Genomic DNA, 288358 nt, shown 5'->3' with positions numbered 1-288358 from the left:
TCAGGCTGTGAGTCCCCCAAAATGAAATTTACACTTGTTTAACTGGAGGTAAATCAGTGAAAAACTATGGCAGTGATCCAGGTAAGAAATGGACTGAACCAAGTGGAAGTGAGGAGGAAGAATTGTCACAGTTTGGTGACTGATGGGATGGGGCAAGGAAGGAGAATGAGTAGCCCAGGATGCTCCTAGTCTTCTGGCCAGAGTGACTGCATAGAAAGCAGAGCCATTTTGCTGAGGACTCTCTGGGGAGAAGTGTGTAGAATGAGAAGGAACTTGTTTCAGAGGACTGAGGAATAACCCTGTGTGGAAGACTGAGGACAATGGAGAGAAGGAGAGAAAGAAAACCATGAAGGCAAGTGTAAGGGACTGAACCGCAGCTAGGTTGCCAGGACTTCAGGCCACCCCACCCGACCTGCTATTGTTCATGCTTCTGCTTCCCCTTCACAGACCAGATGTTCGCCATCCAGCCAGGGCTAGCCGAAGGGGGCCAGTTCTTGGGGGGCCTGTCTCCTGGAGTATGTCGACCCAAGCTGCAGCCAGACAGCAACTCCAACTTCTTGGAGACTGCCAGGGATGCCAATGAGAATTGGCATGGAATGCCAAGCAAACTGGAACCCATCCTGACAAGGAGCGCCTCTGAGTTGCCTTCTGACAACCAGGCCTTCCAGGCGTCTGGACTCCCTGAAGGGGGCATCCGTAGCCCCCCAGAAGGTGCAGAGATTCCTGGTGCTGAGGCTGAGAAGACAGATGGTGCCAGCACTATCTGCTCTCCTCTGGAGGACAATGGCTATGCCAGCAGTTCCCTGAGCATTGACAGTCCTAGTAGCAGTCCTGAGCCTGCCTGTGGGACCCCTCGAGGCCCTGGCCCTCCAGATTCCCTTCTGCCCTCAGTAGCCCAGGCTGTGCAGCAGCTGCAGGCTCAGGAGCGCTACAAAGAGCAGGAGAAGGAGAAACATCACGTGCACTTGGTGATGTACCGTCGCCTGGCACTGCTCCAGTGGATCCGGGGCCTGCAGCACCAGTTGGTTGACCAGCAGGCACGTCTGCAGGAGAGCTTCGACACCATCCTAGACAACCGAAAGGAGCTTATCCGCTGTCTCCAGCAGAGGGCAGCACCATCCAGATCCCAGGACCAGGGCTAAGGGTGTGCCTCCATAAGTGTGCAAGCATATAAGTGTATATTTGTAGGCATGTATGTGGTTGTGCACAAATAAGTACATGATTATTTGTTGGCATGAATTCAGGTAAGCATAAGTGTATATGTGCTAACACACAGGCATTTGTGTGTAGGCACATGTGAATGAGCTTCAATGCACTGTGTGTGCACTTGTGTAATACAAGCTAACTATGAGTAAGAGTGATTGTGTATGTATAGCATGTATGTAACAGTCAGTAAATTTATATATGCATGTATGGACAGATACCCAGGAATATATATATGCATGAGGAAAGATGTACATGCAAATGATGTGTGTGCACATACATGGGTTTGCATGTAGGCTTATGATGGATATATGTGAGTGAATCCTTGTTTGTTCAGGCCTATGTGTAGGGATGCATGTGTGAAGGTGCAGGTATGGGAAGTATCTGTTGGGAACATGTGTATTTGCAGACAGACTCATGAGCACATGTGTTCAAATACATATTTAGTTGCACCTGTGGGGCATCTATCTACCCACACCCTGCTACTCACGGTCTACCCTGGCTTTTTTTCCTCCACTGAGTTCCACTGTTCCGTGGAGAGAATGGGCTAGTTTACTGTCATTTACCTGAAGGTTGTGACTGATCCATTCTCCTGGGGCTTCCCAGGCCATGTTTCTTTTTCCTGTTCCTTCACTTAACCCTTGCTCTGCTAAGGCTGTTGTCCCTGATTTTGGCTTTGATTCTGGCCCACTGTGGCACTTTGACTGAAGTTTTGTTTGGGCAGTTGGTGAAGAATGGATATCAGAGGGCAGTGGGGAATCACGGCAGGGGTGAGAGTGGGGACAGAGAATGAGATAAGGTACTGTCCCTCTTGAACTCTGACTTTGACCACAGAGGAAATGGGGGTGGGGGAATGACAGTGGCAGAACTCTGTGAAGAATAGAAGAATCAGAATTCTAAAATACCTGTTCCCAAACAAACCATATTTCTCCCCTGGGAAAGGAGCTGTTGAAATCCACATTATTTTAAGTGTCTGATGAAAAGGAGCGTGTGCTTATAAGCTTACAAGTAACAGGCAAGGTGTTCCAGGGCCATTAGAGAAAATCTCACTTCCCTCTCTGGGCCTGTACTTCACTGTGCCTCTCTGGGTTTAGCAACATTGGATGTCTAATTGTTTTGGTCCATTTCTCTGAAATCTGTCTGTTAGGAGGAACCAGAGCTTTCCAGGTGGACAGGGGACAATGTCAACCTCCAGAAGCTCTTAGGATGTCAGATCATACCCCTTTCTGTCATTGCATAACCCTTTAAACAGAGATTGACAGGTTCCGTGGAGCGTCAGAGGCTCCATGAGTTGGAGAGCTGCTGAGTCTTCAGAACAAACAACTAAGATAGCAGAGCTCTCTGCTTTGCTTCCGGGAGCCAAGAGAGTGCAACATCTTGGTGAGCAGTGTCACAAAGGCAACACCGGCAGGCGAACAATAGCATGGAAGTTGCTGCTGCTGTCTCTGTCCTCAGTCTCCCTGTCTGCAAAACATGGAGACTTTTTCAGTCTGTCTCTAAAGAGTTCCAACTCTTATGGGAGGGTGAAAGATATAGGAAGTAGGCATGAGGTATGGACCCTGGGAACTTTCCTCTCTGTAGAGCTTGCATGTCGAATGTGCACTTGGCCTCTGGACCAATACAGGAACAATAAACTGAAGCAGAGAATTAAAAATTTCTTGAGTATGTGTTTCTGTTCTACCTGTTTCCTGGTCACCTTTTGAACAGGGTCCTTGGTTGGAAACCAAGGTGGGGAAGTTGGGGAGACACAAGAGGGAAAGAATTCAGACTCCTGTGTCTAGCAACTTCAGTGGCCTCACAGTATTGATGGAGGAGACTTGGCCTCTCCCCTGAAAGCTCCATAAGGGACTGTCCTTGTCCTTTGGACCTGAATGGATTGTGAGGGACCACATTTTATGTACACACTCACAAACTGAACTCTGCCTTGGAGTCAGCACTGCCCTGAAGTGTACCCTGACTATGAAACACTGAGTGAAGGTCCTTAGATGGTTCTAAGGAGTATGCAGTTACATTTTATTTTATTGGTGTTGGGAGTTGAACCTAGGGCCTTTGTGCAGGCTGGGCAAGTGCTCTGCCACTGAGCTATACCCTAGTCCCCAGGTGTAATTTTAATGCATGTCCATGAGTTCAGGTATTAGTTGATGCCAATTTAGATTATATCTTCTACTCTAGAGTAGTTTGTGTGATGGTTTATTCTAAAAAATTCAGGGGCTTGGGATTTAACTCAGTGTTAAAGCACTGGCCTAGCCTGTATAAGACCTGGGATTTCATCCCCAGAACTGTGTGTGGGAGTGTATGCTAGGTCCGTTTTTTTTTTTTTTTTTTTTTTAATTTTTAAAATATTTTTTTAGATGTCAATAGACCCTTAACTTATTCATTTATTTATATGTGGTGCTGAGGATCGAACCCAGTGCCTCACACATGCTAGGCAGGAGCTCTACCAGTGAACCACAACCCCAGCCCACTGGGCCCAGGTTTGAAGTCTGATATCTCCCAAGTCTGCGGCTCAAGCTCTTGGCTTTTCTGGGTCCAGCAGTCACTATAGCTGGCCTGGCCTTTCAAAAATTCATTATTTTTATAAGTAAGGTATATTAGTTTTCTACTGTTGCATAACGAATTACTCTAAAATGTAGTAGTTTAAATCAATACACATTTTTTTATCTCTGTTTCTATAGGTCAGGAATCTGGTCAGAACTGAGCTGGGTTTTATGTGTCAATCTTTTTTAAAAAAATATTTTTTAGTTGTAAGTGAATACAATACCTTTTATTTTTATGTGGTGCAGAGGATCAAACCCAGGGCCTCACACGTGCTGGGCAAGCGCTCTCCACTGAGCCACAACACCAGCCCCTTATGTATCAATCTCTTGATCAAGGTGTTAGGTTCAGGGTCTATAATTTGTTGGTAGCCTTTAATTCCTTTCAGGCTATTGGACTGGAGCCCACTTTCAGCTGCTTCCCATATGGGCCCTTCAAACATGGCAGCTTATTTTACCAGAGCATGCAAAGCAGGACAGAAGTCACAATTTTCTCAAACCAAGCCTCAGAAGTGATATCCCCTCAATATTTGATGGTAGAAGCAAGTTACTCAAGGGGAAGATATCACACAAGGCTATAAGTACCCAGAGTCAGGGGTCATCCAGGGTCATCTTAAAGGCTGTCTATAGTTACTATTTTTCCTCTTTCTTTCTCTCTCTCTCTCTCCCTCCCTCCCTCCCTCCCTCCCTCCCTCCCTCCCTCCCTTCCTTCCTTCCTTCCTTCCTTCCTTCCTTCCTTCCTTTCTTTTCTTTCTTTTTCTTTTCTTTCTTACAGTACTGTGGATTGAGCCCAGGGCCTTGCATACGCTAGGCAAGCGCTCTACACTGAGCTACATCCCCAGCACCTTTTAAATTTTATTTTGAGTTAGTCTTGCTAAATTGCCCCAGTTAACCTTGAACTTGCAAATCTCCTGCCCCATCAAGTATGGTCAGAGGGAATGGGATTAAAGCCTGGGGTGCAAGGAGGCAGGAAATGAACTGGAACTGAGAAGAGTGCAAAGAGGGGGATAATGGTAGGTGTTTCCCTTGTCCTGATATGGCATTTTAGAGTTCTGTGTAGTGACTCTAAGCAGATTGAATGCTCCCTATTGGTAGTCTGTGACCTGTCTACCAGCCCGTTTCCTTCAAGCTTCATTCAAAACCCCGTGTTAGTACCTGAACACAGTAGCAGGAAAAGGTGACAGAAATCGGAAGCAGAGCCTAGAGAACCAACAGAAAGCCAGGCAACAGAGAATAGCGATTTCTAGTACAGACTGGACCCCGGTGCCCTGGATCTTCCACTTAACTAGCTGTGCTTCACTTTCCTTAGCCTGTAAAATGGGAGGCAATCATAGGACTTCTCTCATAGTTATGTGAGAGCTGAGTGAATGTATGTAGAGGACTCAGATCTGAACCTGGCACATAGGAAGTAGTCCATAAATGTGAGCTGCTATTATCTGACTAGGAGAGGACAGGAAGGCCATCAGTGGTTAGGAGATGCAGCTGAGTGGCTATGCTGTATATTAAAAAGCTTTGCTGGAGGGCACCGAATCCAAGACCCATGAGTTTAATGAATGCTGGTGTGAGCAGAATGAGATGGGCATCTTCTGGGATCTGAGCCAGAACTCAAATTCACACATGCCCACACCCATCAGGCACCCAGTTACTCAGGCACCAGACTCCAAACTGCCCTGGCATGCAACTGCACACTCACCATTGCTCACACTCACACATACACACTGGAAGACACAGATCATGCACTCTGCACCCTCTAGTATCAGAAATAAGACTGCAGACTGCCAGAAATAAGTCCGCTCCTCCTCTCCCGGCCTGTGGGCTTTTCGGGTCGAACTTTACGCTTGCCCAGATCCTCCCACCGCCCTCATCCCTGCTTCTCGCCGCTACAACGAGGCCCAGAACCGGTCGATGTCCTAAATGACTCCATTCTCATTTATCACCAAGTAGATTTGAGGAGAAATTCGTTTGGTTGAGCGACTGGCAAGCAGGGGACCAGGGGTGGCGAGGAGAAAGGCCGGGGGCGGAGGGAGTGTTGTCGTACCAAGGTCTCAGATGTCAGAACCTGGGGAGCGGCTGGTCCCCCGGTCCTCCCACACACTGGGGATGAAAGAGGACTCCGGCTGTGGGGTGGGTGGGTCCCAGGGACTCGGGCGTGGCGGGGAGCTCCAGTGCTCCGCGCGAGGGGCTAGGGAGAGGGCCGGAGCGGCGCTCAGCTGGTGTTCAGTGGTCCCCGGGCGGGGCTCGTCCCCCGAAAGCGCAGACAAAGGGGCGGCCTCCCCGGAGTCCGGCGGCACAAAGCGGGGACCGGGCGGGGCCGAGCCCGCCCCACGCGCCGCCCGCACCCGACCGCTGATCCGCACGATTCCGAGCGCCGTTCCCGGCGCCTAATCCCAACAAGCATGAAAACGGCTCGGGCCGGCCCGCCAGCAGGCCCTTTGTCCGGACCCCTCGCGGGACAGCTGCAGCCGGGACCGCTCCCTCTTTTGTGTCTCCTCGCGCCGCCCGCTCCGCCCTCCTCACCTCAGCTGCCTGCGAGGCCGCGAACCGTCCCCGGGCTTTCGCCTCCGGCCCTCAGGCGCACAAAGCGGGGCAGCGCCCCTCAGCTGGGGGAGGGAGGATTAACCCCGGGGTCTGCGGGAGGGCTGGGGCCGCCGAGCAAGCGGAGAGGGCCGCGGGTGCGCCTTCCGCGTAGGGGTGCGGGCTGATGTGGGCCTGCGGGTGAGAACATAGACGTGGGACTGGATGGTGGGAGCGTGCGGTGGAGGGGACTCAGCATTCAGTCGGCAGCTCTCAGGGGCAGGAAGTCTCCCTAGACCCTGGTGCACCCTGGGCTGTTCCTGGGACCTCTTTCCTGCACAATCCTCCTAGGAGCGCCTCCTCTCAGTGGCCTCTCCCAAATCTCTGTCTCCAGCAGGGCCTCTGCCCCTGCCCCACCTGCATGTCCATCTGCCCACTGGGCGCCTCCACCCAGTTGACACACAAGCAGCTCAGAATTCCCAGACCAGAAACAGAGCTCACTTCTTCCCACGCACAAAGCCACTCAGGCCATGCCTTCACTTGGGTGAGATGGGCCTCAGGCCCTCTTTCTTCACTCCTCATGCCAGCGAGACACTAAGGCCTGTCTGCAGACAGGCCCTCCTCTCCACTCCCACTTCTATTACCTGGATTCAGGCCACCGTCATCCCTCATCTAGATAACTGGATTGGCTCCTGGTCTGGCCCACATGCACTGACAGCACTCTAGCATGCACTTCTATAGGACAAATATGGTCCCATAACTCCTCCAATTTAAGACTTTTCCAGTCTCTCCAGTGACTCTAGTAGCTTAGCTTGGCTTGCAAAACCATCTGGGGCTGGTTCTTGCACCTCTGCTGGTGTAATCTTCCCCAGGGTCTGGTGTTCCACAAGTCGGTAAAAGCTTCCTCAAGGATCCTTCATGGGATTTTCTTCCCTCTCAGGAAAGGGAATGAAATATTACCAGTTAGCCTTGTTCCTCACAGAACCATCTTTCAGAGTTCCCAGTTCCAGGGGACTACAGTGCGGTGGATGAATCAGAGAATCCAGACCTTCTAAAGGTGATGAGGCATGCTGGCCTAACCTTGCCCGCACTGTTCCTGCAACATACAGGCCATGGTGCTCCTCCAAGCTGGTGAGGTCCTGCCCTTCTAGGTCTCCATTCCTTAGTCATTTGGCTACAGAGGCCATTCAAGGTCTGTAAAATCCCCACTCAGGCCTCAATGTGCCTGAGTTCCCAGGAATGCTGGGCACTTTGTCTTTGTTATAGACTCCTCAGGATGGACTGCATCCTCCAGAGAACCCCACAGTCTGCAAGCATGTGTGTGTGTCACTTTGTTCCCATCACCACTGTCACCAAATACCTCCTTCCTGCACTGCCAAGAACCTGCCTCTGAGGTGTTCTTTGCATCCTCATCTTCCTAACAGGAAATTCTTCTATTATACAAATATTTATGACTGTCTACCACCTTTTGCTAGGCACTGGGGACCCAGATAACTCAGACATAGTGACAGTCTTCAGAGACTTCCACAATCTAGCAGGAGTCCCAGACCCAAACAAGGATAATGAGAGTGATAGAGCTAATAAAAATCTGTGCATGGCACTACAGAAGCATTTTCTGCAGCATGTTCCAATAGGCATTAAGGGAAAGATTTCTGTGATCAGAGAGACTTGGGAAATGCTGGGTTGAACAAGGCTGACTGGACTTTGTTTCCACAGGACTTCTTAGAGCCTTTGCTATACCAGTGTGTGTTTTAAGTTCCTGAGTGTGTGTGTGTGTGTGTGTGTGTGTGTGTGTGTGTGTGTGTGTTTGAGCACTGAACTCTTTTTCTATCATCTTATAGATTCCATGTTCTAGGAACCACATTTGGGAAACACATTGGTATAGGAACCTAGAGAATGGAGAAAACAATTTTGTGTTTGGGGTAGGGAAAAGGATAAGGGAGATGAGAGACAGGTCAGGAAATAGTTCACAGAAGAGCCTGGAGGATGAAAACAAGTTAGGTGAGGGAAAGAGGGTCCTAGAAGCCTGGCATGGTGGCACATGCCTATCATACCAATGACTTGGGAGCCTGAGGCAAGTGGGTTGCAAGTTTGAGGCCAGCCCATGCAACTTAGTGAGACCCTGCTTCAAAATAAAATTTAACAAAGGGTTGGGGTTGTGTAGCTCAGCGGTTGAGTGTCCCTGGGTTCAATCCCCAGTACCACACATGCAAACTAAAGCATCTGGAGAAAAGTGAAGGAAGCTGGACCCAGGCAGACAGAAGAACCTGCAGGTACTGAGGGATTCAGAAGCAGGGCACTCTCCCAGAGACAAAGGATTTTTTTCTCCTAGTGCTGGAGATCAGACCCAGGTTCATTTATGCATGCTGAGCGAATGCTCCACCACTGAGCTACACCCTTAATTCAGAGGCTTCTTTTTGAACCTGCTGCTGCAGCATGAAATGGAACTTTATCCGAACAACTGTTAAGGATGCTCGCCCTTGTGAGCTACACCTGAGACCTCATATCATTTTGTGAGATGCTGGGCAGTGTAATAAGGTCAGTAAAATATCCCACTTGTCAAGAACCAGACAGGCCTCTGTTTTCAGGTACATCAAGACCTTCACAGTTTGGGTGTATCTGAGGGCAATAAGGGGGACAAACCTGGAACCCCACAGTCAATTGTCTGAAGAGAGGGGCTTTCTTCCACGGTTGTTAGGTTTTATCATGGGAGCCACCAAGTCTCCCTCAAAAGATTCTCCCTACTTAGTGTCACTTGAATTTGGTTCTTCAGGAGCTCAAATCCCAGTAACATGAGTTAGGTCCAGAACATGCAGGTGTATATGTGCAGGTCCAGGTCCTGATGGATTTGCTGGAGTTGGGGTGGGAGGGACATTAGGGAAGGACTGCAGGAATTTTCTCCTTTAGGGTTTATGTCCTGGAATGATGGTTTAGTCTGAGTTAGAAGAATGATAGTCTAATCTGAGGCAGAAGACTTCTCATGATTGCCCTTTGCCTCACCTTGCAAAGTATTCTTTCCCTTGGCTCATGCTCAGTCCAGTCACATCCTCAGTCTTCAGCATTGTTATGACCACATCTTCGTATCCTTCCGCATGTCATCCCAACCCTAGGCAGTTCTATCCACGCTTCCTCCCAGAGCTTCTCCCCTTCCATAGAGAATTCTCAGGCCCATCCCAGGCCATGCTCAATGCCACCCCCCATTTCATTCTTATTTTCTTTGGTGTGTTATTCCTGTCCCACGAGCAGCTCATGCCCATGCAATTCTAGGCACCTTCCTTCTCTTTTGCAGCCCAAATCATCCTCTTAACAACAACAGGAAAAAGGAGGCAATGACTAAGAAAGCGGGGCGAGGAGAAGAAAAGAGCACTCCACAGAGCATTCACTTTACACCAGGGTGGACAACGTTCTAGGTGCCCTACATGTGTTAGCTCATTTGATCCCCACAAAATCCCTAGGAGCTAGATACCATTAAGAACCCTGTAAAAGAGACCCAGGGGTGTTGATCAACTTGCTTAAATTCACAGTTGGCAGGAGGCAGAGCAAGAATTCAAACCCAGGCAGTCTGGATGCAGAATCTGTGCTCTCAGCATCTCAAACTCCATATTGCCCCACATCCACCCCTACCTTCCTTTATAAACATCCTCATTCGCTCCTACCCGGACCCATCTCACTCCCATTACCATCCTGGCTGGAACATGCTTTTCCCATCCCACTTCCTTCAAGCCCAATTTCATCCTAATTCCTCACCAACACCCACTCCAACCTTTGAATCTTCCCCATCCCCATTCCTAACAGCCCATCCCCCCTTCCTTGTACCCCTTAGAAAACTGGCTTTAGGATCTGCTTTCAAACTCACTAACTTGTGATCCAGACATAAATTTGCTTAGTCTTTAAGAGGCTTATTTTCTCACCTGTTAGAAGGGGGTAAGAATGTAAGTCTATCTACTTTACTATCAAATAAACAAATCTCTTGAAATTGTTTGTAATTTGCAAAATATTCTACAACCAAATATGGGGTTTTTTTTGCTAATTTGTTTCGATATTATTATTTACCCCATCTATAAGTAAACATTTTTATGTCAGTAAGTGACCATTTGTGTTCTAAACAATGAATAGAACGTTCATGCTCTTTCATAACTAATTTTGTTGCAGGCAGTCGAAATGGAAATGGCAATCTTTTTTTTTTTTTTTTTTCTCTTTCTTTCTTTCTTTTTTTTTTTTTTTTTTCCTGGTGCTGGGGATCAAACCCAGGGCCTTGCACACCCTAGACAAGGGCTCCACCACTGAGCTACACTGCTAGCCCCTGAAATGGAAATCTGTATTGCTTGTGATTATCAATAATTTAAGAAAAAGAAAAGTAAAGATTGCTTACATTAACAAGATTGACAGCATTTTCTACAGGATGTCCTGCCTGTAGTATTCCCAAAGGCCATCTTTGGTATTCCTAAAAATGATATGGTTGTGAATAAAGGATGGGAAGAGGATGAGATGGTAATGGGAAATGAGGATGAAGAAATGGATGGGAATAAGGTAGAGGTAAGGAGCAGCAAAGAGATAAGGGTGAGAAGACACATGACCAACCTGTACCAGGGCTTCCCATTTTGCCCGCAGAGCGACCCCAGGGACAGTTTCTCTATTGTTCTGTTTTACAGGTGAGTAAACTGAAGTTTCTCTAGGTGGGTTCTGTTTCTGGGAGGACAGACACATTTCATTCTGATTCCCCTGCAAGAAGAATCGAGGTTACAGACCTCTCACCTGAGAAACAGGATCATCTATACCCAGAAAGGGTTCCCTAAACCATCGTTAGAAACACCGAGGTGCCCCAAGAAATCAAACAAACCTCCAAAGTGGGTGGGCAAGGCAAACTTTTATTTGACCCAGAAGGGCGTGCTAGGGAACCTGGTTAGCCAGGGGCGTGGACGGCCATTCTGCTTCTTTATATCCCTAACCCAACGCTGCCCTTTGCCCTGATTGGAGGAGCTGAGGGGTACAATCTACACGATTGGCTAATTGTAAAATTGGGGTGGGCAAAGGGAAGGGCTATAATTAAAATGGCTACAATTGGATCCAATTAAGGCTGAATACTACGTTCTGAAAACGGGCCACCGAACTTTATATTTCTCACAGGGAGCATTCATCTTGGGGTGGGCAAGGTGTCCACAGCGGAACGTAGGAAAAAAGAGATGTGGATTTGCTATTAGAATAAGAATAAGACGGGGAGCCAGGCGCACGGGGGGTGGGCCGAACACCAGTTATCCAAGTGGCTCGGGGAGGGGGAGCTGAAGCAGGAGGATCACAGCTCAAAGCCAGCCTCAGCAACTTAGTGACCCGCTAAGCAACTCCGTGAAAAGTCTTCAAATAAAATACAAAATAGGGCTGGGGATGTGGCTTAGTGGTCAAGTGCCCTTGAGTTCAACCCCAATCCCCAGTACCCACAACGTCCCCCTCCCCTCAAAAAAAAAAAAAAAAAAAAAAAAAAAAAAAAAAAAGTGGGAGGGAGACACAGGAGCAGATGTCTGCTTCTTGCTATAATGTTGTATTTCATGCTCAAGTTAACTGCTTCCTTCTTCCCATGGGAAGGAGAAAAGACAGGGCACTTCCTAGGCTGCTTCCTGGGCCTGGGGTGCCTGAGATCCTCACATGACCTTCTGAGACCTATAGGCTACCACACCCTTGAATTTATCCAGATTCATCCAGGTAGGAGCAGAACCTTCTGAGTTTGACTTCCTAGATGCTCCCAGTGCCTCAGGTACAATGACCAGTTTGATGTACGAAATGAGACTTCTCTGTGTGAGACAGATGCTGTCCTCATTCCTAATGAGACCTTCTAACTGGTGTGTATGTGCATGTGTGCATGCCTGTGCACCTATGCATGGAACGGGGCAGTCAAATGGCTACATAACCATGTAACAGATGAGGCAACTGAGGCAGGGGGAGGTGAAAGGGAGATTTTTTGGATTTATCTAGAAATGGCAGGTTACCTCCCTGAGTCTTCTAGTACCTTGCTTATTTAACGTTTTTCTAGTCTCCTCCACTTCTGTCATTTGGCTATGGAGGAGCTGCACCCCCATTTTCAGGGGACAAGCTATAGCCAAGGCCAAGCAGCACTGACTGGGAAGTCAACCTTATAAACATGACTTCTTCATCTAATGAGGCAGGACTGGTTGGGATCACCAGGGCTTCATAAGCATCTCAGAAAAGGGCAACTACCCTCCTCCGGGATCCCTTACTAGATCAGCAGCTTAAGGCTCTGCTCCCCATTATAATAACACCCCCTTAGAGATGCTGAGTTTGAGAGTTTCTAGAACCCTGTCCCTTTATCCCATTGCTTTTTCTTGACTACCTTGAGAGGTAGGCATGGGTAAATATATTTTATAGATGAAGAAATAGACTCAGAGAAGTTAAGTGACTTGTACACACTCCACAGCTCCACTCATCCAACTACGTGACCACACAGTCTGTTGATCCCATGGCAGCACAGTGTGGCAGGACTTAAAGGAAAGGCCTGATTTGTGTGTGCACACGCAGAAGCAGGTTGGCTCATGTGAGTGCCTTTGGCATTTGGATAATTCTTTGAGTGGGACTGTCCTAAGCAGTGCAGAGTCCCAATTAGCATCCCTATCCCCTAGACATGAATAACAACAGCACTGTCTACCCACTCATTGACAACCAAAATATCTCGGATTTTTAAAAGCTCCCTCTTGCACTCTCTACCCCCAACCCAGCCACCTCCACCACTTAGAACCACAGGGCTAAACTCAGCTTTGGATGTTGATTCCCTTTCTTTCTACCCGACCACCATGCGCCATCCTGGGGACTGAACTCAGGGGTGCTCTCCCCGTGAGCAACAGCCCAGGTCCTTTTTCTTTTTTCATTTGAAACAGGGTCTCACTAAATTGCTCAGGCTGACCTCGCACTTGGGCTCCTTCTGCCTCAGCCTCCCGAGGAGCTGGGATTACAGGAGGGTAAGGCGCAAGGAGCCACCTCTCCAGGCCAAGGTTCCCTTTCTCTTGCTCCACCCTTCCATCCTTCTTCCCGCCCTGGGCGGTTCCAAGGCTCCTCTGTGTTGGGCTCCCTCAGCAAGAAAGTGTCCAAGTTACTGCGGCTTTAGCTTTTATCAGCCTCTCAGGCTTAAGGAGGCTGTTCCTTTACGGAGGCTGGTTCCCAGGATTAAGCCGGGCATGGGGTTGGGCTGGTAGGAGAGGAAGGAAAGGACCCCACCCCCGCCCCCTGCAGGCCTCACCTAATCGCCACACTCTGCGTTATTACCCGCCTAACGCAGCGTGCTTTTAAATAAAATATGCAAAGATTTCCCTCTCAAATTATCTCCCCAGGCAAGCAAGTTCAACTCCAGCTTGTTAATGGAAAAAATGCAAATAGGTCCTCCCGCCCCTCTCCCTCAGCCCCTAGGCTCTGGACAGCTAATGCGCTTTGCTTTCCTCCTTTCTGGGAATTTGTTTCCACTGAAACCATTATTTTTTCAGGGGTGGGGGTGCACCGAGGAGACCTTTCCCAGGTATCATCCAAAAGGAGAGTGTTGGAAAGCAGGTCATGCAGGAAGAAGTTTGAAGAAAATGCACTGTTGGCACAGCTCGCCTCTTCTGAGCCTCATTTTCCTGGTCTGAAATCTCAACTCGTCCTCACCAGGGCTACCGAGGCTGAGTGGAGGGAAAGGCAGGAGTGACCCACACGTGGTAGGTGAGCTTGTTCATTTTAAACGTGCTACATGGGGCTGGAGATGTGGCTCAGTGGCAGCGCACTTGCCTGGCATGTGCGAGGCCCTGGGTTCGATCCTCAGCACCACATATAAATACATACATACAATAAAAGATTAATTGACAACTAAGAAATATTAAAAAAAAAAAACAAAAACAAAAACAAAAAACCCTGCTACACTTAGAGGACAGGGAGATGGTGAAAACAGACTTCTGCCTGCATCAAACTCACAGTCTTAGCAGGAAAAACAAAAAGCAAGTAAAAAATAAAAACTCAAACGAACAAAAAAACCCCACATCATTTCAAATTTAAAAAGTATTTACAGCTACCTTAACCAAGCAATCAAAATCAATCTCTTCATAATCGGACAAATGGCCATCTGCCTGTGTCCCAATGTGCAGGTGCAGCAATGTGCAGCCCTGAGGACACACTTTTAGGTATCATTCCTTCCAAAGATGCAGAACCTGAGAAATGCAGAACCAGGAGGAAACCATTAAGCAAATCTAAATTCATTGTCAGCTTATAAAACAGTTGGTGGATGTTCTTTTTTTTTTTTTTTTAATTTTTTAAATTTTTATTTTTTTTAGATTTTGATAGACCTTTATTTTATTCATTTATTTATATGCGGTGCTGAGAATTGAACCCAGCGCCTCATATATGCTAGGCAAGTGCTCTACCACTGAGCCACAACCTCCACCCTTGGTGGATGTTCTTAAGAAATATCAATGCCATGAAAGAAGAATCAACAATTCCAAAATAAAGGGCACCACAGATGCAAAACAATTAAATGCAGCCTATGATCCTGGATTGGACAAAATTCTGTAAGGGATGTTTGGCAAAATTTGAATATGAATTATAGATATTGTATCCATCTTAAATATTCTGAATATGATCATTATATTGTGGTTATGTAGAAGAATCTCCTTGTTTGGGGAAAATATATGTAGAAATGTTTAGGGGTGAAAGATCATGACACTTTGCAACTTCATCTTGTTATGGGGCGCAACTTAAGAACAGACTGATCACCAATGAGAAGTCCAAATTTGAGGGTCTTTATTAAGCCAGCCGGCTGACTGTCTCACACAATGCCCCAAAAAATGGCTATTGGGAGAACTGCCCCAACCACAGGGTTGTAGGGGTTCTTATACCAAAAATCACATCAATCATAAGTGTCTGTTGCTATGATTCGAAATTACAAACTAACATCATGAGATCATTAACAGAGGGAGAAGTGGGTCAGAATGACCCTTACCTAGGTACAAACTAAAGAATGGTTACTAACATCCACACAATCACTGTTCACATGGTACATTGTTTAGGAGCAATAGGAATCAAAAGAGAGCAATGGTACATTGTTTAGGAGCAATAGGAATCAAAAGAGAGCAATTTTTCTTTACATAGGAATTGTCATTTTGTATTATTAAACATGTTAAACAGGGCTGGAGAGATAGCTTAGTTGGTAGAGTGCTTGCCTTGCAAGCACAAAGCCCTGGGTTCAAACTCCAGCACCTCAAAAAAAAAAAAAAAAAGAAAAAAAATGTCACACTAATTACCTGATGATGGGTACAGAGGTAGGGTGTTCCCATGGGAGAAGCTTATTTCCTACATAACATGGAGTCTCAGAGCAAAATGGAGTCTGTTTAGTCATTTCCCTTATAGTCTGTTCTATAACATTCGCATGGAGCCAGATCTGTCAGCCCATCACAATCTCAGATGGTATCGGCGAAAAGTCAACAATTGGTGAATTAGGTGAGAGTTTTAGGCTGTTCATGAAGTTATTCTTGCAGCTTTTCTTGTAGACTTGCAATTTTTCAAAATAAAAAGTTAAAGAATGAAAAACCAATTATAATCTATATTTAAAAGCATCATAATGACGTTAGAACTATGATTTTTGAAGTCTTTATCTTTTAGAGTTATTTTCTGAATAAAAATTTATAGATGAAATTAAAAAGATCTGTATTATTTTCTTAAAAATAATAGAGGAGGAAGGAAGTAGCTGGAGAGTTAGGTGGAACCAGATTGGTTGTGGGCTGATAATTGTTGAAGTTGGGTGATGAAAATACTTTTTCTTCTATTTGAATTTTTCCATAGCAAAAAAGTTTTTTTTTTTTTAAGAAAAGTAATTGTGGGTAATTATAAGAAACATATTGCATGTTAGGAGAAAAGTATGTGTCTAGCAGAGGAACACAATCCGGTAAATGGGTTTGGAACTGGTTTTCTAGAAAAAAAAAATGTGTTTGGGTGTGATGGTTCGTGCTTGTAATCCTGAAGACTTGAGAGGCTGAGGCGGGAGGATCATTAGTCTAAAGCCAGCCTGGGTAACTTAGACCCAGTCTAAAAATTAAAAATAAACATATAAAAGCAAACGAACAAACAAAACCAGTGTATTCTGTGTGTTGAGTCTTGGTGTCATCTGCTGCCAAGCTACCTGGATTCAAGTCCTGCCTCTGCTCCTTTCTAGCTGATGACCTTGAACAGATCTCTCTACCTCAACTTCCTCATGCCTAAAACAGGGAGAAAATAATATCACTTACCTCACAGGGAAGTCGTGAGGATTAAATGCATTGCTAAGTGTCAGCCAGTGGCTTGGATGGAACAGGGCCTGGTCCAAAATGACATAATATGTTTACTCTGTGACAGGTGTTGTCCTGGAAGGATTCAGACGAATTTGAAGGGAAGGAGAGAGTGCTGCTGTTTCCCTTTCTCCTTTTCCTCTTCCATCTCCTCTGCCTCCTGCTGCTCTTTTTCCCCTGGCACACGGGCTCTCTACCCCTGAGGTACATCCCCAACCCTGTTTATTTTTATTTTGTGACAGGGTTTTGCTAGGTTGCCAGGCTGGCCTGGAACCTGTGATCCTCCTGCCTCAGTTTCCAGAGTTGCTGGGATTACAGGCACGTGCCATCATGCTGGCCTTCTCCTCCTTCTTCTGTTAGTAATATCTTTTATTATTTTTTTAAATCAACACATAATAATTGTACATATTATGTACAGGGTAGAAGACAGTTGTTTTTCTTCAAAGATCTGAACCTTACTGGGCAGATGGAACACAAATCAAAAGGAGCAATATCAAAGCACTGTATTATTGTATTGTTTACAACATTAAACGCAGCTGAAAATAACTAAACATCCATCAGTAGGGGAATGACTAAGGAAATAGTTACATTCAGTAACATTTAAAAATGTCAGGAAAATTCCATTTTTATCATATTAGGTAAAAAAGCCAGAAGCCAAAATTGCAAATGTCACATGACTGATCGTTTTTTTTAGAAAGTGTAGAATTCAAGGAAATAAATTGAGGGGCTGGGGAGATAGCTCAGTCGGTAGAGTGCTTACCTTGCAAGCACAAGGCCCTGGGTTCGATCCCCAGCACCCAAAAAAAAAAAAAAAAAAAAAAAAAAAGGAAATAAATTGAAATGTTGACAGTGATTACCTCTAGATGGTGCTATTTGGGTATGATTAAAATTTTAAAAAATTTTTAAATTCAATAATATACATGAATGACTTTTATAATAGGAAAATATCAACCTTATTTTGTAAAAAAAAAAGTTTTGTTTTTTTTTTTTAAAACAAGTAATAGTGAACGTCATTAGCCATCAGGAAAATGCAAATCAAACCACAGTGATATCACTTCATACCCACAAAGATATCTATAATCAAACGACAGATAATAACAAGTGTTGGTGAGGATGTGGAGAAGTTGGGCCCCTCATAAATGGCTGGTGGAAATGTAAAACGGTACAGTTGCTTTGGAAAACAATTGGGTAGTTCCTTAAAAGTTTAAACATAGGGTTACCATAAAACACAGAAATTCCATTCCTAGGTATATTTATCCTCAAGAGAATTGAAGATATATATTTGCAAAATACTTGCACACAAATATCACAGCAGGATTATTCATAATTGCCCAAAGTGAAAACAACTCCAAAGTCCATCAATTAGTGAATGGATAACAAAGACTGATACTATACAATGGAATATCATCTTTAAAAAATGAGGCACTGGGGTTGGGGTTGTGGCTCAGTGGTAGAGCGCTTGCCTAGCACGTGTGAGGCACTGGGTTTGATTCTCAAGCACCTCATATGAATAAATAAATAAATAAAAATAAAGGTCCATTGGCAACTGAAAAAAAAATTTAAAAATGAGGTACTGATATATTTTGCTTATTATAATTGTATTACATTATCATATCATATTTGTAATCATGATCACTGACTGTAAGTTTGAAAAGTTGGGTTACGAAATTACAGATGTCTGAAAGTGAGTCTAATTATGTAAGAGGGGCTTGAACATAAATCTGATGGGAGAGAGATCTTGAAGCTGCATTTCCATAGCACTTTATTTCTAAAAAATCGTTATTGACAGCATCAGGGAATACCAGGGTAATAGAAATTACTGTGAGGGGGGAGGGGCTAAAGATACCAGGATTATGATGATGATGATTATTATTACTTTTAGTACCAGGGATTGAACTCAGGGGCACTCAACCACTGAGCCACATCCCCAGCCCCATTTTGTATTTTATTTAGAGACAGAGTCTCACTGAGTTGCTTAGTGCTTCATTTTTGTTGAGGCTGGCTTTGCACTCATGATCCTCCTGCCTCAGCCTCCTGAGCCACTGGGATGACAGGCATGTGCCATTAGGCCAGGCGATTTTTCTTTTTTCTAACAGGATGCTTACTTAGTATGCTGCTGTATCTTCTTTCAGATTGTTTTCCTAATTGTGCTTTGTGCATAGTTGTAATTATAATGCAGAAGCATGAGGAATCCGAATACTCTGAGTTGACTCAGCGATAATAATTTCCCATGCTCTTATGTAGGTTTCCCCACTGTTCATTTTACTGGTTTGATAATATCCCCTAGAACAAGCCACATTGTGCTTAACTTATCCCCTATTGTTAGATATTTAAGTTGCTTCCAAAGTTTTTTCTCACTATAGTGAATAATGCTATATTGAAGATATTTTTCCTCAGATTCCAAATGATTTATTTGAGGTAGGTTCTCAGAGTCAGAATTCCTTGATTAAAGGTTTTTATGTCTCTCAAGAAATCTTATGAAATTATTTTCCAAACAACATCCTGAAAATTGGATAAAAAATATAAAATTAATAATTATTAGGTACAACCACATAAATATAAAAATTAACAAAATACATAATATATTACAATGAGCAGTATTTATTATTGAAATTATTTTTATTTCCTTCTTTAATATCCCAATAAACCTTTCATATAAACATCTTTCTGTGCTATGTGGCTCTTTCCACTGAACCTGTTGGAAGGTCATTGAATTACAATGCCATTACAGGGTTGGGAGGGCCTGAGCCAGCTGCATGGTGGTGGTGAAGGAGGGCTCAGGTCCAGGCTAATGCCCTCTGTGGGATGAAGTCTTGGCTTGATATAGGCTTAAGAAGAGTGGGCTGTTGAGGACAACTGCCTTAGGGTTGCCAAAATACACAGAAAAGGCATGTGTTGGCAAGAACACGGAGAAATTGGAAACCTTGTTTGTTGCCATGGGGAATATAAAATAGTGCAGCAGCTGTGGAGAATGGTGTGACAATTCCTCAAAAAGTAAACAGAATTTCTAGTTGATCCAACGATTTCACCTTTGGGCATATGCCCCAAAGACTTGAAATCAAGGATTCAAATATGTTCATCAGAACATTATTTATAATAGCCAAAAGGTAGAAACAACTCAAATGCCCATCAACAGAATGGCTAAATAAATATGGTATATCCATACAATGGAATATTATTCAGCTCTGAAAAGGAAGACACTTCTGACTCTTGCTAAAACAGCAACAAACCTTGAAGATATAATGCTGAGCAAAATAAGTCAGCATAGAAGGACAAATACTGTATGATTTCAATTATCTGAGATAACAAGTATAGTCCAGCTCATAGATAGAAAGTACAATGGTGGTTACTAAGGGCTGAAGATGAAGAGGAAATGATTAATAGGTACAGAGTTTTGGTTTGAGTTGATGAAAAAGTTCTGGAGATGGATGTCGGTGATGTTTGTGGAACAATAGAATGTACCTGGTGACACTTTAAAAATGGTTAAGATGATAAATGTTATGTTGAGTATGTTTTGTCACATACACCCACGTGTGTGTGCATATATACACACACATGCACAAATAAACAAACAAAAAATGTGATTGCTACACCTCTAACCTAGTGAGAGTGGGTTAGCCATCTGAGTTCGGGAACTATTCAAACTCTGTAGAAGATGTGGTAAGTCATAACTGAAAAGTATTCCAGGCATGGTGGCACATGCCTGTCATTCCAGTGGCTTGGGAGGCTGAGGTAGGAGGATCCAAGTTCAGCAAAAGCTAGGCACTAAGTAACTCAGTGAGACCCTGTCTCTAAATAAAATACAAAATAGGGCTGGGGATGGGGCTCAGTGGTCCAGTGCCCCTGAGTTCAATCCCTGTACCCAAAAAACAAAACAAAACAAAACAAAAAAACAATAACTGAAAAATAAGTTACTTGTGGTTGGTGACTTAAAAAAAAAAAGTATATGAGTATGAACAACTTGAATTAGGGGGTGCAAATTATTTTTAGAAGAAATCATGTCTTTGATTTGGACAACCTGTACCTTTTGAGAAAAGAACCTGAACTTGAGTTAGTGGGCTTGACAGCTAGTGGTGACTTGAAAGAAATGCAAAGATTGTTATATTATCAACCTGGACTATGTAAATAGCACCTTAACGCTGTAGAGTCTATGACCTGCACAACCATAGTGAGCACCTTTAGTGGCAGTCAGTGGATTAAAGTAACATGAAAACAGCTCCCAGGATCCTCAGAAATACATGGGTGAGGGAATGGATGTCATCCAGGATGGGGGTTGAGATTACTGCTATTTGAATATGGCCTTGAAGGCACACATAGTTTTATATGGGCTGTTAGAATGGTGTTTATGTGCCACTCACTAGATGTAGCTGCTCTTCCAGACAGATGGCTGGAATTGGGTCCCTGGATGCTGATTTAGAGGAGCCCAGCGTCTCTCTGATCCAGTAGGTCAGCTTAGCCCTGGTACCACTTCTGAGTTTGGAGGAGGTAGGTGGTGGGGAGGGAGGATCCAGCACAGGAGTTAATGACTGGGCTTAGTGTCTGCAGTTTCCTGTGAACCTATTGTGTTAGGGCGGGGGAAGGACAATGAGAAGTCTCCCCAGGCCTCTTCTGAGGGGCTGGGCTGGGTCTCCAGAGGCTTAGGGTTCTGGCTAAATGCCTGCTCCCGTATGGTGCACTCAGTAAGTCTTCCTGCCTTTTGTTGGTCTCCACGCCCCCACACACCTACACCAGGTGGCCAGAGCCAGCCGGGCTGCCTGGGCATCCCCCAGGCAAATGCATAGGCAGCAGCAAGCCCTTTCCTTTCCCTCTTTGCCCATCTTTACGACCCTCTCCCAGGGGTCCTTTGTAGAAGGTCCTTTGTGGAGAGAGAGCCAGAACAGAGGAAGCCTCTGGCTCTTTAGTAAAGGTGTGTGTGTGTGTGTGTGTGTGTGTGTGTGTGTGTGTAAGGACAGGAAAGAGCGTTGAAAAATGAATATGTCCCTTTTCCAATTTCCCCACAGCTCCCTGCTCCCAGCCCTGCTCATCTGTGCAGGTGGACCCCGGGCTTGTCATTAAGCCTCTATCTCTGACACCTTTGCAGCTTCCACGCCTGGGGCGCTCTGCCTCCCCCGCTCCACCTCCCAACTTCAACTGCACGCAGGCGTCCAGCACCCCTGAAGCCGCTCCCTCCCGCCCCAGCGCCAGCTCTGGGAACCAGCCCTTCACAAAATAACCTCAGCCTGAAACCCCTCTGGTAACCCTCCTAGATCACAGGAGGAGGAGGCAGAGGAAGGAAAGAGGAGGAACGCAGGCAGTGTCAGTCCAGGAGGATCGAGCGCAGGGAGGGAACCAGCCTCTGACCCGTTCCTCTTATGCTTCTCTCTTCTCCTCGGCACCTGCGCTCCTGCCTCTGCTCCACTTCTCTTCTGCGTTTTTCTTTGATCTACTTTTTTAAAATCATCATTCGCAGACCAAGCTCCACACAGATAGAACTACAACACAATTTACATATGAGCAAAATTTCCCAAGTTCCACTTTTGGAATCTTACTTTCACCCAGTGCTTCCACTTTTCCATCCCGTCTCTGAACAGCGATGCTTTCTCTCTGTCTGTCTCTCTTTCTCTCTCCCCACTTGCTCTACCCAGTCCCACCAGCTCGGACCCGCCTTCTCACCAGCACACGAATCCCCCCAGCTTGGGCCTGCTGCAGCTCACCTGACTAGTACCTGCTCCAGGCTGGCCCACCGAGGGTTGCTGGAATTCGGTCCTCAAGGGGCGCCCGGTGATGCACTCTCTCCTCTTAGAGTCCCAAAGTCCCCCTCACCAAACGCCCATCTACTCTGCTCTTCCTCTTCCTCCACCAGGGCCACGCTGCTGACTCCACCTGCTCACAGATGTGAAGGCCCTCACTGCACCTGCGCCCGAGTGCAGGGCTCCTCAGCCTTCCTCTTCTTCCTTCCCTCTGCATTCTGATTTCTCCTTTCAGGAGAGGCCAGCCATTCCTTTGGGTTTGTCCCTTGCCTTCTTGGGTCTTTATGAGGCATCTTTTCTGCATCTTGCATCCTCTAATTCCTCTGCCTCTACCCTCTACACCCTTCTCCGGACCTTTCCTCCCAATACTACCTCTCTGCAAAGCCACCTGTCGGAAGGGGGACTACTTATCTCCATCTATTACCTCACTCTTCAGTTCACTAAACCCCCTGTACTTGCTACTCCACCAAACGTCTCTAACCAGGGCAACGGTTAACCTCTACATCTTCAAATATAAGGTGTTCATTCCGTTCTCATTTTGCTTGTCCACAATGCAGTATTTGATATGGTGTAGTTGATTCCCATACTTGAAACATTTCTCTCTCTCATCTTCTAAGACATTATTGTCTCCATGTTCTTATATATCTGCAATAATTTCTTCCTAACACTTGTGCTTGAGAGGGTGGACTGAGCTGGCATTTTCTAACAAACATATAAATGCAGAACAGGTTTTCAGGGTTTTTTTTTTTTTCAGTTTTATAAAATGCATAGCTGAGCTTCAAAGCAACAAAGGTAAAATTTCAAATTTCTAGATGTCAAAATAATACCGTGGATTCCTTCAGAGTGAAATCTGAAGACACATAATCAATGAAAGATTGAGATCTAAGCCTAGGAACTGGACTTTCGTTGAAAGCCAGGTCAGGAGTTAAGGCTCCAGTGTAGAACTAGGATCTCTGCAAAAAATTCTGAGACAGATAAGCTCCGTCCTCTCTGTTAATTTGGTTTTGGGAAACTCTGCATCTGCCCATTGCCTGGCGCATTTGGACAGAAGTGGAAATGGGCCACTCAGCCCAAACCATGAAAAGTATTCATGTTACTTGGAGATGTCTGAGTAATGTGTGAGTGGGTGACTGCAATTCTGTATTACCTTACTGATATAACCCCAATCTCGAAGTAACCCCAGCTTAAGATAAAAATTGATCCAGAGTCAGTGAACCACATCATTCAGAAGAAACTCACAATGATTTCAGAACCCAGCGCATTCATAGCATACTATAGAAGAAATTTCCCAGAAGATATGTTCAGAAAAAAAAAAATTACAAAACAAGGAAGAAAATTTAATACCATAAGAGACAGTGAGCAAAACATAGATAATAGTATAACCTAAAATAGTTAAATATAAAATATTAAAAAATTGATGTAAGAACACATGATTTATCTTAAAGTTTAAGTGTACAGTACTTTATTGATGACTGTAGATACAATGTTGCACAGCAGATCTCTAGAGCTTATTCATCTTGCTTGGCTGAAACTTCATGCCTGTTAATTAGAATTACCCATTTGTCCTTCATCCAGTCTCTGGCAATCACCATTCCACACTTTGATCCTATGGATTGACATTTTTTGGAGGGGACGGGTACTGGGGATTGAACCCAGGGGTGCTTTACCACTGAGCTACATCCCCAGCCCTTTTTATTTTTTTTTATTTTGAGACAGGATCTTACTAAGTTGCTGAGGGCCTCACTAATTTGCTCAGACACAGATTTGAACCTGTGGTCCTCCTGCCCCAGCCTCCCAAGCCCCTGGGATTACAGGCATGTACCACCACCCCCAGTTAGATTTGACTATTTTTACATATATCATATCATGGAATCATACAGGACTGGGGATGTAGCTCAGTGGTAGAGTGCCTAGGAGGCATGAGGCTCTGGGTTTGATCCCTAGCATTAAAAAAAAAAAAAAAAAAAAAGACTCATGCTACATTTGTCTCTCTGTGACTGGCTTATTTATTCATTGATGAACATTTAGGTTGTTTCCACATCTTGGCTATTTAGTTAATGCTGCGATAAACTAGATCTGTAGGTTGTTATGGGGTGTATGGACGTTTTGACAATATTAATTTTTCCAATCCATGAACGTGATGTCTTTCCATTTTTTTGTGTGCCTCGTTTAATTTCTTTCATCCATATCTTGTAATTTTCAGTGTACAAGTCTTTTACCTTCTTAGTTAAGTTTGTCCTTAGGTATTTCATTCTTTCTTTGTGCAATTATAAATGGGGTTGTTTTTTCTATTTTTCTTTTCAGATAGTTAATGTACAGGGAAAAAGAACCTGATTTTTGTCTGTTCATTCTGTGTCCTGCAATTTTACTGAATTTATTTATTAGTTCTAACATTTCTAATGGTGTCTTTAATATGTAAGTTTACGTTATCAGCAAACAAAGATGATTTAACTTCTTCCTTTTTAGTTTGCATGTCCTTTGTTTCTTTTTCTTACCTAGTTTCTCAGTCTAGGACTTTCTGGATGATGTGACTAAAAGTGTGAGAATGAACATCTTTGCCTTATTCCTGAATCTTAGATGAAAATCTTTCAGTTTTTCACCATTGAGAGTGGTTTTAGCTGTGAATTTTTCATATATGGACTTATTATGTTCAGATAATTTTCTTCCACTCCTAGTTTTTTGAGAATTTTTTAAAGTATTTTTTTATTTGCAGGTGGACACAATACCTTTATTTATTTTTATATAATGCTAAGGATCAAACCCAGTGCCTCACATGTGCTAGCTAAGCCCTTCTACCACTGAAACACAATCCCAGACCCTTTTTTGAGAGTTTTCTTTTAATCATGAAAAGGTGTTGCATTTTGTCAAAAACTTTTTTGGCATTTATTGAGCAATTTACATGATTTTTATTCTTTATTCTGTTAATGTGGTATATCACATTAATTGATTTAAAACATTTTTTGTTGTAGATGGATACAATAACTTTTTTAAAAATTTATTTATTTTTACATGGTGCTGAGGCTCAAACCCAGTGCCTCACATGAGCTAGGTGAGCACTCTACCACTGAGCCACAACCCCAGCCCACATTAATTGAGTTTTGTGTGTTGAACCAGCCTTGGATTCCAGGGAGAAATTCCACTTGATCATGGTATGTGATAATTTTAAGGTGCTATTGGATTTGGTTTGCTAGTATCTTGTGGAAGACTCTTGAATCCTTTTAAAATATTCAAAGAGAAAAGGAAATAATAAAATACATAAGACAAAGAAAACAAAAATTCACAAAATGGACAGATGAATTTGAGGTAAATTCTAAAACTAAAACTGGTGTTCGTGGAAATTAATGTCAATTATCTAAAGTTACACAACTTTGTGATTGAAGATCTCAGACTCTAAACCATTGTGTTATACTGCTTCACTTATACTGGGTGATTTTTTTTTTTTTTTTTTTTTTGAAGAAAAGTTTATCTGGGGCTCATGTTTTCTTCAGAGGTCTCAGTCCATAGACAGCCAACTCCATTGCTCTGTGCCTGAGGTGAGGCAGAACATCATCACAAGAGGGTGTGGCAGAGGAAAGCAGCTCAAGGCATGGTAACAAGGAAGCAGAGCCCAGGCGCTGTTTTAATTATAGGGAGAGCTGTCTATTTCCTCCAGAGGACTAGGAGCCGCTCAAGATCAGGGACTGGATGGGATTTGTTTCTGTGTTCTTAATAAATATCTGCTGAGTTAAATCTGATTGAGAACTTTGAGGATGGAATTGATATTGGTGAGTGCCCACAAGAATTAATGGTGGGGCTGGGATTGCAGCTTAATGATAGAGCGTTTGCCTGGCATGTGTGAGGCACTGGGTTCGAGTCTCAGTACTGCATATAAATAAATAAAATAAAGATTCATCAACAACTATATAAAAAAGAAAGATGTTTCTTTAAAAAATAAAAAGAATTAATGGTGGAGTTAGTGAGAGGTCAGTGTAGGGGAGTATTTGGAAGCAAAAGGTCCCTCTGGAGGCTTATGGAAAAAGGAGCTTGGTTAGTGGGCCTCCAGAGGGTCAGTGAATAGGAACTTCGAATCTCTGGTTGTATAGTTGGTTTTTCTTGAATGGTCCTTCTGGCTTTTGAGGGTGGGTATCAGGCAGGCAGAAATGCAAGGGGAGACTGTGTTGGTGGTGAAGGGGTCACATTATGAGCTTCCACACTCTTTCTTGGACCTTTGAATGGAGATGAAAGAAAGTTGGAGCTCATTCCTCGGAGAAAAAACAAATTCTGGTTCAAAAGTCAAGTATACAGGGCTGGGACTGTAGCTCAGTGATAGAACACTTGCTTAACATGTGCAAGGCCCTGGGTTCAATCCCTAGCATGGGGGGGCGGGGAGAGTCAAGTACACGATGTCTGATTCTTAGTTTTGACAAAAGTACCAATAACATAAAATGGGGAAATTGAGTAAGGAATATTTAGGAACTTTTTGTATTACTTTGATAACTCTTCTTTAAGTCTAAAATTATCCCAAAATAAAAAGTTTATCAAAAGCATAAAAGCAAGAACTGGGCACAGTGGCAAGTGCCTGGAGTGTCAACACTCAGGAGGCTGAGGCGGGAAGATCCCTTGAGTTCAGGTGTTCAAGACCAACCTGGGCAACATATGGAGACCCCATCTTAACAAACAACCAAAAACAGAAAAGAAAGTTATAACTGAATTGATGGTTGGAATCCCCCAAAAAGCAGAGCCTCTGAGCAGAGAAGGTAGAACTGCCATCATCCTCAGATAAGCTACCTCAATATTCCGAACTTTAGTTTGTTCATCTGCCAAGTGGAGAACTGTGTTTCTCAGTGTGCCTGCTGGGGATGTGGAGATGATGAGATGAGAGAAAGAACAAGAAGGGAATCAGAATCCCAACAAATCAGTGGGATTAAGGACCAGGCTATAGATCCAGAAGGGAAGCCAGTGGAAGACCTTGGCAGAGGTAAATGATGGGTTCTTCCCAATACACTGGATACTGAGGCAGGTGGATTGGAGACCCTGCCCTAGGACATAGGCAACAACTCCTGGAAGACTGCTTGATGGAGTAGAGCTAGAAAGACCTGATACTTCCTCAGAGATGAGGCTCAAAGTGCTGGTGCCTGGATGGATTATCACCAGTTTGTCCTGCCCATCTCCTGCATGCCATCTCCTGCATGCAAATTCAGAGGCTGAACCCAGTAAGAGGAGTCACCCAGAATGTGGTCCCAGATGACAGTTTGTCCCTCCATACCCATGGAGGTAGGCAGGCAGGCAGCAGTGCTTGGCCCACAGGAACAGAGCAGCAGCTTTGGGCTGGAGGCAGTGAATGAAGCTGGGCTCCAGCAGGTAGCAGTTGAGTATTCCTGCATGCCTGGGCCCTCCTCTGCATTAATTACCTGCTGACACGGTTTGTGTTGCTCTCCCTTTGTGTTATTTTAATTAACAGAGATCTCCTCCGAGCAAACCAGCTGCTGTGTAGGTTGTCAAACTGTCAGCACACACAGGATGGGTGCCATGGGGACATTAAGTGTGGGAACTACTGATGGGTTCCCTATATTCTTGGCACACTAGGATCTCCATCACAAGCCCACTCCAGTGGGTAAAAAATGGGCACGAGAATCTCAAAATCAAGAGTGTGGATTTGGGTTCAGACACTCAGGTCTGAACTTTGACTCTGTCAGTAATTTACTGTGATACTTGGGTAAATCACTTAACCTGTTTGAATTTTCCTCATCTGCAAAATGGGGATAGAAATCAATATCTTGTCACTCTGGATCTATAGTACCCAACAACTATGACTTGTGATTAAGTGGATCTTCCTATTTATTTTTGGGTTCCCTATCAGACTCTGTGTGAGTGCATTATGGCCTGCAGGGAACCTGTAACTAAAATACAAATGGGAGAATTTCCTTAGTTCTCAGTATTGACATTCTATTTTTCTGTGCATTTCATTCTCTGTTCAATGAACACTTGCTTTCTCTGTAACTGCCTTTTAGCTCCAACCCTTCGAACCATTAGGATTCTTTTTCAGTTTCTTTCCTTCCCTAGCAGGCTTCTGGGTGGACTGAGCATTCTCTTTGAGGCTGTGTGTGTGTGTGTGTATGTGTGTGTGTCTTGTGTGCACTCACGTGGATGCTCACGCAGGGCACAGTGCTTAGACTTGAACCCAGGGCATCACATAAGCTAGGCAAGTGCTCTACCACTGAGCTTTCCTAACCCTCTTTGAGGTTCTTAGAGTTTATATGCAGCTTCTCTTACTGAGTACACAAAGAAATGGGTAAATGGATAGATTGGGAAGGGTGGCTTTAAGGAGGAGGAGGTGCTTGAATTGAGACCTGGAGGACAAGTAGGAATTAGGTAAAGGAGGGGAACAAGGGTACAGAAAGGTATCTTAGGCAGATATAAAACCACATTCAAATGCCCAGGGCAGTGAGATAGCATGTTGGATCTGAGGAATTGAAAAGACATGCGAAGGCAAGAAGGTAGCCAGACACAGTGTGCATGCCTTTAATCCCAGTGGCTCGGGAGGTTGAGACAGGAGGATCACAAGTTCAAAGCCAGCCTCAGCAACTTAGTAAGACCCTAAGCAGCTTAGTGAGACCCTGCCTCAAAATTAAACAAAAAAAGTGCTGGGAATGTAGCTCAGTGGTAAAGTGCCCCTGGGTTCAATCCCCAGTACCTCACTCCCAAAAAGGCAAAAGGTGGGTAAGAGACATGAGAACAGAAAGGAAGGTGGGAACTGAACACAGAGAGCCGTGTAAGCCATTTCAGAGTTTGTGTTCTATGCTCTGGCATCAAGAAACCAATGAAGGGTGTTTTTGTGTTTGTTTGTTTGTTTGTTTTTTCCAGATTATATATTTGTTTTTGTTTTGCAGTGCTGGGGTTGGAACCCAGGGCCTCAAACTTGCCAGGCAAGCACTTCTGCACCACATCCGGAGGTCCTCAGGTTTGTATTTTAAAAGGACCATTTACATGAGGTGTAGATAGAAAATTAGAAAAGAGTGGATAAGGGAACCCAGATGGAAGGCTGTTGTTTGAATTTAGGTTAAAACTGAGATTCTTGGTTGCAAAGACGGGAAGTAGGTTCTCTTAGAGATCCTTAGGAAGTGGAAGCTACATAATTAATATTGATCAGACGTGGGAAGTCTAAGAAGAGGCCATTAAGAGGTGGCCGGAGAGATAAGAGGAAGACAAGAAAGTCAATATTTGTCAAGAGAGGAGACCACTGGGGGAGAGATTTCCAAGAAGAATGGAATGGTCAATGCTGAGAGGTCCCATCTATAAGGACTTCGAAGTGGACGCTGGCTCAGAAGAAATGGGCTGGCATCTTCGGCAAGCACTTGTGTGGGGTGAGGTGGGGATGGGGTGGTGTGCAGGAGACAGATGGCAGTGATTTGAAAATGAGGGGGTGGTGAGAGAAGAGAGTAAGTGGAGGAACTCTTTTAAGAAAATTGGCAATACATGGAAGGAGAGAGACAGAGTGGCAGATATGAGGAAGTGCTGTGCGGAAGAATTTAGTTTTTTAAATGGAAGAGATAGGACCTGATTTGTATGTGTAGGGAAGGATCTAGTGGAGAGCAAGAGGCTGAAGATATAGGAGAAAGGAGGGAAATAGTTTTTGGAGAAGTTTCCTGAGGAGTGGGAGGACTGAGATTTAGAGCATCCATGAACTACCAGCCCCGAACACTTCTCCTGGGGGGGCTGCGGGGAGAAGGGAAGGGTGGGACCCATGGGAGTAGATTTCTATTGGTGGCGGGGGTTCAGGAAGTTACAATGGACTTCTTTATTTCGATTTATTTTCTCTGTAAAGAAAGAGGTGAGATTGGGGCTGGAGTTGGGGCTCAGTGATAGAGTGCTTGCCTGGCTCATGTGAGGAACTGGGTTTGATCCTCAGCAGCACATAAAAACAAATAAATAAAATAAAGTTATTGTGTTCATCTACAATTAAAAAAAATGTTTAAAACAATGTGAAGATAGTAAAACTAGGAGGTATGGAGATGTGAGCTTGACTTAGGGTTAGAAGCAGCCATTAAAAGGAGTGGCAGGGAACGGACTGAGGGCTTATGAAAGGCTTCCACCCTCATGGAGGAAGAACAAATGCATGCTACTCCTTGAATAAAGCTCTTCCTTTCCCCAAATGCAATTTTTTTTTCATCACCCAAGTGGGGGACCCATCTATGCACTGCTTGCCTCCTGGGGATGCAGCAGTGAAACCAAGTGGAGGGAAGAAAGCACCTAAAAAAACTTGAGCCTAAAAATTTGCTTAAGTTTCTCCATTCCAAAATGGGTCTACCACTTTTTCGAATTCCCTCCTTTCCTTCACTGCCAAAGTTCTTGGGAGAATGAACTTCCTCTCCTTTCATTCTTTGTTGAACTAACAGTAAATGCAGATGCCAGTCCCAATTCTGGTGTCCTTTGTCACCACTTGTCTGAAACATTTCAGACTGGACCCTGGCCTCTCCCCTGAACCATCTCTGACCTTGGCCTCTGTGAGAACACTCACAGCTTCTCTTCTTCCTCATTCACAGATCCCTGTGTATCTCTTCCTCCATCCACCCTTTAAGTGCACATCCCACCTATTCCCAAGACATGTCCTTCTAACCCATTAGTTGTTGTCTCCAGCATGGATGTCTCATTTACTTCTAGTCTGTTCTTATTGGTATACACCCTTCCCACACCTTTCTCACAATTTGATGTGTCTAACTTCAAACTGGTGTATCACCTTGTCCCAAATCTGCTTCCCCATTTCTTCCTCTCACCCAATTCGGCATCACTACCAGGCCAGATATTGCAAATCTAGAAACTCAGGAGCCATCCACTGTGTCTCTTTTTCCTTGTCCCCACCTTTTCTTAAGTATTAAGTCCTGTTTATTCTATATCAACACATTAACACACACATTCTAAATGCTTGTCAAACCTCCATGAAATACCAGATAGCATCCACACAGCACCTTACAAATTAAGTTTTATTTTTCACATTTAATAGATGAGGAAACCAAGAAACATATGCATCTTAAAAATGTCCTCTTCTGTCCGTCACAGTGGCACATACCTGTAATCCCAGAGTTTCAGGAAGTTGAGGCAGGAGGCACTAAGCAACTCAGCGAGGCCCTGTCTCTAAATAAAATATAAAAAAGAGCTTAACTAAGTGCCTCTGGGTTCAATTCCCAGTACCCTCCCCCCCCAAAAAAAAGTTTTCTTCTCTTATAGCTGGCCTTGGTGGCTCATGCTTATAATTTCAGCAATTTGGGAGGCTGAGGTAGGAGAATCACAAGTTCAAAGCCAGCCTTAGCAACTTCGTGAGGCTCTAAGCAACTTTTCAAGACCCTGTTTCAAAATAAAAATAATAAAAATGAAATGAAATGAAATGAAAAGGACTGAGAAAGTAGCTCAGTGGTAAAACACCCCTGGGTTTAATTACTAGTACTGAAAAACAAATTGTCCTCTTCTCTGTATTCCCCAAAGCCACTGTAATATCTCTATCTATGTCTCCATTGCCAAATCCCCACCATAATATCTCTATGTCTCCATTACTAAACCATGAGTTCTTTGAGGTCAGGAATTGGGTTATGCCTCAGTACCCTGGCAAAGTGCCTAGTACCTTGTGGGAATCTCATGAGAGATCATTCCTGGAAGGATAGAAGGAAGGAAGGAAGAAAGGAAGGAAGGAAGAAAGGAAGGGAGGGAATAAAAGGTATGAAGATGTGAAGCAGATTCATTATGCAGTGGTTGCCAACTTGCCTGAGTCCAAAGAGAAATAGCAGCTCTACACACACACACACACACACACACACACACACACACACACACACTCACACACACCAGGTTACATGAAGAGGCTTTATTCTTTATAGAGAGGCAACAAAGAACAACAAAAACCCAGTGTTCATTGCAAGCAAGTTCCCCAGGGTTCAGAAAGGGTGCCCAGGGAAAATGGAATTGTATCTGTGAATGCTTCACTTGCACTGCAGTTGAAGGGCCCAGAATCAGCCCACGCTGGTTTTATACTCCAAGCAAGATGAGTTGGTCTATAGTATTGTTTCTAGAAAGACTGGAACAGAGCCCAGGCTGTTACAGCCACCTCTGACCTATCTCAGGATGTTGCATTCCCAGAACATTCTACAGTTATTCATGAGAACTGTAAAAGAGGAAGAGAACAGAGTAAATTCGATTACCTGGAGAACTAATTGTCCTAATGGGCAGAAAGTGTCCTCATCCACCTCATCTCAACCCTTCTTGTCTGAGCCCCATTGTTTGACACAGACAGGTGTGTGAGAGCAATAGGGAAATTAACATTGACAAAATCCTCATTTACACTCTTTGTGCCTAATGACAACACAGTCTCACAGTTGAGCACTAATTGTGTGTCAGTCCCTGCGCCAAGGCCTACCGCACTCTGCTGTGTAATCATCACACCAGTGCTAGGAGGTCAGTGTCATTCTGTCCTCATGAGAAAACAGGGGCTCAGAGAAGTCCAGAAACTTGTGCAGCTGACAAACAACACAGCCAAGATTGGAAACCAGCCCTGCTGATTCAGACTGTGAATTTAGAAAATGAAGACTGAGACCAAATCTACGGCAATTAGAGACGTGTGCTTCATGGAAATTGTTTTAAAATGATGATAAATGTGAAAATGAGGACTTTTATTTCAGTGGAGGAGACCTGCTAAAGTCCCCAAAGCCAAGTGTAAAAATTGTCTATAATACTAATAATGTCACATGTATTCAGAGCTTTGCCATTTGCATTTTATTTATTGTTTGTTTATTTATTTTTTGGTGCTGGGGCTTAAACTCAGAACTTTGTGCACGCAAAGCAAATGCTCTATCACTAAGCTATGTCTCTGGTCCTGTTGTTTATTTTTAAATTGTGGTAAAATGTACATAGCATAAAACTTACCGTTTTTAACCATTTTAAGTGTACAACTCAGTGGCATAAGTATATTCACATCACTGTACAACTGTCACAACCATCTATCTCCAGAATGCTTTTTTTTTTTTTTTGCAAAATTGAAAACACTATACCCCCACTAACCCCTAAGACCCCATGCCCCACTCCCTCCACCTGGTTGCTACCATTGTATTTCCTGTCTCTATGCATTGACTACTCTAAGTACTTTATAGAAGTACAGTCATGCGGTATTTGTTCTTTTGTGACTGATTTCTTCACTTAGCATAACATCCTTCAGTTCATTCTTTGTAGCATGTATCAGAATTCCCTTACTTTATATATTACAGTGAATCCCACTAATTATGTATTATTATAATCCACCAATAAAAAAGAATTACCTTCCTTTTCAAAGCTAAATAATGTTCCTCTGTGTGTATATACCACATGCAGTTTGCATTTTATTTTATTTTATTTATTTTTGGGGGGGCATAGATTTTTTTTTTCTTTTTTTGCGGTGCTGGGGATTGAACCCAGGGCCTTGTGCTTGTGAGGCGAGCACTTCTACCAACTGAGCTATCTCCCCAGCCCAATTTTTTTTTATTGTAAACAAATGTGATACATGTTGTTTCTCTGTTTGTACATGGAGTAAAGGCATACCATTTGTGTAATCATAAATTTACATAGGGTAATGTTGTTTGATCCATTCTGTTATTTTTTCCCTTCTCCCCACCCCTCTTTTCCCTCTATACAATCCTTCCTCCATTCTTGCCCTCCTCCTTAAACCTAACTCTAACCCTAACACTAACCCCTCCAACCCCCATTATGTGTCATCATCCGCTTATCAGCGAGATCATTCGTCCTTTGGTTTTTTGAGATTGGCTTATCTCACTTAGCATGATATTCTCCAATTTCATCCATTTGCCTGCAAATGCCATAATTTCGCAGTTTGCATTTTAAATGCTTACTTCATCTGTGTAATTTAAAAAATTAGAGAATACTCCCCATTTTTCAGGCTAGGAAGCTGAGATTTAGAAGGGAAGTGGCTTGCCCTAAAGGTAGAACTGGGGGTTGAACCCAGCCCCATCTTGTTTCTCTGCTCACTTCTTATTTGTCATAAGTCCTTCCAGGCACAAACCCCTGCTTATCTGTGATTGAGTCCTCAAACGACTCAGAGTGTCCCCTCATCATGCAAGTCACCCTAGCTAAACCTAGCTAAAGGAGATGCAAACTGAGACAGGGACTCAGACTCCACACAGACCTGCAAGTTCCAAACAGGGAGAGCCATGTCTAGAGGTGAGGTGAGGAGAGTGCTGGGTCTTTGAACTCTGATAGACCGGACTCTGACTGTAGGGATAGGGCCCTCAGAAAGAGATGGAATGAGAGGTGGGGTGATTTCTAGCATGGAACAGCAGGTGGCCCAGGCGAAGAGGGTTTTGTAGAAGAGGGTTTATGCATTTGTCAGATGAGCTAGTAAGGTGCTCAGTTGTATTCCTATGAAGCAAACTGTTCCAGATGGAACCATAGGTGGCCGGGAGTGGGAGAAGGGAAGCACACACAAAGTGCTTTGCTGAGCCTGGCACAATCAGGTAGAGGTGCCTATGATGGTGGACTCAGGTATGAAATTCATGTTAGAAAGTGTGGGGTGCCATGTGCAGGGTGAGCCCCAGGTCCCCAGAAGGGGAAGGGAGTCTCAAGCTATCTTGGCTATTTGGCAAGGACTCTCAATTGTCCACTCCCATCCTGGGCCCTGTGGAAGGAAGGTATCCAGAGAAACAGATCACATCACATCATGACCTTGCATGGCCTGGCTCGTGGCACCCTTCAACTTGTCATGCTCTGGTGCAGGCCATCAGGAAGACCCCTAGATGTGGCCTGGTGTCCTCATTAATGGCCTTGCTAAGCTCATTAAGTTGATCTTTCCTCCTTAGTCTCCCAGCTCTGAGCTGTCACCTTTGTCACTCCCAGCCTGCAGCTGGCTTAACCAAGGATCCTGCAGGATCCTGCAGAGGTTTCTGTGGGTCCCATGACACAAATAAAGAAAGACTACCAGAGCTCCCTGCGGGGGTGTATTCATTCCCTAGGGCTTCTTTAACTGAGCATAAATTGAGTTGCTTAAAAAACAGAAATTTTTTTTCTCTAAAATATTTGGAGGTTAGAAATCTGAAATGCAGGTTGCTACCTTCTGAAGGTTCTCAAGAATGTATTTCATGCTTTTCCAGCAGCTGTTGGTGATTTTCTGGTGACCTTCAGTGTTCCTTTGCTTGTAAACACATCCGCCAGTCTCTGCCTTCATTTTTGTGAGGTCTTCTCCCTGTATGTATATGTCTGTGTTCAAATTTCTCCTTTTCATAAGGATACCATATTGGATTAGAGCCCATCCTAATGGCCTCATTTAACTAGGATAACTCTGTAAAGACCCTATGTCCAGGTAAGGTCACATTTTGAGATACTGAAGGCTAGGGATCCAATATATCTTTTGGGGAAACACAATTTAACCTGTGATGGGGGGACAGCTTTGCCTTCCTTATAATCATCCTCTGAACACCATGTGTTTTGGAAACTCATAGGCCGTTATGTCCAGGATAAACATGGATTCCATCTCAGAAAGAACCTCCTAATGGAACATGCTGATTGTTATGTCTCTGGCCAGAGGGAAGAGAATGGAGAGAAGGAGGCAGACGGGAAGAAGAGGAACTAAAGGAAAAGGAACAGGAGAGAAAAAATCATACCTAAACTCATTTCAGGACTGCTTATAAGAAAGGAGACAGTGGCAAAATCTCTCTAAGGGCTTGCAATCTCAGCTGGATTGAAACCAAAGCTTCGGCCAGAGAATATTGATATATATGAAAGAAACTGTCCTCTTGCAGATGAGATGTGAAGTGAAAGAAGTCTCACATAAAAGAAGATATGTGGGGTCTAGAGATGACCTGAGCTTTCCCGTCCGTGGAACATGGAGCCAGGCACTAGGAGTAGAAGGGTGTTCAGACTTTTGGTGGAATAATAGTAAAAAAAATAATGTTTCCTATCCCCAGGAACAGAACACAACCCAGCAGAAACCCCAAATCATAATTAAAAGATGCCCTGCAACTCCCTTGGCAGCATAAATTTTGAAGATGAAAGTAAATGATTAAAATAATTAAACACTTCAAGCTGACAAGCTGGAGCAGAATCTTGCCAGCGGACGTTTGTCAGTAATTAGCTAATTAATCCTGGCGCAGATTATAAGCCATAACAAACCAGTCAGGCTGAACAGAGCCGGCTGCTCAGAATTAGACTTTAAAAAAAGAAGAGGAGGGTATGGGGGGGGGGGGGGGGAGGCAGATAAGAGGGAAAGAGTCGAAATAAGAAGAAGATATGGCATTTGTGGCCACCTCGCCCTATGCTACCACATAGTGTGGGTCAGCCTACCTAGGGGTTCCTGGAGAGTTCTGCCCGTGTCAGGTGTAGAGACTCAGCACCTGCTGAGACCTCAGTCAGAATGCAGGTTAGGGAGAGGGAGAGAGTGCTGGAATCTCTGGTCCCTAAACCAGAAGGAACAGTGGGAAGGAGCCCAGGTAGGAGATGCTGTCTGCATCAGGTGGATACAGAATTACTTCCATTCATTATTCCATTCAGCAAGGAACCTCTAGAGTGATGTCCTCCCTTTCTGTGAAAAAGAATGACAAAATTCAAGTGGGAATCAGGGCCCAGCCTAGCAGTCTGGGGTACAGCCCTGTCTCAGGGAAATGTAATTCAAGTCACAAATGTAATTAAATAGAATAAAAGAAATAGATGAAATTAATTTTAATGAGATATTTTATTTAACTAAGCATATCTAAAATGCTATCATTTCATCATATAATTAATGTGAAAACAGTTTTTCTGTGAGTTTTTTACATTCTCTATTTTCTTTAAATGAAGTCTTTAAATTCTGGCTATACTTACAGCCCAATCTCATGTCAGACTAGTTATACTTCAAGTGTTCGATAGCCACTCAGGACTATGGTGAGAGGGATCCCAAGCCCTGGCACAGTCTGCAGCAGGGGTGGAGGCCATCAGAATATGACCTTCTCATAATCTGTTTTTCTCTCCTCGATTGTTCTTCAATTTTGCTGCTTCGTCTGGCTGTTTCCAGCCAAACCAGCCTTGCTTTACAGGTTCTCTAAAAATGAAGCATCTTGGAAGGACAGAGGAGAATCCAGAGGGGCTGGATTTCTGCTCTGGTGCACACATGGGGCAGAGCTGGGCTGTCATTTCTGCTGAGTGTACCCTGTAGGATGGGAGTATGATTGTATTTGTGCACCTCTGTGTTTCAAAGAAGTTCCTGGGCATGGGCACTGACCTTCAGAAAGCCCCCTGCAGTTGAAGTCCTCAGGAAAAGCTGTTTCCTTTGTAATCATCAGGCCGGGGGCAAAACATGGCACATTTCATGCTAGTGGAATGTTCTGTAAAGACTGTCAGATGGAATCTGTCTCTGGGAAAATAATCAGGATCTTTTGGGGGTGAAGATCAACCACTTCTAGCCAGAGACAGTACCTCTTCCACAATCCTGGCTTAAACTCACAGATCAGAGTTGAATCTCTCAGAACCTACATCAGAGCTCTGGTAAGAATCAGGGAGTGAAGAGATAACCAGCCTCTGACCAGTGTCACAGACTTGTGGGTACAGTCACTGCCATTGGCCCCACTGCCTAGAGGAAAGGTCTGTGGATGGGAGGGGAGACAGAGGGAGAAGGTGCTCTCTGAGGGCCACTGCTACAGCTCAGACTGCAGGGCAGGAGAAGTCACTTTGTTTTCTGAACTCCCCCTCCAAAGAAACAGAGCTCTCTTTACTCTGCCCTAAACTTCCTCCTTGATTAGCCAAGCCTTTTGATCTCCTCCTCTAGGAAAAAGGAGGTAAGCTCTTTTTTGTACAAAAGAGACCCACATTTGATTACACATCACATCATAGCCAGGAAGCTCTGGGCCCATAGAATAGAATAAAGCAGCATTGCTGAGGGCCAAGGGAGATGCAAAGAGAATCTTGTAGTGTTTTCAGGGCTCAGGGACATCCCCGTGAACTGGGTTGATCAGGGAATGCCCCAAGAAAGAGCTAAGCTTCAGCCGTAACTTGGAGATGGGGAGAAATCAGAGAACAGAGAGAAGGAAGGAGGGGCACTTTGGCAGGAGAATTGACACAGACTCATTTACATAGTTCTTTAGAATTTACGAAGCATGCTCACGTGTGTAATCTCATTTCATTCTCGTTGGGCTGTAGGATCCCAGAGATACTATACAGCATAGTAATTACAGTTTTAAAAATTTTCTGGTTAAATGTGGCAGATGAAATAAAACGCATTTATATCTTTTGGCCTTAATAAATCTCACAAAATAAAAATAAAGGAATATAAAGGACCTACGGTGGACCCCAGTTTTGGAAGATAGCTATGGATGAAATTGCGAGAGCTGAGGTAACGTAACTGCATATCAAGTGCTAAAGCAAAGGATGGCCAGAGAGAAGTCGGCCACATGGAGTCCCAGGGCCTGAGAAAACTCACAATGTTGAAGGCATCATTACCACAGAAGTGGAAACAAGGTATGGACCAACAAAAAGGGAATGGGTTGAAAAGTCTGCCCTAACGAAGCATGTCTCTTCCCTATCACACACAGACAACTGAGTGTCCTGGCTGGTACGGGAGGTTTTATTCTGGTCAAAAAGTGAACTGGGGAGGCTTCAGCCTAGAAACCACTGGGAATGTGGAAAATCAGGGAAAGAAGTCATAATGGAAAGTGGGTGTTTTGGGGGACAGACAGTGAAACTGGAGGACTCATGAGACAGTTTTCTAGAATGCCCAGGTGGAGACTAATTTTTTACTGGGGACATTGAGCAAAGACTTTTAGATTCTGAGCAAGGAGACCAGAAAAAAATAGAAGAAATGGGTGAAGAAAAAAGAGAAGTTTCCAGTAAACAAAAAGGCCCTACGGAAGATGAACAAACACAACAATGAAAATGGAGCCCACACAAGTCTCATTAGAGTGAACATTTTATTGGAAAAAGATACAGATAAATACTAAAAGTGTCCTTGAAGAAAGGACAGTATATATACAGAGGACAATGTGGAATCAAGAATAGCAATGGACTTCTCAACAACCATCCTGGAACAATGTGTCAAGATTCACAAGTATTTCAATGCTATGCAAGTTAAATATCAATAGTGACCTGCACAGAATTTCACTAAGAGCTTGGGCTATCCTCCTTCCATTACCTATGTATATTGCTGTCAGCTGAAATTCTCCACTACTAGAATGCGGGTGAACTCATTCTAGGGCCTGAGATATGGGTTCTTCACATGAAGTTCAAGACTTCTATAAAGAAGGGTGTCAGACAATATAACCACAACTGCTTAGGTAAGGGTTCAAGGGAAAAGAAAAAAATAATTAGCAGGGTTGTAGGGGTTCTTATACCAAAAATCACATCAATCATAAGTGTCTGTTGCTATGATTCGAAATTACAAACTAACATCATGAGATCATTAACAGAGGGAGAAGTGGGTCAGAATGACCCTTACCTAGGTACAAACTAAAGAATGGTTACTAACATCCACACAATCACTGTTCACATGGTACATTGTTTAGGAGCAATAGGAATCAAAAGAGAGCAATGGTACATTGTTTAGGAGCAATAGGAATCAAAAGAGAGCAATTTTTCTTTACATAGGAATTGTCATTTTGTATTATTAAACATGTTAAACAGGGCTGGAGAGATAGCTTAGTTGGTAGAGTGCTTGCCTTGCAAGCACAAAGCCCTGGGTTCAAACTCCAGCACCTCAAAAAAAAAAAAAAAAGAAAAAAAATGTCACACTAATTACCTGATGATGGGTACAGAGGTAGGGTGTTCCCATGGGAGAAGCTTATTTCCTACATAACATGGAGTCTCAGAGCAAAATGGAGTCTGTTTAGTCATTTCCCTTATAGTCTGTTCTATAACATTCGCATGGAGCCAGATCTGTCAGCCCATCACAATCTCAGATGGTATCGGCGAAAAGTCAACAATTGGTGAATTAGGTGAGAGTTTTAGGCTGTTCATGAAGTTATTCTTGCAGCTTTTCTTGTAGACTTGCAATTTTTCAAAATAAAAAGTTAAAGAATGAAAAACCAATTATAATCTATATTTAAAAGCATCATAATGACGTTAGAACTATGATTTTTGAAGTCTTTATCTTTTAGAGTTATTTTCTGAATAAAAATTTATAGATGAAATTAAAAAGATCTGTATTATTTTCTTAAAAATAATAGAGGAGGAAGGAAGTAGCTGGAGAGTTAGGTGGAACCAGATTGGTTGTGGGCTGATAATTGTTGAAGTTGGGTGATGAAAATACTTTTTCTTCTATTTGAATTTTTCCATAGCAAAAAAGTTTTTTTTTTTTTTAAGAAAAGTAATTGTGGGTAATTATAAGAAACATATTGCATGTTAGGAGAAAAGTATGTGTCTAGCAGAGGAACACAATCCGGTAAATGGGTTTGGAACTGGTTTTCTAGAAAAAAAAATGTGTTTGGGTGTGATGGTTCGTGCTTGTAATCCTGAAGACTTGAGAGGCTGAGGCGGGAGGATCATTAGTCTAAAGCCAGCCTGGGTAACTTAGACCCAGTCTAAAAATTAAAAATAAACATATAAAAGCAAACGAACAAACAAAACCAGTGTATTCTGTGTGTTGAGTCTTGGTGTCATCTGCTGCCAAGCTACCTGGATTCAAGTCCCTGCCTCTGCTCCTTTCTAGCTGATGACCTTGAACAGATCTCTCTACCTCAACTTCCTCATGCCTAAAACAGGGAGAAAATAATATCACTTACCTCACAGGGAAGTCGTGAGGATTAAATGCATTGCTAAGTGTCAGCCAGTGGCTTGGATGGAACAGGGCCTGGTCCAAAATGACATAATATGTTTACTCTGTGACAGGTGTTGTCCTGGAAGGATTCAGACGAATTTGAAGGGAAGGAGAGAGTGCTGCTGTTTCCCTTTCTCCTTTTCCTCTTCCATCTCCTCTGCCTCCTGCTGCTCTTTTTCCCCTGGCACACGGGCTCTCTACCCCTGAGGTACATCCCCAACCCTGTTTATTTTTATTTTGTGACAGGGTTTTGCTAGGTTGCCAGGCTGGCCTGGAACCTGTGATCCTCCTGCCTCAGTTTCCAGAGTTGCTGGGATTACAGGCACGTGCCATCATGCTGGCCTTCTCCCTCCTTCTTCTGTTAGTAATATCTTTTATTATTTTTTTAAATCACACACATAATAATTGTAACATATTATGTACAGGGTAGAAGACAGTTGTTTTTCTTCAAGATCTGAACCTTACTGGGAGATGGAACACAAATCAAAAGGAGCAATATCAAAGCACTGTATTATTGTTTGTTTACAACATTAAACGCAGCTGAAAATAACTAAACATCCATCAGTAGGGGAATGACCTAAGGAAATAGTTAATTCAGTAACATTTAAAAATGTCAGGGAAATTCCATTTTTCTCATTATTAGGTAAAAAAGCCAGAAGCCAAAATTGCAAATGTCACATGACTGATCGTTTTTTTTTAGAAAAGTGTAGAATTCAAGGAAATAAAATTGAGGGGTGGGGAGATAGCTCAGTCGGTAGAGTGCTTACCTTGCAAGCACAAGGCCCTGGGTTCGATCCCCAGCCCCCCAAAAAAAAAAAAAACAAAAAAAAAGGAAATAAATTGAAATGTTGACAGTGATTACCTCTAGATGGTGCTATTTGGGTATGATTAAATTTTTAAAAAATTTTTAAATTCAATAATATACATGAATGACTTTTATAATAGGAAAATATCAACCTTATTTTGTAAAAAAACAAGTTTTGTTTTTTTTTTTTTTAAACAAGTAATAGTGAACGTCATTAGCCATCAGGAAAATGCAAATCAAACCCACAGTGATAATCACTTCATACCCACAAAGATATCTATAATCAAACGACAGATAATAACAAGTGTTGGTGAGGATGTGGAGAAGTTGGGCCCCTCATAAATGGCTGGTGGAAATGTAAAACGGTACAGTTGCTTTGGAAACAATTGGGTTAGTTCCTTAAAGTTTTAAACATAGGGTTAACCATTAAAACACAGAAATTCCATTCCTAGGTATATTTATCCTCAAGAGAATTGAAGATATATATTTGCAAAATACTTGCACACAAATATCACAGCAGGATTATTCATAATTGCCCAAAGTGAAAACAACTCCAAAGTCCATCAATTAGTGAATGGATAACAAAGACTGATACTATACAATGGAATATCATCTTTAAAAAATGAGGCACTGGGGTTGGGGTTGTGGCTCAGTGGTAGAGCGCTTGCCTAGCACGTGTGAGGCACTGGGTTTTGATTCTCAAGCACCTCATATGAATAAATAAATAATAAAAATAAAGGTCCATTGGCAACTGAAAAAAAAATTTAAAAATGAGGTACTGATAATTTTGCTTATTATAATTGTATTACATTATCATATCATATTTGTAATCATGATCACTGACTGTAAGTTTGAAAGTTGGGTTACGAAATTACAGATGTCTGAAAGTGAGTCTAATTATGTAAGAGGGGCTTGAACATAAATCTGATGGGAGAGAGATCTTGAAGCTGCATTTCCATAGCACTTTATTTCTAAAAAATCGTTATTGACAGCATCAGGGAATACCAGGGTAATAGAAATTACTGTGAGGGGGGAGGGGCTAAGATACCAGGATTATGATGATGATGATTATTATTACTTTTAGTACCAGGGATTGAACTCAGGGGCACTCAACCACTGAGCCACATCCCCAGCCCCATTTTGTATTTTATTTAGAGACAGAGTCTCACTGAGTTGCTTAGTGCTTCATTTTGTTGAGGCTGGCTTTGCACTCATGATCCTCCTGCCTCAGCCTCCTGAGCCACTGGGATGACAGGCATGTGCCATTAGGCCAGGCGATTTTTCTTTTTTCTAACAGGATGCTTACTTAGTATGCTGCTGTATCTTCTTTCAGATTGTTTTCCTAATTGTGCTTTGTGCATAGTTGTAATTATAATGCAGAAGCATGAGGAATCCGAATACTCTGAGTTGACTCAGCGATAATAATTTCCCATGCTCTTATGTAGGTTTCCCCACTGTTCATTTTACTGGTTTGATAATATCCCCTAGAACAAGCCACATTGTGCTTAACTTATCCCCTATTGTTAGATATTTAAGTTGCTTCCAAAGTTTTTTCTCACTATAGTGAATAATGCTATATTGAAGATATTTTTCCTCAGATTCCAAATGATTTATTTGAGGTAGGTTCTCAGAGTCAGAATTCCTTGATTAAAGGTTTTTATGTCTCTCAAGAAATCTTATGAAATTATTTTCCAAACAACATCCTGAAAATTGGATAAAAAATATAAAATTAATAATTATTAGGTACAACCACATAAATATAAAATTAACAAAATACATAATATATTACAATGAGCAGTATTATTATTGAAATTATTTTATTTCCTTCTTTAATATCCCAATAAACCTTTCATATAAACATCTTTCTGTGCTATGTGGCTCTTTCCACTGAACCTGTTGGAAGGTCATTGAATTACAATGCCATTACAGGGTTGGGAGGGCCTGAGCCAGCTGCATGGTGGTGGTGAAGGAGGGCTCAGGTCCAGGCTAATGCCCTCTGTGGGATGAAGTCTTGGCTTGATATAGGCTTAAGAAGAGTGGGCTGTTGAGGACAACTGCCTTAGGGTTGCCAAAATACACAGAAAGGCATGTGTTGGCAAGACACGGAGAAATTGGAAACCTTGTTGTTGCCATGGGAATATAAAATAGTGCAGCAGCTGTGGAGAATGGTGTGACAATTCCTCAAAAAGTAAACAGAATTTCTAGTTGATCCAACGATTTCACCTTTGGGCATATGCCCCAAAGACTTGAAATCAAGGATTCAAATATGTTCATCAGAACATTATTTATAATAGCCAAAAGGTAGAAACAACTCAAATGCCCATCAACAGAATGGCTAAATAAATATGGTATATCCATACAATGGAATATTATTCAGCTCTGAAAAGGAAGACACTTCTGACTCTTGCTAAAACAGCAACAAACCTTGAAGATATAATGCTGAGCAAAAATAAGTCAGCATAGAAGGACAATACTGTATGATTTCAATTATCTGAGATAACAAGTATAGTCCAGCTCATAGATAGAAAGTACAATGGTGGTTACTAAGGGCTGAAGATGAAGAGGAAATGATTAATAGGTACAGAGTTTTGGTTTGAGTTGATGAAAAAGTTCTGGAGATGGATGTCGGTGATGTTTGTGGAACAATAGAATGTAACCTGGTGACACTTTAAAAATGGTTAAGATGATAAATGTTATGGTTGAGTATGTTTTGTCACATACACCCACGTGTGTGTGCATATATACACACACATGCACAAATAAACAAACAAAAAATGTGATTGCTACACCTCTAACCTAGTGAGAGTGGGTTAGCCATCTGAGTTCGGGAACTATTCAAAACTCTGTAGAAGATGTGGTAAGTCATAACTGAAAGTATTCCAGGCATGGTGGCACATGCCTGTCATTCCAGTGGCTTGGGAGGCTGAGGTAGGAGGATCCAAGTTCAGCAAAAGCTAGGCACTAAGTAACTCAGTGAGACCCTGTCTCTAAATAAAATACAAAATAGGGCTGGGGATGGGGCTCAGTGGTCCAGTGCCCCTGAGTTCAATCCCTGTACCCAAAAAACAAAACAAAACAAAACAAAAAAACAATAACTGAAAATAAGTTACTTGTGGTTGGTGACTTAAAAAAAAAAAGTATATGAGTATGAACAACTTGAATTAGGGGGTGCAAATTATTTTTAGAAGAATCATGTCTTTGATTTGGACAACCTGTACCTTTTGAGAAAAGAACCTGAACTTGAGTAGTGGGCTTGACAGCTAGTGGTGACTTGAAAGAAATGCAAAGATTGTTATATTATCAACCTGGACTATGTAAATAGCACCTTACGCTGTAGAGGCTATGACCCTGCACAACCATAGTGAGCACCTTTAGTGGCAGTCAGTGGATTAAAGTAACATGAAACAGCTCCCAGGATCCTCAGAAATACATGGGTGAGGGAATGATGTCATCCAGGATGGGGGTTGAGATTACTGCTATTTGAATATGGCCTTGAAGGCACACATAGTTTTATATGGGCTGTTAGAATGGTGTTTATGTGCCACTCACTAGATGTAGCTGCTCTTCCAGACAGATGGCTGGAATTGGGTCCCTGGATGCTGATTTAGAGGAGCCCAGCGTCTCTCTGATCCAGTAGGTCAGCTTAGCCCTGGTACCACTTCTGAGTTTGGAGGAGGTAGGTGGTTGGGAGGGAGGATCCAGCACAGGAGTTAATGACTGGGCTTAGTGTCTGCAGTTTCCTGTGAACCTATTGTGTTAGGGCGGGGGAAGGACAATGAGAAGTCTCCCAGGCCTCTTCTGAGGGGCTGGGCTGGGTCTCCAGAGGCTTAGGGTTCTGGCTAAATGCCTGCTCCCGTATGGTGCACTCAGTAAGTCTTCCTGCCTTTTGTTGGTCTCCACGCCCCCACACACCTACACCAGGTGGCCAGAGCCAGCCGGGCTGCCTGGGCATCCCCCAGGCAAATGCATAGGCAGCAGCAAGCCCTTTCCTTTCCCTCTTTGCCCATCTTTACGACCCTCTCCCAGGGGTCCTTTGTAGAAGGTCCTTTGTGGAGAGAGAGCCAGAACAGAGGAAGCCTCTGGCTCTTTAGTAAAGGTGTGTGTGTGTGTGTGTGTGTGTGTGTGTGTGTGTGTGTAAGGACAGGAAAGAGCGTTGAAAAATGAATATGTCCCTTTTCCAATTTCCCCACAGCTCCCTGCTCCCAGCCCTGCTCATCTGTGCAGGTGGACCCCGGGCTTGTCATTAAGCCTCTATCTCTGACACCTTTGCAGCTTCCACGCCTGGGGCGCTCTGCCTCCCCCGCTCCACCTCCCAACTTCAACTGCACGCAGGCGTCCAGCACCCCTGAAGCCGCTCCCTCCCGCCCCAGCGCCAGCTCTGGGAACCAGCCCTTCACAAAATAACCTCAGCCTGAAACCCCTCTGGTAACCCTCCTAGATCACAGGAGGAGGAGGCAGAGGAAGGAAAGAGGAGGAACGCAGGCAGTGTCAGTCCAGGAGGATCGAGCGCAGGGAGGGAACCAGCCTCTGACCCGTTCCTCTTATGCTTCTCTCTTCTCCTCGGCACCTGCGCTCCTGCCTCTGCTCCACTTCTCTTCTGCGTTTTTCTTTGATCTACTTTTTTAAATCATCATTCGCAGACCAAGCTCCACACAGATAGAACTACAACACAATTTACATATGAGCAAAATTTCCCAAGTTCCACTTTTGGAATCTTACTTTCACCCAGTGCTTCCACTTTTCCATCCCGTCTCTGAACAGCGATGCTTTCTCTCTGTCTGTCTCTCTTTCCTCTCTCCCCACTTGCTCTACCCAGTCCCACCAGCTCGGACCCGCCTTCTCACCAGCACACGAATCCCCCAGCTTGGGCCTGCTGCAGCTCACCTGACTAGTACCCTGCTCCAGGCTGGCCCACCGAGGGTTGCTGGAATTCGGTCCTCAAGGGGCGCCCGGTGATGCACTCTCTCCTCTTAGAGTCCCAAAGTCCCCCTCACCAAACGCCCATCTACTCTGCTCTTCCTCTTCCTCCACCAGGGCCACGCTGCTGACTCCACCTGCTCACAGATGTGAAGGCCCTCACTGCACCTGCGCCCGAGTGCAGGGCTCCTCAGCCTTCCTCTTCTTCCTTCCCTCTGCATTCTGATTTCTCCTTTCAGGAGAGGCCAGCCATTCCTTTGGGTTTGTCCCTTGCCTTCTTGGGTCTTTATGAGGCATCTTTTCTGCATCTTGCATCCTCTAATTCCTCTGCCTCTACCCTCTACAACCCTTCTCCGGACCTTTCCTCCCAATACTACCTCTCTGCAAAGCCACCTGTCGGAAGGGGGACTACTTATCTCCATCTATTACCTCACTCTTCAGTTCACTAAACCCCCTGTACTTGCTACTACTCCACCAAACGTCTCTAACCAGGGCAACGGTTAACCTCTACATCTTCAAATATAAGGTGTTCATTCCGTTCTCATTTTGCTTGTCCACAATGCAGTATTTGATATGGTGTAGTTGATTCCCATACTTGAAACATTTCTCTCTCTCATCTTCTAAGACATTATTGTCTCCATGTTCTTATATATCTGCAATAATTTCTTCCTAACACTTGTGCTTGAGAGGGTGGACTGAGCTGGGCATTTTCTAACAAACATATAAATGCAGAACAGGTTTTCAGGGTTTTTTTTTTTTTCAGTTTTATAAAATGCATAGCTGAGCTTCAAAGCAACAAAGGTAAAATTTCAAATTTCTAGATGTCAAAATAATACCGTGGATTCCTTCAGAGTGAAATCTGAAGACACATAATCAATGAAAGATTGAGATCTAAGCCTAGGAACTGGACTTTCGTTGAAAGCCAGGTCAGGAGTTAAGGCTCCAGTGTAGAACTAGGATCTCTGCAAAAAATTCTGAGACAGATAAGCTCCGTCCTCTCTGTTAATTTGGTTTTGGGAAACTCTGCATCTGCCCATTGCCTGGCGCATTTGGACAGAAGTGGAAATGGGCCACTCAGCCCAAACCATGAAAAGTATTCATGTTACTTGGAGATGTCTGAGTAATGTGTGAGTGGGTGACTGCAATTCTGTATTACCTTACTGATATAACCCCAATCTCGAAGTACCCCAGCTTAAGATAAAAATTGATCCAGAGTCAGTGAACCACATCATTCAGAAGAAACTCACAATGATTTCAGAACCCAGCGCATTCATAGCATACTATAGAAGAAATTTCCCAGAAGATATGTTCAGAAAAAAAAAAATTACAAAACAAGGAAGAAAATTTAATACCATAAGAGACAGTGAGCAAAACATAGATAATAGTATAACCTAAAATAGTTAAATATAAAATATTAAAAAATTGATGTAAGAACACATGATTTATCTTAAAGTTTAAGTGTACAGTACTTTATTGATGACTGTAGATACAATGTTGCACAGCAGATCTCTAGAGCTTATTCATCTTGCTTGGCTGAAACTTCATGCCTGTTAATTAGAATTACCCATTTGTCCTTCATCCAGTCTCTGGCAATCACCATTCCACACTTTGATCCTATGGATTGACATTTTTGGAGGGGACGGGTACTGGGGATTGAACCCAGGGGTGCTTTACCACTGAGCTACATCCCAGCCCTTTTTATTTTTTTTTTATTTTGAGACAGGATCTTACTAAGTTGCTGAGGGCCTCACTAATTTGCTCAGACACAGATTTGAACCTGTGGTCCTCCTGCCCCAGCCTCCCAAGCCCCTGGGATTACAGGCATGTACCACCACCCCCAGTTAGATTTGACTATTTTTACATATATCATATCATGGAATCATACAGGACTGGGGATGTAGCTCAGTGGTAGAGTGCCTAGGAGGCATGAGGCTCTGGGTTTGATCCCTAGCATTAAAAAAAAAAAAAAAAAAAAAAGACTCATGCTACATTTGTCTCTCTGTGACTGGCTTATTTATTCATTGATGAACATTTAGGTTGTTTCCACATCTTGGCTATTTAGTTAATGCTGCGATAAACTAGATCTGTAGGTTGTTATGGGGTGTATGGACGTTTTGACAATATTAATTTTTCCAATCCATGAACGTGATGTCTTTCCATTTTTTTGTGTGCCTCGTTTAATTTCTTTCATCCATATCTTGTAATTTTCAGTGTACAAGTCTTTTACCTTCTTAGTTAAGTTTGTCCTTAGGTATTTCATTCTTTCTTTGTGCAATTATAAATGGGGTTGTTTTTTCTATTTTTCTTTTCAGATAGTTAATGTACAGGGAAAAAGAACCTGATTTTTGTCTGTTCATTCTGTGTCCTGCAATTTTACTGAATTTATTTATTAGTTCTAACATTTCTAATGGTGTCTTTAATATGTAAGTTTACGTTATCAGCAACAAAGATGATTTAACTTCTTCCTTTTTAGTTTGCATGTCCTTTGTTTCTTTTTCTTACCTAGTTTCTCAGTCTAGGACTTTCTGGATGATGTGACTAAAAGTGTGAGAATGAACATCTTTGCCTTATTCCTGAATCTTAGATGAAAATCTTTCAGTTTTTCACCATTGAGAGTGGTTTTAGCTGTGAATTTTTCATATATGGACTTATTATGTTCAGATAATTTTCTTCCACTCCTAGTTTTTTGAGAATTTTTTAAAGTATTTTTTTATTTGCAGGTGGGACACAATACCTTTATTTATTTTTATATAATGCTAAGGATCAAACCCAGTGCCTCACATGTGCTAGCTAAGCCCTTCTACCACTGAAACACAATCCCAGACCCTTTTTTGAGAGTTTTCTTTTAATCATGAAAAGGTGTTGCATTTTGTCAAAAACTTTTTTGGCATTTATTGAGCAATTTACATGATTTTTATTCTTTATTCTGTTAATGTGGTATATCACATTAATTGATTTAAAACATTTTTTGTTGTAGATGGATACAATAACTTTTTTAAAAATTTATTTATTTTTACATGGTGCTGAGGCTCAAACCCAGTGCCTCACATGAGCTAGGTGAGCACTCTACCACTGAGCCACAACCCCAGCCCACATTAATTGAGTTTTGTGTGTTGAACCAGCCTTGGATTCCAGGGAGAAATTCCACTTGATCATGGTATGTGATAATTTTAAGGTGCTATTGGATTTGGTTTGCTAGTATCTTGTGGAAGACTCTTGAATCCTTTTAAAATATTCAAAGAGAAAAGGAAATAATAAAATACATAAGACAAAGAAAACAAAAATTCACAAAATGGACAGATGAATTTGAGGTAAATTCTAAAACTAAAACTGGTGTTCGTGGAAATTAATGTCAATTATCTAAAGTTACACAACTTTGTGATTGAAGATCTCAGACTCTAAACCATTGTGTTATACTGCTTCACTTATACTGGGTGATTTTTTTTTTTTTTTTTTTTTGAAGAAAGTTTATCTGGGGCTCATGTTTTCTTCAGAGGTCTCAGTCCATAGACAGCCAACTCCATTGCTCTGTGCCTGAGGTGAGGCAGAACATCATCACAAGAGGGTGTGGCAGAGGAAAGCAGCTCAAGGCATGGTAACAAGGAAGCAGAGCCCAGGCGCTGTTTTAATTATAGGGAGAGCTGTCTATTTCCTCCAGAGGACTAGGAGCCGCTCAAGATCAGGGACTGGATGGGATTTGTTTCTGTGTTCTTAATAAATATCTGCTGAGTTAAATCTGATTGAGAACTTTGAGGATGGAATTGATATTGGTGAGTGCCCACAAGAATTAATGGTGGGGCTGGGATTGCAGCTTAATGATAGAGCGTTTGCCTGGCATGTGTGAGGCACTGGGTTCGAGTCTCAGTACTGCATATAAATAAATAAAATAAAGATTCATCAACAACTATATAAAAAAGAAAGATGTTTCTTTAAAAAATAAAAAGAATTAATGGTGGAGTTAGTGAGAGGTCAGTGTAGGGGAGTATTTGGAAGCAAAAGGTCCCTCTGGAGGCTTATGGAAAAAGGAGCTTGGTTAGTGGGCCTCCAGAGGGTCAGTGAATAGGAACTTCGAATCTCTGGTTGTATAGTTGGTTTTTCTTGAATGGTCCTTCTGGCTTTTGAGGGTGGGTATCAGGCAGGCAGAAATGCAAGGGGAGACTGTGTTGGTGGTGAAGGGGTCACATTATGAGCTTCCACACTCTTTCTTGGACCTTTGAATGGAGATGAAAGAAAGTTGGAGCTCATTCCTCGGAGAAAAAACAAATTCTGGTTCAAAAGTCAAGTATACAGGGCTGGGACTGTAGCTCAGTGATAGAACACTTGCTTAACATGTGCAAGGCCCTGGGTTCAATCCCTAGCATGGGGGGGGCGGGGAGAGTCAAGTACACGATGTCTGATTCTTAGTTTTGACAAAAGTACCAATAACATAAAATGGGGAAATTGAGTAAGGAATATTTAGGAACTTTTTGTATTACTTTGATAACTCTTCTTTAAGTCTAAAATTATCCCAAAATAAAAAGTTTATCAAAAGCATAAAAGCAAGAACTGGGCACAGTGGCAAGTGCCTGGAGTGTCAACACTCAGGAGGCTGAGGCGGGAAGATCCCTTGAGTTCAGGTGTTCAAGACCAACCTGGGCAACATATGGAGACCCCATCTTAACAAACAACCAAAAACAGAAAAGAAAGTTATAACTGAATTGATGGTTGGAATCCCCCAAAAAGCAGAGCCTCTGAGCAGAGAAGGTAGAACTGCCATCATCCTCAGATAAGCTACCTCAATATTCCGAACTTTAGTTTGTTCATCTGCCAAGTGGAGAACTGTGTTTCTCAGTGTGCCTGCTGGGGATGTGGAGATGATGAGATGAGAGAAAGAACAAGAAGGGAATCAGAATCCCAACAAATCAGTGGGATTAAGGACCAGGCTATAGATCCAGAAGGGAAGCCAGTGGAAGACCTTGGCAGAGGTAAATGATGGGTTCTTCCCAATACACTGGATACTGAGGCAGGTGGATTGGAGACCCTGCCCTAGGACATAGGCAACAACTCCTGGAAGACTGCTTGATGGAGTAGAGCTAGAAAGACCTGATACTTCCTCAGAGATGAGGCTCAAAGTGCTGGTGCCTGGATGGATTATCACCAGTTTGTCCTGCCCATCTCCTGCATGCCATCTCCTGCATGCAAATTCAGAGGCTGAACCCAGTAAGAGGAGTCACCCAGAATGTGGTCCCAGATGACAGTTTGTCCCTCCATACCCATGGAGGTAGGCAGGCAGGCAGCAGTGCTTGGCCCACAGGAACAGAGCAGCAGCTTTGGGCTGGAGGCAGTGAATGAAGCTGGGCTCCAGCAGGTAGCAGTTGAGTATTCCTGCATGCCTGGGCCCTCCTCTGCATTAATTACCTGCTGACACGGTTTGTGTTGCTCTCCCTTTGTGTTATTTTAATTAACAGAGATCTCCTCCGAGCAAACCAGCTGCTGTGTAGGTTGTCAAACTGTCAGCACACACAGGATGGGTGCCATGGGGACATTAAGTGTGGGAACTACTGATGGGTTCCCTATATTCTTGGCACACTAGGATCTCCATCACAAGCCCACTCCAGTGGGTAAAAAATGGGCACGAGAATCTCAAAATCAAGAGTGTGGATTTGGGTTCAGACACTCAGGTCTGAACTTTGACTCTGTCAGTAATTTACTGTGATACTTGGGTAAATCACTTAACCTGTTTGAATTTTCCTCATCTGCAAAATGGGGATAGAAATCAATATCTTGTCACTCTGGATCTATAGTACCCAACAACTATGACTTGTGATTAAGTGGATCTTCCTATTTATTTTTGGGTTCCCTATCAGACTCTGTGTGAGTGCATTATGGCCTGCAGGGAACCTGTAACTAAAATACAAATGGGAGAATTTCCTTAGTTCTCAGTATTGACATTCTATTTTTCTGTGCATTTCATTCTCTGTTCAATGAACACTTGCTTTCTCTGTAACTGCCTTTTAGCTCCAACCCTTCGAACCATTAGGATTCTTTTTCAGTTTCTTTCCTTCCCTAGCAGGCTTCTGGGTGGACTGAGCATTCTCTTTGAGGCTGTGTGTGTGTGTGTGTATGTGTGTGTGTCTTGTGTGCACTCACGTGGATGCTCACGCAGGGCACAGTGCTTAGACTTGAACCCAGGGCATCACATAAGCTAGGCAAGTGCTCTACCACTGAGCTTTCCTAACCCTCTTTGAGGTTCTTAGAGTTTATATGCAGCTTCTCTTACTGAGTACACAAAGAAATGGGTAAATGGATAGATTGGGAAGGGTGGCTTTAAGGAGGAGGAGGTGCTTGAATTGAGACCTGGAGGACAAGTAGGAATTAGGTAAAGGAGGGGAACAAGGGTACAGAAAGGTATCTTAGGCAGATATAAAACCACATTCAAATGCCCAGGGCAGTGAGATAGCATGTTGGATCTGAGGAATTGAAAAGACATGCGAAGGCAAGAAGGTAGCCAGACACAGTGTGCATGCCTTTAATCCCAGTGGCTCGGGAGGTTGAGACAGGAGGATCACAAGTTCAAAGCCAGCCTCAGCAACTTAGTAAGACCCTAAGCAGCTTAGTGAGACCCTGCCTCAAAATTAAACAAAAAAAGTGCTGGGAATGTAGCTCAGTGGTAAAGTGCCCCTGGGTTCAATCCCCAGTACCTCACTCCCAAAAAGGCAAAAGGTGGGTAAGAGACATGAGAACAGAAAGGAAGGTGGGAACTGAACACAGAGAGCCGTGTAAGCCATTTCAGAGTTTGTGTTCTATGCTCTGGCATCAAGAAACCAATGAAGGGTGTTTTTGTGTTTGTTTGTTTGTTTGTTTTTTCCAGATTATATATTTGTTTTTGTTTTGCAGTGCTGGGGTTGGAACCCAGGGCCTCAAACTTGCCAGGCAAGCACTTCTGCACCACATCCGGAGGTCCTCAGGTTTGTATTTTAAAAGGACCATTTACATGAGGTGTAGATAGAAAATTAGAAAAGAGTGGATAAGGGAACCCAGATGGAAGGCTGTTGTTTGAATTTAGGTTAAAACTGAGATTCTTGGTTGCAAAGACGGGAAGTAGTGTTCTCTTAGAGATCCTTAGGAAGTGGAAGCTACATAATTAATATTGATCAGACGTGGGAAGTCTAAGAAGAGGCCATTAAGAGGTGGCCGGAGAGATAAGAGGAAGACAAGAAAGTCAATATTTGTCAAGAGAGGAGACCACTGGGGGAGAGATTTCCAAGAAGAATGGAATGGTCAATGCTGAGAGGTCCCATCTATAAGGACTTCGAAGTGGACGCTGGCTCAGAAGAAATGGGCTGGCATCTTCGGCAAGCACTTGTGTGGGGTGAGGTGGGGATGGGGTGGTGTGCAGGAGACAGATGGCAGTGATTTGAAAATGAGGGGGTGGTGAGAGAAGAGAGTAAGTGGAGGAACTCTTTTAAGAAAATTGGCAATACATGGAAGGAGAGAGACAGAGTGGCAGATATGAGGAAGTGCTGTGCGGAAGAATTTAGTTTTTTAAATGGAAGAGATAGGACCTGATTTGTATGTGTAGGGAAGGATCTAGTGGAGAGCAAGAGGCTGAAGATATAGGAGAAAGGAGGGAAATAGTTTTTGGAGAAGTTTCCTGAGGAGTGGGAGGACTGAGATTTAGAGCATCCATGAACTACCAGCCCCGAACACTTCTCCTGGGGGGGCTGCGGGGAGAAGGGAAGGGTGGGACCCATGGGAGTAGATTTCTATTGGTGGCGGGGGTTCAGGAAGTTACAATGGACTTCTTTATTTCGATTTATTTTCTCTGTAAAGAAAGAGGTGAGATTGGGGCTGGAGTTGGGGCTCAGTGATAGAGTGCTTGCCTGGCTCATGTGAGGAACTGGGTTTGATCCTCAGCAGCACATAAAAACAAATAAATAAAATAAAGTTATTGTGTTCATCTACAATTAAAAAAAATGTTTAAAACAATGTGAAGATAGTAAAACTAGGAGGTATGGAGATGTGAGCTTGACTTAGGGTTAGAAGCAGCCATTAAAAGGAGTGGCAGGGAACGGACTGAGGGCTTATGAAAGGCTTCCACCCTCATGGAGGAAGAACAAATGCATGCTACTCCTTGAATAAAGCTCTTCCTTTCCCCAAATGCAATTTTTTTTCATCACCCAAGTGGGGGACCCATCTATGCACTGCTTGCCTCCTGGGGATGCAGCAGTGAAACCAAGTGGAGGGAAGAAAGCACCTAAAAAAACTTGAGCCTAAAAATTTGCTTAAGTTTTCTCCATTCCAAAATGGGTCTACCACTTTTTCGAATTCCCTCCTTTCCTTCACTGCCAAAGTTCTTGGGAGAATGAACTTCCTCTCCTTTCATTCTTTGTTGAACTAACAGTAAATGCAGATGCCAGTCCCAATTCTGGTGTCCTTTGTCACCACTTGTCTGAAACATTTCAGACTGGACCCTGGCCTCTCCCCTGAACCATCTCTGACCTTGGCCTCTGTGAGAACACTCACAGCTTCTCTTCTTCCTCATTCACAGATCCCTGTGTATCTCTTCCTCCATCCACCCTTTAAGTGCACATCCCACCTATTCCCAAGACATGTCCTTCTAACCCATTAGTTGTTGTCTCCAGCATGGATGTCTCATTTACTTCTAGTCTGTTCTTATTGGTATACACCCTTCCCACACCTTTCTCACAATTTGATGTGTCTAACTTCAAACTGGTGTATCACCTTGTCCCAAATCTGCTTCCCCATTTCTTCCTCTCACCCAATTCGGCATCACTACCAGGCCAGATATTGCAAATCTAGAAACTCAGGAGCCATCCACTGTGTCTCTTTTTCCTTGTCCCCACCTTTTCTTAAGTATTAAGTCCTGTTTATTCTATATCAACACATTAACACACACATTCTAAATGCTTGTCAAACCTCCATGAAATACCAGATAGCATCCACACAGCAACCTTACAAATTAAGTTTTATTTTTCACATTTAATAGATGAGGAAACCAAGAAACATATGCATCTTAAAAATGTCCTCTTCTGTCCGTCACAGTGGCACATACCTGTAATCCCAGAGTTTCAGGAAGTTGAGGCAGGAGGCACTAAGCAACTCAGCGAGGCCCTGTCTCTAAATAAAATATAAAAAAGAGCTTAACTAAGTGCCTCTGGGTTCAATTCCCAGTACCCTCCCCCCCCAAAAAAAAGTTTTCTTCTCTTATAGCTGGCCTTGGTGGCTCATGCTTATAATTTCAGCAATTTGGGAGGCTGAGGTAGGAGAATCACAAGTTCAAAGCCAGCCTTAGCAACTTCGTGAGGCTCTAAGCAACTTTTCAAGACCCTGTTTCAAAATAAAAATAATAAAAATGAAATGAAATGAAATGAAAAGGACTGAGAAAGTAGCTCAGTGGTAAAACACCCCTGGGTTTAATTACTAGTACTGAAAAACAAATTGTCCTCTTCTCTGTATTCCCCAAAGCCACTGTAATATCTCTATCTATGTCTCCATTGCCAAATCCCCACCATAATATCTCTATGTCTCCATTACTAAACCATGAGTTCTTTGAGGTCAGGAATTGGGTTATGCCTCAGTACCCTGGCAAAGTGCCTAGTACCTTGTGGGAATCTCATGAGAGATCATTCCTGGAAGGATAGAAGGAAGGAAGGAAGAAAGGAAGGAAGGAAGAAAGGAAGGGAGGGAATAAAAGGTATGAAGATGTGAAGCAGATTCATTATGCAGTGGTTGCCAACTTGCCTGAGTCCAAAGAGAAATAGCAGCTCTACACACACACACACACACACACACACACACACACACACACACACACTCACACACACCAGGTTACATGAAGAGGCTTTATTCTTTATAGAGAGGCAACAAAGAACAACAAAAACCCAGTGTTCATTGCAAGCAAGTTCCCCAGGGTTCAGAAAGGGTGCCCAGGGAAAATGGAATTGTATCTGTGAATGCTTCACTTGCACTGCAGTTGAAGGGCCCAGAATCAGCCCACGCTGGTTTTATACTCCAAAGCAAGATGAGTTGGTCTATAGTATTGTTTCTAGAAAGACTGGAACAGAGCCCAGGCTGTTACAGCCACCTCTGACCTATCTCAGGATGTTGCATTCCCAGAACATTCTACAGTTATTCATGAGAACTGTAAAAAGAGGAAGAGAACAGAGTAAATTCGATTACCTGGAGAACTAATTGTCCTAATGGGCAGAAAGTGTCCTCATCCACCTCATCTCAACCCTTCTTGTCTGAGCCCCATTGTTTGACACAGACAGGTGTGTGAGAGCAATAGGGAAATTAACATTGACAAAATCCTCATTTACACTCTTTGTGCCTAATGACAACACAGTCTCACAGTTGAGCACTAATTGTGTGTCAGTCCCTGCGCCAAGGCCTACCGCACTCTGCTGTGTAATCATCACACCAGTGCTAGGAGGTCAGTGTCATTCTGTCCTCATGAGAAAACAGGGGCTCAGAGAAGTCCAGAAACTTGTGCAGCTGACAAACAACACAGCCAAGATTGGAAACCAGCCCTGCTGATTCAGACTGTGAATTTAGAAAATGAAGACTGAGACCAAATCTACGGCAATTAGAGACGTGTGCTTCATGGAAATTGTTTTAAAATGATGATAAATGTGAAAATGAGGACTTTTATTTCAGTGGAGGAGACCTGCTAAAGTCCCCAAAGCCAAGTGTAAAATTGTCTATAATACTAATAATGTCACATGTATTCAGAGCTTTGCCATTTGCATTTTATTTTATTGTTTGTTTATTTATTTTTTTGGTGCTGGGGCTTAAACTCAGAACTTTGTGCACGCAAAGCAAATGCTCTATCACTAAGCTATGTCTCTGGTCCTGTTGTTTATTTTTAAATTGTGGTAAAATGTACATAGCATAAAACTTACCGTTTTAACCATTTTAAGTGTACAACTCAGTGGCATAAGTATATTCACATCACTGTACAACTGTCACAACCATCTATCTCCAGAATGCTTTTTTTTTTTTTTGCAAAATTGAAACACTATACCCCCACTAACCCCTAAGACCCCATGCCCCACTCCCTCCACCTGGTTGCTACCATTGTATTTCCTGTCTCTATGCATTGACTACTCTAAGTACTTTATAGAAGTACAGTCATGCGGTATTTGTTCTTTTGTGACTGATTTCTTTCACTTAGCATAACATCCTTCAGTTCATTCTTTGTAGCATGTATCAGAATTCCCTTACTTTTATATATTACAGTGAATCCCACTAATTATGTATTATTATAATCCACCAATAAAAAAGAATTACCTTCCTTTTCAAAGCTAAATAATGTTCCTCTGTGTGTATATACCACATGCAGTTTGCATTTTATTTTATTTTATTTATTTTTTGGGGGGGCATAGATTTTTTTTTTCTTTTTTTGCGGTGCTGGGGATTGAACCCAGGGCCTTGTGCTTGTGAGGCGAGCACTCTACCAACTGAGCTATCTCCCCAGCCCAATTTTTTTTTATTGTAAACAAATGTGATACATGTTGTTTCTCTGTTTGTACATGGAGTAAAGGCATACCATTTGTGTAATCATAAATTTACATAGGGTAATGTTGTTTGATCCATTCTGTTATTTTTTCCCTTCTCCCCACCCCTCTTTTCCCTCTATACAATCCTTCCTCCATTCTTGCCCTCCTCCTTAAACCTAACTCTAACCCTAACACTAACCCCTCCCAACCCCCATTATGTGTCATCATCCGCTTATCAGCGAGATCATTCGTCCTTTGGTTTTTTGAGATTGGCTTATCTCACTTAGCATGATATTCTCCAATTTCATCCATTTGCCTGCAAATGCCATAATTTTCGCAGTTTGCATTTTAAATGCTTACTTCATCTGTGTAATTTAAAAAATTAGAGAATACATCCCCATTTTTCAGGCTAGGAAGCTGAGATTTAGAAGGGAAGTGGCTTGCCCTAAAGGTAGAACTGGGGGTTGAACCCAGCCCCATCTTGTTTCTCTGCTCACTTCTTATTTTGTCATAAGTCCTTCCAGGCACAAACCCCTGCTTATCTGTGATTGAGTCCTCAAACGACTCAGAGTGTCCCCTCATCATGCAAGTCACCCTAGCTAAACCTAGCTAAAGGAGATGCAAACTGAGACAGGGACTCAGACTCCACACAGACCTGCAAGTTCCAAACAGGGAGAGCCATGTCTAGAGGTGAGGTGAGGAGAGTGCTGGGTCTTTGAACTCTGATAGACCGGACTCTGACTGTAGGGATAGGGCCCTCAGAAAGAGATGGAATGAGAGGTGGGGTGATTTCTAGCATGGAACAGCAGGTGGCCCAGGCGAAGAGGGTTTTGTAGAAGAGGGTTTATGCATTTGTCAGATGAGCTAGTAAGGTGCTCAGTTGTATTCCTATGAAGCAAACTGTTCCAGATGGAACATCATAGGTGGCCGGGAGTGGGAGAAGGGAAGCACACACAAAGTGCTTTGCTGAGCCTGGCACAATCAGGTAGAGGTGCCTATGATGGTGGACTCAGGTATGAAATTCATGTTAGAAAGTGTGGTGGTGCCATGTGCAGGGTGAGCCCCAGGTCCCCAGAAGGGGAAGGGAGTCTCAAGCTATCTTGGCTATTTGGCAAGGACTCTCAATGTCCACTCCCATCCTGGGCCCTGTGGAAGGAAGGTATCCAGAGAACAGATCACATCACATCATGACCTTGCATGGCCTGGCTCGTGGCACCCTTCAACTTGTCATGCTCTGGTGCAGGCCATCAGGAAGACCCCTAGATGTTGCCTGGTGTCTCATTAATGGCCTTGCTAAGCTCATTAAGTTGATCTTTCCTCCTTAGTCTCCCAGCTCTGAGCTGTCACCTTTGTCACTCCCAGCCTGCAGCTGGCTTAACCAAGGATCCTGCAGGATCCTGCAGAGGTTTCTGTGGGTCCCATGACACAAATAAAGAAAGACTACCAGAGCTCCCTGCGGGGGTGTATTCATTCCCTAGGGCTTCTTTAACTGAGCATAAATTGAGTTGCTTAAAAAACAGAAATTTTTTTTCTCTAAAATATTTGGAGGTTAGAAATCTGAAATGCAGGTTGCTACCTTCTGAAGGTTCTCAAGAATGTATTTCATGCTTTTCCAGCAGCTGTTGGTGATTTTCTGGTGACCTTCAGTGTTCCTTTGCTTGTAAACACATCCGCCAGTCTCTGCCTTCATTTTTGTGAGGTCTTCTCCCTGTATGTATATGTCTGTGTTCAAATTTCTCCTTTTCATAAGGATACCATATTGGATTAGAGCCCATCCTAATGGCCTCATTTTAACTAGGATAACTCTGTAAAGACCCTATGTCCAGGTAAGGTCACATTTTGAGATACTGAAGGCTAGGGATCCAATATATCTTTTGGGGAAACACAATTTAACCTGTGATGGGGGACAGCTTTGCCTTCCTTTATAATCATCCTCTGAACACCATGTGTTTTGGAAACTCATAGGCCGTTATGTCCAGGATAACATGGATTCCATCTCAGAAAGAACCTCCTAATGGAACATGCTGATTGTTATGTCTCTGGCCAGAGGGAAGAGAATGGAGAGAAGGAGGCAGACGGGAAGAAGAGGAACTAAAGGAAAAGGAACAGGAGAGAAAAATCATACCTAAACTCATTTCAGGACTGCTTATAAGAAAGGAGACAGTGGCAAAATCTCTCTAAGGGCTTGCAATCTCAGCTGGATTGAAACCAAAGCTTCGGCCAGAGAATATTGATATATATGAAAGAAACTGTCCTCTTGCAGATGAGATGTGAAGTGAAAGAAGTCTCACATAAAAGAAGATATGTGGGGTCTAGAGATGACCTGAGCTTTCCCGTCCGTGGAACATGGAGCCAGGCACTAGGAGTAGAAGGGTGTTCAGACTTTTGGTGGAATAATAGTAAAAAAATAATGTTTCCTATCCCCAGGAACAGAACACAACCCAGCAGAAACCCCAAATCATAATTAAAAGATGCCCTGCAACTCCCTTGGCAGCATAAATTTTGAAGATGAAAGTAAATGATTAAAATAATTAAACACTTCAAGCTGACAAGCTGGAGCAGAATCTTGCCAGCGGACGTTTGTCAGTAATTAGCTAATTAATCCTGGCGCAGATTATAAGCCATAACAAACCAGTCAGGCTGAACAGAGCCGGCTGCTCAGAATTAGACTTTTAAAAAAGAAGAGGAGGGTATTGGGGTGGGGGTGGGGAGGCAGATAAGAGGGAAAGAGTCGAAATAAGAAGAAGATATGGCATTTGTGGCCACCTCGCCCTATGCTACCACATAGTGTGGGTCCAGCCTACCTAGGGGTTCCTGGAGAGTTCTGCCCGTGTCAGGTGTAGAGACTCAGCACCTGCTGAGACCTCAGTCAGAATGCAGGTTAGGGAGAGGGAGAGAGTGCTGGAATCTCTGGTCCCTAAACCAGAAGGAACAGTGGGAAGGAGCCCAGGTAGGAGATGCTGTCTGCATCAGGTGGATACAGAATTACTCCATTCATTATTCCATTCAGCAAGGAACCTCTAGAGTGATGTCTCCCTTTTCTGTGAAAAAGAATGACAAAATTCAAGTGTGGAATCAGGGCCCAGCCTAGCAGTCTGGGGTACAGCCCTGTCTCAGGGAAATGTAATTCAAGTCACAAATGTAATTAAATAGAATAAAAAGAAATAGATGAAATTAATTTTAATGATATATTTTATTTAACTAAGCATATCTAAAATGCTATCATTTCATCATATAATTAATGTGAAAACATTTTTCTGTGAGTTTTTTACATTCTCTATTTTCTTTAAATGAAGTCTTTAAATTCTGGCTATACTTACAGCCCATCTCATGTCAGACTAGTTATACTTCAAGTGTTCGATAGCCACTCAGGACTATGGTGAGAGGGATCCCAAGCCCTGGCACAGTCTGCAGCAGGGGTGGAGGCCATCAGAATATGACCTTCTCATAATCTGTTTTTCTCTCCTCGATTGTTCTTCAATTTTGCTGCTTCGTCTGGCTGTTTCCAGCCAAACCAGCCTTGCTTTACAGGTTCTCTAAAAATGAAGCATCTTGGAAGGACAGAGGAGAATCCAGAGGGGCTGGATTTCTGCTCTGGTGCACACATGGGGCAGAGCTGGGCTGTCATTTCTGCTGAGTGTACCCTGTAGGATGGGAGTATGATTGTATTTGTGCACCTCTGTGTTTCAAAGAAGTTCCTGGGCATGGGCACTGACCTTCAGAAAGCCCCCTGCAGTTGAAGTCCTCAGGAAAAGCTGTTTCCTTTGTAATCATCAGGCCGGGGGCAAAACATGGCACATTTCATGCTAGTGGAATGTTCTGTAAAGACTGTCAGATGGAATCTGTCTCTGGGAAAATAATCAGGATCTTTTGGGGGTGAAGATCAACCACTTCTAGCCAGAGACAGTACCTCTTCCACAATCCTGGCTTAAACTCACAGATCAGAGTTGAATCTCTCAGAACCTACATCAGAGCTCTGGTAAGAATCAGGGAGTGAAGAGATAACCAGCCTCTGACCAGTGGCACAGACTTGTGGGTACAGTCACTGCCATTGGCCCCACTGCCTAGAGGAAAGGTCTGTGGATGGGAGGGGAGACAGAGGGAGAAGGTGCTCTCTGAGGGCCACTGCTACAGCTCAGACTGCAGGGCAGGAGAAGTCACTTTGTTTTCTGAACTCCCCCTCCAAAGAAACAGAGCTCTCTTTACTCTGCCCTAAACTTCCTCCTTGATTAGCCAAGCCTTTTATCTCCTCCTCTAGGAAAAAGGAGGTAAGCTCTTTTTTGTACAAAAGAGACCCACATTTGATTACACATCACATCATAGCCAGGAGCTCTGGGCCCATAGAATAGAATAAAGCAGCATTGCTGAGGGCCAAGGGAGATGCAAAGAGAATCTTGTAGTGTTTCAGGGCTCAGGGACATCCCCGTGAACTGGGTTGATCAGGGAATGCCCCAAGAAAGAGCTAAGCTTCAGCCGTAACTTGGAGATGGGGAGAAATCAGAGAACAGAGAGAAGGAAGGAGGGCACTTTGGCAGGAGAATTGACACAGACTCATTTACATAGTTCTTTAGAATTTACGAAGCATGCTCACGTGTGTAATCTCATTTCATTCTCGTTGGGCTGTAGGATCCCAGAGATACTATACAGCATAGTAATTACAGTTTTAAAATTTTCTGGTTAAATGTGGCAGATGAAATAAACGCATTTATATCTTTTGCCTTAATAAATCTCACAAAATAAAAATAAAGGAATATAAAGGAGCCTACGGTGGACCCCAGTTTTGGAAGATAGCTAGTGGATGAGAATTGGCAGAGCTGAGGTAACGTAACTGCATATCAAGTGCTAAAGCAAAGGATGCCAGAGAGAAGTCGGCCACATGGAGTCCCAGGGCCTGAGAAAACTCACATGTTGAAGGCATCAGTTACCACAGAAGGTGGAAACAAGGTATGGACCAACAAAAAGGGAATGGGTTGAAAGTCTGCCTACGAAGCAGGTCTCTTCCCTATCACACACAGACAACTGAGTGTCCTGGCTGGTACTGGAGGTTTTATTCTGTTCAAAAAGTGAACTGGGAGGCTTCAGCCTAGAAACACTGGGAATAGTGGAAATCAGGGAAAGAAGTCATAATGGAAAGTGGGTGTTTGGGGACAGACAGTGAAACTGGAGGACTCATGAGACAGTTTCTAGAATGCCCAGGTGGAGACTAATTTTTTTACTGGGGACATTGAGCAAAGACTTTTAGATTCTGAGCAAGAGACCAGAAAAAAATAGAAGAAATTGTGAAGAAAAAGAAGTTTCCAGAACAAAAAGGCCTACTGAAGATGTAACAAACACAACAAATGAAAATGGGCCCACACAAGTCTCATTAGAGTGAACATTTTATGGAAAAAGATACAGATAAAATACTAAAAGTGTCCTTGAAGAAAGGACAGTATATATACAGAGGACAATGTGGAATCAAGAATAGCAATGGACTTCTCAACAACCATCCTGGAACAATGTGTCAAGATTCACAAGTATTTCAATGCTATGCAAGTTAAATATCAATAGTGACCTGCACAGAATTTCACTAAGAGCTTGGGCTATCCTCCTTCCATTACCTACTATGTATATTGCTGTCAGCTGAAATTCTCCACTACTAAGAACTGCTGGGTGACTCATTCTAGGGCCTGAGAATATGGGTCTTCACATGAAGTTCAAGACTTCTATAAAAGAAGGGTCAGACAATATAACCACAACTGCTTAGGTAAGGGTTCAAGGGAAAAGAAAAAATAATTAGATACTCCCAGGGGTATCTAAAGACTTGTTGATTTTAGTTTACATTTTTACTTCTATTCAAACAAAAACTATGTTGTAAAAAACCAATTGTGAAGGTAGAATAAAGAATTTTCTGTAATATGTGGTCTCAAGATTTTGTTTTGTTGTTCTGGGGACTGAACCCAGGATTTCTTTACTCAGCCACATCCCCAGTCCCGCTTTCTTTCTTTCTTTCTTTCTTTCTTTCTTTCTTTCTTTCTTTCTTTCTTTCTTTCTTTCTTTCTTTCTTTCTTTCTTTCTTCCTTCCTTCCTTCCTTCCTTCCTTCCTTCCTTCCTTCCTCCTTCCTTCCTTCCTTCCTTCCTTCCTTCCTTCCTTCCTTCCTTCCTTCCTTCCTTCCTTCCTTTCTTTCTTTCTTTCTTTCTTTCTTTCTTTCTTCTTTTCTTGTATCTTGAAACAGGGTCTTGCTAAATTGCTGAGGGTTTTGATAATTTTCTGAGACTGGCCTTTAACTTGCAATCCTCCTGCCTCAACCTCCTGAGTAGCTGGGATTACAGATTTGTACTACCACACTTGGCTTCAAGATTTTTCTTGGAGCTGGGCACAGTAGTGCACACCTGTAATCCCAATGGCTTGGGAGCCTGAGGCAGGAGGATCGAGAGTCCAAAGCTAGCCTCTGCAATTTAGCGAGGCCCTAAGCAACTCAGTGAGGCCTTGTCTCTAAATAAAATACAAAAAAGGGCTGGGGATGTGACTTAATGATTAGGTGTCCCTCTGTTCAATTCCCAGTACCAAAAAAATTTTTTTTCTTGAAAGTAACTAAAGGATGTGCTCCATTGCACTTCATCTTAGCCAAAACGCCAAGAAGTGATAAGGATGTGCTCCATTAAAATGACAGACTAAATCAATTATATATATATATATATATATATATATTCCAGAAAAAGGGGATCCAGCCAGATTAGAAAAATGACAAAGGAAATTCCCTGAACAACTTCTATATAGATGGCCCAGAGGAAGATGGAAGTCTCCTTCAGAGGGGGAAAACAAGTGGGAGGGAAGTTAACAGATTACTGGATGTGTTTCATCATGTGGAAATTGGCATTTAGAAGATATTTGCATTCTATTGAAGAGTTTGGGAAGAATTCATAAAAAAAGATATAGAATTTTTTTTAATGGGAGAAAGAAAATTTTAAAAAGACCACTAATAAGGAAAGGCAAAAATCGTCACAGAAAGATAATGAAATATTAGTTTTCACAATGAATTACATGTGCCAAATCAGCAAGGCAAACACTGAAAATTGATTTAACAAAAAATTGTGATATAACCATATTGGAACAATAGGAGGAAAGAAGTGTAGGATGGGGTGACATAAGCATACTAAATTATCATCTTCTATATAAACTAAGGACAAACATTATAAGCATATTACTTTGATATTTAGGGGTAAATACAAGTAGACATAACAAAAATGGTTTAAAAATTTACCTTTTTTTTTTTTTTGGTACCAGGGATTGAACCCAGGGGTACTTAACCACTGAGCCACATCCCCAGCCCCTTTTAATTTTAAGACAGAGTCTCACTAAGTTGTTTAGGGCTTTGTTAAACTACCAAGGCTGACTTTGAACTTGAGATCCTCCTGCCTCAGCCTCCCAAACTACTGGAATCACAGGTGTGCGTCACCATGCACAGCTAAAAGTTGACTTTTTAAAACAATGTGCGTGCATGGATTTGAAAACAAAATGCTGTTGATAATTCAGATTTCTAGAAAATTAAATGTAAGATTAAAATGTAGCAATTAAATGTAAACCCCAATAGGGCAGAGAATTTGGTCTGTCTGTACAATGCGAAATCCCTGTAGCCTAGTATAGTAGTTAATACATAAATATAGTGAGCACTCAACAGATTCTATTATTATTCTACATATTTGTCTTCGGGCACATCCCTCTGTGCTGGAGCATCAGCAGTGCTTCCCATGTATGCATATGCTCACATACACCCACAAGCACACATATACTTAGGTAAGCCTCAGGACATGTCCCCCCACAAAGTACTTGCCAAATAAATTAAAAATGACTGCAATTCAAGCATTATTACCCATTTCGCAGATGAGTGGAGTGAGTCAGATAGACCATAAATGTGATAACCATCATTTCCAGTCTTGGTGTCCAGTCTCTGGGTCTGGTGTTCTTCCCTCAGCACAGCTGTAGAGGCACAGAGCTGAGAAATCGCCCAGATTTATGTGAATGACAGATTGACTTGCTTGGCTGGAAAAGAAGTTGATTTGTGCAGGAGAGGAGTAGGAAATGACTCCAGGGATGTGAATGATTATCAAATGGTGGAGCAGGGCCTTGAGGTAAAGTGGAGGGGCCTAGGAATTATTCAAAAAAAAAAAAAGGGGGGGGGAGACACTACTAAAAGTCTTCAGATGAAAAAAATCTTCTAGAAAAAATCTTCTAGAAAGCTTTGGTTGGCAGCTATATGCAGAGCGTACTGGCATGGGAACTTGGGGCACAAATACCTCTTAGGGCGCTGCCACGATAAAATGATAATGTTCTAACTAAATGTGGAGGTCTTGTCAAGAAAAAAAGATTTTTAGAAATCAATGGAGTAGATAAACCTCTAGTCAGACTAACTAGGAAAAGGGGAGAGGAGATACAAATGGCAAATCAGGACCTGAGAGGGTTTTTAATTTAAAAATGACAAGATTGAGGGGCTGAGGTTGTGGCTCAGTGGTAGAAAACTCACCTGCCACAGGTGAGGCCCTGGGTTCGATTCTCAACATGTCATAGAAGTAAAATAAAGGTATTGTGTCCACCTACAACTAAAAAATATACATTAAAAAAACTACAAAATCGAAAGAATAATAAAGGAATGGTATGACCATCTTTATGCCAATATATTTGCCAATTTAGATAAAAATATACTTCCTCTGAAGTATGACCCAAGCTTGCTCAAGAAGTAGATAACTTGAATAGCTCCACATCTGTTAAAGAAACCACATCTTGTTTGAAGATAAGGGAGGATGTGCCTGTAGCTTCACTTTCCTTATCACAGCAGGCCGTGATATTCAGTGCCTCTACTGTTATGGGGCACAACTTAAGAACAGACCAATCACCACTGAGAAGTCCAAATTTGAGAGTCTTTATTAAGCCGGCCGACTGACTGTCTCACACAATGCCCCCCAAAATGGCTATTGGGACAACAGCCCCGACCACAGGGTTGTAGGTGTTCTTATACCAAAAATCACATCAATCATAAGTGTCTGTTGCTATGATTCAAAATTACAAACTAACATCATGAGATCATCAACAGAGGGGGAAGTGGGTCAAACTGACCCTTACCTAGGTACAAACTAAAGAATGGTTACTAACATCCACACAATCACTGTTTACATGGTACATTGTTCAGGAGCAATAGGAATCAAAAGAGAGCAATTTTTTACTACATAGGAGTTGCCATTGTATATTATTAAACATGTCACACCAAGTAACTGATGATGGGTACAGAGGTGGGGTGGTCCCATGGGAGAAGCTTATTTCCTACATAACATGGAGTCTCAGAGCAAAATGGAGTCTGTTTAGTTATTTCCCTTAGAGTCTGGCCTAGAACATTCTCATGGAGTCAGATCTGTCAGCCCATCACATCTACAGGCTCCATCTCACTCATCCAGCTCATGCAAAGATTAATTTAAGTTAGACTGAAATATGTTTCCACTTCTTTCTTTCTTCCTTGCCTTTTTTCAGTCCTTGAGGCACTCTACCACTGAGTTGCATTCTCAGCCCTTTTTATATTATTTTGAGACAGAGTCTCACTAAATTGCCAATGCCGGCTTTGAGCCTGCAATCCTGCAGCCTCAACCACCAGAGTCACTGGGATTACAGGTGTGCACCATCATGCCCAGCTATGATTCAGTTCCTAAAGACTGTCGTAGTACAATGCAGCTCACAGTGTCTGTCCTTGGTGCTGACCGAATGTCCCTATTCTTTCTTCAAGGGAATTAGGATCTGAGCCCATCCTCTACCAACACCCTGAACCCGGTGGCATCTGTCCATGGTCCTGAATGCAATTCTTTATGTATATATACATATAATTAGTTGTTGATGGACCTTTATTTTACTTATTTATATGTGGTGCTGAGAATCGAACTCAGTGCCCCACACATGCTAGGCAAGCACTCTACCACTGAGCTACAACCCCAGCCCCCTGAGTACAATTCTTATTGACACCGTAGTTCTGGGGACCCATTTCAGAGCTTATAATTTAGTTTTGCTCTGCATGTATGAGTACTCAAGAAGATGCTCCACTCTGTCTGCAGCACCAGATACTTAAGTAGTTCTTCAGTGCCCAGCTCAGGTGTTTTAGTCAGCCTTTTCTCTGCTGTGAATAAAAGATCTGACCAGAACAATTTTAGGGAAGAAAAGTGTAATTGGAGGCTCATGATTTCAGAGGTCTCAGTCCCTAGAAGGCCGGCTCCATTCTTTGGGTCTCAAAGTGAGGCAGGACATCACAGCAGAAGAGTGTGGCAGAGGGAACCAGCTCACATGATCATCAGGAAACAGAGAGAGAGTCCACTTTCCAGATACAAATATATACCCTAAAGTCATGCCCCAATTCCTACCCTCTCCAGTCACACCCTACTACCTTAGCTACTACTCAGTTAATCCCATCAGGAATTAATTCCCTGATTAGGTTAAAGTTATAACACAATAATTTCTTCTCTGAACCTTCTTGCATTGTCTCACTCGTGAGCTTTTGGGGGATGCCTTATATCCAAACCATTACATCAGGCAAGACTGAAGCCAAGTTTTTTTTGACAGATGGCCTGGATAACTTGGGTCAAGAGGCTAACCATCAGTAGACTAGTCTAGGTTCCTGGAGAGAAGTCTGGCAAAACCAGAGCCATTGCTAACTGGGCAGATTTCCATTCTTGGAGGGTCATGAGAGAAAACAAATGAAGGAAGCCTGTCACCTGAACTTGGTGCAATTAGGGGTAAAGGAAGAAGCCACAGCCTGGCAGGCACAAGAATGCCCAGGGCACTCCTAGACGCATGTGCCAAGTTTAAGAAACAACTCTCTACATCCAGATAGTCCTTGGGGGTCTGAAGAATCTGAGCTTCTCTTCTTTCCTTGCTGGAACTTGATGGTTTATGCCCCTAAGGGCTACCCAATACTATGAGCTGAGCTTCCTTGAAGGCAGAGCTGCTCTAGAGCAGACCAAACATGAAGGCTCTTGCTGTCACTTTACATGACATCCAATTGAGGAATACAGAGGTAGAAGTAGAGTCAACAAAAGAGGGTTCCCAGAGTTGAAGCCTCTTGGAGAGAGTGGAGGGTCAATTTCCAACTAAGATTTTTAGTTCCTACTATATGCTGGAAACTGCAAAATACTTTTACAGACATTTTGTTATTTAATCCAAGCAATTCATTGAGAAACCCATTCTTTTTTCTGTGTGTGGTACTGGGATTTGGACCTGGTGGCACTCTATCATTGGGCTAACCTCTCATCCTTTATTATTATTTTTTAAATTTTGAGACAGGGTCTTACTAATTTGGCCAGGCTCGCCTCCAGCTTGCAATACTCCTGTCCAGACTCATCATGCCCAGCAGTAAAGCTATTTTTATCCCACACACATAAGGGAATTAAGGCCCAGAGGGGCAAATAACTTGCCCAAGATCACACAGTCACTATGAGGCAGAGCCCTTGCTTTTTGCACCACATGGTAAAAACTCCAAGCTGACTTGCACCCACTCGCACTGGACCTCTAAGCAGGCAGTGCCTTTCTGAAGGTCATCCGTCCTTCTACCAGTTAGACCTGGCATGGCTGAATGAGGGGGACATCAGCTGCTTCCTCCTCCTTTACTCAGCGGCAACTACCGGAGCTCTGGGCACTTATTAGTTCTGGAGGCTGGAGACTTCAGGTGGCAGGGGCAGAGTCAGTGGAGGAAGGAACCTCTGTGAAGGGAGGTAGTTGGTGGGAATGGGGGTGGGGCAGGAGAGAACTGGCTCCCTGCTGTCCCCAGAACGATTCTCACCTGCCAATCGATGACTGAAGACTCACGCAAGTGCTAATCAGCTCCATTGACACACACAGGCTGGGGCTACAATCCATTTTCACATGGACTGGCAGATCGATTCCTCATTCTCTACAGTCCCTGACTAGTCTCATCAGGCCATCCATCCTTGAGGGATGAGAAGCTGGTTAAATCTCTGCACCTCTGGTCACCTGTGAGCTTTGTCCTTCTCTATATTCTCCTCCAGATACAATCTTGCTCCCCAAACCATTGCCAGGCAGAGAAGTACAGTGGAACTCTGGGTTGGGATTCCAATAGGCTGGGTTCCACCCTTAGATCAGCAGCTAATTGTGTGACCTCAGACCAGTCTCTTTAGCTCTTCTAACATCAATTTTCTCAGCTGTGTAGTGGGGAAAAGATGTCAACTCTGCAGGGTTTCTGTGAGGACCCAACTACATTTAGTGAATGTAAATTCAAGAAACACTGAAAAGTGTAACTAACACAAAGCGCAGGCAGGCTCCCCTGAATCTAGCCCACCCCTTTCACCTCAAGCCCTATCTTTAAGGTCTGACTATTCTGGGAGATCAATTCTATTGACATAGGTGTAGGAGAGGTTTTCTCCTCTCTCAGGTTGGATAAAGTTGCCAAAAAAGCTCTTGAGCCCTTGTTTTCTGACATGGGCAGATTTCCAAGGAGGAACCTCTGAATTCTGGAAACTGAGTTTAGAGGCAACAGAAACCAAGCAGACAGGACCTGGATTCAGTCAACCCAGGTGGAGCACTTGGGGAAATGGTGTTTCTAGGACTCTGCATAAATTTCTGGGCTTATTATCTTCTACTCTCAAAAATGAAATCCTGCCCCCATCCCCACGTTAACAGATGTTTTGACAGTACTCATCAGTCTTATTTAATTTCAGGAAAGGTGAGCTTGCTCTAGAGATGCCCTTCATTTTCTTCCCATGAATGATCGCCTCCAAAAGGCAGAGCCCTCTGTATCCCTCAATCCTAACCCTGGTCATTAATGATTAGATAGAGTGGGGCTAACCAGATTCTTTGCAAATTCATGTGCACCAGGGAGAGATGGTAACCATTTTGGGGACAGCCATTATAGTGTATGTGAAAACAGAGGAAGCCAGTTTCCTGAGAGGATAATGGAACAGACATGCAGAAAAATGGAGCAGCAAGAACTCATAAGACCCTAAGAGCGGGCAATGGAGGAGTTGCCACTGATGGTTTTCAGTTGCCGAACATATCAACTGTACTTGTGTACATGTGTGGGGTTCAGTCAGCTTCCCCTGGGTCCTTCCACTTTAAAAGGATTTTTAAGGCTGGCTTGCATGCATTTATGTTCCTTGCAGTTAAATAGCCCTCTATGCAGAACAGACCTCAAGTGTACAACTGCTGCTTTACCTGTTTTTCTTTTTAAAATTATATAGTGTTAATATGGACACATGTGGATCAACCATCAAACACTGAATTAGAAACATTTTGGCCATGAGCACTTTGATTTTCCAAAAGTGCTTCTGAATTAGCACACTACATGTACCTGAGCACTGAATGAGGGCAGCCACATCATCCCTTAGCCGTACTATATATTTTTACTTTTTTTTTTTTTGTGATGCTGGAGATTTAATCCATGGTCTTTCACAGTCTAGACAAATACTCTACAACTGAGCTATAACCCAGTCCCTTGGACTACTTCTTGAAGGTGTTAACTTTTGTAACTCCTTTAGAAACTTGGATAGTAGCTGGTATGAAGTTTGTCCTCAGTAAATATGCTTTGCAGGAGTAAAAGAAAATTCAAGAATTGTGATGACTGGTATAGAACGCCTGTTATCCCAGTGACTTGGGAGGCTGAGGCAGGAAAATCAGAAATTCAAGGTCAGCCTTAGAAAGACCCTGCCTCCAACTTTGCAAACAACAACAACAAAAAAAAAAAAAAGTCTGCAAAGGTAGCTCAATAGCAGAGTGCCACTGGGTTCAATCCTCAGTACTGAGATTAAAAATAACAATAATAAAGAAAAAAAGAAAAGAAAAGAAAAAGAATAAAAGAGGTAAAAAAGAAGAATTGTGATGATATTCCAGTTGTTTGGGAGGTTGAGGCAGGAGGATTCTGAGTTCAGGACAAGCCTGGGGCAACACACCAGGACCTTGTCTCAAAAATAAATAAATAAATAAATACATAAAACATTTTAGAAAGAGAAATAATTGTGATGACAGTAATGATAATGTCAACCATTCAGATGAATCTAGTGTGCGACTGTGACAGTGTGGGCTGTGGGCCAGGGACCAGGTACATTATCACTGTTGAGCCCAAGGCTGGGAAGCTCCTAGGGAGATGACAAGTGCCTTCTGCATGGAGACCAAGCCATCACTGTCACTGTGATTATTTCTGCCATTAGTGCTGGTGTTATGCCACAGTGTGGCAGGTGCCAGCAGCAAGCTGACTTGCTGTATTTCTTCATGGCAGACGCATCAAGGAAGCAAATGCTCCTCAAGGATGAGCAGCAAGGAGGACCAGATGCAGGCTGGGCTTTCAGCCTGGATTCTCAGCAATCCAAGTATCAGTTCTGGGTTGTGGAGCCAGGGCATATTTGCATTTTAGTCTTGTCTCCATAGCCCTTGATATATCAGGAGTTGGGTATAGAGAAGTGGGGTGCTATGGGAAGGAAGCCACTATTAAGGGCCTGAGCAGAAGATTCATCAACTTTCTATGGTTCAGAGCCCAAGTGTACAATGGGGCACTTAGGGGTGTGTTCCACGTGGAAGTTGTGTTTGGGATGAGAATGGAAGGGGACAGATAAGGTGGGGATTAAAAGGGTCCTGAATTCCTTTATGATCTTAAACCCTGGGAGGAGGCATGCCAGGGTTCCTGATTTGGTAATCTCCTTGGGGATCAGAAGTCAGATGGCACAAATGATACTTCACTTTTTGTGTGTGTGTGTGTGTGTGTGTATGTGTGTGTGTGTGTTGCTGGGGATTGAACCCAGGGCCTTGTGCTTGCAAGGCAAGCACTCTACCAGCTGAGCTATCTCTCCAGCAGCCCGGCACAAATGATACTTCTGGTGTTTGTGCAGAATCCTTATAAGTCTTCTGCAACTTTTCCTAAAGAATTGCAGAATCACTGTATGGAATGATAACAGGTTTCCTAAATGAATGTAATTCTCTAAAAATCATTAGGTCCATTCTTCTGCCTCTGGGCAAGAGGTTGAAACAATTACAGATAATAAGTAACAATTGTTTGTCAGTGATGGGCTTGGTGCAGTCAGTTTCAGACAGTATAAGATAGCAACAGTTCAGTTCCACTGGGGCTGTCAGCTCCTGTGGGATCTACAAGGAGAGTATTGTGGTTTTGGCCATTGGCAGATATGATTACACTGGTCCCTGGAGGTAATGCAAAGAGTAGGAAGGTGTAATTTTTCTGAAAGCCCTTGAGATTCCAGAGCCTGCTGTTGAAGACACTAACCAGCCCCAGTGTTTGTATTCTAGGTCAACCACCTGCCCCAGGGATGATGAGGGGCAAAGAGAAGATTTTCCAGCAAGAGGTCTTTTTTTTTTTTTTCCAAGTAGAAAAGCTAAGTTCTGGAGTGAAAGACACAGTTACAAAGTTTATCAAATCTCTAGTTCTCTGATTTTCAGTTTGACCTCTTCCCCAGCACTGGCTCCATCCCAAAGTTTTCTCACTAAAACCAAACTTCCTTTTCCTGGGTTTATAGTGGGGATGCAGGAGAGATAACTTTAAATTAAAACAGGTTTTCATCACTGGGGATATAGCTCAGTTGGTAGATTGCTTGCTGGCATGTATTAAGGCTCTGGGTTCAATTTCCAGAACAACAATAACAATAACAACAAAGGTTTTTGTCTTCCCTAGATCTATTTCCCTAAGACTGTGCTTTTATCACTTTTGGGTATGCTGGGCCAGGAAAGATGTTACTTTTCAGACTATTTACTCCAAATCTACACAGCTCACTCATTTGTACTTTAATCTTTCCCCAAACATACCCTCACCCATCCCTGACTCTTCTTTACCCTGTTTCTTCCGTGGAGGCTTCAGTGGGCTTCTATAATGGACTTCCTTCTGACAGAGCACTGGAACTTCCCACACTGATAGACAGATCTGATGGACAGTTCTTACAGACATTGCTTGGCTCTTTTCATAACTTTGGGATAGCTCTGGTGCTTGAATAGTGGATAATAATCAGTGAAAATAATGTGTATGAAATGTCGCCCATCTGCCAGGCATGAGGCCAAGCACTTTGTTTTATCTTGTCTCATCTTTACAACCACTCTATGATGTAAGTACTGTCCCAGTCACCACAACCCACTTTATATAAAATTAAACTGAGACTCAAGAAAGTTGAACATCTTGCTCAAGATCTCCCAACTAGTGAATGGTAAAGCTTGATTTCAAACTCAAGCTTGTGCAAGTGCAGTGGCCCTCGCCTGTAATTCCGGTGGTTCAGAAGGCTGAGGTGGGAGGATTGAAAGTTCAAAGCCAGCCTCAGCAATTTAGAGAGGCCCTAAGCAATTTAACAAGACCCTGTCTCAAAATAAAAATGAACAAAGGGTTGGGGATATGGCTCTGTGGTTAAGTGTCCCTACTACCAAAAAAAAAAAAATTCAAGCTTGTTTTATTTTCAAATACTGTACAATTTGTGTGTGCATGTGTGTGTTGTTGTTGGTTTGATTTGTTGTTTTTTCTTTTGGGGTGGGGTGATGGAAATCGAACCCAGGAATTTACTACCGAGCTACATCACAAGCACTTTCTGTTTTTTAGTTTGAGACAGGGTCTTGCTAAGTCACTGAGGGCTTTGCCAAGTTGCTGAGGCAGGCCTCAAACTTTCAGTCCTCCCTCCTCAGCTTCCTGAATCATTGGGATCACAGGCATGGTCATCACACCTGGCTTTGTATAGACTTTTAACTACCATGCTACCTTGTCTAAATTTGAGGAATTTAGTTTTCTGAAACATGACAAGCTTCACTGGCAATCGTAGAGACCATTTTATGTACCACAAAGAGGTATGTGTTTGGTAGACAGATTCTGACCTAAGGCAGAAAGTACAGAATAGAAGGGCAACGAGGAAAGGATGGACATCCTGACTAAGGTAAAAATATATGCCATGAAGGGCAGAGGCGTGATAAAGGACTGTACTTTGTAGGAAAGGAAGAGACTAGAATTCATGTACAAAAATACCTACAAAGAGATTTAGAAAAGCTGCTCATGGACTGAGGGTGCAGCTCTGTAATGGAATGTGTACTTGGTGTGTACAAGGACCTGGTTTCAACCTCCAGCACCAAAAAAGGAAAAAAAAAACTACTTATGACTTTATGTGTTTGAGCACCAATAGAATATGGATGACAAAAAACAAAGTTGAGATATTTACCCAACCAGGGTGGATGACCCCAGAGGTACCACTAAGACTGAATAGAATGAGACGTTTGACATGAGAAAGGAAGAAAGTGTTTATCCAGAGTGGGCTTAAAAGGCCAAAACCTTGGAAGAACTGGGACCTTTTCTAGAGGGGCAGGTAGCCTATGTCAGAGGCAATCAGAGGTTAGGCTTGTTGGGCACAGTGGCACAGGCCTATAATTCCAACCTGGGAGGCTGAGGCAGGAGGATTACAAGTTCAAGGCCAGCCTCGGCAAATTAGTGGGCCCCTAAAGTAAAAAAATAAAAAGGGCTGGAGACGTAGCTCAGTGGTAGGGTATCTCTGGTTTCAAACCCGAGTGAGGGAAAAAAAACCCCAAACAAACAAACAGGTATAGTAACATTAAAAGATGAAGCCAAACACAATAAATGAATACTAGTGGTTAAACTTCCAGCTGAGTCTATGGATCAAAGGTAGGCCCGAAAGAGTGAAACTAGGGGCTGGGGAGATAGCTCAGTTGGTAGAGTGCTCGCCTCGCAAGCACAAAGCCCTGGGTTCAATCCCCAGCACCGCAAAATAAATAAATAAATAAATAAATAAATAAAAGAGTGAAACTAGACTCACTGAAGGTTCATTCAGAAGATGCCAAGCAAACTGGTTATGACTGGCAGAAGCAGATGAAGCAGGAGAAATGAAAACTTGAAGAGGAAGATGGTCAGTCAGTCAACCCTGATTCTAGCAAATGGCTTCTTCCTGTCAAACTGTGGACAACTTTGGAAGGGCTGGCTTGCATCTGACAACAGAAAGATGTACTTTGTTCAAATGCATCTGTTAGAAGAGGTGGGTGTAAACCATAAGACAAGAAAATATATATCTGTAATAGGCATAAATTTTACTCTAGAGCACAAAGGTGTGAGAAGTGATACATTTTTCAACATTTCACAAATATTAGTTAAGTCCTCACTTGCTCTGTTTAGCAAGAAATTCAATTTCTGAATATTTTGTGGGGACTATCCCTCTCCCTAAAGTTACACAAAAATCCTGAATGATGTACACTGGCTTGGCTTGGGTTTCCTAGGAGTAGAGTCTGAGACAAGGATTCTGGTTCAAGGAATTTATTGGGGAATTTCTAGAGAGAAGCAGGATTAGACAGGGAGCAGAAAACTGACAAGAATGTGATGTTAGATGATTCTAAGCTCTAAAACCCATGGGACCACAGATTTAATTCCCCATTGAGACTAGAGAGTCAGTCCTTTGCATCCTTGTGGCAATTAGTTATTGATCAAAGTGGGACGAAGTCTCCCAGGTGAAGAGGATGATGATTCTTCAGAAGACAGGGAAACTGACAGGTGGGAGTAGTGCACCAACATCTACCACAGTCCACCCCTTGCACCAAATGGATATTTGCTTCTCACATTAAATTCACTCTAAGTACAGCTTCTCCTGGATCCTGGTTGGAAACATACAAAAGAAGTGTTTTTGGAATGCACTATATTCTCTGCTGCTGCATTTGGTTCTGAGATGTAATTGATACTCATCATATTTTTCTTTTACCACCCATTTTAGATCCTCCTCCTGATGGCTTGCTTGATGGTTTAAACTACACATTGATTTTGATAAGAGTCTGGTCACCTGGTCACCAGACCTTTATCAGGACTTGATTGCTAAAGTTTGCCCATTCATAGTTCTACTGGGCATGGGAATACTAAGAGATGTCCCAGCAGATCATGTGAGTGTCAAACATATTCCTCTCTGCCCAATTTATGTAGCAGCAGTCTTTTTTAAAAAAAAAAATATTTTTTTTAGTTGCAGATGGACACAATGCCCCTATTTATTTATTTTTATGTGGTGCTGAGGCTCCAACCCAGTGTCTCCCATGTGCTCTTTGAGTGCTCTGCCATTGAGCTACAGCCCAAGTCCTGTGGCAGCCGTCTTATCTCCTCGTGATGATTGATTAATCCTGTCAAACTGTGCAGTACTTTTGTACCCCTCTGGACTTGCTCAGACTTGATCCCAGATATACCAGTTCCATTTTTTGATGGGTTGCTGCTGGACCCACTTGACTTTTATAATTTGATGGGTTTCACAGGACCCAACCCAAAATGTAAAAAATTAAGTTACATGTTCATTTAATGTCCTATGGTCAGACAATTGGTTTCCACTAGAATGTCATGCATTTGGGTTTTGAGCTGCAACTCTTCTATTATAGATTAAAAGAAATTCCATATGACATTTTTCTTTACCCAAAGTACTTCTAGTAACATATGATGAGCTGGGTCAAATGATTCAAGTGGCAAGCCTGCTGATGCTGTAGTCTGATGCTGCAGAACACTTTCTTCCTCAGGGAACACTCAAAACTAGCAGTCTTCCACATGTCAATAGATGAGACCATCACTCAATAGTTAAAAGGAAAAATATAAAACTTAATTGATTGCTTACTTAAGTATGTGCTGGTCAAGTAGTTTTCTCTGTGAGAAGAGCAGACTGCCAGTCTTAGAGTCTGGGAATAGCATGGAATTCAGGGATCAAGTGTGAGTGGGATGATGTAATCTCTAAAAGTGTGCTTACTAGGATGGAACTGTTGATTGGCATTTCAAATTATGTTCACTGGAATGTGTCAAATCCTGATTGACTGACAAGGATTGTCACTAAGTGGTTGGCTTGCAAAACATATTTATTAATGTACTTTTTGTAGATAGATGCAATATCTTTATTTTATTTTATTTATTTTTATGTGGTGCTGAGGATGGAACCCAGTGCCTCACACATGTTAGGGGAGCGCTTGTCCACTTGTTATGATGGCCCCAGAAAACAATCTTTTTATGAGTGTGGAAACATTTAAATTCTTCGTTTTCCTTTTTGGTCTTCACTCAGCCAAAGGCTACAGGAGAGACCAACAAGAATTATCTAGATATTTATCTTTATTGTTGATTTTCCTTGAAGATGAAATTTCATTTGGAAAGTGTTGATTTGTATGTTGTGTCAATCAGAATGATTTAAATCTACTTTTTGTCTCTGAGTCATAAATTGAATCATCTAATGGGGTGGTGGCTGAGTAGATGCATATGAGACTCTTAGATAATAAATTTTAAGCGACTGTGAGAAAAAAAGAGTAACTGAAAATATAAGAAAAGTTTAAAGACACCCTGGGCACAGGACCCAAGATTTCTCCAGCCTAACCAAGAACGTGTTTCAAAAAACTCTTTGAATCTGCCTTAGATAGCTAGGTTGTATGTTCTTTCAGTGTAGATGTAAACTGTTCCATTTCATCTGTGGTGTTAATATAGGTATGAAGTTAGGGGTTAGATTTTGTGCATCTATGACATAATCTTTGAATCTTTTCATAAATTTATTTTTCCATTCTATAACGGAGGTCCTTGTTTGGGGACTTTAGACAAAGCAGCTTGGTAGCTTGAAAATCTCCCAAATAATTTCCTTTCGTTTTTACAGTATCTCTTTTATTGTGAGTCTCTGGTATCTTTTTACTCTCTTATTTTTACCAATTTCACATGCCTTGATAGGGTCACACTTCAGTCATTTGAATTGATTTGACTTTTGGTTAAGGAAATGAATTCTATAGGAGACTACATTACTGCAGGAGAATTAATATAGCCTACAGGCAATACCATAAATATATACGGTTGCCTATTCCCTGTGAATGTAAACTGCTTCCGATTTTCCTTCTTGAATGATATGGAAAATAATGCATTATCAGGTTAGTAGCAGCAAATGATATACCCAAGATTATCTTACTCTGCTCTAGTGAAGGAAACAAATCCAATGTAGGAGATACAATGTAAGCTATTACTTACATTTGCAGTAGTCCACTGTCATCCTTGTGAATCCACCCAGTCTTTACTTTGGGCTATGGGTTATGATGGGGCAATCACCAACCACTGTATCCTTCAAATATTTGAGGGTGGCATCAATTTCTGTCAACCTCCCCCCCCATCTAGGTCTGTTTTATGTTGCCATTACAGAATATCTCATATTGGGTTAATTGAGGGTCTACCTCTGGTGAGGGTCTTCTTGTTGCATCATAGCATGATGGAAAGCATCACATAGGCGAGAGAGAGCAAGAGAGGGCATTTACAACAACACTCTAATGATGACAAATACACTTCCTGGGCTAATGACAATTAATCTATTCTTAAGGGCAGAGCCCTCATGACCAGGTCACCTCTTAAAGGTCCCACCTCTCAACATTGTTACTTTGGGGATTAAGCTACAAATACGTGAGTCTGGGGACACATTCCAACCATAGCACCTCCAATACAATATTGTTTTAAAAAGAGCTTTAGTAAGATATAATTCACACAATAATATCCACATACGATCTGAGTCTTGACATATGTACATGTCTGTGAAACCATAACCACAATCAAGATAATGAACATTTTCATCCCCCTCTGAAATTTCTTCATGCCTATTGCATCTCTTTATCTGATTTCTCCTTATTCCTTTCATCCCCAGGCAACCACAGATTTCTGTTCTGTCACTATAGATTAATTTGCATTTCTAGGATTTTATATAAATGGAATCATACAGTATATACTCTTTTTGCCTGACTTTTTCACTAGGCATAATTATTTTGAGGTTTACCCAAGTTGTGTGCATCAGTAGTTCATTTGTCTTTATTGCCGAGTAGTATTCCATCCTATTAATATGCCACCATGTGTTATCCATTGACCTGTTCATGAGCATGACTCCCTTCCTCCCTCTTTCAGTTTTTGACCATTACAAATAAAGCTGTTTTTAACATTCATGTGCAAGTCATGTGTGTCTTTAAATTTAAAGTGGTTATCTTGTAGACAACCTGTGGCTGGGTTTTACTTTTTCATCTTACCTGACAATTCCTGGCCTTCAATGGAAATGTTTGGATCATTTATATTTCTGTGACTATTCGTATGGCTGGGTTTGTGACGTGTTGACATATTTGACTCCATGGAAATGTTATAATCCAGGTTATATGGACAATGACTAAACAGACTCCACTTTATCCCGAGACTCCATGTTATGTAGGAAATGCTTCTCCCGTGGGAACATCCCGCCTCTGTACCTCTGTAACTGTATCTACAGTTGCTTACCATAGCATGTTTGGCAACACAGAATAGCAATTCTTATATAATGTAAAATTGCTCTCTTTTTGGTTCCTATTTTTCTTAGACAATGTACCATGTCAACAGTGATTGTCTAGATGTTAGTAAGCATTCTTTAACTTGTACCCAACTAAGGCCATTTTGACCCACTTCCTCTTCTGCTTATGATTTTAGATCTCATGATGTTAGTTTGTAGTTTTCAATCATAGCAACAGACACTTATGATGGATGTACTGACTTATGGTATAAAAACCCCTTCAACCCCATGGGCAGGGCTGTCCTCCCAATAGCCATTTCCGGGAGGTTGTGTGAGGTAGTCAGCCGGCTGCCTAATAAAGACTCTTAAATGTGGACTTCTTAGTGGTGATGGGTCCGTTCTTAAGTTGTGCCCTACACAGGCTGAAACCTACCATCTCACTGTTTGTCCCTTATGCTTTTTGTTCTCTTTTTCTTCATTTGTTTATTTGTTCGATATTGAGTATATTATTCCATTTTATATTTTCTATTAGCTTATTAGCAGCCATAACCCTTTGTAGTGGAATTTTAGTGGCTGGGGTTCACTGTGGATACATCTTTTATTTTTCACTGTCTGTCTTCAGGAAATAGTACAGTAGCTCATATATAGAGTAACAGCTTTAGAGCATGTATTCCAATTTCTTCCACCACCTCCTCCTTTTGTGCTTTAGTTTTCCTGTATTTTGCTTCTGAATTTGTTAGAAACACCAAAAATAACTTGCTTTTGCTTTGACAATTTTATCCTAAAGACATGTACAGCATAAAAACAAGGCCTTTATTTATATCTAGTCACATTTTATTTAGAGACAGCATCTCACTGAGTTACTTAGCACCTCACTTTGCTGAGACTGGCTTCGAACTCACGATCCTCCTGCCTCAGCCTCCCGAGTTGCTGGAATTACAGGCGTGCATGATGTAGATCTAGATTTTCATCTGGTTTAATCATCTTCCCACCTCTGGGACTTTCTTGTAGTGCAGGGCTTCTAGTCATGACTTTTGCCCTAGCTTTTCTATGACCCAAACATCTTTTGAAAAAATAAAATAAAATTCTGGGTTCAGATTTTATTAATTACTTTAAAGATGTGTCTCTACTGTCTCCTGGATTTTATTGTTTCTGACAAGATGTCTGATGTCACCCATATTTTGGTACTCTGTAAACAATGTGACTTTTTTTCCAGCTGCTTTTAAGGCTTTCTTTTTTACTACTGGTTTTCTGCAATTTGATTGTGAATCAGATCTGTGTAGCTCATTTCATGTGGCTGGTGATTGGGGATTGTCTAAATTCTTAGATATGTTAGTTTTTATTTTCCCTCCAATTTGAAAACTTAATTTCCTTTTTGCAATACGGGGGATTGAACCCAAGGACACTTACCACTGAGGTACATCCCCAGTTCTTTTTTTTTTTTTTTTTTCTTTTAATTCGGAGACAGGGTCTCATTACGTCACTGAGACTGTCCTCAAACTTGTGATCCTCCTGCCTCAGTCTCCCCAGAAGCTGGGATTACAGGCATGTGCTATAGTGCCTGGCCCTTTTTGCTATTATTAAAATTTCTGTCTCCCTCTCTCTCCTTTGGGGACTTTAATTATATTATATTAAGGTATTTGATCTTGACCTACAACTTAGTGATGTATTTTTTATTCTGTTTCCAGTCTTTTTCTCTCTCTTTCACTTTGGGTAGTTTTTATGTGATATTTTCCATAGACTATAATGATTGGAATTTGGCTTTTCCTTGGCATTTTACATTATAGCATCTCTTATTCTAGAGGTCAAGGATTGTATGTGAGGTTTCTGCCAACTGTTAAGCATGTCTACTAATGATGTACTTAGTAACCAAGGAAGTAATCAGTGGTGAATCCCTGAACCTAATGGACCCACTATGAGAGGGGACTAAACTTGGCTTCTATTTGTTATCTGATCCTCATAAGCCTTAACCTAAGGGGGGAGTCTTAGGTATAATATTGAGTTGGATCCTATAACCAAAGCCCTTAAAAATCTGGGTATTCCCTTTTCTTGGTATATGGTTGCCTGAAATGACTATATCATCCCTTGGGGAAAAACTAAGGTACTCAATACTAAATGTATTTGTCCTGGTATTTTAGAGTCTTTGGGGAAGGACTAGTACTTCTTTAATTAGTAGGTTCTAGGTCTTAAAACTTGCTTGGGTTTGGACATTTGACAAGTGATTGGAACTTTCTATTGAGGTGACTTACCTCTGTATTCCAATTTATTCTTTATCTCTTTTGATTATGTGTATGTTAAGCACTACCTGGCTACCCATCTATCATGCCCCTAGGAAGACTATGTTCTTTGTGACATCTCTTGAACCTGGAGGACAAGAGTTCCTCTCTGCTATGCTTACCTTACTGGTCACTGATGTAATTACAGCCATCTTGTTTTTGATGCCTCTGTGCTGGTATCTTAGTCTGTTTTCGGTTGCTGTAACAAAACATTTGACATTTGAGACTCAGAAACTTATAATCAATAGAATTTATTTGAATCAGTTCAGGAGACTGGGAAGTCTGAGAGCATGGCACTGGTACCTGACATCTGGTGAGGACCTACTTGCTGCATTGTAATGTATTTATATGGTGGAGGGCATTACACGATGAGACAGAACAAGTGTGCTACCCTGAATTTCTTTTCTTTTTCTCACAAAGTTATTAATGCCATTGTGGGGTCTGTATTAGTCAGGGTTCTCTAGAGGAACAGAATCAACAGGAAGTATGATTATAAAAGGGGGATTTATTAGATTGGTTTACACAACCAGAAGCTGGATAATCCACAATGGCCTTCTATAGCTGGAGAGCTGGAAGAAACAGCAGCTGTGCAGTCTGAGACGCTGAAGCCCCAGAACAAGAGAGATCAATAGTGCTACCCTAGTCCGTGACCAAGGTTAACAGTGGAACCCTAGTCCGTGACCAAGGCTTCTGAAAAATACCTGGAGAATCACTGGCAGAGTCCACTTTGGAAGAGTGAGGAAATTAGAGTCATATATCCTCAGGATCAAAACAGCAATCAAGAACAGTTCAAGAAGAGTGGAGCTTGCATCTGCATCTGCTTCCTTGTTCTTCCAGCTTTTATTCCATCCTATTGGGTGGTGCTATCCACGCTTAGGGAGGGGTTCCACTTCAGTTCACTATCCCACATGCCAATCATTCCTAGACACACCCTCATTGACACACCCAGAGGCCTCTTAATCATCGGCATCTCTTAATCCACTCAAGTTAACAATTCAAATTAACAGGGTCCCATCCTCATGATCTTATCTAATTGTAATTACCAATCAAAGGCGCCACTTCCAAATACCATCAACAAATGATCCTCTGTGCCCCCACAAAGCACATGATTAGTGGGTGGGTTTTTGAACTGACTAGACCAATTTTAGCCTGTTTACTTCAGAGTCTGTTAATCTTTTTCTCCACAATTTGCCAATGCAATTCTAGTTTCTTTATTTTGTTTAACACGAATTATTGCTTTTTAAAAACTTCCGAGTGTAATCTCAGCAGCATATTAAAACCATCTCTTGGGGTCCTTGTTGAAATTGTTACTTCTTGTGCATATTAGTATTAGTCAGGGTTCTCTAGAGAGCAAAACCAACATACATATGTATGGTTATAAAAGGGGGATTTATTAGATTAGTTTACAGGATCAGAAGTTGGGTAGTCCTACAGTATCCATCTGTAGACTGGAGAGTTGGAGGAACCAGGAACCAGCGGCTACTCAGTCTGAGAAGTTGGAGCCTCTGAAGAAGAAGGACAAATGATGCAGTCCCAGCCTGAGACTGAAGGTCCAGAAACTCCCTGGAGAATGGCTTGTCAGAGTCCGCTTTGGAAGAGTGAAGAAGTTGGAGTCAGAAGTTCTCAGGTGATCATAGCAGCAATCAAAGCATCCCCTCAAGAAGAACCGAGTTGGATTTACCCTAGCTTCTGCCTTCTTCCACCTGTTGTTTCGTCTAGACCCTTAGCCTATTGGACTGTGATCCCTACATTTGGGATGATTCTCCTATCTGGAAACACCCTGATCTATACACCCAGCAGGTTCATCTTAGGCATCTCTTAATCCAACTGAGTTGACAATCCATATTAACCATCACACTGTGTCATGGTAGAATTCTCCCATGCTGAGAATTCTGTCCTATCTAACTTATATTCTCTTGATACAGCACACTCAGTATCCACACCCAAGCATATTATGCTGGTTCCTGCTGGCACTTCTTAAAAGATCCTGCTGTTACTTTTATTCTCTGTACAATCTTTGTCCTTTTTTGCTGGACCAAGATATCCCCAGAGAGGATGTACTGAGATTTGACCCTAACTATGGACCACTGGACAGAAAGGGAGTTGGGGACAGATCCTAATAAAAGAAAGAGTTATTTTATAGGACACCTACCTTATTTGAGGCTTTTGCATAGATTTCTAACATAATCTTTCAGCGAGAGGGATGGATCACTTCTGCAGACTAGAGAGATTAGAAGAATCTTAAGATTCAATGTTCTTGGTTTTGTTGCAGATATATCCCTATACGAGGTTTCACTCCTTTGTCAGGATCCTAACTTGAAGTAAGAGACTGACTTTAATTCAGTCTTTTGGAAACTTTGTCACTCTGCAGTTAAGTCTGGGCCTGACCTTCAGGTCTCTGCTCTCAAGCTGTAGAAGAGGGTCCCTATTATGAGCATGCCAAGGGAACCTTCTGATTCTCACACTTTGCTTCAAATTGTTGGTTAACAGAGTTAATTTTTCATCTTTAATGAATCAATATCACAAAGCAACAGCCACCCAATTCCTTGGTCCTTACAATTACTCTTTTATATTTCTCAGATGTCCAAGTGTTTGTTTCAACTAGAGCACCCCTTCTACTGTATCCCATTTTCAGTAAACACAGGTGGAAGTCTTAACAATTGCACTGCTACAGTTTCCCACAAGGAAACTCTGGAGGACAAACCATATCCCATTTTTAAGTTAAGGGAACTGATCTTTAATAACTGTGTCAGTAAATCAATGGCCAAGTGTGGACATAGGTGTAACTTCCAGGCGAAGTTGACTTCCATCTGGCTGAGAAAAATTCTCTGAATAAAACTAAAATTCTCTGACCAAAATGTCGACAAGAACAACTTAGAGGAGGAAAAGTTTATTTTAGCTCATGGCTCATGAGATTCAGTCAACTCCATCCCTCTGGGCCCAAGGTGAGGCAGAGAATCATGGAAGAAGGGCTTTGCAGAGGACAGCTACCTACCTCATGAAAGCCAGGAAGCAGAGAGAAAAAGAAGTTGGGGGTGAGGGGAACAAGATATAACCCCCAAGGGCATGACTGCCTACTGTTACCACCCAGCATATTAGTCCTTTCAAATTATTAATCCATCAGATGTGTTAATCCGCTGATTAGGCCACAGCTCCCATAATCTAATCATTTCACTTCTGAATATTCCTGCATTAGACACAGGAGTTTTAGGGGTAACACCTCATATCCAAACCATAACACTGGGACATTTGTGCCAGGTAGGTAAAGGGGAGAGGAAGAGGGCATCAACAGCATCCAACACATTAACTGCCCTGAACACTTCAGGATGTAATTCTCATTTCCAATCTACCCTTGTCCCAACCCTATTATCTAAATTGACAGGGTCTTTTGAGGATGGACTAGGCTGATGCTTTCATCTCAAGTTGGGTTTAAGGGTCTTTATAAGGTAGCCTCCCATTTTATGGCCACATTACATAACAACACAGTCATTCTTTCTTTTCTTTTTTTCTTTCTTTCGGTACTGGGGAATGAATCCAGTACCACTGAGCCACATCCCCAACCCTTTTTATTTTGGGGGCTGGCTTTGAACGTATGATTCTCCTGCCTCGGATTCTGAGTTGCTGGGATTACAGGCATACACCACCGTGCCTGGCTGACATGGTCATTCTTTATTAAGTTCCTGCCAAAATCCCCAGGGTTTATAAGGGAATATGATGTATTTCCTTATATTTACCAAGCAAGCGTACATCCTTCTCCCATCTCAAGAAAATAAAAATCAAATCTCCTTCTGAATGTCTCTTTTGCAAATAAGGAAATGGTGCTCAAACTAACTGAATTTTGTACCAAAGTTGAAAGAGGTAGGGATGAAATCTGATTTAGGTGTTGATTTTCAGTCTTCCCACTACATCTAGGGTTAGGAATCTATGTCCATGGGCCAAATCTATTTCCCTGCTTTCCCAATCTGTTTTATAAATAAAGTTTATTGAAACATATCTATGCTCACATTTTTTACCATTTTCCGTTCCTTCAAAAGGACACTAGAGTTTATTCAACCTGTTGGAAAGGATTAAGAATAAGTCCAAAGTCCACAAAGATCTTTTATTGCATCACTGAAATAACAAATTGACTGCAGGACTGTGTTTCTGTGGCTGGATAACTCTTAGGTCTTATTCATCAGCCTGCTGAACTGTTCCTTTTTCAGAAAAATAGATACCATCCAAAATTTTTCTGATATCTTTCTTTTTCACTGTTGTGGTTTCCATGCTCAATTTTTTTTTTTTTGTATTGTCTACGGCCACTTTCACACGACAATGGCATCATCGATTAGTGATTACCGAGATGGTGTGGCCTGCAAAGCTAAAAATATTTATTCTTCCTTTACAAAAAATGTTGTTTACTTCATGCTGTTCCCAGTGAGCCTCCACAGATTTTCAAATTCATTTTCTTCCTTGCCTCAGGTTTATTTGAACAACTAGCACAGGAGGACCACCCAGCCCATGCAGATGGCAGCCCAGGGGTCACACCAGTCCTTCTGCTCTCACACGGCAGAGGTCTTTATTATGACGACTTCATGAGGGTGAGGGCAGCTTTGGGAGCCTGGTCAGGAGCTAGAGATGGACCTTGAGCTACATCCTGGGCCTTGGACTTGGTTTGAGCTTTGGCCTTGGGCTTGGCAGTGTGGGGATGAACACATTCCCAAAACTTAGGGTAAGCCATATAGGCAAGTCAATTGAGCTTGGACTCAACACCCTTTGCGATCTTGGGTTTAACTTCCTTCCCAAGGGTCTTGATAGTCTTGGCAGTGTTGACCTGAATCTTCTTCAGGTGCTTCTTGTCAAAATTCAAGTTCCTCAGGAACAAGGGGTCTACCTCCTTAAGAAAGTCATATCTTTGTGTTCAGGGTTTCTTTTTTTTTTTTTTTCCTTTTTAACATTTTTTTTTTTGATTCATTGTACACAAATGGGTTACAACTTTTCATTTCTCTGGTTGTACATGAGCCACATCATTTGTGTAATCATACATGTACATAGGGTAATGATGTTTGTCTCATTCCACTATCTTTCCTCCCCACCCCTCATTTTCCTCTACACATTCCAAAGTTCCTCCATTCTTCTCTAACCACCCCCACACTCTGCCCCCTGTTATGCATCATTATCCACTTATCAGAGAAAACATTTGGCCTTTGATTTTTTAGAATTGACTTATTTCACTTAGCATGATATTCTCCAACTCCATCCATTTACCTGCAAATGCCATAATTTTATTCTTCTTTATGACTGAATAATATTCCATTGTGTATATATATATATATATATATATACACACATATATATATATTGCACTGTTTATTTATCCATTAAATTATTGAAGGGCATATAGGTTGGTTCCTCAATCTAGCTATTGTGAATTGAGTTGCTATAAACATTGATGTAGCTGTGTCACTACAGTACGCTGGTTTTAAGTCCTTTGGGTATAATCCGAGGAGTGGAATAACTGGGTCAAATGGTGGGTCCATTCCAAATTTTCTGAGGAATCTCCATATTGCTTTCCAGAGTGGCTGCACAATTTGCAACCCCACCAGCAATGTGTGAGTGTGCCTTTTTCTCAACATCCTCACCATGTGTTCAGGGTTTCTCATGCCATTTCTGTGCCATTTTCAGAAGTGGCCATATGTGGTGTGGTTCTCGAACTTGTCCATGAATGCACCAAAATCCCAAAGTTTGTTTAATTATAAGACTCCAGTTATTCTAAAATTTTAATTGGAGAGGGATTCTCCCTGCTTCTAAGCACAAGTTCAGTCTCAAAAACCCATGATACTCTATACTAACATGAAGTTAGGACAGCTCTAGTTTTACTTAGTTAGAGGGAATTTTAAAAGTCCTGGAGAGAAAAGGAAAGATTGGTGCTTTAAAAAGAAGTTTATTTTTGGTTTGTTTGGTTTTGTTTTGGTATGGGAGGTTGAACCTAGAGAGGTTTAGCATTGACTACATTCCCAAGTCCTGCGGGGGCGCCTGGCTCTCTTTAACAGTGCTTGACAGAGTTCCACTGAAGGATGATTGCAAAGACTCATCCTAAAAGGATTGCATGCCAGATGTATGCCTCCCTAGCTTGGATGTTATTCTGTGGAGTTTTCCTAATAATATATTACTCACTTCAGTCTGGGGATCTTGCTAGAGGTGATGGGAATAATTCTACAAATTTCCAGAAAAACATCATGGAGATAAAACACACATTGAAACCCTGTGATGATTAACCTCACAACAGCAGAATGTTTTTATTATGTTAAAAACCAAACACTGCATTTATTGGCACAGCCAGAACGTGTTGGGGCACAGAAACTTATAGATAACAATGTTTCCCCAAGTTCTAAGCACAAAGCACCTCCCACAGTAGCTACCAGATATGGACCAGCTTATTTTATCAATGGCAAGCCCTGGTGATTAAGTAAGGATAATCCGTAAGGTTACTGTTTTCTCATAATCTTTCAGTAAAAACAGTTTCTGCCTATGTTTTGGAAACTTCTTTGATTTTATTAGTCACAAGCCTGTCATCAAATCTTGAAGAAAAATGTATACAAACCGAGCCTTCCCCAGAATAAAGTGGGAATGATTGCACCAGAACTAGAGTCTGTGTCTTTCATTCTCCATCCATCGCCGACGCTGTCTCCCCGCACCCCCTTACCAGTGTGGAACCCATGGACTACTGCTGGGGCTGGACCCCGGCAAAGTCCTTTTAATTTTTCATTTTGAGGCAGAGTCTCACTAAGTTTCTTAGGGCCTCACCAAATTGCTAAGGCTGGCCTCAAACTTGTGATCCTCCTGCCTCAGCCTTCCTAGTCACTGGGATTACAGATGTGCACCCCCACACCCAGCTTGTTTGGTGCTTTAAACCAAATGGCAGATCTTCCAATTCAGAGTTCTGTAGCTTTAATGAACAAATGAGTGAATGATTATTGATATGTACAAAGGAAAAACTCTGAAAGGATACAGACATTTGGTGGGTTTACTTTTGGTAGAAGGAAAAGAGATATTTAATTTCTCACTTCTGTATCATTTGTGTATGCATATATGTATTACATAACTGTGTACTTTTCTGCAACTAAACAATGGAGAAAGAGAGTGGGCGAGCTGGGCTTCCCCAGTGGTGTTTAAGAAAAGAATCTTTCTAGGATGATGGATGCAGCTGTGTTCATAGTGGGATGGTTGACTTAATGACCTCACTTGCCCCTGGCATCCATCTCATGATAGATAGGCTGCCCCAAACTCCTCAGGCTCTAGGTTCTTATATGGGCAGAGAACTAGAAGAAACATTCAGAGTGAAACGAGTACTTCAATTTTTGAAGAGACAAATAAATTGCATAGTTGTGTTAGGAGATATAATTGCAACCCCCCCCCTCCCATTTCTCAAGAAGCTACAATGAAGACTCAGTTGTGGGTACTAAAACTTATGGAATATTTTACCATCATCAGAATTGCTGCAACATTGAAAGGGATGACTGTTATTTTTTAAATTTAAAAATTACAAGTACCCAGGTGCAGTGGCACATATCTCTAATCCCAGCAATTTAGGAGGCTGAGAAAGGAGGATTACAGGTTTGAAGACAGCCTCAGCCATTTAGCAAGACCCTCAGCAACTCAGCAAGACCCTGTCTCAAAATAAAAAAATAAAAGGACTGGGGATGGAGCTCAGTGGCAAACTACCCCTGGGTTCAACCTCCAGTACCTAAATAAATAAATAAACATTATAAGATATGAGCTGGGAGTGTAGCTCAGTGGTAAAGTGCATGTTTTAGTATGAACAAGGCCCTGGGTTTAATCCCCAGCACTCAAAATAAATAAGCAAACAAACAAACAAAACATATGCAATACATGACATTTAAACAAAACAAATGTGTACAAAATAAAAATAAAAGTCCTTTCTTTGAATCACACTTAACAATGCTTATAATTTTACCTTGGAACATTGTAAATAGATATTTTCCCATTCATATTCAAGTATTCATTTTTTTAAACAACATTGCATTGTGCTACAGATATGAAAGGATTTTCATTTTCAGTCTTGGGCCATAGAATGTGTAGGTATATTTAGCTTCATTTCATTTCTTTTTGTGGCTATATAATATTCCACTATATGAGTGTACCATCATTTATATAACATTTGTATTTAAACATGTCAGTTGATCCCTTCTTTGTTGCTCTTGCAGTAGGGAAACACTATCTCTGTACACAATATTTGGGTTATTTATGCAAATGTCTTTGGATACATAAGATCCAAATACATAAGATTATTGAAATTACACACATTTTTTTTTTGAGTGCTAGGAATTCAACCAAAGGCCTGTACCATACTAGGTGAGAACTCCACCCACCACTCCCCTGGACACTAAATTTTAAGATAGCAAATAGTCCTTTATGAGGTCATATAATCATAATCTTATCACCAATTCACATTTTTCTCCTTGTTTATTGTCATTTTGCCAATTACCATCAAGATTGAGGATGTTTTTTTCAGGTTTCTTGGTCATTCATGTTTCTCTCTTTGTGGATTGCTTTTCTTAAGCTTTCTTTTTGTTTGTTTTTGGAGACAGGGTATCACCATATTGCCTAGGGTGGTTTCAGATGCTTGAGGTGCTCAAGTGATCCTCTGGCCTCAGCTTCCTGATCGCTGGGGTTATAGACATGAGTTTAGGAATGGCTTTTAAGTTACAGATATCAACTATTTCATACACTGAAACATCCCCAGAATGACTTTGCACCATATTAGAGTTGTAATCTTATGTAGTCAGAGCTGTTTTTTCCCCTTATTGCTTCTTAGTTCTCCGTCACGTTCAGAAATGACTCTTCCAAAGATTATGAAAGCATTTTTTTTCTTTCTGTCATTATCTTTGCGACTTTGGTCATCATCCTTCTATCTTTAATGCAATCATGTATTATTTTTGTGAAGGATGTTAAGTAGGGCTCCTCTTCTCTTCAATCTGGTTTGCAGGGAAGGGGTTCCGGAGAGATTTTTGCCCAGCAATGAAGAGAAAGAGAAACCTGCGAAACTACCACATTTGGGCTGCCACACGTGCTTGGCCCTTTACATACAGTGCGTGATTTCGCCCTCAAACGGATTTTTAAAATTCAGATTTGCAGATAAAAAGCTGGGTGTTACCCAAGTACCGATTGGCGGAGTCAAGGACAACCCCAGAGGCAAGCGCAGGGCAATGCTCCCAACGCCACGCCCCTTTCCAATCTCTCGCGATAGTTTACGTCATCCGAGAGCGCCAGTGACCCAGCCGGTCGCGCGGCCTGCGTCGCGCGGAGACTCGCTGGGCAGTGCTGTCTCACCGGTGAGGCGGAGAAACCGACAGGTCCCCAGTCCTGTCCCGTTTGCAGACCCCGGCCTTCCGCCACCATGGAGTACCTCATCGGCATCCAGGGCCCCGACTATGTTCTTGTCGCCTCCGACCGGGTGGCCGCCAGCAATATTGTCCAGATGAAGGATGGTGAGAGGAAGCACAGGAGGCCCTGCGGGGCCTGGGTAGGGAGGGAGTTCGTGGGGGTGTAAGTCCTGGGAGGTCTGGGGGGTAGAACCCGGGCCACTCTGCGGTTTTTTAGAACCGAGGAGACTGTCAGGACAATCCCAGGGCCCTGGCATTAGCTCCTAGGTCAATGCTGTCCTTTTGCTTCGCTAAATGCTTCTTACTAGGTGAGAGAGTTGCCTAAGGGAATTAAGTTTGTAAGAATTGAAGCTCCCGCCCAGCTCTAGGCTCCCTAGAACCCCGAATTTCTCATAGGTTTCCGTTGTCGCTAGTAATGCGGTTAGTTTGCGGGCAGTCTAAGATGGGATTCCGGGCAGGGTGAGACTGTGTGACCAGAGACTTGGCATTTCCCTTCCGCCTTCCTTATCTAACTGTGGCTCAGCATCGATCCTCCTTTTTCAGTTTTCTTTGGCTTCCAGGTTTTCCTTATAGTTAAGTAGTTATTGGAGTTTGGAAACTAGTGCCCTGTCACTTACTTGCATTAATGCTTTGTACAGGTTATTTTGCAGTACCCAGATTTACTCATCTGTTAGATAAGTAATATCCAATTCGAAACTTGTTGGGAGAATTGAGTGAATTGAGTTGTGTGCAAAGGCTTCGCACTTGACAGATATTTAATAGTAATAATGCTGAACACTATCTGGTGCCTAAAGTGATTTGCATTAATTCATTTATCCTTTTGTGATGGGCACTATTATATTCTCACTCTGCAGATGTTAATTTGAGTCACAGAGGTTAAGAAACTTGCCTAAGGTCACAAATGGCAGAACCCAGGTTCAACCATGTACGATCTGAATCCAGATATTTTACTCATAACAATTATCCCATAGTCTCTATAGTAAAGTAACTCAATACATAATTTAAAAAATATTTTGATTGTTGATCTGCACAGTCCAAGGATGTGCTTTCATGATCCATTATAGATGTGCTACTGTTGAGAAAAAGTGTGCTTTGGGTCAGATGATTTAAAATTCATTTGACAAATTTTTGGGGACACCTATGTGCACTTTTTACAGTGCTGAGGGGATGAAAGAAGAATTAGATGTGATCTCTATTTTTAAAGAAGTTACAATTGAGATGTGTGTACAAATAATAAGGACAAGTTAGAAAGTGATTTGTTGTAAGACAAGTGCAATCAGACTTCTCAGGTAATGCAAAGGAAGAATTGTTGTTAGGTAATTAAGAGGAAGAAGAGATTCTGATTGTAGAGATTAGGAAAGGTTTTGAGGGTAGGTGACAGTTTATCTTGGGTTTAAGGAAATATATTTCATCTGGAATTTCCTGCAGGATCTGAACAAAGGCAAAAAGTATCTGCTACTGTTTTTGTAAAGAGATAGGCATCTGTTTGGTTGTCAAGACTGTGACTCCCATCCAGGAAAATGGAAAGAACTCTGAGGGACTTTGCTTGAGGTCTGCCCTTTCTAAAGAAGAAAGGAGGACCTGACATTGGTTCATTAAACATCTGTGATATGGATTGTTCCTCAAGTGAGATTACTTTATGAAATTCCATGATTAGTTGGTAGAGGTTCTGTTAGTAAACCAGTCTCCAAAGGAGTAAATTTGTTTTGAGAATAAATAAGCTCATTATTTTGAATACTGAGGTCTTTGATTAAAAAAATTATTTGAGCATGAAGTAGTGCTGAGGTAAAGCAATGACCAAGTCAATACCTTTACAGGTTTTCTGTTTAATCCCATAATGTATATAAAATCACTTTGAGGAATAGATTATACTCTAAGCCCACTTACATGCACAGTACTTCTAGTTGTTACAGGGGGTGCAACCTATTGAATATAATCCATAGAAGGGACCAACATTAAGAGAACAAGGAAACAAGTACTATAAAATGATTTTGTATGAGAAATGAAGTATTACTAGTTAGTATTAGATTACTTTTAAAATGAGTTCAGAAGTGAATCCTAAGAGAATTCACAGGAAAAAAAAAGATCATTATGGTTTGGGAGAAAGAGAATTTGAGCTCTCAAAAGACAGTAGGAAGGGCTGGGGTTGTAGCTCAGTGATAAGAGTACTTGCCTAGCACATGTGAGGCACTGGGTTCGATTCCCTAGCACCACATAAAAATTTAAATAAAAAGTATTGTGTCCATCTACAACAAAAGATATTTTTTTTAAAGAAAGATAGTAGGAAATTATTGCACTCAACTCTCTCATTTTCCCTGTAGTCTTTTCTGGTATAAAAATTTTATGATAGGTTGGGCATGGTGTCATCAGCCTGTAATTCTAGCCACTCAGGAGGCTAAGGCAGGAGTATCACAAGTTCAAGCCCAGCCTAGGAAATGTACCAGACCGTCTTAAATTAAAACAAACAAACAAACAAACAAAAATCCCATTAATTTTAAAATTGTATTGAGAACTTCTCCTAACCATTTCATGAAGGAACTTGTATAGAATAAAATACTGAAAATAGTAACCTTTTGAGACTTACTTTCTGCAAGCATAAAATGCAAATAATTCTTATAATCAATTTTCTAGTATGTCAGTTTGTTAAAAAAAGAAAATTGAACTCAGGGGTGCTCTACCATTGAGTTACATTCCAAGCCCCTTCCCCTTTCTTCAATTTTGAGATTGCATCTTACTAAGTTTCTTAGAGCCTCTACTGAGGCTAGTGTCCAACTTTCCATCTTCCTGCCTCAGCCTCCTGAGTTGATGGAATTACAGGTGTGCTCAGTTTGTAAAATATTTGGATACTGTAGAGAAGACATATCCCAAAGTTTGGCTGCTTATTAAAGTTAAATGGTGCCACTCTGGGTTTAGTTATGCAGCATGCTGCATTTTGTGCTTTTCTCTTGGCCTTTGTAGAATTGCTTTTAAGTTACTCAGAGTATTCCAGCCCACAATGAACTCTTGGTTCTGAATTCTAATAGCATATATAATCTGAACTACATTACCTAACACTGAGGATAATAGTATTGTACATGTATAGAATTCAGTACAGTTTTCCTTACCATTTTACACATTTGCACCTGGAGCTTAGAGAGGCAAATGATTTGCCCATGTTCAGAGTACTGGGCCAGATCACAATGGAGGTTAGTCCACTTGGCTTTACGTAGTATTACACACTGTTGTTCATTTTTTTGTCCATTTGTTTCATGTATATGGATCTTGTAAATTCTTTGTCAAGGGCTAGAATGCCCCTAGAGCTGTACAGGCAGTTTCTTATAGAATAGAGAGCCATTACTGTCTGTTACTTATGTTTTTGTATCATCCTCCACTGGACATGTTCATAGTTTAAAAAAAAGATTTGGTTTTGTATTAAGTTCATTTTAAAATTCAGTGGCTTAGTGCTTACAATTTTAGCCTTTTCTTAAATGTGACATAAATTCTTTGTAAACTCATTCCCCCTCCAAAAAAAAAACAGCTTTTTTTCTTATAACAATAGTGCAAACTTATTAAATAATATTTTCTTACAAAAGTGGTGCATATTAAGTATAGAAATTTAGGAAATACTGATTAAACAGAAAGAAGGAAATAAAAATTGCCCATGTTCTTATCACTGGCAAGAACTTAGAACATACCCTTCTGGTCCTAAAGTGAATGTTTTATAAACAAGTTTGCAAACTAACAGTTTTTAAATCTGTAGCCTGTATAACAAAGTGTATTTGTTTAAGTTTTTAAGGCAAACGATACTATCTACAGACACATTTTATGGGGGTTTTCCCCTCAAAGTCTAAGAATCCATATTACCAGTATCTACAACTCTCCAACATTTGTAAAGTATTTGATAGTGACATTTATTCTTTAAATCCTATTAAGAGATTTTGATATTTCAAAAGCTTTCATACAGGAAACATGTCTCCCAGGGAAGATTATTCAGCACTATTTGAAAAATGAAAAGTGAAAGTGAGGGTAAGATAGGAAGATTTAGACTTTTTCTGAAGCTACTGACTGAATACGGAGATTTCTTCCTTAGGCAATAATTGTGATCTGAATATTTATCTATCAAATCTGAAGGAGTCTGGTTCAGCTAGATAAGGGTAGAATATTAGGATTTTTGTGAGGTATTTTAAATGACTTACTGTTAGAATATTTGCTTTGGCAACCACTTTTTTTGTTTTGGAATTGGAGTTGGTTTATATTCTCAGCTAATTGTTTTCTTCCTTCTTGAGGTGATTCCTTAATTCTGATTGTAGCATTGATCCTTTTCATATATACTTTTGTGTATATATATAAGTACAATAAATAACATTAGTATTTGTAGAAACATTTCACAACTTTGTGATCATGAACCTAAAGGTAATCACCATTGACTGGATTCCTTCAGTTTCCTCTGTTCTATTCCTTGCATTTCATATGCCTTTAATTGTTTTAATTAGTATTTTATTTATTTATTTATTTTGTTGCGGGAGATTGAACCTAAGACCTCACTTGATTTACCACTGATCTACACCTAGCTCCAAATTGTATTATTATTATTATCATTTTGTGTACTGGGGATTGAACTTGGGAGCTTTACCTCTAAGCTACATCCTAGCCCTTTTAATTTTTTTTATTTTGAGACTAGGTCTTACTAAGTTGCTTAGGGCCTCCCTGAATTGCGCAGGCTGACCTTGAACTTGCAATCTTCCTTCCTTAAGCCAGTCACTGAGATTGTAGGTGTGCACTACCACACCTGGCATCCAAATTGTATTTTATTTTATTATTTATTTATTTATTTTTGGTACTTGGAGTTGAACCTGGGGTGCTTAACCACTGAGCCACATTTCTAGCCCTTTTATTTTTTGAGAAAGGGTCTAAGTTGTTTAGGACCTTGCTAAATTGCCGAGGCTGGCTTTGAACTCAAGATACTCCTGCCCCAGCCTCCTGAGCTGTTGGGATTACAGGTTTGTGCCACTGTGCCTGGCCAATTTTTTATTTTAAATTGTCACATTTCATCTGTATTTTTCAACTGAAATGGACATTATTAAAATATGCCAATGGTTTAACATGGATAATGAAAGAGAGAAATTAATAGTTTTCTATTGAAATCTTCTAAAGACAGTGATTAATAAAATTACTCAATATAGTTAACTAATAAACCTGTTTATAAAGTTGTATATGTATTAACTGTCAATTTATATTAAGGCAATTTCTAACATGAATTTTTTCTTTGACCAGATCATGACAAGATGTTTAAGATGAGTGAAAAAATCTTACTCCTGTGTGTTGGAGAGGCTGGAGACACTGTACAGTTTGCAGAATATATTCAGAAAAATGTACAACTTTATAAGATGCGAAATGGTGGGTAAGACTCAGAGTGTAGCTTTGTTAGGTGTATTAGATTGCTAGGGCTGCTGAAACAAAGTACCACAGGCTGAGGGGCTTAAGCAGCAGAAAATTTTCCCATAGATCTGGAGACTAGAAGTCCAGAATTCAGATGTCAACAATGATGATTTCTTCTGTCTTCTGAGATCTTTGTTCTTGGCTTATAGATGGCCATCTTCTCCCTGTACCTCACATGATATTCCCTCTGTATCATTTGTCCAAATATTCTTTTCTTATTAGAAGGACACCAGTCATATTGGATTAAGGCCCACCCTAATAACCTCATTTTAACTTTCTTTGTGTGTGTTTGTGTGTGATAACTAGGCATCAGACACACAGACATTCTACCATTGAGCTATCTCTCCAACCCTTTCTATTTTAAGACAGAATCTTGCTAAGAGGCCAAGATTAGCCTTAGACACTTGCTATCCTCCTGCCCCAGTCACTGGGATTACAGATGTGTGCCCGCCCCCCCAATGCCCAGCTAATATCAGATTTTTTAAGTGTTAGATATTTTAGAGAATGTGATTTGAAGTGAAGTATATATTAATCTCAGAGCTAAAAGACCTGAGAAAACTTGGCTTTACTGCCCCCATATACTATTTTCTAGGTGACAAGTCATTTATCTTCTATGGGCCTTTATTTTCCTTATCCAAAAATGGGATTATAATTATATGAATGCATAATACATATGAAAATGCTTCGTTAATTAAAAGCACTGTGTAATTATAAGGCATTTACTGTGCCTTAAAAGGATTCTGTGTTACATTTCTGTTTGGTTTCTGTCTACAGACATAATTGGAACATTGTGAGATATTTTGTGAGCTTTCTCTGGAGTTAATGAGCACTTATCTACAGGGACGGCCTCCTATCAAACAACACTAGCTACTAGTCCTCTAATCCAGGAAAGCTTGTAATGGTACTCTGGAAGAGAAAACCATATTTCCAGTTATCTACTTCACAGTTCAGTAACACTTACTTTCCACACTGTAAAATTACATTTTGCATATGTAATGATATTCAAATTAAGAGCTTAATTTACATATGTAAAATAACTAGATAAAATTGATTCATATAGTTTTTTAGGCAACACATTTAGCATTATACATCCAATTCCATAAATTTTTTTTTTTTGTGGTGCTGGGGATTGAACCCAGGGCCTTGTGCTTGCAAGGCAAGCACTCTACCAACTGAGCTATCTCCCCAGCCCCTTCCATAAATACTTTTAAGGGTCTCATCTATGTTAAGTATTGTGCTTAGTACTGCACAAAATTCAAAAGATGAACAAGGCTCAGTCCCTGCTATTCAGAAACCAAAAGCACATGATATTTAGGTTTTTAAATTGTTTGTTTTTATGTTACTAGGGGTAGAACCCAGGGATGCTTTATGTACTGAGTTACATCCCTACTTGAGACAGATTTTAATAAGTTTCCAAGACTGGCTTCCAATTTGCAATTCTACCTCAGGCTCCCAAGTAGCTGGGATTACAGGTGTGTTCCACCGTGCCTTATTGGTACTTAGGTTTAAGCATTTTTAAGGTGAAGGAGTCTGATAATGGTTCTGAAATACAGTCAGTACAGCAATATTTTACCATCTCTGCTAGGAGAGGAAGGCAGCCGGGACAGGGAGGAGGAGAGGGAAAAGGAGTTACTGTGGAACAAAATTAACCAAATTATATTGTTATACTGTGTGTACATACTATTCTATACTATTCTGTTTTCATGAGACACCGCCACTTTTTTTTTCTCTCTCTCTAGCTTCTACATATGAGAGAAAGCATATGACCCTTGACTTTCTATAGCTGAACTGGTATTTTGCATGCAAGTCCACTGACTTGTGGATTATTCTTTTGCCTTTTGTCACTTATTTTACTGGGGAGTTAAGTTCCAAAGTTAATGCATTCTTAAATGCACAGTTGACATTATTCCTCTGGTTGTGTGTGTGTTGGCATTACAACTTTTTAAAGAGGTTTAACTTTAAAGATACTCTGTTTTTAAAAATATTGTAGAATGATGGAAACATTCTTTTTCTTTCCTTTTTTTAATATTTTTTAGATGTTGATAGACCTTTATTTATTTATTTTTATGTGGTGCTGAGAATCGAGCCCAGTGCCTCACACATGCCAGGCAACTACTCTACCACTGAGCTACGACTCCAGCCCTGAAACATTCTTTTTCTATGACTTTTACTTTTTTGAAAATCATACTACACTCTTAATAAAGCTACGTGTTTTTTAAGCCAGGTGTGGTGGCATACTCAGAAGGCTGAGGCAGGAATATTGAGGTCAGCCTGGGAAACTTAGTGAGGCCCTGTCTCAAAACTTAAAAAAAAAATTAAGAATGGCTGGGGACATAGGTCATTGGTAGAGTGCCCCTGGGCTCGATAATAATAATAATAATAATAATAATAATAATGCAAATAATAATATTGTATCTTTTTTATAAAGTATGACTGAGACTATCCTAACTTCCAACCTCTCTTTTCCCAGTGTTCTTTTAAAATTACTGAAAAAATTAGCATCACATGACTGATTTTTCTCTTCCTCTCTCCCTTATCCCCACTTTACTTTTCCAATATGTTTGTTTATATCCCTTTCCTTCTGTAGAGGAAACTACAGTCTGTTGAAGAATTAATACCTTAAGCAAGACTATGAATTTGATCAGTTTGAACAGTTACCCTGATCCTGTTTGGAGCCAGGAAATTGCTATCAGTACTAACCAGCTCTTTCACAGCTGTTACATTAGGATAGGGACTAGAAGTAGGATGGTACCCCCACCCCCATCTATGTACATTATGTACTCTGAATAGATAAAAAATAGTGGACTTTAAAAATAGGCACTGTTATTCTTTTTGCTTCACTTTAAGTGTGAATCTTTATCTCTGTACTAGGATATGAGTTGTCTCCGACAGCAGCAGCTAATTTCACACGCCGAAACCTGGCTGACTGTCTTCGGAGTCGGGTAAGCAATATAGCTGGCAGCCTTAGATGAGAGCAGAAAAATCACTGTACTTCTTTTGTCTTTTTTCTTTTAGGTACTGGAAGTTGAACCCAAGGGCACTTTACCACTGAGCTACATCCTCAGCCCCTTTTATTTTTGAGGCAGGCTCTTGCTCAGTTGCTGAGACTGGCCTCAAACTTGTGATCTTCCTGCCCCAGCTTTCCAAGTCACTGAAATTATAGTAATGCATTACTGTGCTAGCCATCTGTACTTTTCTTATGTTCCTGTTAGACATGAGCAGTATTTTTGCCCTTTTCAGCCCTCCTGAACCTTTCCATTGCTATTCACTCATTTTTCCCCCCTTTGGATTTGTTTTTCTCTTTTTGCACAGTTGCTAATTGATGTCTAGAAGGCAAATATATATTCACAAAGAATTTGTTTGAGGCATACTAATATGAAGGTCTGTTTTAACATGAAGGACTTTTTTCCTCCCTAAAGATTTTATTTTATTTATTTATGAACAGTCGTAGGTTTACAACAAAATTAAGAGAAAAATACAAATATTTCCCATATAAACTCCACTCATACACATATTTATAGATTCCAACATTGTCAGCATCCATCCATTTGTTGAAGTTTATGACCTACATTGACACCCAAGGTTCATAGTTTAGATTAGACTTCCTCTTGGTGTTGTACATTCTGTGTAATGTGTAATGACCTGTACCCATCATTATAGTGTCATATGTAGTGTTTTCAATGTCCTGAAAATCCTCTGCTCTACCTGTTCACCCCTCTCCACCCACTCAACTGCTGACAACCACTGATCTTTTTACTCCCTTTGTTTGTTTGTTTTTTGTGGTGCTGGGGATTGAACCCAGGGCCTTATGCTTGCGGGGTAGGCACTCTACCAACTGAGCCATATTCCCAGCCCTTTTTACTCTCTTTGTAGTTTAGCTTTTTCCAGAATGTCAGGTAGTTGAAATCATACCTTAAGTAACCTTTTCAGATTGGCTTCTTTCACTTAGTAATATGCATTTTAAGTTCCTCTGTCTTTTTATGGCTCAATAGCTCATTTCTTTTTAGCTCTTAATAATATTCTATTGTCTAGATGTAATACAGCTTATTTATCCACTCACTTCTGAAGGACATCTTGGTTGCTTCCAAATTTGGGCCAATATGAATAAAGCTACTGTAAACATCCATGTTTAGGTTTTGTTTGGATATAAATTTTTATTGCCTTTGGATAAATTTACACCAAGAAGTGTGATTGCTGGTTCATACATTGAGTATGTTTAATTTTGTAAGAAATTGCCAAAATTTCTTTGAAAGTGTTTTCATAGCAAATCATTATTCTTAATTCTTACGACTAAAGGTTCTTAAATGGCAGTAGAGGTAAACGGTGCAGATTTTCATTTTCAGATTATTTATTTGTGCCTTTTTATGATCATTTTTGCCAAAGCATAGGGATTATTCCTCCTCCCTTATTTTCACCTTGTTCTCTCTTAGAACTTTCTCAGTTCTGTTGACATCATGTTAAAAGATGCACCATTAAGGATTAAAGGTTGTGTGGGATGTGCCAAGAAAGTTCATATGATTAAGTAAGATGTGTATCATTCCCTTCCCACAGGAACTAAGTAGATAGAGGCTTACCATGTGACCTTACCCCCCTGTGCCTGTTTACTCATCTATAATATCAAGATAACTTCCCAACCCCACAGGAGTGCTAGGAAGATGAATGCTTGTAAATCATAATATTTAACATTCATGTGTCTTTTGCCCAAAGCATTTTGCTTAATAATTTAATCTACTCACAGTTCCTCTGAGATAGTAGTTAATTCTCTATTGCTGATACAAAGTGAAAAGCATAAAGTGGCAAAGGGACTGGTTCAGGTCAACAGCAGGACAGATGGAGCCACAGTAATGATACTATTATTTGACTCTTGCCTTAAGATTGTCTCTTTTGTTCCTTAATAGTTTCTCGAACCCTAGTGCTGTTCATGGTTATGTATATAATTGCTTAAACTGAGCTATATAGAATCCAAAAAATACAGGTGTTAGGTTTTTTATAAAGTTGCACATCTTTCAAGCAGTTTATTCTCCAATGCCTAATACTACTGAAGTAAGAACTTCTTAATACATAGAATCTCTCCCAGTACTAGTTTTGACCCAAGGGCTTACAATCTAAATGATCATGAAGTTTGAGGAGCAGCTAGAGACATGATGGATTGGGAGGAAGAGACAAATTTACATACATTGTTTTGATATGAGTGAAAAGTCAGTGGTTGGTTGGTTTGTTTGTCTTTTTGTTTTTTTGGGGTGGGGCGGGGTTTGGTACTAAGGACTGAACCCAGGGGTGCTTAACCACTGAGCAACATCCCCAGTCCTTTTTTATATTTTATTTGGAAACAGGGTCTCACTGAATTGCTAAGTGCCTCCCTAAGTTGCTAAGGCTGGCTTTGAATTTGCGATCCTCCCGCCTTAGCCTCCCAATCTGCTGGGTTTACAGGCATGTGCCACTGTGCCCAGCAGCGTTCTTTTCTTGTTCATTCCTCCTTGAGAGAGGAAAATGGGTCATATAGAATTGGCCACTGAGAATTTCCTGTGGTATTCAGCAAGAAGTATGCCATGGCTCCCAGTTGAAATGTTCCTCCAACTTATCAGGCAGAACCGAAATAAGAATTCCAGCTTTGGGCACAATAAACACTTTGTCATTAAATGCTGCAGACGTTAAGTGAATTAAGCTCCTTTTAGAATTGAGATAAGAGTGGCAGTGTGCTTCATGCAAATGCAGTGAATCCTGTTAATCTTCCCCTGGCAGACATGTTTGATGTCTTAACAAGTAAATATCCCTTGTAGACTGCGTTGTAGAATTCTAGTAAATGTTGACTACTTCTGCCTTGTGCTTCCATCATAGGTCCAGTCCTTGCTCCCCTACTCCTAGCAAAATAGATTTTTAGTTCTAAAATATGAATTTATACCTTAGTCATTTTATTCTGAGAGAAAGGTGATAGTTTTGACAGTCTTCCTAATAAGTAAAAACTCACTAAATTTAGTTGTTTAAGGTCTAATTGCCACACACACGCATGTGTGTGTGTGTGTGTGTGTGTGTGTGTGTGAGAGAGAGAGAGAGAGAGAGAGAAAGAGAAATGTTTGGTGGGGAGGACATTTATTAGATTATATAATAAATTGTATGTAAACTGCTTCTGTAAGATGGCAGGCAATTAAGCACTGTGGTTAAGAGCACAGTCTCTGGTATTAGGCTGCCAGGCTTGAATATTTGCTTAAGGACTTGCTAGCTGTAGGTCTTTGGACAAATTCCAAGCCTGGATTTCCCTGTTCACAAAATAGTAGTACTTCATAGAATTATTTGTTATACAGATTAAATGAGGTAGTCATGCAAAGTTTTTCACATAATGTGTAGCACATAAAGCTAATGAATGATTTTTGTTTTCATGCTGCTGTTCTTGTTTCATTGTAATTGGTACACATTAGCTTCCTGTAGTGGATTCTTCATTGTGCTATTTTAGTTGAACTGATCTGTTAGTAAAGTGGGGGATTGAATATTATGTGCTAGAATTTGTTCTAGATCTGTACAGTCTAATATGGTAGCCACTAGCCATATAGAGCTCTTTAAATTTAAATTAACTATAATTTATAAGTATTCTTATTATGATTCTATAAGATGTGTGTCATACCTATTTTACTTAAAAGCTCCTGAGGCTGATGTGTAGCAAGATTAAGGATTTCTCTTGATTCGTCCAAGTATATGTGTCTGAAGGGTATGGTGTGTGTGTGTGTGTGTGTGTGTATAGACTATAAATTGAGCTAAGAGTCTATCTTCGGATGTACTCTTTTGTTCTGTTTTCTTTTTTAATTACTAATGTCTGAGTATGTTTGTGTATTTAGGGGATCCTAAAATGTTCCTTTCTGTTAAATGTCAAGATCCCCACATAGGATTATATAGATAAGGTATGAATATGTATCTATTCACTAAGTATATCAAATCCAACCCCTTCTTTGGTACTTACTAGTTTTTATAATCTTGAATAAATTACTTATGTTTGCTGAGTTTCACTTTCCTCATCTGTTAAGGAGTGTTCAAATGTGTCAAATTTTTTTAAAGTACCCAATTACAAGAACTGAAAACCGCAAATGGATGAAATTGGAGAATATCATGCTAAGTGAGATAAGCCAATCTCAAAAAGCCAAAGGACGAATGATATCGCTAATAAGTGGAGGTTGACACATAATGGGGGGGAAGGAAGGGTTAGAGTTAGGGTTAGGGAGGGGGGCAAGTATAGAGGAAGGAACTACTGTATAGAGGGTAAAGAGGGGTGGGAGGGGTGGGGGGAAGGGAAAAAAATAACACAATGAATCAAACAACATTGCTCTATGTAAATTTATGATTACACAAATGGTATGCCTTTACGCCATGTACAGAGAAACAACATGTATCCCATTTGTTTACAATAAAAAAAAAAAAAAAAAAAAAAAAAAGAACTGAAAACCAGTGGTTCAATAAAATATATTTAGAATGAATGAATGATACCACCCTAGAAAAGAGTATTTATTAAATGACCCCATCATTAAAGAACTATTTGGATTTTTGACAGGATTATTTTGAAATTTTTGCAATGACTTTTAGAAGTTTGGAATTGGAGCAAGGCTTGCTTTCTTAAATTCTCCTTAATGTTTGATTAATCAACTAGGAAGGATGAAAAGTAATGGGGTTATTTCTTTCTTACAATTATGAATTATGAATTATGCAGCATGTTTTGTATAGAGTTCTAGCAAATATTGACTACTTCTGTCTTGTGCTTCTACCATAGGTCCAATCCCTACTGGGATACCCTAAAATTATCTATTAGTATTCACCATCTATATTTTACAGATGTGGAGACTGAGGTATGAACTAGTCAAATTTGTTGCCCGTGGGGAATGTGGAGTTTTATGGACAAGTCTAATGTAGAATGCTGGCATCCATGGTGTGTAATCTTCAGGACTTTACTACTGCCACTTATTGGCCAAACTGTTCTTATAGAACTTTTTCTGAAGTGCTTCCTGAGCCTTTGGTACCTAATATTTTCATAGGGCTAAACTTGTAAATGCTTAGCAAATAAACAATAGAAATAATGAATTGGAAAGATATCTAGCCTGATTAAATAGTTTTCAAACCTTATTTCATAAAGCTACCTTAGGAAACTCACCAAGAAAGACCAGTGTTGTGAAACTTTAGCTGTGTTTCATGTAGATCAACTCTGCTTTGATCTCTTGTATATATAGAAATTGCATGTAAAATTTTATTTGAAAAGATAGCTGTACCATTCCCTTCCCACCATAGTGTAAAAACTAATAATATAATGGAAAGAACCTTCTCTGAGAAGCTTAGCACTAGCTCTACTGTAAGTTGGTTGAAAACCTTGGGAGAAAGAGGGCAATTGATTGGATGATTTTTATGGTTTCTTTTAGTCCCCAAATAGCATGGTTTAAAAGTACGGTGTCATATAACTCAGTGGTTGAGCGTGAGGCTAGCGTGCTTAGGGCCCTAGGTTCAATCCCTGGCACCAAGGAAATAAATAAAGATCCAAAATCAGGACTTTTTCAGTGAAAGGAAAAGGAATTTTAGAAAGAATTTTCTAGAAGTGACCATAACTTGTCCTAGCAGTCTACTATGAATTTGAGTGTATTTGGTCTGGTTAATAGTAGGCACATACAGTGGGCTCCCACCCTAGAAGAATCCTGTTGCTTTGAGCCTTCTGTTTTGCAATAGAGTTATTCTTTCATGCCTTAAGTGACTGGCACAAAGACATCATCTGTTTATTGGTATCACTGAGGTCATGTGACCTTGTGAACAGATGGCTCAGGTGGAACCTTTACTTTGCAGGTCTTGTCCCTAAACACTACCAACCATTTGTTACATGTGATTAAAATATCACTAACAAGGGTAATTTCACATGCTTTTTGGCAAATGTGGTTAGCAGGATGTGACATGACGCAGCACTGCCTTCTTCCTCCATGTGCCATCTCCCTTGAGGCCTCATCTCTCTTGCTCTCCTCCATCTTACCCATGCCCAGGCTTGCCTTCTAGCTCACCTGCTCCAGATGGGCGGCACAGTGGGAGGACACTGGCAAAGGCAGATGTGTTTATTTTCTGGAGACAAAATGTTGTGCTGCTGCAGATGGCAGTGCCTTAGAGCAAATGGCAGCCTTTGACACTGCTGCCACATAGCCTGGGCATCTTGACAGATAGTGCTGGCTTACTTATAGTAAAAGGGAAATTGGGGGAAAAAAATCAAGATGTTAATCATGAATTGCCTGGACATTTTGATGCCAGCAGCAGCCCTTTTAGACCTGGAGATCAGTTTTTCCCTCCACCAGACATCAGTCAGCTTGTCAACTAAATGTGGATTTTAAAAGTCTATGGGCCCAGAGTTATGTCTGTTCATAACTTTTGCCTCATAGCCTCAATAGAACACAAAGTAAAAACTGGAAACATGTAACTACATTCAGATGGATATTCAGTGGTATTGCAAAACACATTTATATCCCAGGTCACATCTCACAGAGGTCTCTTAGGGGTGGCTCATGTCTGCCCCATTGGAGATACTGTTGTTCTATTTTTAGTGATCATTTTGATTATCCAGAGTGCCAGGGACAGATGTGCTTTGAAGTTGAGGTTCCTTAATTAATATGACAACACTTCGTACTTATAGTGTTTTTCTACCACGAGGAATAAAAATTCTGACAGCTGCCCTTTTAAGCAGTTTGCTTATGCAGTCATTAAGGTTTGAGTAAGTCTATTAGGAAGACAAAGAGTGGCTGTTGAGTCATTGTACTTACCTAGTCTCCTAAGAATGTCAGGAGAAGATTCTTCTTTGAAGCTACTAGCTTTATTAGGAAACCTTTATTTCCCTCTTTAAAAAAAAAAAAAAATATGTGCTGTTTTTCCCAGCCCTAGTGCTGATAGAGTTAGGAGTTTGCAGGTGTAAAGTCCTCCCCCTCCCCTTCCCTGTCTCTCTCCAGGGGGTTGTATGTGAGAAGGTGTTGCTTTCTCACTCAGAGAGCATATATGTGCTACCCTGTTGGATGCCTGCTGTGAGCAGAGGACCCCTGTTCTGGTTGAATGGAATAAGTCTATTGGATGACTGGAATTGTGCAATCTTATAATGCCAACTCTTCACTTAAAACGTCTTTCCTATCCACAATGGGGAGGGGGGCAGCAATATGGGTAATTGATCTGGATTTATATTGCTCTGAAATTTGTGTCTTAAACATTTATAGTTTTCTGCTAACGTTTGGTTTAAGAATAGAGCAGCAGAATATTGTGTCTGTTTAAAGAACATACTTTATTTATACAATGTTAATCATTAGAAATAAAGATTTAGGGGCTGAGGTTGTAGCTCAGTGGTAGAGTGTTTGCCTGGCATGTGTGAGGTACTGGGTCCCATCCTCAGCACCACATATAAATAAATAAATAAATAAATAAATAAATAGTGTCCATCTATAACTAAAACAATTTTTAAAAAGAAAAGGATAGATAGATTTAGGTTGGATGGGGTAGCACATCCCTGTAATCCCAGCTACTTTAGAGGCTGAGGCAGGTGGATCATAAGTTTGAGGCCAGCCTCAGCAACTGGTAAAACCCTGTCTCAAAATAAAAAACAAAAAGGGCTGGGGAAATAAATAGCTTAGCAGGGGAGTACCCTTGGGTTCAATCCCCAGTACCTCAAACAAACAAACTAAAACATTTTGTACACCACCTTCTTAAGACTGCATTAATCCAGTACCCTGATCTGAGTAGACATAGGTCTGTGTGCATGCCCTCACACACACTCACAGATAAGAAAGTGCATATGTCCTGGCATCGTGATGCCTCTTTTTAACCTGCCCTGACCTCGAATCAAGCAGAGGTGAAATTTAGGAACTGATTACCATGAGGTTTTCTTTATACTCTCCCCAAAAAATAACATCAAAAATGAAGGGCAGTGAAAAAGGGTGGGCTAATGTTTTTGACCTGGGAGGTGGTTGCATGTGAGTTTGTTATATTCATTAAGCTATACATGTGTGTTTTATATACTTTTATATGTTATTTTATTAAAGGCTTAAATAAATAAAAACAAAAGCTAATAGGGTAGAAAAACATAATTTTAAGTTAAAAATGAAAATAAAAATGTATAGATTTACTAGTACCTTTGATTGTGGATAAGAAAGCAAATAGAATTACCCAGATTGGAAAGAAAAAAGGAAAGGAAAAGAAATGATAATGTCTGAATCTTTGTAATCTAAAGTATTTTACCAGAATTCCTCACTTCCCTTTCTGATGCCTCTGAATAGGTGCAACTTCCTATAACTAAGATGTTCTGTAACTGCTAATAGTTATTCATTCAGTAAACCTCCAGCCTGCATTGTCTTTGGGGCTGAGGAAACAGGTGCAAAGCTCAGTGTGTGCCTTCAGATGGGGAAAAAGAGAAGAAAACAGTCAGTTGCACTGCAGAGTGACAAGTGCTAAGGTACCCATATACACTGGGGACACAGAGCTTAATCTGAGCCTTGATGTACTAGCTGTTACTAAGAAATATGAAACAAAAGGGAAAGCTGGAAGCACAGACCCAAGGTGAGTGAGAATGTATGTTAGGTTAGGCATACTGTTTGAAAACAACGTTCAGGACAGGGACTAGTTCTCTGCGCTTTCAACTCCTATTTTAACTACTTAGTTAATGGGGTACTATTTATGAACTAGAGCTCTACTGATTAAAAAGGAAATATAATTATGACGCATACTCTGTTTATTAAATTCATACTCGAGTTCGTTAGATAAGACTAGAGTTTCAGGGGAATCATAAGAGATTAAAATTAGAAAGGTAGTTCATGTTATGAAGATTGATAAAGCTTTATCCTGAAACCAGTAGGCCTCTGTAGAAGCTTGTTGGCTAAGAAAAAGTTAGTGTGAGCAGATGAGATTTGGTTATATCATTGGCTACTATTTGGGGCAAGAATGAAGGAAGCAGGGAGACCTATGAGGAGCTTTCATATCCATTGGAACTATAGAAAAAACTGTGGGACCTAGGGTGTTACTAGGGAACTCTGTTCTAATGGAAGAGCTCCTACTTAATCTTTTCCCCAAGAGTTCCTTGATACTTTGTATAAATGCTCTGGACATCTTGGAAACATGTACAATTATATGTAGTCCTGATGTTTAGCATTCATGTTTATATTCACAGGTAGGCTTAGTGTAGAAAACTTAATATATGTCTTGTGGTATGTAGGTCTGTACCAAAGCATGGCTTCTGCATTTGAGTTTTAAAAGAACTAACTAAAAGGTATATGGAATCTTAAATTTTCCTTGGGAACTGCTAACTCATGGCAGAGGGGTTGGGGTACGGATATTAAGTGGTCTTGTTGCAAACATGGTGTTGGTTTTGTCATTGCACAATCAGCAATTTTATTTTGATGTTATTTGGTGGGTAAGCGATATTTTTGATTAGCAAGTAAAATTAATGTAGAAAATAAATACTGTGTTAACTAGTTGGTATAATAAGGCATCTGTGCCATGTTGCATTTCAACTCATTAAATTTCTAAACTTGTAATTACAATAAGGTTACAACTTTGATTTGGGAAACCAGTCAACCTTGGGGTTAGTGATGGCTTTAGAGAACTAAAGTTTATAGAAAATTTGGAATTATTGACAAAATTGAATTTTGTTAAAGATTGAAATATATACAACATTAAATTTTTTTTTCTTCTGAAGTTCAGATTTATTGGGCACCTACTGCTTACCAGGCTGTCTTCCAGGAACTTTAATATAATTAAGCACTTTAATTCTTCACAACTCTTGTCAGACAAGCAGTGTTATCCCCCACGTTACAGATGGGGCACTTTAGGCTCCAAGTAGACTGTCTAAGGTATACCAAATACACTTTCAGAGAATGATTTAAGACAGAAAAGAAACAAGAGTGGAACACTTGTATAATCCCAGCTACTTGGGAGGCTGAGGCAGGAGGATCACAAGTTTAAGGCCAGCCTGGACAATTTATTGAGACCCAGTCTCAGAATAAAAAATAAAGGTCTGGGATTGTAGCTCAGTGGTAGAACACCCCTCGGTTCAATTCCCAGTACCACAGAAAGAAAAGAAACAGGAAAAACTTGGTTGGACAGTCTCATTTTCAGAGCAATGTTTGATTTACTTCATCTTGGACTTCTGAAAGTCAAAGGTTTATTTTGTTTGAAACATGCTTGCCTCCTTATTTCTAGTATAAGAATTTATAAACAGTTCGTTTGTTGTTTTAGTAATACAAAAGATAAGTGTGTCTGATACAAAGAGAACAAGAAAAGTCAGGCAATCAGTTTCCTGTTTGTGAAGCTTAGTATAATATTCAGATTCTGATCAATTTAAACTTGTACTTTTTTTTGAGAGGAAACAGCTTTCAAATTCCAAATCCCTACTTTTCTTTGCTCCAGTGGTACCCATAGAAATAGGAGGCTGACCTGCTTTGAGTTCTTTCTTGTATACTCACCTTTGCCAGTGTTCTCTGATTGTACTTATGTCCTCACATAGCTCTTAATTGCTGGTTCAACATTTATCATAAAAACTTTCTCTGAACTTACCCCACCACACTCCCCCATATATATGTTATCCTCAACTTCTTTGTGCTGTTAATGGCAACCAGGAATACGTCTCTTATTGTAACCTGTTGGAATTATTTCCTTTGCTTTCTTATAAAGGTGAGTGTGAAAGCATATATATTCATGACAGTAAAACCTCTTAACTGACTGTCTATTTGTTCCCATTGACTTTGGCAGTACACTGTTTTTTTCTTTCCAGCTGCCTCTAAATGGCTGTATTTAAGCTCATTGGGTCTAAGCTGAGCTCTTAGCATTTGCGTGACCACTTTTCCCCTTGAGAGTCTTCTCTTTCTCCCTTACCTTTTCTGTTCTACTAATTATTCAGTCCTATCAAGTTAGTTCACTTTCTGAATACATCTCATATGCCATATCTCCCCCTCATTCCCTTCTGCTTCTGCCTTAGTTTGGTCTTCATCTTCCATCTATACTTTTAAAGTATCTTCTGTTCTCCCTTGCTCTTTTTCTCATCCTAGTTCATCTTCCATGTAGCTATCAGTTACAGTCCTAAAGTGGTAATCCATTTGTATTACTTTTCTATCTAAAAATCCTCTATTTTAAGAGAAGAGGAACTCAGTGCTATGGTGCATATCTATAATCCCAGCAGGGATTGGGAGACTGAGTCAGGAAGACTGAAAGTTTGAAGCCAGCCTGGGCAACTTAGTGAGACTCTGTCTCAAAAATAAAAAGGGTTGGGGATGTCCTCTGTGATAGAGCACCTTTCAATTGAGTACAGGAGAGAAAAAAAGAAAATTAATAAAAAAGGAAGGAAGAAGAAATATTGAAACCAGTGAATATTTGTTCTGAGACATCAGGATTCATCAGGGTTTCTTGGCACCAGTTAACCTATGTCCTGATATGGAAAAAAGACTTGTTTTGGCAGAGGGATGGGAGTGATAAATTTTCACTGGCTCTGTGGTTTACATATTGAAATTGATTTTCTTTAGTCCACTAGGTAAATGATAATGCTATCCCAGTACCTGCTGAAATTCTGATTCTCCAAGTACATATGTCCCATAGTCACCAGTACACAACATTCCATGTTCTTCCTGTTGCTTAACTTTTACATATGCTCTTTCCTGTCTGAAATCCTTCATACCCATGCCTACCTTGGGAGCTTCTTCCAGATTCAGGCTTTTATCTTCATCACCTGGAGAAATACTATACTTCTTATAAAAGTAAATGCTAAGTAAGCAATGATGGAATTTATTCACATTCCAAATGTAGAAGTGAAGTTGGTTGGAGCATCTGCCCATTTTGTAATTATTCTGTCTTGTAGTCCCAGAGAACTCTTGTAGGGTTTGGTTGAAGCATTTTATAAACTCTGTACTTTTATAGGTAAGGCTCAAAGAGATTGAATCTACACATGGGTTCCCTTTAAAAAAAGAATATATAAACTGAGTATGATAGCACAGGCCCATAAACCTAGCAACTTAGGAGACTGAAGCCAGATGATTGATTGCAAGTTTGAGGACAACCTGGGCAATGTGGTAAGACCCCATCTCAAAATAAAAATGAAAAGGACTGAGGATGTAGCTCAATGATAAAATGCCCCTGGGTTCAATCCCCAGCACAAAAGAGGAAAAAAAAAAAAAAAAAAGAACGTATCCCAGAGGATTAAAGTCAAGGGTGTGCATGGTTCTTCCCATCCTCTTCCCCAACCATAGGACCATACTCTTTTAGAGCTAGAAAAGGTACTTAGGTCATGATAACTGGAAGTTGCTGAATTTTAAGTGTTTGAAATAGTGAATGTCATTTCAGGTATGAAACCTTTCTTTAGTTAAGATGGGGAAATTGAATTTTTAAAGTTATACCATCAAACCTACCCAAAGATAGTAAATTCTGTTGGTTATTAAAAACAAGTTCCTGACCTGGTGTGGTGGCACATGCCTGTAGTCTGGTGACTTGGGAGGCTGAGGCATGAGGATCTTGAGTTCAAATCCAGCCTCATCAATTTAGCAAGGCTCATAGCAACTCAGTGAGACCCTGTCTCTCACTAAAATTAAAAAATGGGTTGGGGGACTGGGGTTATAGCTCAGTGATAGAGTGCTTCCTTGCACATATGAGGCACTGGGTTTGATCCTCAGAACCACATAAAAATAAGTAAATAAAGGTATTATGTTCATCTACAACTAAAAAAATAATTAACAAACATTAGGCCGTGGGCTGGGGTTGTGGCTCAGTGGTAGAGCACTTGCCTAGCATGTCTGAGGCACTGGGTTCGATTCTCAGCACCACATAAAAAGGAATAAAGTTGTAGCTTGTCCAGCTACAACTAAAAATATATATTTTTTTAAATGGGCTGTGGATATGGTTCAGTGGTTAAGGCCACTAGATTATTAATGAAGTTAAAAAGTGGGCATTTACAAAGCAGTTAAGATGTTGGCTATCTATTATGACAGGTATTTATAGACTAGTAACTTATATGTAGCATAGTTTTAGGAGTCATAATTGTGACTTAAGCCTGCCTTTTTAAAACTTAAAATAATATTGATTGTATACATCTTGACATATGAAAGAGAGGACAATAGACTGGCATTAAAATAGTACATTCTGAAATATTTGAGTGTGCAACTGACATTTACATATTGAATCATATTTTTATACTGATTTCCATTTTGTGTAGGCAGCATGGTTTCCTGGAAAAGACTTGCAGTTGGGAAGCCTGAATTCTGGTCCTTATTCTGATGCTAATTACCTATGTGATCTATGGCAAGTCGCTGTCGCCTCTTTGAACATTAGTCCTTACATGTGTAAAAGGGACACTGGATGCTAGTTGAACTCATAGATCCCTTCTAACTCTAAATTATATTTTTATGAAATACTTTCAGTGCCAAAGATGGAATATTAAGCAGCTTTGACAATCAGGGGACTAAAGAATTAACAGGCATGGGGCTAGAGCTATAGCTCAGTGGTGGTGAGGTATACCTCAGCTGGTGGTATAGCTTACTGGGCTGTAAGAGGCCCAGGTTCAATCCCTAGCACTGAAGAAAAATAAAAGAAATAGCATATACACTGTTCCTTTCAAAGTCCCTTATCTGTTTAGGGTATGTAGGAGTCTATTAAAAAACACTCATCTCTGGGCACACGTGTCTGTCCCATTGGTGGTCTGCATCTCCTTCCATGTTACTGACCCACCAGGAATGGAAGTATGCCTCCCACACTGCTTAGCATTCCAAGGCACGGCACACCACAAAAGAAACTGCACCTCTCTTCAAGGCACCTCACTCATAGCTATGTCATCCTAGTCAATTAGAGGTGGCAAAGGCTGGCCTGGCTCCAAAGGAAGACTGTCAGTTCCTCTCCTTTTCTGTGTCCACGCTCGGCAGGATGCTTCCTCACGCCCACCTCTCTCCCCCTTGCTGTGACTTTGGCTTCCGCCAGATGTCACACCGCTGCTTGTCACCGCCCAGATTTTAGTCGCTGATTTTGTTGTTTCAGTGTATTTGTCACAACTGTTCTCTTTAGCTGTAAAATTTATGGAATTTCACACTTTTCTTAATCACCAGTGTTTCTTTTTCTTGATAGAGGGACTATACAAGGAGTTTTCTGCACAAAAGTGGGAGGGAGGGAAATGCTCCATCTAACTTAAAGGAAGTTTCTGTGTGTGAGATGTACAATCCCTACCCCCAAGTGCACAAGAGTCCAAAGTGGAACTGTGGTTATTTCAACAGGACTTGGAGGGGCTGGGGAGATAGCTGGTAGAGTGCTTGCCTCGCAAGCACAAGGCCCTGAGTTCGATCCCCAGTACCATTTAAAAAAAAAAAAAAAAAAAAAAAAAGGCTGGCTCAACAGGACTTGGAGGCCTAGAGATACTTTTATAGTTATAATTTAAATTTTTAGTATTTTAAATTTGTACATTTTATTGGGTATGTTATAATAATTTGACATGTGTACAGTGAGTATCAAATCATGGTAATAAGTGTTTCCATCTAATTAATAATAAATAAACTTAATTATTTTTAAGTTGGGAATTTCATACTCTTCTTGTCGTTTTGAAATATGTTGCAGGTTGTTTTGCACTGTAGTTACCCTAGTATGCTAAAAGAAGAACCAGGAGTAATTCCTCTACACTGTTTTTGATGCCCCATATTGAATTTCTTTCTGTCCCCACTTCCCTTCCCAGTTTCTAATGACCACTGTTTCATTCTGTTTTTCTACAAGGTTGACTTACTGGTTTCTTCAAAACCAGAGATATTCAAGTCCATTTCAATTCCAGGAAGACGTACATAGAAGATGTGCTTATTGGCTAATACCTGACTTCAAACTTTGAAACTATAAAAAGCTTTCTCTGTGATAGTATCTTCTTGGTCTTATTATTATCAAATCTTTTAATGATTATGAGACATCATTACTCTGTGTACATGTATGATTACACGAATGGTTAAAAAAAATGGAGTCGAATCTGAAAAGTGGTAGTGGTAATAATAGCCTATTTGAGCCCTTCCCATGTATTTTATTTAAACTTTACCACACCCTATAGTGGTGGATATTTGTATTATCCTTGAAGAAATGTCAAAGCAACCTAAAGCTTGCCAGGCACAGTGGTGCATGCCTATAATCCCGGTGGCTTGGGAGTCTGAGGCAGGAGGATTGCAAGATCAAAGTCAGCCTTAGCAACTTAGCAAGACCCTGTCTTAAAATAAAAATAAAGGGCTGAGTTTAAAAAAAAAAAAAAAAAAAAAAATATATATATATATATATATATATATATATATATATGAGAACTAAAGCTCCTTATAAATAAGCTTATACCATGTATTTGTTAAGGGAGGAAAAGTGCTATAACTAAATGTTTGGGTTCATTTACTGGATGGACATTTGGACATTTAAGGTTAGTTCAAAACTAATATTTAATCTTAGCCTTTGCTGTGGAAGATGCCTAGTCATGTAAGATATAGTTCTTCCCCTTGGGAACCTCATAACTTTGTCTTATTACCTAGACTATCTGCCTAAGCAATTAGAATAGTGGAGACAATCAAAGGCTAGATTATATCATGTGCAGAATAGAAATTACTTTGTCAAAGATAGAGGATTCCTAGCAGTCGTGTCATTATTGGCGTTTGCATTTCTCCAAAATAACTAGACAAATTCTCACATGTAGTACTGATAATGAGAAAGAAGAGAACTGATGTAAAAGTATCTAGAAGTAATATCAGGACATATATATGTAAGGAAGGAAATGTGAAGGTACTTGGTGCATGTTAATTTATTTCCCAAATAAATTCTGGGGGGCTAGGATGGGTGGACCATGAAGCAGGCATGATCTCAGTGTCTCTGTGAATTCATGTAACAGTGAGCACCGTTACTTATGGCCCCAGAAAAGAGTCCCAGGAAGGGAGAAAAGGAAACATGTTGTTCCATTTACTAGGCAGTATACTGGGCTCTTCTTCATCATCTTTGTCTTCATCATCATCTTTTTTGCAATGCTGGGGCTGGGGTTTGAACCCAGTGATGCTGTACCACTGAGCTACATCCCTTTTATGTTTTTTTTTTTGTTTTTGTTTGTTCGTTCGTTTGTCGTTTTTTGTTTCGGCACTGGGGATCGAACCCAGGGGTGCTTTACCACTGAACTACATCCGCAGCCCTTTTCAATTTTTTATTTTGAGATAGGGTATCCCTGAGTTGCTTAGGGCCTTACTAAGTTTCTGAGGCTGGCTTTGAACTTGGAATTCTCCTCCTGAGCTGCTGTGAATACAGGAATGCACCACCGTACCTGGCCCCATATAAGAATTTTATTTTCTATCTCAGTGCCAGGAATAATTTGACTTCTCAAAATTACTTGCATTTTTGTTTCATGGACACTTCACAGATTATTATATTTCCCTAGTAGTGACATTTACCATTTATAATCCTTTACTATGTTTTAGGTACCATGCTTATTGTCATTTACATCATTATCTCTGAATCCTCACTGCATTATCTCATTTTAGATGAGAATAGTAATATTCAGAGAGGTTAAGGGACTTTTCTAAGTCACACATGGTAATAGAGCCAAAATTTAAAGTCAGGCCTAGCTATTTCTTCCTGAGATATTCATACAGTTGATCTCTTTGGGTGGTTCTGAATGCTGGACCTGCATCCTAAATTATTTTTCTTTCTATAACAACCTGTGTCTAAACAGAGGTAGAAAGAAGGATCCAGAGCTTAGCTAAAAGCAACAAATGTATGAATTCGTAGAGATGCTAGCAGTTGACTTAAACTTGGATCAGTTCTCAGATATAGGACCTATCACTTTTTTTACATTGGTTTAGTGTTTTTCTTGTGATATTAGGCATTAGCCACATGTGTAATGCTTTCTGGTATGTTTGTTATTATTCATTCAACAAATATTTATTGAGCATATGTTATATACTTGAATATCATTGATCAAGCCACACATAGTCCTGCCTTCTTAAAGTTTATAATTGGCATAAATATTTGAGTAGGTGGGTTGTTTTATCTATATTTTGTTTTTTTCTTGAGCACACCACAAGCAGTCACACATGTGTATGCTGTAATTATAGCACAAAATTGAACTTCTTAGAATTTATCTTGTTCCAGGAAAACACTGCTAAATTCAAAATCTGAAGAAAGATAACAGTTGTGAAATGTATAACTATGGGGCTTTGTCACTTTGAATGCCATGGTTCTTAGAGTGAGAGAATGACAGTACATAAGATTTTATTTGAAATTTTAAAAAACTACTGTGAGCCAGAGATCTTTGATGGAGCATTGTCAGAGAATTTCAGAAACTGCAAGTTGTTACACAGATGTATTGATTTAATTAGTCTGGGTAACACCATTTATTTATGCTTAAGCATCTCACACATGCAAAAGTTGGTAATTTGAAGTCGCACAGTATTTGTGAGTTATCTTTTATACCACAAATTGTAGCTTCTGAATACCAACTTTGGTGAGTATGTGTATCAGATGCTCAAGCATAAATAAATGATTATATAGACCAGTTGAGCAATGTAGTTTGCTTATGAAAACCTTTTGTCATAGATGTTGTTTATTTGGTACCAGGATTAAACCCAGGGACGCTTACCACTAGGTCACGTTGCCAGCCCTTTTTTTTTTTTTTTTTTTCATATTTTATTTAGAGAGAGGGTCTCTGAATTGCTTAGGGCCTCACTAAGTTGCTGAGGCTGGCTTTGAACTCACAATCCTCCTGCCTCAGCCTCCCAAGCAGCTGGAATTATAAGTGTGCGCCACTACACCCAGCTGACATAGGTTTTTATGTAAAATCTTCTGGCAGTGGCTTTTAAATAACATCAATTGTTCTAAATACTATTTAATCTTAGAATATAGACAGGAGCCTCATTAGAAACAAACATCTGGGTTCTGCTGGTTAAGGACTCTTTGGGAATCTAAGTGGATCCCTAATATAACATTGAAACTTGGTAAGATTTTTTTGGTTAATCATTGGGTGGTTCTGGCCAGTGAGTAAAGAGGGGTAGAGTTATCCTCTTAGCAGAAAAGATTAATTTATTTTGTGATGAATAATAAACTGTATTATTAATTTTCTGGGGGAAGAGAAATCAGTTCGAATCATTTGCTATTCTCTCTCTCTCTCCAATTCTAGTTTTAACTGTAAGAACAGCAGTGTATTCAGATTTTGAAATGGTATTTTCCCACTTTTAAAAAATTGCTATTAGTTAAATATATTTTTATCTTTAGCTAATTTAAACAGTTTGTTGTTTACAGTGGCAAGTTATCAAAAGGTGGCTAGTATGTAGCTAATACACTAAGAATTTAGGTTAGTGTCTTTTCTTCCAGAGTTTGGGATGTTTCACCTCTATTGTTTTTTTTCTCAAAATACTCCCTAGAAGATAGAAAGGGGAGGATTTATTAACTCACTTTTACACATAAGAAAGCAGAAGCTCATAGCGGGGGTTATGGTGAGACTTACTGAGAAGGTTGTCCCAGGCGTGACGGAGAATTCCAAAGCTTGGCAGAATGCAGCACATTACTCGTTGGAAAATGTGATAGGCAGATAATAATTTCTTCAGAAGTCTTGACCACTGCTGGTTAGTTTCTTTTCCTCCGAGACTGTCCACCATCTCGTCCCCAAGGCAGAAACTTGTTTGTAGGTTAGGGCTCCTCTGTAATCTTCAAGAGATTTTTAGGAACTCTTCCTAGTTAGCATAGCTAGTTTGGGAGAACAATTCTAAGTAAACAATAATACTTTCATGTGTTCTTTTAACATGAATTTCTTCTGGCTACTAAGTGCCCATATTAATCATTGTTGAAAGAATATGAATTGTCACTTTAAAAAATCATTAGCTATAATTACTTCATGTTCCATAATAGGGTATATGCACAGTTAATAGAATACATACATTAAGTATAGGGATGGACACATAACCATGGGTAAGACTTGTTCACTACTCACTGAAGCAAATGCAAGAGCGGAAACACATCTTGCAGTCAAAAGGGAAGCCGTATAAAATGGGAGTTCCACCACTGATGCCTGGGGACATGGACAGAATGAATTTAACATGGTGAATGGTCCAGTTGGTGAACAAAAAAATAATTATCCATTTGGAGATAAAAAGCAAGACATACTTAGTTCAGTTTCTCTATAATTTGTGTTTTTAGGCTTGCAGATAATACAAAGAAAAGACTTTTATTAATCTAAGTTAGTCTCATTGATGAACAGTAGGTTTTATCTGTTTTAGGAGAACCTTGTTATATTTAAAAAAAAAGTTAGCATTTACCTAAAGCTGTCGTTCTGGCATCACCATGTTTCTTTGTGTTTGTGAACTTCCATTACTGCTATCTTCATTAAAAGTCTAGTGATTTCAAGGACTGGGGTCAGAGCTCATTGGTGGAGCACTTGCCTCACACATATGAAGCACTGGGTTTAATCCTCAGCACCACATAAAAATAAAGGTATTGTGTCCATTTATAACTAAAAATATTTTTTTAAAAAAGTCTAATGATTTGATTTAAATACTTGAGACATACTCTCCTTCCATCTCAAGAATTATTTATCACTTCGATTTTGGTCCCAGATACCCAGATGGAGCTTAGATTTTGTTTTGAGATGCAACTTCATGTTGCCATCCTGACCTTGAACTCCTGGGCTTATGAGCTTATTTGTTTTGGATGATATGATTAGAGCTATTTTCTGTAGTCTGTGGCCTGACACTCAGAATTATTGTTTGTTGGTTTCAAAAATTAGGAATGACACAAGGCCACCCATGCTTTGCCTTTGAAGTGCTTTCATGTCAGGTTCTTATCCATAGGCTTTAAGAACCAAGCCGCTTTTTCGTATATCAAAAGTGCTCCAAATGTTCAAAGAAACCAAGTTGACCTCCCTTCGCCTCTGACCACACTCCAGTCTTCTAGATTGCTCTACGTTTTTACTTTATTGTGATTTACTCAGTTGCTGCTAAATTTCTTATTCATCAAGGGTCAGAGTACTCCCATTTGCCTTGGGAAGGGATATTGGTATTCTGCTTTAATCATCACTTTGCCATTTCTTTCCTTTGCAGACCCCATATCATGTGAACCTCCTCCTGGCTGGCTATGATGAACATGAGGGGCCAGCACTCTACTACATGGACTACCTGGCTGCCTTGGCCAAGGCCCCTTTTGCAGCCCATGGTTACGGTGCCTTCCTGACTCTCAGTATCCTGGACCGATACTATACACCAAGTAGGTACCAGCACTGCAGGGAAGGAGCAGTAGCAGAGCCCTTCGCTCAGCTACTTCCCAGTTTGTCCACCTTGGAGTTGGGTGGCTGAGTCCAGAATAAAGGATGGATCCCCTCTGGAAACTGTTTTCATGGGTCAGTAGGATCTTCACAAAGCTTGTTGATAAAAGACTTATTTTGTCCGCTAAAATGAGATACTGCATATCTATAGAACTGGGTTTTGGTTTATTTTAAAGGGGGCTCTGGAGTAGATGTCATAGTGAGTAAAACATTTTTATTAGGTTCTGTAGTTCTTCAATTACATGAATTAAGTTTTTGCACTCATTTTGCTCTGCCTGGATGCCCATTGACATTTCAGCTGTAGAGAATGAGTGAGTAAACCAAGTAGTTTGTGCATTGTTTTGAACTTGTGAAGATGAACAGGTCCTTAGCATGACAACTGAGGGTTTCTTTGTTTAAACATCAAAGCTTTTTAAGGTCAATGACTTGGACCCTTCCCTTCATTCTTAGCCCCTGATTGCTGCTCTCTTCTGCAAGAAAAAACTGTCCATTTACTTGTCAGTACACTGTTAGTTGGCAGAACCTCAGACCCAGGGATACTTTTGTGCTAAGTTCTGTCTTCTGACCTCAGTCTCAACCTCAACTTCAGCCATGGCACTTGGAATTCCTAGTTTTTACAGGCTAAAGATATAGCACAGATAATTCTCTCCGTATATTCTATTCTTCCCTCTCCGTGTCATAAGAATCTGGCATGTTCATTCCTTTTTGGTGCTGTCCTCTTGTTCAACCTCAGCCCTACTAGAGCTCTAGGCCACATCCTGAAAAGAATTAGCCTGGCCTCCTGGTGACTGTCTCTTGATTTGGCATCTGTCAGTAATACAGCTGATTCGCCTACCAAAATAACCACCAACCACCCCTGAAGCCTAACTGTGTAATATGTCAACACAGTTTGCCATGCCCATAGACAGTTCCTTTGCATCCTATTTTAGGAGCATCTCAGTCCCATCCTACGAATTCTCATCCCATTGTTAAACTGAGACCCCACTGAGAAAGTAGGGCTAAAACTCTGGCCCTGTCCTCCTTTCCCTGATTTGCAGCTGGCTGGGGCAGATGGAATTGATTTAAGCCCTAGACTAAAGGAGGGTGGAGGGGGTGGGTTATGAAAAAGAGAGGCAGGCTGCTGGACTTCTTCAGAGGCGGGTCCTGGCCAGGGGAGGCAGAATTCCGTCATGCTTACCCTTCTCTGTAGCAAATCAATTTGCAATGGCTTGTGGCTGCTGGAGCACTGGGTCTGGGCACCCTCAATTGCATATGGAATAAGTTTGTTGCAGGCTAGAAGGCTAAGTGTTTTTTTTGCCTTTTCTGTTTGTCTGGCACTTATACCTAAAGAAGATTGAAACTTCCTCAAAAGCCTCTGAGAGTTGGACATAATGACAGCACCTTGAGTGTTTGGCGTGTGTGTTCTCTTTCAGCTATCTCACGTGAGAGGGCAGTGGAGCTTCTTAGAAAATGTCTGGAGGAGGTGAGTAGCTCCTGAAAGGATCCTGAAAGGAATGTTTTATGTCTTGGTTTGCCAATATCATACCCATTCCTTGGTTGCTTTTGTTGTTCTGGGCCTTGCCAGAAGGTGTAATAAATACCTACTGACCAGATGTGAAGTTACCGCCAGTTTGGTGTGAGTAGCAAGTTTATTTTTCTTTCATGGGTCACCTTCTCATCAATGTCAGTTTTACAATGTAATTACTTTTCTTTCTGGTTCATACAGACCATTGGTTCTCAAAATTCAGTGTGTATAAGAATCATCTGGGGAACTTATTAAAAAAGCAGGTTACTGCTGGGCAGAGTACTACATGGCCTTGTGATCCTTCTACTGCAGCTTCCCCAATCACTGGCAAGACTGAGGCAGAAAGAGCACAAGTTCCAGGCCAGGCGTGGCAACGTAGCGAGACCTTGTCTCAAAATAAAAAAAATTAAAAGGACTGGACTTGTAGGTCAGAGCATCCCTGGGTTCAATCCCCTGTACCACAAAAAGAAAGGAAATAAGTAGGTAGGTTTCTTACTATGCTTCTGTCCTTAGATAGAGACGGAGAATCTATTTTTTTAATGGACAGTCCCAGGTAATTTTGCTACAGGTGATGTTTGGTACCATACTATCCATACCTGCTATAAAAATTTTTGCCCTAGACTTGATACTTGCTCTGTTCTTGTGCCACCTGATATTGCCCTGTTCTACTCCCTTAACTGTCATGAACCCTTGTAATCTGGAGACAAACCCTTCCCTGAGCATTGAGGAGTTCACAGAAAGCAACTGGAAAGCTTTAGACAGAAGGGGAGAGTAGCCTTTTTTGGTGAGACAAGAACCTGTACCCTCCCCCTTCCAGTACTACTACTGAGAGTCTCAGGCTTTAGGTGTAAATGTAGGGTAAGGTGGCAAAAGAGCTCCATTAGGCTTCTTCATTCTTTTACTCTTTTTGTGGCCTAAGGATGAATTTAGTGAGAGTAGCAGGATGGGAGCAGGTTTGGAGGCTTGGCAGTATTGTCAGTTTGCCTGTTACATGGTCCTGTCCACAGTACCCTCTCCCTTCTTCCTCTTCTTTGTAAATCCCCTTTCCAAAGCAGACACTGAGAATAAACTCATGTACTTTTTAAATTTCATGTACTTTTCTTAACCATTCAGCTAAGAGACCGTTATTAGTCCCAAATGTTGCAAGGGGCTGCTGGGAAGAAGCCACTGGAATATCAAATGCTCTTTTGAGATTTTAATCCCTGTGGATTCTAAAAAGAATCCTTTTTGAAACCCTTATTTCCTTATTTTCACCTTTTCTTGACCTTGGAGCTTGATTCTGACCATAAGAGTCATTAGCCAGAGAGGACTCTGGAAATGGAACGAGCTGTTGCTGCCTAGTCCTCAGCTGCAGAAGAAATGGAAACATGAAGGGAGGGAGGGTTAAGCCTGAGGAGGTGGACATTTTCAGGATAGGCTTCTGAGGGAACCGCTGGAAAGCCTGGTGTGTTCTCTCTGGAGGCTGGAAGTGAGATGTCCAGGAAGAAAAGATTTCAAACCTGTGTTCCTCAGTAATCTCCCAGCTGGATGAGTGTGATTTCTGCTTCTGTGCATATACTCCACAGCTGCTTTGGAATAGCCTCAGCCTGGACTGGAGGAGACAGAAGCAGGGTTTATTCCAAGAACTGTTCTGTTGATAACCCTTCTCACCACTCTGGCAGCTGCACACTCAAGTTCACTCACACTTGCCTGGTCCTTCTGATGTGTGTAGATGACTGGTGCAAACCTTTGAGACCTAGGAGTGCACTGCTTTGGTTTAGGACTTTTCTTAGGACAACGGGAATAAGAACATTGGATTGATTGGATTGTCTCTTTCTTTCATCAGCTGACTGACCAGAGACAGGTCCCCAGCTGCATCTCCCATGTCACACTTGAGTTGGCCTCCAGCTACTGTTTGGGCATTCCTGTGTGCCCTAGTGCCAGTTGCCCCCAGTAGAATATCTGGGGGGATATTCCCACAAAAGTAGGAATTTTTATCTGTGAATATCTACCATACGTGAAAGAGAGCCTTCCACATTCTTAGTGCCTAATAAATGTTTGTTAATTGGTTTCCTTTACATCTCTCTGCAGCTCCAGAAGCGCTTCATCTTGAATCTGCCAACCTTCAGTGTTCGAATCATTGACAAAAATGGCATCCATGACCTGGATAACATTTCCTTCCCTAAACATGACTCCTAACATCATACCCTCCTTCCTACTTACCAGGGAACTTTTTTTGACAGGAACCTTTAATTTTTTTCTACTCTTTGGATGTACACTCATGATAGATGGTTAATTCTGAATAAAACTGAATATGGGTAAATTGACCTTTCTGTCTTGACTCTCAGTTTATCTAATATCACTTCGGAAAAGAACTGGACAGAGGATTATGTTTTTGCCAGGACTGTCCTTCCTCATGCCCCTTTCTCTTTGTTAATGCTCTAAGTGCCCTTAGCAGCTGACAGCCCCCACATTCTGTTTCACTGCCAAAATTCTTTCTATCTTGCTCTTTCATATATCTTGCTTGCTAATATTCCATTCTCTCTAGAACAGTGGTTCTTTTTGCCCTTAAGCTTAAAGTATTTAAATTAATTTAGGAAGGTATTACATGCATTTAGCAAATTATGCAAATAATACAAAAACACATAATAAGAAATGTTTCCTCCCATCCTTAAAATCTGATCATCTGCTTATCTTCCCAGAAAAAATTTCAGTTACAATTGTTTGTTTTTTTTAAAGAGAGATTCTATTCCTGTGTAAAGTATACATACACACACACATACATGTAGACATACAGACACACACGCCCTTAAAAAAGTATTTCAAATGTTCTATGTATTGCTTATTTCATTTAACACTTTTTTTTTTTTTGCAGTGCTGGGGATTGAACCCAGGGCCTTATGCTTGTGAGGCAGGCACTCTACCAACTGAGCTATATCCCCAGCCCTAGAGATTGTTTTCTATCAGTATATCTAGATCTATCTTAAATTCTTGTTGAGAATTACATAATATTCCTTTAAATTGGTATACCTTGGGCAGTTAACCAGATAGCTGCTTTACCCCAAACTAACCTTTTGGGAATAACATACATATATTCTGATGGAACCACTAAACAGTGGTTTGTGTGTGTGTGACTGGGGATCAAATCCAAGGCCTTACACTTGCTAGGCAACACTGTACAACTAAGCTACACTCCTATCCCCTAAACAGTGGTTCCTAACCACATGCTTGTATCTGAATTACCTAGAGTGTTTCCTTTCTTAGTGTACAGATTAGGCTGCACCCCTAGATTCTAAGTAACTTTGGGGTTTAGACATAAGAATTTTTTTTTTAATTTCGTTTTTAGTTGTGGATGGACACAATATCTTTATTTTACTTGTTTTTTTTGTGGTGCCAAGGACTGAACCTAGTTCCTCACACGTGCAAGGCAAGTGCTTTATCTCTGAACTACAACCCTAGCCCTAGACATAAAAATTTTTAAGAAGTTTTCCAAGTCATTTTTATCTTCTGTCATGATAGAAAACCATTGGATTGAATTCTTTAGGGCTTTGGCTCTCAAACTTCAGTGTGCGTCCTAACCGTTTTTAGGGCTTAGTGAAACAGATCACTGGGTCCTACTCCCACAGTTTCACTTGTTTGGGTAGAGCCTGAGGTTTTAAATTTCTTACATTTCCAGTCACTGATGGGGAGCCACACTTTGAAACTAAGTCTCACTTTATCCCAGGTATAGATTTTTGGTTTTTTTAGAGAGATTATATGAACAGTATTGAGTTAATATCAGGTTTCGGTGTCTTAATATACTTTTTAATATACCAGTAGTAGTACTTTATACCATAAGAAAACTATCAAATAAAGCAGGGGTGGGGGCTGGGGAGATGATTCACATTACCTGAATGGACATCCAGACCTCACAAGGAATGAAACTTTCTCTTCCTTTGATATTAATGTCCTTAGGGCAATCTCAGGCAAGCCAGCAAACCCACCTCAGTGGGTCAGTTCTCCCTGCTGAGTTCCAAATCAACTTATTCCTAACCATCACCCTCTAATGTCAGAGACATCAAACTCAACCTATCCGAAGCTGAGCTTTACCATCTGTCCCCATCCAAATGTCCTCTACATTGTTCCATCTTAGAAGATTAGTTACCTGTCTCACAGGTGCCCAAGCTAGAAGTATAGGCATTATTTATGTTTAATAAACTTTTATTTGGGAATCACTTTGGTTTCATAAGAAAGTTGCAAAGATAATAATCCTTATACCCCTTCCCATCTGGTTTCTGTTAGCATTTTACATAACCATGGTACATTTGTTAAAACTAAGAAACCAACATCAACATCAGTATTAACATCAGCCTTTTTCAGATTTCAAGTCTCCAACCCCACTATTCTGGCTCATCCCCCACCAATTGATTTTTTTTTTTTTTTTTAGTTGTAGATGGACACAATATATTTATTAATTCATTTATTTTTGTGATGCTGTGGATCCAACCCAGTACCTCACAAGTGCGAGGCAAGTGCTCTCCACTGAGCTGCAGCCCCAGCCCCACCCCATCAATTCTTAAATACATTAACCTACCTTCACTCTGTTTAATCTCTTCTCTCTCCAGTTGTTTCTCAGCTCACTAAAATAGTAGTTGACCATCTATTACTTCAGTTCTCTTAAAACTTTCTTTTGATTTTTCATTGCTTATAGAATAAAGCCCAGTTGTTTGGTTTGACATAATAGGGATCTCACACTCCTCTCCAAACAAGCTCCCTAATTTCCTTTCCCTTTTACACCTCATAAAGCCCAGTTCAGTTTCCATGACCATAGCATAGACTTAGGACTTCACAACTGTAAACAAATAACCTGCTGTAAGAAGGGTTAAGTACTACCTTGTGGAACTTTTCTTGTATGTATGTATGTGTGTTTTGAATCATGATACTGTACACTCATATTTTTGTTTTCTTCTAGATTTTATTTCTAAAAATGCCAGCCATGTCCTAAATTGATTTCTTGAAGTTTGAAAAACCCTAGGAATGAAATGATTCTTTAACACTCCTGGCCAAACATTGCCCAGAATGGTCTTCCAATTGGTTTCCATCTGCTTGCAGGTGATTAATACACAGAAAACAATTTATTCCTTCCCAGGCTTAGGGTGGGAGGGGTCAGGTTGGAGAGGAGAGCAGCTGTTTTGCCTGAGGGCCAGGAAGCTCAGCTTTGACTGGTGAAGGGATGGGAAGACTGACAGAACCTGAGAGAAGGAAGAAGGCACTGAAATGGCTTGAGAAGTTCTTGGTGTTGCCAACTGAGCAATGGAGACTGTAAAGCCCAGAGTCCTGTCACTATTGCTGTCCTTACCTCAGTCCTTTGACAGGGAAACCAGCAGTGCTCAAGTAAGAGGAGGGACCTCCCAATTCTAGAAATCTGTGTGTCAGGAGGAAGTGTGTGAGAAAGCCTGCACCTCATGCTTAATTGGGAAGGGAAGACTTTCAAACACTGCCCTTATTTCTCCTGAAACACTCTGATTCTTTCAAAGAAAACAGAAAGGCATCTGAGTATAAACTCAAGCACACAATTTGAAAAGCATGTTGCTTACCCAGTCTAAATACTCTCCATTTAATTCACAGCTTCTTGCTTTGCAAAAGAGAAGCTGTGTAAACCAGAGTGAATACCTTTTCTTTAATCACCATCTCCTTTTCCTCAGGGCTAAACCCAGCTAGTCAGAGGCTAGCACACTTTTGCTATGGGAAAAATAATGGGAAGAATCAAATGCTGAGACCTCATTAGATGCTTCTTATGCCACTTACACAGTCTCCACACTTGCTTCCTCTGCACTGTTAATGATCCTGACCATATGCTGGCGTAGCAGAGCCTTGGGGCATGAGGGGCTAGGAGGACCTGCTTTCCCTTGCTGGCACAGGCCTGTGATTCTGCACAGGGCCATGAGTTGCAGTAGAAATGAAGGGAGGGTTGTATCAAACAGATCTATGTGAGATCCATTCACTTCTGTGACACAAGAGACCCTTGGCAAGTTATTCAGCTACGATTTTCTTAATTGTAAAATAGGTCTGGCTGGGTGTGGTGGCACATACCTGTCATCACACAGCTTGGGAGGCTGAGGCAGGAGGAACGCAAATTTGAGGTTAGCCTCACCAACTTAGTGAGAACTAGTTTCAAAATAAAAAATGGGCGGGGGATTTTGCTCAGTGGTTAAGTGCACCTGGGTTCAATCCCTGGTATAAAAAATAGGATGGATAGATAGATAGATAGATAGATAGATAGATAGATAGATAGATAAAAATAGGTTGTAGTGAGGACAACCTGGGCCTTCGTGAGAACTACTTCGTCCTTAGGGAAAGTTGTCTGGCATTGAACAATTATTGAGGAACTAGCTTCTTCCTTGTTTATGAACCTTTTATTGATTTGTTGTTATATACCAGATGTTGTATAAGTTAAATGCCTTTTATGTCATTTCAACCTCTCAACTTCCCATAATCTAAGATAATTTTAGTAGAAGAATGTCTCTTTCCAGGTCCTGGGTTTTGGTTACAGCACAGCATACTTCCACCTTCCCCCATTTTTCCTTTCCTATGGGTGGGTTGAGGCTTTGAAACTTCATAGGAAAAGAAGTCACATATTTGGACTCTTATCATGAAAGATGATGCCTAGACCTCAGATGCCTTGCACACCTTCACCTCTGCAAAGCACCCCAACTTCTGTGCCTGACAGCATACCTGTAAAGATATGGGGGAAGAGTTGTCTAGGCAGAGGCAACAGTGGTTGCAATGGCCCTCGGAGAAAGTTTGGGGACTAGAAAATAAATCCATGTGGCTGGAGCAAAGGGGCTGTTGAAGAGAACAGTTTAAGATGAGGTTAAAGTCCAGGTCATTGCAGGGCCTTGAGATGAAGGTATAACAGTGAAATCAAGCCAGTAGGGAGGCTCTTATAGCCAGAGGATGAGGGTGGTGGCAGTGGAGATGGGAAGATAGATTCCGAATCAACAGGACTTACTGGGGAATTGAATGTAGAGGAAGAATCAAATATGACTCCCCAGTTCCTGGCCTGAGCAGCTGGGTAGAAGATGATGCCATTTGCAAAGATAAGTTTGGAGAAGGTCATGATTTGTGTAGAGTCAAGTCCTCCATGTTATTATAAGTTTGAGGTGCCTGTTAGATAATCCAGCAGAGACATCAGGCAGGCAGTTCAACCCTGGAGTTCAGGGACCAGTCTCAGCCAAAGATGCAAATTCAGGGATTTGCAGCATAGAAAAGATGTGTAAAGTCATGGGATTGAATAAGAATCTAGGAAGACAGGATAGAGAAGGGAAGTGCAACTTTTAGAAGTCAAATAGAGAAGAATCCAGCTACTGGGAGCATGGTGGCACACACCTCTAATCCCAAAGGCTTGGGAGGCTGAGGCAGGAGGATTGTGAGTTCAAAGCCAGCCTCAGCAACTTAGCAAGGCCTTAGCAACTCGGCAAGATCCTTTCTCTAATAAAATACAAAAAGGAGTTAGGGATGTAGCTCAGTGGTTAAGCACCCTTCGGTTCAATTTCCAGTACCAAAAAAAAAAAAAAAAAAGAGAGAGAGAGAGAGAGAGAAAGACAGATATTAATTGAGAGAGAAGAAGCCAGCAAAGTAGACAGAATTGGGACCAGTGATGTCAGGGGTAATCAGGAGTGTTTTAAAGAAGAGCAAGTAGTAAGCCATGTCAAATGCTATTGTTAAATCCAGAAGTCCTTTGGATTTGACACTGTGATCTTTGATGACCAGGCTGAATGGATTTCAATAGACTAATAGGAATTGAAGTGGTTTGAAGAGAATTGGGGATGAGGAGATGGAGGTAGGGTGTAGCAATCTTTCAGAAACTAGCCAGTTTTCAGAAACTGGCTAGGGATGTGGCTTAGTGATGTAGCACCTGCCTAACATGGGTGAGTCCCCAGGTTCAATCCTCAGCACTGTAAAAAGCAAAATAAACTTCAAATGCAAAGGAAATATATAGATGGGGAAAAGATTTACTTTTTTTTTTTTTTTTTTTTTTTTTTTGCGGTACTGGGTATTGAACTCAGGGCCTTGTGCTTGCAAAGCAAGCAATCTACCAGCTGAGCTATCTCCCCAGCCCAAGATTTACGTTTTGTAAATAAGAGATCCTACAATATGTGTGCTTGTGCTTGGGGAACGATCTAGTAGACAATTCAGTAGGGAGGGAGAGACTGATAATGCAGGAGAAAGAAAAGATGCCTGAAGAGGGAAATCCTCAAGAAGAGATATGAATTAGTGTTTGCCTGATAATCACACACACACACGGAGTCACCAGCGTTCACAGACACACATGTGTACCTACTACCAACAGTCTTGACAACACATCACAGAGACCTAACAGCCAAAATGACACATTCACCTACAGGACCAGCAAGTCTCAGTAATACACACAGAGTATTCACTTGACACATACTCAGACAGCCACACTGATAAGCCAGATAGACCCATAACATCTGTACTCCCTCTCAGGTGTCCATACCCCTCCTAATGTGTTCCCCCTTAAGGACCTTTTTCTTGCCAAGCCCCTCCTATATCCCAAGTCCTGCCTCTACCCAGTGATCTTATCCCCTTAGGAGGCAAATCTAGGCACCTGGACTGAAGAAGGACAGGAAGGATTTCATAACCAATGAAAGGTTTTATTCAGAGACCGAGGAAGCAATCTAAGATATGGGAGGTATATCAACTGCAGGGTGGAGAGAAACAGCAAATACAAAATCCCTGGTGATGACCTCAGGGTGCCTGACACACCCTTCTTCCCTCCCAGCCCATGCCCAGCTCTTTGTGAGCAAAGCACCCTCTCTATCCTGGTTCTCTCAGAGTATGAACAGAAAATAGTTAAACAAATCCCCAACTCACTGGGATAAATAAGTTGTGCTGGACATTTTTAAGCTTTCAAATTTAATTACAACATATATAAATAAATAGGACAAACAGCAACAGGACTGGGACGTGCAGCCTGGATTCAAGTTCTGCAAGTTGTACTTTGTCTTGGTTCCTCAGGGGCCTCTCCTGCCCGCTTTTCTCCAAGAATGGGACCTCCTTCCAGCACCTCTTTTCTGGGGTAGGAGATCCTTGGATGAGGCTCACCAGCTCTTTAGTAGCACCTCTGATTTGTAATAATGTCCTCCAGCCATTGGTAAAAAGTAGAAAACCTTGGCCCCTAGGATCCTGCTGCTGCCCAGACTCCCTAAAGAGTAGGGCTCTGCTCCACGAGCCAGACTCTTCCATACCAATTCCCTGTCTAGGTCCTTTTCAGAAAAGGTCAGACAATTGCACATGTGAGACAGATACCTGGGCTCTTAACAACAGACCACCAGAGAAAGGCCACCTCCCTTGCTCCTATCCAGAGCCCTAACGAGTTTCTGGATGAATATTCTTTGTCTGGCCTGACTCTAATCCCACCTTTTAGTCCTTTCAGGGCCACCCTAGGAGCTAAGTCTCAGCTGAGGTCTTGGGAGTCCCTTGGGATGAGTGAGAGATTCTGTTATTTCCGATGTTTGGCATCCTTCTCCGAAGCCTTGGTTTCACCATGTCCACTGCCTGTACTGCTTAGAAACATCTTGTCCAATCCCTTGAGTGACTCCAGCAGGTAGTTCTGGAAGGCAGTAAGGGCAGCACAGATGGCAGGCCCTCCAAAACCATGGGTGATGAGGCTAAAGTGTGTCAGGCAACTCTGCACTCCAGGCTCCAGGATGAGGGCTGGACGGCTGTTGCCCAGTGGGGAGCGATCCTGAGCCATCAAGTCCGCAAACTCCTTGCAGATCTGCCTGGAGGGGGAGGAAGGTCAGAGGTTAAAGGACAAGACCCAGAGAAGAATCTGTTCTGGGTTCTTAGATTACACAATTGCTTGACTGTCCCAACAGTCTACAAATGATGATTATACACAGAAAAGAAAACCAAGGTTCAGAGAAGTTAACTGAGTAGCCCAATATCATACACCCAGGAAACAGCACATGCTCTATGGACTGCACTGTGCTCTCTCCTTGTGGATGTCCTGCCCACATTTAGAGGTCAGCTCAACTTCTTTTTACCTTATTCAGGAAACTTGCCTTGATACCCCCTACCACCCCCAAAACCCAATGCTTCACAGAACTTTGTCTTTGAAATTATTAGGGAACAGAGAAATTTGCCTTACACAATTGAAATACTATCTAGCAGCAAATCATGAGGCTTAGATGCTGTGCCAAGTACACTATATACATATCATTTAACTTAATCCTGAAAACAAATCTATACTATCATTATCCCTGTCATATGGATAAAGAAACTGGTTTCAGCAGGTCAGATGACCTGCCACAGGGACTGAGCTGGGATATGAGTCCAGCTCCAGTCTGGGATCATTATCTATTTCTTTGTGCATCCTTTAGTGGCTCAGGCAAGAAGATCAGCCATCACTCTTCTTTGTCACCATGGAACCCAGCCAGCATCTTAGACATTACTGGAACTCAGGAAGCACTTGAACCGATTCATGAACTAGGTGTGTTCCACCATAGATAGGCTTTTCCAGCATACTATAATCCCCAGGGTTCTCCATTTGATAATCCCATGAGTCTGGTTCCTCTTCTGGCTAGGTCTGAAAGTGATGAACATGGTGCCCCAAATATACCCACCTGTGGTGCCCAGGTATGCCAGTGCAGCATGCAGGAGTGTGCCCATGTGACCCTAAGCAGGGAGTCCAGGTGTGCCTGCGTGTGGTGCTGTATGCCACATGTAGGTGTGTGCTCATAGGTAGGTCCACTGTGCCCAGATCCGAGGTCGGTGGCTGTGCATTGCACTCATGACAGCCTGAACACAGTGCCCTCACTCACTTGGCAGCCAGCAGCATGCTCTTGCGGCTGTGCAGTTCCCCGGGGTCAGCGTGCTGTCGGCACAGGTACTCAGCAGCTGCCTTGGCTGGGAACTCAGTCTCACAGACGTAGCCAAAGTCTCGAGCCAGGTGCACAGCCTCTCCTGTGGGGATCAGAGCTGTCACTACTACCAGGTGTGCCTCTGAGCCTGAACCCAGCCTTGAACCTCTGACCCCCCTGGCCAAGGGGCAACCTGCCCCATCCCACTTCTGAAGATACCTCCCTCCGATTTCCTGCACCAGCCCAGATTCAGACTCAGCTCCATTACCCTGTCTTGGGACTACTGGGATTGGGCTTGGAACTTCCAGAGGCAGAGCCCAGAGTTACTGACCTCCAGGGTCATCTAACTTAATCATGAAAACAAATCTATACGATCATTATCCCTGTCGTATGGATAAAGAAACTGGTTTCAGCAGGTCAGATGACCTGCCACAGGGATCGAGCTGGGATATGAGCTGGGATATGAGGGCTGTCATCATCCCATCTATATACCACATCCAAACACTGGCTGCGCCTTTGTCTACACACACACACCGCAAGTTGCTCTCTACTGCATGTGCACATGTATGCATGGACATGCAAGATGACATAGGGTCCCTCAGTATCCTGATGGGACTGGTTTTAGGATTCCCTGCAAACACCCAAATCTGTGGGTGCTCAAGTCCCTTATATACAATGGCACGGTGTTTGCATATAACCTATGCACATCCCCTATACAATTGAAATCATCTCTAGATTACTTATGATAGCTAATACAAAGTAAATAGTTTTACTGTATTGTTTAGGGAATAAACGACAAGAAAGAAGTCTGTTCACGTTCACTAGAGTTACAATTATTTCCAAACATTTTTGAGCCATGTTTGGTTAAATTCTCAGATGGGAACCCACAGATATAGAGAGCCAACTATGCACACATATCACACACAAACACACACACACACACATTCTTACACATGACACAGAGTACACGCACAGATACTGTAAAGCTTACATTAATACACACACAACTAAACACACCCTCCTGCATTACAGACAGTCACACCAGATGACACAGACCCCCTCACATTCATGCTCACGCCCACCTTCAGGTCTCACTCACCCTCCACCAGCGAGGTCAGCAGTGTCACGTTGGCGGCTTTCCGACGGCCAGCCGGCAGGTTGAGCCCAATCTTCTCTAGTCTTTCCCGTAGACACCGGCCCCCATTCTTGGACTTGGCCCTTGATATACAGAGACACAGAGAGAGACACACACACAACTATGAAGATAAGAGAGAAGCCTGTGGGCTAAGTGACACTTACAGGGCCTTGTTGCCTGCACCAACCCCTGTTGAGGCTTGGGTTTGGCCTTGGAGATTCTCTGGGGTCTCTTTTAGCAAGATCTCAACCTCCTTCTAATTTTACTGGTTTTGCAGTCAAGACTGGCTCAGGGGGCCCAGCACCTGGCTCCAAGATTCCCTCACTTCTTCCCAATTCTCTCAATAGCAGTGGCAGCCCAGGGTGGGGAAGGGCAAGATAGGGCAGCATCTCAGGGTCCTTTTCCCCACTTTAGCACATTTGCTGGGGATGCACAGACCCACATGCAGACACATGTAGAGAAACAGACAGGGAGACACAGGTAACACAGTCACCCAGGACTCAGACCCACATACACACAGAAGAATGCACATTGAGGGCCAAGTACACAGAGACACCACTAGAGACATGCATGCAGAGACAGACTCAGACACAGAGTACACGCACAGACACTGCAATATGATCACATCAAATCAGGATCCCAGAGACATACAGACAGATACTCAGTCCCTCTGGGAAGCTCAAATTGTCCGGGAATAGGGAGGCACCTCTACAAATTGGTGCCCACACAGAACTACAGGCATGCAAACTTACATAAGACTAGCTGCATGTGCACATGCAATCACACACCGAGTAGGACACACTCTAGGCCACACATTCCCACTTAGTAACAGGATGCTCACACTAATGGAAACATACTTCCAGTCATCTCCTAACACACAAACACACACCATCCTTAGACTCATCAAAACTTACAGCCCTGAAGCAGAAGTACCCTTCCTAGGCACAAGGACATGCGTAGAGAAAAACACAGCAAGGAAGACAAACCGACAACTACCAGGATGCTCCCAACCCTCAACACACATATACCAGGTGAGGTCTGTGCTGCCAGGGAATGGGTCGTAGATGCTGGGGTCCCTTTCCAGGGGGAGGGTGAGATAATATTCTCTTTCCCAGACTCAGCCTCATCCATCCTGTCCAACATGGGTGAGTCCTCCAATCCTTTCTCTTTCTCTGTGTTTAGGCTTCTTTCTCTATTCCTCCCTCCTCCCACACACAATCTCAAAGGTCTATGGGAACTGCTGGGGACCTGGGTCTGCCCCCCAGCACATGCATGATCTAGTGTCCCTGGGCCTTCCTCCTCCAGGGAGACTGGGGTGGAGATGATGTTTGGGCAGGGAGTGAGACTGACCCCTTTTCTGATGCCTCAAAATGTCTAAAGAGACCAGGGATTGTGGGTGGCGCAGGGGCTGTGGGCTGGCCTTCCTACCTGCGAAGGACGCCCCCCAGGAGGGAGGCGTTGAGGCACTCAGGAGGCGAGAGTCGCCGCTGTACTTCCCCCACGGTAACCTTGTACTTGGACGTTGAGCTGAGCAATGAGAGCCGGCCAGGCACGGAGCAGAAGACCTCACTGGGGTTGGTGATGCCGCCAACCAGGCTGTCTTTGGCCAATGAGAGGGCTGAAAGGCTGCTGGCTTTGGAGGGGATGGGGACTGTGGAGTGGAAACAAGGAATGAGAAAGCAGGGGACACTGAGTCAGCAGCCACAGGTCAGTCACCAGCCAGCTGGGGAGCAGGCGCGTTCCTGACTCACCAACCGTGTGCCTTGAAACACCCCAGTATCCCTGCTTTTCAAAGGGAGAAACGGAGGTTAAAGTGATGCACCAAGTCCACTCAGCTAATGGGTGTGCATCTGAACCCAAAGTGTCTGGCTCTCAAACTCATGTCCCCGAAAGTCTCCAGCATGATTCCCTCTTAAAACTCAGCTTCAGCAGACTGCTGATATCTTGGTGGGTGCTATTAGTGAAGGAACTGGACGTGAGAAAACAGAGTCTGAGCTGGAGGCAGAATTCCTGGGTCACCACGACAGGGCCATCCTAATCACAGGGAGTCTTCAACACCCACTCCACTTATGCTCTACCCTCCCACCTCCTGAGACCAACGAAGGGGCTGGGAGCTTCAGACTTCCCCCATCCTGGGGACCAGGAAGTTGTGGCCCTATTAGGCCTCCAGCCCTGTTCTCCCTGCATTCCTTCTGGGATGCTCTAGGAAATTAATAAGGAAAAAGTGCCCTTGCCCAAATACTTCTTAATTAATACTTCCTTTATGAAAGGAAGGGAAGGGAACTAGAAGTTAATCCATGTTGTCGCATTGCCCCAGATGTGGAACACCTATAAAAAGTTTAAAATAGCTGGGTGTGATGTTCACGCCTGTAATCCCAGCAACTCAGGAGGCTGAGGCAGGAGAATTGCAAGTTTCAATCTAGCCTCAGCAAACTGCCAAGGCCCTAAGCAACTTGGTGAGACTAAGCCAGATCTGGGGACATGGCTCAGTGGCAAAGCACCCCTAAGCTCAACACCCAGTACCAAAAAAAAAAAAAAAAAAAAAACTTTAAATGAAGTGTAGGGACTGGGACTGGAGTTGTAGCTCAGTGGTAGAGTGCTTGCCTAGCATGTGTGAGGCACAGGATCGATTCTCAGTACCACAAAATAAAAATTAAAAAAAAAAAAAAAAAGGTATCATGTCCATAAACACCTAAAAAACATTTTAAAAATGAAATGTAATATATATTACAATACAATATATAATATATTATGTATATAATATATATACAACATATAATACAATCATATGCCATAATATAATTATGTAACAGTAAGAATATAATTATGTATAACTTAATAATTATAATAATACTAATATCAACTAATATAATAATATATAAGCTCTAAATAAATCATGACTCCCAACCTATTTTTAATGTATCTGTGTCAATTTTGTTGAAATATTCACAGAATTTAAAACTTAGGGCTTAATGGGTTAATTTTCTAAAACTCAGATACTGTTGCTCTAAAAGAAAGTTCTTCCCACAGTCTAACCTCCAACTTCCTGCTTGACCACAGGGGGAAGGGAGAACATTGAGGCACTTGCTTCTTCAGAGGAACCCCTTAAGCTTCTGTTTTTTCAGCAAACTGAGAACCTCAGAAGACAAGGTTTGTGTGTGTGTGTGTGTTGGCGATGGGGATTGAGGGAGGGGTCTGGAGTTAACAACTACTGAGCACACACCATGCTTTGAGTTCACATAGATAATCCCCCTGAGCCCTCAGAACCATCCCCCAGGGAGCTTCCCTTATTCCCACTCTACAGATGAAGAGATTAAAGCTCGAGAGGTGAAGTCAGCCAGCGAAGATCACATGGCTGCTAGGCTGAGAATCAAAAGCAAACCCAGGACTGTGGTCTCAAAGCCAGTGCCCTTAGCCTTTCCACCACTTGGCAAACTTGCTGATCACCTGTGTGACAAGAACCTTGCTACACCTCAGGAATACAGAGGTAAACAAGGCTCACCCAGATAGCTAAGAGTTAGCTAACTCTGCCTAGCCTGGCAGAGCCCTCTTCCCTCTCTGGAAGACCATCCCCACCTTCCACCCAGCGGCCCAGCCAGACACCCTGTCCTGCCATATTCATATCCTCACTTGCCTTGCATGCTGCCCCTTTTGTGCACAGACAGACACTTGCTCACTTCCCACCTGAATTTCCTCACAGGCCCTGCTCTGGTGCCTCTGCTCCGTTCCAGAGGGATCTTTCTGAATTATGCTTCACTTCACAGCCTTAAGCCCATCAATGCCCAGTGAGTTCCCTGAGGATCAATCCCCACCTCCACAGCTGTGGGGAATGATGTCACCTGCTGTCAACGAAGCCAACTCTATCCCACATGCTGTATGTGAATAGCCCTGAGGAGGAGAGCTGATATCCACGTCCCATGTCAAAAGGAAGAAATGGAAAGTTCAAAGAGGTTAAAATGGCACCTCAAGTAAGGAGCAGAACTCACTCTGGCTACTGACTCCGAAGCTCATGTCCTTGACCACAATGCTACAATGGCCTCCTTTACCCTCCTTGGTGTTTTGCCTGCTGGTCTTACCTGGTCACATTGACTAGGAGAAATACAACGTGAGTCACATATGTAAACTCCCAGCCCTGCTCACGTGTATGCAAGGGTGCCTATCCCCAGGTCCCTCTTGGCCTGTGTCCCTCTGCCTGGAGGGGACTTGGGGCAACAGAACTATTCTACAGCTGGGTTGCTTTAGTGGTTCCATGACTACATGTATACATCTGTCAAAACTCACAGAAATGGACATTTAGAAAGGGCGAACTACACTGTACGTATTTTACACTTCAAACTTGACTTTTAAAAAATAAAAATACAAATTGCTCAATGAGAAATAAAAAGGGGCTGGTGTTGTGACTTAGAGGTAGAGCATTTGCCTAGCATGTGTGAGTTTGATCCTCAGCACCACAGAAAAACAAATAAATAAAATAAATTGTGTCCATCCACAACTAAAAGAAATATTTTTAATAATTAAAAAAAAAGAAATAAAAAGGACAAAGTGACCGTCCTCCCTCCCATCACTCCTAGTCAGAGGGAGGGATCAGAGAAACGAAAATCTTTTTTCTCTTCTATCCAATTGCTATTAAAACCTGGTGTGCCCTGAGGCCAGGCCAGTGAGGGGAGAGAGACCAAGGCTGTGTGAAGCTGTTTGTGCATGTGCAAATATGGATTTGTGTCACAGAAGTGAACCGTACACAAATTATATGCCCTTGTCATAGAGCAGTAAGGGTGAGATTGTTCATGTGTACACTCAATACTTAGCCACAGCTCTGAACACAGACACTGTCTCTGCCCTCCTTGAGTGTGCAAGAGTGTGACCACATGCATATGGACACGTGCAAGTGTAAGTACGTGACATGGCAGGGAACATGTGTTTGTGTCTATGAATAACAGACCTTGCTGCTTCTGGTCCCTTTTCCTTCAGAACCTCTTTCCTCAAAAATGGCAAGAGGGATGGAGTCCAAGGTTAGGGAAGCTGGTGTGTTAGGGAGCGGGGGGTCATCATGTAGGGGGCGGTTAAACTAGCCCAGACTGGAAAGCTGAGACATTGGTGTTTGTCTCCCACATCCACAGGACAGTTCCCACCAGTGACTCCTGAAGCTGAAGTGGTCTGCCAGTGGCATGCCCCTGGTCACACAGGCAGAAGCCATTCATGTACTCACGGGGCACAGAGCTGACACAAGAGCTCTCAGTTATTCAACACACATACTCAAGTCACACTCTGTCCACAGGTGGTAGATACAGTCTAGCTACTGAATCTGGGGGGTTGTGCAACAGACTCTCAAAAAGCTTATTAAAATTGCAATTCCTGGGGCTGGGGAGATAGCTCAGTCGGTAGAGTGTTTGCCTTGCAAGCACAAGGCCTTGGGTTCGATCCCCAGCACCAAAAAAAAAAAAAAAAAAAAGAGGTATTCCCTGAAAATTGCAATTCCTTCTAGAACAAAACAGAGGAGAAAAATCTTCATGATCTTGGGTTGGGCAATGAGTTCCTAGTTATAACACCGAAAGCATGATCCACAAGAGAAAATAACTAAAATTGGGACTTTATCCAAATTAAAAAATTTTGTACCTCAAAGGACGCTATTAAGCAAATAAATAGATGAGATACCAGGCTGGAAAAAAATGCTCACCAAGCATATATCTGATAAAGGATGTGTGTTCAGAACATTAAAAAAAAAAAAAAAAAAAAAAAAACAAACAAAAAAAAAAAAACTCTTAAAACTCAACAAGATAATCTAATTAGGAAAACAACAAAATACGTGAAGATGTTTCACCAAAGATGATAGATGAATGACTAATAAGAACAAGAAAAAGTGCTCAACATCATTCCTCATTAGAGAAATGCAAATTAGGCATGGTGTTGCAAGCCTGTAATCCCAATTACCTGAGAGGCTGAGGCAGAGAATCACAAGTTTAAGGCCAGCCTCAGAAATTTAGTGAGACCATGTCTCAAAATAAAAAAATACATAAAAGATTGGGGACATAGCTCAGTGGTAGAGTGTCCCTGGGTGGTTCAGTCCTCAGTACCACAGAGAGCGAAAGAGAGAGAGAGGGGAAATTAGGACTATACTGAGATACCACTACATGGTTATAATAAAAGATAATACCAAATGTATGTGAGAGTCTGGAGAAACCAGAATCCTCTCATATTGTTGGTAGGAATGTAAAAACTTAAAAAGCTACTTTATTTTTATTTTTTGGTACTCAGGGTTGAACCCAGGAACACTTAACAACTGAGTCACATTCCCAGTCCTTTTTATATTTTATTTAGAGACAGGGTGTCACTGAGTTTATGAGGCTGGCCTTGAGCTCATGATCCTCCTGCCTCAGCCTCCCTAGTGGCTGGGAATGATTACAGGTGAGTGCCACCAGGCCCAGTCAGTAAAGGCTCTTTTGAAAACAGCTTGGGCCAAGTATGGTGGCACACACCTGTAATCCCAGAGACTTGGGAGGCTGAGGCAGGAGGACTGCAAGTTCAAAGCCAGCCACAGCAACTTAGTGAGGCTGTAAGCAATTTAGTGAGACCTTGTTTCCCTAAATAAAACATTTAAGGGCTGGCGACATAGCTCAGTGGAAAAGCACCCCTGCATTCGATCCCCAGCACCAAAAATAAATAAACACATAAATACATAAATAAAAATAGAAAACAGTTTGGCAGTTTCTTTAAAATTAAACATAAATTTACTATATAGTCCAGTGATTCCATTCCTAGGAATTTTCCCAATAGCAAGGAATACACGTCTGCCCAAAAGCAAGTATACAAATGTCTACAGCAACATTACTCCTAATTGCCAAAAAGTGGAAACAACCCAAGTGCCCATCAAGTGACCACCAATGGTTAAATAAAATGTGTGTTGCTGGATGTGATGCTACATGCCTATAATCCCAGTGACTCAGGAGGCTGAGGCAAGAGGATTGTAAATTTGAGGTCAGCCTCAGCAACTCAGTGAGGTCTTAAGTAACTGAAAATTATGCAAATTTACAGACAGAAGCAGATCAGTGATTGCATAAGGCTTGGGGGAGATAAGGATGAGCTACAAATGGGAATGAAGAAATTTTGAGGGGTGACAAATGTCTCAAAATAGATTGTGCTAATGGTTCTACAACTCTATGCATTTTACCAAAAGTCATCAAATCATATTCATACAACAAATGAATTTTAGCTATGCCAATGTTTCCTCAATCAGTTAAAATGCAAGTTCCAGGGCCGTACTTTCAGGGATTCTCATTCAGAGGTGCCCAGGAACTTCTTTTTTGGGGGGTGATGGTGGTACCAGGGATTGGGGCACTTAGCCACTGAGCTACATCCCCAGCCCTTTTTATTTTTTGTTTTTGAGACAGGGGCTTGCTAAGTTGCTTAGGGCCTCACTAAATTGCTAAGGCTGGCTTTGAACTTGGAATCCTCCTGCCTCAGCTTCCCAAGCCACTGGGATAGGTGAAATGGCCAGAACTGCATTTTTTGCCAGCACCACCAGGGGATCCTGATGCCTGTGCTTCCTTAGTCCACACTCAGGGTCCCAGGGGTCCAAAACCTTGAGTGTGGGTGTGCAGCAGGAGGAAGGCATACAGGAGGGACAGTGACCCTTCCCCCCAGCTTTCTTGAGTCTCTTCTACCCCAGCAGGACCTACCAGTTAAGTTTCCTTCTCATCAACTGTCAGAGGGTTTCTTTTAAACATACTCTCATCCCTTTTCTCCCCTGCTTCACATCTTCCATGGCTCCCACCCTTGGGTTAAGTCCAAACTCTCTGCATTGCCACTGTTCTTTTAGTTGCTTTCTAGAGCAGACAGCAGCCTGAGAGGCAAGTGAGAGTGTGTGGAAGTGCAGGGTTAGATTCTGTCTTTATGTAAAATTTTTATGTCATGTTTGTTAAGGATTTTTGCATTTTTAAAAATTTAAAATATTGCTTTATTATTCATCTTCATTCGTAAGGTGAGTACCTCATTCACCTCACCCCACTACTTGGAGATTCATTTGGAAGGCCAGGGGAGAGGGTGACTGTTGACATCAGTCACTGTCCAAGGGATCCCCTGAGATTGGACAATTGATTCCCCCGCTCCAAGAGGGCAACTACCCACTCTTCTGGGGGGGATGGAGGAATACAATTTAATTCTCTATCCTAAACCACGCCCCTCCCGCTGTGACTGTATAACACTGAAACCCACACAAACTTTGACTCATTTTATCTAACTGGTTTTCCCACAGGGAGGGCATTTGCACATGCTTCACCCAGTGTGGTAAAAGTAGATCGGCCCTTTCCACGCTCCTTCTCCCAATGCACTCAGACTTCAAAACCCAGCACCCAAGCACTCCTGAGCACCCACTGCGCCTGGCTAAAATCTCTCTCCTCTAGGAAGCCTCCCGACCTCAGGCGCTTGCACAGACAACAGCACACACACACCCCGCCCTTCTCAGCTGGAAAATATTTCTGCCCCGCTTGGTCTCTCCTACCAGTCCCGCCTGCTTTCAGTTTCTCTGGGGCAGGTTGCAAAACTGGAGGTGACAAATGTGCACAGAAAATGGAAGGATCCCCACTTCCTCTCTGTTAGGCCTTACTCCAGTCTGCCACCCTCAAGCCCACGTGGTGACTGCAAGGGGTCGACCTGGAAGCGTGTGTTGGGGCCGGGCGTCGCCGGTCCTCCGTGTCAGGACAAGCGCCTGGAGTCAGCCAAGATTGCACAATCAAGGGCCGGGTCCTAAGGGCTTCCAGGCTCCGCTCCCGGGTGGCACTGGAGAGATGGAGGCCCGCCAACGCTGGAGGACCTGGAAGAGTGGGACGCTTCAGCTGGCCAAGAGCGACTTTCTATAATTCAGGGCCCGGGCGGAGTGGGGTCCCTCGCCGCACCCCTTGGGGCTGGAGTTCCCCGGGAAACAACAGGGATTCCGGGGGCTCTCAGAAGAGCCCAAAGACCAAGAAAGGCGCTAACCCATCGCCCGGTTGGCGACCCACGGGACTGACTATGAGGCCGGGTCCCGCAGTGACCGCAGAGGACCAGGGAAAACTGGTCACTGCGCCCAGGGCATGGAGGCTCCTGGGGGCAGGGCTAGAAGTGGGCTGCCTGCTTTGTCACAGCGGCTCCTCCAGGTGGGGACCGCGGGAGCCAGCTGTGCTTTGGCTTTTGCGAGGACCGAAGGCGCAGCATTGACATTCTCTACTCTTCAGATGCCTGCCTGGCCGCCGATTGCCAAATTCCGAGCAAGAACTAGGCGCTTCCTTCCGCCAGGAGCCAGAGGATCTGGCTTCCACCGCCTTCCCAGCTTTGCTGCAGCGCCTCGGGCTATAACTCAGGTTCCCCGCTTAGGTCATCGTCGCTCCGCTTCACTCCACTCGGCCACCTGCGAGCTGGCACTGCCATCCAGCCAGGGTGCGAACTCACGTCCGTGCCTTCTGCCAGCTCCCGCGCCCATATCCGCTCCAGGAAGCCAGCGCGCAGTGCCCTGGACAGTCCAGGGCACACTCACTGTGTCTTTGGGACTGCCTTTGGGGACTTAAGAGCACACCTGAGATTCAAGAGTGTTGGAACCTGATGTCCTTTGAAAGAAACCAGCTCTGGGTTGATTCCAGTCCCTCCTGGCCAGGATTCTACATTAAGGTACTCAGAGAAACAGCAGAATCTTTTACCCTTCCTCAGGACAGAGGTCCCTAAGTTCCTTCCCAAAATGTAGGGTCTTGATCTCCCTAGTGAGTGAGTTAACTTAGGTCACCTGTCCTTGAACCTGGATGGGGGCCAGGAACTGGGGAATTGCAAGATGGTCCTATTTCCAGGGAACAGTGGACCAAGTCTAATGGAAGACTCTTGGAGGTAGTACATCCAAGTGTCCCTTCTATCAGGACAGGGGCTGTCCACTAAGCCAACAAAGCCCTGCTAGTTGGCCTGGGTGGGATGCACAGTGTGATTGCTGGGGTCTCCCCACAACCCCAGCTGCTGCTGACATAGCCCAATTCCTGGAGCTCCCCAGCAGCAAGTTCTGGGAAGCCTGTCCTCTCATTCCCTCTACACTGTCCTCCAACTCAACCCCAGTTCCTGGAAGTCCAGCTCCATCTCCCATTCCTATTCCTGTGGGTGGGGCCCTCCCCTGAGAACCTGCCAGGGGCAGACAGCCTGGGCTTTAATTCACTTGTTGAAAAATAACTACAGCCAAATCTAGCAGGAATAGAACCTGCCCCAGCATGGTTCTGAGGCTCTTCTGTGCTTCAGATTTCCTTTGGTGGACTGCCCCAAATCCTGGGTCACACTGGATCTATATCTGCCTTTCACCTTTCCCTGGCACAGTCAGAACTTGGTCCTCAGACCCGAAAAGCCACTCAATGGTGTGTCTCATACACTTGGTTTCACTAATGCAAAAGGAACAGAAAATACACAGGAAGGGACCCTCACATGCCTAGAAATTATCAGATACCAAAGGACAAATTCCAGGACACAACAAAGACCCTGTCACATACAATGAGAACCCCAAATAGAGAAATGTACCCCAAGTACACAGATGCAAATTACAAATACATTCACTGCAACAAAGACATACCAAGAAGTATCAGACATACACAGTACCTTGAACTCTAACAAAGATAGAGACATCCAGGAGTAGGCAGGCTCTGACCCACAAGCATACAGCCTAATACAACAATATTCAGTTCTAATCCTAAATGCAGCGGGAAGCTCTAGCTGAAAGAAAATTCCCTTGCAGAAAACCAGAAAGGCCTCAAGGCTCTTCAGAGAAGGAAGGGTAGGAAAGCCACTACTGGGCTCCAAAATGCTAATGCTCTATAAGGTGGAAATCACTTACAAAAACCTGTGGAACAACACTCCTATTCCCACCTCTTAGGAAATGGGGAAGTGGTTTAACTCGTTCTGCAAATTAACTCCAGATCCACAAGAGCGCCCTCCCTTCGGAGAGGAAAGGTCAGGCCCAGGAGTCGCAGCCAAGGGAGCGGACCCAGCTCAGGACACTGCAGGCGGCAAGCTTCAGGACAGTCACTGATCCCGCTCTGCTGTCCAACATCTAGCCAGGACTGCAGCCTTTGCTGTCCCTCTAATGGCTCAGGAAGAATGTTCCGTGGCCACCGAGCCTGGTGACGCACACGAGGCACTGGCAGCAATGAAGAAAATGGGTCTGTGCTCCCCGGGCCTGTACTATCTCGCCTGGCTCTGCCCTGGCAGTTGCACGTCATTCCTTACCTTTCTTGATCACAGACTGGTCCAGGAGGCTCATTCCCGGCTCATCCATGACCTGCAAGTAGGTGAAGATGGCAGGGAGGGCGCGTGTGAATTTAGTCGTCTGTTAATTCCCGAGACCCTGCTGCCCCTGATCTCTGTCCGTTCCGCCCTACGTGCACCACCGACGCGGGAGGCGGCGACCAGCAGAATCAGGAGTAGCCGTGGTTCGCACTGTCTGCCTCCAAGCTGGGGTCCTGGGCACTCACGGTGGCTTAGACAATCAACTAACGCCTCCCTTCACTCTAGGCGCAGGATGCCCCAGAAGACTGCCCAGCAGACAGGTATGGATGCCCAACGTGGCTCAATGGCACACGTAAGAAAGAGAAGGGATTTGATCCCTCCCTGCCCAGGGTTGCACAGGCATAGCGCACTGACAAAGTGCAGGTCTGCCTTAACCGACAGGCAGTGTCTAACCCAGGACGTGGGACATATCCTCGGAGTCACGAATGGGAGAACTGGGAGAAAAGTTACGTCCCTGCATTTGTCACTTTTTGCCTCCAGCCAGGGTGCTAAATCACCGCAGCAGCCGGGGAAAGAGAAGACGGCGTGGGCGTCCCATCCCAAGACCCCTCGAGTCTCACCTGCAGATCCTCCAGGCCAGGTGGCGCCGCCAGCCCGGGAAGGCCGAGGGGCGCCTCGGCTAGGCCGTGCGCGCCGTCGGCCAGGCTGTGCAGTAGCCGGGGCACCGTGGCAGCGTAGTCACGGCGCGGGTCCAGACTTAGAGCGCGGGCGGGTGGCGCCAGCAAGCCGGGCGGCTCGTCGTGGGTGCGAGCGGCAGCGCGGGGTGCGGCCCAGGCAGCCTGCGGAGGTTGCGGCTGCGCCAGGGGCGTCAGGCCGCTGTACGGGTCCCCGGCCAGGTGGGGAAAGGCGGCGGCGGCGTCGGGTGCCTGGCCGTAAGGCAGTGGCGGCTGCGGGTAGGGCGGCGGGAAGTAGGGCGGCTGGAAGTCGGCGGCAGCGGCGGCGGCCGGCGTGTGGCAGAGCGGTGGCGCCGGTCCATAGGCTGCTTGAGGCAGAGACGACAGACGGGCCCCGCCAGCTGCTGCGCCCAGCCCGTCGGGGCGCTCCTGGGAAGGAAAGGGCGAGTTAGGCACCGACTGGCAGCTGAAAGGACCCCAGCCGGAAAGGATCCTTCTTGGATCCGGAGGATCCAGCTGCCGTCCGACCCTCTTGCTAGGGCCCAGTGTCTATCACCGAATGACCCGCGGGCGCAGGAGCCTCAGACTGGGGTCCGTGGTCTCCTACCCACTCCCTCTAAGCTGGCGGAGTCCTTGTTGCTCCCTCCCTCTGAGATTTCGTTGGCGCCGGGGCAGGAGGTTTGGAAGATGCAGCACTCGGGCTCCTCGATTCTTGGGCCAAGTGTGCCCGGTGCGGCGGGACCTGAGACTACTCACCATGGCGGAGTAAGTGTGCACCAGCATGGGGCGGGTAGTGCGGGGTGTGAGACGTGGCGGTTGCAGAGCCCTCGCCCGACGGCGAGCGCTGCGGGAAGAGGTGCGGGGAGCCCGCACAGCCCGCTGGGTTCACCGCGCGACAACTGGGTACCACCCAGCCCAGAGCCCAGCGGGCGTGAAGTCCTCAGCTGTGAGCGCCCCGAGGCTGGTCCAAGGAGCAGAAAGGACTGGCCGCTGATGGCACTTGGAAAAGTCGGTCAACGGGTACCCAGCGCCCGCCCTACTCCCTCTGAGCACAGCCTGCTCCATGCACTCCAGTTATAGTGGCGGGGGCGCGCCAGGCCTCGGGGGCGCGCATTAAAGAGACAAGCTGTGGCCTCTCTCTCCTTTTCCCCCAGCAGACGCCAAAAGGAGGGCGTGGCTTTGGTGGGACCGGGTGGGAGGGAGGTAGCAGGGAGTGAATTCGACCCCTACTGATCTGAGCTGCATTCTGAGTTCGAAGCTCTCGCAACTGCAGTGAAACAGAGGGTTCGAGGCTGGGATGAAGAGGCCCTAGATTCGCTCAGCTCTCTGGCATCCTTACCTTTGCTCAAAGCACAACCCTTTGCTGGCCTCAGCTTTCTCGTCTGTAAAATGCGTATCATTTCTCAGGAACGGAGTTTTAGGGGGAAAAAAAAGAGCAATTGACTTAATTTTTTTTTTTTTTTTGAGAAAAAGGAAAAAGAAGGTTTATTGCATTGCTGGCAAAGGAGAAACACAGAGGACTCCTGTCTCAGAGGCTGTGATCTGCCCATCAGCAGGAAACAGGGGACTTTTAAGAGGTGACTCAAAGGCTACATTCCTGTGTTCTCTGTCTTCAGTTGTAATTCACTAGTTAATTTGGGAGATAGTCATTTCTGAGATCTTCTGGTACCATCCCCAAAGTCTGGATTACTTTGTTCTTACGGTGGGCGTGTACTCATGGATAATTCTGCCTAGGATGGGGAAGAAAGGTAATCCTGTTTCCCCAAAGATTAGGGAGGAGGAGAGATTAGGGAGGAGTAGAGAGAGGAAGAGAAACATGTCCATTTAAAAAATATGTTGCAGAGCAGCAAGGGTTATTCAAAGCATAAAGTGGACCACTGTTACATTTCCCCACTGTCAATTTCTATCTTCAATTTTTATGGCAAAATTGGCAAGACAGCTCCAAACTGCTCCCTGTTGAAAAGAGCACTGGTGAAGTTGGGGGAAGAAACCCAAAGTCCTTGTTCTCTAGCAGGTGGGGTGTGCAGAGTTAATGGCATTCAGCATCAGAGCAGGATTGACTTAATCTTTAGCCACCTCGATCTGACTTTGGATGAGGTGAATGCTTGTAAATGTGGAAGAAGTTTGTGAGCTGCAAACTCAAGGCCATCAGCTCATATATGCAGGTGTCTATGTGCATCTGTAGGGGAGTCCCTCTTTCTTGAGTGGCTCTGGATCAAAACCCCTCTGAAGGTGACCACTTCACTCTGGCTTCCTGGGTTAGTAACCCTAATGCCAAGCCAGAGTCTGAGGAAGTTGAAGACACAAACTGGCCAGAGACAGCTGCTTGTGTGGGGTTTTGGTGCTAGCTGCACATGAGAAGGAAATAAGATGTTTCTGAAGCCATAGATGTCGGGGCTGAGTGTGGCCCTTGACATCCAGAAGCTGTTGAGTGAAGCTGTGTGAAACTGACTCGTTTGGTGCAGTTGTTACACTAACATGCACAGGCTGTGTGTTTGTGTGTTACCATGGCAGGCACTGGCTGACTGTCAAGCATGTTTCAATCTCCACAGTCAATCCCTCTTTTTTCCCTCTAAAACTCAACCCTCCCCTCCTGAGAAGCAGAGACAGGGATTAAAGAAAAGCAAATGAGAGGAATGCTAAGGAGAATGGGAATTAAGAGAAAAGAAGGAAGATAATTTATTTTTCCATATTTTATTGGTTCATTATTGTTGTACATAAGGGGTGGGATTTGTTGTGACATATTTGTACATGCACACAATATAACACTATAATTTGGCCAATATAATTCTCCAGTATTTCCCCTTTCCTGTCCCTCCTTCCTTCCCCTGGTCCTGTTACTCTATTGATCTCCTTTAGAATTCTTGAGATTCCCCCACCTTTCTTTTTCCTCTCTAACTTCTTCTTCTTCTTCTTTTTTTTTTTTTCTTAATATGGTGCTAAGGATTGAACACAGTGCCTCACATGTGCTACGCAAGTGCTTTACCACTGAGCCACAACCCCAGCCCTCCTCTCTAATGTCTACATATGAGAGAAAACATACCATCATTGATCGTCTGGGTTTGGCTTATTTCGCTTAACGTAAGGGTCTCTAAGTTCCATCCATTTTCCTGCAAATGACATAATTTCACTTTTCTTTATATAGCTGAATAAAACTCTATTGTGTATACACCATATTTTCTTTATCCATTTATCCATTGATGGACACTTAGGTTGATTCCATAGTTCGGCTATTGTGAATTATGCTGCTATAAACTTGGGTATGCATGTATTGTTATAATATGATGACTTATTTTTTTGTACTAGGAATTAAATTCAGGGGCACTTTACCACTGAGCTACATCCCAAACCCTTTTTGTTTTTTATTTTGAGACAGGGTTTCACTAAATTCTGTGGGAGCTTGCTAAGTTGCTAAGGCTGATCTCAACTAAGATAAGCTTTAGGTTTGCCAAACTAAGGCAATCCTCCTGCCTCAGCCTCCTGAGTTGTTGGGATTACAGGCCTGCTCCACCACACCCAGCTTGATGACTTAAAATTCTTTAGGATAAATACTGAGGAGTGGTATAACTGGGTCATATGGTGGTTCCATTCCTGGATGATTTTGTTTTTATTTTGTTTTGTTTGTATCAGAGATTGAACCCAGGTTTGCTTAACCACTGAGCTACATCTCCAGCCCTTTTTATTTTTATTTTTTGAGACAGAATCTCTTTATGTTTCTTAGGACCTCGCTAAATCGCTGAGGCTGGCTCTGAACTTTTGATCCTCCTGTCTCAGCCTCCCAGTGACTGGGATTACAGGCATGTGCCACTGTACCTGGCTTCCATTCCTAATCTTTTGAGAAACCTCCTAAGGAGGATATTTTAAAAAGCAAGAAAATGCACAGGGCATAGTAGAAATACTAACAGCAAAGATTTATTAAATAATGTGCCAGCCTTTGTGCTAAGGATTTTATGAATATTAAGTTATTTAACCTTCACCATGGCCTTTTGAGATCCATATGCAGGTGAGGAATGAGGCGAGGCAGTGAGAGTTGAAATGACAAGCCCAAGGTCAAGCAGCTAGTTAAGTGACAGGGCTGGGGTTGTCCCCCTCTGGTCTTTCTCGGTGCTCAGGATCACTGTTGTGTATTGCCTTAGACTTAGGAGCCTACAATTTAATCCTGCCTCTAAGTGACTGTGTGATCCCAGGGAAGTCTTTTCTCTCTGATCTCAACTTCTGTAACAACAATAACAACAATAAAATAGGGTAGGATGGAAAGGACTAGTTGTTTTCTTAGATCTCTGTTTAGTGGGGTACTAGACAAGAAGGTAAAGGTAACAAAATTGAGATGGAGTAGAAGCAAAGGAGATAGGAGGGTGACATGATTAACTCATGGAATGTATGGTACTAGGTGAATATCTTGGGAGACACGTGACTGGTGCAGAGCCCAGACTGCGGTCATCTCAGCCTGAGGAAATGTGGGGAAAGGAGTCTAGCAACCAAGCATTCACCACTAAGAACTTTCCTGAGTCTGGAGCCATCAGCAAGGGTGGTGGATGAGGCAGAAATGGGCAGCTCTTCAGGCTTCCTGCTCAGGATACATGAGAAGTCAGGAGTGAGTTGTGTCTGTGGGGACATCCCTCTCCTATCCTAAACTGTAACTTCAGGAACTCACAAGTCAAGCTCCAGGAGAGGTGTCAGTACATGGCAGGCACGTGGGTGGACACCTTCAGAAGTCCAGGAGTGTCTAGGGGGTTGGTGTCCATGCCCAACTCTGGAGATCCCACTCTTCCCAACAGGCTTGAGAAGGATGAGCTGCCTATTGGTGGCTTCCTTGGGTTTCCTCACCCTCATTTCCTGCAGTTTCACACATCCCTTTCTTGCCTCTTTCTCCTCCCACTCTGACCATTTCACCCCTATCCTTAACGTCAGCTTTTCATTCTCAGAGCAGTGGCTGCCTTTTCTTACCTTCATGAACGAGCTCACCCCCTCTCAAGTCTCTAATGACTCTGTCTGCTATTATTTCCCAACTATGTTACCTTCAGTCTGTAGATCTCACTAGAGATCCAGAACTACATATGCAAGTACCAACTGAAGTCCCTTCAGACATTTCCTTGCATCCGTCTGAGTTTCCAAGTCAAACACCTCCTCTGCCCCCACCACCAACCCAACCTGCTTTTCCTGAGTTCTAAGTTCCATAAATGACACCACCATCCTTCAAACTGAAAACTTGCGAGTCATCCCAGAAGAATCTGGGAACTTTCCCTCACTTCCACAAGCCAATCATCGAGGAGTGTTGCCTTTTCTAACCCTTAAATATCTACCCATGGGATGTTTGTAGTGGAGACTTGAGATGGGTATCCCAGAAGGCCTGCGGCACCACTCTCTCAGCAACTTAGGCTACCTTACTCTTTCTCTAGTTCTCAAAGTGTGGTCCTTGGAGGGGCATCATCAATAACATTTGAGAACTTGTTAGAAGTGCCAACTCTTGGACTCCACCCCAGATCTACTGACTCTCAGCACTCTGGAGCCCAGCAATCTGTTTTAATAAGTCCTTAAGGTTACCCAGAGCTCACCAAAGTTTGAGGGTCACTGTGTAGGCCATTGCAACAACCCTCTAACTGGTGTTCTGACTTCATTCATATCTCTTTTGATGCAATTCCAACTCCTTTCAGCAACAAGAGTGACTGGACCGTGTCACCGCCCTACTGAAATGCCTCCTGGGACTCCCATGGCCTGTCTTCAGGAGAAAAACTTAAAACACTCTAACCAACTTTCCAGACTCTTTGCAGTTATAATTAACTTCCTGTTTCATGAACTACTTCACAAGAAGTTTAAAGGAGAGCTGGGCATGGTGGCACATGCCTGTGCTCCCACTGACTAGGGAAGCTGAAGCAGGAGGATCTAGAGTCTGAGGGCAGCCTGAACAACTTAGTGAGACCCATCTCAAAATTTAAAAATAAATTAATTAATTTAAAATATAAAAGGGTTAGGGAAGTAACTCAGTTGTAAAGAATCTCTGTGTTCATTTCCTAGCACTGAAAAAAAATTAAAAAAATAAGCCAGGCATGGTAGCATATGCCTATAATCCTAGCAACTCGGGAGGCTGAGGCAGGAGGATCAAAAGTTCAAAGCCAGCCTCAGCAACTTATCAAGGCCCTAAGCAACTTAGTGAGACACTGTCTTAAAATAAAAAATAAAAAGGACTGAGGATGTGGTTCAGTGGTTAAGTGCCCCTGGGTTTGATCCCTGGTATCAAAAAAATAAAAAATATGGCTGGGTTTTGGCTCAGGTAGAGTGCTTGCTTAGCATGCATGAGGCATTGGGTTCAATTCTCAACACTGCATATAAATAAATAAATAAATAAATAAATAAATGGTCCATAAACAACTAAAAATATTACATAAAACTTTAAAAAAGTAAAACAGTTTAAAGGATAAACAGAAAATGTGTCTGACACTGCATGGAACATGGCAGGTGGTCAATGAATACATAGTAAATAAATGATAAATGAATGAACAGATGACTTTTTGAATCCTCAGCCAATTAAGGGATCCTTTGGGAAGACTGTGACTCTGGCAGGTAGACATGGGACCCAGGTACAATCTGAGGAGATCATCTTATAAATAAGTGGTTTTGTTTATGTCTACTGGGGAGAGGGATTTTTTTCATGGCCTGATGCTGCTTTGGGGCTCTCCCAAACTGTAGAATCCCATGGTTTCAGACTCTGGGACCCTTCTGTTTCAGTGCCAAGGGACTCCACTTTCTGAGGCATGGAGGTTAGGGTTTCTTGTTGTCCATTTTCTGAGACACATGCACACACCTGGGGCCTGGGATGTGCACATCCTGGAAAAATGGAGTATACAACATGCATAGAGACATTCATGGGAAACATACGTACACATGGAAATACAGGACATATTGACACACAGTTGTGCATGCTCCAACATACATGGACTCCCAGGTGTCATACTTGGCATATTACGCTCTGCAGGTTCACCTTTCCCCTGCTCTTTTCAAAAAGTGAGCTTGTGTTTGAACTTTGTGGTAAGAAAAACGCATGTCTGCCTCCCTTACTGTTGACACAGCCCCCTCCTCCTGGACCAAGTGTTTGACAACCTTTTCACTGGGTCTGGCTGGTAGTATTTTCGCAAAGGGGAAAATGGCACAAGAAGATGCAGAGGCTCCACCTGGTGGTTAGATCTTACAACTGCGGTTCAGAGCTCCCCTTTAACAGGGGAATCACCAGGAATAAGGCTTGGTCTCTCCCAAGGGCAGCCTAGCCAGTTCCTCACTCCTGAGCCCAGAACTCTCTGACCAAACCTCATTAAAGTGCAGAACTCAGTCTGCCTTGTGTTTTCAATCTTTTCTGGGCATAGTATCCCACTGTAATGCCCCTTGGATATTTCACAAGCTGTACAAATTCACCTTTGACTAAATAGCTGATCATTTTTCACAGACCTGTTTCTCTCAGTGTTCCCCATGATAGCCCCACTCTCCACTCAGTGGCCCAGCTCAGAAGTCTGCAGTCATCCTTGGTTCTCCTCCCCTTCTTTGTTCTTCTCACATTCAATAATTGCCAAGTCATGTTACCTTACTCCTACCTGTACTGCCTCCATCCTCACTGCCACTGGCTTAGACATATCACCTCCTCTCTGATCTCCCTGCCTCAGTTGTTTCTGACGGCTAATCATCTTTCTGAAATGCAAGCTGGACACAGGCATAGTGGCACACACCTATAATTGCAGTGACTAGGCTGAGGCAGGTGGATCCCAAGTTCAAGTCCAGTCTCATAAATCAGCAACATCCTTTTTCAAAATAAAAAATAAAAAGGACTGGGGATGTAGCGCAGAGGTAAAGCACCCCTTAATTCAATCCCCAGTACAAAAAAAAATGCAAATGAATCCTACTTAATCTGTTCAAAACTCTGCAGTCTGGTCCCTCATTATGATCCCATATCTAAGCTTCTGAGTTCAGCACAACAGGAATCCTGGGATCTTGTCCAACCTCACCTTCTGCCACTCCCCACTTCACACTCCACTGTGGCAATAATAAGCATGTAAGCCTTTATGCCTACTGTTTCTCTGTCCACCTGGCAAATCCCTCCTCTACCTTTGGTCTTGGAACAAATACCTGCTGAGTTTTCTTGGACTTGTTCAGCCAAGCTGAGAGGCTTCATGACCCAGCCACACCATTTTAACTCCATAAAAACCACTGATTATACCTTTATGTTGCTGTGTGTTTCCCCTCTAGATTTTAAACTGTTTGAGTGCAGAGGCTATGTCTTTTCATACTTATCCCAGAGAATCCATGCCAAGAAGGCTTTTAGCACATCCAATAAGTAAATGAATGTTCTTGTTATGTATAGCCAACCACAGGTGGGCAACAGGATGTGCTCAGTGAACACTTGTAGGCTTGAAGATCTAAGTGAAGGAGTCTAGACAGTGTGGGCCTGGGGCTAGTCTGGCTCCAACTTGACAGTTTTGGCTTACACCAGCTGTGGTAGAGGGTGCTTGGCTTGTCTCTAGCTGAAGCTCTCAGACCCTTCCCCTCTCACTTGGCATAGAACAGAGGTCAACAGTTGGTAGCCTGAAATCCACATTTGGCCTGTATGTTTTTTTAGACCAGTAGTGATTTAATAAAAAAAAAAAAAAAAAAGTTACCAACACCCAAAATTTGGATTTCACATAAAAATTAGGATTTCTGGCTTGGCACCATGGTACATGCCTATAATCCCAGCTGAGGCAGGAGGGTCACCTTTGAGGCCAACCTGAACAACTATGTGAGCCCCTATCTCAAAATAAAATTAAAAAGAAAAAGTTAGGGATATAGCTGAGTGGTAGAACACTTTTGGGTTCAATCTTCAGTACTACCAGAAAAAAAAAAAAAAAAAAAAGCTTTCTTAAAAATTGGAGGGTATGGCAGTGCCTCTTGGCAACAACCTGTTGACAAGGGAGGGGGCAGTGCTTCATTTGTCCCAGAGCCCCCAGCAGGCCTGGCCACATCAACAATCTGGCGGGGATTGTGAGTCTGCTGTGTCAATGAAGGGTATGGCTGAGGGGAGTAGGGGTCTGTGTGGAGGCCTGGCTCTAGCTGCAATACCTTGAGCAAATCACGTATCCATGCCTACGTTTCTCCATCTGTAAAATCGGAATTATAATCCCTTCTTCCCAGGATTCCTGGGAAGGCTGAATCACACTTTGTGAAGTGTACTTAGCAGGACATGTGTTCAGCAAATGATAGCTGTGAACTGACGGTGCCTGCGAGGGACAGCAGGTGCAGGGCGGACCACACAAGAGGCTTCTTGTCACCAATGAACATTTATTGAGTGTCCACATGTGCACAGCTTTGAACTTGGCGATCACAGAACATACTGGGGGAGGGCTGGGGGAAGCAAGGGATCAGGCGTGGGGGATCCCTTCCCAGGTTCATAAGGTAGTCCCTGCTGGAGCCGCCAGTCGCGTCTCTCTGCAGAGAGGAGTAATAGCAGGGGTGGGGGCTGAAGCCAGGCACCACGGTGGCAATGGGGTGCAATCACTGGGGAAACATGCGGAGTCTGGGGAGGTGTTCCTCCTGTTCCTGGCTCTGGCCAGGCCAGATGGCACCAGAAGGACAGGAATCAGATGTTCGGGTGTCCAAGCAGGGATAAATACAAGCAAAATAAATAACCCCCCAACCCCCATTATCACTCTGCTGCAACATGACACATAAGCTTAGAGACCCGGGCCCAAGGACTCTTGGGTCCCCTTAAGGAAGCTTGGGTGGAAGGAGGTTTCCCCACCCCCGACACTGGCCTGTCTGCCCCAGGTTGCCCTGAAGGGATAGGGGCAGTTCAGACCCTGGGTCACTGAAGTTGAAAGGAAGAACTGTGATTTCAATGGCCTGAGGCTGCTCTCTGCCCAAGGGGGCCAAGGGCAAGAGCCAAATGGCCGATTTAAAGGACGTGGACCTGGGGAGCCAGAAGGGGCACCACAGCCTGGGGAGGCCACGCCCTGGCCGGCAGGGCACTTGGGCTGAGGCAGTCAGCTCCTGCCAGCCCTGTCCTACCTTGGGGCCTCCCTCCTGCAGGGGAGCCAGACATTGGGCACAATGACACCTAGTACCCCCCTCTCTGGGGGCTTCTCCAACCTTCCCCGGCCTGGCGGGGACAACCACATTGATTTCCAAGCCGATCCCTGCCCCCATGGGGGCCTGGGGGGCGGGACGCAGTTCCTTACACTTGAGGAGTGGGCACCATGCCCTTGCCCTCAGAAAAGCCAGAAAGCTGGGGTGTTTGGGGGGAAGGAGTCTGGGGAGGGGGTCTAGTTTGGGGGCTTCAGGGAAGATGCCTCCTCCCTCCTTCCCTCGCTGCCCGCCCCCGGGCCTGTCCCCAGTGGACACCCTCATGGCTCTGACAGGCACTGTTCCAAGGCGGCCATGCGGTAGTGGCTGGCCGTTTCCTCACCTGCCTGCAGCCTCATGGCCTCCCGGCACAGCCGATTGGCCCGCGCCAGCTCCACCAGAACACCCTGATAGGCGGCCACCATCTCAGGCTTGACAGAGTTGGGGCTGACACTGCCTAGCAGCTGGAGTAGCTCTTGAGGCCAGCGGGAGCGCAGGGCAGCGGGGGCCAGCCAGGGTAGCAGCGGCACACAGCCTGTGAAAGCCTGCATGCCCAGAAACCAGAGCTCCTGCAGGTCAGCCCAGATGCCCTCATAGTCAGGAGACAGGGCCAGTACTGCCTGGTCAGAGCCAGGTGTGGCCCGTGCCACATGGGACTGTGATAGGAAGAGGATGGCGGCTCCGAAGAAACCTCTGGATGCTGGAGTCCCCTGAAGAGCTGGAAGGCATGGAGAAAATGGTAGATGAACCAGATGGGCCAGCACTGGGCCAGTCCCTCACTTTCCCTCCTGTGTGGACAAACTCAGAGCTCAAGCATCACTTGGAATCAGACTGTCTGGGTTCAGACCCTACCTTTCACACTTACTGTATGACCTTGGGCAGTTAACGTTTCTGGGTCTTGTAAAATGGGGCCACTAGTGCCAATCTTAGCAACTTGTTGTGAGAATTAGATGTAATAACCTTGGTACATGCCATCAAGACCTCTATAAGTATGGGAGGTGGGAGTGATCCACACATCAGAGAGAACTCTGAAAGGTTCTCACAGTAGGGACCACAGCAGCTGAGCGACCTAGAGCTCTTCAACTAGGCTGTGGAGGCACATGCTTGATTCCTAAGCCAGAAGAGGGCGCTGAGGGCGGAAGTGAGCAATGACCAGGTTTTAGTGAACCTGCCGTACTGGGATTCTCCTCCTCTGCAGGTGCTCTCCAGGAGGCTTTGCATCTAACCTGGTAAGCTAGTACTGGGACCATGACATGGCAACTTTATTGGAGGTTGACTGAGTGTGTATGTGGGGGGAATGACCTCCTGGTTTCTGGTCCAAAGGGACCTGTTCCCCTTCCCACTGCTAGGTACCCTGCTGGGATCCCCAGAGAGAAAACAGAGGCAGCTGAGGGTATGGGCACGTTACACCCTGTTCCCGGGCATCTGCTCAGCTCCTCCAACCTGACAGATGGGGCACAGGGAACAGGCGGGGACAGAGGGACTGAAGCAGACACCCACGGCCACAGTGGGAGACACTGAGGGCTTCCAGGGGCTGGAGGGGACGCCCTTCCCCCTGCACACAGCCAGAGTGAGGCAGGGTGGAGAAGAAGCTGTGCAGAGGGGCAGAGTGCTGACACCTGTCACTGAGGCGGGTGAGCTGTTGTGCAGTGAAAAACCTCAATGGAGGGAAGTCAGGTTTCTGACTCAGGCCCTGGGTGGGGGCGGCTCCACCTTGAAAACACTGGATTTGGAGTCCTTGGGCTGCCAGGGATTCCAGGTGCCTGTGCCTGTGCCTCTGAGCAGGCCTGTACTTAACACCCACCAGACCTTGCCTTAAAAGTCTTTAGAAGGAAGAGAATGTTATCATTTTGAGAAGAAGGGTGGGGGTGGCGGATAGAGATAGAGATATACTGTAGAGATTTCCTCTTGACAGAAAAAAATCTGCAAAATCATTTTCTGTAAAAGGACTTATGCCCAGAGCACAGCAGATCCACCCAGGTCTTCTGCCCTCACCCATTAGGCCTGGGACCCCAGGGCTTACCTGGAGATGTGCTAAGGAGTCGGGCCATGAGTAGGCCCAGGGTGGCCACATTGGCAGCCAGAAGCAGCCTCCCTTGTTGTTGCACCAACGCAGGCAGAGATGTCATCAGAGTGTTCATAAGAGATGTGAAGCAGGCATCACGCCTGGGGGAAAAAAGGGAGGCAAGGATGGGGGCAGGAAGAGGGTTAGTTGACCAGATCAGATCCTTTGGAAAATCTGGATCTGGGACCCCCGACTTCACTGGGCCAGAGTTTGGCAAGGAATCAGGTAGCAAGGTGAAGAGTTAACCTTGAGCCCCAACCATAGCATCTGGGGTTATGGCTGGTGCTGAGAGATGTACCTCAGGAAAATACCTAGGGGCTCAGACATGCCAAATTCTTGAGTAGGACTGGCTTTGTCTATTCTGAGACCCTTTCATTCTAACACTAAGAGAAATCCAAATGCACAGGGAAGCAAAGTAGAGGTCAAAATTTAAGGCACTTAGGCAGCCCCCCAACCCCATGCTTGATTGGATCGCCTCCCAGCCTCTCCCAAACCCCTCCAAACCCCTCACTTGATTAGCCCTGGTGCAGTGACCACGAGGTTGAGGAAGATGTGACAGCAGGTCTGCAGGCCAATCTCCACACTGTCAGGCAGCACTGATGTATCATGGCCAGGGGATGTGAGCTCCCACTGCTGCAGGAAGTACTTGCAAAGAAGTGAGGGGGCCCCCTCCTTGATCAGGATCTCCCGGGGCCCATCTTCAACAGTCAGGTGGCACCAGCCGGGCAGAAGGAGCCTGGGGGTGTGGAAGGGCAGACGTGTGTGGGATTGGGAGAGATGAAGATACAAAGATGTCCTTTTTCAGGGTACCCTGCCTAAGAGAAGTGAAAGTAGGGGAAAAGAAGGATATGTCCTAGTAGGTATTACAGAAAAAGCACAAGATTCAGAGTTACACAGGCCCAGGATCAAACTGGGGGATTGGCCATACAGCTTGACTGCAGTAAGTTACTTTAAACTCTTTGGGTCTCAGTTTCCTCATCTTTAAAATATGAAACTTTTGTCAGATTTGCCATGTGGGCCAAGTGAGATAGATAAGCCTGGAGCAGTGGTACATGCCTGTAATCCAGCAATTTCGGAGGCTGAGGCAAGAGGATCGCAGGTTCGAAGCCAGTCTTACCAACTTAGAGAGGCCCTAAGCAACTGAATTCTCACCTGTTTTAAAAAGGGCTGGGTCTGGGATTGTGGCTCAGTGGTAGAGTGCTTGCCTAGCACATGTGAGGCACTGGGTTCGATCCTCAGCATCGCACAAAAATACATAAATAAAATAAAGGTATAGTGTCCGTCTACAACTAAAAAGAAAATAAGTTTTTTAAAAAAGGGTGTAGCTCATTGGTAAAGCACCCCTGGGTTCAATTCCCAGTACCAAAACCAACAAACAACCAGAGATAGTTCTGGTAAAAGGTATAGCAAAATATCTGTCTTGTAGCAGATGCTCAATAAACCTATGTTCTCTTTTTGAGAAATCTGGAATTTGGCAGCTCAGGAGTCCTGTGGGAACAAGCCTCCCAAAATGAATAGAAATGATCCTAAGAGAACTCTCATGGCCCCATGAAGCCGAGCACAGCCCAGTTTGTGGGGGACAGTCTGTGTGTGATGGTTTTCTTTAGAATGGTCTGGCTCAGTATATTGTAACAACAAACTCACCTGAGAGCATCCCCTGGCCAGGTGGGCCCTGGGGTGGTGGGGGAGATGGCCAAGTTGGCCACCTGCTGTGAGAGGTCATTGGCCTCCTCCGCCTCCTCATAGAGGGTCTTGGCATAACGAACGAGGAAGGGCAGCAGCTGGCACACCTCCTTACGCAGGGATGAGGTTTCCTCGGCCAACCAGGCACCCAGGATCCGAACAGAGGCAAACACGAAGGGTTCCTTCTGTTTCTCTGGCCCCACCTGTTGCCATAGGACCCCTCTGAGATAGAGCAGGACCTGAGACCCTCCCCTGTTTTACCAGTCTGCTGGCCAGTCTACAAATGGAAAGGAATGCTGGCCTGTGAGCCCTTCAGAGGTGGGCACCAAGCCTTATCCTACCCTATGTACCCAGTACCCAGCAAATGGGACGGACACACCCAACAGAGCAGGACCTCGGAGCATGTCTGCTGAGACTCAAGGCACATCCCCATCTTGCCACCACCAAGAGAGTTCAAGGCTGGGAGGAAACTCTCAAGACTACAGCTAAGTAACATTCTATGGAGGCTCTGACCTGGGATGGGAGGACAGGTCATGCCATGAACATATAACCAACAGTGGGAGGAGGGATGCCCTTTTGGGCTAAATAAGAAAAAGAGACCTGAGCTTAGCATGGTCTGCTGGATATGTGGCCAGTGAATTCAGTGGCTGGAGTAGACCATTAAAGAGAACAGTCATAACTGAATCCCCTGCAGGACAGGAGAGTGGACTTCTCAGAAAGGGAGAAAGAGGTTGGGGGTGAGTGGGTAGTAGATTTGGCTGAACCTCAAGAAAGGCCAGGAACTGGGGCAGCCTTGCTCCTTTTTCCTGCACCACTATAAGTCTGTATGTGTATGTATGTAAAACAATGCTCCAGAGTGAGCAGAACAGACCGCTTCGACTTTGCGTGTGGTGTGTAGTGTGTGTGTACTGGGGAGTGCTGTGTGAGTGGGAGGTTACTGTGTTGTGTGTGTGTGCTGGGATGTGAGTGCACATATGGTGTGTGGTATGGTGCTTCGTGGAGGCTTGCAGAGGGAGGGAGAGGGAGGGAGGCTAGGCCACACACTACTCCTGAGGGCTGCTGCAGTACCAGCCCGCCTGCACATGCAGCTTTGTCTCTTCATTATACCCCTTTTCTTTGCCTCTGCCTTCTGCCCCGACTCCCCGACACTGGGCTCCCTCTGTAGGTCACTAGCCACTTACCTGCTGCAAGTAGAGGATGACTGCTCCAATGGCCTCCTTCATGATGCTCACAAGCTGCACCTTCTGTGGCTCCTTCAGCAGTGACTGCTCACAGCGGGTACACTCCTGGATCCCCAGCTCCATGAGGGCATAGCAGGCGGTCACCACATCCTCTTTCACCTCTGTGCCCGTCTCCTCCAAGGCCAGTCGCACCTCCACGCATGCCAGATTCACCAGTAGGGCCAGGAATTTGCTCCCAGAGCTGCCCGCCGGGATCCAGTCAGAGCCGCAGGCGTGTGCCAGGCGGGCTGCCAGCTTCAGGGCAGGGTTGCGCTGCCAGGAGCTCAGCTTGCTTCCCAGGATGCGCGCCAGCCCAGCCTGCAGATCTCGGAGGCATTCAGGGGGCACTGTTGTTGGGGGCAGGAAGAGGGGCAGCAGCTGGCAGAGCTCAAACTTGCTGGCATCCTCGGCTTTCTGGAAATCCTCACTGAGGCCCCGCAATACTGCCAGCAGGTCGGGCTCCGCCTCCTTCCAGCACTGTGTCTCTGCAGCAGCCAGCAACCCCACCAAGAGTGCCAGGGCCTGGTCAAAGCCATAGCCATGGCCCAGGTATGCCTGACATAGGGCAGACACGGTGCCACCAGCAATGAGGTGCCGGGGCCCTCGGGGTGTGCCTGCTACAGCTGTCAGGCACTGGTAGGTGTCATCAATCATGGAGCGGCGGGCAGCATCATCAGGGTCCCCCCGGGCTGTGAGGAAGGTGCTAAGGATAGGGATCTTGTTCAGGACCTGGGGATGGGTGGCCAGTTCAGGGTCACTGCAGAAACAGGCCAGCAGGGCCACACCAAGGGCGCGGAGAACGTGGTCAGGGCAGCCATCCGGCGCCTCCTTGGTGGTCAGGAGACGATTGGGGAAAGTGAAGCCAACGGCATCAAAGATCCGCCGCCGGGTTTTGGCATCGATGTCACCTGCTTTGACTGCCTTGGTCACCTACAGGGGCATTGGGGGGGGTAGTATATGCTATTAGCAAGATGAAAGGAAGAGGTGGCAAGGATCGTCCCTTCCCTGAACCCTGGGGCACTGAGTACTAACAGGATTAGGTTATGCAACAGAACTCACTCTGGGATCATTTCATCCAGCTCCTTCTTTTTCAGGCTGATATGACTTCTGGGATCCCTCTCATCTATGATCATCCCATGGCAGGGGGATGATTTAGTCCTTCTCAACCACTCCTTTGTGCACTTTATTACCTGGTCAGTTGAGAAGTTCTTCCTGATATCTAATCTAGATGCCCACAACCTGGGTTGGAAGGGGCTTAGAACTCAGTGTCTAAAATTCCCCAAAGATTTAGGGTCCTTTCCTAAATGCTGTCTCCAGATAAGTCTCTGATCCACTTCCGCCACCTTCTCAGGGGAAATGGCTCCTGTGTCTCACTGCTCTGCATGTCAAAACATTTCCCCTTACATTTCACCTAAACACCTCCTCTGCTGCAGTGTGAGCCCTTGACTCCAGAGCCTTCTCCCTGTTGCCATGGCAAACAAGCAGCGGCTGTACTCCCTCCTCCCTTTACCCCCCACACACTACTCACCCCCCCTTTCTAGCACTGCAGCTCCTGCTCCACTGTCCCCAGCCTGGGTTCCTCCAAAAGGCCTAAGGCCCAAACCAGCTCTCTTACCCTCAAGCTACCTGCTGCCATCCTGGCCATCCCCTAGGACCCTTCTTTAATCACTTCCCGTCCTGTTACTCTTTCAGATCCCAGAAAAATTATCCCAAGCCCTCAAGTACTTTGCACTAGTTACTACCTGCTGCTGTTACCCTATGAGTCAGCTCCCATCTGCTCTGGGACACTCCAGAAAGCAAACCCAGGCAGCCTCCTCCAATGCCCCCAGTGCCACAGCTCTGTTCACCCACATTCTCCCCTTTTCTCCCATTCTAGGGGAGCAAATGAGTACAAAGGTAGGGGTCTTGGAACTCCTTTGGTGCCCCCGAAGTTGCCAGCACCACCTATATTTCCCTGGGGACTGGCTGATCCCATTCCTTGGGGGCCCGACCACCCGGTCCTTCCCATCTCCCAATTATCATCCAGTTCCTTACTAGCAGCAGGGCTGCAAACTGCTCGCTGTCATTCTTGGCCTCACGGAGAGCTCCCAGGTAGCGCTCCAGGGTGGGGTTTCGGCTCTCTGCCTGGTTCAGAGCTGGCTCACAATCCGAGGCCATGATGCCCGCCTTGCCCAACTGTGAACACAAGAGGGACTGAGCATCCCTCTGCAGAGGAGGGGTGGGGGCGGGGGCAGGGGTGGGAGTGGAGGATGGAGGGAGGGATTAGCACAGAGGGAGAGGAGGGAGGATTTGGAGGGGTGGCTTCCTCAGGACTGACCTCCCTTGAAGGGGTGGGGGGACTTTAAAAGGCTGGACCTGCATATCCTCAGGGATGAAGAAGGGACCCTGGTCCAAGGTCACCTCCAGAAAGTGGGAAAGGAGGACTGTGGATTCTGCTGCTCGGCTGGACAGCTCTCCTCACCAATCTCCTGGGAGTGGGAGGCGGCTGGCCCCATCACTTAGTGGACCCCTGACACATGAAGTCAGTATTTATCTCCCTCTCCAGGCGCACAGGGAGTAAGTAGTGAGGACAGACAGGGAGGAATGGAAACATACATGGGTGAAGTTCGATTATCCGGACTGGAGCTGACATGGGGGAAAAGGGCATCCTAGGCTTCTTTTTCCCTTCCCTTCTTCAGATGAGGCAGGAGATAAGCTTCAGCAGAAGTAAGATTTCGAGCTCACCAGGGAAGGTCTGGAGGCCCCTCTGGGGACCCCACCCCTCCAGCCAAGGCTCTCAGTCGCCCCCACAGGCTCCTTGCCTTCTCTCCTTTCCCTCCCTCGGGCAGAGGCTGCAAGAGCAGCAGCAGCAGCAGCAGCAGCAGCAGCAGCAGCAGAATTAACCCCTTACGTTCCCTGTCCTCGCCCTCCCTGTCCAGCTACCAGCCTGAGGATGCCGGTAGGGTTGGAGAAGCAAGAAGGGGTCGGGTAGCTCCCGGGACAACAGCAAATCCAAAAGCCGGATAATCGAAGCGGGGCTGCTGAGATGGGGAGATGAGAAGGGGAGCAGGGTTCTTGGCGGTCACCACCTGTCCCGCCGAAGCCAGGTCACAACACGACATTGATGAAGTCACGACAGGGCGGCGATGAGATCACACTTCACGATGGCGCGATGATGTCACGAAGAGATCACAGCAAAATCACGACATGGGGGGACAGCCCCCAAAGATGATGGGGCAAATTAAAACAAGATATGTATTGAAAAGGGCTGTGACAAAATGGAGTCTCGACAGGGCGCGATGATGTCGCGATATGGCGCGATGATGTTGCGATAGGGTCCCCGGGGTGCGTCGGCATCGATCAGCGCCGGTTCGGAGAAGCCCCGGCTGGGATGCAGGGGAGGGCCTGAAGGGGGCTGAGCTCACCAGGCTGCGGCCCCGAGCGGTGAAGTCTTCTGCGGGCGCCCTGCTGCCGGAGCCTGGGGCCGCTGCTCACGCCGCGTTGCCCGCTCTGGGCTCCCGGCTGCTGCAGCTCCACCCCCACCCCCGCATCGCCCTCGGCCAATCCGCGGAGGCTTCACTCCGGGCTCTGACCAATGGCACGGCAGGGCGCTACGCCGTCGGTGGTGCCGCCGTTGCCGCCATCTTCCTTGTGGGTATTGCCAGAGTTTGGGCCCTGGGGCTCGTGCAAAGAAGGCAAGGTGCAGGCTGTCCCAGGAGAGCGGGAGGCGAGAGGCTGGGGGTCCAGACTCCTTCGCTTGTGCGTAGTTCTACCCCCAGCGCTGCCCCTCCTCCCCCTCGGGCTCGCGGCTGGAATTGCGCTTCCGGAGGGTGGGGGCGGGAGGGCTTGATTAGCATGAAGAGTGTGTTTCCGGGTTGAGCCCCAGGAGGTGGGAGGAGGCGGCGTTTCCGGCCGACGTCGCTGTCCGGGGAGGCTGAGGCGAGAGGGAGCTGTCCGGGTGGGGACCCCGCACTACCTTCTTCCTTTTCCTCCTCCTCCGGGTGAAGGGAGAGAAGGTTGGGGCTCCGAGCCCATGGACCGGGAGGAGGCGGAGGCCGCCGAGAGCCGGGGCCCCGCTCTATGGCCCTGAGCCCCGGTAGGTGGCCGGGGCGGCTGACTGCCAGGCCGAGGACCATGAGCTCAGGGGAGGGGCTGGCGGGACCGACGATGCCTGGGGGTGCGCTGGCCCGGTGTTGGGACTCGGAGGTGGCGCTCCTGGCTGGCCAGGGCAGTCAGCTGCTTCTGGCCTTGCAGGTGCGGAACTCGAGTCCCAGACTGAATCCCGCTTCTTTTGGGCCCCGGTCTGGTCATGCAGCTCCCTCCATTCCCTGGCAGTCAGTACTGACAGATCGGGCTCAGGTCGCTGCCGTCCTTCTAACACCCTCGACCTCTGCAGCCTCGCCTTTATCTGCTGCTGTCTCTGGTGTTTGATCATCCACCGAGACTGAAAGTTGATGCAGAGTAAGGGGGGCGGGGTTGAGTGTGATGTGTAAATTACAATTCGAAACCAACCTCATTCAGGATTTTGAAAATTATGCCCCGCAGAGGGTCCTGTGGTGCCTGCAGCGAGTAGAGGTGAAGCCTAGGAAGTCAAAAAGAAAATCTCAGCGAGGTTCCAGGAATGCTTTGTCTTCTCTCACCTCGTGATGGTTGTGCTCATCGACAATGGATGCTGTTAGTAAAGAGCATTAGTCAACTCTCCTTGTGCTTTCTTATGGTTAACAGACTGGAAACTAGGAACGATTTGGAAAGACGACCTCCCAGAACAATCTGTTCATTTTTCAAGCTATTTGGAAAACAGTGTCTGCAAATATAAGCAAAGCTATTCATGGCAGTCTGTTCTGTAACTTTCCCAAGTATCTGAGACTTTTTTTTCTTTAAAGCTTTATTTTTGATTACTCACACCCGCTAAATAGGCTTTTTCAGACGTGCTCTGTCCTTATTCAAACATATCTTATCGCTGTGTACATAAATGGAGTTCCACGTATGTAGCTGACAGACTGAACTATGATACATCCCCCATCAACCTGAAGTATTAAGTAAACATTACCCCCTGCTCTCTCTGAACAGCTGCTGCAACAGAGAATGCTTTTATTTCGAGTGTACTTGTAACGCCCTAAATGCCAGAACTATTGGGAGCTTTTCTGGATTTTCATTTGTCAAGTATTGTGGGGGTGTGTGTTCTCTCCCTGGGTTGTTATCCTTTGATTTGATAACAAACCATTTGGATCTTGGTGTTGTGTTGTTCCTGCCTGTGGTCAGCAAGCCTTTAACTGGACCCTAGCAGTGATTTGTGCCCATAGGCAATTGTAGGTTTCAGCAGAAGGACTGGTTAGCAGTTCAAATGGAAATAGATGTGCCTCTCTTGTGCACGGTTTGTAAGATATTGCACTTCTAATCAGCTTGCTAGTCCAGTGGTGTTTATTACTCCTGTTTTCAAAGCCTATTCATTTCTTTTTTCTGCTTTTCCCAACCACCTGCCAGGCTACTGATGACAGGTGTTGAGTCACCTTGAGTTTTAAATCCTTTTGTGGTAGGCAGAAATGTGTTGGGTAAGATCATACACACACACACACACACACACATTCCAACCTGGAAGGCTACAGAAGTTGCTGGATATACTTTCTAACTTAGGCTCCATTTCATAATCTCTTGAGTGTATCTCTGATCCACACATCTCTTTTCTGTCCCCTGTTCCCTAACATACAACTATAACACAAACTAGAAATAGGAATGGTTTCTTTCTTTTTTCTTTTGGGTGCTGGGGATGGAGCCGAGGGCCTTATGCTTGCTAGGCAAGTGCTTTAACTGAGCTACATCCCCAGCCCCTAGAAATAGGAATTGTTGGATGAGAAAGATGAAGTCCTTTATATAGTTAAGGCTCAGTGAAAACCTTTCTTAGGTAGGTTATACCTCAATTTTCTAGTGTGTTAGTGTTTGTTTCCTGGCATTAGCTTTGAAATCCAACCTAGGTAATGCTGATCTGGATCTCTCTGAGCTAGCTGGAGGTGAGAATTAGGGGTTGTCATTCTGTGTTGTCAGATGTGGATGACAGGCATACGTATATATTTAAAATTTCTTTTTGTGGGGAGGTACTAGGGATTGAATCCCAGGGCCTCCTCACTCATGAGGGCTCCACCACTGAGCTATGCCTGCAGCCCATTTTTAAAAATTTTATATTTGAAAAGGTCTTGCTAAATTGCCTAGACTGGCCTTGAACTTGTTGTCTTCCTGCCTCGGCCTCTTGCGTATCTTGGATTACAGGTGTGTATCATGGTGCCTGGCTGATGGGTACATATTTAGGGTAGAAGTCTCCCCCAACCCACCAGATGGGGATCTTGCTGTGTTGCTCAGGCTTGCCTTGAATTCCCAGGCTCACACAATCCTGTTCCCTCAGCCTTCTGAGAAGCTGGTGCAAGCCGCTTTGCCTAACCAATAGATTATTTAATTGCTTCTTCAGAACTGTATTATCAACACTCTTATTGCCAAGATTTATATAACAATTTATAGAATATAGAAAAATTGTAAAGAGGAAGAAGCTTTTTTTTTTTTTTCCTTTTCCTGCTAGAAGGGACCTAAATCATCTAGCCCTTAAATTCTGGAGTAGCCAGCACAGTGCCTGACAAATTGCTGAATGTGTGTATGAATTTAAGCCAGGAATTGTAGATGACTCTTAGGAATTGGGGGAATAACATGAAGTATAAATTGGGTAGATTTTAAAGATAATAGTGGTGGGAATTGTAACAGACTGGAGAGTGACAGTACATGCCCTAAATATGATCACATTAAAAAAATTTTTTACAACTCCCACAGGTCAGTTTAGTCAGAAGTCCAGCCTCTTTTTATAGATAAGAAAATGTGTTTGGTCAAAGTCACAAAGCTATTAGCAGAACTGGAACTGAAAAATCAAAAGCATTTTTCGCTCCCAGGCTGCTACTCTTCCCATTCTGTTACATAGATGATTTACTGTTAGATTAGACAATAATGGAATATAAAATATTTCAATTTTATAGTGAATTCATTTTATTTCCCTTGCTCTGTTGTTATCCTGATAATTATAGGTTATGTCAAAGCTCAGGTTTGAAATTTACAGGCAGGGGTGTGCACTGAAAGACAAACTTGAAATTTTTCTTTCTCCTAATCTGTCACATTCTCCAGCATTCCACATTTCCAGGAATCAATTATTAATTACTTGGCATTTAATTTCTTCTTTTTCTGTCTTTCTAGTGTACTGGTTCTGCCAGTCTGGAAGGCCATGGAGAAGAGGCTGGGAGTCAAGCCAAGTCTCGCTTCCTGGATTTTATCAGGATGTTGTTGGCAGACATCCATGAAGTGGTTGAGAAGCCGGTACCTGCTTTATACTTGCTTCTGCTTCAGTGCTCTGTGGTTGTCAACAGGTATTGTTTTCTTTATAGATTTAAGATTCAAAAAGGGCAATCTGTTTGAGTCCCTCAGTTCACCTTAAACACTAAGAGGCAGAAAAACAGTCTACTACTTGACAGAAAATGTTATTTTTTTTGGTATTAAAGTTTTTGGGTTAGTTTGTTTTGTTTTGGAACCAAAATTTAAATAAAAAACTGGCACGATCATTTTGTGATTTGAAAAAATGCTTTGAAAAGATAAAGCTTTCAGAGTTGGATAGATCTGGGGCCTGGAGCTGGATGTTTCTACTTAATGACTAAGGCCTTGGGCAAGTTACCTAGTGTCTTTGAGGAAGGATAAGATCCATCTCATAGTTTGATTTGAGAACGATTTAATTAAAGCATGCAGTATAGCACTCTGAACAGACATGCTTAGTAAATGATACTTTGTTTCCTTTCCTAGAGGAGAGAATGTATTCCTTGCTTTTTCCATAGAAAATGCTGTGTTTTGTAGAGTAGGCTTTCCTCCTCAAGATTATTTCACCCCACTAGAGCCTATTGCCAGGAGTCAGTGCCAAGAAGGCTGAATATCAAAGGAAAATACTCTTTTTTTTTTCCCCTTCCCTCTTTCAGTTCTTTTATTGACACAGTTCCTTTTCAGAGTTCGGAGTGTGAGAAAACAGCAATTTGAGAAAGACTTCTGAGTATACTGCCATTCTGGGTAATGACCAAAATCCTTCTGCTATAGAGACCACTGTTGGGGATAACTCATCAGACTTCTGCTCATGTAATTATAAAGATTTATGTTGCTTTTCTAAAGCAATTAGTGGTCATGATTTTAAGAGCTAAGTAATTACTGTATTTAGCAATTTTACTAACATCAACTTTGGGGTTTTTGTTATCTTACAGTGGTGGTCGATGATTGTATAATTAATTGCAATTGATAGAAAAGTGACCTAAATGTGTTTTTTCATTTTTTTGTTTTTGTTTTTTGGTGCCAGTGATTGAACCCACGACCACTTTACCACTGAGCCACATCCCCTACCCTTTTTAATATTTTATTTAGAGACAGTGTCTTGCTGAATTGTTTAGGGCCTTGCTAAGTTGCTGGGGCTGATTCTCCTGCCTTAGCCTCCCAAACTGGGATTACAGGCATGTGCCACTGCACTTTGTGACCTAAATTTTTTTTAACCCTATGATGTTTTCTTGACTATTTCTAGGCAACATTTAATGTAAGACCATTTGAAGTAAAAAAGTTACTGATTTAACTTCATCAAATTAGAAAAATAACATTTTTTAAGTATATCATTCACATACCAGACTCCTGGTTATAAACATTGCATACATTTTCTCATTTAATTCTCATGATAACCCTAAATCAGATAGTTTTATTCTTATTTTGTAAATTAGGAAATTGAGGCCCAGAGAGGCAAAATGATGTGACCAAGGTCACACAGCAAAAACATGACAGGTTTGACCCCTCCAGAGCACATGCCTTTTCTCTTCTGTTGTGCTGCCTTCTAACCACAGATAATCTTTTTGAGGACCAATAACTTTCTCTTTACCCAGAACCTTGATAAGCAGCTTGTTATTTGAGGGATTCGAAGAACAGGGGAGGGATAAACAAGTCTGGGTCTTTCCGTGTAAAGACATGGGCCTGGGGATATAGCTCAGTTGGTAGAGCGCTTGCCTCGCAGACACAAGGCCCTGGATTCAATCCCCAGAACAGGAAAAAAAAAAAGTAAAGACATTTAGTGTTGCTAAGGGATGATGTGGTTGCCCTCATATAGTGCTGGAGAATTTTTAATAGAGAACTCCTTGGCAAAAGTATATGAGACCTAAAAGGTTTATATCCTTTGACTTAATTCCCCTTTCAAGTATCTCAAGGATACATTTAGGTAGTTGTGCCTGAGAGTATGCATCAACACTCATTTTTTTCTATGCTGTGAAACATTGCTATAACCTGCTCAACAATAGGGCAGTAGTGGAATTTTTGCATATTCACAAATGCAGAAGATATTATCTAACTCCTAAATAATAATTTAGAAGAACAAGAACGTGAGGAAATGCTCCTAATGTTAAATGACGAAAGCAAGATATGCACTGTACTACCAATTTTGTGAAAAGATATATAAATAGAAAACAGTCTAAAATAAGATATATAACTAAAAGTTCATATATATTTTTTGAGTAGTGGAATTATTATCACTTTATAGTCTATGTTTTTCAGATCTTTTTTCAGTGTATTTTTATAATCTTTTTTATAAGGAAGGAAAAAGCAACTACCTGAAAAAGCAGCAACAAAAAATAGCAGCAAAAAGCAACTGGTGATAACTTGAGTCAGGTTTTATATATTGTGAGTTTACTCAGTTTTTACCTGAAGTCTTAGGTTTTTTCCTGGTCAAATACTTTTTTTTTTTCCCCCCCAATACTGAGGACTAAACCTAGACCCAGCAGCACTTTACCATTGAGCTACATCCCCAGCAAATTTAATTTTTTATTTGGAGACAAAGTCTCGTTAAGCTTCTGAGGCTGACCTCAAACTTTCAATCCTCCTGCCTCAGCTTTCTGAGTTGCTGGGACAGGTGTGTACCACTGCATCCAGCATTCAGATACATTCTTAATTGTTTGCTGTTGTCATTTATCTCGTGGAATGTAGGGATTATTCCTGAAAAAAATAACCAAAATAAGGGAGTTCTTCAGTTGTCCCCTGTTCCTGTTTACCACTTAATAGTTTACTTCATCCTTGGTAGAGCCCCAGTCCCTCTGACTTATACTTTAAGGGTTTCTTTTCTTTTCTGTTTTTGGTTTCAATGATGAAGCTTGCTGCAAGAAAATAGTGGTTACAGTTTATCTGATAAAACCACTCTGTCTTCCTTGTAAGCCACTGAATTGCTATTTTTATGTTTAATTTTACTATTAAATGGCTTGAAAATAGCATTTTGGACCTGGCATTTATCATTTGGAAACAAAGGTGAGGTGATCATTAGAACTTAGAAATTCCTGTAGTAATCTGTCAATTTCTTGAGAGCAGGGATCTTTCTTCTTTTACTTGTACTTAGTATTCCAAGTAAGTACAAGTGCATGGTACATAGTAGATGTGCCATAAAAATATTTATTTGCTGAATAAATTAATAAATTAGCAATAGGGGTGTTATGGTTTGGATATGAGGTGTACCCCAAAAGCTCACATGTGAGACAATGCAAGAAGGTTCAGAGGAGAAGCAACTGGGTTGTAAGAGTCTTAACCCAATCAGTGATTTAATCCCCTGATAGGGATTAACTGAGTTGCAACTGAAGTGGTAAGGTATGGCAGGAGGAGATTGGAATTGGGGCGTGGCTTTGGGATATATATTTTGTACCTGGAGAGTAGAGGCTTTCTCTCTGTGCTTCCTGGTCACCGTGATGCGAGCTGCTTCCTTCTGCCACCCTCTCCTGCCGTGATGTTCAGCTTCACCTTGAGCCCTGAGGAATGAGGCCAGCCTTCTATGGACTAAGACTAAAACCTCTGAAACTGTGAGCCTTTTCTCCTCTACACTTGTGCTGGTCAGATCCCTTTAGTCACAGCAGCAAAAAAGCTGACTAAAACAATGGGGATTCTCTTTTGAGAATTAAACTGCAAAATCAGCATAGTCAGAACAGAGATATACAAAGTCTCCTTAAGGAGCCTCTGTAATCCCACTGGCTCAGGAGATTAAGGCAGGAGGTGAGTTCAAAGCCAGACTCAGCAACGTATTGAGGCCTAAGCAACTCAGTGAGACCCTGTCTGTAAATAAAATATAAAAAAGACTGGTGATGTCACTCAGTGGTTAAGTGCCTCTGGGTTCAATCCCTAGTATCAAACAAACAAACAAAAAGACCTCAAGGGACTAAAATCTTAACAAATAGATTGACATATTGAAAGAAAGAATGTGTACATGTGAAAAGGTGAAGAGGTGTGTGTACAGGTTTGTTGGAGATGCATGGATGAACCTAATTGTCCTGGAAGCCTAAAACAAGACACTAATACAGGACTAAAACTAACAAATGGCTATGAAAACTTCTGCTGACCTGCTTTGGGGAAGGAGATTACACAGTTGGTGTATTTAGGGTACAGAGAAAAAAATATTTAATTCAGAACCATTACTTGAGAACTTTCTTGAAGTCTGGGCCTAGGCTAGTCACGGGGTGAAAAGATGGAGAGATACTTTGCAGAGTCCTGCTGGAACCAGAGAGAAGGCATTTAGCTTAGAGGTGAAGGGAAGATGTAAGGAATCCTTTCCAGAGAGGCTGATACCTGAGCAGTTTTGAAGGTTGAATTCGAAGGATTCAAAAGATGTTCCCAAGCAATGTGAATGTAAGAACAGAGGCATAAAGTGTGGAGCAGCCTGGTATATGGAGGAAACTCCACCAGCTGTTTAGTGAAGCTGTTGTATAAGAAGCAAAGCTTCCTGGAGAGGTAGGTGGTGGTCAGGTCACAAAGGATCTTGTTTACCATGTTAAGAAGTCTCAGTTTTGTTTTGTTTTTCTTTTTAGATATACATGACAGTTGAATGTATTTTGACATATTATATATGTAATTGGCATATATATATATGTATATATGGAGTATAATTTGTACCAATTAGGATTCTATTCTTGTGGTTATACATGATGTAGAGATTCACTATGGTGTATTCCTATATGAATATAGGAAAGTTATATCCAATTCATTCTACTGCCTTTCCTATTCCTAGCCCCCCTCCCTTTCCTTCATTCCTCTTTTGTCTAATCTGCTGAACTTCTGTTCTTCCCCTACCCCTTTTTGTGTGTTAGCATTCGCATATCAAGGAAGCCTCAGTTTTAATTTTTTATGTAGGTGGTCTACAAATTACTTTGATTATGCATTAAAATCTGTAAAAAAGTTGAGTATACACTACAGTATATTTTTATACATTATATCAAGTAACACTGAACTAATTGTATATATTTAATTATATATATAATTATATATATATATATATATATAATGCCCAAACCAAAATTTTATTTATTTATATATATGAACATACATACATACATACTGGGGATTGAACCCATTGGCATTCTACCATTAGGATACATCCCCAGCCCTTTCCATTTTGAAACAGTGTCTTATTAAATTGCTGCAGTGGCTTTGGACTTGCCATCTTCTGGCCTCAGCTTCCCAAGTAGCTGGGATTACAGGTATTTGTCACCATCCCCAGGCAAAATAAAAATTTTAAAAGGATCAACTAAAAACAAATATGAAATTGTTTTTTCTTTTCATGCCCTAGTGATTTGTCTATATACTTCTTATAGGCAAATACTCTATAGTACTTTAACATTGCTGTCAAATATTATATTAATTTGTATTAATTATATTGTAATATCAATAAATATTTAGGTCAGTTTTGCTGAAGTATAAGAGAATGATAATGGTGGAGATGGGAGGAAGAAGGGAGGTCAGGGTTGGAGAGAGAGTATTCATTAGGAAGTTAATGAAATAATCCAGGAGAAAGTTGGTGAGGTTCTCTATCTTCAAGGAATCTCTCTCACTGAAGAGAACAGTTGTACTCGATACCAACCAATAAATGTAGTCCTAAATAAATGGGTAGACTTTAGGTGTTTCGTAGTAAGAGATCAGAGGTTATTTTTTTTTTAGATATACCACTAATTTTAGATCAACATTCTTATTTCCAAAAGAAACCCTGAAAACAAGATATATTCCATTTGTTTACAATAAAAATAAATAAAAAAAAAAAGAAACCCTGAACTTATTACCAGTTGCTCCCTATTACCCTGACTCCAGCTCCTAGAAATTACTACTTTATAATGTGGTTTTGCTTGTTCTGGATATTTCATATAAATGAAATCATATATAACCTTTTGTATCTGGCTTCTTTTGTTTTCAAGGTTCATCTGTGTTGTTGCAGGTTTCATTCCTTTTAATGTCTGATTGTTATCCTGTTGTCTGGATATGCCAAATATATTTGTTTATTTGCTAGTTGGTAGACACTGGGGTGTTATTACTTTTTGGCTATTATGGATAATGGTGCTCTGAAAATTTTTGTACAAGTTTTGGTGTGAACATGTTTTTCATTGTCCTGGGTATGTACCTTGGAGTGAAATTGCCGGATTGCGTGATAACTCTTTGTTTAAATTGTTTTCTATGGCACCTGCCCTATTTTACATTGAGGGTTCCAATTTTCTCTGTGTCTTCATCAATGCTTATTATTATCCATCATTTTTATTATAGTGGAGAAAATTAAAAGGTTAGAAAATCAGGGAAGGCTTCAAAGAGAAAGCAGAGGTTGGCATTGGGACTAATACATATCCAGTTTGCCAACAAACTGACATAGCGAGAGATAAGAACTAGGGAACCAACCAGATGGTAGAGGTTTCTTAGTTCATTCATTTGTTCATTTTTTATTACGTATTCACTCAACAAATATTTACTGAGGTAGGCACTGTTCTTTGTGAGAGCTTTGTGTAGTTCCTGACTTGGTCTTCCCAGTCAATAAAACTATATGAGAGAGCAAATCATGTTTGGTTTCTCTGTTCTCCTACCTCTGTCCTCTTCTGAGTTCAGTGAGATCTGACTTCTGCCCAAACCTTTTAGGTTTTTGCCAAGGTGACCATGACCTGTCCTGGTTGGACACTTTCACATTTTACCTTTCCTAACATCTGTGCTGCACTTGATCCCTTTGCCTATTTTCTTTGGACCTTTCTTCACTTGTCTTAGTTATTCCATGCTTTTCTTTTTCCTCCTTCTAGCTGAGGCACTGTGCTTTCTAGTTATTTTTCCCTCATTCCCTTCTTTGTGTCTCTTCAGTATTTTCTTCCTCAGGGTTCTGTTTCAGACCTGTCTCATCCCACTCTTTTGTGCTCTCTCTAGACAGTCTCATTCCTGTAACTATTCCTGCACTTGTAACCTATGTGTTCACCACTCCCAGATCTACAGCTGCTCCTGAGCACCAAACCACCTGTCTGTCACGTATCTCTAACTAGATGTCTCCCAGCTACCATTGAGTTAACATATCAGAACTGAACTCTTGAATTTTTGCTCCTTTCTCCTCCTTTATTCTCTATAAACATAAAAAATACCATCTCTACTATATTTTTTAAAAATTTAATTTGGTTTAATTAGTTATGCTTGACAGTAGAATGCACTTTGATATATCATATATAATGGAGTATAATTTCTCATTCTTCTGATTACACATGATGTAGAATTCCACTGGTTGTATAGTTATATATGTACACAGGGCAATAACATCTGATTCATTCTACTATCCTTCCTATCCTGGTACCCACTCCCTTCCCTTCAATCCCCTCTACCTAATCTGAAGTAACTCTATTCTTCCCTAGCTCCCGACCCCATTGTGCATTAGCATCTGCAAAGCAGAGAAAGCATCATCTTTGGTTCTTTGAGATTGGCTTATTTTGCTTAGCATGATATTCTCCAGCTCCATCCATTTACCAGCAAATGCCATAATTCTATTCATCTTTGAGGCTGAGCAATATTCCATTGTGTATGTATTTTGAGGTAGAAATTCCTGAGCCATTCTTTTTTTTTTTTTAAGTTATAGGTGAACACAATAATTTATTTTTTTCTTTTTCTTTATTTTATTTATTTTTTATGTGATGCTGAGGATCAAACCTAGTGTCTCACACATGCTAGGCAAGCCTTCTACCACTGAACCAGAATCACAGCCCCCTGAGCCTTTCTTTATTCACTCTGACAGGTTCAGAGTTCTAACATGGTCCTTGGGTTTTTTTTTTTTGTTTTTTTTTTTTTTTTGGCAGTGCTGGGGATTGAACCCAGAACCCAGGGCCTCGTGCTTGTGAGGCAAGCACTCTACCAACTGAGCTATATCCCCAGTCCCATTGTCCTTGCTTTCTACCCCCAGCACTGCTTGTCTTCTAGTGATTCTGTTTCCCTTTCAGTCCTGTAGCATCTGCAGTCTGATAAACCTCAAGCAGTCTTGCCCTGTGCCTTTATTATAGAGCCCTTGGCCTCAGACTGGTAGGAGACCTTCCCACTGGATTCTGGAACTTTCTTTTTATAACTCCTTACTCTCCAGTTTATTATCTCTTGAATTCTAGCCAAACACGTATTTCGGCCTCTGGGGCTCAGTGAGATCCTTCTGTTTAGGTTCTAGATTACCCTGCTACAGTTGGGAAATTGTTCTTTAATAGAGAATTGGGCAGTTGTGAGGTTCACTTCAAGCTTTCCTTTTCTCAGGATTGCAGCCTTGCACTCTGTTTTCTCCTGACTAAAAACAGTTGTCTTGTTTATTCTATCCAGTTTTATAGTTGCTTATGGCAGGATGATGAGAGGTGCCAAGTTCCTCCATCATAGCTAGAGCAGACTCCTACTGTGATTACCTGTTTATGTGTCTGTTTGCTCCACAGAACTGACTTTGACTCAGAGTTACATTTTTAGCACTTAGCACATAGTAGGTAGTAACATAGGTTAGGTTGGAGTAACCTAAAGACAATGCTGGAAAGAGTACTACCTTGGAATGTGTGTTAGGGAGAATCCTTTTTTCCTCTCTACTTCTCAGTCTCTGCCCATTAAGTAGGTGCTTTACTCTCCAGGAGGGAACAACATTTGGAAGGTAACTTTTGCTCTTTCTTCACCTTTTCTCTGCCTCACTCCACAAACAGCAGAGTGATTTTTCTGATTGATGAGGTTAGAAAAGAATCCTGTTGTATGGAGTGAGTGGCCAGTCTTCAGGATCTGCATTGTTCTTACCCTTCCATGTGCTGCCCTGCCCATGCTAGGGCAGCCTTATTTCCAGTTAAGTTTAATTCTGTATTGGAAAGTATAAGAAAGTCCATTTGTGGTTACGTATCTCTGCCATGTTCTCCAGTCACCCTGTCACTTACTATAAAAATGTCAGTTTGATCTTCATCTTCCCTAACTGCCATGTTTTATATTTTAATTAGTCCCAAACTCTGGGTGGGAGAGTTTAATTATCATCCTCAGCCCTCTCTCAGTCAGAAGCTAAGCTCCTGGCCTAGCAAGAAATCTTTTCGTCACTAGCTGCCCTTCTTTTTTGTTTTTGTTTCTACTTGTGTCTGTGAGCACAGGTAAATGTTCCTGGCCTCACTTTCCTTCTTTGCCCTTACCCTTTGGTAGGACTTTGAGGGCAGTAACCCATATTATAAGCAGTCAGACCAAGCAGTATCTTTCCTTTAAGAGAATGATATATTATGTTCATTTTTTATTTTTTATTAGAGCATTATAGTTATACATAGAAGTTGGGTTCATTTTGACAAAATCATGCATGCATGGAATTTGATTTCAATTCCCCTTAGCCCCTCCACCTGCTGAAAATGATATATTTTGAGCATGCATTTGTCTTATCTTCAGGGGAAAAGCATTTTGGGTAGACATTTTAGATGGCATTATATCCCTGCTCTTCTTGTATCTTCTGGGCACCTAATTTCAGGTGGATGACTAATGGAATGTACCTTACAGCAATGAGCCTTCAGCAGGAACTTTTCCCTGCCAAACTGTCCTATATTCTTAACTATATTGCAGTACAGGAACATAATAAATTATTAATCCTAAATCTGTCTCCTCAGATTGTAGGATAATGACTTGAGTACATGGCAGCTGGGAGACGGTAGACTTTTCTGGCTGTTAACACAAATCATGTAAACTTTTCGATTCTAAAATTCAGCTAGCATTGAACAAATCTGTGGGATCTTGTTATATCACAATTTAATTGACATAAGACCAATCAGAATCCCTAGTTAGCCTCTCTCCAATGAAATTAAATCCTTGTATCTTGCTTAGATAGTCTCTGGTAAAAGATAATCATCTTATGTCCTTCTACCTTGGAAAACTATAATTTTGGCGAGTTCTTTTTGTCTTTTAGAAAAAACTATACAAACATAAATGTATTTTCTAACTTGTGTAATAAGTGAAGAGGGATGAGAAAATGGCATAATTAGCAAGCAGTAAACCTCAATTTTAAAAGCTCTTTTAAATTGACCCATCTGAGAAATTTCTCATGGGAGGAAATATGGTAGCAGAGTAGTTTATAAAACAAAATAACAATTTCAGGCCAAAGCATAGTCTTTTGGTTTATTTTGGAGATCTTATAAAAATCTTAGTATTTAGAACAGCTTCTAATTCAAGACATTGTATGGAATTGGCAGGAACATGGTCAAGAGCTGTGTGTAGTTAATATTTGGATATCTATTTTCAGGTGAGCAGTACTGATAAGTTTGGGTCAAAATGGATAGCTCTTGATTTGAGGGTCTGTTCTCCCCACCCCTGCCATACACTTTTTTTGTGTGTTGTGTACTAAAGATTGAACCCAGGCTAGGCCTGGTGGCACATGACTGTAATCCCAGTGGCTTGGGAGGCTGAGGCCAGAGGATCACAGGTTCAAAGCCAGCCTCATCAATTTAGGAGGCCCTAATCAACTCAGTGAGACCTTGCCTCTAAATAAAGTATAAAAAAAGGACTAGGGATGTGGCTTAGTGGTTAAGCACCCCTGGGTTCAATCTCTGGTACCAAAATATAAAAGTAAAAAAAGATTGAATCCAGGATGCTGTGTATGCTGAGCAGGGTTCTACTATTGAGCTATGCCCTTATCCCCTAGGGCCTACCTTTAAATTTTTCTTTCTGATCCTTCATCTAGGAGTTTCCTTAACAAAAATCAGCCCTTGTGGTTAAGATCCCATATATACTTTTAATTCTGCACAGAACTGGTGAGTTTCAAAAAGAAGTTTAAGAATTGGACTGCCTGTTCATCAGCTAACAACAGATAGATAGTGGCCGAGAGTGGGGTTAGTAGTCAGACAAGCAAGAGTCTGAGTCCTGGTTTTATAGACTGAGTGGTGTTGCTGAAACCCACCTTTGATCAGGTTTTTCATTTATAAATTTGGGAATGATAGTACCTCTAGGATTTTTGTGAGAATTAAATAAAATATTAACACAAAAGGCTTATTAGCCCTACTCCCAGCAAATGTTAGCAATAGTTATTTTAATGTGATGGCATGAAGTCCAAGTTGTTTAAAGTCTTGCCTAATCTTGGGATGATCCAGTGGCCAGCAGGTTCTATCCTGATTCCCTGCCCCCCACCTGAGTACTGGGGATTGAACCCAGGGGCATTTTACCACTGAGCTACATCCCCAGTTCCTTAAAAAAAAAAAAATTTTTTTTTTTTTTTTTTGAGACAGGATCTTGCTAATTTGCTTAGGCCCTTGCTAAATTGCTGAAGCAGGCCTTGAGCTTGGGATCCTCTTGCCTTAGTCTCCTGAGTTGCTGATATTGTAGGTGTGAACCATCTTGCCTGGCTCTGCTGGTTTCTTAAAGCTTCTGTCCAGAGGTATCTCAGTCTGCTCATTACTAAATATAATGTAGGCAGCTGGGCTTTTTGCATTTTCAGAAAAAGTAGGCCTCCATTCATTTGGTTTTACAGACTTGGCATTGATTGAAACTCATGACAGGGTGAACAGAATTGTCCATTTTCCATGGTGGTAATCTGCCACTAAGGAGCATGTCAGGCTACTTGTTTCCTCCTCCAGCTAAGGTAGCTTTTCTTCTGGAGGAGGAGGACTCTCTTATCATAATACCACCTTGCCCTCTGCAAGGCTTATTTCCCTCAACACTGATTTATGCTTCCATTTTGCAAGGATAGTGTTTTGACTGGGTCAGTTCAATAGCATTTTTGGATTTTGTGTTTTAGTAACTTGCAGAGTGAGTTAGTCCCTTTCTTCTAAGCATATTTCTTGTGTCCTCATTATCATAAGCATTAAAAATACAGTGGAGAGCAAGACATACAGCCTCTGGCCTCATGGAGCCTGCTGTCTGTGTATATCTTTGCCTTGCTTAGGGACCAGAAATTCTCTTTCAGAGGAATGATGTTATTGGTATCAAGATTCCCTCCAAGAAGTCTGAACCCTCCCATGGGTTCTAAGGTGATGAAATGACCATAGAGATGTAGTCTTTCTTGCAGAATTTAGAAATGTAAGCTAGGGAATTTGATGTCTCAAGCTGGTCACAATGGAGTAACCTACTGCTAAGAGTTATGTAGATGTAGAATGAAGTCCCTGTCTCCAGTTGTACTTTTAGTCCCACTTACTCTCTCACCTTTAATAATTAATCTATATCCCTGAATAAGCATTGAGGGTAGTTATCTGGAGAGAGCTCTACAATAGCAGCCTTTTGGAAGTGTGTGTCTTCTGGTCATTTTATGTGTATTAGATATAGCTGGTCAGTCAGCACTTGAAGGTCTTTTTCTGTGTCAGGTGCCTCTGTCTTTTTTGGCATCAGGCTTATTCCTCAGGCCCTCAAGTGAACAGTTCCAATGGTTAGCATCAGGCAAGCACCAAATTATATAAGTCTTGAATTTCCCTGGTCAATCACAAAGGAAAACTATAAAATACCCTAAGACAAGAAGGAGTTGTGAATGTGCTTGGATGGTGAGTTAAATATTACAGACATTATCTAAGGAAAAACAAAAGCAGAGAGGAATGCTGACCAGGCCTGTCTGGATCTCTCCCCACTGAATACTCTACCCCTAAAGGTGGGAGCCCAGAGTTTCTCACCACAATTCTCCTTTTTAAACTCTCCCAGCAGATGACAGGATTTTTAGGAAAGCTTTTTCTTCCAGCTGGCTTGACATTATGCTTTGATTTTAATCCAACAGCACATCTGAGTTCAATATAAATGTGTGCTCATGAATTCTCTCACTTTTAGGTAATAAAGGGAATGAGTAGTATTAACAGTCCTGGAGAAGAGGTGTTTACATTGATTTGGTTTCACTTTTGTAAATTTAATTTCAGACTCAGGTTTACAGTTTTAAGGGAATTGCCATCTTGCCTGTTAAGAGATGGCGCCTCTTTTTTTTTTTTTTTTTTTTTTTTTTAAATATATATAGCTCAGTGTTTATTGTCCTTAACCAAGGGCAGCCTGAGTCAGCTGGAGGCTTATGGAAATGAGCCTGCTAGAGTGAATGAGTCTTAATCAGAATAAATGAAGCAACTTTGTAGAGAGGAGCTGAAGAGCCATATTCCATTTCAAAAAGTTGAGTAATCTGCATCCTGCTGGGTAAGTCTGGGCATCTGACCTGAAGCAAAATAGCCCCATGCATGTGCTGAAGCAGCGCCAAGCTTTCCTTCTACCTGTGCGCTCTACTTCATCAGTTCTAGCTGCTTGGCTTTCAAAATTGCTATCAGCTGTGCTCCCCAGAGTGCACTTATAAGCTGCACTCTGACATTTCTCACAGTGCACTTTTCAAATAACAGGGTGAATTTTAATGACTCTTTGAAGGGTTCCTGAGAGGGCTTGGCCCCTAAGTTCAGGTAAGCGGACCTCAAGAAGGATTATTAGCTGAGGGTGGTCAAGGCAGAAGCAAAAGTCTTCTGGCTTGTCCCCGGAGACTCTTCTCTGATAAGCATACCTTCCTTTCTTTTCCCAAGCTGCTTTGATTGAGCTATTTCGCCTCCACTCTTTCATATTTCATGTGGGGGTTGCTGACTTGACAGCATGGCTGCCCTGTTAGTGAAGAAGTGGTAGAGTGAAAGTTCTCTCTGTATGATGTGTTTCTAGGATTTTTCCTGTGTGCCTGTGGAGAATGTATGTGTTTTTGAGAGACAATGAGACACATTTGGGTGTCCTTATTACTTTCATCCCTAGAATTAATGTCACTTTTGAATCTGCAGAGAAGTGTTGCCATTTTACAGATGAAGTAAAGGGCCTGTTTCTCTGTGGTTAGAGTCTGTACTGGATAATTTGATAGTCAGAAGCCTTGACCGATTCGCCCATTTTTACTTCTGTTAGTTGAATGTAAATTACAATCAATTTGAAAATGGAGGTGTAAGAGAAACATCTATATATCCAAATACGTGTCATAAAAATGAAGTCTACTGAAAGCCACCTATCTGCAGTAAAGAAGCAGACATGGATGTCAATACCAAATTCTCTGAGTGTCAGTGCTACAGTAGGGTGATGAATTGGACTATACTTCTCTAATACTTGTGGTCCTTGGTTCTTTGTAAATGTTGACTCATATTCAGTGTATCAAATATGTTACCTGCATTTAAAATACCTTCTCTAGGATACTTAATTCAAATAATGATAACTAATAAATAGGTGTTAGATGCTTACATAGATAACATACATTTCAGGTCAACAAATACTGTAACAGGCTAAAACCCAGTTTCTATCATCAGAGAGCTCACAATATGGAGGCAGAGGTAGATGTAGAACATAAAGAAGCACAATAAATTCGCAGCACAATGGGGCAGCTAAGAGTAGAACCCTGTTGTATAGCAGGCTGGTGAGAAATGAGATATTCTCATTCCTTTGAACCTCTTCCAGGTTCATCTGAAGCGGTTTTTAACCTGCAGAGTTCTTTTTACTTTTTTATTTCTGAGGGAGGGAAGAGAGGATGTACAGCTCTGTAACGTCTAGAGAGTAAGAGTCCTGAGAAAAGTATTTCTGTACAGATACAGATTGGCTTTGATTTAATTTAAATAAACTGGCTCTCAAAAATTCTAAGAATACTAACTACTCACACAGTTTTGCTTTCATTTACACACAGATGAGAAAGCAGCTGTAGCTCTGCTTTTTATTTGGTATAAGCAAAAAGTAGTTTGAGATATTTAAGTGTTGAAGCTCAGTTGTATTGAGTCTTCACATGTCCCAGTTCAGCCCACTGCAGGTTTTTTTTAATATTAAAAAAAATTTTATGACACTTACATAATGCTCCAAAAAGGGAGATTTTCAATGGATAAATTGACATAAACTTTTCTTCTATTGGCCGTAGCTGCTGAAATAACACTTCATGCCTAGCTATATTATTTCCTTATTTCTTTTTAAGCTTATTGCTATTTTATTTAATTTACATATCTTTGCTGCAGCCTTCTAAATGATCTTTTCCTGAGAAATAAGAAGACAAATCAGGAAAAAGAAAAAAAAAGCAGAAAAGAACATCCTCAAAACAAAACAGTGCTCTGATTCAAGGTTCTTTGTGTGGGTTTCAAAAGGAGGTTGGTGTGATTGTGGTGAATGCAAATAATTTATCAGCCCATAATAACTGCAGTCAGAGATGGCAATCAACTGCAGGTTCTTAACAATAATATCTATAAGTGGGCCAATACAGGGAATTGCTAGATTCACAACATCCTTTCTAGGTGCTTTTCTTTTTAGAAAAAAATTGTTTTCTTTTTAGAACCACTTTCATATAGAGACCAGAGTTTATCTGTTATCATTTGATACCTGTGCTTTTTGAAATACAAAGACAGTGGTACATAGAGAGGTGTTGGCTCTTTTCATGCTGTGGCTGGGAGGCGTGCTCTCCTTGCTGACAGCATTCTCCAGAGTCTTTTAGTCATAATGTGGTGGGAGAAAAAGCGAAGCAAGATTCTGAGTACATCACATGGCGCAGTGTAACCCCCTAGATACAGTTTTTTTTTTCTTCCAAAAGTACATGTTTTAATCATTTGCCATCAATCTGCCTTTAAATATTATAAAGCCCATGATGACTGGATCATTTCTGAACAGGTGGCTTTATGGTAGGAGAGCTATTTTCATCTACCCCAGTGATTTGATTGATACTTTTTTTTTTTTTTTTCAGTGCTGGGGCTCACACCCAGGGCTTTATGCATGCAAGGCAACTGCTTTACCACTCATCTATGTCATCTTTGGGCTAGACCTCGACAGATGATGGGTCAAGCAACTATCTAATTAATGCAAACTTTTTATTTATTAATAAGTATCAGATAGAAGCTAAATATATTAGAATTGTGATAGGATGGTTTCCTTTTTCACCCAGGAGAAGGTGAGTAGGGATCTAGGTGTCAGCAGTGATGGATGATTGTTTGCCTAGGTGAACTGGGAGGCAATGCTCCACTGTTGCTTGTTCAGAAATTTTCATGGTGAAGACCTCTCTCACCTTTAAGTGGAGTGATCTGAAATAGATAGCTCAGGGAACTGAAATTTGATGAGGAAAGATTGCTTTGTGATTTGAAAGGATTTTCTAGTTTAGGGTATAGGCAGGAAAGGCTCTTAGCTCCTGATGTTACTCAGTTATTGCTTCATCCACTTGGCTTTTCTTGTTTCTTAACATTTCTTATTATACTTCTTTTTCAATGCTCTCCCAAGTGAATTTCAAAAACTCTTAATTTGTGAACTAGGAACTTTGCTTTCTTCTTCTGTCTCCTTTCTTTCAACCAAAGAAATTAATTAACATTAAGGATCTGACTCAAATGATTAAACTCGAATGATTGCATTCTGGAGCTGATATCTTTTGCCAGTTTTGTTAGATTAAAAAATATTTAAATATTCGGTGAATTTTTAACATTAAAAAAAAACCTTTTTACCTATTATGTGTCAAATGTATATAAAGATAAGATATAACCCCAGCCCTTAAAGAGGGCAGAGTGTATGAGGCAGACAAACAAATATGATCAGGGAGAGAAATGCTATGATAGAGCTGGGCACAATGGCATATGCCTGTGATCCCAGCTATTCAGGAGAATCACAAATTCAGGAGGATCACAAATTTGAAGCTCACTGGACAACCTCGTCTCAAAATCAAAAAGGGATGGGGATGTAGCTCAGAAGTAGTGTTTGTATAGCATGTTTGAGGCCCAGAGTTCAATCCCCAGTTCCAAACAACAACAACAAACCCCCTACCCCTTACCACATACAGGCTATGATTTAGGTATATGTGGGGTACACAAGAGAGATAGCTTGGGGTGAAGGTTGCATCAAGGATGCCTTCCTGGAAAAAGTGGTGGCTGAGCTGAAAATAAGTATAGCAACAACAAAAATAATGGCAACTAATATTTAATTAGTTTTTACTATATGCCAGGCATGTATTAAGTACTTTGCATAGATTATCTCCTTTAATATCTTTAATGACAAGGTGATTTAAGAGCTATTATCATTATTCCTGTTTTATACATGAAGAAACTAAGAAATTTGACTCCAGATGACCCAGTTAGGAAGTGACTAGATGACTAGACTGAAATTCAAACACAGGTAGTCCTATTTTAGGAGCCAGAGCCTCAACTGCAGATTTTTGGGGTGGCTGAGAATAGTTAAGGGACAGGGTATTGATCTTGATGTGGGATTTTCTTTGACACAAATTTCAACTCAATTTTCTAAAGGTTTGGATGAACATCACTTGGGGACTGAACATATTTTCTTATTAAACCTAAATTATATGAGAACATTTTTCATATTTTCTTTAACCTGTGAAGCATAGTTATTCTACCTTAAGTAGGTAAATTAAAAGGACCCCCCCCCCCCCATTGTCTATAAATATTGCTCACTGTTAGATGTTATGGTACTGTTTTTTTTCTCTTCGGCAATTTGCCACAAAGCCAGTACCTTTGAGGCTTCTTTGAGTCTTAGAGGAGAGGACTTGCTCTTCTGAACATTATTGACTAGCTAAGTGCTACAAGGCCCAGCTTTTGTGATTGAGCACTTTAAAACTTGTTTTCCATCTGGCAGATCATCTAGAGTTAATGTCAATAGTAACTGAGATGTATGTTGGGCAACTAGTTCCTGAGGGTTTATCTTGCATCAGAATGGTCTTGGGGAAAAATGGAAACTATAGTGATAGTCAAAGGAAAAAGAGTCAGAATGTGGACACAGAGCCTAATAATACTTGTATAGCAGTCAGTTTAGTTTCAGCAAGTCACCTACACCATAACATTTAACAAACTGTTCTCTTAACAAAGCTAGGCACAGAGCAAAGGCGGTGAATAGTAATTATTTTCTTTTCAAAGGACTGCTTTTGTGAGGCAGCTGCCACCTTTCAATATAACCTATATGCAGTTGAGGAGAAAACTCTCCTCTTTTGAAAAGAAGGAGAGAGGGCAATGGTTATTACTCTAGCCTTTTCTGAACTTCATAATACTGGATTGTTTGTCAAAGGTTTTAGGTACTCCCTCTGCTTTGCTTTCTGAGAATGGTAACTCCTGCAGGAGAGAACTGGTGAGGAGAATAACATGGAGCCATTTTTGTTTATCACTAGTTATGCAGGTGACAGACATGCTAACAGTAAAAAAGAAGGTAGAGGTGGCCCCTGAGGTGGTTTGATTTTGAACGGATACTGTGAGTTTATTTTTGGATGATAGTGTGCTTGTTGATCCCATATTTGTATTGCAGCCATCTTGGCTAAGACGCACTGCTTCTGAGAGAATACATACTTTTGATGATGCCTACAGGAAGACAGGTGGTACAGAGCCATAGTTCACTGGTTACAGCACCAAATTTAAGGCTTCTGCCTTACTACTTGACAATAGTTCATTATGGTTGTAATTATCAAAGGAAAACTTTAAACAAATTCTTGTTCATTTTATAAGATGATGAGGGAGTTTTGTTTGTTTGTTTATTTGTTTTTTGTATTGGAGATTGAACCCAGGGGTGCCTTACCACTGAGCTGCATCCCCAGCCCCTTTTGTTTTTTATTTTGATACAGTGTCTCACTAAGTTGGTGAGGGTCTTGCTAAATTGCTGAGACTGGCCTTGAATTTGCAATCCTTCTGCCTCAGCCTCCCAAGTTGCTGGGATTACAGGTGTGCGCCACCACACCCAGCAAATTGTGAGATTTTTGAGAACAGAATTTTAGCTTCATCTGGGAATGGTGGCACATGCTTGTCATCTTAGCTACTCAGGGGTCTGAGGCCAGAGGACTCAAGTTTGAGGTAAGTCTAGGCAACTTAGTGAGACCCCATCTCAAAATTTAAAAAATGCAAAGGGCTGGGGAGGTAGCTCATTGGTAGAGCACCCAGGGTTCAATCCCCAATCCCCACCCACACACAGAGTAGCTTCCATGAATGTTACAATTAAGTTTAAATTTTGTCTATAAATTACCCTATGTGTTATTTTTTTGCAGAGAAACCCTTAACCAAGAGAAGAATTTATCAATTGCTGTTTATTTTTTCTTTTCTGAATTAATATTGGTGGTTCATTCTTTCTATTCCCATTTCTACCATCATAGCCCTTCCATTGGGAAATAGTATGATGAATTTGGTTAAATTCCTGGCAATTTAAACAGCATGGCTTCTAAGATAGTGCTCCCATATGGCTGCCAACCATTGTAGTTTCCAAGTTTTCTCATGAAGTCAAGCTTGTTACCTGAGATTTGAGAATGCCAGAGGCAACAGCACTATCTCTAAGTATTTCCAGAGTTGTTCACAGTTTTCTAAAAGAATTTAATGAATTTCCTTCTGGCAATAATTCATATATTCTGCAGACTTTTCCATTCTGCTGCTTGGAATTATGAAACCTGGTCTAGATTTTGTGCCAGATTTATTAGAATTCTGTCTTTTGAGAGGTAGTGATATAAGTGCTGCTAGTTCTAGAACTTCTTGTTTTGGGGATCCTCCAGGTAATACATATGGGAGCCCTGTCTTCTGTGCTTCACCCTGGTTTTAGAAAGAAAGAGATTGGCTTTGCCCCATTGTTCTCACCCCAGATAAGCTTTCTACATGCTCCTACCAGCAATGAGTTCCAGACGTTCCCAAAGAGTTTTCAGTCTAAGGTTCTACCAACTATCAGCCCTTTTTTGTAAAGATTTAATGTTGCTTTTTCCTGAGCCCTGGGAGCAGAGCCAGGCTATGGCAACATGGGCAGGGAGAGAAACTGATCTAAAATTGGAATTTATTTTCATCTTACCTTTTATCTAAGTTACTTCTATAATCCAATATTGACTCTACCAATGCTCTCCCTCTTCCTCCTCTCATGAACTCTGTTTCCCAAGAGTAGCAACAATGAAAATTGAATCTTTGAGAGATTAAATTATTTTTCAGAGGTTAAATTTCTAGAAAATTATGGTCCTACACCTGAAACTAGAACCTGTGTCTTAACTATTTAAGATAGTTGCTTATCTTTTAATCATCTTGAAGAACTATACTCCAGTGAATGAATGAAGAACTATTTTTCTTTCCATATTTTTATTACTGAATACCTAATGGAGCAACATTAAATAGCATTAAAAAAAAAAAAAACAAAAAAAAAACCTCAGTCAAAATCCCACTAACTGAGCCAGATGCAGTGGTTGCATACCTATAATCCCAGTTACTTAGAGGACTGAGGCAGCAGGATCAGAAGTTTGAGGCCTGCCTGGGCAACTTAGCAAGACCTTGTTTCAAAATAAAAAATAAAAAGAACTGGGGCTATAACTCAGTGGTAGAGTATCTTGGGTTCAAATTCCCAATACCATAAAATAAACTAAAGTGAATTTGGATGGATGTGGTGGCATATGTCTGTAACTCAGGATGCTGAGGCAAGAGGATCACAAGTTTGAGGCTAGACTCAGCAACTTAGTGAAACCCATTTCTCAAGATAAAAAATAAAAAGGGCTGTAGCTCAGTGGTAAAGCACTCCTGGTTCAATCAGTAGTACTGCAAAAACAGAAGCAAAAACAACATGTAAACTAGAAGACCAGAGTACCTCTTCTCCTTATTGGGACCCATTGGGATTAATTTTTGTAGCAATGTTATAGCCTGCTAACCTCCCCCAGGCCTCACATTTTTCATACTTCTAGTCATTGTCAAAGATATAAATACTTCTGATCATCAGCCTTCTCCCAGGTTCTATTCCTTTGAGATAATACAAAGGATCCAATTGTCAAATAAGATTTACGTGAATCAGAGATCTTACTCATTACTAAGGATTAGTAATAAATTTAAGAATAAAGCAATTGAGGTACAGTGAAATAGGGAGAGTCTGGGACATTTTGTATGACTCCCCAGTTTCTTCCTTTCCTCATTGAATGTGTTAACTGTGGGCCAGGGTAATGGGTGAGGTCTCCTGCAAAGGCTTTCAGGTCACCTCAAAAGCATGGACAGTGTTTGGGTTATGAAATGTTTCCCTTTTATACTCAGATTATTGTGTAGTTTACCTGACATTCTTAGGGGAACCATGGAAGCAAAGAAAGGTCTTTGCAGGACAAACCAGTCTATTAGTCTCCCCCAGTCCTCACCTCTAATTTTTATCTCCGCCTTTCTCAGAGGTCTGTGTTTTACCAGAGCTGTTAGCAAAATGCAGGGAATAGATCATTTTGTTTTCTTTGACCTTGAAATCTCTATAAATCCCCCATTCCAAGTGCAGTCTGTTTCCCCCAGATCCATTGCTAAGACATTCCTCATGATCTATCTCAAAGCTTTTGCCATTTGTATCAAGGATGAATAGGTAGCCATCCTGCATCATTTCCTCATATTTTCCATCTCTCTTTCTAGTTATGAAGTGCCTTACCCATTATGATTTGTGAGTCTGATTTGACATTCTTGTATAACTTTGTGCTTTTTTACTCACTGGCACTTACCATCTTCCCCTCCCAACTTTTAAATTGTGACAAGAATCCATTGAATTAATAAACCTCATTTATTCTGTCTTGTTAGTTAAGACATTAGATAGAATGTTTTGAGACTGACTTTCTCTTGTAGAAAGACAGTCTTCCCTTTAGCTTGCAGGCAATAGCTATTCATTTGCCCCTATTTTATGTTCTTTTTTTAAAAATATTTTTTAGATGTTGATAGACCTTTATTTTATTATATATATATATTGCTGAAAATAGAACCCAGTGTCTCGCACATACGAGGCACGTGCTCTACCACTGAGCCACAACCCCAGCCCTCCCATGTTCTTTTTAGTTCAGAGGTAGGGTTGATGTACTTATCATGACTCACTGCTACTTCTTGAATATTAATCCTCCACTTTCAAGTAAAAACTTGACTCTTTGAGGTTTCTACCACTAATCATTACAATTTACCAGCCATTCATCTCCTTCACCTATTGTGGCAGATGGGCTTTATTCCTTTCAGAGGTTTTTGTCAGCCTGGATGTTTTCAGTACAACCTGTTTAATACTTGACCACTTGGTTTCCTGACAGTTCATTTCTTCATTAGTTTAATATTCCATTCATGCATATGCACATGTTGTTTATGTATTCATTTATAAATGGTTTTTGTTTTTTTATTTTTTGAACTGAGCATGCCTGTAATCCCAGCAACACAGGAAGCTGAGGCAGGAGGGTCACAGGTTTGGGGCCAGCCTAAGTGACTTAGTGAGAACTTGTCTTAAAAAAATAAAAAAAAAGGCTGAAGATATAGCCAGTGGTTAAGTGTCCCTGGTTCAAACCCTGGTACCAAAAAAGAAAAAAAGCATTTTTTAAAACACAGTGTAATATGCCAAGCCCTGTGCTAGAATTTGAGATACAGTGATGAAAGGGGGAAAACATAATAACCTAAGATATGACCTAAAGTTTACAATGTAGTGAGGGGAAAAGACATTGAGCAAATAGCAGCTTTCTGAGGAGAAGATAGCTGAACTGAGACCTCATAGGAAGAGTAAATTAGATGGAGAAAGGAATCAAGAGAATTCCAGATAGAATGTCTGCATGTGCAAAGGCCCAGCGGTAGGGGTGGGAGGGGTGGAGGGGGGAGAATGGTCCATTTAAAGAATTCAAGAGGACTGTTGGGTTGGAATGCAGAGGAGGAGGGAGAGAATGATACAAGGTGGGATCAGAAAGATAGGCAAGGTTCAGATCATTCAGGATCTTTTTAGGTTAGGTTAGGATTTGTTTGTGCTGCCAGGGATTGAACCTAGGGTCTCATATATGCCAGGCATTCTTTACCACTAAGCTATACATCAGCCATGTGTTAAGAATTTTGAGTACTGGAGTTGTAGCTCAGTGGTAGAGTGCTTATCTAGAACATATGAGTCACTGGGTTTGATCCCCAGCACCATATAAAAATGAATAAATAAAAAGCAAGGTATAAAAAAAGAATTTTGGTCTTCATTCTAAGAGCTCTAGGAAGCCATTGAAAATTGTGTTTAACTTTTTAGAAGTCTTTTTCAAAAGATAATACATGTAAATTATTAGAAGTTCAAAAGGCATTAAAGGGTATTTGGTGAACAGACAAGTCTATTTCAGTCTCTTAGCCACCTAGCTTCCCTTCCTAAAGGCGATGATGCCAATTTCTGGACTATTCCAAAAATAGTATGTGTATATATACACATATACCATACAGCATTTTCTCTTTTCCTCTTACAGATAGATTGTAGCACATTATTCACACTGCTCTGCCCCTTTCTTTTTCATATAATGTGCCCTGAATATTGTTTCATGTCAGAATGCTACACATTGACTTTATTCATCCCTGTAGCTGCATGGATCTTCCATAATTCCCAGTTCTCAGTGGATGGGTGTGTAAATTGTTTCCAGTATTTTAATGTTTCATTCTATATACTGTGAATACTTTTGATACTTTTGTTTTACATAACAGGCAGATAGAGAGGTATCACGTGTTGTATTGTCATGAAAAGTCATCAGAGATGCTCTGGGCTGGAAGTAGGAATCCACATTTGAGAGCCCTGGGAGTGTATGTAGTAACTGAAGCCATGGCATGGGTGAAATTATATATGGAAAAAAGTATATTTCACCATACCAAATCACTTCTAATTCTTGCCAAGTTCTTTCTCCATCCTTGAGACTTTGTTTCTTTGCATTTCCACTTCCCTATCTCCTTTGTTTTATTTCCTTTTTATCCCTTAAGTCCCAGGTTACTTATCACTTCCTCAGGGAATTTGTGTGCAATTTTATATTTAGCCGTTTACTTTTAATGTTATGTTGTAAATAGTTTTTCATCTTGTAACATGGTCCTTATTAATGACTTTTTCAAATGTGTATTGGTATCAAATTGACAGATTATAATTTACTTAATTTTTCCCCTAGAAAGACCTAATATCATAGAATATACAAAGGTAGAATGGGTGCCTTATTAATGAGTTCACAATTGTAGAGGGCAATCTCAAAGGCTGGAAAATACTTGGGAGTTGGTTTAGAAGGGATTTTAACCCTAAATTGGTTGAACTTAATATCTTTCTAAAAAAAATCCTCCTCAATACCTGAAATTTGGTGATTCTTTTATGTTTTATATCCTAAGTGAATGTGAACATCTTGTGTGTTTCAGAGTATATAAATTTCAAGAAGTTGAAGACATTGTTCTCAAAAATATAAGGAGAGTATGTATCTGAAGTTTATTTAATGTAAGAATGAGGGAATCAGTAAATGGTAAAGCTTCTTTTAAGGAAAACAGATTTATGTGATCAGTCATGAAAAGAATGATGAAATAAGCTTGTAAGTTAGATTTGAAGCATTAATAGTTTCATAGGTCAATAAACCAAAGGCTTATCTGTTATAGCTCTTAATAAAATCAAAGTCAGCCAGGTGTGGTTGCATATACCTGTAATCCCAGCAACTCCAGAGGCTGAGAAGATTGCAAGTTCAAGGCCAGCTTCAGCAATTTAGCAAGACCCTAAGCAACTTAGACCCCGTCTCGAAATTAAAAATAAAAAGGGCTGGGGATGTAGCTCCATGGTAAAGTACCCTGGGTTTTATCTGCAGGCTCCCCCTCCACAAAAAATCAAAATCATTTATAGCTTATCAGTATTCTCTAAGTTAACATCTACATTCAGGTTCTTTTCAGTAGTAAATAGTAAGTCAAACAAAGGTACATTTTCTTAGATGAGAATTTGGCAAACCCTTTTTTTTTTTTTTTTTGGTGTTGAGGAATGAAATGAACCCAGGGGTTCTTTACCACTGAACCTTTTTTTTTTTTTTTTTAAATAAAAGTTGTTGATGGACCTTTATTCTGTTTATTTATATGTGGTGCTGAGAATCTAACCTAGTGCCTCACACATGCTAGGTAAGCGCTCTCCATTGAGCCACAACCTCAGCCTTCCCATTCCTTTTTTTTTTTTTTTTAAGATGCCATTTTTTTCTTTTAATTTTTTATAGACTGCATTTTGATTCATTGCACACAAATGGGGTACATCATTTCGTTTCTGTGGTCGTGCACAATGTAGATTCATACCATTCGTGTAATTATACATATACATAGGGTAATGATGTCTGTCTCATTCCATTTTTCATACCCCTCTCCCTCTCAAATTTTGAGATAGGGACTTGCTAAGTTGCTGAGGCTGGCCTCAAACTTGAGATTCTTCTCTCCTCACCTCCTGAGTCACTGGGATTACAGGCTTTATATTTGGCTCAGTCAGGTATTACCTCATCTGGCTGGCAAACTGTTTCTTAAAGAGCCAGGTAGTATTTTAGGATTTGTGGGCCTAATGGTCCGTTGTAGCTGCTTAACTCTACCAAGGTAGACAATGTAAGTAAATGAGTATGACTCTGTTCTAATAAAATTTTATTTGCAGAAACAGGAAGAAGCCCAAGTTGGCTGCTTAGGCATGGTTTATGATCCCTGGTTTATTGAACTGTAATGATATCTTTTTTTTCACTCTTGATACTGTTAATGACTAGTCTCTCTTTTTTCTCCTGTGATTAGTCTGGATAGGATTTTATCGGTTTTATTGATCTTTCAAATGAGAATTTAGTTTCATTGATTTTTTTTTTTGTTTGCTTTCTGTTTGATTGATTACACTTTATTATTTTTTTGTTCTTATTTTGGGGTTTAATTTATTCTTTTTCAAGCTTTTATGAATGGAAGCATATGTCTTTTATTTTTCTGTTTTAGTTTAACCTTTATTTTTCCAGACCTTTTTGAATGCATATGTATAATATATTTATACAAACAAAAATAGCTTTAAATAAATGATAGTGGGATAGCTTAAAAAACCTAAGCAAGACTATAATATATAGATTTTTTGCAACTTTTTAAAACTTAAGGTATTATGGGGATACTTCTATGACCGTATATAGAGTTCTACCTTATTCTTTTCCATTGCTATATTGTAGTCTATAGTAGCCATTTCCATGTTGACAGACATTTAGGTTCTTCAGATATTTTATTAGTATAAACCTTAATACAGTGAACATCTTTACATATGAGAAGGCTTCCAGGATAGAGGTCACAGAATATTTTCGTTAAATGTATAACTTATTGAGTAGCTCCTCTTTGAAGGTCAGAAGAAATAAATGACTTGTGCGTAATTTCCCACACTAGCTATAATTGATGACCATTTCTTTGTTATGAATGTTCTTATATTCTTTAAAGGCTAAACTTTGGGGAAAAGCCTTCCACGTTCATTATCATTGTAAGGTATGAATTCTCTGATGTTTAACAAGATCTGAGCTGTGCCTGAAGGGTTTCTCACATTTCCTATGGTGACAGTGTTTTCTCCAATATGAGTTTTCTGTTGTTCAATGACTGAACAACAGTCATTGAACTTTTTCCACAGTCATCATACTGATGGGTTATTTCCACTCTTGAGTTTTCTGATGTCCAGAAGCAAGGGTTGTGATATCCCAGAAAGCTTCCACATTTACAGTAGTGATAAGATTTCTCTCCTGTGTGCATTCTTTGATGACTAATAAGAGTTGAGCTCTTCCTACATGTTTTTCTGCGTTTGTTATACTGATTAGGTTTCTCACCAGGATGGATTTTCTGATGGTCCATTATAGTAAAATTTGAAAACTTTCTTATATTTCATACATTTAAAAGGCTGCCTTCCACCATGTATCTTTTTATGATGAGCAGACTACCCTCTGAAAAAAGACTTTCCAAATCATGAAATTTATAGGGTTCCTGACTGTTTTGAATTCTCTGATGACTTTGAAAGAATAGGGTTCTTCCTGAGCACTTTTTCATATTTATTGCATTTACGTAATTTCTCTCTAGAATGAACTCTCTGATGATTAATAAGTGTTAAGTGCTTCTTGAGGAATTTCCCACATTCAGTATGTATACAGAGTTGCTTGCCTATATGGATTTTATGATGACTTAAATAAGATGATAGTGGGATAGCTTGTTCATAAAAATTATTTAACATTCTTTACTTCTTTGGGTATCACCAATATGATTTCTCTGGTGATTAATAAAGGAAAAATTATATTTGAAGACTTGCCCATATTCCTTGCATTATAGTGCTGCTTCTCTGTCATAATACAGGCCTCTTTCCATCATGATGCTTGTTTGCTCTCCCAGAAGAGGCCCTTCAGAAGCATTTTGCTTTAGGGCTAACATCTTTCAAACCAGTACCCCTGGACTGCACAAGATCTGATGAAACTTCTCACAACTCCATGCAGGGATCTGCCCCTTGCTCCAGCTGAGTGATTTGGTTTGAAAGAGAGATGCCCACAGTCACCAGAGTCCCATAGTTTTCAGACATGTCCCTCTGCAGTGCCAATTGAGTGGCATCAGGGGCTTCCTTCAATCTGTGTAAAGGCCACAGCCACATCCTCAGGTGTCAGTGACCCTTAGATCTGGTCTGTTGATAATTTTGGGGCCTTTCATCTCTTGAATTGTTCTCCCAGGCAAGAGCAGAGAATCTTGTATAAACTAATACTTCTGGAGGCTAGAAATCCAAAATCAAGGTGTAATTATGGTTGATTCCTTCTGAGACTCTGGGTAGAATCCTTTGTTGCCTCTTCCTAGATTCTGGTGGGCACTGTCAGTTTTTGTCATTCATTGGCTTGTAGCTTTATTGCTTTAATTGCTGCCTCTGTCATCACATAGCCTTTTCCCTGTGTCTCTCTTTTTTTTTTTTATTGTAAACAAATGGGATACATGTTGTTTCTCTTTTTGTACATGGCGTAAAGGCATACCATTTGTGTAATCATAAATTTACATAGGGTAATGTTGTTTGATTCATTTTGTTATTTTTTCCCTTCCCCCCACCCCTTCCACCCCTCTTTTCCCTCTATACAGTCCTTCCTTCCTCCATTCTTGCCCCCCTCCCTAACCCTAACTCTAACCCTAACACTAAACCCTCCCTCCCCCCATTATGTGTCCTCATCCATTTATTAGCGATATCATTTGACCTTTGGTTTTTTGAGATTGGCTTATCTCACTTAGCATGATATTCTCCAATTTCATCCATTTGCCTGCAAATGCCATAATTTTATCATTCTTTATGGCTGAGTAATATTCCATTGTATATATATACCACAGTTTCTTTATCCATTCATCAATTGAAGGACATCTATGTTGGTTCCACAATCTGGCTATTGTGAATTGAGCCGCTATGAACATTGATGTGGCTGTATCCCTGTAGTATGCTGATGTTAAGTCCTTTGGGTATAGGCCAAGGAGTGGGATAGCTGGGTCAAATGGTGGTTCCATTTCAAGTTTTCTAAGGAATCTCCACACTGCTTTCTAGAGTGGCTGCACTAATTTGCAGCCTCACCAGCAATGTATGAGTGTACCTTTTTCCCCACATCCTTGCCAACACCTGTTGTTGCTTGTATTCTTGATAATCGCCATTCTAATTGGGGTGAGATGGAATCTTAGGGTGGTTTTGATTTGCATTTCTCTTATTACTAGAGATGTTGAACATTTTTCCATATGTTTGTTGATTGCTTGTAGATCTTCTTCTGTGAAGTGTCTATTCATTTCCTTAGCCCATTTGTTGATTGGATTATTTGCATTCTTGGTGTAGAGTTTTTTGAGTTCTTTATATATTCTGGAGATTAGTGCTCTATCTGAAGTATGATTGGCAAAGATTTTCTCCCACTCTGTAGGCTCTTTCTTCGCATTGATGATAGTTTCCTTTGCTGAGAGAAAGCTTTTTAGTTTGAATCTATCCCAGTTATTGATTCTTGCTTTTATTTCTTGTGCTATGGGAGTCCTGTTGAGGGAGTCTGGTCCTAAGCTGACATGTTGAAGATCTGGACCTACTTTTTCTTCTATAATTTGCAAGGTCTCTGGTCTGATTCCGAGGTCCTTAATCCATTTTGACTTTAGTTTCATGCATGGTGAGAGATATGGGTTTAGTTTCATTCTGTTGCTTATGGATTTCCAATTCTCCCAGCACCATTTGTTGAAGAGGCTATCTTTTCTCCATTGCATATTTTTGGCACCTTTGTCTAGTATTAGAAAATTGTGGGGCTAGGGAGATAGCTCAGCTGGTAGAGTGCTTGCCTTGCAAGCACAAGGCCCTGAGTTTGATTCCCAGTACCGCAAAAAAAAAAAAAAAAAAAAAAAAAAAAAAAATTTGTGCTTTTGAGAAATCAATAAGAAAAACATGGGAACCCTTTGGGAAGGGAAAAAATAACAGAATGAATCAAACAACATTGCTCTATGTAAATTTATGATTACACAAATGGTATGCCTTTACGCCATGTACAAACAGAGAAACAACATGCAACATATATCCCATTTGTTTACAATAAAAAAAATAAAAAAATAAAATAAAATGGATGAATGACAAAAAAAAAAAAAAAAGAAAATTGTATTTTTTTGGGTTTGTGTCCGTGTCCTCTATTCTGTACCATTGATCTACCTTACTATTTTGGTACCAATACCATGCCGTTTTTGTTACTATTGTTTTGTAGTAGAGTTGAAGTTCTGGTGTTGCGATACCCCCTGTTTCATTCTTCCTGCTAAGGATTGCTTTAGCTATTCTGAGTTTCTTATTCTTCCAGATGAATTTCATAATTGCTTGCTCTATTTCTGTAAGGTACGTCATTGAGATTTTAATTGGAATTGCATTGAATCTGTATAGCACTTTAGGTAGTATGGCCATTTTGACAATATTAATTCTTCCTATCCAAGAACATGGGAGATCTTTCCATCTTCTAAGGTTTTCTTTAATTTCTTTCTTTAGTGTACTGTAGTTCTCATTGTAGAGGTCTTTCACCTCTTTTGTGAGAATGATTCCCAAGTATTTTATTTTTTTCGAGGCTATTGTGAATGGGGTAGTTTCCCTGATTATTCTTTCCAAAGATTCATCACTTATGTATAAAAATGCATTAGATTTATGTGCATTGATCTTATATCCCGCTACTTTACTGAATTCACATATGAGTTCTAAAAGTTTTCTGGTGGAATTTCCTGGTTCCTCTAAGTATATAATCATATCATCAGCAAATAGGGATAGTTTGAGTTCTTCTTTTCCTATTCATATCCCTTTAATTTCTTTGGTCTGTCTAATTGCTCTGGCTAGAGTTTCAAGGACAATATTGAATAGAAGTGGTGAAAGAGGACATCCCTGTCTTGTTCCAGTTTTTAGGGGGAATGCTTTCAGTTTTTCACCATTTAGAATGATATTAGCCATGGGCTTAGCATAGATGGCCTTTACAATGTTAAGGAATGATCCCACTATCCCTATTTTTTCTAGTGTTTTGAGCATGAAGGGATGCTATATTTTATCAAATGCTTTTTCTGCATCAATTGAAATAATCATGTGATTCTTGACTTTAAGTCTATTGATATGGTGAATTACATTTATTGATTTCCTGATGTTGAACCAACCTTGCATCCCTGGGATGAAACCCACTTGATCATGGTGCATGATCTTTTTAATATGTTTTTGTATGCGATTTGCTAAAATTTTGTTGAGAATTTTTGTGTTGATGTTCATTAAGGATATTGGTCTGAAATTTTCTTTCCTCGATGTGTCTCTGTCTGGTTTAGGTATCAGGGTGATATAGGCTTCATAGAATGAGTTTGGGAGGGTTCCCTCCTCTTCTATTTTATGGAATACTTTGAGAAGTATTGGAATGAGCTCTTCTTTAAAGGTTTTGTAGAACTCGGCTGAGAACCCATCTGGTCCCGGACTTTTCTTTGTTTGTAGGCTTTTGATGACCTCTTCTATTTCATTACTTGAAATTGGTCTATTTAAATTGTGTATGTCCTCCTCGTTCAGTTTAGGCAATTCATATGTCTCTAGAAACCTGTTCATGTCTTCAAAATTTTCTATTTTGTTGGAGTATAGATTTTCAAAATAGCTTCTAATTATATTTTGTATTTCAATTGGGTCTGTTGTGATATTTACTTGTTCATTCCGAATTTTAGTGATTTGGATTTTCTCTGGTCTTCTCTTTGTTAGTGTGGCTAAAGATTTATCAATTTTGTTTATTTTTTCAAAGAACCAACTATTTATTTTGTCAATTTTTTGTATTGTTTCTTTGTTTCAATTTCGTTGATTTCGGCTCTGAGTTTAACTATTTCCTGTCTTCTACTACTTTTGGTGCTGGTCTGTTCTTCTTTTACTAGGGCTTGAGCTGTAGTGTTAGGTCGTTTTTTGAGTTTTACTTCTTTTATTAAATGCGCTCCATGAAATAAATTTCCCTCTAAGTACTGCTTTCATAGTGTCCCAGAGATTTTGATATGATGTTTCTTTATTCTCATTTACCTCTAAGAATTTTTTAATTTCCTTCCTAATATCTTGTTATCCATTCATCATATAATAGCATATTGTTTAATCTCCAGGTGTTGGAATAGTTTCTTATTTTTACTCTTTCATTTATGTCTAACTTCAATCCATTATGATCTGATAGAATATAAGGTAGTGTCTCTATCCTCTTGTATTTGCTAACATTAGCTTTGTGGCATAATATATGGTCTATTTTAGAGAAGGATCCATGTGCTGAGAAGAAAGTGTATTCGCTCTTGGTTGGATGGTATATTCTATAAATGTCCGTTAAGTCTAAATTATTTTTTTTAATTTATTTTTATTATAAACAAATGGGATACATATTGTTTCTGTTTGTACATGGAGTAACACCATACCATTTGCATATTCATAAATTTACATAGAGTAATGATGTTTGAGTCATTCCATTATTTTTTTCCTTCCCCCCACCCCTCCCACCTCTCTTTTCCCTCTATATAGTCCCTTCTTCCTCCATTCTTGTCCCACTCCCACCCCCCATTATGTGTCATCATCCGCCTATCAGTGAGATCATTCCTCTTTTGGATTTTTGAGATTGGCTTATCTCACTTAACATGATATTCTCCAATTTCATCCATTTGCCTGCATATGCCATAATTTTATTATTCTTTATAGCTGAGTAATATTCCATTGTATATATATACCACAGTTTCTTTATCCATTCATCAATTGAAGGGCATCAAGGTTGGTTCCATAGTCTGGCTATTGTGAATTGAGCCGCTATGAACATTGATGTGGCTGTATCTCTGTAGTGTGCTGATTTTAAGTCCTTTGGGTATAGGCCGAGGAGTGGGATAGCTGGGTCAAATGGTAGGTCCATTTCAAGTTTTCTAAGGAATCTCCACACTGCTTTCCAGAGTGGCTGCACTAATTTGCAGTCCCACCAGCAATGTATGAGTGTACCTTTTTCCCCACATCCTCTCCAACACCTATTGTTGCTTGTGTTCTTGATAATCGCCATTCTAATTGGGGTGAGATGGAATCTTAGTGTAGTTTTGATTTGCATTTCTCTTATTTCTAAAGATGTTGAACATTTTTTCATATATCTGTTGATTGCTTGTACATCTTCTTCTGTGAAGTGTCTGTTCATTTCCTTAGCCCATTTGTTGATTGGGTTATTTGTATTCTTAGTGTAGAGTTTTTTGAGTTCTTCATATATTCTGGAAATTAGTGCTCTATCTGAAGTATGAGAGGCAAAGATATTCTCCCATTCTGTAGGTTCTCTCGTCGCATTGCTGATAGTTTCCTTTGCTGAGAGAAAGCTATTTAGTTTGAATCTATCCCAGTTATTGATTCTTGCTTTTATTTCCTGTGCTATGGGAGTCCTGTTAAGGAAGTCTGATCCTAAGCCAAGAAGGTGAAGATTTGGACCTACTTTTTCTTCTATAAGATGCAGGGTCTCTGGTCTGATTTCAAGGTCCTTGATCCATTGTGAGTTGAGTTTTGTGCAGGGTGAGAGATAGGGGTTTAGTTTCATTCTGTTGCATATGGATTTCCAGTTTTCCCAGCACCATTTGTTGAACAGGCTATCTTTTCTCCATTGCATATTTTTGGCACCTTTGTCTAGTATTAGAAAATTGTATTTTTTTGGGTTTGTGTCCGTGTCCTCTATTCTGTACCATTGATCTACCTGTCTATTTTTGTGCCAATACCATGCTGTTTTTGTTACTATTGCTTTGTAGTATAGTTGAAGTTCTGGTATTGCAATACCCCCTGTTTCATTCTTCCTGCTAAGTATTGCTTTAGCTATTCTGGGTTTCCTATTCTTCCAGATGAATTTCATGATTGCTTGCTCTATTTCTGTGAGGTACATCATTGGGATTTTAATTGGAATAGCATTGAATCTGTATAGCACTTTAGGTAGTATGGCCATTTTGACAATATTAATTCTTCCTACCCAAGAACATGGGAGATCTTTCCATCTTTTAAGGTCTTCCTTAATTTCTTTCTTCAGTGTTTTGTAGTTTTTATTGTAGAGATCTTTTACCTCTTTGGTTAGATTGATACCCAAGTATTTTATTTTTTTTGAGGGTATTGCAAATGGAGTTGTTTTCCTCATTTCCCTTTCAGCTGTTTCATCGCTTGCGTATAAAAATGCTGTAGATTTATGCGTGTTGATTTTATAGCCTGCTGTTTTGCTGAATTCCTTGATGAGGTCTAGAAGTTTTCTGGAGGAGGTTTTTGGATCCTCTAAATATAGAATGATGTCATCCGCAAATAGTGACAGCTTAAGTTCCTCTTTTCCTATTCGTATCCCTTTAATTTCTTTAGTCTGCCTAATTGCTCTGGCTAGAGTTTCGAGGACAGTGTTGAATAGAAGTGGTGAAAGAGGACATCCCTGTCTTGTTCCTGTTTTTAAAGGGAATGTTTTCAGTTTTTCTCCATTAAGAATGATGTTGGCCATGGGCTTAGCATAAATAGCCTTTACAATGTTCAGGTATGTTCCTACTATCCCTATTTTTTCTAGTGTTTTCAGCATGAAGGGGTGTTGTATATTGTCAAATGCTTTTTCTGCGTCAATTGAAATAACCATATGATTCTTATCCTTAAGTCTATTGACATGATGGATTACGTTTATTGATTTACGGATGTTAAACCATCCTTGCATTCCAGGAATGAACCCCACTTGATCGTGGTGCACAATTTTCTTAATATGTTTTTGGATACGGTTTGCCAATATTTTGTTAAGGATCTTAGCATCTATATTCATCAAGGATATTGGTCTAAAATTTTCTTTCCTTGATGTGTCTTTTCCTGGTTTGGGTAGGAGGGTGATATTAGCTTCATAGAATGAGTTCGGTAGGGTACCCTCCTTTTCTATTTCCTGGAATACTTTGAGAAGTATTGGAATGAGTTCTTCTTTGAAGGTCTCATAGAACTCGGCTGAGAATCCATCTGGTCCTGGGCTTTTCTTGGATGGTAGATTTTTAATGGCTTCTTCTATTTCATTGCTTGATATTGATCTGTTTAAATCGTGTATGTCCTCCTGGTTCAGTTTGGGAGGAGCATATGTCTCTAGAAATTTGTCAATGTCTTTGGTACTTTCTATTTTGTTGGAATACAGATTTTCAAAGTAGCTTCTCATTATGTTCTGTATCTCAGTGGTGTCTGTTGTGATATTTCCTTTTTCATCATGTATTTTAGTAATTTGAGTCTTCTCTCTCCTTCTCTTTGTTAGTGTGGCTAAGGGTTTATCTATTTTGTTTACTTTCTCAAAGAACCAACTTTTTGTTATGTCAATTTTTTGAATAGTTTCTTTTGTTTCAATTTCATTGATTTCAGCTCTGATTTTAATTATTTCCTGTCTTCTACTACTTTTGCTGTTATTCTGTTCTTCTTTTTCTAGGGCTTTGAGCTGTAATGTTAGGTCATTTAATTGTTGATTTTTCATTCTTTTCTGGAATGCGCTCCATGCAATGAATTTTCCTCTTAGTACCACTTTCATAGTGTCCCAGAGATTTTGATGTGTTGTATCATCATTCTCATTGACCTCTAAGAATTTTTTAATCTCCTCCCTGATGTTTTTTGTTATCCATGTTTCATTCAATAGCATATTATTTAGTCTCCAAGTGTTGGAGTAATTTCCTTTTTTTACTTCGTCATTGATTTCTACTCTCAGTCCATTATGATCTGATAGAACACAAGGCAGTATCTCTATTTTTTTGCATTTCCTAAGGGCTTCTTTGTAGCATAACATATGGTCTATTTTCGGGAAGGTTCCATGTGCTGCTGAGAAGAAAGTGTATCCGCTTTTTGATGGATGGAATATTCTATATATGTCTATTAAGTCTAGGTTATTGATTGTGTTTTTGAGTTCTATGGTTTCTTTGGTTGGATTTTGTTTGGAAGATCTATCTAGTGGAGACAGCGGTGCGTTAAAGTCGCCCAGAATTATTGTGTTGTGGTCTATGTGATTCTTGAAACTGAGAAGGATTTGTTTGATGTACAGGGATGCACCATTGTTTGGGGCATAAATATTTACTATCGTTATGTCTTCCTGATTTAGGGTTCCCTTAAGCAGTATGAAATGTCCTTCTTTATCCCTTTTGACTAACTTTGACTTGAAGTCCACTTTATCTGATATAAGGATGGAAACCCCCGCTTTTTTACTGGGTCCATGTGCGTGGTAGGTTTTTTCCCATCCTTTCACCTTTAGTCTGTGGATGTCTTTTTCTATGAGAGGAGTCTCTTGCAGGCAGCATATTGTTGGGTCTTTCTTTTTAATCCATTCTGCCAGTCTATGTCTTTTGATTGATGAGTTTAGGCCATTAACGTTCAGGGTTATTATTGAGAAATGATTTGTATTCCCAGTCATTTGGCTTATTTTTGGTTTTTAAGTTGGCTTGGTTTCTCCTTTGAGCGGTTTTTCTCTAAGGTAGTTCCTCCCTTTGCTGACCTCCATTGTTGTTTTTCATTTCCTCCTCATGGAATATTTTGTTGAGAACATTCTGTAGTGCAGGCTTTCTATTTGTAAATTCTTTTATCTTTTGTTTATCATGGAAGGATTTTATTTCATCTTCAAATCTGAAGGTTAGTTTTGCTGGGTATAGGATTCTTGGTTGGCAACCATGTTCTTTCAGAGCTTGAAATATGTTGGTCCAGGCCCTTCTAGCTTTTAGAGTCTGGGTTGAGAAGTCGGCTGCTATCCGTATTGGTCTCCCCCTACATATAATCTGATGCTTTTCTCTCGTGGCCTTCAGAATCCTATTATTTTGAATGTTAGGCATTTTCATTATAATGTGCCTTGGTGTGGATCTGTTGTGATTCTGTGCATTTGGTGTTCTGTAAGCCTCTTGTATTTGATTTTCCATTTCATTCTTCAGGTTTGGGAAATTTTCTGCTATTATTTCATTGAATAGGTTATTCATTCCTGTGGTTTGTATCTCTGTGCCTTCCTCAATCCCAATAATTCTTAAATTTGGTCTTTTCATGATGTCCCATAGTTCTTGGAGATTCTGTTCATGATTTCTTACCATCTTCTCTGTTTGGGCGACTATTTTCAAGATTAAATATTTTGTCTTCATTGTCTGAGGTTCTGTCTTCCAAGTGCCATAATTTTATTATTCTTTATAGCTGAGTAATATTCCATTGTATATATATACACCACAGTTTCTTTATCCATTCATCAATTGAAGGGCATCTAGATTGGTTCCACACTCTGGCTATTGTGAATTGAGCAGCTGTGAACATTGATGTGGCTGTATCTCTGTAGTGTGCTGATTTTAAGTCCTTTGGGTATAGGCCGAGGAGTGGGATAGCTGGATCAAATGGTAGGTCTATTCCAAGTTTTCTAAGGAATCTCCACACTGCTTTCCAGAGTGGCTGCACTAATTTGCAGTCCCACCAACAATGTATGAGTGTACCTTTTTCCCCACATCCTCTCCAACTCCTATTGTTGCTTTCATTATTTCTTAAGGATGTTCTCTTTCCTCCAGCTTTGTAATTTACCTTCTCAGGTATTACATTGGTACCAATGTATCTCTTTGCTTTTAAAGAATAATGGCAGGTTGGTTTCCATACATAGTGCTTCTGACTCAGTAGTTCAGAAGGCTCCCTTTATCTTCCTTTTATCTCCTTTTATTTGTTGCTTAGTGTCTGCATTTAGTCTGTTGGATATTTAGTAAGTATTTTGTGTGGGACAGGTTGGCTCTGGCAGATTATCAACTTGCTGCTTCAGTCAGAGCCTCTTTTCAGTTATGTGTTCTTGCAAAACATTATTGTTCTTTGATAATAGAAAGTATTATGCTTTGATTCTGTTGCATGTTTTCACTAATTCAAATGTGTTATTCAAATATATAATTCAAATATGCATTTTTATGTTATAACTCTGGGCTCAGACTAGGGTGAGGGAAGAAAGGCACTCAGAGCATGAAGTTTAAAGAGATTCTTCCCTGTCAAGTTTGCTTAAAGCTACCCTGAACTCATGTGACTCTTAGAGTGAACATCTTAAATTTCGTATCTGGGATTCCTCTCTTGCTTTAGTCTTGTTCTGTTCCTCTGTAACCCTGATTCAGTAGTTACAGATACCTATAAAACACAGACCTTAAAAATTAAATGGTAACAACTTTCTTTTAGAATATGTTTTGACGTTATTTCTTCTAAGAAAACAGAAGTGAGATAGTATATTAGGAAAATCAATGTCATGCTAGAAATAGTTCTGCAGCTCAAAGTTTATCTGTAAACAACATTAGCTGAAACTTTGGACCATGTAATTGGTTACCCGCAATAGGTCACTATTGTACTTTTTCTTATTTCTTATGATGTGGCTTGTCGTTCAGGAGTTCCTTCTGATATAATCCCTTTCATGACTTAAATTTTTGGTAATCTTTACTACTGTGCTGATGCCATGATATCAAAGCCACCTGACTTTGGTGGCAAATAATTGGTTAGAAAACATGTATGTACCTGTAACCTGATGAGGTCAAAAATACTCAGTCTGTGTTGCTGCCAGTTGTAGCTGGTTCTGGCACCTGTTCTGGCCCCATAGTCTTCATATTGTCCCTAATAGATACCTTAGAGGTAGATGGGAAGTGTTAGGACTCTGTCCCCTGTAGTCCCATGCCTGCCTGCCTGCCTGCCTGCCTGCCTGCCTGCCTTCCTTCCTTCCTTCCTTCCTTCCTTCCTTCCTTCCTTCCTTCCTTCCTTCCTTCCTCCCTCCCTTCCTCCCTCCCTTCCTCCCTTCCTCCCTTCCTCCCTTCCTTCCTTCCTTCCCTCCCTCCCTCTTTTTTAAATACGGTCATTTTATTTATTTATTTATTCATTTGTTCACTTATTTATTTGCAGTGCTGAGGATGGAACCCAGTGCCTCACATGCTAGGCAAGCACTCTACCACTGAGTTATAACCCCAGCCCTAGTCCCATGTCTTTCCATGAGAATAATGCTTTTTAAATTTTTTTCTTTTTTCTTTTTCATAAACAAATTCTGCATAAGGCTCTATATGGCAGGAACTCATTGAGAAGGGGAGCCATTGATGAACGTGGAGCAGTTCTCCTTCAAGCTAAAATACCCTGAACCAAAAAACACTTGACAGTTTCACTTTTTTGACAGTTTTCTTACCCTCTTAAAAACCTGTCTTCAAAATACCCTTGAATGTTAATCAATTCAGGGCTCTTTATAAAGCAGTAGACCGTTTTTCATTCATCCTAAAATGTTTCATTTTTTTGTTTTTAGATGCTGTTGAAAGTGGGTGCCACCAGGGGAAGACAAAATTTGGAGTTGGCCTGAGAACTGGGAGAGAAAATCACCTCTGGCTTTTTAAAGGAACTCCCTCTCTCCAGTCATGTTGGGCTGCCTGCTGCCAGGACTCGGCCTGCCATGTGCTTTGGTGGCTAGAAGGAATATGCATTCAGGCTGACTGTAGCAAGCCCCAGAGCTGCCAGCCTTTTAGGACAGACTCTTCTAATTCCATGCTGGTATTTTTAAAAACATTCCAATCTGCAGAAGATTTGGGCTTTCTATCTGAAGAGGATATACCACATATTCTAGAGGAGGCCTCTTGGAGGAGGCAGAGCCCACCCAGAGCTCCACTCAGATCTGCTATGTTTTCCAGTGACCAACAGAGCTTAATCAGGAAGCTTCAGAAAAGAGGAAGTCCCAGAGAAGAAGTCCTTCCACCTATAGTGGCACAGCATTCTAAAGAGAATGACTCTAATGAACTAGGTATTCTGACTGCCAATGGCTCTGCAGAGGTAAGCATATTATGAATAAAGAGCAGAGAAATTTCAATCTGTTGTTTCATTTCCACATATAAACAGTGAGGCTGGTGGTGGGCAGTGCTCACAGGCTGAGAAGTGTATATATAAAGTTGGTGGGTGTCAATCTTCATGGGTACTGCCCAGATGTGCAAGGATGATATGACCTTTGAAATGTTCACTTCATTCTGGTCTGACCATTATTTTGGTAAAAGCAGAAAGCTGCTCATTATCTGGTCTTATCTGGTTCTTGACTGTAGGTAAGTGCAGTTGTGTGGGTGTTAGTCTCCATCAATGCTTCTGTGGTGTTTTCTGCCAGATTGCAAAACAGTTGATTGGTGTAGTTGTAGTCAGGTTCTCCTCCATCTCCCCCTGTAAACACATTTCTTAGGAGGTAGTTTCTATTCCAGTCTGAATTAACTATGCCTGGTACTGCAGACTAAGATCTGACCTGCTGGATTGGGAAGCTGGATGTGGCTATTAGCCAAGAAGTCTCTGGGGTGAATTCTTACCAAGCTGCATATGCCAAAGGACATACCACCAAGAGAGTTTATTTTGCTTATTACGTTTCTTCATTGTTGATCTCCCTGGGCAAATGTTTAAGAGGAAATGACTCACTCTATGCTTAGTCTTCCTTGATTACTGTGACTTATTTTTGTATTTGTTTTGTCCTAGTTGTCTCCATCAAGTTGAAGCCAGAGTGGGGAGTCTACTTTATACCAGGCACTGTGTGTGCTAATTGTTCTACTGTATCATTTTGTTTAATTTTCACAGCAATATTTCCAAGTAGGTATTGTTAGCCCTATTTCACTAGTGAGGAAACTGAGGCCCAACAAGTTTGAACAACTGCCTGTGACCATGCAGCTAATGATTAGCATAACTAGAATTGGAATTCAGTTTTATATTAAAGTAAAAACCCTTTTAGCAGAGTATTAGAGTATATAAGTGTTTGGTTTAATTGCCATAGACATTTATGGAAACCTACTATCATTGTCAGGTACTTTTCTAAGCACTGAATGTACAGAAGTGAACCAGACATGGTCCATGCCCTCAGGTCATTTATAGTCTAGTGGAGACTGAGACTTGAAGCTAGGTATTTACAGTAGTGTATAATTATTACATTAACAATAATTATTATTATTTATGTACATAAAACAACACAAGGAGGAAGTGATTCAGTTGCGCAGGCAGGTGGTATGTATGTACAAGTAGGATTTGATAGAGATTATCAATATTTCTTGAAAGATGTATAGTATTTCACTAGGGGGCTAAAGATAGTAAAAAGCATTCTGTACAGACCCAAAGTTTATGAAAAGGCTCAGCCAGCAAGTATTCTAAAGCTTTTGCCATGCACTAGGTACTTTGCTGAGCTGGGTACTAAGAATATTATAGTAAATAAAGAATATTTGATTATTGCCCCAGTAGAACCTATACTTTGGTAAGAAAATCAGATATTATGTTTTTAATAATTAAATAATTATATGTTTGTTGTGGGTTATGAGAGGATAAGTAGAGTGCTGTGAACATCTAGCAGAAATCTGAAGAGATTAAGGTTGTCAAGTAGGCATTGTGAAGGATAGAAGATGGCAAACTAGGTAAGGAAACAGGAAGATTGCTGGGTAGTGTTGAAGATGGAAATTATGCACTTATAATGGTGGCACTGAGCTTAACAGTTGTGTGAGTCTCCTCAATAACTCTCAGAAACCCTGTCAAGAAAAGACTGATAGCTTGACTCATTCAGGATAGGAAATTTGCTAAGTGATATGTGCAGAAAGAAATTGGAACTTGGAAATTGAGGTTGTTGTCAAGAGAGCGGATGGGAGAGAGAGAATAAGATGATACAGAAAGAGGCAAAGATAGGAGGGGACTGAGAGGTAAAAATAGGGAAGTTTGGCATTTGGAGATTTACATGCTGGGAAGCAGATATAAGGGAACTGGTAAATGTGAGTCCTGGTGGGACAGAGTATGGGCTTTTTTTTTTTTTTGTATGTACTTTTTGAATTGAAGATTTTGGGGTGGAGAAGTTCTTCTGATGACAGGATTTGAGGTGCCAGTATGAAAGAGGGTTGTTGGGGTAGAATGGACTGGAGATAAGGAGCTCAAAGAAGTCCAGCAGCTAAAAAAACATGTTAAATGAATTATCCATGAGGATATTGAGATAGTTTTTAATAATGATGATGGTGTTGATGATAGCAGTACCAGCTAATGTTTACTAAGCACTTACTATGTGCTACATGCCATTTACATGTATTAACTCTTTTTTTTTTTTTTTTTTTGGTGGTAGTTGGGATTGAACCCAGGGCCACTCTGCCACTGAGCTATGTCCCCAGCAGGGTCTTACTAGTTGAGGGGCAGCGTGTTGCCAATTTGCCAAACCTGGCCTTGAACTTGTGATCCTCCTGCATCAACCTCCCAAGTAGGTGGAATTACAGATGTGCACCACCACACCCAGCTTCATGAATTAATAACTCCTAATACAAGCAACAAATCATATTACTGTTATTATTATTCATATTTTATAGATGAGGAAGCTCAGAAAAAGATAGGTTAAGGAACATAGCAAGGCACATAGCAAGGCAACTCAACTGTCATATGATGAAACCAAGACCTGAACCTGGGCAGTCTGATACTATCCAGAGTCTGTCCTCTTAACCTTCTTACTCCTGAGATAGGACTTGAGATGAGGAGGAATTTTAAAAGCTAGATGTCAAAGCCACCTATAAAGTAGGAGGAATGATGAGTAAGTTGGAGATGACAGCTGTGATGAAAGTTGAACTGTAGTGCAGCAAAGGAAAAGAGGTTTTCACAGGAAAGTAGAAGAGTAATGGTTTGCAAAGGGCACTGGGAAAGGGGATCAAAGAAAATACAGCATGCCAGAGGATAACTGTGGCCAATGAAATTAAAAATGGATCAATAGAATTGAAAATATGATAGATTTAGATCTGAGAATCTCTTGGAAGATAGTAAAAACTCAAACTCAGGCCTTATAGATTCAGAAGGAAGACCTTCTGAAGAGTTCTTTTTCTTCTTGCTTACCAGTGGTGAGCACTGGCAATGAATTGCTGTTAGTGATTTATTTTTCCCTCTTATTTGTTTCTTTGTTTCTTTGTTTATTATGTACCAGGGATTAAACCTAGGGGTGCTCAACTACTGAGTCACATCCCCAGCCCTTTTTATTTTGAGACAGGGTCTCTCTAAGTTGCTTAGGGCCTTGCTAAATTGCTGAGGCTGGTTTTGAATCTTTAATCTTCCTGTCTCAGTCTCCCGAGTTACTTGGATTACAGATGTGCACCACCATACCTGGCCTCCCATATTTTTTAATTGATATGTTGTGGTTGTACATAATGGCGGGATTTGTTGTTAAATATTTGTACATGAACCCAATATAACACTATAATTTAGCCAATATTATTCCCCAGTTTTTCCCTTTCCCTTACTTCTTCCCTCTCCCTGGTCCCTTTCCTCTACTGATCTCCCTTTGATTTTCATGAGATCCAACCCTCCACCCCCAACACACACACTTTCTTTTCTTGTTTCCTCTCTAGTTTCCACATATGAGAGAGAACATAACAACCCTTGACTTTCTGAGTTTGGCTTATTTCACTTAACATCATGTCTCAAGTTCTATTCATTTTCCTGCAAATGACATAATTTCATTTCTTTATGGCTGAATAAAATTCCACATTTTCTTTATCCATCCATCTATCCATTGACAGACACTTAGGCTGGGTTTGGTAGTTTGGCTGTTGTGAATTGTGCTATTATAGACATGGATATGCATGTATTGCTATAGTATGATGACTTTAATTCTTTAGGGTAAATGCCAAGGAGTGGTATAACTGGGTCATATGGTTGTTCCACACCTATTCTTTTGAGGAAACTTCATACTGATTTCCATAATGGTTGTACTAATTTACAATCATATAGCAGTGTAAAAATGTTCTTCTTTCTTCATATCTTCTCTAACATTTGTTATTGTTTGTGTTTTTTTTAATTTAAAAATTTTTAAATTTTTACAGAAAGCATTTTGATTCATTGTACACAAATGGGGTATGACTTTTCATTTCTGTGGTTGTACATGATGTAGATTCACACCATTCATGTAATCATACATGTACATAGGGTAATACTGTCTCATCCTACTATCTTTCCTTCCCCCACTCCCTCCCACCTCATTTTCCTCTACACCATCCAAAGTTCCTTCATTCTTCTCTCCCCACTCTCACCCCACTACCCCCACATTATGCATTGTCATCCGCTTATCAGAGAAAACATTCGACCTTTGATATTTTGGGGCTTGACCTGTTTCACTTAGCATGATATTTTCCAACTTCATCCATTTACCATCAAATGCCATAATTTATTCCTCTTTATGGCTGAGTAATATTCCATTGTGTATATATACCACAGTTTCTTTATCCATTCATCAATTGAAGGGCATCTTGGTTGGCTCCACAATCTAGCTATTGTGACTAGAGCAACTGTAAACATTGATGTGGCTACGTTACTGTAGTATGCTGATTTTAAGTCCTTTGGGTATAAACCGAGGAGAGGGATAGCTGGGTCAAATGTTGGGTCCATTCCAAGTTTTCTGAGGAATCTCCATACTGCTCTCCAGAGTGGCTGCTCCAATTTGCAACTCTACCAGCAATGTATGAGTGTGCCTTTTCCCCCACATCCACACCAATACTTATTATTATTTGTATTATTATTATTATTTTTTTGGGTGGTGGTGCCGGGAATTGAACCCAAGGCCTTGTACATGCAAAGCAAGCATTCTACCAACTGAGCTATATCCCCAGGCCCCTGTATTCTTAATAATGGCCATTCTAATTGGAGTTAGATGAAATCTTAGGGTGGTTTTAATTTACATTTTTTTAATTACTAGGGATGATAAGCACTTTTTCATATATTTGTTGATCACCTTTATGTCTTCTGTGACATGTCTGCCCATTTCCTTAGCCCATTTATTGATTGGGTTCTTTGTATTTTTGGTGTAAAGTTTTTTAAGTTCTTTATAAACTTTAGAGAGGAGTGCTCTGTCTGAAGTGTGTGTGGAAAAGATTTTCTCCCACTCTGTAGGCTCTCTTTTCACATTATTGATTGTTTCCTCTGCTGAGAAAAAGTTGTTTAGTTTGAATCTATCCCATTTATTGATTCTTGCTTTTATTTCTTGCGCTGTGGGGGTCTTGTTAAGGAAATCTGGTCCTAAGCCAACGTGATGGAGATTCGGGCCTACATTTTCTTCATTGGTGAAGGGTCTCAGGTCTAATTCCTAGGTCCTTGATCCATTTTGAGTTGAGTTTTGTACAGGGTGAGAGATAGGGGTTTAATTTCATTTTACTGCATACGGATTTCCAGTTTTGCCAGCACCATTTGTTGAAGAAGCTATCTTTTCTCCATTGTAAGTTTTTGGCACCTTTGTCTAGTATGAGATAACTGTACTTATGCTGTACTTATGTGGGTATGTCACTGTGTCTTCTATCCTGTATTGTTTGTGTTTTTGATGCCTGCCATCCTAACTGGAGTAAGATGAAATCTCAGAGTAGTTTTGATTTACATTTCCCTAATAGCTAATGATGTTGAACACTTTTATTCATGTATCTGTTGACCATTTGTATTTTTTCTATTAAGTTTAATTCATTTAAGTTCATTATTAATTGAGGTTTTTTTGTGGTGTTTTTTGAGTTCCTTATATATTCTAGATATTAATCCTGTGTCAGAGAATAATTAGTAAAGAATTTCTCCCATTTTTTTTCTTTTCTTTTTTTATTTAATTTTTATTTTTACAGACTGCATTTTGATTCATTGTACACAAATGGGGTGTAACTTTTCATTTCTGTGGTTGTACACAATGTAGATTCACACCATTCATGTAATCATACATATACATAGGGTAATACTGTCTGTCTCATTCTGCTATCTTTCCTTCCCTCCCTCCTGCCCCATTTTCCTCTACATCATCCAAAGTTCCTTCATTCCTCTCTCCTCATCCCTGCCACTCCCCCTCATTATGTATGGTCATCCACTTATCAGAGAAAACATTCAGCCTTTGTTTTTTTTTTTTTTTTATTTTTCTCCTATTCTGTGTATTCTCTCTTCATGTTCTTGTTTCCTTTGCTGACAGAAGCTTTGAATTTGATGCCATCCCATTTATCAGTGTTTTACAGTATTTCCTGAACTTTAGTTCTATTGAGAAAGTCATTGCCTATGTCTATATGTTGTATTGTTGACCCTATGTTTTCTTCTAGGAATGCATAGTTTCTGGTCTAATTTCTAGGTCTTTGATCCATTTTGATTTGACTTTTGTACAGGGTGAGCAGGGTGAGAGATAAGAGTCTAGTCTCATTCTTCTACATACAATGACCAGTTTTCCCAGCACCAATTGTTATAAAGCCTGTCTTTTCTCCAGTGTGTATGCTTTTGGTACCTTTGTGAAGGATCAGATAACTGTATCTGTGTAGATTTGTCTCTGTGTCTTCTATTCCATACCTTTGGCCTGTGTGTCTGTTTTTCTGCTGGTACTATGTAAATTTTTATTACTCTAGCTCTGTAGTATAATTTTTAAAATTCCTTTTAGATATACATGACAGAATGTATTTGACATATTATACATACATGGAGGATTCCATTCTTGTGGTTGAACATGATGTGGAGTTATACTGGTCATGTATTCATATATGAACATAGGAAATTTATGTCCGATTTATTCTACTGTCTTTCCTATTCCCATCCTCCCTCCTTTTCCCTTCATTTTCCTTGTCTAATCCAGTTAACTTGTATTCTTTCCTTCGCCCACAGCCCCCCTTATTGTGTGTTAGCATCCACATATCAAAGAGAACATTTGGGCTTGGTTTCTTGGGATTGACTTAACATGACAGTCTCCAATTCCATTCATTACCAGCAAATGCCATAATTACATTCTTCTTTATGGCTAATACTCCATTTTGTATATATATCACATTTTATTTATCCATACATTTGTTGAACAGCACCAAGAATGCTTCCATAGATTAGCTATTGTGAATTGAGCTGCTATAAATATTGCATAACTTGAAGTCAGGTATTGTGATAATTCCAGCATTGCTTTTTTGGCTAAGAATTGCTTTGACTATTCTGGGTCTTTTATATTTCCAAATGAACTTCAGGACTGTCTTTTCTAGTTCTGTGAAGAATGTTATTGATATTTTCATGGGGATTGTATTGAATCTAAATATTGCTTTGGGTATTATGGCCATTTTAATAATATTAACTCTGTCTACTGGAGAACATGAGAGGCCTTTCCATTTTCTTCAGTGTCTTTCTTCAGTTTTCTATAATTTTCATTGTGGAGGACTTTCACATCCTTAGTTAGATTTATGCCTAGGTTTTTGTTTTTGTTTTTTGAAGCTGTCATGAATGGGATTGATTTTCTGATTTCTTTCTTAGCAGATTCATTATTGGTGTATAGGAAAGCTATTGATCTTTGTATGTTGATTGTATAACCTGTTACTTTGCTGAATTTGTTTATTAGCTCTAGAGCCTTCTGGTGGAGCTTTTTGGATCTTCTAAATGTAGGATCATATCTGCAAACAGTGATAATTTGCCTCTCTTTTCTATTTTTATCCTTTTTATTACCTTCTCTTGCCTAATTTCTCTGGCAAGAATTTCTAGTACTGTATTGAATAGGAGTGGTGAGAGTGAACATCCTTTTCTTGTTCCAGATTTTCTTTTTTTTGGAGGGGTACTGGAGTTTGAGCCCCAGTGGACCACTTAACCACTAAGCCACATCCCAAGCCTCTTTAATTTTTTATTTTGAGACAGGGTCTCACTATGTTGCAGAGACTGTTTTGAACTTGTGATCCTCTTTCCTCAGCCTCCTGAACTGCTAGGATTATAGGTATGTGCCACTCTGCCTGGTTTTGTACCAGATTTTAAAGAAAGTGCTTTTAGTATTTCCTTAATCACTATGATGTTGCCTTTGGATTTGTTGAATATAGCCTTTATGATATTGAGGTAGGTTCCTTCTATCCTTGGTTTCTTCAGTGTTTGAATGGGTGCTAAGTTTTGTTTGCTTTTTCTGCATCTATTAAGATGACAAAGTCCTTAATTATATTTATGTGATGAGTTACATTTATTGATTTGTGTGTATAAAATCATCCTGGCATCCCCGGGCTAAAACAACCTTTGTCATGATATGCAATACTCTTAATATGTTGCTGAATATGATTTGCTAATATTTTATTAAGGATTTTTGCATCTAAATTCAACAGAGATATTGATCTATAGTTTTCTTTACTTGACATAGCCAAATCTGGTTTTGGTATAAGTGTGATATTGGATTCATAGAATGAATTTGGAAGTGATCTCTTCCTTTCTATTTTGTGACTAATTTGAGGAGCATTGTCATTAGTTCTTCTTTAAAGATCTGATAGGGGCTGGGGATGTGGCTCAGTTGGTAGAGTGCCTGCCTTGAAAGCACAAGGCCCTGGGTTCAGTCCCCAGCACCACCAAAAAAAAAAAAAAAGATCTGATAGAATTGAGCTCAGAATCCATTTGGTCCTGGGCTTTTCCCTTTTATTACTGCTTCTAACTCACTGTTAATTATTGGTCTGTTTAGATTTTCTGTGTCTTCTTGATTCACTTTTGTTAAATTGTATGTGCCTAGAAATGTATTCATTTCTTCTAGGTTTTCAATTTATTGGAGTAGAAGTTTTCAAATAATCCCTGATGATTCTCTGAATTTCTGTGATGACTGTGGCAGTTTATCTTTTTCACCTCAAATTTTATTAATTTGTATATTCTTTCTTTTTCTTTTGGTTAGTTTGGCTAAGGATGTATCAATCTTGTTTATCTTTTTAAAGAACTAACTCTTCATTTCATTGATTCTTTTTTTTTTATTCTTAATTTCATTGATTTTGACTGTGAACTTTATTGTTTCTTTTCTTCTACTGGTTTTGGAATTGATTTGTTCATGTTTTTCAGGTGCTTGAGGTATATCAGAAAGTTTGTTGTTTGGGATCTTTTGTATTATCTTATGTAGGCACTTATAACTATAAACTTTACTGTTAGAAATGTCTTCACAGGGGCTGGGGTAGAGCGCTTGCCTAGCACGTGTGAGTCACTGGGTTCGATCCTCAGCACCACATAAATTATATAAAGGTATTGTGTCCATCTACAACTGAAAAATAATAATAGGAAAGAAATGTCTTCACAGTGTCCCAAAGGTTCTGTAATGTTATATCACTATTGCTTGAGTCTAATTTTGAAAGTTCTCCTCTGATTTCTTCTATCACCCATTCATCATTCAGAAATTTATTGTTCAATTTCCATGTATTCATATAGTTTCTATAGGGTTTTTTAGTGTTTATTTCTATTTTCATTCTATTATGATCTGACAAGATGAAGGAATTATATCAATGTTTTTGTATTTGCTAAGAGTTGCTTTGTGGCCTAAACTATGGTATATTTTGGAGAAGGGTTCATGAGTTGCTAAGAATTGGCTAGTCTATGAAATATTGTAGGATGTCCATTAAGTTCATTTGATTTGTAATATTTTTCAGGCCCAAGGAGTTTTTACTGAGTTATGGGTGACCTATCTACTGGAGGGAGAGATGTGTTGAAATCAGCCAATACTACTGTACTGGGGTGTGAGTCTTTAATTTGCATAATGTATGTTCTGTGTAATTAGTTGCAATAAAATTTGGGGCATAAATACTTATTATCATTTTATCTGCTTGTTGGGTTGTTTTCTTTGCCAGTATGTAGTGATCTTCTTTGTCTTTTATGCTTAATTTTGGCTTGAAGTCTGCTTTGTCAGATATGAGTGTAGCTACTCCTGCTTGTTTTCACATTCCATTTGCATGGCATATCAATTTCTATCCTTTTACTTTCAGCCTGTGGTTGTCTTTGCCTGTAATGTGCGTCTCTTGCAACAACATATAGTTTGGTCTTGTTTTTTAATCCATTTTTTCCAGCTTTATATCTTTTAATGGGAGAGTTGAGACCATTTACATTCAATGTTATTGTAGAGAAATGTTTATTCCTGCCATTTTGATTTATTTCTAGTGTTTAATTTGGTCCTGTTTCTCACTTGATTAGCTACTGTTCAAGTGAGATTTGTTCATTTGTGAACTTGGGTTTGTTTTTGATTTCTTCCATGTGAAGTATTTCTATAAGTTTTTTCCTGTTGTGCTGGCTTAGTAGTCATGAATTCTTTTAGTTTCTGCTTATCTTAGAAGATTTTTACTTCTTTGTTTCTGAAGGATAGCTTTTCTGGATGTAGCTGTCCTAGTTGACAGTTGTTTTCTTTCAGGACTTAGAGCACATCTTTCCAAGCCCACCTGGACTTTAGTTTGTGCTAGGAAATTGAGAATAATTCTGATTGGCTTGCCTCTAAATGTGACCTGACTTTTTCTCTTGAGGCTTTAAAAATTCTATCCTTATTCTGTAAGGCATTAATTATGTCATGGAGAGGTTCTTTTTTTGATATTATCTTTTTGGGGTCTGAATGCTTCCTATATCTGGATGTCTATCTCATTCTCAAGGTTTGGAAACTTTTCTGTTATTATTTCCCTTGAAGAGGTTATCCAATTATGCATTCCTGCACTTCACAACCATCTTCAGTTCCAGTGATTCTTAAATTTGGTCTCAGTGTTATTCAAGAGTTCTTGTATATTCTGGTCATGGTTACCTATTTTCTTGACTGTCTGAGTATTCAAGACTGGCCACTTTGTCGTCAAGCTGTGAGATTCTATCTTCAGCATGATCTACTCTATTAGATTTTCAACTGCACATTTTATTTGATTTATCGTGTCTTTCATTTCCATGATTTTTTTCAGTACCTCTATATCCTTATTGAATTTCTCATTCATATCCTGTACTGATTTCCTTAATTCTTTCAGTTGTTTTTCTGTGTTCTTTTGGAATCATTAATCCCAATCCATGGAGCAACTGGAAATGCAGCCTTCCTCTAACCCACCATCTTGAATTCCTTAGTGAATAGGAATTTAAGAATTTCATGGTCTGACATAGAGAGTGGGTGGATATGGAGGGAGGAATATTGAACTTGAACCGTGAACTCTAGGATAGGAATGGGCTTTTACTGCAGCTAGTGTTGTACAGAGGCATTACATAGTTTGACATTACTTTTTTTTTTAAACATGGTACTGGTATTGAGCTTAGGGCCTTGAGCATGCTAGGACAGGTGCTTTATCTCTGAACTACATCCCCAACTTCTTTTTTTTTTTTTTTTTTAAGATGGGGTCTCATTAAGTTACTCAGGCTGACCTTGAACTTGAATCCTGTTACAGGTTCCCGAGTAGCTAGGATTACAGGCCTGTGCTACCACTCCCAACTTGACATCACATGTTGAGAACTGCAAGCATTACTGAAAAATGGGAAAAAGTGATATCTTCAGATCTGTTCAAGTTATACCTGTATACCATGCTTAGGAGCTCAGTTCTTACCCTGAATGCCATGTATAGTTCTGGAAGATGATGAGATTCCCTCACAATAGTGAACTGGAGTATTTCTTCAGGGTGAGAACTTGAGAGTTCAAACTTCTTAATGTACTAGGGAAAGGAAGAGAAATATATGCACTGCAAATCTTTTCCTTCTAATTAGCAATTACTGGCTAGTGATTAACATAAAAAATTACTGTTTTTATGAGGTAGGTCAAGCAACTTGGTATTCACAGTAGGGAAAAATTGTATCATACTGCTCTTTTCTTGCCTGAAGTGGCCTGCAAAACTGCAAAAGCATTGGATTCTCAGTAGGCATTTTTCATTCTTTTGAATACATACTTATACCATATCCAAAAGCAGGTATTGTGGTCCTTTTGCACTTCCAAAAGTGGATAGAAATGTCATTTTTCCTTTTCTCCACTTAAAGAGGGAGAAACTTATCCCACTTAGTTTCAGTACTGCACCCTTTCAGTGCCATGGTTGGCAGAAGGAACATGGAGGTATGTTAATTGGGTCCTGGCATGGGTACAGTACAAGTGGTTCAACCCCCTGGCAATTAATTGCTGCCGGTCGTGCTTTGTGACAAAGTAAAGAGTGATTTCTTAGAGCTCAGGAATGAAGGGTCACATAGGTGGCCCCACATGTAAGATTTGGCTGTAGGAAGACTGCGGTGTTGTCTCTATCATCCTTATTTCCCTTTTTCCAGTATCAGTCACAGCATTTTAGCACCCAGTGAGCTGGTGGCTGGTGTGGAAAACATGACCTAACACCTCTCTGCTACCTTTTTGCACAGAGAACTCCCATGCTAACTCCTTAATTTATCTCTTATTAGTAGATAGAGGTGTGGGGTGTAGGTAGCAACAGAGAACTTAAGCAAGGACAGCATCCTGAGAAGGTCTGTTTCATGTATTTGTATTTGTTTTCTTTGTGTGTGTGTGTGTGTTTGGTTTGTTTGTTTTTGCTTTATGTTTTCAGTGTTCTTCACTTGCTTACTTTTGGTTTTGTTTTAAAATTCCTTCCAGATCCTTTAGGCTTATGAAGTTGTTGGCAAGAATTCATTTATTCTTCTGGTTATTACTTCCTGACAAATTTGGAATCCCTCAGGGCCTAGTTTTTCTGAGATTCTTATTCACAGTTATCTGACGGATAAGCTACAAACCATTGCCAAAACTTTTTTAGCCCCAGAACCACTTCCAGACCTCTGACTTGGATAATGTGTGGTGGTTTCTCACACCTCAGTAACTTAACTCTTCAGTAGATTATCACTAAGTATCCTCTCTGCCTTCTAATTCTATATGAGTGGCTGTTGTATCAGGAGAAAAACTGGGCAGCCTGTTTCCTTGTTGAATGTGGACATGACAGAAATGCCTGCAGTTGTGGTCTTCCTTTTTCAAAAGTATTAGTTTTTGAATTAAAATACCTTTTCCTTATTTTTGTCTCTCATAATTGCCCACTTTTTCTATGCTCTCCTGAGTTCTGGTTCTTTAATCTGCTTATCTACTTTTTACTGTGTATAATAAGTTTGAAATTGTGTTTGTTAGCTACTTTGTAAGCTGATCTATTAGTTGTCTTGGTATTTGGACTGCTATAATAAAATTTCATAAACGAAGTGACTAAAAAACATCGTTTATTTCTTACATTTCTGGATGCTGGGACATTCAAGACAAAGGCACCAGCAGATTTGGTGTCTGGTGAGGGGCCTGTTCTTAACAGACAGTGCCTTTCAGGTATTTCCTTCCCTGGTGGAAGAAGCAAACAACCTCTCTTGGGTTTGTTTTATAAGGAACACAATCACCTCCCAGAGGCCCACCTCCTAATACCATCATGTGGAGGGGTTAGGATTTCAACATATGCATTTTTTGTGGGGACACAAACATTCAGTTCATAGCACTTATGCAGGAGGAGATTATGAGGGTTTGTATGAGTGCAGTACAGATCCTTGCTATCTTTTAAAACTGGCCATTCTTATTTAACATTACAGACTGCCATCCTTCCCTCTTTACCATTTTATGGATGGCCCTAGTTTCTTTCAGTAGACTCAGAAAAGGCATAAGTTTGTGACTAACTGCTAGAAAGATAACCTTGCCATATACTTCAGCCTTAGCTTTGTTGCTGGGGGTTGGGTTAGTGTGTCTTTTAAGTCCCATTGTCTTTACTGCTGGAGGAAGATATTGTCTCCTCTGGTAGAATTTTTATTAGTAACCATGGTAGATTTTTGTCTAATTACAGTGTTTTCTCAAATCAAAGTGTGTTGAAAGCTGATGTGTGTGTGTGTGTGTGTGTGTGTGTGTGTGTGTGTGTCACTAGGGATTGAATGCAAGGGTACTTTACTGCTGAGCTACATCCTCTTTCTCTCTATTTAAAACTATTTTTAGGGGCTGGAGAGAGAGCTCAGTCGGTAGAGTGCTTGCCTTGCAAGCGTAAGGCCCTGGGTTCGATCCCCAGCACCCAAAAAAAAAAAAAATTTTTTTTTTTAGTTGTAGATGGGCACAATACCTTTATTTTACTTATTTATTTTCATGTGGTGCCTCACACAAGCTAGGCAAGTGTTCTACCACTAAGCTACAACCCTTATCCCCCAATCCCTTTTTTTTTTTTTTTTTGTTTCATTTTTTTTTCATTTTGATACAGGGTCTGAGTTGTTGAGGGTGGCCTCAAACTTGTGATCTTCTTGTCTCAGCCTCTTGAGTTGCTGAGATTACAGACATGCACCATGTCGCTGGGCAACTTTATTTGTATTTATCAGTATTGTTTTGCCTGTTTTAGCTTTTTTTGCATAACCATTCAAATTTTTTTAACATAAAATTTTAGTTGTCCATGGATCTTTTATTTATTTATTTATTTATTTATTTATTTATTTATTTATTTATATGCAGTACTGAGGATTGAACCCAGGGCCTCATACATGCCAAGCAAGTGGTAACTGAGCCACAACTCCAGCCCTAGTCATCCAAATTTAAGGAACATGTTGCCAATTTCTTTTGAAAAATTCTTGTGAAATTTTGATTGTGATTGTGTTCAGGATGCAGATCAATTTAGGGAGCTAAGATAGCCTAATGGTATTGTTGATTTTGCTGATACATGAGCACAGTTTATCTTTCCATTTAATTAAGTAATTTATGATTTCTCTCAATGATGTAATATGGTTCTCACTGTTCAGCTCTTGTCTATCTTGTCAGATTTATCCAGATTTGTCAAACTTTGCTACTGTAATTGGTATTTTTTTTTTTTAATTCAGTTTATGACTGTTGCCAGTATGTAGAAATATACTTTCTTTTTTTGTGTGTATTGATCTTATATCCTACAGTCTTGCTAAACTCACCTAATCATTCTGGAGCCTTTTTTTAAAAAAAATAATAGATTCCATGGGATTTTCTCTCTGTATAATCATGTCTTTTGTGACATGAGAATTTTACTTCTTTTCCAGTTTGGATGTATTTTATTTCTTTTTCTTGCCTTGTCACACTAGCTAGAATGTCAAGTACAATGTTGAATACAAGTGGTAAAAGTATACATCCTTGTCATGTTCTCGATCTTGGCAGCATTCACTCTTACACCATTAAGTCTGATGTTAGTTGTTGTAGGTTTTCAAAGATGTTTTCTCTCAGGTAAAGTTCCTTTTTGTTCCTAGTTTGATGTGAATTTTTGTTTAATTTCTTAAAGTACTGAGGATTGAACCCAGCAATGTGCTAGGCAAGTACTCTACCACTGAGCTATATCTCTAGCCCTTGATGTGAAATTTTACCTGGAATATATGTTGGAGTTTGCCAAATGCTTTTTCTTCATCTATTGAGATGATCATATGGTGTTTCATTTTTAGTGTGTTAGTACGGTGAACATTGTGGTTGATTTTCAATGTTAAACCAACCTTCGTTCCTGAGATAAATGCTTTTTGTTTTATTTTATTAAAATTTTGTTAGGAATTTTTGCATCTACATTCTTTTTTTTTTTTTGGTGCTGGGGATCGAACCCAGGGCCTTGTGCTTACAAGGCAAGCACTCTACCGAGTGAGCTATCTCCCCAGCCCCTGCATCTACATTCTTATGGGTTATTGGCCTGTAGATTTCTTTTCTTATAGTGTCTTTGTTTCTAATATCAGATTAATGCTGGTTTCATAGAAAAGTTCACTGAAAAGTTTTTCTTCTTCAATTTTCTAGGAGAGTTTGTATAGAATTAGTATTATTTAGTTCTTGAACATTTACTGTAATTTCCCAGTAAATCAATTTGAGTGTGGCATTTCCTTTTGTAGGAAAGTGTTAAATTGTAAATTCAATTGTTATCATCTCTTTCATTGCCGATCAGGGTAATTCATATTCTCCAGCTTGCTCATTCTCTTTCTTCTCTTGTTCTGGCTCTTGATTTCTCACTTTTCCTCATCAGACTGGTGAATATTTTTTTCAAAGAACCATATTTGATCTAATTATTTTTCTTTATTGTTTTTTTCTTGTTGTTTTTTATTTTACTGATATTTGCTCTAATCTTTTTTATTGCATTGCTTTAGTTTAATTTGGATTTCATTTGGTTCTTTTTTCCCTTAGTTTCTTTTTTTTTTTTTTTTATTGTAAACAAATGGGATACATGTTGTTTCTCTGTTTGTACATGGCGTAAAGGCATACCATTTGTGTAATCATAAATTTACATAGAGCAATGTTGTTTGATTCATTCTGTTATTTTTTTCCCTTCCCCCCACCCCTCCCACCCCTCTTTACCCTCTATACAGTAGTTCCTTCCTCTATACTTGCCCCCCTCCCTAACCCTAACTCTAACCCTTCCCTCCCCCCCATTATGTGTCAACCTCCACTTATTAGCGATATCATTCGTCCTTTGGCTTTTTGAGATTGGCTTATCTCACTTAGCATGATATTCTCCAATTTCATCCATTTGCCTGCAAATGTCATAATTTTATCATTCTTTATGGCTGAGTAATATTCCATAGTATATATATACCACAGTTTCTTTATCCACTCATCAATTGAAGGGCATCTAGGTTGGTTCCACAGTCTGGCTATTGTGAATTGAGCAGCTATGAACATTGATGTGGCTGTATTTCTGTAGTATGCAGATTTTAAGTCCTTTGGGTATAGGCCAAGGAGTGGGATAGCTGGGTCAAATGGTGGTTCCATTCCAAGTTTTCTAAGGAATCTCCACACTGCTTTCCATAGCGGCTGCACTAATTTGCAGCCCCACCAGCAGTGTATGAGTGTACCTTTCTCCCCACATCCTCGCCAACACCTGTTGTTGCTCGTATTCTTGATAATCGCCATTCTAATTGGGGTGAGATGGAACCTTAGAGTGGTTTTGATTTGCATTTCTCTTATTACTAGAGATGTTGAACATTTTTCCATATGTTTGTTGATTGCTTGTAGATCTTCTTCTGTGAAGTGTCTATTCATTTCCTTAGCCCATTTGTTGACTGGACTGTTTGAATTCTTGGAGTAGAGTTTTTTGAGTTCTTTATAGATTCTGGAGATTAGTGCTCTATCTGAAGTATGATTGGCAAAGATATTCTCCCACTCTGTAGGCTCTTTCTTCGCATTGCTGATAGTTTCCTTTGCTGAGAGAAAGCTTTTTAGTTTGAATCTATCCCAGTGGTTGATTCTAGCTTTTATTTCTTGTGCTATGGGAGTCCTGTTAAGGAAGTCTGGTCCTAGACCAACAAGATGAAGATTTGGACCTACTTTTTCTTCTATAATCTGCAGGGTCTCTGGTCTGATTCCGAGGTCCTTAATCCATTTTGAGTTTAGTTTCGTGCATGGTGAGAGATATGGGTTTAGTTTCATTCTGTTGCATATGGATTTCCAATTCTCCCAGCACCATTTGTTGAAGAGGCTATCTTTTCTCCATTGCATATTTTTGGCCCCTTTGTCTAGTATGAGAAAATTGTATTTATTTGGGTTTGTGTCCGTGTCCTCTATTCTGTACCATTGATCTACCTTTCTATTTTGGTACCAATACCATGCCGTTTTTGTTACTATTGCTTTGTAGTAGAGTTGAAGATCTGGTATTGCAATACCCCCTGTTTCACTCTTCCTGCTAAGGATTGCTTTAGCTATTCTGGGTTTCTTATTCTTCCAGATGAATTTCATAATTGCCTGCTCTATTTCTGTAAGGTACGTCATTGGGATTTTAATTGGAATTGCATTGAATTTGTATAGCACTTTAGGTAGTATGGCCATTTTGACAATATTAATTCTTCCTATCCAAGAACATGGAAGATCTTTCCATCTTCTAAGGTGTTCTTTAATTTCTTTCTTTAGTGTTGTATAGTTCTCATTGTAGAGGTCTTTCACCTCTTTTGTGAGATTGATTCCCAAGTATTTTATTTTTTTCGAGGCTATTGTGAATGGGGTAGTTTTCCTAATTTCTCTTTCTGAAGATTCATCACTTATGTATAAAAATGCGTTGGATTTATGGGCATTGATCTTGTAACCTGCTACTTTACTGAAATCACTTATGAGTTCTAAGAGTTTTCTGGTGGAATTTCCAGGTTCCTCTAAATATATAATCATGTCATCAGCGAACAGGGATAGTTTGAGTTCTTCTTTTCCAATTCGTATCCCTTTAATTTCTTTGGTTTGTCTAATTGCTCTGGCCAGAGTCTCAAGAACGATGTTGAATAGAAGTGGTGAAAGAGGGCATCCCTGCCTTGTTCCAGTTTTTAGGGGGAATGCTTTCAGCTTTTCACCATTTAGAATGATATTAGCCATGGGCTTAGCATAAATGGCCTTTACAATATTAAGGAATGTTCCCACTATCCCTATTTGTTCTAGTGTTTTGAGCATGAAGGGGTGCTGTATTTTATCAAATGCTTTTTCTGCGTCTATTGAAATAATCATGTGATTCTTGACTTTAAGTCTATTAATATGGTGAATTACGTTTATTGATTTCCTGATGTTGAACCAACCTTGCATCCCTGGGATGAAACCCACTTGATCATGGTGCACTATCTTTTTAATATGTTTTTGTATGCGATTTGCTAAAATTTTGTTGAGAATTTTTGCGTCGATGTTCATTAAGGATATTGGTCTGAAATTTTCTTTCCTTGATGAGTCTCTGTCTGGTTTAGGTATCAGTGTGATATTGGCTTCATAGAATGAGTTTGGGAGGGTTCCCTCCTCTTCTATTTTATGGAATACTTTGAGAAGTATTGGAATGAGCTCTTCCTTAAAGGTTTTGTAGAACTCGGCTGAGAACCCATCTGGTCCCGGACTTTTCTTTGTTGGTAGGCTTTTGATGACTTCTTCTATTTCAGTACTTGAAATTGGTCTATTTAAATTGTTTATGTCCTCCTCATTCAGTTTAGGCAATTCATATGTCTCTAGAAACCTGTTGATGTCTTCGAAATTTTCTATTTTGTTGGAGTATAGATTTTCAAAATAGCTTCTAATTATGTTTTGTATTTCCATCCTGTCTGTAGTGATATTTCCTTGTTCATTCCGAATTTTAGTGATTTGGGTTTTCTCTCGTCTTCTCTTTGTTAGTGTGGCTAAAGGTTTATCAATTTTGTTTATTTTTTCGAAGAACCAACTATTTATTTTGTCAATTTTTTGTATTGTTTCTTTTGTTTCAATTTCATTGATTTCAGCTCTGAGTTTAACAATTTCCTGTCTTCTACTACTTTTGGTGCTGTTCTGTTCTTCTTTTTCTAAGGCTTTGAGCTGTAGTGTTAGGTTGTTTATTTGTTGAGTTTTACTTCTTTTATTAAATGCGCTCCATGAAATAAATTTCCCTCTAAGTACTGCTTTCATAGTGTCCCAGAGGTTTTGATATGATGTTTCTTTGTTCTCATTTACCTCTAAGAATTTTTTAATTTCCTTCTTAATATCTTCTGTTATCCATTCATCATATAATAGCATATTGTTTAACCTCCAGATGTTGGAATAGTTTCTGTGTTTTACTCTTTCATTTATTTCTAACTTCAATCCATTATGATCTGATAGAATACATGCTAGTGTCTCTATCTTCTTGTATTTGCTAACATTAGCTTTGTGGCATAATATATGGTCTATTTTAGAGAAGGATCCATGTGCTGCTGAGAAGAAAGTGTATTCACTCTTGGTTGGATGGAATATTCTATAAATGTCCGTTAAGTCTAAATTATTGATTGTGTTGTTGAGATCTATGGTTTCTTTGCTCAATTTTTGTCTGGAAGATCTGTCCAGTGGTGAGAGCGGCGTGTTAAAATCACCTAGTATTATTGTGTTGTGGTCTATTTGGTTTCTGAAATTGAGAAGGATTTGTTTGACATACATAGATGAGCCACTGTTTGGGGCATAGATGTTTATGATTGTTATATCTTGCTGATTTATGCTTCCCTTAAGCAGTATGAAATAACCTTCTTTATCCCTTCTGACTAACTTTGGCTTGAAGTCCACATTATCGGAAATGAGGATGGATACTCCAGCTTTTTTGCTGAGTCCATGTGCATGGTATGTTTTTCCCCATCCTTTCACCTTTAATCTATGGGTATCTTTTTCTATGAGGTGAGTCTCTTGCAGGCAACATATTGTTGGATCTTTCTTTTTAATCCAGTCTGCCAGTCTATGTCTTTTGATTGATGAATTCAGGCCATTAACGTTCAGGGTTATTATAGAGAAATGATTTGGTTTCCCGGTCATTTGGTTCATTTTTAAAATTTTGTTTATTTATTTGTTTGACACAACTTGTTTCCTCCTTTATTTGACAATTCCTTTAGGATAATTCCTCCCTTTGCTGATTTGCTTCTTTGTTTTTCATCTCTTCCTCATGGAATATTTTGTTGAGAATGTTCTGTAATGCTGGCTTTCTTTTTGTAAATTCTTTTAGCTTTTGTTTATCATGGAAGGATTTTATTTCATCGTCAAATTTGAAGGTAAGTTTTGCTGGGTATAAGATTCTTGGTTGGCATCCATTTTCTTTCAGGGCTTGAAAAATGTTGTTCCAGGACCTTCTAGCTTTTAGGGTCTGGATTGAAAAATCTGCTGATATGCGTATTGGTTTCCCCCTGAATGTAATTTGGTTCTTTTCTCTCACAGCCTTTAAAATTCTGTCTTTATTTTGTATGTTAGGTATTTTCATTATAATGTGCCTTGGTGTGGGTCTGTTGTAATTTTGTGTATTTGGAGTCCTGTAAGCCTCTTGAACTTGATTTTCCATTTCATTCTTCAGATTTGGGAAATTTTCTGATATTATTTCATTGAATAGGTTGTTCATTCCTTTGGCTTGTTTCTCTAGGCCTTCCTCAATCCCAATAATTCTTAAATTTGGCCTTTTCATGATATCCCATAGTTCTTGTAGATTCTGTTCATGATTTCTTACCATCTTCTCTGTTTGTTCAGCTTTGTTTTCAAGGTTAAATATTTTGTCTTCAATGTCTGAGGTTCTGTCTTCCAGGTGTTCTATCCTATTGGATATGCTTTCTATGGAGTTCTTAATTTGGTTTATTGTTTCCTTCATGTCAAGGATTTCTGTTTGGTTTTTTTTCAATATCTCTAACTCTTTATTGAAATGATCTTTTGCTTCCTGTATTTGCTCTTTTAACTGTCGATTGGTGCGATCAATCAATGCTTGCATTTGCTCTTTCATCTCATCATTCAATGCTTGCATTTGCTCTTTCATCTCCTCGTTTGCTTCTCTGATCATTTTAATTATGTACATTCTGAACTCCTTTTCTGTCATTTCTTCTGCCATGCTGTCATTGGGTTTTATTGATGTAACATCTAGATTTGTTTGCAGCATTTTCTTTCCTTGTTTTCTCATGTTGTTCAGATATCAGTGGACCGCTGAGATATTGCAGATTTCCTCTGTTGATTTACAATGACCCTGAAGATTTCTATATATATCCCCTCTTAGCCTTCAGTAGGCTGAAGTCTTGGAGGAGGTTGATAATGCGGTGCTCCACAAGGAAGCTGCCTCTCTAGGAGTGGTGGCCTTCAGGTGGGGTATATTCCCTGCTAGTGGGCAGAGGTGCCTCCACTTGTTGACCAATGGTCATCCAAAGGGGACCTAGGCTGTGGGCTGAGGCAAGGCCTGTTTGGGCCTGAGCCTCTGGTTTTACTGTCCTTGTGGGAAACCTCACCCAGCAGGGAAGACTCACCCGGTGGGGAGGTCTCGCTGGTCAGTTTCCTCCTAGAGGTTCCCCTCAATTTACATCTACTGCCTGGGCTGGGCTGCCTTCCTCTGCAAAGTTTCCAGGGGCCCGGCCCTACCTCCTGGGCCTGGGAGCCTCACCCTTCGCAGATGAATCTCCTTAGGCTGCCCCTCCTCAGAGAATTTGCCCATAGGCCTGGAACCTTCGCTCCGCCCTAAGCCTGTCTCTGTGCGGCTCTTCCACCCAGAAGCCTCCTAGATCCTGGGACCCTGTTCTGCACCTAATCGCCTGGCTGCGTGGCCCCTCCTCTGAGCAGCCACCTGTGGCCCCGAACAATCGCTCTGAGTCCCAGAGACCCGCCACAGGCCTCTTCCTCCAGACAGCTGCCCAGTATGCCGGTGCGGTCACTAGGAGTCCAAGAAACTCACTTCGTGCCTCCTCCTCCCACCAACCACCCGTAGCCCGGGGCAATCAATCACTCCGAGTCGAAGTGACCCTGCCCGTTCCTCCTCCTTCTCCAGATAACCCCCCGGGTGTTCAGGAGCAGTCCCTCTGAGTGGCTCTGAATCCACGTGACCCGCTGCACGGGCCCTCTGGGCCACCGCCCGGAGCTCTGGTGTGGTCCTTCAAGACCAAGCGTCCCACCACGCTTCTCCTCCAGGCAGCCCCCCTGTGTTCAGGAGCTGTCACTTTAAGACCAAATAACTCACCACTCGCCTTCTCCTCTGAGCAGCCGCCTGGAGCGCTAATGCAGTCACTGCGAGTCCAAAGGACCCGCCGCGCTCCTTCTCCTCCTCCTCCTACTCCTCCGGGCAGGCCCCGGGTTTCAGAAGTGGTCAGGGTCCAAACAGCTCGCCACGCAGCCCCTTCTCTGGCAACCGCCTGTAGTTCCCGTATAGTCGCCCGAATCCAAGCGGCTGCTCCTCTTCCTCCTTTTCCTCAGGGCAGGCCCCGGGGTTCAGAAGCGTCGTTCTGATTCCAAACAGCTCGCCGCGCGGCTTCTCCTCTGGCAACCGCCTGCAGCTCTGGCGCAGTCTCTCCGAATCCAAGTGGCCACGCTCCTCTCCTCCTCCTCAGGGCAGGCCCTGGTGTCCTGAGTCCACACAGTTCTCCCCGCCTCTCCTCCCCCGGGCAGCCGCCGGAGCCCCAGTGGCTGCTCCGAGTCCCAGCGCTGTGCCGACCGGCCTCCTCTATGGCGCTCCAGCGGGGGGAGGGGCGTCTCGCCGGCAGTTCTACTTCACAAAGTTTCCTGCGTTCCGGGACCCCCGTCCCATCCGGGATGCCCCCCCAGGGGGTGAGAGTCACCCGGCTACTTTGAGTTGGTCCCAAGCGTCTCAATATCTCCTCTCTTGAATCCTGAGTTCTGGAGCAACACGTAATGCAGCCACCCTCTAGGCCGCCATCTTGAAAATATCCTCCCTTAGTTTCTTAAGATGTAATTTGAGATCACTGATTTGGGACTTCTTTATTTTCCAATGTGTTTATTTAGTGCTATAAATTTCCCCGTAAGTACCATGTTAGCTGCATCCCATTAGTTTTGATATTTTGTGTTTATAGTTTCATTCAGTTCAAAGTATTTTTTAACTTCCCTTTGTCTACTCTTTTGACTCTTGGGTTATTTAGAAACAATTTAGTGCTATATAGTGTCCAAATATTTGGGGACATTTTCTAGATATTGTTTTATAATTTATTGGTAATTTAATTCTACTGTAACCAGAGAACATTCTGTGACCTGGAATTATTTTAAACTTATGGAAATTTGTTTTATGGCCCAGAATATGACCTGTTCTAGTAAATGTTCCATGCTCACTTAAAAAGAATAAGGATTCTTTATCCCACTCCTCAGTTTATACCCAAAGGACTTAAAATCAGCATACTACAGTAATGTAGCCACATCAATGTTTATAGCTGCTCTATTCACAGTAGCTAGATTATGGAACCAATGTTCATGCCCTTCAATAGATGAATGGATAAAGAAACTGGTGTATATATACAATAAAGAAAATTAAAATTATGGCATTTGCAGGTAAATGGATGGAGTTGGAGAATATCATGCTAAGTGAAATAAGCCAAGCCCCAAAAACCAAAGACGGAATGTTTTCTCTGATAAGTGTAATACTACTGAACCCTATATAGACTATGTTTTTTCCTGCATGTACACATATGCAATAAAGTTGAATTTATAAATTAGGCACAGTAAGATACCATGGTAGTCAGCTTCCTGTCACTGCAGCAAAACCCTGAGATAATCAACCTAAAGGAGATAAAGTGTCTTTTTAAAAAAATTTTTTTAAAACTCAGCTTCGGAGGTTTCAGTCCATGGTCAGTTGTCTCAGTGTTCTTGGGCCGGTGGCAGTATGTCATGGGGGAAGTGCATGGCAGAAAACTCCTGTTCACCTCATGGCATCAGGGAAGTAAAGAGAGGAAGAGGAAGGACCAGGGTCCCAGTGTTGCCTTTAAGGGCATGCCTCTTTATTAAGTCCTACATCTTTTTTTTTTTTTTTTTTCCCCCAGTGCTGGGGGATTGAACCCAGGGCCTTGTGCTTGCAAGGCAAGTATTCTACCAACTAAGCTATATCCCCAGCCCCCCGTCCTATGTCCTTTTAATTTAATTTGAATTTTTTTTAATACTGGGGTTTGACCCCTGATCCATACCCCCATCTCTTTTTATTTTTTATTTTGAGGCAGGATCTTGCCAAGTTGCCCAGGTTGGCCTTGAACTTGTGATCCTCCTTCCTCAATTTCCCAAGTAATGGGATCACATGCACCTGAGTAAGCCCTTTTCCAATTGCACCATGGGATGGGAATTAGGGGTTCAATACATGGACCTTTGGGGCAAATTTCATATCTAATTTATTGCCAAGACTTACAGCAATAATAATAAAATAGAAAATGTATTGGGTAGAATAAGGATTACTTGAATACAAGTACTGCAATATTGTGACAGTTGATCTGATAACCAAGATGGCAACTAAGTGACTAATGGATGGGTAATAGTGTTGATACACGGGACAATGGGATGATTCATGTCCCAGGAAGGACAGAGCTATATGGCTTTCGACTTTATTGATAGTGTTACTCAAAAATGGTGTACAATTTAGAATTTGTATATTGTTTATTTTTGGAATTTTCCACTTAACGTTTTCAGAGTATGTTGATTTTGGGTAACGGAAATCACAGAAAGAAAAACTGATTTAGGAGGGACTGCTATAATAGCTCAGTCTTTCTTATAGCTTTTTGAGTATATGGAATATAATCATACCAATTAGTTTAGCGTCCTGTCTACCAGGTCTGTCATCTCTGTTATTTCTGGGATCTGTTTGTTTCTTCCCTTTGTTTCTTTTTCTTCATTCCTCCCTCCCTTCTTTTGCTGGGTATCTACCCCAAGACCTCACATATGCTAGGCAAGCACTCTGTCACTGAGATACATAGACCCCCATCCCTCGATCAGTTTTAATTGATTGATAGTTTTCCTAATAACAAGATTTATTTTCCTGCTTCTTTACATCAGTTTATTTTTGGTTGGGTGTCAGCTCTTATAAATTTTACCTGGTAGGGTGCTGGATATTTTTGTACTTCTGTAGATATTATTCAGCTTTATTCTGGGATGTGGCTAAACTATTTGAAAACAGTTTGATCCTTTGAGTTCTGCTGTTAAGTATTGTCATGCAACTTCAGAGCTGCAATTAGTCTAGGATGAATATTTCCACACTATTAAGGCAAGAAAGGCCTTTGTTAGTACTCTGATGCCCTGTGAACTATGAAGCTTTCCATTCTGGCTTTTTGGAATAGGTCCTATTTCTAGTCCGTGTGAATTTGAGTACTTTCCTATACTTTTAACTGGCTCTTTCCCTGGCTTTGGGTAGTTTCCTCACATACATGAAATGTTTATTACTTATTTGAATGCTTGAAGGGGGTCTTCTGCGGATCTTCAACCGCAGAAGCTCTGTCCTCTGCTGGACTCCCAGTGTAGACATACCCCCGTTCTCTGCTGGATTGCTCCTTTCTATGCTATGGCCTAGAAATTTTGGCCAGATAGTCATCTGAGGCAAGGAGGGCCTCAACTTAGTTGCTTTTCATCTCTTAGGAATTGCTGTTTTTCACTTAATGTCAATGTATTGTCATTGTTTTATATACTTTGTTTTTTAAAATACATAAAAATTAAAATTTTTTTTTTAAATTGGTTTTAAAAAATTGTTTCAGGTAGGATGATAAATCTGCTCCCTATTATGTACTCCATCTTCGCTGGAAGCAGAAGTCCACTATGTTTTTTGTACCTCCCCCACCTTTTTAATAAAAACATTTTGGCTTTCATCTGTGAAACTTAACTATTTCCTCAGGTATTTACCTCCCCAGATTAGGCCCAGATGCTCTCTTAAGGGTTTGAACAAAGATCCTAGCCTCCGTCATCATATTTTCAGTTCAAGAACATTATGCTTGTCATTCAAACTCAGCATTTCCAAATATGTACTTAATCTTATCTACTTGCATCTTTGTTTACTCTTCCAGTGTACAGTTGTCCTTTTTATCAATAATTATCAAGGATAGTCTCTACTTACTTTCTTTCTTTGGTTCACTTTTGTTTAATCCTCAGCCCTGTGAAATTTGGTTTCTACTGAAGCTGCTCTTGCTGATGTCACTGGTAACATTACAGTTGCCACTTGTACTATATTCTTTTTAGTCCTTATTTGATTGGACCTCTCTTCATACAGGTTGCAGTTTTTCCTTATTTCTTATTATAATACACTTTATGATTCTTTTCTTTCTATCTGATGATAACTTCGTAGTCAATTTTGTGGATCATTTCCTCTATTCACATATTCAACCTTGGTAACCAAATATTTTTGAACTTCTGTTGCCTTTGCTTGCATGCTTTGTGTTGCAGTTCATCTTTTTCATGACTTTAGCTACTATCCTTGGAAACTTGAATCTAAGTCTGTTGGAATTTCCTAGAGGTACTTTATTATTTATTTAAAAAAATTTTCCCCCTTTATTTCTTTTTTTTTTCTTTTTAGTTATATATGACAGTAAGAGTGTATTTTGACATATTATATATACATGGAGTATAACTTCCCATTCTTGTAGTTGTACATGATCTGGAGTTACACTGGTTGTATATTTATATATGAACATAGAGAAGTTTTATGTCTGATTCATTTTACTGTCTTTCCTGTTCCATTCTCTGTCCTTTCCCTTCACTCTCCTTTGTTTAATCCAGTGAACTTCTATCCACCCTCCCTCCATTGTGTGTTAGCATCCACATATCAGAGAGGACATTTGGGCTTTGGTTTCTTGGGATTGGTTTATTTCACTTAGCATGATAGTATCCAATTCCATCCATTTACCAACAAATGCCATACTTACATTCTTCTTTATGGTTGAATAATATTCCATTGTGTATATATATATATCACATTTTGTATTTAAAATATAAAATATTTTATATTCCATTCATTTGTTAAAGGGCACCTCAGTAGGTTCCATAGCTTGGCTATTGTGAATTGAGCTGCTATAACCATTGACGTGGCCACACCACTATAGTATGCTGATTTTAAGTCCTTGGGTTATATACTGGGGAGTGGGATAAGTGGATCAAACGGTGGTTTCATTCCAAGTTTTCTGAAGAATCTCCATACTACTCTTCAGAGTAGTTGCAGTCCCACCAATTTGCAGTCCCACCAGCAGTGTATGAGTGAACCTTTTCCAACCCTAACCTTTTCCCCACATCCTCACCAACTTTTGTTACTTGTATTCTTGATAATTGCCACTCTGACTGGAGTTAGATGAAATCTCAGTGTAGTTTTAATTTGTATTTCTCTAATTGCTAGAGATATTGAACATTTTCCATATATTTGTTGACTAATTGTATTTTGTGAAGTGCCTGTTCCATTCCTCTGCCCATTTATTGATTGGGTTATTTGTTTTTTGGTGTTAAGTTTCTTTAGTTCTTTATATGTTCTGGAAAATAATGCTGTATTTGAGGGGCAGGTGGCAAAGATGTTCTCCCATTCTGTAGGCTCTCCCAGAGGTACTTTATATTTAGTATATCTAAAATACAACTTGCCTCTTATTTTTTTAAAGTTGCTTTTCTGTAGTCTGTCTTTTATCTGACACTGCTATAATCAGTCCCTCACCCAGGCTAGAACCATGAGTGCCATTTTATATTCTTTTCCCCAAATCCCAGATCTATTTTAGTTTTACAAATATTAGATCCTTAATATTTTAAAATCCATCCCACAGGGGGTATTTCCAGTAATGATGGCAAAGTGAAGTGGTCTCCTGAACCTTCCCACAGGTAATAATGATAAAATCTGTTTAAAAAAGAAAGTATCTTAAGAAGCTGGAAAGCATCCAGAAGCAGAGAGAAGCTAGAGGAAAGTACAATTTTGAAAAATGGCAACTGGAAGTGATTAGAATTGTGAATTACAGCTTTAATTTTTTTTGCCTGAGGGCATTCAACAACCTCCACAGCAGAGAAAAGTGGCAGAGGAAAAACCCAGCCTTGCTTTCTTAAGTTGGTTAAGAACAGAGTTCCCAATATAAAAAGTACCTGGAAATTTAGCAGGAGGACCTTATAAGTAAAAACCACAGAAGAGGGTGAACCCCATAACTGGCTATAAACTAAAATCCCTGGCTGAACCTCTGAACTATACCTGACTAGGGAGATTCCAAGAGGCCTGGTGAAAAAGCAGGCAGAGATCGGAGAGGTCATACCAGATGAGCTCTGTGAATTTACTACTTTTTGAACTGAGTGAACTAATTGTGGGACTTTTAAAAGTTAGTTATAGTTAGTTTTTATTTTTATTTTTTTTTAGTTAGTTCGAACTATCCATGGGAGACTAGGTGGCAAAAATCTAAAGCTTAATGAGCTTGAGGTATCTGTCAGAAGACGGAATCTTAGGCTGAAAAGTTAGGGAAGAATCCCTGGAAGCAAAGTTCAGCAAGGACAGGCCCCAAATGTGAGTGAAATCTCTGGCTAAAGTGTTGGCCAGTTAGTTATCAGTAACACATGCAGACATGTAGGAACCAGGTTGAAAAAGCAGCTATAAGAATTACACATACCCCATTTGTTTACAATAAAATAAATAAATAAATAAAACAAAAAAAAAAGTAAAGGGGAATCACAGTTAAAAAAAAAAACAAAACAAAGAATTACACAGAAATATCATTTGAAGGAACACTGCAGTGGGGACAAAGCCTATGGTTTAAATCTAGATAATTTACTTGCCTACTAGGGAAATCCCCCAATAATTCCAAAGGAAATACAGTAGAATCCAGAGCTACTATGTATTTCAGACAGAATGTCTAGTAGTCAACCAAAAATTACTAGACATGCAAAGGCACAGGAAAGGGTAACACATACTCAGGGACAAAAGGCAGTCAATAGGAACTACCTCCAAGTTGACTCAGATGTTGGAATTTGTAGTCAAAGCTATTATATACATATATTCAGAGAATTAAAGGAAGTTGGTTTTAGCAAGTGAACAGATAAGGAATTCAAAAAAAGAATTGGGGAATAATTTTATAAATGGGAAACTGATAACAAGAGGGCTTCATTTATGGCAGCAAAAAGGGATTGGTAATTTTCTTGTTAAAAAAACTGAGGAAAAACCAAATATTTCAGGGCCCTAGTAATAAAATGAAGCCCTGAGTGCCATGGTGAGTGCCTGTAATCCCAGTGACTGAGGCAGGAGGATTGCAAACTCAAGACCAGCCTCAGCAACTTAGATTCTGACTCAGGAATGAAAAAGAAGGACTGGGGATGTAGCTCGCTGGTAGAACCCCTGGTTTCTATTCCCAGTACCATGGAGGAAAGGGGAGGGAAGAAGTGATACCAATCTTGGAGATCAGGTCTGGAAGATCAGGAACTGGTCCTTGTTTCTCCCGGTGTTGAAGATAAAACCCCTGAGAAATGCTGAGGCAAGCATAGAAAGCAAGTTTTATTTAGAAAAGAGCGACAGAATTCTGCGAAGAGAAGAGGGTCCAGAGCTGGGTATCTGCTGAGTGGATATGTTTTGCTTTTATAGACCCTAGAACCCCCTTTTAATCATTGCCTTCTCTTCTCTGTGTACTTGCCTGAGGACAGGAAGCAGCAGGATCAGAGTCATTAACTGTTAGCAATCCATTGTCTTTCCTTTGACGACCAGCTCTCATCCTCTTGACCCTATCATTTCTTACCTGTACTGACTGCCTGACCTTCACCCCCTGCCTCAGTTCGCTGAGGAATGTGACATATCCTGTCCACTCAAGCCAGGCAGGGCTGCAGGCAGATTGCTTTTTGGCAAAAAAGACATGTGGGGGGTCAGCACAGTTGGTTCATTTTATAGAATGATTCCCTTAACCTCTTGTTCCCACCATCCTCATCTGTCTGTCCCTTTACAGAAGCAGTAGAAAAAAAATTAAAAAGCATTTATTCCCTGGGTTCGATACCCAGCACCACAAAAAAAAAAAAAAAAAGCATTTATTCTTAAAAAGCTGGTAATGCTTTGAGTGAGTACAGTGGGAGTCAGTGGTTGTTTTCCTAGGCTTCTCCCATCTGTCCCTATCTCCATTGCCTCAGCTCTGGTGACAAGAATTGTGGTTTTACCAGTGTTGACCAACTGTGAAAGTAACAACTTTTTTTGCCAGAGGGGGTGGACTTGGTTCGGAGTAGAGGGTGAAAAATCACAGCCTTGCCAACTGAAAGTGGCCAACTTGGTTAGAATCAAATGCATAGAATCCATGGCTTTGCTCGCCAGCAGTTGCTGTGCCTTTTGGGGTGAGTGGAGTGGTAGACCTGCCAGAAATATTAGAGAAATTCTTGAAAACAAGAGAGCCATAGATGGCCTCCACATATTTCTGTCTTATTAGTAAACTACCTACATCTGAAGAGAGACTCAAGCATGTCTGATGAAAAGGAAAACTTAGGGCATACTTGAGAATTGGCTGCAATTTTGAATGCATTTCTCAGCCAACAATGGATTAACAAAGGACAAATACTTTATGGGCTTAAGGTATATAAGCAACCTCTGCCCAGATCTTTGGCTGAATAGTAGTTAACTATGCAAACACAGGGATACTTCCAGATGCAATTTGAAGTCAGATTCTGCAATTTACAGGCAATTTATTACAAATAATCAATAGCCTGTCAGAAAACAATCTAGAATTGCTACAGTATATTATCAAAAACATCCCGTTTTAAACCAGATATTATGGACTTGCCAGGAAAGAATCGGAAAGTGTGACCCACAATCAGAGGGAAAATTTAGTAGAAAAGAATTCTGACTGGGCCTCACCATTAGATTTATTCAGAGTTCAAGGTAGCTGTTAAAAATATTACTATCTAGGATTACTGGGTTTATTGTCTGTGTTCAGCAAATAATTGAAGAACAGGACACAGAGATAGCAAGCAAGAAATAGGTTTATTGCAGAGGCCACAGAGATACAGAGGCAGACATATCCAAAGAGAAGGGGCCCCAGAGCTAAGAATCCAGTGAGGAGTTTTGGCTTGTTCTTTTTATGATCTCTGGAATTTCCTCTTTTCCTTATTCCTCCTCTGTTCACGTGCTCCTCACTATTATTGATTGGTGCCCCCTCTGTCCACAGGTCTGTTTCAGTTTTTCAATTGGATACCTCCTCCCACCCCCACCCCTGCCTTAGGAGCACAAGTATGGAAGTGTCAGTGTGATTGGGTCCCCTGCTTGTGTCCAGGAGCGTGTTCCTCAAGCAGGAAGTTGACCTCATCAGAAGCCCCTCTCTGCCCTGACCTCACCATCTTGCCCTGGTTGCCTAAGCCCTTCTACATCTCACTGAAAAACATGCTTTAAAAAATTAAATTGCTAGGGTTAGAGTTTTAAAGGAAAATGAGATGATAAATAGCTCTAACTACTTTTCTTCAACATCATATTAGAAGTCCTAGGCAATGTGATAATGCAATAAAAAGAAATGAAAGAAATACATATTGGACATGAAGAAGCAAAACTTCCTTTATTCATAGATGATATGATCTCGTACCTAGAAAATGTCAAGGAATCTACATAAAATTTAGCAAGATTGTAGGACATAAGGTCAGTATACAAAAATCAATTGTGTTTACTAATAATGAGCAATTGGGAATTGGAGTTTAAAATGTATTGAAGCATCCAAAAAACATAAAATACTTAGAAATAACTTTAATAAAATATATGCAAGAACTATATTCTGCAAACTACAAATCACTGCTGAGAGAAATTTGAGCACTAAATAAATGGAAAGAGAAGCCATGGTAGCTTAAGTGTTCCTGCCACCCCCCCCCCCCCCTCTGAAATTTCAGCATGTTACCTTTTTTTTTGGATTAGGCTGTTTGTAAATATAATTAGGTATGTATCTTCTTTTTTTTTTTTTTTTTTTTTTTTTTGGTGCTGGGGATCGAACCCAGGGCCTTGTGCTTGCAAGGCAAGCACTCTACCGACTGAGCTATCTCCCCAGCCCCTGTATCTTCTGATGAAAGGGTGGGCTCTGAATTCAGTGACTGGGACTTTACAAAAGAAAGGGAGATATGAATCCACAAAGGGAAGAAGACCCTGTGAAGTTGAGGGCACAGGTTAGAGTTGTGTTGCCACAAATTGGAGCCAAGGAATGCTTAGAGCCTCTGGGAACTGGAAGAAGCAAAGGATTCCCCCAGAGAGAGGAGGATGGCTCCGTGAACACCTTGAGACTTCTGTCCCCAGACTGTGATAAATTTCTGTTGTCTTAAGCTACCAACTTTGTGGTAACTTGTCATGGAAGCTCTAAAGAACTAATATAACCACGCATATGGATTGGGATCTAGGATGATCAAAACAATTTTGAAAAAGAACAACAAAGTTGGAGGACTTAACTAATTGTAAGACTTACTATAAAAGCCAGTGTTCAAGGCAGTGGTATTGGTATAAAAATAGACTAAAAGTAGACTCCAGGGGTGCTTAACTACTGAGCCACATCCCCAGCCCTTTTTATTTTTTGTTTTGAGACAGGGTCTCACTCAGTTATTTAGGGCTTTGTTAAGTTGCTTGGCTGTCTTTAAACTTGTAGTCCTCCTAGCCCAGCCTCTTGAGTCATTGGGATTACAGGCATGTGCTATTATGTCTGGTGGAATGGGTAATCTTTTAAATGGTGCTAGAACAGTTGGATGGTGATATAGAAAAAAAAATAAACTTTGACCCTTGCCTATTACAATATGGCAAAATTAGTTCAAAATGGATGGATCATAGACCCAGATTTAGGAACTAAAACTATAAAACTTGTATAAGATAACACAGGAGAAAAATTTTATGATCTTGGTTTTGTTTGGAAAAAATTTCCTAGATATTATGTCACTAAAATCATGAACCATAAAAAAAGTGGTAAGTTGGAACTCATTAAAATAACAGATTTTCGTGAATTAAAATATAATGCTGCCAGGCATGGTGGCACGTGCCTGTAATTCCAGCCACTTAGGAGGCTTTGTTAGAAGGATCACAAGTTGAAAGCCAGCCTCAGCAACTTAGCAAGACCCTGTCTCAAAATAAAAAAGAACTGGGGATGTGGCTCAGTGATTAGGCTTGGCTGGGTTTAAGCCCCTGTACCAGAAAACAAAAACAGAAATAAAAACAAACAAAAATTCCCCACCAACAATAAAAGATAATGCTAAGAAAGTGAAAAAGCAAGTTACGGTTTGGGAAAACATATGTGTAAGTTACATTTCTGACAAAGGACCTGTTTGTAGAATATATAAAGAGGTCTTGTTACTCGGAAAACTAATAGGCCATTTTGAAACTGGACAAAATATGTGAGCATATAGTTCATTAAAGAAATCATACAGATGTCCAGTAAATACATGAAAAGTGTGATTAATCATTGGGAAAATGCAAATGAAAACCATAATGAAATGCCACTATATCCTCTAAAATGACTAAAAAAAAAAAAAAAAAAAAAACTTCCAGAGCTGGACATGGTGATACACTTCTGTAATTCCAGTGATTTGGAAACTGAGGTAGGAGAATTGTAAGTTTAAGGCCAGACTTACCAACTTAGTGAGATTCATCTCAAAAAAAAAATAAATAAATAAATAAAAAATTTCCACATCAAGTTCTGGCAAGGTTGCAGGATATAATTGGAGTGCTCAAACTGGTGGTGGTGCTATAAAATGTCACAAAGACTTTTGAAAACTATTCAGCAATTAAAAAAAAAAGATATACTTTCCCTATGACTGAACATTCTACTCCTAAGTACTTACCTAAATGAATAAACGTTCAATTCTATGTAAAGGCTTGCTGGAGAATGGCTTTGGCAGCTCAGTTTTAATAAGCAAAAAACTGGAACCATTCAGATATCATCTACAGACAAATGAATAACACATGTTCAATATCATTAATATCCAGGAAAGTACAAATTAAACCACAGTAAGATACCACTTCATGACCACTACCATGACATGAAATAAAAAGACCAGGAATACCATGTGTTGGTGAAGTTGTGAGCAGCTGGAATTCTCATACATGGCTGGTAGAAATGCAGAGTGGTACAGCTGCCTGAGATAACAGTTCTCAGGTTCTTAAAATGTTAACCATGTCCTTATGTATATAATCAGCAATTCTGCTCCTAAGTATTTACCCAAGAAAATTAAAAGATATGTTTGCAGAAAATTTGGGTTCAGACATTCATAGCAGTTTTACTTATGATAACTGAGAACTGAAAACAACTTAAATTTCCATTGATAAATCTCTATAATGGAATACTATTTGGTTAAAAAACAAAAAAAGTGTTTTTTTTTTTTAAATAATTTTTTTAGGTTGTATTTGGACACAAGACCTTTTTTTTCTTTCTTTTTTTTTTTTTTTTTTTATGTGGTGCTGAGGATCGAACTCAGTGCCTCACACATGCCAGGCAAGTGCTCTACCACTGAGCCACAACCCCAGCCACAAGAGTGGTGCTCTTGATACACACAATACCGTGGATGAATCTCTAAAACATATTGAGTGAAAGCAGCCAGAAACAAAAATAGTGTGTACATGTTTCCTTTTATAGAAATCTAAGAAAACCCCAACTAATCTTAGAAAACAAATCAGTGGTTACCTGAGCCTGGAAGTGGAAGAGGAATTTACTGAAAGGGGCATGAGTGAACTTTTAGGGCTGATGGAAATGTACTTTTTCTTAGTTGTGGTTAAGTGGGTGTACACATTTGTGAAACGATTGACCTTATACATTTGAAATGTGTGCAGTTTATTTTATTTGGATCACATTTCCACTAAGTTGATTTTTAAAAGTACATACTACCACCCTTGCAGCCACTCATTTCTCATTTGGATGACTGCAGTACACTCCTGAGTGGTATTTCACTACACTCCTGAGTGGTATTCCTGCTGTTGCTTTACTTCTTCAGACCCAAACAGTACAATATGACCTTTTCACTTCCCTGCATACACCCTTTAATTGCTCACCAAGCTGGCTCCTTAACCTGGCCCATAGCTGCCTTCTGTGGCCCTTACCTGTCTGTCTAGCTGATCTTCCATCGCCTCCTGCTTCTTACTTTGCTTTTGGCTCTCCGTTCCCAGAACAGACCATGCTAATTTCATTTCTTGTGCCTATACTTATTATCTTCCCTAAGTCTTTTGTTTAGTAAACAACTTTATCCTTTAAAGCCCAGCTTAGGACTCTTCTTATCCAGGATGTACTTTTCTTTTTTTAAATTTATCCTTCTCCATGCCCTCCCTCTCTCTAAGGGAGAGGGGGTTAAGTACCTTCAGATAGTTTCTTTGGTTCACCATAACTTTTATAAATATGTTTACCATTTTGACTTATTATGTTTTTAGTTTTACTCCACCACTTGTTGAAGACAATAATTAGTTTTATTTATATTTTGGATCCACATGGCCTGTTCCATAATAGGGGCTCAAAAAGTATATTGGAAATATTGACTATAAATGTTAAGAAGATACAAAAGTATACATAGTCTGGTTATTATTCTTTTATTTTAAATAAAAACTCTGATTAGAAAAGAACTGAGATCAGGTATTGTGACATGTGCTTGTATCCCAGCTGTTTAGGAGACCAGAGGAAAAGCAGGTTCCAGTTCCAGCCCAGCCTTGGAAATTTAGTGAGACCCTGTCTCAAAATAAGAAATTAAAAAAGGACTGGGAAATGTAGCTCAGTGGTAGAGAAACTTAGGTTCAATCCCAGTACCAGCGGGGGGAAAAAGTGATATAAATCTTCTCAGTTATTTTTCTTTTCTCTTTCTCCCCCTGTCCGCCCCACCTCTGTGTGTGTTTCTGGAGATTGTGCATGCTAGGAAAATACTCTACCACTGAACTACACCCCCAGATTTTATATCAACATTTTAAACACTGTTTTTCTTTGGGTGGTTTGTTAGCTTTCCATTGCTGAAAACAGAATACCTGAAATAAACAAAAGGTGAAAAGATTTATTTTGGCTCCATTTTAGAGGTCACTTGGTTCTATCGTTTGGGCCTGTGGTGAGGCAGCGCATCAATGTTGAGGAATATATGGTGAAGCAAAGCCGCTCATCTCATGGCAGCTAGGAAGCAAAAAGAAGGAGGGAGGAAGAGGCCAGGCACAAAATATAGCCTTCAAAGACATGCTCCCAGTGACTTACTTCCTTCAACTAGACCCTGCCTCCTAAAGTTTCTACCAACTCCCAGTTGTGTCACCAGCTGGGGACCAAATTTTCAACACATGAGCCTTTGGGGGACATTCCAGATCCAAACCATTAACAGGTAGCAAGATTAATTCTTTAATATTTTTTACATTTTTGTGTCTTCAGGAAATCATTTAATGTACTATTATTTCATGGGATATAACCTGAGAAACTAACTTTTGCTGACTCAAATTATTTTTTACATTTCTTTAGGTCCCGAAGGCAGTTACAATTTCCAGTCCCTTAACCACAGACCTGACTGCAGAGATTGCTGGTCAGCCAAAGAGTGTATCAGTCCAACCTGAAACATCAGAGGATCCTAGAACCATGCCCAGCACTCAGCAAGTAAAAAGTCCTGGGAGAATCCAAACTGCTATCCCTCTTCCAGTGGCTCCCACCTACATTTATACCACTCCTACCCCCCAGGACTCCTTCCAGAGCACCTCAGCACCCTACCCAGGTGAGGCCCTTTGATCCTGCCCTTGGAGATAGGATGAAAAAGTGAAGCATTCAATCCAAATGTTTGGTTTTCTCTGCTTTTAATTGATTTGAGTATATGTATAACTCAGAAATAGAATTACTGGATGATTTGATAATTCTACTTTTAGTGGGTTTTTTGGTTGGTTGTTTTTGTTTTGGTACTGAGCATTGAATCCATGGTGCTTTACTACTGAGCTACATCCCCAGCCCTTTTTATTTTCCATTTTGAGACAGAGTCTCACTCAGTTGCTGAGGGTCTCACTAAATTGTTGAGGCTGGCCTTGTGATCTCCTACCTCTACCTTCTGAGGCACTGTCTTTATAGGCATGTGCCCCATGCCCAGCAAAAGCATCTTTGTATATTTATTTTTTTATTTTTGGCACCAGGGATTGAACTCAGGGGTACTCAATCACTGAGCCACATCCCCAGCCCTATTTTGTGTTTTATTTAGAGACAGGATCTCTCTGAGTTGCTTAGTGCCTCACATTGCTGAGTATGGTTTTGAACTTGCGATTCTCTTGCCTCAGCCTCCTGAGCTTCTGGGATTACAGGCGTGTGCCATCACACCTGGCAAGAATCTTTGTTTTTAAAGCAATCCAAAGGAAGGAGATTTATATATAGTGTTACCTTAACAAATCTGTGCTTCATGGGTACTGCTCTAAGGTATTAGGAGGAAGTGCTTAATTAATGGTTAATAGTTAATCCTAAAAAAGTCAAGAGGGTGAAGTAAAGCCAATAAAAATACATTTTTGCCAATTTTTAATTTCCTGGGGTCTTTTTTGGTGGTACCATTACTTGAAATTTTAGTGTTTAAATTCTTAGGCACCAAAGTAACTTTCAGTGTAATTGAAAAGGGTTTGAGTTGGACTGCCTTGACTGTCCATTTTTTCGTTCATTGCACTCTCTCTGAGTATGATTTCCCTTTTTGTTTTTTTGAAAGTTACTTTAGAGAGCTCTTATTCCATCTCCTGGAGCCATCCAGAGGCTGCAGCTTCCATAAAGGATGGTTTCATTTTTCTCCAAGTGCAATGTTCCCAAACAGAGGCAGATAAATCTCAAGTTTCATATTTATCTGGGAAGCCCTTTTCACCTCCGTCTTAAAATATGAGTTGACCAGTCTGTTGTTTTCTTTAAGCTCTCCTAGCATTGAAGTATCATACGAAATGAAGATTTATTGTCAGAGAAGAAATAAAATTTATATAATCAGTAGTTCTCAATGGTCTGCAAGCATTTTTGGTTATTATAACTGATGGGTGGGTAGAACTATTTTTTTTTTTTTTTAATTTCTGAATGCATTTTTTTAATTTTTTTTTAATTTATTTTTATTGTAAACAAATGGGATACATGTTGTTTCTGTTTGTACATGGAGTAACAGCATACCATTTGCATATTCATAAATTTACATAGAGTAATGATGTTTGATTCATTCCATTATTTTTTTCCTTCCCCCCCACCACTCCCACCCCTATTTTCCCTCTATACAGTCCCTCCTTCCTCCATTCTTGCCCCCCTCGCACACCCCATTATGTGTCATCATACACTTATCAGTGAGATCATTCACCCCTTGGATTTTAGAGATTGGCTTATCTCACTTAGCATGATATTCTCCAATTTCATCCATTTGCCTGCAAATGCCATAATCTTATTCTTCTTTATGGCTGAGTAATATTCCATTGTATATATACACCACAGTTTCTTTATTGATTCATCAATTGAAGGACATCTAGGTTGGTTCCATAATCTGGCTATTGTGAATTGAGCCGCTATGAACATAGATGTGGCTGTATCTCTGTAATGTGCTGATTTTAAGTCCTTTGGGTATAGGCCAAGGAGTGGGATAGCTGGGTCAAATGGTAAGTCCATTCCAAGTTTTCTAAGGAATCTCCTCCACACTGCTTTCCAGAGTGGCTGCACTAATTTGCAGCCCCACCAGCAATGGTTTTTTTTGTTACTATTGCTTTGTAGTATAGTTGAAGTTCTGGTATTGTGATACCCCCTGCTTCATTCTTCCTGCTAAGTATTGCTTTAGCTATTCTGGGTTTCTTATTCTTCCAGATGAATTTCATGATTGCTTGCTCTATTTCTGTGAGGTACATCATTGGGATTTTAATTGGAATAGCATTGAATCTGTATAGCACTTTAGGTAGTATGGCCATTTTGACAATATTAATTCTTCCTACCCAAGAACATGGGAGATCTTTCCATCTTTTAAGGTCTTCCTTAATTTCTTTCTTCAGTGTTTTGTAGTTTTCATTGTAGAGATCTTTTACCTCTTTGGTTAGATTGATACCCAAGTATTTTATTTTTTTTGAGGGTATTGCAAATGGAGTTGTTTTCCTCATTTCCCTTTCAGCTGTTTCATCGCTTGCGTATAAAAATGCTGTAGATTTATGCGTGTTGATTTTATAGCCTGCTGTTTTGCTGAATTCCTTGATGAGGTCTAGAAGTTTTCTGGAGGAGGTTTTTGGATCCTCTAAATATAGAATGATGTCATCCGCAAATAGTGACAGCTTAAGTTCCTCTTTTCCTATTCGTATCCCTTTAATTTCTTTAGTCTGCCTAATTGCTCTGGCTAGAGTTTCGAGGACAGTGTTGAATAGAAGTGGTGAAAGAGGACATCCCTGTCTTGTTCCTGTTTTTAAAGGGAATGTTTTCAGTTTTTCTCCATTAAGAATGATGTTGGCCATGGGCTTAGCATAAATAGCCTTTACAATGTTCAGGTATGTTCCTACTATCCCTATTTTTTCTAGTGTTTTCAGCATGAAGGGGTGTTGTATATTGTCAAATGCTTTTTCTGCGTCAATTGAAATAACCATATGATTCTTATCCTTAAGTCTATTGACATGATGGATTACGTTTATTGATTTACGGATGTTAAACCATCCTTGCATTCCAGGAATGAACCCCACTTGATCGTGGTGCACAATTTTCTTAATATGTTTTTGGATACGGTTTGCCAATATTTTGTTAAGGATCTTAGCATCTATATTCATCAAGGATATTGGTCTAAAATTTTCTTTCCTTGATGTGTCTTTTCCTGGTTTGGGTAGGAGGGTGATATTAGCTTCATAGAATGAGTTCGGTAGGGTACCCTCCTTTTCTATTTCCTGGAATACTTTGAGAAGTATTGGAATGAGTTCTTCTTTGAAGGTCTCATAGAACTCGGCTGAGAATCCATCTGGTCCTGGGCTTTTCTTGGATGGTAGATTTTTAATGGCTTCTTCTATTTCATTGCTTGATATTGATCTGTTTAAATCGTGTATGTCCTCCTGGTTCAGTTTGGGAGGAGCATATGTCTCTAGAAATTTGTCAATGTCTTTGGTACTTTCTATTTTGTTGGAATACAGATTTTCAAAGTAGCTTCTCATTATGTTCTGTATCTCAGTGGTGTCTGTTGTGATATTTCCTTTTTCATCATGTATTTTAGTAATTTGAGTCTTCTCTCTCCTTCTCTTTGTTAGTGTGGCTAAGGGTTTATCTATTTTGTTTACTTTCTCAAAGAACCAACTTTTTGTTATGTCAATTTTTTGAATAGTTTCTTTTGTTTCAATTTCATTGATTTCAGCTCTGATTTTAATTATTTCCTGTCTTCTACTACTTTTGCTGTTATTCTGTTCTTCTTTTTCTAGGGCTTTGAGCTGTAATGTTAGGTCATTTAATTGTTGATTTTTCATTCTTTTCTGGAATGCGCTCCATGCAATGAATTTTCCTCTTAGTACCACTTTCATAGTGTCCCAGAGATTTTGATGTGTTGTATCATCATTCTCATTGACCTCTAAGAATTTTTTAATCTCCTCCCTGATGTTTTTTGTTATCCATGTTTCATTCAATAGCATATTATTTAGTCTCCAAGTGTTGGAGTAATTTCCTTTTTTTACTTCGTCATTGATTTCTACTCTCAGTCCATTATGATCTGATAGAACACAAGGCAGTATCTCTATTTTTTTGCATTTCCTAAGGGCTTCTTTGTAGCATAACATATGGTCTATTTTCGGGAAGGTTCCATGTGCTGCTGAGAAGAAAGTGTATCCGCTTTTTGATGGATGGAATATTCTATATATGTCTATTAAGTCTAGGTTATTGATTGTGTTTTTGAGTTCTATGGTTTCTTTGGTTGGATTTTGTTTGGAAGATCTATCTAGTGGAGACAGTGGTGCGTTAAAGTCGCCCAGAATTATTGTGTTGTGGTCTATGTGATTCTTGAAACTGAGAAGGATTTGTTTGATGTACAGGGATGCACCATTGTTTGGGGCATAAATATTTACTATCGTTATGTCTTCCTGATTTAGGGTTCCCTTAAGCAGTATGAAATGTCCTTCTTTATCCCTTTTGACTAACTTTGACTTGAAGTCCACTTTATCTGATATAAGGATGGAAACCCCCGCTTTTTTACTGGGTCCATGTGCGTGGTAGGTTTTTTCCCATCCTTTCACCTTTAGTCTGTGGATGTCTTTTTCTATGAGAGGAGTCTCTTGCAGGCAGCATATTGTTGGGTCTTTCTTTTTAATCCATTCTGCCAGTCTATGTCTTTTGATTGATGAGTTTAGGCCATTAACGTTCAGGGTTATTATTGAGAAATGATTTGTATTCCCAGTCATTTGGCTTATTTTTGGTTTTTAAGTTGGCTTGGTTTCTCCTTTGAGCGGTTTTTCTCTAAGGTAGTTCCTCCCTTTGCTGACCTCCATTGTTGTTTTTCATTTCCTCCTCATGGAATATTTTGTTGAGAACATTCTGTAGTGCAGGCTTTCTATTTGTAAATTCTTTTATCTTTTGTTTATCATGGAAGGATTTTATTTCATCTTCAAATCTGAAGGTTAGTTTTGCTGGGTATAGGATTCTTGGTTGGCAACCATGTTCTTTCAGAGCTTGAAATATGTTGGTCCAGGCCCTTCTAGCTTTTAGAGTCTGGGTTGAGAAGTCGGCTGCTATCCGTATTGGTCTCCCCCTACATGTAATCTGATGCTTTTCTCTCGTGGCCTTCAGAATCCTATTATTTTGAATGTTAGGCATTTTCATTATAATGTGCCTTGGTGTGGATCTGTTGTGATTCTGTGCATTTGGTGTTCTGTAAGCCTCTTGTATTTGATTTTCCATTTCATTCTTCAGGTTTGGGAAATTTTCTGCTATTATTTCATTGAATAGGTTATTCATTCCTGTGGTTTGTATCTCTGTGCCTTCCTCAATCCCAATAATTCTTAAATTTGGTCTTTTCATGATGTCCCATAGTTCTTGGAGATTCTGTTCATGATTTCTTACCATCTTCTCTGTTTGGGCAACTTTATTTTCAAGATTAAATATTTTGTCTTCATTGTGTGAGGTTCTGTCTTCCAAGTGGTCTAGTCTGTTGGTGATGCTTTCCATTGAGTTTTTTATTTCGTTAATTGTCTCCTTCATTTCAAGGATTTCCGTTTGGTTTTTTTTGAGAATCTCTATTTCTTTGTTGAAATGATCTTTTGCTTCCTGCAGGTGCTCTTTCAGCTTATTGGTATTATCATTCATTGCCTGCATTTGCTCTCTTATCTCATCCTTTGCTTTGCGAATCATCTTAATCATGTATAATCTGAAGTCCTTTTCTGACATTTCTTCTAACATACTGTCATTGGATTCTATTACTATAGAATCTAGATTTGTTTGGATCATTTTCTTCCCTTGTTTTTTCATGTTGTTCATGTATCTTCCCCTCTAACGCTGCAGATCTGGGGTATTGCAGATTTCCCCCTATAGGCTTATAGTGGCCCTATAGGTTTCCAAAACCCTTTCTTTAAGGGGAGATCAATATTAGCAGTACCCAAATCAGACACTATGCAATCCTAGACCAAATAGCCCCTATGGGGACAATAACATCATGTAAATAAGGGAGAAAGCGACTCTGAGGGAACAGGTAAACAGAAGGAAAAGAAAGCAAGAAAAGTACAGAAATAAAAACTTAAAATTTTTTTTAAAAAAAGGAGAAAAAAGAAAATCTACTGTATAACAGTCATATTGTAATGAAACCTCCCAGTGTTCAGTAGCCTGATGTATGAGAGGTATGAGCTTCAAGCCTCCAGCAGGCGTTGCAGAATGGGATTTGCCCCACCCGAAGATCGGAGCTCCGGCTTCTAGGATTTTCCAAGATGGCTGCTCTGGCTTCCAAATATGTTGGCAAATGGGGAGCTGCAGCTCAGGGGTGGACGTGGTCAGCTGGAGGTCCTGGAGACAGATTGCAGTTGGTCTGGCAGTGGTCCTGGAGGTCCGGTGTGTTTGGTGTGGTTTTGGGATCCTGGAGGCCAGGGGCAATCAGTCGGTCTGGGGTCCGGGTGGTAGGGCACAGTCAGTTGGTCTGGGGGTCCTGGCGGCAGGGAGCAGTCAGTTGATGTGAGGGCCCCAGAGGCAGGGAGTGATTGGTCAGGCTGAGGGATCCTGGAGACGGGACTGAGTCAGTCCGGCCAGGGGTCCTACAGGGCCTGGCTGTTGTCTCAAAATGGCGGCAGCCACGTGTAAGCAAACCTGCAGGTACTGTGACAGTGAACTCCCAGGCAGCAGCAGGCAGCTGGTTCTCCACTGGCGGTCTGCGGTCAATCTGCTGGCAGCTGTCAGACAATTGGGAGGTGAACCTCGAGCATTGAGTGATGGATAGGGGTAAGGCAGGCAATGGACAGGCGAGAGGCAGGCAAATGGATGATAAACGCCTGACAGTGAGCAATCTGCTCTCAAAAAAGGCGTTGATATGCTGGCAGACTGCAGGTGATCAGAGCAGACAAATGGGGTAAAGAGCAGGGGATCGATAAGCAGCAAAAACTGCCTCACCGAGAAACAGATATCCTCTGCTTGAATCTGGCGTTGGGGAGCGACAAGGAACGCAGCCTCCCTCTAGACCGCCACCTTGGATCTCCCTTCTGAATGCATTTTTATTCAGGTAGTTTAAAATATTTTTGTTGTTGTTGTTGTAGATGGACTGAATACTTTTATTTTATTTATTTATTTTTATGTGGTACCACTGAAGATTGAACCCAGTGCCTCATACGGACTAGGCAAGCACTCTACCACTGAGCTACAGATTCAGCTCCCTGGGTGGTACTATTGCCATGTAGTGGGTAGGAGCCATTGATACTGCTAACCATCCGTACAGTGCTCAGGACAGTCCCCCTACCCCCAGCAAAGGATTTTCTGTTTCAGAATGCCAGTAATGGCAAGGTTGGAAAACCTTGACATAAGAGGAATGGCTGGTGAATGGTATTAGAACAGTTTATAGCTACTTACAGTCTTGGGTGTTCCAAAGTGCTAAAGCAATTCAAGAAGTAGATCAGTTGAACTGAAATGGTCTGGGAAGATTTTTTTGGAGACAGTTTAAAGCTAGAAACAAAATGCCATATTTAGAATACAGAAAGGCAAACATCCCAATGAAAAACAGCTTTAGTAAAGTCCCCAGGAGTGGACCATGGTTTCTGTGGAGCACAAAAGGAAAAAACAGTGTAACTTAGAGGCAGAATTGGATAAGGAAAGCTGAGTCTGTGAGATCAGATTATGATGGTTTTGCAGTGCCACGTTAGAAGTTTGGCTTTAACATGGTATGGGAGCAGGGGTCTTAAATAGGAGAGTAACGTGGTGGATGAGTATTTTAGAAAAGACTAATGGTGAGGGTGTTTTATGAAAATAGAATGGATTCGAATGGGGAGAGCTAGGAGAAGGGAGACCAGTAACAACTAGAATGGAGAGAAAGTAAGGCAGGCCTTATGACTGACATTCATTTTTCTTATTTATGTATCTTATTAAAAAGTTATTTAGTTATTTATTATTTATAAATATATGAAAAAGTGTCCAACATGTCTAGTAATTAGATAAATGCAAATTAAAACAACTCCAAGATTTCATCTTACTCCAATTAGAATGGCTATTATCACGAACACAAACAATAATGGATGTTGGCATGGATGTGGAGAAAAAGGCACACTTTTACATTGCTGGCGGAGTTGCAAATTTGTGCAGCCACTCTGGAAAGCAGTGTGGAGAATCCTCAGAAAACTTGGAATGAACCCACCTTTTGACCCAGTTATCCCACTCCTTGGTTTATACCCACAGGACTTAAAATCAGCATACTACAGTAACACAGCCACATCAATGTTTTATAGCAGCTCAGTTCACAATAGCTAGATTGTGGAATCAACCTAGATGCCCTTCAACAGATGAATGGATAAACTGTGGTATGTATACACAATGGAATATTATTCAGCCATAAAGAAAAATAATATTATGGCATTTGCAAATAAATGAATGGAATTGGAGAATATCATGTGAAGTGAAATAAGCCAATCCCAAAAAACCAGAGGCTGAATGTTTTCCCTGATAAGTGAATGATAATATATAATGGGGGTTGGGGGATAGGGAGTGAGAGAAGAATGGAGGAAATTTATGTCAAAGGAAATGAAAAGGAGGTGGGTATGAAAAATAGTGGAATGAGACAGACATCATTACCCTATGTACATTCATGTATGATTACATGAATGGTATGAACCTACATCATGCACAACCATAGAAACGAAATGATGTACCCCATTTGTGTACAATGAATTAAAATGCAGTTGGTGAAAAATTTAAAAAAAAAAAGCTATTTATCAACATAAAGGCAATCCTTGAAACAGGATTTGAACTCTTTGGAAAGTATTGTATAAAGAGGACTTAGGGACAGGCCGTAATTAAAATACAGTGCAGGTAGAGAGAGATGGGAGGAAAAGTAAAATAATATGGTGTGATGATAACCAAGAACTTTAAGAGGAAGACAGCAGGAGTAAAGTCCTCCAAGGTGATGGTGGAGATTGAGTTAAGCTGTTAGATTTACTAAGCAGCCACTTGTTGATGACCTTAAGAGATCCTTTTCAATGGAAAAGTAGAGACAGAATCAAACTTCGGGGGATTAGAGAATAGAAAAATAATTAGGAAATGAAGGCCATAGCTGAGTATTGTTCAGGAAAGGAGTTTGATCACAAAGGAAGGAGAGAAATGGTATAGTCTAGATCTATTTCTTATTTCTGGTATTTTTGTTTTATTTCTAGTTATCAAGGAACTGGTGGTATCTGCTGGGAAGAGTGTCCAGATGACCCTGCCTAAGAATGAAGTTCAATTAAATGCATATGTTCTCCAAGAACCACAGAAAGGTAAAAATCCCTTTATACTTGGGTTACGTTTCAGTGTACAATATCCATATATCTCAACTCACTCTTTACAAAATAGTCCTGTGAAGATAGGATATAACGTGTGGGAGAACAAATATTTCTGGAGTACAAGAGGCAATAGGGTTTGAGATGTCAAGCCTGGGTTCAAATCCCAGCTTAGCCAGTCTTTAACTGAATGATTTTAAGCAAATGACTAAACTTCTCTGAGTCAGTCAGTCTCTGTCTCTTTTTGTAAAATGAATAATAAATAATTTCTACTTCATAAGGTTACTGTGAGGGCAAAAAGAGATACTATATAAATCACCTAGTTCAGTGCCTAGCATATAGCTGATACTCATTAGCATAGATCTTACGTCTTAGGTTGTATTATACCTATTTATTTGCTTATTTATTTTTGGTATTGGGGATTGAACCCACTGAGCTACATGGCTCACTGGCTTTACCACTGAGCTACATCCCTAGTCCTTTTTTTTTTTTTGAGACAGTCATGCTAAATTGGTGAGGATCTTGCTAAATTATTGAGGCTGGCCTTGAACCTGTGATCCTCCTGCCTCAGCCTCCTGAGTCACTGTAATTAGAGGCATGTGCCACCACTCTCAGCTATTTTACCCATTGAAAGAGGAAGAAATTGTGACTCAAATTAACCTGTTTATTTTGGCCAAACAACTAGCAAATAGAAGATGTAGAACTTGGAGAGAAGTTATTCAAGACTACTGTTAACATAGGTCTGTGACTTAAAAAAAAATTGTTATACAAAATTCAAATTTATAAAATGTATATTTCTTTAAAAAAATTTTTTTTGGACTGGTCATTGAACTCAGGGATGCATTACACCCCTGAGCTCTATCCACAATCCTCTTTTTATTTTTTATTCTGAGATAGGGTCTTGCTAAGTGCTGAGGGCCTTGCTAAGTTGCTGAGGCTGGCCTTGAACTTGAGATCCTTCTCCCTCAGCCTCCCAAGACACTGGAATTACAGGGCCATGCCTGGTCAGATTTATAAAATATATAAATGAGTTGGTGATTAATTCACTATTTAAGGAAACTTTTGTAACATGAGCATTCCTTCACCTTTGTAGTATATTTTCCCACAACAGTTTGACTTATAAACACAAACATTTTCTCTTAAAACTACCTATGACATGAGTGAAGCATTGGAAAATTATTGTGTTGGATTTATGTTACTCTCATTAGAAGATTAGTCAAATAGAATGCTCTTCCCTATTCAGGATGGGTCCTTCCATTTCATGCACTTGTTTCTAACACAAAATTCTTAATTTCTGGGTCTAAAACCAAATACTGTATTTATGTAAAAAATACTTTTCTAGAACTCAAATCCCTCCTCTGCCCAGTATTTCTGCTCTCAAATTGAGGTTTTATTACCAACTCATTCTACCTTTAGAGAAACTCTTTCCTTTCTTTCTTGGGTGGTAAATTACAGTGAGTAGATTTGGTGGCCTTTGAAGATGGAGTTAAGAGCTGTCTTGACCAGTGTATGAGAGATTTGCTGGGCTCTGCTTTTTTTTTTTTTCCTTCAGTGCTGGGGTTTGAACCCAGGGCTCTGTGCATGATAGGTAAATGCTTTCCTACTAACTACATCCCCAGCCCTGCTTTATTTTTTTCTAACCTGTATTTGCATATACATTTCTTTGAATTATTGTCATCTTGTAGATCAGTGTTCCAAAACACATCCTTTAGATACAGATTCTTTTTAGCTCTCCTCTGCCCAGTTCTTCAGCTTTAATTAAATACATGCAATAAATGGTCTCAAACTTTACAAGATTGGGGGCACTGAGGCAAGGCAAATTCTGCATACTCTTTGGACTTCTCCTGCCCTGTGGCAGCCCATTAGAATCCCTGAGGAGTTCAAAGGTTAGTTTCAAACTACTGCCCTAAATCATTGTAGTCAACATTCTAACAGACCTATACTCTGTTTTTCTTATCCTTGGGCAAATTTCTGCCTGTAAGGCATAATTCTTCCCCTCAGCTTTTCTGTCCTAGGAATATCTTCCCTTTTTGACATTGGTGTTACTAGCTTTGCTTTACTTTTGGTACTGGAACTGAACCCAGTGGCACTTTACAAGTGAGCTACACTCCAGTTTTTTGTTTTGTTTTTATTTTGTTATTTTGAGACAGGGTCTTGCTGAGTTGCTGAGGCTGTCCTTGAACTTGCAATCTTCCTGCCTCAGCCTTCTAAGTCTCTAGGACTACAGGTATGCACCACCATGCCTAAGTGCAAGCTTTAGTTATTTAAAAATGATCGGTTCCCAAACTAGTGAGCATTTCTTTTCTGTGTGGAAAAGCATTTCCAATTAGAGTTGGAAAAAATGTGTCTCAGCATGAGTCCTGCCTCTGCTGCTGCTTCCTGCTTCTCCTGACCCAACTTTTTGTGTATACATTTGTGAGAGCAGCTGGGACTGACAACTCTCCAAAACACTACTAGTTTGCTGACATGAGGAAGATCATGAGTCCCAGGCTTATAAAATAACATCTGGTCTTCAGATGAAGGATATCTAGGAATTAAGACAGAAAGTGTGCTAACTTTAACATTTAAACTCGTGAAAGAAAGAGATGACTGCCCTCTGCTAAGAATTTGAGGTTTCTTTTTTTTCTCTTTTTGGATAGTCACTAAACCTTTCTACCAAATCCTACCTTTCCCTAGCCAGAAATGCAATTTATCCCTCTTCCTCCCAAATTGAGATCAGTTTTACTGGGCGGGATTCCATTTAGATAACAGGATTTTACCCTTCTGCTACCAGGTGATATAGTCTGAGCTGCAAATGAGGACCGTTTAATGTTTCATTTGATCTTAATTAATTTCAGTGGGGCCTGTTTTAAATGGGCCATGCCCTACCATCTTCTGCAGTGTGTTATTTAGCTCAGCAGGAATGAAGTAGCTCTTTTAACTCACTAGGGTGTGATGACCTCAGTGAGAGGAGCATTGTTAGCACTCTGTAAAAAGCTATTTTGGAACCATGTTATTTAGAAGTCATTGCTGTTCTTTGTTGCAAAAGAAGTTTTGCAAGAAAATGGCCTTTGTTCCCAATGAGCTCACCTACAGAGTTGGTAGGGCATGTGTTTTCAGTGAGAGGCCATACTCCAGCAACCTGCACATTTAAGGGAGGATTGACCTGAGGGTGGGATGGGGCAGAAATGAGCATAGTTAGCAGAGAGAGGATGGAAGAAGCCTTAATTTGAGCCAAGTCAGCAGAATCCACCACCCTTTATTTCAGCAGACGGTTTGGTTTCCCTGCAGGCTTTGGGGTACAGACTTAAAAACGAAGGCTTTGTCAAGATTTAAAAGAGATTCATTATTGGCAGCCTTTAGAAAAGATTTGTTATTGGCAGCCTCTTTGTGTGTAGGTGTGTGTTTTCATGATTTTCATAACTGCCCTTCTATAGGAGAAACCTACACCTACGACTGGCAGCTGATTACTCATCCTAGAGACTACAGTGGAGAAATGGAAGGGGAACATTCCCAGATCATGAAACTATCCAAGGTGAATTTGCTTCCTTTCATTTGCAGGACTAAGGCAGAGTGGGTGACTATATTCTAAAATAGATAGTATAGAATTTTCTGTCCACACTGAAGTTGGGAATAATATTTCAGAAGTGAACCCTTCAAGTCTGACTGGCTGACATCCAGTGTTTGTTAGTGTATGATTCTCAAATTTTCATTTATGGTGAGAAGACTAAACCAGTATGGCAGTGATAGCTGAAAATAAACACTAAACAGCTTTGAAGAGTAGCATAAGGATTTTAGAATTCGGGAGATAGGCTAGGTTATTTGTGGCCACATGACTGTATACATTGGCTCAGTCCCTTTGGGAATCCATATAGTTATTAAGAGCCATAAAAATGTTAATTTTCTTTGGCCCTCACTGATTCATTCATTAAATGGACAGTTATTCTTCATACACTGGTTATGTGGCTGCCATTGGAGATTAACCAGTGAATTAATCATATTTCAATGTTCAAGGTAATGGAGGCACCTAGGAAGTAGGGAAGGCTAACACGTGATGCACTAGGTCAGTGCAGGGTTCATTGGAGGTCCAGAGAGTTAGAGTAGATTTCTTAAGAGTTTGCCTATTTGGGTCTGAAAGGTGACTGACTTCCTGGGTAAAGGGTGGAGGGAACATAACCCAAGCAAAAGAAGCAGCATGTTCATTGGGCCAAGAATGAGAGAGAAAACGTGGGGAGCAATACGTGGTTCAGCCTGAGTGGACGCTCATGTTTGAGAAGAACAGTGGCATAAGTCAGCTGGAGAGATGCAGGGCCAGACGAGGTGAGCAGAGCCTCATATGCAGATTCAGGACTTTGAATCTCATCTCGAGGGAGGGAATAGGGAGCTTTTGAAAGGTTTTAAGTAGAAGAAAGATGTGTTCAGATTTTCAGTTTGAAGAGATCACCCTGTCCTCAGATTGGAGATGAAACTATGTGGGGAGACCAATGAAGATTGCATAGAAAACTTAAGTGGGAAATGGTACTATCCTGAGTACAAAAACTAAATAAATGATATTAAATGAGAAGCCACCAATTGAGCTCATACCATATGCCACACATGGTGCTGATTGTTTTACTCAATTATTTCTTCTAATTGTCATAATATCCCCAAGATGTAGGTATTAGTATTTGTTTTACAAATAACAGAACTAAAATTTTAAAAAAGGAGGTGGTTTGGCCAAAGTTCACAGAGACATTAAACAATAGGTTTGAACCAGAGATATAATTCCATATTTTAATAACTAATATGATGAGTAGTTAAAAACCAAGGTGATGGTTTGATCCCCAGTACCACCAAATAAATAAATAAATAAATAAATAAATAAAATAAAAATAACTGAGGTGTGGCAGTATAGATGGAGACGAGTGAGTGGAGGTAAGCTTGATAAAATGTGATGATCAGTGATTTGTGAGGGGTGTTGGTGTGTAGTCCTAGAGAAGACTAGGATGATTGTACCTTTTTTGGCTTAGGCACCTGAATGAATGTTTACTGGAATAAGGAGCACAGAAAGGGTAGCAGATTTGGGGGAAATTTTCAGATGATTAGTTTGCTTTCAGGTGGAGTGAGCTTAGGTACTTATGAGACATTTGAGTGGAGTTGTCCCAATAGCAGCTGGGGGAAAGAAACTAGAGACTGGAGACATCTGGGCTAGAAAGATATCAAATAGATAATTGAAGCTAGAGTCATAGATAAGATCAGCCAGGGAGAATGTTTGGAGTGAAGAAATAGGCTGAGGTTGGAATCCTGGGATGTGTTCTCATTTAAGGGATGGTAGGTAGAGCAAGCTGGAGGAAATAAGGAGTAGGTACAGAAAAGGAAACCAGGAGGAAAGCATTACAAGGGAGAGAGTGGTCAAAAATGCTACCTGTGCCCAATTAGTGTTTATCCAAAGGAGATAAGTCAAAAGAAATGATATCCCTCATTTTTCTTGAGGATGTTCATTACAGCATTAGTCATAACAGTAAGTTTGGAAGTGGCCAAGTATCCAACAATGTGAAATGTTTATGATACATTTATTATTCTGTAGTCATTAAAGTGAACATTAAAAAAGACTGTATCCTAATAGGAAAAGGGTTCATGCTAAATGAGTAGAAAAAAGAACAATAAGAAGTTTGATATTTTGGTTTCTTAGCTAGACTTGAATACCACTGAAAACTGAGCTGCTTGAATTTCATTTTCATAAGTGGGAATCTTGATTTACTTCCAAACCCCAACCCTAGATAGTGACTGGTATATGATTGATTCTCAATAAATGTTTGTTGAATGAACTGGATAAAACTAGTTTTTTTATGTGGTCAAGGATTGGAAGGAAACGGAGAATTACAATGAGTTGATTGTTAGGGTAATGAGATGGTAGGTGATTTTTATTGCCCCCTTTTATATTATGTTCATATAGTTAATAGAAGTCAGGAGGGAAAACTAGATATTTGGGAACTATTTGGAATTTTTACAGGATGTTTTTCTTTGAAGAGATGATTATTTTAATTTCATAACTCTGTGATGTAGGATGGTTGGGCCCTTAATGTTCTTCTGAAAAGAAAATGGGAGTACAGAGAGATTGAAATCCCTTCTGTTATTCTAGAGGCAGCTAGTAATAAGACTCACATTAAAAGCTATGTTTCTTTTTAGTTTAACTCATTGTTTAATCTCTTCAGCTAGTTTACTTTTTCCATTTTGAAAATAGGGTGAGGAGAGTGCAGGATTCAGTCTGCAAAAGCTCAGATAGTTATATTGTCTTAAATACAATTGCTGTTCTTGGTGGTTGTCTGAAAGATCCTCTCTCGCTTCTGCAGCTGACTCCAGGCCTGTATGAATTCAAGGTGATCGTAGATGGTCAAAATGCCCATGGGGAAGGCTATGTGAACGTGACAGTGAAGCCAGGTACGTGTTTCCAGCCACCACTCTCATTTCTTTCTCTGAAAGACTCCTGAAGAGGAGGAAATTTGACTTTTGGGTTTTTAATTCCATCCCTTTTTCATAAAGTATTTATCAGGCATTTCCTAATTCAGGGTAGTAAAAGGCTATGGCAGCAAGTGTTCCAGTTGGAACACTGGACTGGGCAGGGAAACATTAGTCGCTGCGTCCACAGTGCAGTGTGCCCTAAGCAATAACTTACCTACCACAGAACTACTCCAAGTGGGGCCATGCCGAGAGAGGAACCCAGGAGCCCAGAAGCATGCAGAAGAACCCATCAAGTGACCAGTTCTTTCTGATATCTTTCCAGAGATGTGGGCCTTTGTACACAGAATTTCTCATTTAGACCTTAGTCTCTTTCGCCTTGGAAACCAAATCCATCCTGTCATTCTTTTAAAATGAGCCACTGTTGGCACATCATAGTGCAATAGCAAGGTATAAAGTATCTTGTTTTGCATTTTCAGAGAAATTTGGAATCTAGAGAATAGCACACGTACTAGCACAAATTAATACTGTTTCCTGCCTTTTTTCTTAATAGATTTTCTTTTCATTTCTTGAGTTTTGTAGCCGATGTAATCTTTTTATCTTCTTTAAAATGTGGTCGGAGGCTGGGGATGTAGCTCAGTGGTAGGGCCCTTATCTAACATGAGCAAGTCCCTGCTTCAGTCCTCAATATGAGGATCAACCTGTGGACTGATCATTTCTTAAAGAAAAGGCCACTGGATTTGTAGCTCACAGTCATTCATTCAGGTGGACCAGTGTGGTTTGTGACCTTCCCTTACACAGCCGTAGTCACCCCCTACACCATCAACTCGGGGATGGTTGAGAAATCACCCATTATCTTTTCAGTATTGTCTGTGCCAAGGAATGGTTTGTTTGCCAAGAGTTTTATTACACAAAGCTTGTTTGTTGTGCACCTCTCTCAGGCCAGCCTGAAAGCAGCCACTGACTGCTCTAAGTACTTTTATGAGCTGGATACACAAGAGCATTGAGAGCATGCACAGGGCACAGTCTTAGGAGTGGTCAGGTTTGAAAGAGGCCTGTACATTCCCAGGTTTCTTACGTTAGAATGGCAACCTGGACTTTAAGCCATCAATTATTGTAATGAAGCTGATTTATAACCCACTCAGATATGACTTGACCTTCTTAGAATTTATAAAGTTCCCTTCCCAATTTCTCCTGGGTCACTCTCTTGCAGAACCCCGTAAGAATCGGCCTCCAGTTGCTATTGTGTCACCCCAGTTCCAGGAGATCTCTTTGCCAACCACATCTACAGTCATTGATGGCAGCCGTGAGTACTTGTCTAAATGGGACAGAATGGGCTCACAGTGTACTCTCATAGAAAACTCTGGTAGAAGGTTCAGGATCAGCTACATTCTGCTTGAACCAATCTTCTTGACCATGTTATGGGTCTGAAGTAACTGACAGGACAGGCCCTATTAAAATCCCCAATGGCTTGTTTGAAATGATACTTCTGTTCTAAGATGCAAGAAAATGGGGTTATACATGTATTTAGAATTACTTTAGTTGAAATTGTCTGTTTTTCAGATTTGCTTTGATGGTTTCCTTTCTGGGCTTTGGGAACAATGTTTCTTGCTGTCATGCTAGATAAGTAATTGAGAGGCAGGACCTGGGAGCACTCACTCTGCCATTAGTGCCTAATAAGATTGTGAGCCTTCTCCTGGGGAGACTCAGAATGCTCTCCATGCCTTCCTGGGCTCACTACCATTTTACTCTTCAGAGTAGCATCACCTGATGGGTGATAGGGGAGGATTTCTGGGTCTTAGTTCTTGATCCTTGCAGTGTGTGCAGGAGGTTTCAATCCCATCTTCTCAGTAGTATTTGCTTGGTTTCTTTTGAGACTCATTAAGGCTCCATTACCCTGTCTTGGCACCAACAGTGGTTTTTGTCAGATGTATTCACTGCTTTGGCAGAGGACCCTCTAACAAGGTTAAGCATTTCTTGTCATTGGTTTTGGCAAGAGAAATAGAAGAATAGAAGCCAAGAGGGAAGAGACAGAACAGGAGAAAGCACTTATAGAAAGTGTTCATATAGCACTGTTGTTTTATAGTTTTTGAATAGGTCAAAGTTAAATAATACATAAAGATACGCAGTGAAAAGAATCATACCATCCCTGTCTCCCAACTATTCAGTTTTTCTCCAGACAACCAATGGTATTGTTTTATGTATCCTCTCAGAGATTTTTTTTATGCATATATAAGAAAATATGTATATAGTATTATCCTCTTATTTACACACAACACATGTAAACATTGATAACACATTATATGCACTATTGTATATGTATGTGCTTGTTTTTCTGTTAGAATTTTTCTCAGTCAGTGCATGAAAGGCTTATTCATTCTTTTAGCAATTACACTGTGTTTCTTTATATGGCTATTTAATTTCATTGTGTGACTATATACTTGTTTTTGATCTATGATGAACATTTAGACTACTTTTGTTCTTTTGCTATTATAAACATTATCATAAATCTTGTCAACATGATCTTTAACATATATATAGTATATCTGTAGGATAAATTCCTAGAAGGATTCATTGTTGAATATCATTTCATTGTATGAATACAAACTTTTTCAATCTCTAGGATGACCATTTATGTTACTTTGATTCTTTTGCTATTACAAATGTTATCATAAATAATATTGTCAACATGATGTTTAACCCATGTGTAGTGTATCCGTAGAATAAATTCCTAGAAGAATTGCAGGAACAAAGATATATATTACCAAAGTACTCACTGTGGACTAACTAGTTGTATCAGTTTATGCTTCCACCATGACTAATGAGAGGTCCTTTTTCCATGCATTTACCTATAATGTTCTGTGAAGCTTTTTTAAAAACAATCTGATAGGTTCAAAAGTGATATATCAAGTGTAATTTTGTTTCTTTTTAATGAAGTTGAGTATGTTTTTATGTTTTTAAGAATTACTGCTTTTCATCTAGGCATGGAGGTACAAACCTGTAATCCTGGTGACTTGGGAGGCTGAGGCAGGAGGATCACAAGTTGGAGGCCAGTCTGAGCATCTTAGAAAGACTGGGTCTCAAAATAAAAAATAAAAGGGGTTGGAGGTGTAGCTCAGTGGTAGAGTACCCCTGGTTCAATCCTCAGTACTGGGTTTGAGAGGGAAATTCTTTCTTTCTTTTTTTTTAACAGTAATATTTTAATCAGAGGTGTCCTGTGTTGGAGTTCCTAGAAAACAATGCTGTGGAATATTCATAGAGAGGCAGAATGACCCCATATTTCTAGGAAAGAAACACTCTAGAGAGATATCTGTAATTTCATGAGGTTGTACTAGCTTGAAATCTCTGAGGTAGTTGCCCTGGTTTGCATAAACTGGTAAGTGCTGGGACCCAGCATTTTCATGTTGTAAACAATGTTCTTTGTGGTTCAGAAAGCACTGATGATGATAAAATCGTCCAGTATCATTGGGAGGAACTTAAGGGGCCTCTGAGAGAAGAGAAAATTTCTGAAGATACAGCCATATTAAAACTAAGCAAGCTGGTCCCTGGGAACTACACCTTCAGGTAAGTTAGGATTCAGTGTCAGGTTGGCCAGAGACCATCCTTTTCCCTCCTGTATTTGGCATTCCTGTATGAGTCTGACAAATGTCAGTTCACTGTGGATCTGGCTGATAGTAAGCCTTTAGTTTCATTGGTTCTGTGAGCCACGGAGTGCTTGTGATCACAACAGTGGTAATTGTTCAGGGCACAGATTTGGTCTAGTAGATCATGATCCACCACAGTCAGTACTTTTCAAAGCTTTATGTGGGAGATCTCCAACTATCTTCTAGGATTTCCACCATTAAGTGAGAGGACCCATCTCCTTTGCCTTTTCTCAGGTATAATCCAGAATTTCTCAGGTCTAATCCATCTTGTCAAAGCTTCCTCAGCTCCAGATGCCTTATAGTCTTTACTTTTGGCTAGTGGTTTGTTTCAGTATGATTTGTAGGATCTTTCTTTATTGGGCCTTTTGGGAGGATTTGATTCAAAGAAAGCCCTTTGGGGAACTAGTGTTGACATTTTAGAAAGTGCTTAGAAGGCTTTGATGCTGACTCTAGTATAATCCTTGTTATATTTGCATAATTCCTTTTGTGTTACAAAGCACTCGTAGATGACCATCATACAAACACCACATGTAGATGTTACTGTCCCCATTTTATAGTTGAGAAAAATGAAACTGCTTGTATTTTGTAACTCCTCTGAGATCACACAGCTAGAAATTAAAAGCAGATTTTCTAATCCCCAAGTCAGGATTCCAGTCTACTCCATTCCTTATCTTGATCCACATATATTTTGGTTATGCTTCCTTGAATGTCTTTCTCAAACTGTTGAAGTTCTGCTCATTAGGAGAGACTATGACGCTCCTCTTTCCCTCAGTGTTTCACCAGCACATACCATAGGGTGACAGCTTATTCATGGGCATCTGTCTTCCTGTAGGTCTGAGATTGATCAAGTTTTAGACTCTGCTAGGGTCACAGAGATGAGTGTTCTAATGCAACCTTTACCATACACATCAATTTGCAAATTCAGACTTAGCAGCATTCTCTACCAGAAGGTAACTTAAAATGAAAAGTTGAATTGGTTTTTACTATAGATTTTATAAATAGAAAATTTTCCATTTATAGAATTTAGCCTGGGCCAGGTTAATCCTTTTTTAAAATAGTGACAATAATAGCCAATGTTTTTGAACATTTACTGTATGCTAAGTACTGTTCTGAGCTCTTTGCTTATAATATCTCATTTCATCCTTTTAACTGACATGGTTACTCTTAATAACATATTTGGAAGTTTGGGCACAAAGAGGTTAAGTAATTTGATCAAGGTCATGCAGCAGTCCGACTCTAGAGTCTGGGCATTTAGCCACAATGGTAGACCACAGGTTGTTGTGTGGATGGGACATTGGGAGCAATTTTTTTTTTTTCCCTAGCCCTCAATGTGTTTTTAATCTATGAGATGATGGGTTTGGGATTTGATTAGCATTAAGGCCCAATCTGGTTGTGGTTTGCTTGCCTTCTCCTCTCTTCTAATTTTATATGCCAGTAGCTTCTTTCCTGGGCCCTATATTCCACTGCTTTTTGGTTCCAGGGTTTGTGCAGGCAGACCAGGGACTGTTTGGGGTGAAAATCAGCAGTGGGCATTTTGCTGTCTGCCTGTAACCCTCTTCTCTTCTCACACAGGAGATGAGTAGGTATGTTAACAACAACACACCTGTGAAAACAACAGGGAAACTGGGAAAAGAGGCCAAACATCTGTGACTTTTCCATTTCTAGTGCTTGCTGATTTGTACATGTGTGCATGTCCCAGGTTTTTGTGTTTTTTCCCTTAAGGCTGTATATCAGAAATCCCCTTCAGACCACAGGTAAAAGTGGGATTGCGGGATAAAACCCCAGAGATGTCTGACTCTGTCTAAGTCTGGTGAGAATTAAACAAATCACATGTCTTTTCTATGCTTTTCCTCTTTCTGTCAGCAAAATGGAAGGATCCCAAACCTCCTTGCTTGCTTATGCTCACATTTTGAGGTGGCATGAGAAGCTCTAGGCTGTTCAGCTGGAAGGCATCATTTAGGTAAAAGCCTGCTCTTATAAAAGAACATTTTTTTCTCTTGCAAATCCTGTTTCTCACTGGCACAAACTGTGGGCCTGTTGCGTGGGAGAATTCATTTCCATCTCAAACTCCTGCCTTACCGGAGCCAGCCCTCCTGGTCCGTCCCAAAGGCTGTACGCCCAGGATGTCCATTCTTATGATATGCACACAGCTAAAACAGGATGTTGGGGACAGTCTGCAGCAGACAGAGTGTGCTCTATATAGTGTGGTGTCTTTGAACTAGGGGCCAGGGATTATCTCTTTGAGGCTAGGTTTCTGAGCTTTGGAATCAGAGAACTGGGCTTGCATCTTGGCTCACCATGAAGCCCTGGGCATGTTGCTTCTTTTCTCTAAGCCTCCTGTAGAGTGCACTGATGATACCTACTCTATATGGTTGCCGTGAGAACTGTATTAGAATGCATATAAGATCTCAGCATACAGATTCTTGCAGCAGAGCAAACTGGTGCTGGAGACATACTGCCTGTCAGATTCTGAGTCCACTGCTGTCTAACTGAATGACCTTGAGTAGGTTACTTTTCCTTTGCCTTGGGCTCCTCATGTGTATAAGGAATAATATGAGGATAATATTTTATAGAGCTTTTAGATGGATCCAATGAGATATAAAGTGCTTGGAACAGTTCCTGTCACATAGTAAACCCTGAGTCAATGTTAGCATCTTGTGTAACTTTGCTTTTCCAATAGGAAAAGTAAAAAGAGGTAATCCTGCCACCGTGGGATTTCATAGTCTTGATTTTCAGTCCTCTAGTTTTTTTCCCTCTTCCCAAACACCCATCCCTTATTGCACTCCTCTCTCTGCCCTGATAGCTTGACTGTAGTAGACTCTGATGGAGCTACCAGCTCCACCACTGCAAGCCTGACAGTGAACAAAGCTGTGGATTATCCCCCTGTGGCCAACGCAGGCCCCAACCAAGTGATCACCCTGCCTCAAAACTCCATCACTCTCTTTGGGAACCAGAGCACTGATGATCATGGCATCACCAGCTATGAGTGGTCACTCAGCCCAAGCAGCAAGGGAAAAGTGGTGGAGATGCAGGTAGGAGGGAATGGTTTCTGTCTTCTCTTGTCCAGGGGATGAAGAGCTGCTGGATTGGGTCACCCATTAAGGTTTATTTCTTTTCCATTTCAATTATCAAAGTCAGATTTGTACATTTAGATTTAGAAAAGAAAATCCAAAAACAAATCCAGAAAGTTTTATGGACCTTTGGTTGACAGGTTAGCAATAATCTTTATCTTAAACCTTTAGTATTGGGGGTGGAAAGACTGATGAGAAATGTAGTTGTTCTGGGTGACTCCAGAGGGTCAACTACTTAGAAGCCACAAGGGTTCAAATCTTGGTGTGCTCTGTTCCCAGTTGGAGTAGATTGTCTGACTCAAGGGTGTCTTCTCTGGAGATACCTAAGAAGAGATTAGATCTGTCACCAGGCAAGTCACATAAGAGGCAAGTCACATAAGTAATAAAGAATACTGTGTGGGGCTCTGGTGAGCCAGAGAGCTTAAGTCCTGATCGCAGGGGTCCTCTGCTCTTTGGGTCCAGCTGGCTGTTGCCACATGGAAGTGTGGTTCCAGTATTGCTGGCTAATCCAGCTTTTCAGGAGCAGACAGAAGCTAAGGACTTTATGTGAAAATTTGCAACTTTTAAGATACTATACACCTGGCCCACGGGCTGCCAGTTTTGCCCACTGTTCTACAGGAAGCTCCTGTTAGAAGTTGGCCCAGAATTATTTATTATGTTCCTTCTGATATTCAAGATGCTGTTTCTAGCCAGGCACAGTGGTATGCCCCTGTAATCCCAGCTACTTGGGGGACTGAGGCAAGAGAATCTCAAGTTTGAGGCCAGCTGTGGCAATTTAGGGAAGCCCTCAGGAACTTAGCAAGACCCCATCTCAAAATAAAAAAGAAAAAGGGGTGGGGATGTAGCACAATGGTAAAGCACCCCTGGGTTCAATATCCAGTCCTGGGGGCGGGTCGGGGGGGATGTTCTGTGTTTCTAGATTAGAGACCTGACTTAAAGCCCACATTGTACTTGGGTTTAATTCTTGTAGTGTGTTAAGTTTTGCTGCTGTTGCAGAATCTTTGCAAGATGTCACATCATGTCTGATCCAGCAGTTACTAATTACATTGAACTGGGAGATAATAGCCCACTACCCACTTAGGTTTAGAAAACTGGGTACATCATTTCTATCAGAGTAAGAATTATTATGGTATGTTGTGATTCCAGAGCCCACTTTTCCACTCCTGAATTTCTGTGTGTAGGGTGTTAGAACACCAACTCTGCAACTGTCTGCAATGCAAGAAGGAGACTATACCTACCAGCTCACAGTGACTGACACAATAGGACAGCAGGCCACCGCTCAAGTGACTGTTATTGTGCAACCTGGTAAGTTCCATCCCTGGGGTTCAGGCTCTTCTGATGGTTGGTCCCATTGACCTTGATGGGAGGAAGGTTTGGGTTCTGAGGTTGTGAGGGTAGGAGCAGAAAGCACTAACCCATGGAGCCTCAAGAGCAACTTCTTTCATCCATTTCCCTCATGCTTTCTTCATGGCTAGAGATGAAGGGTTCTTCCCAGCCTCAGCTTGTGCCTTTACCTTGGCTAGTTACTATACTTTTATGTGGGCCTCAGAGGTAGAGGTGACACCATCCCAAATCCTACAATGTTTTTAAGGGTCAGGTTAAAACTCACTTCTCAGGAAAGCCCCATCTTATCACTCAAATCTTATAGCTTTAGATTTCAGATTTAGCATGGCTTTATAACGGAGCTGTGTTTCTTTCAGAATTGTTGGTATATTTCAGTCTTATATTCTTGATTGTTAGCTCCCTGACATCTCTCCCACATATCTGACATTTCTGTGGGTTAAGAGGCAGAGTTCCCATGGCTACCAGAACATGTCTCATTGGGTCCTCTTCTTTCCCACCTGGACTGGCTGCTTTTGACCTCCATGTTTCTCTGTCTCTAGAAAACAATAAGCCCCCTCAGGCAGATGCGGGACCAGATAAAGAGCTGACCCTGCCTGTGGATAGCACAACCCTGGATGGCAGCAAGAGCTCAGATGATCAGAAAATTATCTCCTATCTCTGGGAAAAAACACAGTGAGTGTTGACACAGAACCCTGATCTGTGGAAAGGCTCTAGACCTTGGAGGAGCAGTTTTATTTGCTTTTAAGAGTTGACTTATTTTTATTGGCTTATTCAGGAGGGTCACTGAGAAAGAAATGTTTACAATCCCAAACTTCATCTCTTAAGAAAATAATACCACAAATAATTTTTGCAAGGAAAAAAGAATGCTTGCCATCAGTCAGTCCCCAGGTGGTACCGTATGGTCATGGTGCTTTTGCAGGTACAATCCATTTGCTAAATGCAGTTTAATTACACTTGAGAGGCAGACTAGGAGGGGTAATGGAGCAGAAAATACCATTGCTCAAAATTAACTGGGTAAGGCCGGTGGGGGATGGGGCAAGCAACTATCCAGAGAATTGAAAACAGTCTATCAGATGAAGGCATTTCTCTGTTGTTTTCTGGGAAGACACCATATACCCAGTTAATTTAGCTAGAGGCAAAGGCCATAGCCCAAATAATACTAATTAAACTGAAATTACCTAATTCAGCCATTGTTGGTTCTTGCAGTTTGTTTCACCTTCTTTAAACCATAACAAATGGAGCTCAGGTTTTATGCAGGATTCCACAGTAAGTAAAAGAATTAAAAGAGTTAAAAGCATTCTTAATTTTCAAAGACAGCAATCATAGGACAGACTGTTACTTTTTAAAAAAATTTTTTTTTAATTTACACACACACACACACACACACACACACACACACTTATATGTATTAATTCTTTTTTGAACTAGGGATTGGGGATGGGTGGAAAAGGGCTTTAATTTCATCATTGAAACTTATTTCACTTACAGTTGCTGAGTTGAATGCTAGAAATTATTTCTCCCAGCACTTGTTTCTGATTTTGGAGAACCTAATCTCCCTCAGCCTGCCATGTTTTCTCTTTAATTATTTATTGAAGATAGGCCTGATGAACCTTTGAGCTGAATTTTAGTAGCTTTTGTGGCAGAGAATACTTAGCAGAGCTTCATGGAGGAGAATCTTTCAGGAGAGGCTATGCGGGTCAAAGGTAATAAGTTCAAAAAGCAGAATGAACCAAAGCTGACTCTGACGTCTGCAGGTTTCTCTGGTTTGACCTTAATTTGAAGGAAACTTGGGGTATTCAGGACTCCAGCTGTGAGCAGTCGTGTGCCTGGATGTTGGCATGCAGGTCCCTCTGCTGGTGCAGGTTGCTCACTGAGCACGATGTGAGAAGGTGGGATACAGGTGTGCTGGTTCTCTGGCCCTGTCCTGGAGGTGGAGGAAGCTTTGCTGATAGAACTGCTATGAAGAAGATCTTTGTCCTGAGAGGTCCCCTGCAGCCTGGGCCTTTTCCTTTCCTTGATTTTTCCTCAGGAAGGACTTGGGCATGTGGTTAAGAAATGCATTTTGCTTATTTGCTGGCAAGAGATGAACCAACTCCTGAGCCAGAAATACTTTTTAGAAACCTCATTCTTAAATCATTTTGATCATAGACCTGCTCAGAGAACTTCATTCCTTTTATAAACTGGAACAGTTTGAATGCTCTAGAAACTCATAGAAAGGATAAGCCTAGATCTCTTTGAAAGCTGGTGAGTGGAACTTTCTGGCCAGCAGGTAGTCTGTATTTTGGGGCCAAATGACACTTTGTCCAAATGGAATATTTTTAAACATGTCCTGTCAAGGTCTGGGAAATAATTATTCATGTCTCCGCTGAGGCAATAATGGTCCCCTCCTGTTGTGTCAGGGACAGGGGAGAGGCAGATCCAACTCCACCCACAAATATTCTTTTTTCCAGGGGACCTGATGGGGTGCAACTGGAGAATGCTAACAGCAGTGTTGCCACTGTGAGCGGGCTGCAAGTGGGGACCTACGTGTTCACCTTAACTGTCAAAGATGAGAGGAACCTACAAAGCCAGAGCTCTGTGAATGTCATTGTCAAAGAAGGTATCTTCCTGCCTTGAGTTTGTATAGTACCCTCTTTGGGTCAGATGACTGAGAAATCTGCCATGTCTTGTTTGGCTGCAGAAATTGATTAGAGGTGGAGAAGAAATTGGGATGAGGGTAGCTATTATTTGCTTTTTTAAATGCAGTCTTTAATTGAGAGTGACTGTAATATGAATTTTAACTTCCTTCCTTCCCTTCCTCCTTCCCTTTCTGTATCCAATTGAATAGGAAAAGAATTAGGATTCAGCATTTTGATTTTGCTGCTAAAACTTGGGGTTCCATGACTCTCCCACAAACTACAGTGACACCTGCTGTCAGGCCTTATAATGACTGCTATACTGCAGCTTCCTGTGCCTGTCCTTTGAGCCCACAAGCTGAGGCCAACTTGAGGCAGTAGTTGATTGACATGCCCTGATTTGACAGGCATAGTGACCAGGAGGGGCCATCAGCTGATGGTAGAAAAACCCATCTGCTGTGCAAGGATCGTCCAGTATAGTCTGTTATGCTGAATCTGTACTGAGCTACACCCAGCAAACAAAGCTGCTAGTGTGGTCCAGGATCAGAGTGGTCACTGTCCTTTCTCTACAGTAAAGTACCAACAGAGGAATGAAAAAGATATTCAGAGAATAACATTTTAAGGTATTTTAAAGAAGAATTTGTGATGTCAACTGAATGAAACCTACCCCAAGGCTAAATTATTCCTCTTTGAGCCTTTGTTTCCAATTATCATATAACTCCAAGATGGGGAAGTGGCTTCTTCTCAGGAAGGCTGCTATGAGACCACAGGAAGAAAGTACACTTGTGCCCTGCTGTGTGGTGTCAGGAGAACATATCTCTGGGTAGGACTGGAGCTTCTGTAGCTCTGGTGGCTTTAAATCTGCACTGCTGGTTGCTGACACAGACAGGCATTAAGACAGCTCCCTGCTTGAGATGCTCATTTAATTTTCCCATAAGCACCATGAAGCAGCATTCCTTCTTTTCCAAAAAGTCTCATTATTTCAATGATTCATCTTTGGTTAGAAATGAACAAACCACCTGTAGCCAAGATATTGGGGAATGTGGTGATTACCTTGCCCATGAACACAGCAGAGCTGGATGGCTCCAAGTCCTCAGATGACAAGGGAATAATCAGCTACCTCTGGACTCGAGATGAAGGGAGCCCAGCAGCTGGGGTAAGTGTGCCAGGAACTGGGGAGCTGCACAAAGTCTTAAGTAGCAGCTGATGAGGGGGAACCAACACTCCAGTGTCTGTTTTAACAGGCCCCTGGCATCAAACCTGGATTGTTCTCTGAATCCAGAGAGGTTAAGTGAATTATGCTCAGTCGCTCTGCAACTAGTGTGGCACAGAATGTTTTCTGTCCCTTGATCCTAGCAGCTGTGGGCAGCAGTGTTGTTATGGATCAGGAACTGACACAGATTGAAACAGTCCAGCCCAGACAGAACCTAGTTATGGCAGAAGCAGCAACTGACTTCAAGAAAGGAGTGGTATTTTGTTCTGCAACATAGCTGTGTTGTTCAACCCTACAGGAGGTGTTAAATCACTCCGACCATCATCCTGTCCTCTTTCTTTCCAACCTGGTTGAGGGAACCTACACATTTCACCTGAAAGTGACTGATGCAAAGGGTGAGAGTGACACAGACCGGACGACTGTGGAGGTGAAACCTGGTGAGTTCACTTAGTGATAAGACTGAGTGGAACTGCCAGATGGGCTGATGGAGGCCTCTGACTTGAGATGCCTTTCTCTCTAGCATGGACAAAGCCAGATGGCATGCCCAGTTTGAAAAGCAGTCTAGAGTTGGGTGCGATGGTACATGCCTGTAATCCCAGTGGCTCGGGAGGCTGAGGCAGGAGGATTGCAAGTTCAAAGTCAGCCTCAGCAACTCAGTGAGACCCTGTCTCCAAATAAAATATAACAAAGGGCTGAACCCAGTGGTAAAGCATTCCTGGGTTCAATCCCCGGTTCCAAAAAAGAAAAGAAAAATGAAGAACAATCTAGAAATTCCATGCTGCAAAGTCCTTAGGAACTTCTTACTCCAGCAGTATACCTCTTACCTATACATCTGCTCATCTCAGATGGAAAAACCAAAACTCAGACAGGGCAGGGCTTGCTCAGTGTCACACAGCAGTTGTGCCAGAACCAGGCTTTTGTGCCCCAGCCAGCACTTTGTCCGCTATTGTGGCTGAGGAGATAAGGCTCAGATGCATTGGGAACCTGAGCACAGGAGTAGCTCAAATCATGATGTCTCATCAGCACCAGATGCAGAAAACGAAATCATTTGTATAAGTTGAGCCTCAGGCTCTATCTGACAGCTCAGGAAAGGTAATGTGACTGGTGACCTGCATACATTTGAGATTTCCAGAAATGAAATTTTATTCTTACATATAACCATGTTTTTGTTTTACTTTGAGACTAATTTGGTGGAACTGAATGTGGAGGTGGGGCAGAGCTTTGTACGTCCTGGGGTTCTGATGAGCAGGTATTAACTTTAAGCTTAGTCTTACTTAGGTCAAGCTCATGCATAGAGGTTTAGATGGGAAGGGATCTTGGGAAGTCTTCTAGACCTGGGAAGACTTCCCTGGGTCCCTGGGAAGGACAACAGCCAAGACACCATAGAGTTTCTTCTGTGTTCGAAATCAGGTAGAACAGGCAAATGGTGGATACAAGTATTTGTAAATAAGGTATTCTGAACAATTCACTTTAACTTCTAAATGTGGAATAGTCTTTAGGACATGTTCAGAAGTAAAGCATGGTAGTCTTTCAGTTCTGGCCTTGTAAAAAGACAGTGTAGCTGTGTGTTTGCTCTAAGGAAATCCTTCCTTAGCTACCTGGATTTTCTTTGTGTTTCCTGTATTTAAACCTACAGAAATGGATGTACTCACATTACTGATAATATTCAATAAGACTGAGATAGACATTTTTCCTCCTGTTGTCATAGACAAAGTACAGCAAGTCACTGAAAGTCAGATGGGATCAGGAGAGACTGCATGGCTCCTCTCTTGGCCTGGAGAGCTCAGCAGTGCCACTGGGACAGAGGTTTTTAAAACAAAGGCTGCAGTGTCCCCTCCTCCCTTGTCCCTTCACTAAGCCCTTTGCCTCCCTGCTTAACCTTGCCCCCAGCACACATGTGGCAGTTCTCAGGTTGTTATAAAGCTTTCCAAGCCAGCCCCAGATTGTCTTGTGAAGAATTTACTATTATCCATTACCTCTGGAAGAAGGACTAAATGTTGTCACTACTTCCCCTCCTATGACAAAGCAAATGCACAGTGGCAGGTCTGTGTTAACTCTCCTACTTGCAAAGCCATGACCAATCCACATGCTTTCCAGATCCCAGGAAAAACAACCTGGTGGAGATCATCTTGGATGTCAACGTCAGTCAGCTAACTGAGAGGCTGAAGGGGATGTTCATCCGCCAGATTGGGGTCCTCCTGGGGGTGCTGGATTCCGACATCATTGTGCAAAAGATTCAGCCGTACACGGAGCAGAGGTAGCTGGGCAATGAATGGGGGGAGAAAAGGAAAGGTCAGCGGGTAGATGGAGAATGATGGGCTCTCTAACCAGGAACCACTCATGGTGTTAGTCTCATTAATGAGCTTGCCCTTCTGACACAGGTTGCATGCTCTGTACTGCATACCAGCCAGGTGCTAGGGCACAAGGTCTGAGGGTGGGTTCTGTTACTTTTTGCAGACTACAGTCTGGGAAGGGAGGTAACCAAGTAAACATATCACCTCATTATGGGGCAAATTTGACACAGTATGTGCTATCAGGGAACCTCAAAGGCAAGGGTAGTCAATTCTGGAGAATTCCAAGAGAGCCCAAAGATTTTCCAGAAGTAGAACATGCTTTGACCAGTACAGGAGAACTAGAAGGAAGTTCAGAAGAGGGGAGCAGCATGAACTGTGACCCTGAGGTGGAAAGTGCCAGGTTTCTTCTGGAAGAAGTCATTTGGTTCAGAGCTTAGGGAGCCCCAGGATGTGTTCAAAGATAAGGCTGCCTGTGGAGCCTGAGAACACTGCATGCAAGCCAAGTTTAGCTGTGACAGTTTTGGTGGGAGGCCCCAAGTTAGTTTTATGTGTGTGAGGTTTTGTTTGCTTTTAAAGCAAGGACATGACATAATTAGATTTTTCTGTAAAGTAAAATCAGTAGGGTGGAGATTCAGCTAAAATGGGAAGAAACAGAGGCCAATCAGAGATCTTCTGGACTAGCCCAATAAAAAGGTGGTGACCCTGAATTGAGAGATAAAAAGAAGATATCCAGAGGCAAACTAGCAGACCTTGGTGGTCCTTGGGAAATGGAGGTGATCTGTGGGTCGCTTTTGGTTTGAAGGTCTGGATGGATGGTTCAGGCCAACAAATGAGATTAGGGAGGAAGGAGGAACCCGTTTTGACTATTGAATTTAGGTTGTCTTATGGTCTACACGGGGAGATGTTCCCCAGATGGTCCTAAGTATAGGCTGGAACTTGGGGTGAAAGGAAGAGCCAGGAGTCACCAGTGTCTAGGCAGAAGTCAAAGCCATAAGGATGGATGAGTCACATCAGGGTGTGACAAGAGGGCAAGGACAGAATTCTGGAGAACACCAGTATTTAAGGAAGAGGCAGAGGAAGACGAGGCAGCAGAGAAACTAAAAAGAACAGCCAGGGAGGTGGGATGAAGGCCAGGTGGCAGTGATCTGCTGGAAGTTGAGGTACAGTCTGGCATTGGTGGCTGCTGGTACCTTCAGATGCTGTGGGCGGTGGTACAGTGAGAATGCACAACAGCTGGGGTGGGTCAGGCTCCCCTGAACCCCACAAAGCCAGTGACAGCAGAAGGAGGCGTCACGTCTGAGGCAGAGCTTCTAAGTAGGAACCTCTGCAGAAGCTGTTACTGGAAGTCCTATGGGGGACAGGATGAAAATAGGCCTTTTTGAGACAGTAAATCTTTGAGCCTTTCTATCTGTTGAGGGCAGAGCGCTGAGGAAAAGGAGGTGATGGAGATAAACAGTTGAACTGAGGAAAACCTGGGGCTGGTGTGGTAGAGCTGGAGGAGGAGGGAGAATTACAGCCGAGGGAAGTTGGAGCATTGGTGCCAAGTCCCATGTTTTGTCTGTGTGGCAGGGTCAGGGCCATCGGCCTCGAGGAGGGGAGGGTGAAGTAGGAAGCAGGAGACTGGTGAAAGTTGGGAGCAGCTCTGCAGAGGGGTGCCAGCTTTGAGCAATATTAGGGTCTCAGTCAGAGTTCAAGACATGAAGGGAGAACAGTGCTTCCCACTTGTGACTACGCACTAGAATGACCTGGGGCTTTATGACAGTACCATTGCCCAAGCCTTAGCCCTGGAAAGTAGGATTCAGCTGGAGTGGGACCTGGGCACCTAAGGTTTAAAAGCTTCCCAGGGGATCTGATATGCAACCAGGGTCGACTGGACCAGAGACAGTTTGATTAGGACTCACTCATTCACTCCTTCCTTCCTTCCTTCATTCTTTCTCCCCCTTCTCATTCTCCTCTTTCTCCTCCCTCCTCCCACTCATGCTTCTCCCTCCCCTCCCCTCCTCCCTCCTCTCTTCTTCTCTCCTCCTCCTCTCTCCTCCTTCCTCCTCTTTCTTGGTATGCTCAGCAGCCTAGGAGTAGCAACAGGGCAAAGTCCAGGTTGGTGGAAATCGGGTAGGTAGAAGCAGTTGAAAGGTTTTAGCCAGAGTGCTGGTGACAGCATTGTTGGTGGATTTGTTCAGACTTGCCATCACAAGGTACGAGAAAGAGAGAGGCATCTGGATTTCTCTGGGTTCCTGCTTAGACTGGGTTGACTGAGCTGAGAATTCAGCTTGGGGGAGGTGGGGTATTACAGCTCCTGCATACCAGCGTGAGCTGTGTGATGTGCACAGCCACTTCACCTCTCAGAACCTGTGTCACCTGTGAAAATGCTAGTACCTATTTTATAAGATTGATACCGAAGATTAAATAACATGATATTTATATACATCCCTAACGCACTCAATTAATGGTTATTACCATGAGTTTTTTTTTTTTTTTTTGTGGTGCTGGGAATCCAACCCACAGCCTTGAGCTTGCAAGACAAGCACTTTATCGACTGAGCTATCTCCCCAGCCCATGAGTTTATTTTGAGACATGTTGGGTTCCAGGCTTCCGAGAGATCTGGAGTAGATATTCTTACAAGCATTTGCAGGTATAGAGTGGTCACTATTGGTCCTGTGGGGAGAAGAGATAATGATTTGAGAGTTATTAGTATACCCACAGAAACTAAAACTATAAGTACAGAGTAGGTAACTGGGAGAAAATAATGGGACATGGACCATACATCTTTTAAGGTGTGTTTTCTTGATTTTTGGAATTTGCAAGACTTCATTGTTAGTCTTACTGTGTAGCAAGTTTTTTAGTTGATGATGGTTCTTTCCAAACTTTTATGTTGTGCATAGAAAATGATAACTATTTGCACTGACACCTTGGGATAAATATAAAGGTTACTTATACTGGCAGCAACTGGTCCAGCGCCTTTGGGATACCTGGGTCCTCCCAACCAACCTATGCTGAGGGAGTCAGTGTCTTGGGCACACCTTTAAATCTAATGTGACCCACTGATTAGGAAGGTTTGATTTATGGAGTTTGAGAAGCAGACTATCAAAAATTAAGGCAAAGACACAGAGAACAGATTTCATGCTACCCGTATATGAGTTCAGACATGGTCCATCTTGAATAGAAATTGATGATCAGAAAGCAGAGATTTTGGGCGTGGAGTAACGGTTTTGTACCAGCCGCACCATCTTTCTTTTTACTGTTACAGTAACAGTCGTTTTGGCTGTTTGGCCTATTGATAATCTTTGATGCTTTCCAACAGTTTACATTTTATAAAGTACTGAAGTTGGTTTAACCAGTGACCAAGCCACAAACCCAGCAGCACCACGGTCAGCTGTGACAAATATTGCCATAACCAAATCCCCAATCTTCTCTTCCTCCTGTTAGCTGTTTGGAATGGGTCATCCTGTTAGTTGGGGCATTTTTAAAGTATAGGCTTTGGAGTCAGTCATGGCAGGGTGAGGATCTGGCTCTGCCATAATTAACTGTGTGACCTTGGGCAAGTTACTCAACCCCTCTGAGCCCCAGATTGTCCTCTGTGAAATGAAGATGGCACTGATAAGACTTTCTCACTGGCTTTCTGTGACAGAATGCACAGTGTCAGGCACAGCAGAAGGTTCTTGGTAATTAGTAAGTGCTAGCTCCTGCGGCCCTGTGGATCACTCCAGCTCATCATACCGTCACATGTCTCTGCAGCACCAAGATGGTATTTTTTGTGCAGAACGAGCCTCCGCACCAGATCTTCAAAGGCCACGAGGTGGCAGCAATGCTCAAGAGTGAGCTGCGAAAGCAAAAGGCAGACTTCCTGATATTTGGAGCCCTGGAAATCAGTACTGTCAGTGAGTAATCCCGGGACACTGGGAGGAGAGCCTGCCCATCCCACGGCTTTCTGCCCATCCCACGGCTTTCCTCTGCCCTGCTGTGCTCACCTCCTTTCTCTGGGAACGCTTAGTCGTTTTCCTGCACCACCATTATGGCAGGAGTCCCCATTTGCCTAGGGGTCCTTACCCTATACCCTGTGCCAGTGCGCCCTAAGAGTGCTCAGGGAGGCTGCAGCTTGAATGAAAAAATTGCCTCTTTATTTTCACTAACCTCAGGTTAAAATTCATAATCTCCCTCAGTGACACAGATGGGTACTATTAGCAGCACCTGTGACTTCAAGCAACAGAAATCACATTTCTATCACATTACATGACAGAGCATCATTTTTACTCATCACTACTATTTCAGCATTATAATAGTTAGACCCACTACTAAATCTTATTAATGTTTTAATATTATTTCAAAAATTTGTGTTCTTAAATATTTCAAACCACATTCAATATAACTACTCCCTTTGTTATACTCTATGTATTGACTTTTTGAAGTTTTGTTGTTCTCAGAAGTGGGTGTATGGGATGTAAAAGCTGGAGAGTCTCTCATAGAGCAAGGGAAGACCAACCAGAGCTGTCTCTGGTGGCCTTGTTGACCCCTCTGCCTCATGCAGCATGTACCAGCCATGCTGTGAAAGCTCTTGGGTCTGCTCGCCAGGAAATGGCACCACAGGGCACTGAGCAGGGCTTGCTTGAGTGTCCACAGCCCCACATGCTGGATGCTGGTTGTCCCCTTGGCACTGATTGTGAACATTTTCCTTTTCCTGCCACCGATAGCATGTCAACTGAACTGTTCTGAGCATGGCCACTGTGATTCATTCACCAAAAGATGTATCTGTGACCCTTTTTGGATGGAGAATTTCATCAAGGTGCAACTGAGAGATGGAGACAGCAATTGTGGTGAGTCTGTGTGGCCCAAGCTGGTTGCTGTGGCTGGAGTGTGGATCTGCACCAAGGGGACAGGTACTGGTATTTCTCAGGAGATGAGCAGGTGAGGAAGAGAACTCAGTGTGCTTTCTGTTTGCAGGGGGCATTTCCTTTTTTCTTCACACTTGCTCAAGGTTAGTGAAAAATCTGGGCATGGTGTACATGCCTGTAATCCCAGCAACTCAGAAAGGAAAGTTGAGGCAGGAGGATGGCAAGTTTGAGGACAGACTGGGAAACTCAGTGAGATCCTGTCTCAGAATAAAAGATAAAAAGGGCTGGAGATGTAGCTCAGTGGTAGAGTGCCCCTGGGTTCAACCCTCAGTACTGGGGGTTGGGAAGAAAACTCTGGAGCACTCATGGAAGAAGAACGAGGCTTAAATCAGACCGGATGGATGCTGCAGTACCCCACATGGCGTCTCTCCTTCTGGAGCACCTGCGTGCTGTCACCTAGTGGACGCCTGCAGTCCCCTCATGTAGACTTGTGCCTGCACACTACTGCAGGACCTCAGAGCACTCTCAGCAGGGCCTGGGAAGTAGGGACCCTTCAGAAGCTTGCAGGCTTCAGCTCTCCTGGGCTCCAGGGTCTGGTCTTTCCTGGCGAAAGACTACTTCCTGCCCAAGCAGGACAACTCGTCCATGCCTTCCAGCTTCTCTCTTCCCAGCCTCACCATTTTGATTTTCTTGACAGAGTGGAGTGTGTTATACGTTATCATTGCCACCTTTGTTATTGTTGTTGCCTTGGGGATCCTGTCTTGGACTGCAGTCTGTTGTTGTAAGAGGTAAGATGGATTCTCCTTTGAAACTCATTTGGGGGGCTTGTCATTTGGTACTTTCCACACTGAAGGACCACAGTCATGGTTGGAGGGGTTTGGCTCACACAAGGCCTATGCAGAAAGTTCCTCACCCTCAAACTCTGCTGAGGGCAGGCCCACATACCTTTGGTCAGGTAGGGAGACTGTTGCTGTGGAGATCCACAGCCTCAGAACCCTGGGGTGGAGGAGGGTGGAGTGGATCCCACCCAGGTGCACTCCTTGGATGCTCTACCCCCAGCCTTACACTTGAACACAGGAGTTTTCACACAGCTTCCTTCCTAGCTGAGAATCGTATGCGTATCTGATTTCACACAATTGTAGACTTGGGTTTATGATGATGAGTGGTTTAGGTTTCTTCATTTAAGTCTTCCCATGTAGTCTTACAACATTCCATAGTTACATTTATTATAGTTTTTCATTATTAATATGACTTCTGTGTTTCCTGTGTGTTATGATAACATTTTATAGGTAATATCTTCTTTATACCTGTAGCAGCCTTTTCTCATTTTATGAATTAGGAAACATAGGTTCAGAAAATCATGTCACCTGTCTGAGATGCAGTTAGTGAGTGACAGGGCTGGGATTTAACCTGCAATGTTACCTCATATAGAACTTAGAAAATTAAGAGAATTTTAAAAATTCCCACCCGCCTGAGACAACCACCTTGAACCACCTCAGGAACACCAGGGAGTCTGCTGCTGCTTCCTCCCATGCCACGCGCAGGTTTCCTTTTCTGTGGTCCTTGCTGTATGTGGAGTGATGAGACCATAACATGGTCACAGCTCCCTTGCCTTCCCAGGGCTGTGAGGAACATTTTTATTTTATTTATTTTTTATTTTATTTTTTTTTAAGTTTTGATGGACCTTTATCTATTTGTTTGTTTATTTATATTTGGTGCTGAGGATCAAACCCAGTGCCTCACACATGCTAGGCAAGGGCTCTACCACTGAGCCACAACCCCAGCCCCATGTGAGGAAGGTGTTTTGAGGAACAAATCACAGTTGCCACCTTCCGTGGCTGCAGAATGAGGAGAACCACCAGCAAGGGAGGTCCCTGCATACACTGGCCCTTGTCCTGAGCCTCAAGAGAGCATCTTTCCTGAGCAGGGATGGGAATTGTGTGTTTTAGGCAAAAAGGAAAACCCAAGAGGAAAAGCAGGTACAAGATCCTGGATGCCACAGATCAGGAGAGCCTGGAGCTGAAGCCGACCTCCCGAGCAGGTAGGCTGGGAGCTGGATCGTGACCAGTTCATTGGCCCACAGCTTCGTGCTGCAGACGTGGTTCCCGTGCCTGTGGAAAGTACAGGCGGGACGGGCCGACTACTGGGCCCACCTCTCAGTGCTCCTTCCACTCCGCAGAGATGCCAGGCCTCCTGGTTCCCTTGCCTGCTCTCCCTCAGGCTTACCATCTGGATTCAGCTTTTCAAGCTGTCCATGTGGTGAGGTTCAAGGTCCTTGGCCCCTTATGCCTGTTCTTTCTGGACACAGAGCAGATCAGAACAAGTGTCTGCTAGCTTACTTCCTTCTCAGTCACCTCCTTCCACCCTCCTCTCTCCATCATCTGGTGGGCCACAGCTGCCATCTTTGACTTAGGCAGAGATGCTCCCAGCTGCCCTGCTGGCTGTAGGTGTTTCAGACAACTGTCTGCCACGTGCCTCCCACTGAAGGGTTTCCTACGCACCAGCAGCACCAGTGATTGAGTGGTGGCACTGGCGGAGTTAGATGGGTTGTGGGCCTCTCTTCTTTGCTAGGCTTGGTTATGTGGTGAGGACCCCCTCATCATGCATGCCACAGAACAGGTGCCATCTGTTTATGGGAGCTGTGCTATTAAGCTATTGCAAATAGCTGTGCATATAAGCTATTGCAAATCCTCTGCAAGTAGAACCATTTTTATAGAAAATGTTAATTAAACCCCCTCCTGCTTTGGGCTTTGTGTTAAAGGAGGCTGCAGGAAGTAGAGTCCTGACAGGCTCTGGCATCAGAGAATTTCAGCCTGGTTGGGGAGACATATCTGCAGAGAGGAAGCGTTCCTGGGCAGGCAGCCCATCCTGGGCTCTGCTCCATCTGAGCACTGTGGGCGGGGCCTGCCTCAAGCCAGCGCATCAGGAAGCAGAGGACTGAGGAAAGCCACAACACCCACCCTCTGCAGTGCCGAGTTCACCTTTATGGCGTTACTCTCTTTTTCTCCGTCTTGGAATCTTTTCGTGATTCTGTTTCCAGCACAAAAAAGCTACAGCTTTGGTCTAGTGGGGCCTTTGTGAGCTCATGTCAGTTTGTTTTTCTAGGATCTTCCTCTTTCCTGAACAAGTTCTACTATTTTGTGTATCTGTTCAGAAAGCTCTTTATCATCCCCCGTCCCCTCCCCAAGTCATGCTCACAATTACACGAAGTGTGATCATGAAAAGTCTTCATAAAGAGTAATCCATTGGGTGGAAGTGAGCCAGGCAGACACGCTTGGACTGAGCATCACAGGTGGGGCTGGCCTGGCTGGAGGGCAGAGCTTGTTGGAGGAAGGAGACAGAGGTGACATGCTGGGCAGATGAGCTGGGCAGGGGAGCAGAGACCTGGCTGTGGGTTTCTTCTAAATAGAGGAAGCCACTGGTACTTCTAAAGGGGGCACAGATATATTTGTTCTGATGGTGATGAGAAAAGACATCTTGAAAGTGCCATCTTTGGAAAATTAACCTGCTGACCACATAAACCAATTGAAGGGAAGAGGTGACAGGGAGGCTACAAGGAGAGTTTTGCAGTGGTCTGTGGACGAGTGACAGTTTCTTGAACAGTATCGTGTCAGTGGGGCAGCAGAGTCGAGGCCAACTTCTGGGCTGAGAGACAGAGAATAATAGCATGGTTGACAGAGCTGGACGTCTGGTGCAGCAACTGGGTGAGAGGAGATGGATTAAATTGAACTCAGCAGAACACTCAGGACTGGAGGTACAGAGGGCAGCCATCCCCTGCTGGTGAGGATGAGACCCCCACAGCTGGGGCCTGCAGCCCTGACCAGGGAAGGCCAGGGCCCCAAGGTAGACTGTTAGGAAGGGCTGGGACCCTGAAGTCAATGCTTGCTGCTGCTAAGGTCCGAGAGTCAGCATGAATGATGACCCTGGGAGGATACCAGCCACCTCGAGAGCTAGGACAGAATGTGAGTGTGGTCAGCCAGGAAGTAGGGTGGTTAGGAAGTGGAGGCCCTACGCATTCAGAAGTCCTTTTTGGGGCATGGAGGGGTCCTTTTCAAAACTAGATGATGAAAGTTGGAGTAGCAGGACAGAGGGCCAGGGCTTCAGTGGTGGCTCCTATGCACAGAGATGCAGAAGGTATGGTTCTGGCAGAGGTGACATTCCTGTGGAGGAGGGGGCTGTGGCATTAAGGTGCCTCTTGAGGGCAGTGCTGAGCTCAGGAGCCAACATGGTGAGGAGAACATTCACCGGACACCTGGCACCAGAATCTGCCTGTGAGACAGGGTGAGAGGTTCAACAGTGTCCTCCTCTTGTGGGCAGCCTCTGGCCAGGGAAGGAGGGGACCCACCAATGGGTCTGAGCAGCCAGAAGTGCTGGCTTGTGCTCTGGCTCTGTGGATGGGCAGGTTCAACAAAGGTGCAGCCACTGCAGGATGCCACTTGGGTTCAGGGACACATCACACAGGTGTAGAGCTACAGAAGTTCAGCATGAGGAGCTGAGAGTGGGCATGTGGCACAGAGAGGGCAGTGTGTGGTGTCGAGGCTGAATGGAGGCCCGTCGGGTGTGGGCCGTGAAAGCAGGGCAGCTGCATGGAGCCAGGAGATGCCTGCCCTCAGGAGACAGGTCTGTGGTCAGTAGTTCTGGTTTGGGGTCTGGTTTTGTTTTGCTATTCTATTGGTGTTGTTTTTGTTTATGTTTTCAAAAAGTTGTATTAAAATATTATAGATTAAACCATATTAAATTACTGGTATTTAACTTTTTGACCTGCAAAATAGTCTGTGGTTCAACCCAATCTGGTCAGAAAATTGTAGGTATAGCCATGCTGGGTCTCCACAGGTGAATGCACTCAGGTAATTAGCTCTCCAGGTCCCTGTTTTGTGCTTCTGTCCTATCAGTGCCCTTCCCCTGGTTCACACTGGTGTCTTGGAGTAGTTTATATGAAAGGAATCATGTGTTTGGCTCCTTTCACTCACCATTAAATTGATGAAATTAATCTGTCATTCATTCATATTGCTGTCCAATTTCTGTTGTATAAGTGTGTTTATTCACCATTTATAGTCAATGGGCAGTTTCTTTCCATTTTAGCTCAAGGGTGCTGTGAACATTCCTGTCTGTGCCTTTGATGGACACAGGTGTGGATTTCTATTAGGTGTAGACCTAGGAATGGAATTGTTGAGTCTCAGGGGACGTGGATGTTCAGCTTTCATTGGTAGTATGTGTCCCAGCTTGCCATTTTTAGGGCGAAGTCCACTCAGTTCTTTAGGCCAACAGGAGCTAATGGTGGGAGGGCCCTGGGTGAGTCTCTGGCTCTGGAGCCAGGGATGGATGTCCCCAGTGGGTCCCTCTCCTTGTTGTGGGTAGCCCTGGAAGGCAAAGGCTCCCTAAAGGACAGGGAGGCAGGGGTGGGCATAGAAACTCCAGGGGCACAGCAAGGCCTTTCCCTGTCCTCGGCTTTACGCTGGCCACTGTCCCCACCGTACTGGGGAGAAACCTCAGCTGTCAGTGCTCTTCTGCTGCTCTTAGAACCAGGGGAGGGCAACTGTACAGTCACGTCCCAGGGCTGTGACCCTGACGTGGAAAAGGCTGCGCAAGCTCCTTGCCAGATTCTCAGCCACAGCACAGATAAAACTGCACGGAGGCTAAGTTGGCAAGAGGTATGGTCCCCAAGAAGCAGATGCTATCAGGGAACCCAGAGCACTCAGCTATAAATCAGGCTGGCTGGGAAGGGCAGGGTAGCCCAGGCTCTGGAGACACTGTTGCGACGTTTTGGAGAGTAACTGTTAGGTGATAAGGTTTGGGGGGTGGCTGGTTCAAACGCAGCTCATCTGACTGGTCACCTTTTCAATAAAGGAAAGACCTTAGTTCTTGGGGGCAGACAGAGCTAGGCCCGGATCACTGCCATGGTGCGGTGTCCCTGTTGGCAACTCCTACTTCTAGCCTCCCCTTTGCTTTCTCTGGAGTATTTGCACCAGCCAGAGGGCAGCCATTTTGCTGCTGAGCAGGATCCGCCCCAAAACTATTACCAGACCTCATTCTGACTGGCGCAGCAGCAGCCAGCAGGTAAGTAGCACAGGTGGCATATAACATGGCTTGCAGTCTTAGGCATCTTTTCTGACCTAGGTGCTTCTCATGGTCCCTGGTTTGTGTTCTGATGAGATGGTTGCTTGGGACTTTGAGAGTTCCCACTTCTGCCACATGCCTGCTCTCCCACCTCCAGGGCCCACCCAGTGAAGCCAGAGTCAACCCAGAACCATGGAGCCAACATGGACATGGAGTGAGGCTGCATCCTCACGCTGTCAGGGACTCACTGTCCCTACTGAGCTAGGAGATGGCTAGAGGCTCGTTCTCCAGGGTCTGAATTCTCTGGCTTTCCTGCCTCCCACCTCATTCCACCACCCTGTTCAGAAAGGCGTGTGATAACACACTCCAAATCTAGAAGGAAGTAGAATGCCACTGGGGGGCACTAACCAGAGCTCAGGAATACTTGGGGTAAGGACCCAGCAGCAGAGCCCAGGTCTGATCCCCAGGCTGTGCTTTCTGTGACTTCCCTTAGTGGACTGTCCCTTGGCTCCTGTTTGGGCTGGGATGAGGGTACAGGGTGTGGCTTGGGCCTGGGAAGGGCTGTCTCCTGACACTGGGGTTCGTCGTCTTCCTTGCAGGCATCAAACACAAAGGCCCCATGCTGAGCAGCAGCCTGATGCACTCAGAGTCGGAGCTAGACAGCGATGATGCCATTTTCACGTGGCCGGACCGGGAGAAGGGCAAACTCCTGCATGGTCAGAATGGCTCCGTGCCCAACGGGCAGACACCACTGAAGGCTAGAAGTCCACGAGAGGAGATCTTATAGCTACCTGGTCTGTCTCCTCAGAGCAGGGGTTGGTAGTGCCAGGGCCCACGCACGGCCAGGCTGGTTCCCCACCACCCAAGCCTGCGGGCAGCTGATCTCCCAGTACCTGCTGGTCACTCCACCCCAACACCCCACCCCAAACTGCTGGTACTTGAATCACAGACACTGTCCAGGAACCCGTGAATGAAGCTGTGAATGAAAAGGTTTCCTCTTTGAACCTGTCTGGTAGGCCCCCAGATTATCCGCACCTCAGGGCCTCCTTTATTACAAGCCCTTCCTCCCCGCCCAAGGGCAAGTACAACCTGCTTCAGCATCCTCTCCAGCTGCCCTGTGGTAGTGCAGCCTCCTGGCTCCAGGGACCGGATGGAGGGCATGTTCATTGTTCTCTTCTCTGGGGCATAGTGGGCCAAGAGGATGTGGCATCCCTGTCCCACTACTGATACTAAAACACTAGTGCAGAAACAATGCCTGGCCCTTGGCCTGGGAACCTGCTCCCTTCTCTGATCAGCACTATCAGGAGAGGATTGGCTATCCAGGGGTGACAAGGGGGCCCTGGCTTTAGGGGCAGTTGACACAGGCAGCCTCCCCTTCTCTCCCTCTGCTGCTTCCAGGCTCAGGCCACCGCTCTGTCCATAGAGGAGACAGCCACAGACTGGAATGTTGTGTCGTGAGAGTGCATGTGTTTAACTGCCCACTGTGGTCCCCCCATCCCTCCGTCTGTCTTTTTTCTGTGTCCACTGCATGTGTGTGTTGAGTGAACGTGTGCATCTCCTCCTCATAGGGCTCTTGGCTGCTCACAAGGCAACTTTAACTCAGAAAGACTCTCAGCTCCTTCAAACAGAGAGGAATCCCACTGGTTTGTCACTGTTCCTCAGACCTAGTATCTGGGAGTTGAGAAATGGGAGCGTTGGGGGAATGACTTTTAAAAAAAAGACATTTCTACTACTGCACTACTGTGTGTTGTGAGGTGATTAAACATGTATTTAATTGTGTGCCTACATCTCTGACCTGTGTCACAGGGCCAACCATGGCTGCAGCCTGCAAGGTGCTGGCCTCTGGCAGGCAGTCTTGGACCTGCCATCAGCACATATGACCCCTGGTGCTGGGCCCTGTCTGCATTGGTGGTGGTGGTGGGGGTGTGCAGCACTCCTGCCCTTTGGTTAAGGGAGGCGAGTTTTTGTCCTTTCTTCCCATATCTTTTATTAATATTGAAATAATAAATGTCCCTCTATGTCTAAGCTAGGGGACAGAGTGTCCTAAGATTCTCCCTTGGGTTGACCAGGCCCCAAGTAGCACTCTGCTTTGTTCATGGAGTCCTTTGCTGGGCATGTGAAAGAGGGGGAGGGCTGGGCCAAGAAAGGGAGATGAGAGCAAAGGCCATTGTACTTGTGTTTTGCCCAAGGCTCTGTATAAAAGCCAGATGCAGGAAGGCACCACTGTCTCTGGACAGGACCAGAAGCCAAGGCATAGCAAAAAGTGCTTCAGTCTACACATGTGGTGACCGAGCTCAGGCTCAACAGAGCCCCTGCTCACACTGCTCAGGACTTCTTCAGAAACAGTCCTGGTGTTCCAATGCAGTAGATCTGGGATGGAGCATGAGAATTTGCCTAGAAGATGCTGATGCCCCTAGTACAGGGCCCCCCAAGGACCTCTAGGTGAGAAATGCATGGTCAGTGACACACAGCTGCAGCCATCCCATCCTGAATGAAGGTGGAGGGAGTAAGTTCAGAGAGAGCTCTAGCTTGCCAAAGTGTACACTCCAAGTGAGGGGCAGACCTGCTCAGCTGAGAGTGATAGGGCTGAATGGTGGCAGTGCTGCAGTCTTGACAGGGCCACAGCAGGTGGGCTCAGGGCGTGGTGGGCACTAGGGGAGGAGCCTGACCAAACATTCAGCCTACACAGAGCAGAAACTATTAACTATTTGCAGCTTGGGCAACAAAAACAATGGAGCTGGGTGAGGCTGGCTAGGCAGGTGGACATGTAGGAAGGTAAGGACCTGGTGAAGCCAGGGCACTGCAAGCAGCTTCGAAGAATTCAGGAAGTATCTCAGGGTTTGAGGGCCCTGGCTTTCCCCTGGCCTGTCTGTCTGGTAAGCAGCGATAGCTGCACAGATCCTCACACACACTGGGAGAAGATGCCTGCAGTTGGGCCATCAGTCCCCAAGACAGGCTGGTGGAACAGCCCTAACACCTTTGTGGACTTGTGTTGACTGATTTGAGGACCCCTATATATGCTCTGGTCAAACTCGGCCACCGCTGTAACCCTCCCACTCCCTAACCCCCCATCTGGTGGCTGCTGCTGACGGTGGCTACCTAATGTCTAATAGAATTGGGCTGTTGCCATCCACTGTCGTGCCTCCGCCCTGCCCCTAGAACAGGGTGTGCACCTGTGCCCAAGTGCTACCCAAACAGGCACAACTTCCCTGCCGCCTCAGGAGCACCAAGTTGCTCAGGTTTGACACTGGAGGGTACCCATTAGGCTCCCCTGATCACAAGAAATAAAACTGAAGTTACCTCTCATGGGAAGGGAACTTTTATCCAGTTCTGAGTGCTGATACCGAGTACCTCTCCTGGCGACTTACTTCGGTGCCCTACTACAACTTCCTGGCTGTATTTTATCCCCTCCTCTAATAAATCAACACATTTTTGTGCATTGACATTGGTGGTTCTCCCTTATTATGATTCTTATAAGAATAACTTGGGAAACTTTTAAAAAGCACTGAACCCTAGAACCTAAACCCAGAGTTTGATTTTTAAGTATTTAACTATCTTTTATTCCTCAGGTAGGGCTGGGGAGATAGCTCAGTTGGTAAGAGTGCTTGCCCAGCAACATTTAAAAAAAAAAAAAAAAAAAAATTCTCAGGTAATTTGTGCAGGCATACCATACCCTTGTGAAGGGGAAAAATAGCTCTTAGCAGCTCAGCTCCAAAAGACTGGGTTTTGGTAGATGAAGAAGGAAGCCACCAGGCACCAACTCCTGATCAGCCCAGGAAAAGGCCCTTGAGGTTC

At 41.8% G+C, this 288358-nt stretch overlaps 5 protein-coding genes across 13 annotated transcripts in view; 3 read left to right on the top strand and 2 right to left on the bottom strand.

The window, feature by feature from the left end:
- The window catches only part of LOC306656547 (UPF0500 protein C1orf216), a 4996-nt gene extending 2139 nt beyond the window's left edge, over positions 1-2857 (top strand). For all 3 annotated transcript variants that reach the window (XM_079131864.1, XM_079131862.1, XM_079131863.1), the window contains one exon: positions 448-2857. In XM_079131864.1, coding sequence (XP_078987990.1) covers positions 453-1142 — 690 coding nt within the window. In that variant the 5' untranslated portion in view covers positions 448-452 and the 3' untranslated portion in view covers positions 1143-2857. The remainder of the gene's footprint in view (positions 1-447) is intronic.
- Positions 2858-91971: 89114 nt separating this feature from the next.
- Positions 91972-124566, top strand: PSMB2 (proteasome 20S subunit beta 2). Of its 2 annotated transcripts, XM_079130429.1 has the most exons (7): positions 91972-92195; positions 97344-97466; positions 100380-100450; positions 105254-105337; positions 120536-120698; positions 122169-122218; positions 124331-124566. In XM_079130429.1, the coding sequence occupies exons 1-7, from the start codon at positions 92105-92107 to the stop codon at positions 124436-124438; spliced, it is 690 nt and encodes a 229-aa protein (XP_078986555.1). In that variant the 5' UTR covers positions 91972-92104; the 3' UTR covers positions 124439-124566. The 2 variants fall into 2 exon arrangements, with proteins under 2 accessions (XP_078986555.1, XP_078986554.1); XM_079130428.1 differs by lacking the exon at positions 105254-105337 and having other exon boundaries at positions 91978-92195.
- A 7178-nt stretch (positions 124567-131744) lies between these two features.
- Positions 131745-149652, bottom strand: TFAP2E (transcription factor AP-2 epsilon; the record flags this gene model as incomplete). 2 transcript variants are annotated; one of them, XM_079130375.1, is made up of 7 exons in its annotated part: positions 146893-149652; positions 146083-146565; positions 145463-145514; positions 135671-135893; positions 134207-134325; positions 133069-133210; positions 131745-132027 (listed from the first exon to the last, which is right to left on the bottom strand). In XM_079130375.1, the coding sequence occupies exons 1-7, from the start codon at positions 146917-146919 to the stop codon at positions 131745-131747; spliced, it is 1329 nt and encodes a 442-aa protein (XP_078986501.1). In that variant the 5' UTR covers positions 146920-149652. The 2 variants fall into 2 exon arrangements, with proteins under 2 accessions (XP_078986501.1, XP_078986502.1); XM_079130376.1 differs by having other exon boundaries at positions 131852-132023.
- Positions 149653-155416: 5764 nt separating this feature from the next.
- Positions 155417-164725, bottom strand: NCDN (neurochondrin). 3 transcript variants are annotated; one of them, XM_079130315.1, is made up of 7 exons: positions 164589-164725; positions 163219-163359; positions 161146-162114; positions 159926-160167; positions 158793-159017; positions 158240-158382; positions 155417-156934 (listed from the first exon to the last, which is right to left on the bottom strand). In XM_079130315.1, the coding sequence occupies exons 2-7, from the start codon at positions 163339-163341 to the stop codon at positions 156498-156500; spliced, it is 2139 nt and encodes a 712-aa protein (XP_078986441.1). In that variant the 5' UTR covers positions 163342-163359; positions 164589-164725; the 3' UTR covers positions 155417-156497. The 3 variants fall into 3 exon arrangements, with proteins under 3 accessions (XP_078986441.1, XP_078986440.1, XP_078986442.1); XM_079130314.1 differs by lacking the exon at positions 164589-164725 and adding an exon at positions 164253-164393; XM_079130316.1 differs by lacking the exon at positions 164589-164725 and adding an exon at positions 163780-164218.
- Positions 164726-164753: 28 nt separating this feature from the next.
- KIAA0319L (KIAA0319 like) lies at positions 164754-286342 on the top strand. 3 transcript variants are annotated; one of them, XM_079130059.1, is made up of 21 exons: positions 164754-164922; positions 168391-168560; positions 206801-207318; positions 243679-243925; positions 252975-253076; positions 256496-256593; positions 259391-259478; positions 260710-260802; positions 262928-263060; positions 265944-266172; positions 267393-267516; positions 268095-268227; positions 270006-270154; positions 271175-271326; positions 271682-271820; positions 273481-273640; positions 277413-277555; positions 278366-278488; positions 279204-279294; positions 280456-280547; positions 285163-286342. In XM_079130059.1, the coding sequence occupies exons 1-21, from the start codon at positions 164759-164761 to the stop codon at positions 285348-285350; spliced, it is 3336 nt and encodes a 1111-aa protein (XP_078986185.1). In that variant the 5' UTR covers positions 164754-164758; the 3' UTR covers positions 285351-286342. The 3 variants fall into 3 exon arrangements, with proteins under 3 accessions (XP_078986185.1, XP_078986186.1, XP_078986187.1); XM_079130060.1 differs by lacking the exon at positions 164754-164922 and adding an exon at positions 165053-165259; XM_079130061.1 differs by lacking the exon at positions 164754-164922 and adding an exon at positions 165277-165417.
- Positions 286343-288358: the final 2016 nt, after the last annotated feature.

This window comes from Sciurus vulgaris (genome assembly GCF_902686455.1).
Source record: "Sciurus vulgaris genome assembly, chromosome: 1".
Lineage (NCBI taxonomy): Eukaryota > Metazoa > Chordata > Mammalia > Rodentia > Sciuridae > Sciurus > Sciurus vulgaris.
Note: the sequence above shows the minus strand (reverse complement) of the source record. Positions and strands in the feature narration are given on the sequence as shown.

What these genes read in the sequence shown, in the direction of transcription:
- PSMB2 (XM_079130429.1), top strand. Translation starts at nt 92,105, where the DNA reads ATGGAGTACCTCATCGGCATCCAGGGCCCCGACTATGTTCTTGTCGCC. An exon ending in TATTGTCCAGATGAAGGATG is followed by an intron (nt 92,196 to 97,343) that starts GTGAGAGGAAGC and finishes TTCTTTGACCAG; the next exon opens with ATCATGACAAGATGTTTAAG. An exon ending in TTACAGATGTGGAGACTGAG is followed by an intron (nt 105,338 to 120,535) that starts GTATGAACTAGT and finishes TTTCCTTTGCAG; the next exon opens with ACCCCATATCATGTGAACCT.
- NCDN (XM_079130314.1), bottom strand. Translation starts at nt 164,285, where the DNA reads ATGTCGTGTTGTGACCTGGCTTCGGCGGGACAG. An exon ending in TCATCCTCTACTTGCAGCAG is followed by an intron (nt 160,168 to 161,145) that starts GTAAGTGGCTAG and finishes CTATGGCAACAG; the next exon opens with GTGGGGCCAGAGAAACAGAA. An exon ending in ACTCCTTAGCACATCTCCAG is followed by an intron (nt 156,935 to 158,239) that starts GTAAGCCCTGGG and finishes CATGCCTTCCAG; the next exon opens with CTCTTCAGGGGACTCCAGCA.
- KIAA0319L (XM_079130059.1), top strand. Translation starts at nt 164,759, where the DNA reads ATGGCACGGCAGGGCGCTACGCCGTCGGTGGTGCCGCCGTTGCCGCCA. An exon ending in GAAAAGTGGTGGAGATGCAG is followed by an intron (nt 266,173 to 267,392) that starts GTAGGAGGGAAT and finishes TTCTGTGTGTAG; the next exon opens with GGTGTTAGAACACCAACTCT. An exon ending in CAGCCGTACACGGAGCAGAG is followed by an intron (nt 273,641 to 277,412) that starts GTAGCTGGGCAA and finishes ATGTCTCTGCAG; the next exon opens with CACCAAGATGGTATTTTTTG.